The sequence below is a fragment of the Phascolarctos cinereus genome, unplaced genomic scaffold (genome assembly GCF_003287225.1).
Source record: "Phascolarctos cinereus isolate Bilbo 61053 unplaced genomic scaffold, phaCin_HiC Scaffold_1;HRSCAF=81, whole genome shotgun sequence".
NCBI classification, from domain to species: domain Eukaryota; kingdom Metazoa; phylum Chordata; class Mammalia; order Diprotodontia; family Phascolarctidae; genus Phascolarctos; species Phascolarctos cinereus.
Genome location: NW_027555514.1, coordinates 150339713 through 150628070, shown reverse-complemented (window position 1 = coordinate 150628070; position 288358 = coordinate 150339713). Strand labels below are relative to the sequence as shown.

The 288358-nt window shown below is 35.9% G+C and overlaps 1 protein-coding gene across 2 annotated transcripts; it reads left to right on the top strand.

The window, feature by feature from the left end:
• Window positions 1-89752: 89752 nt before the first annotated feature.
• Window positions 89753-279135, top strand: SEMA3C (semaphorin 3C). Of its 2 annotated transcripts, none has more exons than XM_020984473.2 (18): window positions 89753-90199; window positions 92840-92984; window positions 177543-177703; window positions 179543-179605; window positions 192984-193103; window positions 199693-199783; window positions 209757-209876; window positions 216050-216192; window positions 217414-217528; window positions 219092-219161; window positions 222586-222730; window positions 237665-237887; window positions 252622-252710; window positions 256629-256670; window positions 259956-260113; window positions 270408-270475; window positions 271415-271545; window positions 276276-279135. In XM_020984473.2, exons 2-18 carry the CDS (start codon window positions 92882-92884, stop codon window positions 276693-276695), a joined length of 2262 nt encoding a protein of 753 aa, XP_020840132.1. In that variant the 5' UTR covers window positions 89753-90199; window positions 92840-92881; the 3' UTR covers window positions 276696-279135. The 2 variants fall into 2 exon arrangements, with proteins under 2 accessions (XP_020840132.1, XP_020840133.1); XM_020984474.2 differs by lacking the exon at window positions 89753-90199 and adding an exon at window positions 90912-91013.
• Window positions 279136-288358: the final 9223 nt, after the last annotated feature.

Here is a 288358-nt window from a genome sequence, read left to right as displayed (position 1 = left end):
GGAGAGAAGTAGGAAAAAAGGAATGGAGGGAGGAAGAAACAAAGAAAGGAGGGAAAGAAAGAGACAAGAGAGAGGAAAAGGGAGGAAGGAAAGAAAAGATATAGGAAGGGATAGAGTGAAGAAAGAGAGTGAAAAGAAGGAAGAAAGTATCATTCAGGTATCTAAAGTTCAATACTGCTCTCCCTCGAGGAAGTAATTTAGGTTCAATAAACATGGTTGTAGGGAAAGATACAACCCACATCCCATAGAAGACAAGGTTCAAAGTATGAGCCAAAGGATAGAGATTGATAGGGAGATAAATAAATATTTGATAGGTACATAGATGATAGATAGATAGATAGATAGATAGATAGATAGATAGATAGATAGATAGATAGATAGATAGATAGATAGACAGACAGACAGGCAGGCAGGCAGATAGATAAATAAAGAGAGTGAACATTTTTAAGTGCTTACTGTGTGCTGAGAAGAGTGCTAAGGCTGGAAATACAAATAAAAGCAAGTAAGCAAGCAATCTTTGACCTCAGTGAGCTTACAGTGTACAGGAGAAAGACAACACACAAAAATAACCTGGAAATGGGGGAAGATACAAACAGTTGGCAGGGTTTGGAAATAACTGGAAAGTAGCATGAAGACATGGAAAAGGCCTTGGACACATGATAAGGTAAAAGCTCATCTATTCCAACTGGGTGACCTAGGGGCAGAGTCCAAAATTGTGGCCGTGGGGAAGATGAGAATTATGGACAGAATGTAGTCAGCATAGTTGTGGATGAACAGAAAAGGACTGATCAGCATGCCCTGTTAAATTTATCCAGGGTTTACATGGAAACTGAATCCAAGGGGCTTTGCAGGAAATGAGAAAGTTGCTTTTAGAGGGAATTCTAACAGCCATTTGCAGAAGCATCTGTGTGCTGAGCACATCTGGTTCAGTACTATCACCTTGGAGGAATTTGGGAAGGGAACAGCCAGGCTAAAAGAATGATCAGGTCCAGCAACCCTGGGGGGAAAAATGAGAAACAAGAAACCAATTCCCCCTTCCCCCACAAACAATGAATATTAAGGTCAAAAACAGCTAGCAGTGAGACAAGAAACCAAAGAAGCAAGAGAGGCAGCCTGGTAAGGGAGAAGTGAAGGGTCAGCTGGAGAAGCCTGAGCCTTGAGTCAACCTTTTTAGCCAGAAGTTGTAAGCATGATATTTCTATATGTTACAGAGGATATACAGGTTCTAGGGTGGAGTTGCAAATGGTTCTTAACCCTCTGTGACTTTGCCTTTAAAGAGGCAAAGTGATAGGGAATATTACCAAAACATTCCAAATCCCCTGAAAGGTTCAATGTGAAGTGTTGAATCAACACAGATGCATGGGATCAATTTGTCCTAATCTGACTAGGCATAGGAAACAGTGACTTTAGATTAAGGAAAGAAAGGAAAGTAGTTCCTGTAGAATCTACAGAGGATCCTTGTATGGACAAGGGCTAGGAAAGCTGAGTAAATAAACAGAAGTTGTTAAAAAATATCAAGTCATTTTGTTTTTCAATATTTCATTCTGAAGGACTGTAATATAGGTACATCCAGATTTCAAGCTTGTGATGGCTTGTATGCTACTGCTTAGGCATGCTTCTGGATTGGTAGAATGACTGAATGAAGGGAAAGTTGGTGAGAGAGCCCAGGAGAAGAGATGGATTCTTCATTACTGTTTTGGTAGAGGACACTTGTGACTCCAGACCCTCTTCAGGATAGATTCCAGAAAGAAGAAAGAGAAAGCCTCTTTCAGAAATGTGGGTGAAGCCACTAAACATGTCCCAGATTTCCAGCTCATCTCCCTAGAGACCTCAGGGAATTTACCCTTGGGTGAGAATAAAGTTTCTCTCTTCATTGAAATTTTAACTTCCCTGAAGAGCTCATTCACTAGTTTATTTTCTGTTATATTATAAACTGCAGCAGTTCTTTGATTTTTGTTTGCTATCAGCTTGATTAAAAGTATTTATTGATTTTCATTATTTGTGATGGCCTTTTACATAACTACAATTTAGTAGGAAGGGACCAGGTGATTTGGCTGAAAAAGCTGATTTTTGAACCTAAAAATATTACCCTTGACCAGCAATATTGGGAGGGGGAAAATTTCTAATCTAAGATCCCTTCTTTTAAAGAGCAGAGTAGCCAGCCTTACAACCCCTTATTCTGTTCCTGTCTGGGCAAGAATCAAAGTCTCCCTTGGAGAGAGACAAGCAAGATTCCAGAGATATTTATCAATGCCTCCCCTCAAGTCACCTGTCTATATATTTAAAGAACCCACGTGTTTTTACACATCCTACCTGAGCAGAACACACCCTACATATAGATTTTGATTCCAGTCTAATCCTTTTAGAGGCCAGCTGCTAGGGAGCTGACTCCTGATGTTGGGGAATATATCAAAAGGAAAAGCCCAGCATTGGGTAGCAAAGAGTGGAAACCACAGCAGTGAAAGATCAAGAGGAATAGTAGTGAAGGTTTGTGACAACACAAAATGGAACACCTGTCAACAGTGAATGTCAGCGGTAGCTGATAACATAATACTAATGCTAGAACAAGGGAAGCTGAATATAAGAGGGGCAAAGGATGATCCTTTTGAATACTCCTGTTTGTTACCTTTTTCTTTCCACAACATATGCAATTCTAAATATTCTCATTCTTAGAAAATGAGAAGACACTATAAAATTACTCTTTCTCCGTTTAAAGAGCATTGATGTGAAAGACTTATTTGAGTAGTGTATTGATTCATGATTTCTTCCCTGTTTTCAGCGGCAAATGTCCACAACAAAATTAACTACTATCAACAATTCAAATATGCGTGTTGTTTGTTTTCTTTTTTTTTTCTAGGTAAAGACACTTGTTTCCAAGAAATTACATTATCGCATCTAATGAAACACATTTAGGAGTTTGCACTTAGCATTCTGATACATGTATTTACTGTTGTTTACAAAAGCATCAAGAGCAGTTTAGAACAGATGCTTTCGCTATATTTTATTGATTACTTGGCTATTTTTCACAGCTTCTCTTTACTAGTCAGTTGTGCTTGTAGAGATTTGCATTTGTCTTGGCTCATAAGCCAGTAAAGAATCAGCCCATTCAGCAAGGCATAGCCGCAATCAATTCCCCACCCACTAAAGGAACTTTTAATATAATAGTGTTAAAGCACTTTGTACTTGACTCTGTCATCAGATCCACATTGTGGATATTTGGAATTAGAAAAGTTCTGAAAGGATGTCAGGAGCCACTAAGCATTACTGTCAGTCAGGGATATTCACATAGTCTCTAGAAAATGCAGTGTCTGTAGCATGTCTTCCTTATTACAGCATGTTCTCTTCCACTTTTCCAAAACTCACAAATAGTCACACAAAGAGTAATTCTAATTTCACCCAGTGTGTTCATATACACTGACATGGCAGTGTACGTGGAGAAAGGAACAGGAAAGGAGGAAGCCAAAAATAATGAACAAAAATCCATTTGGGATATTCTTCCTATCATTTCTCTCTCCCCCACCCTATCTCCACCCCAACTCAGAAGAAAGAGGGATTCCCCAATCTTTTCACAGAAAAGGGGATATCAGAAATAGGTACCAAAAGAACAAAGGGCATATACCCATAAGCACAAAAGATTTCCTCCCCAATTTTGCCAGTGGCAAAATAAATGCATTTCACATTCTTTACTACTTGGCTAGCATAAGGCCAGAGTGATGCATGTCATGGATGACTAGTTCTTTCCAAAGATAACTGGGAAGAAGGTAGTTCTGGCCAAATAAAGATGGTTTTGGTTTCTGAATAACCATACTGCTCAAATTAATCTTTCAAATCTAATACCCCTTAAAAAGAGTTTGACCCTATAGAGACTCCTTTCTTTCTGAGAAGGAGAATATTTAGTGCCTTTCTGGGTCCTCGTTGCCAGATCCATTTGTTTTGGGGCCAGAATCCTGGCTGAGAAACAATAGGCTACTTGTACTCAAGGATATTTCTTAAGGCTCATATTTATATTGTCTATACATTTGGAGTAGAAGACTAGCGAGGATAGCCCATCAGTTAGCATATGGCATTTAATTGCACTAGAAAATTTCGTTTAGTTACATGACTAGCTATTCGATGTAGAACTGGCGGCTCTAAATGTGGGATTCTTAACATATTTATATCTCATGTACCCCTCTGACAGTCTGGTGAAACCTATGGATCCCTTCTCAGAATGATGTCCCAAGTTCTCAGATTCCTGAAAACTGTCCGTGGGTTGCTTGGTCCATGGATCCCAGGTTAAGAACCTTTGCTCTAAATGAAAAATTGGGGCAAGCTTCAAGTGGTAAACTGGAAACTGGCTCTCCTCTTTAGAGATAGATTTCTCTGAAGCTTATTTTTAAATCAGAATTTCATAGTAATGCATGCTGATATTGAAAGGTGAGAAGCATCCTAATCTGGTATAGTGGCCAGAGGACTGGTCTTGGGGTCAGGAAGGCCTGTATTCAAATCACTATCCTCATATATACTGGCTGTGGAGTCTTTGGCAAGTCAATTAACCTCTCAAAGCCCTAAGTCTATGAGTTACAGAGTACATTCACGTTGGCATTAATTGGCAGTTTCTACACTGTGAGCTTCTTGTGTATCCTTATGGAGCCTCCCCTCATGCCTCCCTCCAAAACAAAAAGGGAAAGTTGGACTTTGTTTGTCAGACAAGGGCCTTGCATTTAGTGGAGAACATGATGGGAAAATATGGCACATAGAAGGTTGTTTGGGAAAGAAGGCATTTTGGCAGGTGGGGGAATCAGGAAAGCCTTCATGCAGATGATAGTGTTCAAACTACATTGCAAAGAAAGGAAAGGGGTATATGGGGTGTTCAGGGAGGACTAGCCCCTCTGGTGTGAGGGCTTGTTGAGCCCTTTTCAGAGGTGCTCATCCACCTTTGGTTTCCACCTTCACTCAACTCTCACCTGTGGTTCCAAGAAGCTGCAGCATGCTTAGCAGCCACACCCCAACAAAAATGTGTGGCTACTCCAGGTTGAGGGTAACCAACAGGCCTTCCAAACCCATGGGTGAGTTAGAGGGATATCTACCGCAAGCATGCAAAGACTTTCCTGGCAGAATGGGTAGATAAGAACAATTTATTCCATTGACCATGAAGGTAGCACGTAGAGCTTGGTCAGAAGTTGGAGATATCTGGGTAATCCGCTGCATCCTATGCCATTCCTGGTCCTCCTGACTTTTGTTCTGCTACTGGACTTTGATGACTCTGAAAGAGAGTGAGGCTGAAGACTTTGTGCAACCCTGCCTCACTTAAATCCAGTTCACCCATAAGTTAAGATATCACCCTCATGATATCCTTGGTCCTTTTCAAAAACAAAGGACAAACAACAACAAAGAAAGAAAAGGACTCTGTGAAATAAGTTAAGGAACGACAGCATTCCAAGCACAGGGGTTGTCATTGCAACGACAAAGAGACAAGAAATTAAGAATCATGTGTGAGGAACAGAGAGATGGCCACTTTGACTGCATTACAGTGTGGTGGGGCAGGAGCAGAGGGGATGAGGATAGAAGGGTAGGTTGGAGTCAGGTTATATATTTCTTTAAAAACTAATCAGAACACTTCATATTTGGTTCTAGAGGCAAAAGAAACACCTGAAGTTGTTTGAGTATGGTAGTCATGTGGTCAGTTACTTTGGCAGCATTATGTAGGATGGACTGAGGTGGGGAGAAATTTAAGGGAGAGAGGCCCATTTGGGGCCTTTGTAAGAATGGAGGTAAGACAAGATAAAAGCTTGGATTTAGATGGGTGTGTCTTGCATGGAAAGAATGAGTTAAATGCAAGAGAAGTCATGAAGATCAAACAGCAAGATTTGATGGTAGGTTGAATATGTGAGGGAGAGTGAGAAATCCAAAATAATGATGAGATTATGCACATGAGATAATGGAAGGGTTTTGCTGTATGGTCCTCATTATGAGTCTTGTTTCATTCTTCCTGACCCCATTTGGAGTTTCCTTGGCAAAGATAGTGGAATGGTTTGTCATTTCCTTCTCCAGCTCATTTTACAGATTAGGAAACTGAGGCAAACAGGATTAAGTAACTTGTCTGGGGTCACACAGTTAATAAGCGTTTTGAAGTTAGGTTTTCCTGACTTCAGGCCTGCACTCTATGCACTACACTACCTACAGTGGTGTCTTAAACAAAAATAGAAAAAAAATTAAAGAAGGGATGGTTTAGGGGAAATATAATGAGTTGAGTATTAGAGATGTTGAATTGAAGATATCTCCAGGAAATCCTGTTTGAAAAATTCAGTAGGAAATGTGTAATTTGGCACTGAAACTCAGAGGAGACACTGGAGCAGTATATACAGATCTGGCAGTCATCTACATTGAAACTATAACTAAAATCATTGGTTCAGATGAGGTTATTGAGAGAGAGAGAGAGAGAGAGGAGAGAGAGAGAGAGAGAGAGAGAGTATAAGGAGAAGATAAAAAGATAAAAAAAACCTCCAGAACACCCACAGTTAGGAGGTATGATATGGATGATAAATCAGAGGAGGAAAATGAGTAGTGGTCAGACTGGTAAGAAGTGAATGGAAAGAGAGTAATTTCATGGAAATCCAGAAAGGAGAGAGAACTCCAAAGGAGAAGGTGGTTTTAACAGGGTTGGGTCAAGAAAGATTTTGTTGGTCAATCATTTTTCAGTCTTATCTGAATCTTCATGACTCCATTTGGGGTTGTCTTAGCAAAGGTACAGGAATGGTTTGCTATTTTCTTCTCCAGAACATTTTACAGATGAGGAAACTAAGGCAAACAGGGTGAAGTGACTTGTCCAGCTCATAAGTGTGTGAGGTCGTATTTGAACTCAGGTCTTCCTGACTCCAGGCCTAGTGTTCTATCCACTGCACCACGTAGGTACCCCCATGAAAGATTAGGATTAAAAAAAGATCATCAAATTTTACAATTTAAGATAACCAATAACTTTGGAGGAAGCAGTTACATTTGAGCAATGAGTTTAGACTCAGGATTCCAAAGGGTTGAGGAATGAGTGAGAGAAGAGCAGGCCTACCTTAAGGAATTTGGCTAGCAAAGGGAAAAGAGCAGTAATCTGAGGACTTTAAATAAATCCAGAGTATAATATTTTTTTGATCTATTATAAAAATTATTGCTTTATCTTATTTTGGAATTTAATATTAAAGTTAAGATTAATTATTAATATTGATAAAAACCAAAAACTAAGGTTTTTGTCATGCCGCAATAACAGACCCTTTTGTGCTAAGTATAGATGGGAGACAATTGGGCACCTAGGTATTTGTATTTAATTGTATAAAAGAAATTTAATTTAAAAGTGGATCCAGATGTATATAACATGGAAGAATATTCTCTCAGTTTATAAGACTCCTTAAGGATTTATAAATCTGCACATGTATAACACTCATTAATTAATTGGTGGCACATATAACAAGGATGAACCTTTTCACTCAATGAATCATGTGAGCATAATTATTTTTGCTTTTTTGAAAATCAAAAGAAAAGTTAGATAATGACTAAAGAGCACTCCTAGGAACCAGAAGACCTGGTTTCAATTCCCATATTGGCCATGTAACCCTGGGCACCTAAGTATCTTAGTGGATAGAGCACAGGCCCTGGAGTCAGGAGGGACCTGAGTTCAAATCCAGCTTCAGATACTTGACACTTAATAGCTGTGTGACCCTGGGCAAGACACTTAACACCCCCCCCCCATTGCTTCACCAAAAAGCAAAAAAAAAAAAAGAAAAAAGAAAAAATAGGAAAAAAAAGTTCTCAGGAATTATAATTTTCAGAAAAACTACTGACTTGAATTGGTAGAGGGAGTTTTCTCACATGGGATCCTTAAACCAGTGAAGCAGAGGTCCCATCCTTATCCCCATTCCTATGAAAATGAAGTATAAAAAAGTCTGATTTAAATTGTATCCAAATTATATTGCTAATCAAATATATTTGTGCATGTGCCTTTATCTAATACACATTATGGATCATTATAGTTTATAGCTATATAGTTTAAAAGAGTCATGATTTCATTTTAGGTACTCCAGATGGGGCTTTAATGATGGATCTCTAAAAGGTCCTGGACTTTCCTAAGGCCCAGGTCCCTGGAGCACCTGGCCCTTCCCAGTTAATAATCCTTTCAACTGCCCTTTCATTGTGGCCCTCATTGTCTATACCTGGCCACACCCTAGACTGCCACTCCTTAATTCCATTTAGAGCCCTTCTCTGTTACCTCCCAGTCATCCCAAGCTATTGGCCACACTATAAAATGGTCAGTCTCATCTACCAAACTGCTCAGATTCCTTAAGAATCTGACCTGCTTCTGGTAATAGAATAAACCTTGTCTCTGATTGGAAGAAAGCTTGAGTCAAATTCTTTCAAGGCAGGCCCCAGGTCTTTTACCCTTGAATTTTGGGGTGCCCAGCACCCCTAGACCACAACACTCCCTCTAACGATAGAGACCACAACCTATCCATGCTATCTAATTGTCTATAATTTTAAGGCACATCCTCAATATAAGCCCATCATTAGACTCATTTTATAGATGAGGAAGCTGAAACTAAGAGAGGTTGAGTAACTATTTGAGAGTCACAAGTTTGAAGCAGGTTTTCCTGACTCCAAGCCCAACCCTCTACATCTTATAGTTAGTTGTTGCCTTTCACTTACTAGCTGAAATGAACAATTATTGGTAATGGAGATCTGGCTGTGAGAGTCAGGTAAAGGTTAAATTTCCACAGAGAAAGAGAATAATGCAGAGATTTAAAGAATAACAGCTCCAGGAAGTAGTATACTGTACATGGGCTGAGGCTTAGCCAATAAAAAGTAAGTTGATGGTTCCATAAAGACCCCCAAATCAAGATATCGATTGAGCCAGTTCAGACAGTTAGGGTCAACCTGAGGACACCTGAAAAAATGTTAGTGTGCCTGCTTAATGAACTTCATTACTATTATCTGACACACCCCACATAAAATTAGAGCCTCATTAACAAGTCATGGGACATATGACCAAGGAGGAGGAACGTACTTGAGCGTATCAAGGGGAAACATGTAAGGAAAGGTGTAACCTGGGAAGGGATGGATCAATCCAGGCCTGGGAGGTTTCGAGCAGAATTTAATTGTATAAAAGTATTTGCACCTTAACACTCAGGGCCCACCCCTGCTGAAGAGGGGTGGAGCCTGTTTCTGGCCAGAAATGTCTAAATCCTCTGGACTTCTCTGTAATAAACTTTCTTGATACTAAATTTTTGGTGTCAAGTGTATTTCTAACATGGCATTTATATTTCTTTGCTTTCTCAATCTTTAGCTAACAATGATGCACAAATATTTAATAATATTAGTTACGGTTGCTTATGATATGAAGTAAACCGTGCTAGGAAACATCTTTAGGACTGCATTGCAAACATTCAGTGAGTACTTTACATGTTTAAATCAATGAGTAAAATTTGGTCACCTTTTCTAGAAGTGACCATGGATGTCATTCATTCCATAAGAAGATCCAAATACTGCATACAAATAAATTTTTAAGCATAACCCTGCACATAGATCCTATAGAAACCTCTGCTTAATTACCAACAGAAAGAATCCGTCCTCTTCAGAAGTAACTTTTAAATTTGATTCATTTTTTTTCTTTTTTGGGTTAGTCAAAATGTTGTTCGTATTACTCCCATAGCATAGGAGATATTGCCTAGCATTTTTGTCTTCTGCTCTTTCATTTTATTGAATTACAAAATAGAGGTAAAATGAGCAAGCATATAGAAAATTATATTCTAGTCTACTATATTTAATGGATATATAATCATGGCATTTTCCATGAATTACTTAAATTCACCAAAATGGTAGTCCTGGTTACAAAATCAAAACTGTCTTCAGAACTTTCAGAGCCTTGCATTTATCTACGAGTCTTCTCCCATTTTTTTTTTACCATTCCTTTTTTTTTCCTCTTTGCCTTTTGTTAAAATACGCTAGAATGTAAAAGGAAAAAAGGTTCTGGAAGAAGCTCCCTAGGAGCCTGTCAACTGAAGAACTACAAAGAAATTCCTAGGTGGTATCCTTATAACCTACTGCTAGAGTGTCAGATGTTAATCATGTGGATTGTCTCAACCTGTGAATTCATTTTTGTGTCAGTTATCTGATTTTTGTGAAAAGTCTCCTAAATTGTGACAAAGCGCAGGCTAGTGAGAGATGCAGATTCTTATGTAGCATTTTGCAGTGGCCATAAAATCAAGATTCATACAGAAAGGGTAGATGATGAGAATAGTTAGGGTCACCTTTATAAGCAGAAGGAACCCATAGTGTTTCTAAAATACAAGCAGAGAGTGGAATATCCTAAATTCTGTGGTGGAAAATGAAAGTTTACTGGATAAAAGCCTGACTGATGGTAGATTCATTGCTACACTGCCTAAGCGTTGCCCTGAAGGATATTCATCTCAAATGGCAAAATTGGTAGCATGACAATCTTACCAGTAAGAACTCAACTTCCATCTACCTTGCCTGTGGGGCCTTGGCACAGAAAACATCTGTTTCTCAGTCTTTGTTTATTCATTTCACAAGTCAATAGTAATATTATAGTTCTATAAATATGATTTTTAAATGACCAGTTTCTTTATTCAGGTATTCTCTCAGTCATAGAAGACAAATGGTTATTTTCCCTAAGCCTTGAAATTGGGGGATTATATCACAAGAAAAAAATATTTCCAAGTAATAAAGGAATTCATAAAACTTTTAGAAAGATAGCATTTGGTCACCAAGTGATTTAGACAAATAAATTACTTGGCAGAGTTGAACATTAACTGTTGAAACAAATCATCCTACTAGACTTAGAGAATTTTTCTTTTTTTTTCTTTTTTTTTTCAGGCAATTGGGGTTAAGCCACCTGCCCAGGGTCTCACAGCTAGTAAATGTCAAGTATTTGGTCCCCCCAACTTCAGGGCTGGTGCTCTATTCACTGTACCACCTACCTGCCCCCCAAGAATTTTTCTTTGAAGGAAGTTATGCTACATGCAAGGTTCACCCTGTTCCCCAAACTCATGGGATTCTTTTCATCAACCTACAATGAAGTGAAGATAGGTTCAAAATTGAACTTCATATAACCAGGAGATTCAAAGGCTGAGGATCCTATCAGGAATGGAAAACTGTATTATGATAATGAGAGCCACATGTAACACACAGGAAAATATAAATATTTCAGCCAACAATTAGAACCTAAGTAGCCTTCATCACAGAGACCATTCTTATTTTCAATGTGAAACTCTTGGTCAGATGTGAGTGAAAAGAATGAAGATAACTAATTAAGTGTAATAGTTCTGCTAGGATTGAAAGATGCATTCCTAATAGAGGAACTAAAGAGTGTGTGTGGGTGTGTGTGGGGGGGTGTGAGTGTGTGTGTGTGTGAGAGAGAGAGAGAAAATATTTGGAAAACATCAGTCAACCAATAAAGATTAAGACTTGAGAATCTCTTTAATTAGAAAGGACTAGGAAATTTCCCACATCAAAACAATGCAACGTTTAAAAAAATACGCATTCATAGATCATGAAGTCAACTTGTTTTCCCAGTACAAATCACCTCATAAACGAATGTGCATACCCTTAAAAAACAAACCAACCGATAAACAAACAAACAAAAACTGCTCAGGATTAACACAGCCTTTTTGTCCAAAATTATGACCATTTAATATAAAACAGCTGATTTTCTTTTTAATCTGAAAGCATGCTTGTAGGTTTTGCTAGTTGCTTTTGGTTAAAAATTCAGTTTTCTTGTTTATTTTTTTTCTTATTTATCATGCCTAGAATTGTAATAAAATCCAGGACTTCAATCTGGCAGCAACATCCAAAGCAAGAAAAAAAAACAAACTTGATATTATAAGGAGAAATTCTGGCATTCAGATTTAAATGGTCTCTGGAATGATATAGTGTTGTTTGTTTGTTTTAATTTTTAAAATTTTATTAATGGTATGAAATATTTTACCTTCTTTTTAATAATTATTTTTTAATGTGTTAGTGAGAATAATGTGATTGAATGTTTATTTTTTTTAAATCTCAGTTCAACAGTGATATGGGTGATTTTTACGTCTTACTCTAAATTCTGTTTGTTTTGATAGTTGATTTTAATGGCTCTCATAGCTGAAAAAGATTCCTCACAAATATACACATGTACAGATGGAATAAATGCATCATTTGCTGCATTTGCTAAATCATGATGCTTATTTTTCAGCCTAATCCACCAATTATGCAAAAGTTTTTGTTGAAATTTGGCTGACAAATTACTACTTTCCATTAGTTTTAAAATGTTTTGCTAATTGTGGTGGATTCATGCTACCATTAGCTAATATCTTTTTAATTAATTTGTTTTGGTTTATCAACAATCACTTCCATAAGATTTTGGGTTTTAAATTTTTCTCTTCCTCCTTCCTTACCTCCCTCCCCAAAATGGAGCACAATCTGATATAGGCTCTACACATACATTTCTATTGAACATATCTTCACATTAGTGATATTGTGAGAATTAGAACCAATAGGAGAAACCACCAGAAAGAGGAAACAAAACACAACAGAAGAAAAAAATAGCAAATAGTATGCTTCGATCTGCATTCAAACTCCATAGTTCTTTCTTTGGATGTGGATAGCATTTTCCATCATGAAGCCTTTGGAGATGTCTTAGATCCTTGTATTGCTAAAAAGGGTTAAGTCTATCAATATTTGTCATCAAACAACATGGCTGTTACTGTGTACAGTGTTCTCCTGGTTCTGCTCATTTCACTCAGCATCAGTCCACAGAAGTCTTTCCAGGTTTTTCTGAAGTCTGCTTGCTCATCATTTCTTATAGCACAATAGTATTCCATTACATTCATATACCACAACTTGTTTGGCCATTCCCCAATTGATGGACATCCACTCAATTTGCAATTCTTTGCCACTACAAAAGAGAGCTGCTATTAATATTTTTGTGCATATGGATCCTTTTCCTATTTGCATGATCTCTTTGGGATACAGCACTAGAGTGATATTGCTGGGTCAAAGGGTATGCACATTTTTATAGCCCTTTGGGCATAGTTCCAAATACTGTCCAAAATGGTTGGATCATTTCACAACTCCACCAACAATGCATTAATGTTCCAATTTTCCCACACCTTCTCCAGGATTTATCGTTTTCCTGTTTTGTCATGTTGGCCAATTTTATAGGTGTGATGTGGTACCTCAGAGTCATTTTGATTTGCATTTCTCTAACCAATAGTGCTTTAGAGCATTTTTTCATATGACTATAGATGGCTTTAATTTCTTCATCTGAGGGCTGCCTGTTCATATTCTTTGCCCATTTATCAATTGGAGAATGATTTCTATTCTTATAAATTTGACTTAATTCTCTATATATTTTAGAAATGAGGTTCTTTTTTATTTTTTTATTCTTTTTTATATAAATTTATTTATTTTTAGTTTTCAACATTCACTTCCACAAGTTTTTGAGTTCCAAATTTTCACCCCATCTCACCCTTTCCCCACTCCAAGATGGCATGCATTCTGACTATCCCTTCCTCTAGTCTGTCCTCTCTTCTATCTCTCTCCCCTTCTCTTATCCCCTTCCCCTTCTATTTTCCTGTAGGGAAGGATAGACTTCTATACCCCATTTCCTGTATTTCTTATTTCCCAATAGCATGTGAAAACATTTTTTAACATTTGTTTTTCAAACTTTAGATTTCAAATTTTCTCTCTTCCTCCCTCCCCACCCACCCTCATTGAAAAGGCAAGCAGCTCAATATAGATTGTACATGTGCAGTTATGCAAAACACTTCCATAGTAGACATGTTGTGAAAAAATAACTCTTTCCCTTGATCCTATTCTGCCCTCCAATTTATTCTATTCTTTCTTTAGACCCTGTTCCTCCTCAGAAGTATTTACTTCTGATTACCCCCTTTCCCAATCTGCCCGCCTCTCTGTCATCCCCCTGCTCTCTTTTCCCCTTCTCCCCATATTTTCCTGTAGGGTAAGAAAGATTTCCATACCCAATTGAATGTGTATGTTAGTCCCTCTTAAGCCAAATCCTATGAGAATAAGATTCACTCATTCCCTCTCACCTTCCCCTGTTTCCCCTCCACTGTAAGAGATTTTTCTTTTCTTCCTTTTTTTGTGAGATAATTTACCCCATTCTACCTCTCTCTTTCTTCTTCTCTGAATATAATTCTCTCTCATCCCTTAATTTTATTCTCCAGATATGACCCTTAATCTTCAACTCACCTGTGCCCTCTATCTATCTATCTACATATACATACATATAATTTTTTTCCTCCAACTACCCTAATACTGAAAAAGGTCTCATGAGTTATAAATATCATCTTTCCATGCAGGAATGTAAACAGTTCAGTCTTAATAAGTTTTTTATGATTTCTCTTTCCTGTTTACCTCTTCATGTTCCACTTCAGTCCTGTATTTGAAAGTCAAATTTTCTATTCAGCTCTGGTCTTTTCATCAAGAATGCATGAAAGTCCTCCATTTTGGAGGGGCGGAGCCAAGATGGCAGAGTGAAAGCAGTGACTTGCTTAAGCTCTCCCCCAAACTCCTCCAAATTCTCATAAAAAATGGCTCTAAACAAATTCTGAAGCAGCAGAACCCACAAAAAGTCAGAGTGAAACACATTTCCAGCCCAAGACAACCTGGATGATTGATCAGAAAGGTGTATTGCGCCGGGCTGGGAGCACAGCACAGTGTGGCGTGGGAGCGCAGGCCGCAGCGCACCTGGAGCAGGCCTCAGAGGACTGAATAGCAGGCAGCTGTGAGGTTTCCAGACTCCTCAATCCAAATGCCAAAGACAACTTAGAAGGTCAGTGGGAAAAGTCTGTTTCCAAGGTGCTGAGACAGGAAGGCGGGGTCTCAGCTCCATTCCCCAAGAGCGTGGCCCGGGGCAGCTGCTTCCGGAGCTGCTGGCCCACAGACTGAGGGGGAATCCAGTGGCTGATCAGAGCGGGATTGCAGGGATCTCTTTGCCAGTGCAGAGGCAGGAATCTCTTGCTTTGCCGGTGTTTGGATCTGGGCCACAGTTCTGGGGGCAGTGCTGGGGGAGGAGGAGCGCTGGCTTGGTGGAGCTTGTAGTGGCTGTGGAAGGAACCCTCCTCACAGTTACAGGACAGAAAGGGTACTTGTGTCACAGGCCAGGAAAGGAGTAAACACCTCTCCCCTTATCATACCACCTTGGAAGAACTGAAAATTTACAGGTCCTACAAGTATCTCTGAAAACAGCTGTACAAACCCCTGAAGCTTGGGACAGTACATTCTCCACATTGGAAGCAGACTCTTACCTTAACAAAGAGTTTAAAACTCAAGTAATTGGCCGGGATCATGAGCAAGCAGCGCAAAAAGAGTCAGACTATATTATCTTACTTTGGTGAAAAGAAGATCAAAATATACAACCAGAAGAAGACAACAAAGTCAAAGCTCCTACATCCAAAGCCTCCAAGAAAAATATGAATCAGTCCCAGGCCTTGGAAGAGCTCAAAAGGGATTTTGAGAAGCAAGTAAGGGAAGTAGAGGAAAAACTGAGAGTGATGCAAGAAAATCATGAAAAACAAGTCAACAGCTTGCTAAAGGAGACCCAAAAAAATACTGAAGAAAATAACACCTTAAAAATAGCCTAACCCAAATGGCAAAAGAGGTCCAAAAAGCCAATGAGGAGAAGAATGCCCTAAAAAGAAAAATTGGCCAAATGGAAAAGGAAGTCCAAAAGCTTACTGAAGAAAATACTTCCTTAAAAATTAGAATAGAGCAATTGGAAGATAGTGACTTTATGAGAAATCACAACACAGTAGAACAAATCCAAAAGAATGAAAAATTAGAAAACAATGTGAAATATCTCATTGGAAAAACAACTGACCTGGAAAATAGATCCAGGAGAGAGAATTTAAAAATTATTGGACTATCTGAAAGCCATGATCAAAAAAAGAGCCTAGACATCATCTTTCAAGAAATTATCAAGGAAAACTGCCCTGATATAAGAACCAGAGGGCAAAATAGAAATTGAAAGAATCCACAATCTCCTCCTGAAAGAGATCCCCAAAGGAAAACTCCTAGGAATATGTATAGCCAAATTCCAGAGTTCCCAGGTCAAGGAGAAAATATTACAAGCTGCCAGAAGGAAACAATTCAAGTACTGTGGAAACACAATCAGGATAACACAAGATTTAGCAGCTTCTACATTAAAGGACCACAGGGCATGGAATATAATATTCTGGAGGGCAAAGGAGATAGGATTACAACCAAGAATCACCTACCCAGCAAAACTGAGTATAATCCTTCAGGGGAAAAAATGGTCATTCAGTGAAATAGAGGACTTTCAAGCATTCTTGATGAAAAGACCAGAGCTGAATAGAAAATTTGACTTTCAAATACAGGACTCAAGTGGAACATGAAGAGGTAAACAGGAAAGAGAAATCATAAGAGACTTATTAAGATTGAACTGTTTACATTCCTGCATGGAAAGATGATATTTATAACTCATGAGACCTTTGTCAGTATTAGGGTAGTTGGAGGAAAAAATTATATTTAGATAGATAGATAGATAGATATAGATAGATAGATAGATAGATAGATAGATAGGCACAGGGTGAGTTGAAGATTAAGGGGTCATATCTGGAGAAAAAATTAAGGGATGAGGGAGGATTTACTCAGAAAAGAAAGGGAGAGGTAGAATGGGGTAAATTATCTCACAAAAAAAAACGAAAAGAAAAGTCTCTTACAGTGGAGGGAAGCAGGGGAAGGAGAGGGAATGAGTAATCTTATTCTCATAGGATTTGGCTTAAGGAGGGAATAACATACACATTCAATTGGGTGTGGAAGTTTGTCTTACCCTACAAGAAAATGGGGGGAAAAGGGGACAAGAGAGGAGGGGGATGATAGAGAGGAGGGCAGATTGGAAAAGGGTGTAGTCAGAAGTAAATACTTCTGAGGAGGAACAGGGTCAAAAGAAAGAACAGAATAAATGGGAAGGCAGAATAGGATCAAGGGAAAGAGTTATTTTTTCACAACATGTCTACTATGGAAGTGTTTTGCATAACTGCACATGTACAATCTATATTGAGTTGCTTGCCTTTTCAATGAGGGTGGGTGGGGAGGGAGGAAGAGAGAAAATTTGAAACCTAAAGTTTTAAAAACATATGTTTAAAAAAATGTTTTCACATGCTATTGGGAAATAAGAAATACAGGAAATGGGGTATAGAAGTCTATCCTTCCCTACAGGAAAATAGAAGGGGAAGGGGATAAGAGAAGGGGGAGAGAAGAGAAAGAGGACAGACTAGGGGAAGGAATATTCAGAATGCATGCCATCTTGGGGTGGGGGGAGGGTGAGATGGGGTGAAAATTTGGAACTCAAAAACTTGTGGAAATGAATGTTGAAAACTGCAAATAAATAAATTTATATTCAAAAAATAAATAAAAAAATAAAAAATAAAAATTAAAAATTAAAGAAAAGAAAGTCCTCCATTTCACTGAATAACCATTTTTTCCCCTGAAGGATTATACTCAGTTTTGCTGGGTAGGTGATTCTTGGTTGTAGTCCTATCTCCTTTGCCCTCCAGAATATTATATTCCATGCCCTGTGGTCCTTTAATGTAGAAGCTGCTAAATCTTGTGTTATCCTGATTGTGTTTCCACAGTACTTGAACTGTTTCCTTCTGGCAGCTTGTAATACTTTCTCCTTGACCTGGGAACTCTGGAATTTGGCTATAACATTCCTAGGAGTTTTCCTTTGGGGATCTCTTTCTGGAGGAAATTGGTGGATTCTTTCCATTTCTATTTTGCCCTCTGGTTCTGCTATATCAGGGCAGTTTTCCTTGATAATTTCTTGAAAGATGATGTCTAGGCTCTTTTTTTGATCATGGCTTTCAGATAGTCCAATGATTTTTAAATTCTCTCTCCTGGATCTATTTTCCAGGTCAGTTGTTTTTCCAGGGAGATATTTCACATTGTTTTCTAATTTTTCATTCTTTTGGATTTGTTCTACTGTGTTGTGATTTCTCATAAAGTCACTATCTTCCAATTGTTCTATTCTAATTTTTAAGGAAGTATTTTCTTCAGTAAGCTTTTGGACTTCCTTTTCCATTTGGCCAGTTTTGCTTTTTAGGGCATTCTTCTCCTCATTGGCTTTTTGGACCTCTTTTGCCATTTGGGTTAGGCTATTTTTCAAGGCGTTATTTTCCTCAGTATCTTTTTGGGTCTCCTTTAGCAAGCTGTTGACTTGTTTTTCGTGATTTTCTTGCATCACTCTCAGTTTTTCCTCTACTTCCCTTACTTGCTTCTCAAGATGCCTTTTGAGCTCTTCCAAGGCCTGGGACTGGTTCATATTTTTCTTGGAGGCTTTGGATATAGGAGCTTTGACTTTGTTGCCTTCCTCTGGTTGTATATTTTGATCTTCTTTGTCACCAAAGTAAGATAATATATTCTGACACTTTTTGCGCTGCTTGCTCATGATCCCGGCCAGTTACCTGAGTTTTAAACTCTTTGTTAAGGTAAGATTTTGTTTCCAATGTGGAGAATGTACTGTCCCAAGCTTCAGGGGTTTGTACAGCTGTTTTCAGAGATACTTGTAGGTACCTGTAAATTTTCAGTTCTTCCAAGTTGGTATGATAAGGGGAGAGGTGTTTACTCCTTTCCTGGCCTGTGACTACAAGTACCCCTTTCTGTCCTGTAACTGTGAGGAGGGGTTCCTGTCCACAGCCACTACAAGCTCCACCAAGCCAGCGCTCCTCCTCCCCCCAGCACTGCCCCCCAGGACTGTGGCCCAGATCCAAACATGGGCCACGCTCTTGGGGAATGGAGCTGAGACCCCGCCTTCCTGTCTCAACACCTTGGAAACAGACTTTTCCCACTGACCTTCTAAGTTGTCTTTGGCATTGGTCTATTGAGGAGTCTGGAAACCTTCACAGCTGCCTGCTATTCAGTCCTCTGAGGCCTGCTCCAGGTGCGCTGCGGCCTGCGCTCCCACGCCACACTGTGCTGTGCTCACAGCCCGGCATGATACACCTTTCTGATCAAACATCTGGGTTGTTTTGGGCTGGAAATGTGTTTCACTCTGTCTTTTTGTGAGTTCTGCTGCTTCAGAATTTGTTTAGAGCCATTTTTTATGAGTATTTGGAGGGGTTTTGAGGAGAACTTAAGCAAGTCACTGCTTTCACTCCACCATCTTGGCTCTGCCCCTGTTTGTTTTTTTAACATACATGCAGGTGGTAATTGTATAACGCAAAAGCCTTTAAGATTAAAAATTGTTGGAAAACATTTTAATTGGGATTCCTGGTAGTAGTAGTAGTAGTAGTAGTAGTAGAAGAAGAAGAAGAAGAAGAAGAAGAAGAATGAGGAGGAAGAGGAGGAAGAGGAAATGATGATGATGATGATAATAACGATGATAACAACAATGACGATGGATGACAGCATGGCATAGTGGAGAGGAAACTGACTTGGAATTAGGAAGAATTTCATTGAGTACTGGATCAGAGACATATTAACTGAGTGACCATGGGCAAGTCACTTAATCTCTCAGTACTCCCAGGTAATATATTTAAAACCATAAGTTGTAGGTGAGTTCCTAATGTATATCAGTGAAGTTAATTTCCATATCATGTATTTCCCACCATAATCAAATCTCTGGGACAGAAAGAAAATGAAGGAGGGAAGCAAGGATGGAAGGAAGCAAGGAAATAATGAAAAAGAAAAAAATAAGAAAAAGAACTATTGACAGCATATATTCAATAATCTTGATAATATTGTATTTAGTACAAAGAATATAACAAGAGTAATTAATGATAAAATAGAGAGAGTTTGAAATAATGGGTCCATTAATGACAAAAACTAAACTGGAAATCATTTTTTAAATTAATATGCTATCCTGTATCTAATTGTTCTTCTATCTTGGTTTGCTAGTTTCAAGAACTTTATCATTTAGTAATTACTTATATTAGATACGTCTATTGGAAGGTTTTGTTCAGTGCAATATAAGAGTGAAGATGTACCTTACATTATATAATATATACATATTTCTGAAAAGTCATTCATACATTTAAAATTTGTGGACTTCTGGGTCACATAGCTAACAAGATGGAGGACTAAACATTTTCTTTGATCCTCGTGTCTCTCAAACTTCTCCATAAGAAATTATATGCCAGAGTTAAGCAATATCAGCTGTCTCCACGGTCTAGGATAGGAAATCAAATAAGGTAAAAACTTGATGAATCTACAGCAGAGAAGTCCAATATTCCTCAATCCTTAATGACTGTTCACCCTGAAACCTCTCCCCTACTATAGGCCAGAATCTCAGCGTCAATAAGATACTTAAACAGGCAGAACAAAAATCTCAGAGTAGAGGCAGAAACTCAACTGAAATCTCCTAATATTCCCCCCCAAACAACTTTAAATTAATGCCTCAAATAAAATTCTAGAGTGGGAAAGGCAACAAAAGGTCAGATTGAGGCATTTTTCTACTCTAAGGCAACTTAGGAGGTCATCAGGAGAGGTATGTGACACAGGAGGAGAATCACTTGGGCCTCTCTAGTTGTCAAAACTGTTGATGGGGAGGTGATTGTGACAATGGTAACAGCAGGTTTGAGAGCTCTCAGCCTAGAGGTGGTAAGGGTGTCATACAGCTATTCAGAAAATGATTACAGGAGACTTTTGCTGGCACTGAGTGCAGGACCTAGTGCTTTTTGGCAGCTCTATTGCCTTTACACAATTCTGGGTTGCAGTCCCAGGGCAGAGAGGAGCACTTCTGGTTGGTCACAAGGGAGCAGGGACCCTGGTCACAGTTCCAGGGCCAATAGGAGAATTAACATTGGTGGCTGCAGGGGAGCAGGGTCCCTTCCAAGGTAAAGACCAGAGTGAAGACCAGGAGAGCAGTGACCACACCTCTCCCCAGATTACACTACCTTAGAAGCACCAAAAACTTGCAGACCTCCAGAACTAGTTCTGAAAACAGCAAAAAAAAAAAAAAACAAATAAATAAACTGAATCTTGGCACAGTGCCTCACTATTCCCAGGTGAATAGAGCACAACTTTAACATAAAGTTCAAAATCAAGAAATAAGCTGGAAAAAAATGATCAACAATATCAACAACAGCAGCAAAAATTTGACCATAAAACACTATCATGGTGGCTAGGAAAACCAATACAAACTCAAAAGACAGCAATGTGGAAAATATGTACTAACAAAGCCTCAAAGAAAAATGCCAATTGGAAAGAAGACAAAGAAGAATTCCTGGAAGAGTTAAAGAAATAGATGAGTGGCAGAAGAAAAAGGAGGAAAAGAAATGAGTGATGGAAGAAAATTATGAAAAGAGAGTTAACAGTGTAGTAGAAGAGTTGTAAAAATACTGAAGAAAAGAATACCTAAATAAAACAGAATTAGACAAATGGAAAATGGGCACAAAAGTTCATTGAAAAAAATAATTCCTTAAAAATTAGAATTGGGCAAGTGGTAGCAAATGACTCTATGAAACATTGAGAAACAATAAAACAAAATCAAAAGAATGAAAAAAAGCAAGAAAATGTGAAATATCTCATTTGAAAAACAGACTGTAAAGTAGATCAAGGAGTGGTAATTTAAGAATTGGACTTTTTAAAAGCCACAATCAAAAAAGAGCCTACAGAAAACATATTGAGAAGGAAAGGAAAGGAAAACTGCCCTGATGTCTTAGATCCAGAGAGTTAAATAGAAATTGAAATAATCCATCAATCACTTCCTGAAAGAAATCCCAAAATGAAAGCTCTCAGGAATATTATACCCAAATTCCAAAGTTTCTAGATCAAGAAGAAAATATTGGAAGGATATATCAAATATCATGGATCTACTGTCAGGTTCACATAAAATTTGAAAGTTTCCATGTCAAAAAAGTAGAAAGCATGGAAGGCAAAGAAGCTCCGATCACAGCCAAGGATAAACTACCCAAAGAAAAATATAGATAGATAGATAGATAGATAGATAGATAGATAGATAGATAGATAGATAGATGATTGGTAATGAAATATATCTATATCTACATACACAGGGATACACAGAGTTATTGATCATAACTGTGAATGAGATGAACTCACCCATAAAATGGAAGCATATAGCAGAATGGTTTAGAAACCAAAATCTAACAGTATGTTGTTTACAAGAGAAATACTTGAAACAGAAAGAAAAAACACACACATACACACAGTTAAAATAAGGGGCTGGAGCTGAATCTATTGTGCTTCAGCTGAAGTAAAAAAATTTGGAGATGGCACTCGTGATCTCAGGCAAAGCGAAAGCAAAAATATAATAAGAGATAATCAGGGAAACTACATTCTGCTTAAAGTTAAATAGATAATGAATTAATATCAAACATTTTCTCTGGTAAATGCCTCATTTCTCAAATAGGTGGGGAACTGAGTCAAATTTATTAAAATAAGAGCAATTCCCCAATTGATAAATGATCAAAGATCTCAATAGACAGTTTTTGGAAGGAGAAATTAAAGCTATCTATAACTAAATGGAAAAAAATGTCTAAATCACCAAAAATTAGAGAAATACAAATGAAACCAACTTTGACATACCACCTCAAGCTCATCAGATTGACTAGGATGACAAAACAGGAAAATGACAAGGGTATATGGAGGGGATGTGGAAAAATTGGGACACTGATACACTTGGTGGAATTGTGAACTGGTCCAACTATTCTGTAGGGTAATTTACAACAATGCCCAAAGGGTATAAAACTGTGTATGCCCTTTGACCCAGCAATACCTCTGCTAGGTATATATCTCAAAAAGATCAGAGATAAAGGGGAAGGACCTATATGTACAAAAATATTTATAGCAGCTGTTTTTGTGGTAGTAAAGAATTGATAATTGAGGGGATGCCCATCAATTGGTGAATGGCTGAACAAGTTATGGTATATAATTGTGATGGAATACTATTATATTATAAGAAATGACAAGGGAGATGGTTTCAGAAAAACCTGTAAAGATCTATATAACTGGTTCAAAGTGAAATGAACAGAACCAGGTGAATATTGTACATAATAACAGCAATTGTTTTGTTTTGTTTTGTTTTGTTTGCCTTCTTTTGGTGAGGAAATTGGGGTTAAGTGACTTGCCCAAGGTCACACAGCTAGTAAAGTCTAGCTCACACACCTGAGACTGGATTTGAACTCAGGTCCTCCCGACTCCAGGGCTGGAGCTTATCCACTGTGCCACCTAGATACCTCAATAATAGCAATTGTAATCGTAATCAACTGTGAAAGACTTAGACACTCTGATCATGACAATGATGCAAGATTCATATATATAAAATCATATTGCTTGCCTTCTCAGTGGGTGAGGTAGAAGCTTGAGGGAAGGAGAGAATTTGGAACCTTTTTTTTAGAATGTTAAAAAATAAATAATAAAACTTAAAATATAAGGCACTAGACTGAGAGTCAGAAAAACCTGGTTAAAATCTTGCTTCAGACCCGTATTAGTTAGCTGTGTGACCATGGACAAATCTCTTAGCTTCTCTGTGTTTCAGATTCCTTTTCTGTAAAAGTGAGCCTTCTATGTTCTCAGTTGTCAGTTATTTTTCAGTCATATCTGACTTTTTGTGGTTCTAGGGTTTTCTTGGCAAAGATACTGGAGTGATTTTCCATTTCTTTCTCCAGTTCATTTTACAGATGAGGAACTGAGGCAAACAGAGTGAAGTTGTCCAGGCTCACATAACTAGTAAGTGTCTGAGGCCAGATTTGAATTCAGAAAGATGAGTCTTCCTGATTCCAGGCCCAGCACTCTTTCTACTATACCACCTAGCTGCTCCTTCTCTGTTCTCTTCCACATTTAAATCTATGATCCTAACATGGAGAAGCATGGAGTGGCTAATATGAAATAAACAGAAGTAAAATAACATATGTAATGATTATAATAACATTAATAAAAAGAAGAGCAACAAAAAAATGAAACTCTATTCTGTGAAATTACGATTGAGTTTCATCTCAGAAAAAAGAGATATGAGGAGGCGCTTTCTACTATCTACTTTGCAGAGGTGGAAAACTAAGGGAGTGGAACACTACATACAATATCATGCTTATGATTTGTGGTTAGTTTTACTTATTTTCCCCCATTGCCCTTCCTCTCTGGATGGAACAAGGGGGATAGATTAAGAAAAGTAGGGAAAATAAACAACAAAATTCTATTTCAAAACAAAAAAAAGTTGCTTCTGACACTACAAGTATAGCAATAATAAGAAAAAGTTCATCACTGTAATTCAGCCTTTCAGTTGACGGAGGTATTACTGTGCTAAATAGTGCTGTTGTGGAGACAGGACAAGTCCTTGTCCTGCATTTAATTCCTGAAGCAGACTGTGTTACAAACCTCAATTAAATTCAACAAAAACACTTATTAAAGGATTACTACTATATGTGTAAAGCAGCTAAGAATACAAAAATGAAAAACCACATACCCTCTACCCGCAAGGAGTGAATGATGGGTTAGTTTAAAGAGAAACACATTCCTTTCATCTCTCTGAGGATGATGGTTCTTTGGTCATCCCTGTCTACAGTGTGGTCCTTACTACAAAACCTCAATGGATACATAATCTCATTGAAGTGGGTGTTCCTGCCAATAACGCAGGCCATAGCTCATTCATGCCTTCTCATCTTTTGAAAGCTTTGTCCTGGTCCTCTCATAAATCCTCCTCAGGGGGTCCAGCCAATGTATTTAGAGAACTTCCTCTGGGTCTTTAATATTTTGCGAATACTGGAGCAATAGCGAGTCTTTTATCCCTCACGCTTACTATTTGATCAGCTCACCTCCTTTTCTAAACAGCTATTTTCTTGAGCTATTTGAATTGATCATTAATTCATGAAATTATGAAGTGGGGCCAGGCACACCCAGTTCTTTGGCCACTTACCAGAAAAACCCACAGTGGCAGTGAGAAGTGGACTTGCGGTCACACTTCAATAAGGCATAGAGGGTATAGAGACAAATGGTGAAAGGAGTATAGAGGTAGATGGCATGGGGATGGGGAAATGGGAGGGTGAAGGGAGTCAGATGGTGTGGAGAAGAAGATGGAGAGAGGGAAAAGCAGAGGATCACTCATGTACCCATGGATTGGAGTTGGGAGCACTAGGCAGCATGGACCCAATGGAGATGGGAGAGTGTTCACAGGGCAGGAGTTTGAGGTTTCATTTTTATAGGATTTGGAGGGGAACAGATTAACTCCTATCTGTGCCCTCGCTAACTAATTTGGAACTAACAGCCATTAACACACCCAATTAATCTCAAAGTTGTTGGTAAAACTTTAAAGTTAACATGTCCACATCATCTCAAAATAACCAGCACCTTTTGATTCTGTAGATGCCTGGAAATTGTCTGAGATTTACATATCCTAGGATGAAAAACCTATTACTAGGATGTGGTTTTTCGTTACCATGATACAATTTGTAAATTATGCTTCTTTGATCTTTGGGACGCTTTGTACTTGACTTCCTGGTTCCTCTTTGCAATCTTACTACCTGATATTGTATTGCCACTTTATTCTGGCTACTCATAAACTTATTATACTGACTGGAATTTGGGGGGTAGTCAGGGGGACTAGAACAAGATATAATTTTAAGATGATATTTATTATGGTTCTTCCAGGGTATCATTAAAAATATGCTGAACCCTACTGGCACCCACTTTGGGTCTCCTCATTGCTCTTTTGGTCACTTTCAACTTTAATTTCTTCTTCATTTCAAAGTGTGCAAACTTACCAGGAGAACACCTGTGTTTGGGGGTGGGGGAGAAGATGGCATTTTACATTAGAGAGCACTTTTGAGCATTCAAAATACTGTATCATTTCCAAAACATCTTCAATTAATTTTCTTCTATTTTGGACCCAATTCATTTTCCATCTACAGAGCCTGTCTTAGATATCAGTACTAATAAACTAATGCAGTGGACTGGCCATCCAAGTGCATAATACAGTCTGGACAATTAGCATTTTTTTAGTTTTTCACATATGGGTTGTTAGATCAATTTCTAAAACTTGATGCAATAGAAACAACATAAGTCCCCACTCCAAAGGAACACAGTAACCACAAAATGTAAAAAGGCCTAAACATTAGATATATCCTCTGGGAATCGGAGAACAGATTTATGGATGAATATGGACAAGAATTATACAGGATAAGAATGCATGGTTGGGTCATTCTTTGCACCAAGACTTTTGAAATGTTTCAGAAAATCTAAAAAGTATAAGATGCTTAGTACCCTCCGTTACCTTTTCTACAATTCTACCACTGATAGACCTCAAGAAACATATAGGCAAAACTCTTATTTTACACTTAAAGAAACTTAGGCCAAAGAGGTTAAGTATATGTGTTTCAGTGGTGTGTGTATATTAGTCGTGTGTACATGTGACAATTGTGTGTGTGTGTGCATATGTGTGTTTTTAACACCTGGTCATTCAATTCCAGAATTCATGCTCTTTATACTATACTACACTCCAAAAGCAGAAAGCGAATGCACTAATCTAAGGGCCATTTTGCAATTTCGTGCCAACCCCATTCCTCCCCCCCCCCCCATTTCATGGATTGCCAAGATCAAGCAATTCATTACATAGTGGTCACCCTACAGTTGATAAACTTCTCCATGTTTAACCAGGATGGCTCATAGATGATAAGTTTAATGTGTTGCTGGTACCATACTTGGAACCTTTCCAGCGCAGTAGAATCTTTTTGAATATTCACTTGCTTGGTGTAGTTTTCTAGAATCCATGATCTCCTGCATTCCACAGTGAAGCATAAAAGGAGAAATTTCTAAATGAATAGCCATTAGCTATTAAGCTATCATATTTGCAGTTGGCAGGAAAAAATTGATACATTTGGTTACAGTTATCAGCAAGATGAAATATTTTATTTCTCCCCAAAGGCAAACAAAAAGCAATGGATTTGGAATCAGAAGACTTGGGTTCGAATTGTGTTCCTTGGTTTTCTACTTATATAATCTTATCCATTTACCTGCTCTGATCCTCATTCTTATCATATGTAAACTTAGAAGTTTGGACTAGATATCTCAAGATTGTCTTCCAACTCCAAATACACACCAAAATACTTCAAGCAAAAGTTTTTGGGGTAGCAAAGAACTGGAAACAAAGTGGAAAACACTTGATTGAGGAGCAGTTAAACAAGCTAGGGTACATTAATGTAATGAAATATTACAGTGCTATAAGAAATGATGAATATGGTGAATATGGAGAAGCATGAAAAATTTACATAAACTGGTACAAAGGAAAAGTGAATGTTGCAAAATGACAAGGCATAAGTGCATGGCCCTAAAGAGGAGATATGAAAAGATATCTCCTCCAAATCAGTTGCAGAGGTTGGGGTGGACAGTCCTCAGATATGGAACATTGCACATACATTGCTAGATTTTTTTTTCAAAGATTGAGCTGTTTTTAATTTCATATCTCTTTTTTCTTTGTAAAAATATTTCGTTATAAAGAATGGTTTTCTAAGAGGGGAAGACAAAAGGAACAGGGGGAAATCTAGGCTATGTAAAAGTCATCAATAAAAAGCTTTTTTAAAATATATATTATTCTATGTCCTATGAATGAAAGGGGATAAAAATTAATTCATATAGGTCTCTAAATAAATAATATGCTCCATTTCACAGAGTGTTTAAATTTTTCATGGGAATAATAGATCATACAGCTTAGATATGGAAGGAATCTTAAAAGTCATCTAATCCTGCCCCTTCATTTTCTAAACAAGGATTCTGAGTCCCTGAGATGTAAATGACTTGTTTTAGGTCAAGAAACAGTATAAATTGGACTTTGATTTTTTTTATTCTGAACTTAACAAACAATTAATGGAATGTGTATTTCCATATAGTAAAACAAAAAAAAGAGGCTTGCAACCACAGCAATTAATATCTATTATGAATAGCTGGCTTTTCTTTCAAAATAAATAATTTAATTTGTGACTTTCAAAGTTATCCAGCTTGACTATGATTCTTTCTTGTTTTTCTCTGTATGAAAAACAAAAACCAACAGAAATCAATTGCTTCAGTGACACTTCTTTCTTTTTTTCTTACAAGCCATAATTTAGCAGTTAGAAGTCTAAATTTCAGGTCTCTGCCCAACAACCAATGAGTGGATAAATGTACTAGTAGAGAAACTGAACCATATCCATATGTAGGTTTGCACCATAAATCAAACGAGATACCATATAACATAGTTAAACCTAAATGGAAGAATGGCTGACAAGTTGTCCTTAACTTTTAAGAGATGAATTAGAATGTTATATTACAAAAGGTAATAAAATATATCTTGGGGCATTAGGCCATCTCATCTTGATTTATTATGGTTAAGAAGATGTATCACCATAAAACACAAATGTCAATATCTATTACAGAAAATAATGAAATAGAAAAATTTTACAAAAGATTTTGTAATTAAATCAATATAAAACTTGATGCTCAGTGACTTCAATTCAAAAGCTGGCAGGGGAGAGGACAAGAAAAAACATGATATGGAATAAGGAAATGAAAGAAGCCTAAGACTTATTAAGAACCTATAGAAGCCATAAACTATTTAGATGACTCACATCTCTATATCACAAAAAAAATTTTCAAGAAGGAAGTTAAAAAGATGTAGACATAATAAGCATAAAAAATTACAAATATATATATTGTATATATATATATATATATATTTTTGGCAGTATCTTGATAAAGAATAAGTCTTTACCTGTGTGGGAAGCATGTTAAAATAAGCAACTGGAGTTCAATTAAAACATCTACTATTTAGAATAAAGGTAAAAGTCATTATCAAATTATTAATGCATGGTGGTGATAAAAAGAAACTATGTGTTCTGAGTGGCTCCAACTCAATGTGTTTAAATAAGCATTTCATTAAAGAAATTCACTATAACCATTTCTTAGAAAATCTTAACTGATACAAAACAATTGCCAAAATAATGAGACCAAAAATGCCTCAGAAATCACATCAGGAAGGCTTCATCTCTTTTCCAAATATCAAGATATGATAGCTAAGGACAATAGTATTTAAATTTTGGAAATGCATTTACACAGGACCTGAAATGAGACCCAGTCCAAGCAATACCATTTAAAGGGCATTTGTTCAAGGAAATTGTATGAAGTACAACAAAATAAAAGTAAAATAGAACAGTTCTAATGGTATTATATGGCAATCTACTGTCATCAGTGACAAGAGTGGAAACACCACATTGATACATCTGAGCCTCAGTATATTGTATGCCTTGTGGCATGATTGCAACAGCACATAGAAATATGATTTCAGGAAGAACAAATATATTAAATTAAGTAATATATTAAAAATATATTACTGCTGAGGTAGCATGATCTTAAAGGTGTTCAAATGTAGCAATAGCACTCTGGACTCTCTTTCCTAATCTCCATACACACTGGAAAGTAAGGTCCTAACAGATTAACTTACTGTTTTTCTTCTCTGGGTTCCTGTGTTATTACTAGATATCACCCCTTCCTGATCCTCCATCTAGTGAGCTGCTGTTGATTACTAATTATCCACCCAGAGTTAATTATCTTTTAGTTAGTGGTATTTACTAAGTAAATAAATAAATAAATATGGTAGTGCAATGGATAGAACTCTGGATCTGAAATCAGGAAGACTTGAGTTCAAATCTGGCCTCCGACATTTATTAGTTATGTGGCCCTGGGCAAGTCACTTAACCCTGTTTGCCTCAGTTTCTTCATCTGTAAAATGAGCTGGAGAAGGAAATGGCAACCCACTCCAATATCTCTTCCAAGAAAAACCCATGTGAGGTCTTGAAGAGTTGGACATAACTAATCGAAACAACAACAACTAAGCAAATATAAAAAGAAGAGTTGGTACAAAACCAGATGCTCCAAAACTCCAAGAAGGAAGAGAAAAACATACTCTGCCTAGGGTACCAATGGGGAACCTATAGCCTTGAGGCCACATGTGGCCTTCTAGGTCCTTAAGTGTGGCCCTTTGACTGAATCCGAACTTCACAGAACAAATCCCTTTAATAAAGAATTTGTTCTGTAAAACTTGGACTCAGTCAAAATGCCAAACCTCAAGGCCACAAGTTCCCCACCCCTGGCTAGGGGGATGTGGGCTCAACTTTAGGAAGCACATGTGGCAAACAGGTAATTCATAGTTCATTGTTTACGGAAACTCTTTTCTTCCTTTGAAGAATCCTCAAGAAGGTTTTCTTTGGTGTAGCTCTCTGCTAGGCTCTGAACATCAGTCCCATAGCTGGCTGGTTAGTTTGTCCCCAGCATATTTCTTAGTTCCTAATGCAGATACTGCTGTCATCCAGGTACAGTGCTACTGACACTGATGGGAGATCTAAATCTTTGAATCTTTGGAATTTCACAAAATTATCCTTCGGTTATTTAAAAAAAAAAAGGTGAAGGAGGGAGCCCTGGATTCTCCACAAGTGATTCTCTCCCTGGGCTTCAGTGGACTTATTCCACCAGGATATGCGTTTTCAGTGACAGCTGACTTCCCCTAGGTTTACCTGCAATGGAATGCTTGATTATGATGTAGTTTGTTATTTTAACAAAGCCCCTCAACACATGACTCTTCAACAAATTACAAGAAATTTTGGATATCACCTGTTGGTCTTCCAATGCAGCTCTGGTTTTCACCTCTTGCCTTAACTATTAGAATAGTCTGCTAATAGGTCTGCCTGCCTCAAGTCTTTTCCCACTACAATCCATCTTCCATTCAGTCACCAAAGTGATTTTCCTAAAGCATATATATGACCATGTCACCTACCACTGAGTAAACTCTAATTGCCTCCAGGACCAAATACAAAATCCTGTTTGCAATCAAGTTCTTTATAATCTAACCACTTCTACCTTTCTAGTCTTATTACACCTTATTCCCCACTATTTATTCTTGGATCTAGTGACATTGACCTCCTTGCTGTTCCTCAAACAAAACATTCTGTCTCTTAGCCAAGCATTTTCTCTGGCTGAACCCCATGCCTGCAATGCTCTTTCTCCTTGTCTTTGCTTTCTGGCTTCCCTGGATTCCTTTACATATTAACTAAAACTTCTTTTCTACAAGAAACCTTTCCCAACCCCTCTTAATTCTATTGCCTTCCATCACTTAATTATTTCTTATTTATATATACATATATATGTATGTTTATGTATATAGCTCCATCTCTGTCTCTTTCTCTGTCTCTCTCTCTTTCTCTGTTTGCTTGTTGTTTCCCCCATTAGATTTTGTTCCTTGAAGGTTGGGACTGTCTTTTGCTTGTTCTAGACCCCCCAGTACTTAGCACAATGCTTGGCACATAGTAAGCACTTAATAAATGTTTATTGACTGAATGACTGTCTGATGGATTGACTAATTAAGTAGAGGTGAGAAGGAATAGTTCACTCTTAGTTTGACACCTTTGTCTGAGTGCTTGATTTTGTGACTCAATGAAAGTGATATTCTGTTTAAGGTAGCAGGGGTAGAGTTTGCTAGTTACATTAATTGGGGTTGAAGCTTGTTGGGCACCATCTCAAGAGACAGATTTCAGACACTGAAAAAAAGAGGAAGATTCCAAAAGGATGGGAAATATCAGATTTACCTCATCTTTTAGAAAACACAGCAATCAAAAGATTTTAGCAAAGTATGTCTTATGCCCATTTTTCATCTTTACAAAATGTTCATGAGAATAGTCTATACATTCATTGAAGGCATCCATTACAGAAATATGAGAAGCATAAGAGCAATTTTTCCAATCACACTGTTGGTCTTCACAATATCATTTTTGTCTGAAAGGTATAGGCAATTAAATATAAGCACCTGCTGTGATTACCATTTGATGATTATATTAAAGAAAATTTGACTTGGTGAACAAAAAAAGTGTCCTCAAAGATTTTCTTCAAAGAAGGCATTTACTGTTCAATGTTAAGATAATGAAAGATTTCATGACAGATATAACCACAGAAATGCAGTTCTTAAATGATCTGATGAATATCAACATCAGATGAAGCACAAGAAGGAAGACATATGTTTAACAAAGGTATTTTCCAGTTTCACTAAATATGTCCTGCACAAAATCCAACTTGATGAGAAATTCCCCATTGACATAGATTCTACAGATGTTCTTATTTCCCTATGACATTGTGTTAATTGCACTGAGTCCCAGGATACCACAAAACCTCACAAAGAGATAAAAGATCATTCAGCAGAGCTCAGCTTACCTGTCTATGCAATACCAAAAAAAAAATGGATAAAGAATTGCTTATATTATGATATGCAGTTAGATGAGACATTGATTGCTACTCTGCCAGAATATACATATATTACTCAGGCTTGTCAGATGGAAAATAAATTATGTGCAAAATTGTACAGAAAAAAGATACCAAACTGCATCACATTTGAGAAAATGCAATATTTTCAATGTTCTCAAGTAGCTATAACCCATAAAATGCCATTATTTTAAAATTAATATTCTTCAAGGGGTCCTATATAGATGTAAGTCATGCAATAACTGACCTCAGAAGTATCACAATTATATGTGACCCAAAGGATAATGGAAAGATAAATGGTGAATATTTGTAGCCTGAAAACATATTGCAAATGATAAGTTGGGAATAAAAGCACACAAAAACAAAGATATGTATGACTGGAAAGGAAAATGAGCTGCTCAGATAACAAGGCTAAAGGCTAATACAGCAGCCTAAATCTTCCACTACCATTCATAAATATTAACCAAATTAGAAAACTTTAGTGTATTATCCTGTAAGGAGGAGTTGTGAAAAGATGTGGCAAGAATCAGACAAATAAAAAGGAATGGATGGATGAACATTGCCGACAATAGAGGAAGTAGCCTTATCAATGAGATCAAATAACTGCTAAACTTTTGAATTATTAATGGTAAATAGATCATGAGTCTATGGACTAGGAGAAAAGACTTTACACAGTCATGCCATTCATCCCTTGGCTTTCAGTAGACTTTTTAAAAAAATCTCATAAGATGCATAATTCTGCTGTGTGAAGCTTTAGGAAAAAAAGAAATTTGAAAAGAATGTACAAATGATTACTAAACTATCACTAAACTAAGATACTAAGCTATCTTACTAAACTAAACTATCTGGTTATCTCTTCCTATTTATTGTTTTCTGATATAAGATAAAGCATAATTAGTCAAAATAATAACTTTTCCTCAAAAACAAATTTCATACTAATATCATGTGTATGTCTGTGTCTGTGTGTCTCTGTAATATTCATGGTAGGGTCTTTCAAATATATTTATTATCTTTCATAGTACTATGGTTAAAGAACTCCATCAAAATTATTAGGAATAGAAATTGAATTGTTTTCATTCTCTTGGCAGGAAAACAAATGCACAGAGAAATAAAAACAATTCTCTAATTCATACTGTTAATCCCTGGTAGAATCAAAATTAAAACCTAATGTCTTTTGCATATTTTAAAAGGTTTGGTTGATATCAAATGTGTCATTTTACTAATTTAATCAAGTTGGAAAAATAAAATCATACATCATTGTTTTCAAGAAAGAGTATTCTGGCAAATGTTTAACAATCAGCATACCCCTGCCTCCCATCCCACCCTACACACACCACACACGTGCACAAGCACAATAAATATTTTAGTTTAATTTTCATTAACATTTTCCCATTATTTTCTCAAATCTAGAGAGTAAAAAAAATATTTGTAGCCTTTGCCAACTTATGACATGTAAATGCTCATACTGAAATTTTAATAATCAGCTCTCAAGAGCCTATACTAGCTGATTCCAACACACCCCTCCTTTCAAGAATAAATTCATAATAATCTTCTACTCTGTAGACTTTCCACATGGAAAGATTTTACCATTTCAAATGTCATAATTTTAGAGCTACTTTAAAAGTTTCAAAAGGGAGTACCAATTTATTCAGTGAAAAATGTTGGAAAGAATTAAGACTGTAGGAAAAACAACTTTATTTGCTAATCTATCAACATCTACCCAGGCAAACTGTTACCATCAAAATGGCTGATATAGATATTCCTAGTAATTTGAGTATCAACTTACCTGATGAAAGAATAGTGGACAAAAATATTTTTCAATGACTTTTCTATTTTTTTTTCAAAATCCCTTCAAGCTCACTAATTATAATAGCTGGATTTGTGGATCAAACAATGAGGAAACTGAAAATTTACTTAATGACTATTTTCATGTTTAAGAAAATCACCTTATAATGCAGTAGAAATGAAATAGATAAGAATTTCAAGAAGGCCAGTATTATTAAATAATGTAGGTGGCTGACAGTATACATACACACACATATACATGTAGACATATATACATAGTCAAAATAAATCAAATAGAATTTTTCTGACTACTGCTTGTAGATACAAAAATCTGTAATTTGTTGGACATGGTGAAAAAAGGATAAGGAATGCAAGTCCTAAAACACCTAGTTTGTAATCCTCTTATATCTTGATTTACAATGTGGGGAAATGTTTGTGATGGTCCTCCCATAGTTATCCAATTAGGTAGCAGATTATACTACCCTGCCACTGTTACAGTGGCTATACATCTCAGATTTTCTAGGAAAGTCTGAATTTTGAATAGTTTACTTTTCTATCAATAAGCAATCAAAAGGCTTATAAACACCAGCATTTCAGCAGAGAGTAACTAAATGGGTTGTCAGTCACCATTGCAAAAGTACAATTAAGTGTATCAAGAATATATGATTTTATAATTGTAGATGCCATTCGCAATCCTTTTACTACCAATGATAACCAATCTCAAAATATTAAATATTTTTCTGCAACTCATAGAGGTTATTGGTTTGTCCATGGTCATAGTCAGGATTTAAATATAGGTTTCCTTCTCCAAGTGCAACACTCCTTTCACCCTACCATGTTTCTTTCTCATATAAATATGGAATAAAAGTATATAAGCACAAAAAATGGATAATCAAAGGTTGAAGAATCATTATGGCTCCTCAGGAAAATGTGTGGTTATTATTATGTATTACTTAATTCAAATCAACATACATTTAGTTAGCACTAGCAAAATATTATTCTAGGCACTAAGAGACAAAAATGAAATTATCCCTGCCCTTAGGAGCTTACATTCTATTCTGAGGATACAATACTTGCATAGACAGGTAATAAGAAGTAAATGGGGGATAAAGCGAATAGAAGAGAGCTCTAGCAACTCTATCTCTGCTAATAGCATGCATAATTAATATAGGAGCAGAAGCACAGTGGGATTAAGTGATTTACCAAAAATTGGATAAGTAGTCGGTGGAGGAAGTGAAGCATCTCTTGATCTCTAGGCTCTGATGCACAAGCTGTTGTTTGAAAAGCTTCAAAAACTGTATTAATGACATATTCAAGTCTACTGGGAATTGTAGGCAAAATGCTTAATCTGGTAGACAGGATAATTTAATTTGGTTCTTTTGACTTTTTGTTTAATGTGCTACATGCATCTAACTAACCATGAAAAAAAAAGTTAACGCAAATAAATGAAATGAAGTTGATCTTACAAGGAAATGGGTAGTTTGCTTTAAACTTAGTTACATTCAATTCTTCTGCTTCTAGACTATTTCATGAGTTTTTATGCATCATTTGTGAAATTCAGGTGGAATGGTGGAAAGGATGATGGGTTTAGATTCAGGAGGTGTAGACCCTGTTCTACTCATTTATTGTATAACCTTGAGTGAGTTATTTGACTTTTTTTAGGTCAAGTTTCATCATCTGTGAAATGACAGAGTAGAGTTAGACATTGTCTAAGTAACTTTTCTACTATAAAATTCTGGAATTCAATGAAGAAGCATGGAAAAATACATGTGAAATGATGCAAAGTGGAGAATTAAGAATGAAGAAAACAATATGACTACTAAAATGTAAGTGGGAAGAATAACCATGTATGAATGTTGCAAAATTATAAAGTTGGTTCCCAAAGAAGTAATTAGAGTATATACTGCCCCTACCCCTCTGCAGAGGTCAGGGTTCACAAATAGGGAACATTGCATCTAACATCAGATTTTTAAAATATTGGAATTGGTTTTACTGGATTTTTTTCTCCTTTCTTCCTCTTTTTGCTTTCTTTTAAAAATTTTTTCACTATAAGGGATTGTTCTGTGGGGAGAAGTAGGGGATGGGTACACAGGGAAATCAAGATTATATAAAAGTGAAATATCAACAAAATATTCAAGAAGAAAAACTTTTCTAGGATCATATGAACTTATCTTTATAAGCAAACTCTTCATGTTTGCTGACACACTTCTTAGCATAGTTGAGAAATATTAAACAGGAAAAAAGAGATAAATGTGATACTTTCAACTGATCAATCTAACATTTATTAAGCACCTACTATGTGCAGAAATTGTGCTAAGTGATGAGAATATATTTATAAAAACAAGGCAATGGAGTAGAACTATCCACTCAAACTACAATATTAAAAAAAAAATTATAGATTCACAGAGGTTTCACATTCTTTCCATTAATTTACACTCACAGAAAACCAGTTTTATCAAGAAAATAATCCCTCTTTGGCTATGCTCTTCAATCCTGGTTGCTGCTGCTGCTGCTGCTGCTTCTTCTTCTTCTTCCTCTTTTTTTTTTTCAGGACCTCTGACATACTGTGACAGAGAAAGAGTTGGTTAAATTCTCTCCTGGTAATATCATCAGTCCTTATGGCTTTAATTATCATCTCTATACCAATGGCTCCCAAATCCATTCTCTCTCCTAAGTTTCAGTTCCAAATGACTAACAGCCATTATATATTTCTAACCTGATATATCATAACCATTTCAAACTCAACATGTTCAAAATAAAATTCAATATTTTTTTAAAAAGAACTCTTCTTTTCTTCTTTGTTTTGCTAAGCACCAGCACATTCTTAGTCACACATCTTTATAACTCCTGTGTCATCCTCAATAACTCATATCCATTCTACTGCTGAGTCTTGTAAATTCTAAATCTTGTAAAATTTATCACTGATATGTGTGTTCTTCACTCCATTACAGCCACTGTCCTCATTCAGGCACTCATCACCTCTTTCCTGCTCTATTGAAATAGCCTCCTAATTGATCTCCTTGTCTAAAGTCTGTCTACTCTCTTCTGCTTAAGTGGCTCCCTTTTGCCAGTCTAAACTCCTCTCTTTGAAATGTAAACTCCTTCACAAGGCTCTACCCAACCTTTCCAGATTTATTCTGGATAATTTCCCTCATACAACCTAGAGTTTAATCGAAAACTTATTTTCTGTTAGTTATGACATTCCGTCACATGCTTCCATTCCTTTGTACCAGTTGTTCCCCTTTTCTAGGGTAATACATTCAGTCTTTACTTCTGTTCTCCAGGAACCCTAGATGATATATACAATACATACAATGTTTATATGTATATACGTATGCATATATAAATGCATATATAATGTGTGTTTGTGTACATGCAAAGTAGGAAGAAGTAGAGCAATAAATACAGTCAATAATTCAAAAAAGATAACTCATAAAAGGGTTAGCAAGAAAATCTATGACTTCATATGTCTACAATTCAGAAATGTACAAAGTATGGGTGCAAAGCAAGATAAACTAGAGTTTCTAATGCTGGCATTCTTGGAAACCATTACTAGTACATGGCTCAGAGGGGACAGACTAGGTATTCCAATAAGCATTGTATGGATTAGGACTCTGCCTAAGATGATATGCTTATGTGAGGAAATCAGGAAACAAAAATTAGAAATCTATGTCCAGTCTATCCTTGGTTCCCAAAGTAGACATGTTGTTGTTGAGTTACTTCTGTAGAGTCCAATTCTCCATGACCCCATCTGGAGTTTTCTTGGCAAAGATGCTGGAGTAGTTTGCCATTTCCTTCTCCAACTCATTTCATAGTTGAGGAAAATGAGGCAAACACTATTAAATGACTTGCCCAGAGTCACACAGCTAATAAATATCTGGGAGCAGATCAGGACCTCCTGACTTCAGGGCCACTCTATCCACTGAACTATCAAGTAGCCATATACATATATATACATACATACATACATGCATGCATGCATGCATGCAAACACACATATATAAAATGTAGACATAGTTGTCAACTTTTCCAAGGACACTGCTGTAATACCAGTGAGAAGATGGAATGTCTCCCAAACTTCTGAAGTTCATGATGCCCTCCTTTGTCCTCCCCACAAGGGACTCTTGCAAAGGGGTTCAGAAACTGAGACGCTTTCTCCTTATTTGTCCACTTGCTGGGCTCTTTTTCTATGTAAAAATTTTAGTTCTTAGCTATCTTAATATTATATAAACTAACCTTAGAACGCTACCAAGTTTCCTCAACCTATCTAAATTCTTTTCGTATGTTAGGTTACTCCAGTTCCTCAGATGGTTCATAAAGGCCTTGCCATACTAAATGGAATGCCTTTGATATGTTTATTGCAAACTTCCTTTTTATAGTTATCTGTCATTGAAAGCTCCTGATCAAGTTTTGTCTTTATGTATTTATTTTTAATTTATAATAGGTTTCCCTCTTCTTTTTCCCTTGAGACTGTCCACCCATGTATTTTAATCTGTAATTAGCAGATTGCTGCCGACATGTAGCGTATATGCATTACTTGACCCTTAGCTGATGTCTCCTGGAAACTCATGTATAAATCCAATTTCTTGCCATGTTTCCCCATTCCTTTCTTTCTTTTTTGTTCTTTTATCTCATTATTGATTAGATTTCAAGCTCAACTTACTTGCTCCTATGCTGGTTTCAGCAAAACTTACCTGAACTATGTGAACTTTTTTTTTTTCTTTTTACTTGAGATATCTATTTACAATCAGTTCTGCTATAACACATTTTGGAAAAAAATGGAATTTGTTCCAATGTGACTGATCTATTAAGGAGCACTTTGAGCATAACTTGAAATGTAAAGTTTGCTTCTATGAGATTTCTTCCCCAAGAAACAGTGAGAAAAGTTGGAAAATTGAACCACCTCATTGAAACTCACAAGCTGTAACTCTTCCAATATCTACTTCCAAAAGAAACTGCATGTCTTTCTCACTATGAAGTACCATATTTATTATATATCTTCTGGTGCTGTGAGAGCTATGAGTGGACTAGGGCTGGTCCACACCTACCCTTCTCCCTTCCACTATGGCCTCCAGCGCAGAGTTAGGACCTGCTTGGGGCACAGGTTTAGCATCAGCCCTTAGGTAGAGAACTTGACCATGAATTATTGTAGTATTTGCATATTTCTTAACCATTTAAGATGCATAAAATTGTGCAAGCATTTTCAGTAGTTTTCTGCCTTTTTATGGGTTACCAATGAGATGAAGTTTTTGATCATCATGTCACAACCTCATTTTCCCCATAAACTCTGTGGTTTTCATTACATGATTTGGCATGCTCTGTGCTTTTTTGGGGATGTGTATATTGAGAAGTGACTGTAAAACTCACAAAATATTTTGGAGGTGGGGAAAACAAAAACCTCATGATATATTATGATGAACAAATATTTCCACTAGAGAATCCCTCTCTATAAAGAAAAATCATTGAGCTCTCCCTGGTCTCACCCTTCTTTCCCTCCCAACATTTCCATCTACTTGTCCACTTGGTCTAGACTCCTAGCTTATTACAAGATAGGCTAACACTTGAAATTGGCTAAGAGATGAAGTAGAGTCCACTTGTAAAGCTCTTTGTTAAACAGATAATGGCTATGTAAATACAGTCACAAAGCTGCATAAAGCTACCTACTCTGCTAGGCAGGGGTGGGGGTGAGGGTGGGAGATCCAGAAATAAATAAAATGCTTAAATCCTGTCCCTGACTTTGTCCCCTAGTGAAGGATTTTAATCTTATAGATCTCTATTCATGCCATTTATAAAGTGTATTAATTACTAACAATTTTATGTAATGCTTTATGAAATCAGTGAGTTCTAAAAGTATTTTGTAGTTTTATCAATATTTATGGCAACATTGTCCTTTAGATGTACCTTATTAATTTTGAACAGATGAGTAAGTGAATAGTCACACTGATGAGGTCATTAGCATTTATCTATATCTGAGCTTAGCCCAATGTCAGCCAGAAGAGTATTTAAAATATTGCAAATTGCTCCCCAGTTCCTTCCTTTCCACTGAAGAAAACTGAAACTTATTTTTCTCATTAAAGGCAGCTATCAGAATCAATAAAAGGTCTTATTCCTTCATTTCTCAAATAAAATGCTGGACCCTCCCCCCCACCAAAAAAAAAAAGCTTATTCAAACATCAAAAATTAAAATTACGAAGAAAATTTTGCAGTCATCCTAACAAGCAGAACCACAGTAAAGAATTAGTCATTTCCTCATCTTTGCTATCAGTGGCCCACTTATGTATTTGTTACTATCTTTTTTTTTCTACCAAGAGATAAGTGGGCTTCTTTTTCTCAGAAAATATTAAACAATCTAAACAAAATTTAAATGTTAATATGAGAATCTAGTTTTAATATAATGAATGATTCCTCCTGAGAATAATAGTAATAATAGACCATTTATATAGTGCTTCAGAGTTTGCAAAGCACTTTACTTATATTACCTCATCTTGTTCTCATAATAATCCTTTAAATTAGGTACTGTTGTTATCCTCATTTTGCAGATTAGAAAACTGAGACATATGGAAGCCAAGAGACTTACCAAAGGTCATACTACTAGTAAGTGAAAGGGAGGATTTGAACTCAGGTCTTCCCAACCCCAAGTCCTATGTCTGTCTTATTCATTACCTAGTTGTCTCTCAATGATCTGACCAATCCAAAATTCACCATGAAGATGTTTCAGCTGTCTTTTCTAAAGAATTGTAAACTTTTACCAACCATAGGAAATTCCTCTAAATCACTAATAATAAGAGAAATAGAAATCAAAACAACTTTGAAGTTTCATTTCACACCTAGAAAATAGACAAAGATGATAACAGATGGAAATAGTCAAAGTTAGAGGGGCCTCTACGACACTGTTGAAACTGTGAATTGTTCCAATCATTATGGAAAACAATTTGAAATTATGCTTTAAAAAAAAAGTGACAAATATTCCCAGTCCTCTAGAACTAGATATTCCACTGCTGGTCAAATATTCCTAGGTGTTAAAGAGTAGAAAGATTTTAGATAGATGGATACATGAATAGATAGATAGACATAAAGAGAGATAGAGAGATATACACACATATATTCCGAAGAGCCCTTTTTGTGTAGTAAAGAATTAGAAAAAAAAAGTAAATGCCTATAAAGTGAGGAATGACTAAATAGATGTTGTATTTAAATAAATGAAATATTACTGCACTCTTAGGAACAATAATATGACAATGAATATGACAATTTTATTTAAAAGTCTTATGGTCTTTTCTTAATGCTAAAATTCTCAATCCACCTGCTGCATTTGACACTGTAATTGAAGGCCACCTCTACTGTACCATCTCTGCTGCTCTGAGTTTTCATGATCTACACTGCACTGTCATGTTTACCTTTTACCAATCTACCAGTTCCTTTGAAAATGTGTCATTCACAGCACTCTCATGATGTTGCTGATCCTCAATGAAGACCCACCACCACCACCACCACCAATACCAACAGGTTATGTCCTAGAGCTTCTTTTTCTCTCCTTCTATATTCTCTTTCTTGGTGAAGTCATCATCTCTCAAAGATTTAATTATTGTTTTTCCACAAATGACTTCTAGATCTATATATTCCTCACCAGCCTCTCCTCTGAGCTTCAGTTCCACTTCACTATTGGACATTTCAAACTTGATGTCCTGAGGACATCTTAAATTCAGCATGTCTAAAATTGAGCCTACTGTCTTTCCTCCTAAATCCTCTTTTCTCCCAACCTTCCCTAGTTCCATAGAAAGCTCCACCATCCTTCCAGGACTTTAGATGCATAAGTTCAACATTATTTTAGACTCCTTTCCCTCCCTCACCCCACGCATCTGTTAAGTTGACAAACATTGATGTTTCTACCTTTATATCATTGCTTCTAATATATGATTTCTCTTCTTCTTCTTCTTCTTCTTCTTCTTCTTCTTCTTCTTCTTCTTCTTCTTCTTCTTCTTCTTCTTCTTTTTTGTCTAGGCAATGGGGTTAAGTGACTTGCCCAGGATCACACAGCTAGTAAATATTATGTGTCTGTGGCCGGATTTGAACTCAGGTCCTCCTGAATCCAGGGCCCGTGCTCTATCCACTGCTCCATTTCCACTCACACAACTACCACCTTATCACCTCTTGTTAGATTATTGCAACAGCCTCCTAATTAGTCTGCCTGTTTCAAGTCTCACCAGACCAGTCCATCCTATATATGCAGTGCTGCCAAAGTCATTTAAGTGAGTACACAAACAAGTGATTTCCTAACTATAACAACTCCTTTAGACAGTTGAGTTGTTTTTCAGTCATGTCCAGCTCTTTGTGATGCCATTCGAGGTTTTCTTGGCAAAGATATTGGAGTGGTTTGCCATTTCTTTCTCCCAGCTCATTTTGCAGATGAAGAAACTGAGGCAAATAAGGTTAAATTACTTGCCCAGGGTCACACACCTAGTATGTGTATGAGGCCAGATTTGAACTCAGGAAGACTTAAGACTCCAGGTCCTGCCCTCTATCTACTGTGCCACTTAGCTGCCTAGTGATAATAACAACACCAGTGAAGCTTATTGCCTCTACGATAAAATATAAACTTCTCTGTTAAGCTTTTAAAACCCTACAAAATCTGACTTCAACCTAGCTTTCCTGCCACACTGAACTTTTCTCTACCATACTGCACTGTTATCCAGCCACAATGGATCCTCACATATGATATCCCACCTCCCATCTCTGTGCCTTTGCAATGGCCAACCCACATACCTGGAATTACATTCTCTCAGTCAGTAAACATGTATGAAGTGGCTATGTGCTAGACACTTTGCTAAGCCCTGGGGATACAAAAAGAGGCAAAAGCCAGTCTCTGCCTTCAAAGGAGCCCACAACCTGATGGGGGAGACAATATGCAAACAAATGTGTGTGTGTGTGTGTGTGGTGTGTGTGTGTGTGCATGTGTGTGTGCATGTGTGTGTGCATGTGTGTGTGCATGTGTGAGTGAATCAATCAAACTATATATAGGATAAATAGGAAATAATTAACAGAGAGAAGGCAATAGCATTAAGATGAGATAGGAAAGGCTTCCCATAAAAGAAGGGATTTTAGTTGAGACTTAAAGGAAGCCAAGGAGTTCAGTAGGCAGAGCAGGGAAGGGGAACATTCCGGGAATGGTGGACAGCCAGAGAGAATGCCTGGAGCCAAAAGATGGAGTATCTTGACTGTGGAACAAGAAGCAGGCCAATGTCACTGGATCTAAGAATACACATCTCAGTGAAGTGCGAGAAAACTGGAAAGGTAGAAGGTAGTTGGGTTTATGAATTCCAAAAAGAGTATCTTGTATTTGAACCTGGAGTTAATAGGGAGCCAGTGGAATTTATTGAGTAGGGAGGGATGATGAGATCAGACCTACAATTTAGGAAAATTACTTGAGTGGTCAAATGGTGGATTGATTGGATTTAGGGTTAGACAATGATTTCTAATTTCTGTCTTTGTTATTTACAGAAGACAAGCTTTGAATTTTATTCTCAATTTTTTTTTCCTTTTACATTTTTACTAACATGATAGAAGGTCCTGACAAATGGTTGGTTTAGTTAAGATGTTTTTTGAATGAATAATATTGTGCCCTCCAAAATATAACTATTATATGAGATAAAGGTCTTGTCAAGCATGGTTAGCCTATATGGTGGGTGTTAGTTCTATTTCTAGAATAAAACTAGTTACATAAACAGTTCTATGCATTTGGAAGGCTGTTATGTGAAAGAAAAATCAGTCTTGGTCTCTGTTTCTTGAAGGCAAACCACAAAGAAAAGGAAGTAACAAAGAGGCAAAATTAGGCTTGATTTAGTGAAAATTTTCCTTATATTTAGAGGTACAAAAAATCTGCCCTACAAGGTTATAGGTTCCCCTCACTGAAAGCCTTCAAAAAAAAAAAAACTTGATGAGGACTTGATATGTATGCTCTAGAAAGGATTATTTTATTTTCCCTTAGGGAGTAGGATTTGAGGGACCTAGTTGCCTGCTTAGGTACCTTCTTTTAACTCTGAAATTCTGTAATTCTCTGAAAACAAAAAGGAAATATTTATACACACATACACATGTATGTATATGCACACACACTTCACTAAAAATGATGGTGACTAAGAAGACAATTTACACAGTTATCCTTGTTTGAAGATAACTAGGTCCAAATAACAATATAGAAACGATAGATTGTGTAGTGATGCAAAGTGAAATGAGCAGAATGAGGAAAACAGTAACAGTAACATAGTGTGATGATCAACTATGAACGACTCATTTCTTCTCAGCAACATAGTGATCCGAGACAAGTACAAAGACTCACCTAGGAAAATGCTATCCATAGCCAGATAAAGAACTGACGGACTCAGAATGAAGATTGAAGCACACTTTTTATCACTTATTTTGTCCTTTCTCATGGTTTTATTTCCTTTTGATCTGTTTCTTCTTCCATAACTGTGATGAATGTGGAAATGTTTTACATGACAGCACACATATAAACTATATCAAAATACCTACCATTTTCAAATGAGGGAAGGGGAAGGAGGGAGAAAAATTAGGAAGTCGAAATCTTGTAAGAATAAATGCTAAGAAAATTCTTAACATGTAATTAGGGGGAAATGAAATATTTAAATAAAAAATAACAAAAATGATAGAGTGTGGCATTATTGTAACTATGGTGCTTGACAATACCAACGTCTACCCCAGAAGAGATATTCTGACATTGTATGACTCTTAGCTTGTGTGGCCTTTTTCTAGCCAAAATAGCTGTTCTTACTTACTCTTTCAGCCTTCCTTTGAGGAAAGGCACAATTTGGTATGCATGAATTTTTTTTTAAGTGGAGTATTCATAAACCGGATTTACCAGAAGCTGGAAAAGCAGGTGGTGGCTAACCACAAAATTATTTCCACACATGTGAAACTCTAAACTGTTAAAATGTTTGGTGTGTCAACATAAGGAATATAATTTCTCACTTCTGACAAAAAAAAATAGTTGTACAAGATTTCTTTGTCATTAAGTTCAAAAACATTCCCTTTCTTCCCAGATGTACTATAAAACTCTACTATAAAGGGATAAAAGAAAAGTTAGCAGATGGTAATGGGGACATAAGTAGTACCCTTTGAGAAACAGGATCGTTGAATGTTTATACTAGATTTGCTTCTGATTTGCTGTTTTTTTATTGTATTCTATATTCCCAGTACTATAAAATGAGAAATCTGATAAGAATTTGAGAATAATCACTTTAAAAAAGGATTATCTTAAAGTAAGTAGAGCTTGTATTTACCAAAGTATATGATTTTTGTTATGCTTTCTTTTCTGTGCTTGCTGAGAAAAGAAGATGCATTGGAAAGCATCAAATATTCCACTGAGGGTGGTAGCAAAAGTAAGGGATAATTGATTGACAGCACAATTGGTCCACTAATTTGCAAATGGTCTAGAAATCTAGAAGATATTCCCACCATGGGATATACACCCTGTGAAGAATTTATGGGAGAACATGGACTTCATAGGCTATGAGAAATCTGTACAGCCATTAAAGTTTTAAAGTATTTGACATTAATAACACTTGCAAGTTTTATAAACTGTAAATATAATATTTATAACATATGTAAGCACATTATTGTATTTAAAGACAAAAGAGAGTATCCCAAATTGCAGCCTCTTTTCTTGGGTTCTTATGCTGTTATTTGGTTAATTAGTCATGCCAGACCCCATTTCAGGTTGTCTTTGCAAAGATATTGGAGTGGTTTGCCATTTCCTTCTCCAGCTCATTGTACAGTTGAGGAAACTGAGACAAACAGGGATATGTGACTTGCCCAGAGTCACACAGTTAATAAGTATATGAAGCTGGATTTGAATTCAGGTCTTCCTGACTTCAGGTTGGCATTCTATCCACTGCACCACCTAGCTGACTCAATTCAGAAATATTAACGTTCTCTTAAAATGTCTGTGATAAGTCATAGTTATTACCTTCCAAAATTTATCTCAATCTGGCAGGACCACCCATCAAGATAAATAATTCAGTATTTTACCTCATTCCTATTTGATTACAAAAAGAATGGCCTCAGTTTAGTACTCTGTGGTAGAAGCTTGGGAATACAGAGAAAGGGCAAGAATTCCTTAGAGGGTTTGCTAGAGCAGCAAACAGAAATTAAAAAAAAATCCAACCATTTAGACATTTGGAAGGAGGAGGGAGGGAGTGAAGTCACATCACTTAAATTATTGAAAATTGAACTGGACAAACACTTAAGGATTTGGTGTAGGAAGTAGCCATGGCTGAGTCTCTGGAGGTTAGACAAAATGACCTAAGTGGTCTTTTCCATTTCTCATTTACATGATTATACAATTTGGTCCTTGGAGTTTTTTACTCACATTTCTAACAAGGAAGTTCGGTAGAAAATAGAATGGTGGCTTTGCTATGAATGTGAACACCTGTATTCGAGGCTGAGAATCAATTAATTTCAAGTAAGCCAAGAGCTGTCAGATGGTAACAATTTTTAGTCACTTCTAACCTGGGTTTTATTCAAACAAGTGACATGGGGTAAAAAAGTCCTTAGTCTTTTTAGAAAGTCTGGAAGACATTGAATGCCTATTATACAAAGTTTTTCAGTTATTTGCTTTCTTAAGCTTTGTTGTCTTTCCTTTTTCTGATTCTATGAGCTACATGAACTCAATGATTACTGAAAAACTGAGTTTGGAATGCTTGTATAAAACAGAAATACATTTTAATTAATCATAGTTAATGTATAACTGTTTTCACTGTTTAAAATAGTAAGAACTATTTTTTTCATGAAAATAAAGACAATAAATAAGACAATATTTGTATCTATGATTTGGAATGAAGATTATATCTTTGAATCTGTAAGAGAGTAAAAAAAAAACCAAGACTTAAAATTTTGTTATTAAGTAGAATGAAGCTTTTCTTTTGTAAAATCTTTCTAAGATCATGTAATTTACAAAATACAAAATATCTACACCCATACTTTGTGCTTAATGCAGTTAAAGAAAAGGAAGTTTCAAAAATCTCATGCCTCAGATCGGTATTTCCCTGGTAAAGGTCTTTCATTTTCATGGAAAAATGGATAATAAAATACAGCAAGTCAGTGAATATAAAATTAAATGACATTGCTATCACAGCCAGATGGTAGAAATTCCTTTCCTCATTTGGAGGATGGATAGAAACTAGACTGGCAACAGTGAAGTAAAGGACATTGCAAGTAAGGGGGAAGCAATCAAAAGCTTGTAGGGTAGACTGGGCTAGATACTTTGGAGAGATGATGAGAAAACCAGCTTAGTGGAAGCATTTTGTTTAGAGTATGGCGGGAGATGAGTCTGGAAACATATGGACATTGTGAAGATCCTGAAATGACATGTAAAGGATTTTCATGTTTATATTGTGAGCAACGACACTGGAAGTTGTTGATCAAGGGATTAAAATGATAAAAATGGTATTTTAGGAAAATTTAAGTGGAAAAGACTTGTAGGATTGATTGAAAACAGGTATATTGGTTAGGAGTTTTCTGCAGGAGTCTAGGCATGAAGTGATGAGATCCAGGACTATAGTGTTGGCAGGGAGAATGGAAAGGACCAGACAGATGTGAAAAGCATTTTCAAGGAACAATTGCAGAACATGGTAACTGAATATAAGGCTTAAAGAAAGGGCAGAGTCAGAAGATTCCAAGGTCTAGGTATTCTTTAGAAAGTTAGGATTTTTTCCCCATGAAAACTCTGAGCAAGAAAATCCAGTTACTACTTATCTTTGAAAGCCTGCTCATTTTCACACTTTCTAGTTTGTCCACACAGAAATAACGACTCAAATAGTAGTTTAAAAAAAACCCTCAGTGCTCAGTGCAAGTTTTCATGAATGAATGAGCATTCCTGTTACTGTGGTTTTCCTAGATGTTTATATATTAAACAAGGGAGTTAAATTGGATGATCTATTCTCTCCTTTCACTTTTGACATTTTAAGTTTTTACACCAAGAGAAATGTTTAAATGTAGCAGATTATTTTGTGACTATGGCATTTAAAACTGAAACTAAAAATAAGGGTATGGGGCAGGAAGGAAGCAATATCAAGTACCATATTTTTATAGACCCGATCCCAGTTCCATTGTATAACAATTCTGTAGTCATACCTGTCGATCAGAGCCAATCGTATGCAAATTGCATAGCAAATTAGAGAGTTGAGTTCAGAAGGAAGGAAGAAAAAATTCATTTGGGCTTCTTTAATATGACAAAGATTGGAAATTGTGGAGTCAGTTTAAAATGAGAATACATGTTTAGGACATCTTAATAAGAACTCCACTGTTCTCCACCCCAAAATACAGAATATTTTATATCTGTTATAGAGACACAGTACATGTAACATGGCATAATGTTATAATTTTTGTCTTAGGATGAGGAAGACCTGGGTTACACGCTTGCTTCTGACACCTACTGGCTGTGTGACTGGTCAAATAATTTAAACTCTAGACAGTTCTCTAGGTCTGTAGGTTGTAGAGAATGTGTCAACCCACAATGGTTGCAGACTCATTTGGGAGTTCCCTATGTTATTGATGCCACAGGTATGTAGGAGCAGCCTTAAGAAAAAAAAATTGGGATGGTTCCTTAGTTATGTTTGCTGAAATCTAATTGTGCAATATCCTTGAGTAAAAAGAAAAAAAAATCAGTAAATAATACAGATTGAAGAAACTGAAAGCCTGACCAGTGTCTTGCGAATTTATTCTCATGTCACCTAGATCAAGAAGGATAAAGTAGGTTTGCACCAAGTTGAACATAGTTAGAGGGGATGGGAATTCACAGGATACTCAACAAAAATGTTTCAGCAAGTGCTTTGGGGAGAATACTGAAGATTTTTCTTTGTTAGCTAAGAACCTATTGAATTTTCCCTTTTACCTAGAATTTCCATATCTATTTCAGTTGAGGCTTTTGTTCTTTGTTTTATTGGTATTTAAAAATATGATGAGGTTCATAAATGGTTGATTATACTCTTTCTATGCCAGAACCAAAGAAAGATGGCTTTTCTTCAGTAGGAAAACACAAATCACATTAGAATATATGTATATAATATATATGCTTATTATTTTTTATGTGAGGGAGGTCTTTGTTGTTTAGATGGCATGCTTTGCAAATCTTAAAGTACTACAGAAATGCCAGCTATTATTATTGTTGTTGTTATTGTTGTTACATATTGTTTAGTTTCCCAAGAACCATAAGGAGTTGGACATTTATTTTAAAATCCATTACCAATGAATTTTGAGAAGTGTAGAGAATGTCTCTTATAATTGAGTCTCCTTCGATTTTTAGAAAACTTATGTTTAAACTATGTAGAAATAGAATATTGGGCTAGGAATCAATCTACTCCTACAAATTTTTAGGGATGTGTAAGATTTTTGGAGGATAAGGTAGTGCAGTAGATAGAGGACCCAGAGTCAGAAAGATTTGAGTTCAAATCCAGCCTCAGACACTTACTAGCTGTGCGATCTTGGGCAAATCACTTAAGCTCTGCTCCCTCAGTTTTCTTACCTGTAAAATGAGTACAATAATAGCAGCTACCTCCCATAGTTATCGTGAGGATAAAATGAGATATTTGTAAAGCACTTAGCCCAGTGCCTTGTGCTTAATGAATCCTTCCTTCTTTCCTTCCTCCCTCACTCTTTCCTTTCTTTTTTCCCTTCCTCCCTCTTTCCTTCTTTTTCCCTTCCTCCCTCCTTCCTTCCTTCTTTCCCTCTTTCCTTCCTTCCTCACTGTTTGGACTTGAGTAAGTTGTTTCCCCTCCTCTAGTCCTCATTTTACTCACTCTTAAGAGGAAGGGTTTAGACTTGATGGTCCCTCAGATCCTTTCCACATTAACATTCTGCAACTTTGTATTTTATTTTTATTTCTTTGCTGTTGTTGTCTTTAGTATTAAAATTTTGATTCAGATCAGACACCTTCCAAATTATTCTCCAAGTCATTTCAGAACTGTTTGAGCAAAAGGCTGGCTTTTCATAGGTCCCTGTAGTATTTACTTTGTCATTCCATCTGTCTCCATTTACCCAAAATATGATTTTCATTAGTAAGGCTATATTAGAGATCTGTATATGCTATATGAACAGAAATTCTTCTAGTCACAAATCCAGCAGCTAAATGAATTTCAAAATATCATTTACATTAAACCTCAGTCTATTAGCTTGTTATAACATTATGTTTTTCATTTAAAATACTCTAAAATGTCAAACTCATTTGCAGTAAATGAGTTTCCATTATGTGTTTATAGTTATCAATTGGAAATGTCCACATGTAACAAAATTCATAAATTGATTCTCTAAGTGTAGGGAATATGGATAAAAATATAGGGACAAAAACATTTATTTTATGATCATTCAATGAATACTTATCAAGCATTTATTTAAGCATAGCTTTATAGAATGTGCTTTGAGAGGTACAGAAGATGCAAAATAAACTCTGCACTTAAGGAGATTCTAATTTTGTTGGATAAATGTAAGATAAATAAATTAAAGAAGTAGAGGCAGAGAGAAACATACAAACAGGGAGTGAGGCCAACAGACATAGAGGAGCCACTAGTGGTACACAATATTTATGTACACTTTAAAATTTACACAAAAGTAGAAATAGAAAAAAAAGATAAGATAAAGATTAAAGCACAATCATTAGGGAAACAATGTATGCAACAGAAAGCCATTAGACTGTATTGAGTAGAGGAGTAATATCTTTGGACCTATACTTTAGGAAAAATCACTTTACCAAGATTATACAGTATCATTTGGAATGCAACCAGACTCAGGGGAGGGAGGCTCATTAGGATGCTATTGAAAGAGAACTAGCTAGTGGTGAAGGACTGAGCTATGGTGGTAGTCATGTGAATAGAGGAAACAAATGTGGAAAAGGTGGTGACTGAACTGAAAAGATATGTCAACTCATTGGATACATGGACATGGTATGAGGGAAAGTGAGGAACTGAAGATGCTGCACAAGTTCTGATAACCTTAGTGACTAAAAGGATAAAATTGCCTTCAGTGATAACTGGGGAATTTGGAAAATGGTGGAGAGAAGATTTGGGAGAAAGATAATAGAACAATTTCTGTGCTCCAGATCATAACTCATTGTGTCTTCTAATTATGTGTAATTCAATCTATCCCACTCAAAATGAAAAAGGAGAATGTAGTGCTAGTCAAGTGCAGAGTCTGACAACTAGGAGTACCTTCCATAATCACAAGATGACCCTGAAGGCAGGAAATGGGTCAAATTTCCCCAGTAGCACCTGAATATCTATTATGCATAGGAGGTAGAGTAGGTTATTACTGTCCTAAGGATCTGATAACCAGAACAGAAAGGAAAAGATTGGGATCTTGCAAAGCAAAGGGAGTGAGCAGAGTATAGGAGTGTTGAGAGATGATGATAAGTATGGTAGACAAGCCCCAGAACTGGCTATCACAGTGATGGTAGAATGTGACCAGTCTTTCCTCTCACTTATTGATTGATCACAACACACAGGGTCATGCTTTGACCTATCATGTGTCACTATATCCCTCCTTACTACCACATACACATACAAACATATATCTGCCCCCTACTTTGAAGATTACTCACCTAAAAATAAAATTAGGCATATGATTTCATAGAAACAGTATGCACAGTAATGATGAGGCTCAAGGAAAGGAAGAAACCTTCGGTGTTCTCAACTAGAACCTTGATGATATAAAAAAATACTAGAAAATCTTCTTGAATTGGCTCTTGAAGGCAGCAGCCATATATCAGAAAATAAGTGAAAGGATTATCTAGGGGAAAAGATCATAATGAATGGTGCAGAAGTAGAAATGGGTAATATATGAATTGGGATAGCAAGGAGACTCATTAACATACAGGTGATATTGGGAGAGAGATAAAGTGCTAGATGCATAAGATGTTGGCAGCTGATGAAAATCCTTGAACATGTATGTACATAATAGCATGATTGATCAAGGGAGTAGCATCATTAAAATATTATCTAAATGCCTAGATAATTACTCCTACCCATCCCTCTGTCGCCCCAGATAAGTTGTGAATTCCCTAGGCAAGGCCTGAATCCTTCTCAATATCAATTCTCATTGACTCAATGATAAAGTCTTCTGGCACTGATTCCTGATCTGAATGTCAAAGATTTAAAGCTGGAAAATACCTGAGATATCAACTAGCTTAACTCTTATTTTTGGATGAGGAAACTAGGGCGTAGAGAGAATAAGTTGACTTGTCTAACATCACACTAGAAGTAAGGGCAGGATCAGGATTCAAAGTCACATCTTATGGCTCCAAATTTAGCATTCTTTCCACAGCACCACAGGTTACCTGGACCCTTGCACTTATTCCTTAAAAGGAGACAGAGTGACATGAAGAGAAACTTTGTAAATAATGAAATCTGAGAGACCTGAAGAAAATACTGCACTGATACACTTAAGAAAAGTTACTTTTGCAGCTGTGTGCAAGATGAATGAGCCTGGGAAAATACTTAGGTCAAGGGTACCAGTTGCCAGAAAATTGCTTTTGCAAGCAGCAGGTGGCACTGGGGAGCAAGGCAGGCTATGCTGTCAATCATCTACTGAGTCAGTGGGCTTGGGTATGCTTGTACAACTTGTCCCCTTCCCATTTACATTGATGATACTTCCCCAACTGCTCATTCTACAGAGCTGACTTTCCCTTACCACACAGCACGATACAAGGGGCTAGAAGACTTTTATCAGACTGTTCAAGTTTCCATGGTGATGAGGAAAGACCAGATTTTGGCCTGGAATACAACTATCCTTGGGATTGGTTTTATGTCTCACTTAAAGATAATTTTGACTTAAGTCTTTAGACAGGCTATATTCAGACAGACCTTTAATCCCTCAGTCTGTGGTAGATAAAGCATTGTAGAGCACCTAATGAACATTTGGGGTGAAAGAGCCTGAAAAGTAATTGGGCATGAGTCTAAAATATCCTGATCTCTCATCATCCATTCATTTTTCTTGTATTATTTTATAGAAAGATAAGGCTGGACTAGAAATTTGTGAAGTTCAGTTTATATCTGTCTCCAGTCCATCTTTTTTAGGATTATTGTATATTACTCTCTTTAGGCATTCTCTATCTTAGACAAATTGGTCTACTTGGTTTTTGCCATATATGATCTTCCTTTGATCTTGGTTCCTTTGCATAGGCCATTTCCAATGCCTATAATATACTTCCTCACCTCTGTCTCATGGAATACCTGGCTTTCTTCAAAACAGCTAAGATGGTACCTCCTACAGGAAGCCTTCTCTGATTGCTCTAAATGATAGTACTCCCAAGCCAGAAATTACTTTCTGGCTTTTGTATGGTTCCTATTTAATTTCCATGAAAATATTTTTTAGCATCAATGCAATTTAAGTTTATTGAAGGCAAGGACTTTAAAAAAACTTTATCTCTAGTAGCTAATATAGATCCTGGCACATAGAAATTTGCTAAATGCTTGTACAATGAATAAATGGGTGAATCAGAGAATACACAGGCTATACATTTGCTGAGTGACTCTGGACAAGTCTCTTAACCCTAGACAATTGACCAAGACAACTTTCTCTCTATATAAGTTGCAGAGAAAGGTACTGACTACCTTCAGTGGAGGAAGCTTTCTTACTAGGAGTTCCCTTCACTAAAGAAATCACTGATATAATTTTTAAAATATAGTAAACAAAAAATGAAAAAACAAAAAACAAACCTATGAATGTACAGATCCATTTCTATTTAGCAATCATAAATTGAGTACCTACTATGGGCAAGGAACTAGGTTCCTCCCTGTATTAAAATATCATATCATTGCCAATGGAAATATAGTGAAAGAAAATCTCACTTAGTTGTGTAAACACAAAGTAAAAATGATAGACAAAGGGAAACTATTGAAACCATCCAAGTGCATCAGTTCTAAGCTATTGGCTTCAATCCAGGACAAGTATCTTAATTCCACTGCAGATTATTGCCCCATGACACTGGGTCTCTGTACTATTACTACTACTACTACTACTACTATTACTACTACTACTATTACTACTACTACTACTACTACTACTACTACTACTACTACTACTACTACTACTACTACTACATGTTGTAGCTATGAGTCTTATTTCTCCTACTAGATTGTTTGCCCCTTAAAGCTTAAGGCAGGTATTTAATCTTCTGCAACTTGGTAACTTTAAAAGTACTTTGCACATAGTAGGTATTCTTAGTGTTGGTTTTGATTCATATTTGTTAGCTGTGTGAACATTGGACCTCTTAGCCTGGCTTTTCTCTTCTATAAAATGGGGGAAATAATGGCCATACTATCTCCCTCATAGCTCTGTTACAAGCTCAAATAAGATAGTTTACTAATTGTTATGCAAAGTTCAAAGCACTGTATAAATTTCTGTTGTTATTATTTTTGTTACTAGATGGATAAACACATGCACAAATGAATGTTGTTCCAAGTACATTGACTAAAGAGAAAATGAGGATATAGGGACCTAAATACAGGCTCTCAGGCTTAAAAATGTGTTTTATCCTATATATATAACAGAACATGTGCGGTCCAGGAGAGGTGTTTTTTTAACATTAGGTTATTACCATCAACACTCTGTATTTGCTTTCAGAGCACTATGGATACAACACACTTGTCTGACCTAAATATAATAGCTGTAGTCTCTAAAGGCAAGACAGAACATTGGTGAAAGTTAATAACAGCAACTATAAAAAATGCAGCAATGCTGTTTGGTGTGATTAAAGTAAATGCATTTGATATCTCTCTGTAGCTATTATAGAGTCTACAATGGGATTCCAGGAATGGAATGAATCTCATATCTATGTGAATAAATCCTCAGAATGTGTACTGACCCAATGTGATGTTCATTTTCATCTGTAATATGCTTTTCCCTCTATCATGTTGCTAGATTTATCAGCATGTACTTAAATATGCAGAGAATTATCAAATACAGTATTTATAAATCATGACATAATATTTTTAAATATTAATGTCTTTATGTTTACTTACTTGGACTACAGAACATTGTTGGCTACTGCTGTTTCATTTATAAGATTATAATTATAGGTTACCTTATTTCAATTGCTTGTGTTTTTTTCCAAAATAGAATCATTTTTATTATTCAGTATGGTGAGTTAGAATAGGCTAGTGTAAGGTTTGACAACCTTTCAGAGGAAATATGCTAAGTATTTAATCATCTCTCCCCTTTACAGCAGTGAGATTCTCATTCACAGAAGGAAGGGGTGAGTGTCCCAAAGGCCAAGATGCTATAGACTTAGCCAAGGTCCTGAGCAGTGGTCTGATTTGAAACAGTCACAGCGAAGTCCCTAAGTAATCCCTATTAGGACATCCTGTAGAGCATTAAGGAAGGGCCACTGAATGATGGCAGATTGCTATAAATCAGCATTTATTTAGTGCCTATTATGTACCAGGCACCCTGTTAAGTGCTGGTGATACAAAGAATGATATGCAAAAATTTTAAAAGAGCAAAAAACATTCCCTGCTCCCAAGGAATTTGCATTATAATCCAGGCGGTCAATGAGCCAGAAATGGCACCATTGAAAAATACAACTACTCCTAGAAACTTATACCTCAATGTTACTAGAGACAGCTGGATTATGGTATCTATATCTATACATACGTACATACATACATACATATATATATATGTGTATATATATATATGTATTATACATATGTATATATATATATATAATATATATATAGTCTTCGAATAGGTAGATAGATATCACATCACTATATGTATAGCAGACAGAGCCATGGACTCAGGAAGTTGAGAGTTCAAATCCTGCCTCAGACACTGACTAGCTGTGTGACCCCGGGGCAAATCACTTAACCAAACTCTGATTCAGTTCTCTCATTAAAAAAATGGGAGTGACAATAACATCTACCTCACAAGGTTGTGTGAGGGGCAAATAGATAAGATGTTAAGTGCTTTGCAAATGTTAAAGCACTATATAAATGTTATTGTTATTATTATTATTAATACTTTTAGTACTAGAGCAGTAGCAGAGCCTAGGTAACAGCTAAGAGCAAAATGAAACAAAATGCTGAAGGGAGATTGTAAAGGGAACTCCAGGGAAGGAAATGAAAAAATAAATGAGAGGGATGAAATAAACTGACTGGAGACAAAGACAAGCTGCCAATTTCCAGTCTTGCCTTGGTTCTCTCTTGGCTTTTTCAGCTCCAGTTATGTCATGTGCCAGGGTTTTCTCAACTCACTCTGACAGAGATCATTTCAATACTACATGAAGATCAATGCTATATGGGAGAACTATTTCTTGTTTTGTTTGGTTTTGAAAAGAAGCTTCCAAACCAAAAAAAAAAAGTCAGAGTAAGGCCTATTGTTCACTTATCCTCATTCCTGCCATATAACTTAAGTGCACCTTATCACCTTTATCCAGTGTACCTAATGGTATAAACACCATCTAGGAGGCAGCTGTTAGAGGCACTTTAGTCATTTTTTTCAGTCTTGTCCATCTCTTTGTTACCCCATTTGGGGTTTTATTGACAAAGACACTGGAGTGGTTTGCCATTTTCTGCTCCAGCTCATTCTACGGATGATGAAACTAAGGCAAATAAGTTAAGTGACTTGTCCAGGGTCACATAGCTAGTAAGTGTCTGAGGTTGGATTTTTTTTGGGGGGAGTAGGCAATGAGGTTAAGTGACTTGCCCAGGGTCACACAGCTAGTAAGTGTTATGTGTCTGAGGCCGGATTTGAACTCATGTCCTCCTGAATCCAGGGCTGGCACTCTATCCATTTCACCACCTACCTGCCCCCTGAGGCCAGATTTGAACTCAGGAAGAAGAGTCTTCCTGACTTCACATCTGGCACTCTATCCACTTAACACCCATTAGAGGCATAACTAGAGGAAATCAAAAGGGCATTTCTTTTTTGTTGATTTGTTTATTTTAGTCTGAACTTAAGAAATAAATCAAGCATTTTATAACATGGTAGAACAGAAAAAATGTTGATTATACATAAACCTATAAATCTATTATGTTCAACTTGCTGTTCCTTTTAAATATACAATAAAGTTAACATGTAACTTTTCTTTTTCCTTTTTTTCTCTCTCCTTCCCCACCCTAGAGAGGGCAACCATTAGATACAAGTATGTATATTTATGTAAAACCATTCTATACATAAAAGGAGACCCTTCCCAGTGTGAGACTGAAGCATCCAGAAACTAAGGTACATTCTGGCTAATTTTAGAAATTAAATGCCATACCAAATCAGAGAAAGAAAAGATCATAAAATAGACCTAGCATACATTTTCATTTGGGTTTAAAAGACAAGCTATGTAATATTCTGATGGTAGCAGCCCTCTTTCTTCTTAGACTGACTCTCTGTTGAGATTGGGGAGAAAGACTTCTAATCCAGCCCTTTTAAAAAGGTCCTCTAAGAAAAGTTTACAATTGAATAAGTTTTGCCCATGTGGTGGTGGTGGTAGCAGCAGTAGTAGAAAGAGCTACCATTTATATAGCACCTACTATGTGCCAGGCACTATTCTAAATGTTTTACAAATATTATTTCATTTGGTCCTCACAACACCCTGGGAGGTAGGTGCTATTCTAATCTCCTAAAAGAAGAAAGTGAGGCAAATAGAATTTAAGTGATTTACCCAAGGTCACACAGCTAGTATGAGGTCAACTTGATGCACTATTTTACCACGAATTTCAAAGCTAATTGAGACTCTACTCAAACCTACAGGTATCAATTTTACCCTTCCTATAATTACTGAAGGAAAATCAATTAAAAAGAAAAAAAGATTAGTTATCTGGAGCCACTCAAAGACCTACAAATAGACAAAGAGCTTAAATTTTCAGAATTTTGATAAGATCATTATTTAATCCTTAAAGTTATAATGCCCCCTAACAAACTGCCTCAGTGATTTTTTTTTAATTACTTACCTTTGTGTCTGGTTTTTGCTATATTGAAATGCAGCAGATCAGCATTTTTTTTCTTCTTCCTTAACAAAAGATGGAAAGCTACTAGGAACAGTGTTGAAAATGGGTGGTCTCATTCTAGGAAATCCTTTTAGTAGAAATAAGGACTAAAGTTGTGGGGCTGAACCACTGAAAGAACAAATGACACTCCAGAATGATAATCAACAAAGGCCTTACTGAGCTAGGAGTCATGTTTGTGAAAGTGGTAAAAGAGCAACTTTACTAACTTGGGATGGATTTTTAAATAATAGGTTTTAATAGCTAAACAAATCTGGATCTAGTGGGACATGAGTGAAACGACCGAACATCAAAATGCTTCCATTTCTATTGATATCTATTCATGTGCACATATGAGGATATATATTATTACTTTTTAGTTATACTTTACATCAATATATCAGTTCATTCACTCCTGCTGTCCCACAATAGGTATGACTGAGGAACATCCAGACACTGCCTAGAGTGATTGGACAGAATGATAAAGATTGAACTCTGGGAAGCTGCTTTCTGTCAGCTCCTCTGACATATTAAGAAGCGCGTTTTTTTTAGCGCCCTGGGCAAACATTTAGGCTTAGTGTAGGCTTGGTTATATGATGACTGACTATGAGGATATGTCTTATTTCTTTGTGTCAAAGTAATCTCGGCTGACAGAACAGCCTGGAATGAGGCTGGAATCAGAGACAGCCGTAGGCAAAATGGTGAAGTAGACAAAGTTAGTCTTTGGAGACTTTCTTCTTCCTTTTGGAATCATGCCCCAGAATTCATTCCCTATCTTGCTGTTCCTTGGCTAGCCTGACTCATGACTATGATGCCCACTAGGGCTGGGCTTTCTTAGTTACATACTATGTGTCTGCCAGTTAACTAATTCCATCTACCAACATTTAATGGTTCATGCCTCTCAATTTTCCCTTTTAAAAATTGATTTAATTATTTATTTTTAATTTTTGATTCATTTTGTTTTGATTCATCATTCATTTCACAATAAATAATGCCCCCATAGTGCCTTTCCAGTTTAAAAAAAAATAAGAAAAACTATCTGTTGTGATTGTAAGAGACAGTACACGAAACTTCATTTTTCTTTTTCAACATTTTTTTACCCAAAAGATGAGATCTTGCAAATCTCATTTGATAGCCACAATAACCTTTGAGGTAGCAGCTGCTATTATACCCATTTGAGAGATGAGGAAACAGAAGTAAATAGAAGTTAAGTGACTTACTCAGAGTCACAACTAGTAAGTGTTTGAGACCAGATTTGAACACAGATCTTCCTGACTCTAGGCTCAGCATTCTTTCTATCGGGCCACCTAGCTGCTTGAATTTATTTATAAATTCAGCTAGTTGTTCTATTTACCTCTATGCTTTCCCCTATTCTCCACCAATATTGAACTTTTAAATAAAAAAGAAAAGAAAAGAGAAGAAGTGATAATGCTGGATAATGGAAGACCTTGAGAAGCTTCTGCAGCTCAGAGCAAATCTTGGGGAAGGGAGGAATAATTCACAGTCATTGTTACTAGCAACACATTGTCAATTAATCAACAAAAATACATTGAATGTTTACCAGTTCCTAGAGTCAAGGAGACTTGAATTCAAATCCAGCTTCAGACATTAAATAGTTATGTGACTTGAACAAGGCTCTTAACCTGTATCTGCCTCAGTTTCCTCAACTATAAAAATGAGAATAATAATATCACCTACCTACCAGGGCAGTGGTGAGGATTAAATGATGTAATATTCATAAAGCACTTAGAGCAGTGCCTGGCACATATAAGTGCTTAATAAACATTTATTTCCCTTTTTACTCTCTACTAATGATGGTTACGGTGCTATCATGAGCATACAAACAGGGTTGAGAGAGCCAATATGGTCAGTTGGAGGCAGAAAACCACCAAACTTCCCAACATTCCCCTCCAAACAACTTTAAATATTGTCTCAACTGAATTTTGGAGCCACAGAGCTAACAAAAGTTCAAGGTGAGATATTTTTCCAGGTCAAGACAATTTAGAAGGTTGAAGAAGAGATCTGTGACACTGGGCTTGGGGCAGTCCTTGAGCACACATACAGGCAGTACCAGCAACAGAGGTGGACTTTGGAGGCAAATGAGGTAGTAGCAGCATCAGCTTTGACAGCTCTCATTCCAGAGATTGTAAGAGGATCAGAGAACTGGTCAGAAAGTGATTATAAGGGACCTTTGTTTGGCACTGGGTATAGTGGCACTGATTGGCAACTCTGTTGCCCATATGCAGTCACAATTACAGTTCCAGGGTAGAGAGGAACACTTATGATCAGTCACAAGGGAGCAGGGGCCCTGGTCACAGTTGCAAACCAGAGAGGAACACTAGTGTTGCAGCTACAGAGTAACAGCGTCCCTTCCGAGGTAAAGACCAGATTATAGACAGGAAAGCAGTGACCATACCTTTCCCTAGATTACATCACATTGGAATCACCAAAAACTCTCAGACCGCTAGAACTAGCTTGAAAATAGCAACAGGAAAAAGCCTGAAGCTTGGCACAGTGCTTCCCCACCCCAATGTGGGCAAAGCCCAACTTTAACATAAAGTTCAAAGTGAAATAGGTTGGAAAAATGAGCAACAAACAAACAAACAAGAACTTGACCATAAAACCCTACCATGGTGGCAGGGAAGACCAAGACAAACTCAGAAGCAATGTGAAAATAGCTGCAACCAAAGCCTCAAAGAAAATTGCTAATTGGACAGAAGCATAAGAAGAATTCCTGGAAGAGTTAAAGAAAGAGATGATAGTTGTAGAAGAAAAAGTAAGAAAAGAAAAGAGTAATGGAAAAATTATGAAAAGAGAATTAAAAGCTTGGTAAAAGAGGCATAAAAGTGTTGAAGAAAAGAACACCTTAAAAAACAGAATTAGACAAATGGAAAGACAGTAAAAGTTCATTGAAGCAAACAATTCCTTAAAAATTAGAATTGTGCAAGTAGAAACTAATACCTGTATGAAACAATAAAACAAAATCAAAAGAATGAAAACATAGAAGAAAATGTAAAATATCTCATTGGAAAAATTGACCTTGAAAAAAGATCAAGGAGAGATAATTTGAGAATTATTGGACTATTTGAAGGCCATGATCAAAAAAGAGCTTGACAAAATATATCAGGAAATCATCAAGAAAAACTGCCCTGACATCTTAGATCCAGAGAGTGAAATAGAAATTGAAAGAATCCATCAATCACTTCCTGAAAGAAATCTCAAAATGAAAACTCTCAAGGATATGATAATCAAATTCTAAAGCTTCCAGGTCAAGGAGAAAATATTAGAAGTAGCCAGAAAGCAACCATTTAAATATCGTGGAGCCACATCAAGATCACACAAAGATTTAAAAGCTTCCATTTAAAGGAGAAGAAGGCTTGGAATATAATATTCTAGGAGGTAAAGCAGCTAGAATTACAACCAAAAATAACCTACTCAGAGAAAAAGATAGATAGAAAAAATAAACTTCCCAGAAATGGGGAATAGTCTCCATGAATTTATAGGGTTCAGGGAACAAGTGAAGGAAGGCATCAATGTGAAATGAATCTAAAAAGGGAGCTTGAGGTAAGGTCATAGACGGCCTTAAATACAAAATTAGGAAGTTTGTGTTGTTTTGTAGGAGAATGGAGAATCCCTGAAGATTTTTTGAGCAAAGAAGTTCCATTGTTAGACCTATGTATTAAGAATATTATTTTGTCAAATGTGTGAAGGATGGACCAAAGAGGAAAGTGGAAACAGGAAAAAACATCTAAGAGATTGTTACCAGAAATGTGAAGAGCCTAAATTTCAATGATTATGATGTGAGTGGAGAAGAAGGTAAAGGTTTGAGGGATGATTGTAGAAGCAGAATTAGTAGGATTTGGTAATTATTTCTTCTTTTCCTTCTGTCTCATCTGACACATTGAAATGACTCAGAGGTTTTGCCCTTAGATAACTAGCAGGATAGTTGGGTTATTAATAAAAATAAGGAAATTAGAAGTCTGAAGAGATGTAAGGAAGAAGATGATAAATATCAATGAGAATCCATTTGAAATTAGATAGCATCTGTTTACAGTTGGCCAGTTCACTAGTGCCCCGTCAATTATCTGCAGATGCTCTGTGACCTGTGAGTAATAAAACAAGCATTTGGGGAGATCCAGAGTTAGAGAAGATTTAGTAGGGATAGTATAGTATAAGGGAAGGATTAGTGTGGAAAGGGGATTAAATATATTCTTGAGGCTTGTGTTCTAAAGCAACTAACCATGGAATTCAACTAGTACAGGGAATCAAGTGTCCAGAAAGGCGCCAATGAACAAAGTGAATTGGGAAGGGCTGAGTAACTGGACACTTTGGAGAAGGCAAAGATCCTATTCACTGGTTATCCGGACACAGATAGAAGGTAAGGTGGTTGTGGGCAGAGAAAAAAAGCACCTCTCTTAAGATCTGAAAGGTGGAGTAGTGGCATGTGATACTGAAGTCCAAGATGTTGCTGGGTCATGCCACTGTAGTGGAGTAAAGGATCCAAGGAATCAGATGCAACCATATTCCCTTTAAATAATTGCACAAGATCAAATGTTATAAAAAAAAAAATCTGTAGAAGAAAAATAAATTATGAGATTGAGGACCTATATTAAATACATAGAACAAAGAAGTTTTAAAATGGATAAAATGATTTAGCTTAAAAGTATATTTTGAGAATTAATAAAAAGTAAAATGTCATTGATTAGGAAAACATAAATCTTTTTTTATGTTTTAAAGCACTCATATATCTTGAACAATGTAATTTCTTTGAAAGTACAGATGATGATCTTAGTTTTAGAGGTTATTCATTACCCAAGATATTATCAAAATGTTTTCTAATGTAACACAAAAACAACAGCTACATTTTATGTCATGTCTTATTCCAAAAGATTGTCCTGAATTATCTGACTGAAGAGCAAGGCAAGTTGCAATATGCCATATATTATCTTATACACAGTAAATTATAGAAAATATGTTGCCTTTATCCTTTCATATTTGTTAAGATGAGTAATAATGTCATCTTTGACATAGCAAAGAGAATTGTTAAAGTTTCGTTTTATGAAAAAAGCAAAAGAAAGAAGAAGGAAGAAAGAAGCACATAAAATAGTTTTTTCGACCACCTGGCCCCTTCAATATGCAAATCACTTAATATTATAAAATATGATGTAGTCATAAGGGCAATGAATTTGGACTCCAAGGTTCTAGGGTTACATCCTGCTTTGCTATTTACTAAATATGTGAGCTTGGACAGATCCATTCATCTCTTTGAGCGTTAGTTTACTCATCTGGAAAATCAAGGAATTGGACTGTCACTCAACAAAGATTTATGAACCTACTATGTGCCAGATCCTATGCTGCCTGTATCTATTTGCCATGTCTATATCTAGTATGCACATATTTGTTTGAATGCTACCTGCTCCATTAAAATTCTCCTTTAGGACAGAAGTCGTTTTGGCCTTTCTTTTTATCCCCTAGACTTAGCACATTGCTTGACATATAGTAAGTGTTTAATAAATAATTGTTAACTTGTGATGAGATGATCTTTAAAGGAAATTAAGGCTTCTCAGAGGACTGGTAGGTGGTCCAATGGATAGAGTGCAAAGACTGGAGTCAGGAAGACAGTTTCCTGAGTTCAAATCTGGCTTCCAACACTTACCAGCTGTGTGACCCTGAGCAACTCATTTAACCCTGTTTGACTCAATTTTCTCATCTGAAAAATGAAATGGAGGAGGAAATGGCATCCCACTCCAGTATCTCTGCCAAGAAAATCCCAAATGGGTTCCTGAAGAGTCAGACATGACTGAAAAATGACTGAACACCACCACCAACAACAAAAAAGGCTTCTAAGATATGAAGACCAAACGTATTAGGGGTGAAGGAGATAGATTGTGGAGAAACACAGACGTCAGTGGTTGAATCATACAGTGTTTCAAAAGAAATAATATATAGCAAGGATGGAAAGGTAGATGGAATTGGGATGAAATGTCTTCCAATGTCAAACAAGGGAATTTGTATTTGACCCTAGAAGGAATAGGAGCCACTAAAGTTTATTGAGGAAAAGGTGACTCATGCTGTAGGAAAATCATTTTGGCAACTGTATGGAGGCTGGATTGAATAGGAGAGACTAGAGATAGATATATCAATTAGGAGGCTATTACAATAGTCTAAGTGATGAGAATTTGAACGAGGAAATCATTCATGTGCATAGAGAGAAAGGGGCAGATAACAGACTAAGGGTAAAGAATCAATTCCATTCTTAATTCTACGATATAACAAGAACATAGACAGACCTCTGAGAGGGAATCATGTACACAATGCTATCATGAGGACATTGCTTTAGAAAATTCATTTTTTCTCAAACTTCCCTCACCTTAACAATTTTTCCTCTTTTAGTAATCACTACAACCATCCAATGAATTTGATTAAGAATAACATATGAAGAGCAGCTAGGTGGCGCAGTGGATAGAGCACTGGCCCTGGAGTCAGGAGGACCTGAGTTCAAATCCAGCCTCAGAAACAAATACTTCCTGGCTGTGTGACTCTGGGCAAGTCACTTAACCTCAATTGCCTCACTAAAACAAAACTAACTAACTAACAAAAAAGAATAACACATGAAAAGTTTACATTGTAACCCAGATCTTCTGTTCTACAGCAATATCATGATGCTACCAATTCTATGTCAACTGTAAGAATTTGCCTTTAACTTTTAAATTGTCATTTTCATTGTGCAGTAAATATCCATCAGCAAACGCAAATATTTCAATATGCAAAAAACATGAAAGAGGTTTTTATAAGAAACTGTAATCATGTTTTTGTTCTTATTGTTTAGTCATTTCAGTTGTGATTGACTTTTTGTGACCCCATTTTGGGTTTTCTTGGCAAAGAATACTAGAGTGGTTTGCCATGTTCTTCTCCAGCTCATTTTACAGATGAGGAAATTGAGGCAAGCAGGGTTCAGTGATTTGTCCAGTATCACCCAGCTAGTAAGTTTCTAAGGCTAGATTTGAATTCAGGTCTTTCTGACTCTAGGCTCAGTGCTCTATCCACTGTACTTACCCTTTAGTTGCTCATAAACATGTTTTACATACAGTTTATTTGAAGAAGTGTGTATGTGTATGTATATGTGTATACATACACACATATTTGTTACACTTAATAAGGTTATAACAAAACTCCATTTTTTGTGTCCCCTTCCACACTTTTTTTACCTTATCTATTTTTTTTGCAAATTTTATATCTTAAGCAAAGAATATTTTATTATGAGACCTGAATTTATTGCATGAAAAATATTGTCACATATACCACCTTTAAAAAGTCACTTTCTAACAGTGATAATCAATTCCAATAGTTTGAAAAAGGATATCCTGGCATATGCTGCAGCATATGTTATTTTCTTGCAAAATGAGATTTCTAACTCAAATCCCCCAACAAATATGCAAGCAGAAGTATTTCTTGATACAACCAACACATAACTGTTTGATCAAAAGAGTGAGCCATCTCATCTGGATGAGAAGAATGACAAAATTAGTTCTGATTTTTAAGTCAATTAGGTGATTTATGAAGATGTTGTTTAAAAATGTTCAATAAGTGCAATTGAGATTGCCTTCAGGCAATGAACAATAAATAACAATGAAGTGTGAGGCTAAGAGGTTTTCTGAAGCAAAGACAAAAGGGATTTGTTTCCTTATTAAGTGCTTCCTGATGACCTCTTTGACCTTTCAATTCTTCCAGTATCTCATGCTTGCATTTTATTTCTTATAACCACTTGTAAATTCATACATATAATTCACTTGGGAAGTAATTTTGATTCTATTAAGATAAAATATAAATGTAGCTCATATACATTTACATATTTGGACCAGTATGCATTTTTATAACGTTAAGTACTTAATGATAACTTCCTACTTCCTTTTTCTTCTGATCTTTAGTGAGTAGAATATAATGACTAGCTGACCTTGCTGGGAAGGTCATAGTATCTGTCTTAAAATTGACCTTAAGAAGTTATCTAAGCAATCATTTGTACAATATTAAAAAACAAAACTCACAACACTTATGAAGCTATAGAAAGATTTACACTCTCTAGTCAAAAAGCCAGAAAAAGATTGATAGAATATTTTTCTGACCTTATGGAAAAACAGATTAAAACATTACAAAAATTCCATAAACAGATACCACCTCACAGAGCAACAATAAAAGCTTATAACGGACACATATCACTAGATTTATCAGTCAATGACACTAATTGACCCCCAGGGTATGAAATAGCTAAGATAAAACAATAGAATCAAGAAACTCTCCATAGGAACATTCATATGATTTCAAAGAACAATATGTGAACAAAGAAGTTTGAGAAACAAATGACTGAGTGAAGTGGATCTGTTTGCAAAAATGAGGGATTCATGATAATATCAGGTTATGGCTACCAGAAAATACAGAGAGCTCATCTTTGTAGAGACATGACTTATTGAACTGGGAAGATTTTTCAAGGAAATGGTAAAAACGATGCAACATATCACTGAAGTTTGCAAAACCTTTAGCACCTACTGAATACCCAGAAAGACAATTACATGTAAGAATTATCCAGAAGAAACTTGCTAATCTTACAAATAAATAGGACAGATTCCTGTACCTCAAATGCAAATCCCAAAATATGGTTGAGAATTAACAAATTCTGTTGGAAGAGGAGTGTTATCACAGACACAACTGTCTCCCACAACTGCTTCGACATAACATTAATTTGTAAAAAAAAAATAAAATTACAAATAATGATGTAAATGGATGTCAGCATTTTTAATACTCATAAATTCCTTAGCAGGTGAATCAAAAACCTCTCAAAATATAGAGGCCTAGGGGACAAAATGAAACTATATGGGAAAAGAAAGACCTTATCTTCCCTGAGACCTCCCAACCCCCTCCAGAGGATGCTTTCAGTGAGTCTACAGGAAAAACAAAACAAAACAAAACAAAACCAGACATTAGAGCTCTTTATTTGTTGTTCAGTCATTTTTTAGTCACGTCCAAGTCTTTGTGACCACATTTGTATTTTTCTTAGGAAAGATACTGGAGTAGTTTGCCATTTTGTTCTCCAGTTTATTTAACAGATGACAAAACTGAGGCAAACAGGGTTCAGTGACTTGCCCAGGGTCACACATCTAGTGAGTATCTGAGGCCAGCTTTGATGAGTCTTCCTAACTCCAGGCCTGGCACTCTATCCACCTAGCTTCCCATCACAACGCTTTAATTCAGCTACAGCCTACCTAACATTAAAACTAAGAGAACACTAGAAGGATAATTGTTTGTCTCACAATCGTTTCCATCTAAAAGCCATTGGCCATTAAAAAGAATTGGAATTTTAGTTATGAATGACAGACCTGTGGGCTAGTCCTATAACTAACCCTACAAACTATGTCCAGAATAACAGAGGCCTTCTCTCTACTCCTCACTGCCAATCTGCCCTACTCAGCCCCCAATGCAATAGGCCTGTAGCCTGATTGTTTCCCAGCTAGCTTGGACAGTGACATTCATATCTAACCTGTTTAGTCATTTCAATTGTGCTTGACTTTTTGTGACTGCATTTGGAATTTCTTGGCAAAGATGATGGAGTGGTTTGTCATTTCCTTATCCAGCTTAGTTTACAGATAAGGAAACTGATACAAACATGGTTAAGTGACTTGCCTAGGGTCACATAGATAGTAGGTATCTAAGGTTGGATTTGAACTCAGGTCTTCCCAAATCCAGGTCCAGCACTCTATCTGCTGAGCCACCTAGCTGCCCAATACATGACTAGTAACAGAATTTTTTTTTTTGCTTTCTCTGTTAACAACTCCATTCTGATATGTGTTTGACTGTAGTCTGCACATCAAAGGACCCCAAACTGTCTTTGTGGCACCCTTGCTTATTCTCTGTCATTCATTCCTCTTCCCTGTCCATATTCCTGGCTCTTCTCCTACCTGGCCCTCTTCTTCCATTCTCACAACCCTCACAATTTGATTTTTCCTCCCAGGTGTTTTTTTTTCTGCTGTACAAATCTTTCCTTGCTTTCACAATCCTCTATTTCCTTTCTAGAATAAAGAATTAGGCAGCAGTCAGGAAAAGGACTCTGTCTCTGTTGAAATGAGTAAACTGAAGCCCAAGGAGGTTATGTGATTTACCCAAGATTACATAGCTAGTTTGAATCATGGATTCATTGGCTACGGAATGCTAGAACTGGAGTCACAAAGCCATATTACAATACTACTTCAAACGCACATTAGTTCTATGAACCTGAGCAAATCACTTGACCAGTATTTGCCCAAGTTTCCTCATTTGCAAAATGGGAATAATAGCACCTACCTCCCAGGGTTGTTATCAGGATGTAGTGAAATAATATATGTAAAGCACCTTAAAATCCTTAGAGTGCTATAGAAATATTAGTTATTGTTATTATTGCCGTTATTATAAAGTTGAGATGTCTGCAAGAATCATTTAGTTCAATGCTGCTGTTTTACAAATGACAAAAGTTAGGCATTTAAGTAACTTGCCTAAGATTATACAATGAGATGGTAATAAAACTAAGCCTAGAATCCAGGGGTTCTGACTTGCTGTGCAAAATGTATAGATACTTCTTGCAGATACTATTCTATCAGTCACCATGGTGTAGTGGATAGGCCCCTGGACTTGGAGTCAGGAAGGCCTGATTTTGATTCTTACCTCAGACTCTTATGGCCCTTGTGACTTTGGGAAAGACGTTTAACCTTCTGTCAGTGTCTTCATCTGGACAAAGAAAGTGCTAGACTCAATGTCTTCTGTCTATTAGCTGTTGATCAACATATTTAGTTTGACCTTTCAGTAAAGTTACATAAACTTACGTAAATATAGTGAGCTACATAAGTGTAGTCAGAAAAGGCCATGTGGAGCTGTGTAATATAATCACCTCATAATAAAAAATTTTTCAAACATAAAAACAACAACCCAAAAACATCTTAAACATCAACATTTTCATTATCTCTAAACATTTCCACAATCTCTAAAGAGATAAAAAGATAATAAAAAAGAAAGAGATAATACATAAAAGAGATAATAAAATAATAATAAATATAAGATAAATTAGAGATAATAGAGATAATAAAAAGATTTTAAAATTGGCACGTTGACTAATATCTGAGAAAGTAACCCAGAGTAACTTCATTTTACTATTGTTTTTGAATTATTATTTTCCTTAAAAATTCTAATCCATGGGTTTTACCCAGTACAGCTGTCTTTAACAGACAGTTGGTGAGAATTTCTCTTTACACCTACATATTATAGGCCTGGGAATTGCCTATAACACATGGTCCCAAAAAAGGGAAAGATTTTTAAGGATGGCGCAAGGGTAAGGCTAGAGGACCACTCAGTATTCCAAGCTTATTTTCTGGTACCTCTAGGAATACACAAACACTGCTTTAACATTTATTGATTTTCAGCATTCTAAGGACCTATGAGTCTAAGATTCTCTGCCTCTATGTACTCAATACAACTTACTCTCTCAAAGATCTCTCCTCTCCTCCACTTCCATATACAAAAATCACTACTTGATTTCCTAGGACAGCCACAGGGCATTCTAATTCTGGGATTCTTCAGAAGCTATCTATGGACACATTATCCATATAATGTTGGTGGGCAAGATCAAGCATGGTATTTGTGTGTTTTAGACTATGTGTATAAAATAGGAGTAATTTCATTCATTTGTCCATTCAGCAAATGTTTATTGAGTATGCACTATGTACACAGTACTGTGAATTACCTAGAAAAATTTACCATGCTGTGAAGTTGACTACCAAAAGCCCTTTTCAATATTTGCTTTCCAAAAAGAAGTGGCCATGGTAAGGGCTAGGAGCCAAGAATTCTGCATTCCATTCCCTTCCTTGCCTGTCACTGACATATTGAGTAACATTTAACAATTCTGCAAACTTCCCCTTTGTCCTACTCAGGCTGGCACTGCAGGGGAAACTCCTCTGAAGTGGACATGACCAGGGGCACTTTGAGTAAAGAATAAGAGAACAGAAACCACCCCCCTAGGCAAGTCTCCCATTCTCGGCTCCACAGACAACAAAGCTAAGTTGGTCCTTGAGACATGACTTAGCCCAGACAGCTGCTGTAATAGTGAGTCTGCATGCTTTCTGAGGCACCTGGGGGAATGAGGCCAATAGACTGATTGCATCTGGGGACCTCCTGAAGCAGGACAAAGGAGGAGATGAAGTAAATTGATTCAAAACCTTGAATTTCAAGTTTTTTAAAAAGGATTCAATAATGCAAATTGACCAGTGTGTGGGGTTTTTTTTTGTTTGGTTGGTTGGGTTTTTTTTGGGGGGGGTTGGTCTGAAGAGGAAGAAATTATTTGTCACTTTAAAGTACTGCCAATATGATCAATGCATAGAGTTTTAAAGGAAAAATAAAAGGATTTTTTCCCTTTCCTAGAGGTTCTATGCTTTACTAACTTGTGTTTTGGATTGCTACTTAATACTGTGATAATATTAATGGACCCAGATTAATTTCATCATCTCTCACTTTTTCCAGTGAGTTGTTTATACTGTATAAGACATTCCCTCAGCCCCTTCCCCAATTGCCTTTAGAATTCACACTGGCATGTTTAGTGCTCAGAAGGTAATGACTGCTCCTCTCATGCTTTTAAGGATCACCCTAAGGGATTTCTACCCTGGTCTTTATCCAGTGAGCTTCCTATTATCAATCAAGCAATAATACTCTACTAACTTTTAGAAACCAGCGTTTACTAAGAAGTTACACTAAGAACACGAGTTACAAAAAGTCTCCCACCCTCACCCCCAGCCCAAATGATAAGGCACACTCTTCCCTTGCACACACAAAGTTCCTGGGGAAAGTGAGTTCAAAATTAAAATACAATGAGAGTGAGACACCCAATTGGAGAATTCATGAGGGAAAATGGTAGCTTGCCAGGGGCAGTGAGGTGGCGCTGTGGATACAGCACCGGACCTGGATTCAGGACAACCTGAGTTCAAATCCGGACTCCGACACATAACACTTACTAGCTGTGTGACCCTGGGCAAGTCACTTAACCCCATTGCCTAAAACAACAACCCCCCCCCCCAAAAAAAATGGTAGCTTGCCTTAGAAGTCCTTTTCTACCTTCAGGAAGCCCTGTTCTATCTTCAGGAAGCCCTCATGAAGTTTCCTTTAGGTAGAGATCTCTACTAAACTTGGTAGATTAGTGCCATTCATTCTCACGTCCATAGGCCACCATTTCTCTTCATAATAAGGGGTCACAAGCCTGAAACAAACATCCTTTTTGGAGGACTGTCTTTCCAAGAGTATCTCTAAGTACTTGCTTTGGAATTGGACCCAACTGCTCTGGAGGACTCTGATACTGACTGATTGCTGGTGGGGACTCCAATGTCTCAGATGGATCTTTGAGTCACTTAGGTAGTATACTTCCTCCCCACAAAAATTCTTATTCATCTAAGATGGGAAAAGAAGAAATAGAGGTACCATGTGATCAAGACATAGGGTGACTGTATAGATGAGAGGGAAGGAAGATGGAGCAGTCAAGCTTCTATTCCTTGTCTAGCAGCTCAGAATAGTTCTTCTCACTCAACTACCACCAAAAAATAACAACCTGCTGTTTAAACCTTTTGTGTACATGTTCTTTTCAGTTCAGTGTTTTCTAACCCATCAATCTTTCCCGCTACAAAGCTATTAAGAAGGCTTTTCATCATCACATAGTACTTTGAGTCATAGTGGCTGAAACCCAGATTCTTCCAATTTAACATGAAGTCTCTTAGACTGATACCAGAAAAGAAATATCTAAGTATATGGCAGTGACTGGGCCCTTATTGGCCACCACTCCCCTTCCCATTATAACCGTATTAAAATTACTTAACAAAACCAGAACAAAGAAGTGGCTAAAAAGATAATTTAAAAAAATTTTGATCCTATGGAGTTCAGGTAGGTTAAATGCTATAGAGAAGTCAATCTGTAAAGGGTGGATTAGTTGAGATTTTTTATACGTATAGTAGAATCCTAAAGTCAGGAAGACCTGGGTTCAAATCCTGCCTCTGGTATATAAGATTCTATGTGACCTTGGTCAAGTCACTTAATTTCTCTGTGTCCTAAAACAATTCTTTAATTAGACTTTACAAATTAGCTGAGTATCTGCTTTCACAGGGACAATTTCCATACCCAGAGTTTTAATGTCTGCATATGCATGTTAACATGGATTTGATCTGGATCAGTAATGTTACCTTTGTATGGATGGAACTCTAGGTGAAGAAAGTCTTTCCCCCTACACTACTTGAAATCCACCACTTTTTTGCAACTTACAGTCTTAGAGACCAACTTGGACCACTGAAAAATTAGGTGCATTGCCTGGGGTCCACAGCTACTATGGGTCACAGGCAAAAATTAGGCTCAGGTCTTTCTGATTTTGAGGCCTGTTCTCTACACCAAGCTCTTTCTGTCTCTGTGTCTGTCTCTCTGTCTCTCTCTGTCTCTCTGGGTCTGTCTCTGTCTCTCTCTCTCTGTCTCTCTTTCCTTTCTCTTTCTCTCCCTCCCTGCTTTATTTCTCTGTGTCTTTTTTCATGTGTATGTATTTGTATGTAACAAACATGACCTGTCAAATGCTAAATCTTAACCAGTGTATTTTAACTGAACATTCTTTCATATACTATTTCACTAGAGGAGGTTAGACAGTTGGCTGCTTACATTAGAAATAGCATACTGCGTAGAACACACACATTACCTAAATTGCTATCTATTATGTGCTATTGGAACCATTATTTTGTATTTATAAACCTCTGCTTATCTCATTGAGATTTGACTTATTTTTTCATTTAAAAATTAGAACTAAAAATGACTAAGATGTCTAATTAATATCTCAAGCAGACTTACTTAGTTACACAAGGAAATTCCACAAATACCTCCAGGAAGGGGAAACAAGGTAGTCTAGACTACACTGAAACCATTATATATCAGGTGGACAGTTGACTCCTGATACTAGAAAGAGAATACTTTACATTTTGGTTAAAAATACTGCTGGAAATTTGGTGCCAGACCAGTTCTCTTTACCTCTTTAAAATTAGCTACCATATTTTAATAGCTAGTATTATATAATCTCCATAAAAGAATCATAAAATAGCTCATTTCTTCATCATTTTCTCTGCTTCACAAAAGACCACTATGTGGCACAGTAGAGTATTAGGCCTGTAGCCCAAAAGACCTGAGTTCAAATCAAGTCTCAGAATTTCACTTGCTTGACAATCCTATGTAACCTCTAGGCCTCAGTATTCTTATCTGCAAAATGGTAATCATAAAAATAGCACTTATTTCATAGGTTGTTATGAGGGCCAAATAAAAGAACATATATTCATAAGTATATACATATATATGTATGTAAGTATGTATAAAAAGCTTTGTAGATTTAAAAGTGCTATATAAATATTAGTTATTTCACAGATGAAAAGAAAAAGGGAGTAGGGCTAAAAAATGTACACAAATTCACATTTAAATCATCAGTGAAAAGGCTGGGGTCAAGTACCTCCTACAATCAATGAATTCCTTTGACATTCAAGTCACTTTTCCACATAAACTATTAGAATAAACCTTTCACGTTCATCTGGTCTACTTTGAACTGATCTATGAATTCCCTCTAAGATATTTTGAATAGTGGGCATCCTGATTTTGCTTGAATGCCTTTGGTGAAGTGAAACTCAATGCATAATGAAGAAATCTGGTCTATGTTTCAATGCTTGAATAGATTTGTTTGAATGAACTATTAGGAAATACTTTAAAGATACATTCTGGAGTCCTATATGTTCTGTCCATTGGTTCCAGTTCTGTACTCTGGGAAAATTTAAACATCTAATTCATCTTCTGCTTCAAGTATTTCAAACAGATATCCTTTCTCCATGAGTTTTTCTTCCTTAGGTAAAACATCCTCAGGTATTTTAATCTGTTCCTCCTAAGACATAGTTTTGCCTTTAGCATTCTAGTTGCTAACTTCTAATAGCATTTCAGCATTTCACTTTTTAAGGAGTAGTAGCTAGGTTTGAGGTAGGACATCCAAAGATTCTAAGCATTACCTGTACATATGTAGAAAGTATTTTCTCCATGTCAGTTTGGTGATGAGGATTTTCACTTACTCAACAGAATTATTTTTTACATTAGAAAATATGTATTCTTGGGGCTGGTTCCTTCTTCTTAGACTCTGCTGTGGTATAATAGCTAGAACATGGGAAATAGGTTCAAATCCTACTTATCAATTGTGAGATCATGTTCATGTCACTTAATGTCTCAGATCCTCAATTTCCATATCTGTAAAACATAAAAAGAATGATACTTGCTGTACCTACCTCACAGGGTTGTTGTAAATCATTTTGTAAACTTTAAAGTATAATATAAATGAGTTATTATTATTCTCTAAAGATAATGGAATTAATTTCTAAAATGATATTTGAAGACAATGAGGAAGATGTTAATATTTTAGGAACATTAATGTAATAAACCAGTTGAGGTATCCATTTGTTTCATTAAGTTTATTGTTTAGCATTGTTTAAAAAGATTTTAGAATGATTGGCATATTACATTTCCTTTATCACTTTGTAATGACCTCAAAAAAAAATCCTGTTACTTTATTAAACTATTACTATGGTTTTATTTTAATTATATCTACTTCTAGCATTTTCACTAGCTATCCTTCCTTCCTGGGACTTTTCCACTCCTACTATATAGCACCTATTATAACAAATAAACAATAGGAATATTACATGAAAATTTGTATCTGCAAAGGTTCAGTAACATTTATCTGAATGAGAATACAAATGGAAGCGGTGTTATTAGTAATTCAATTTAATAATCACTTATTGGATGGCAAGGCACTGCTCATACCAAGATAAACAACAGTTCCTCACTTTGAAGGGCTCACAATTGAATGCAGTTGACACATACATGCAACATAAGTGAGATACAGGTTAGAATGTAATGGCTATAAAGAAGGAATCCAGACAGAAATTTTGACCAAGTACAGATTCACGTACAAGATAACCCCTTGAGTTAGATTTTGAAAAAGACAAATATATTGATTGAGTCAAGACAGGGTAAGATGACACTGAGAAGAAGAGAATGAAACAAGAGTTAAAAATAAGTTGTAAAGATCCTTAAATACCAGGCCTTCACCTTCATAATTTATTTTGCAAGAAAAATGGAGCTACTGAAAACTTTCAAGCAAATAAAAAAGGTACCAGTACATTAGACAAATTGTTTTCTATCTATACAAAGAGTAGACTGGATACTGAAGAGACTAGAGGTAGTTTGGAAGACATTAAAATTCTGCAGGTGAGGGATAATGATGGTCAGGACTATACTTATTCAATATGCACAATTAAAGTACGTAAATAAAGACTTTGGAAAAGTATGATGCACTTTTATAGAAAAAATGTTACTTTTCCCTTACAAAATGTTGATTTTAATTACATATACAGGTGAGATAGCACTTTAATTAGCTTTCTAATGAGAAATAGCTTGATAGCTAATTCTATGTTAAAAGATCAAACTTTGTCAGTAACTTTGGGTTAACACTGAAAATGTTTAAATTTCTAACTTTAGATCTAACTCGGAAATAAAATAACTAGCTCTTCTCATCTGCCATACAAGATTTGGCTTAGGTTTTTTACAACAGGGATTTCTGACACTGTGGCAGGAGAAGTTTAATTATTTTTCATGATATTCCTTATTATTTTCCATAGTGAAACATGGAAACATGGTCTGATGTCATATACAGACCTATTCGCATTTAAAATTTCCATTCTTATAAATGGATGTAAAAAGAGTAAGGTGAACAATCCTTTCAAAATACAGGAAAAAATGCCCATTTATGTCAAATCAAAATTTTTCACTAATTCAAATCTTTCAAACTCCTTGGTCTGGGATCATTCATTTTCAGGGACTATATTCCACAAAGTCTTTGAATCTTCTTATCCTCCTTTCCCCCACAAAAAAAAAGTAGAATAGTGGAGTTGTGTTTATTTTTGTTCCCTCCCATTTCATTCACTTAACTTTTGAGACACATACATTGCTTGTGTACAGAGCTCATTTTGGAGTATGGCTGCTGAGTAGATGAAGCATGTCATTTGATAAATTGCTATTTCATAACCTATTCTTGTTAACTAGGAGCCATACTCAGTTGTTTCTACCTATTTAAAGATTATAGATGTTATCAACACTCTGTATTCCAGTACCCTGTGGCAAAGTCCCAGTTACTCTTCCCTAGTTCTAGTTGTAGCTATCAGTATAGTCAATGTCCCTAATAGGGAGAAAAATATCTCCCAACTTGTTGATTCCAGTTGAAAGATAGGTCATTTGTTCAAATGGTTTATCTTCATTCTTTAGATACACATTCACTTATTTATTTATTTATTATTTCTTTGTTTACCTATTTATATCTCTATCAATCTATTTATCTACTATAGAAGTCTAATCCCCACATAAAATGGTGTGGGGGCTGAATCACAGCAACAAGATAACAGGATACTTGGCCTTTAGCTCTTTCTTCACTCAATGTTAGTGTATTCCCCTAAGATTATGTCCAATTTTTCATTTTATATCTCCATTACTTAGAACAGTTCCTGTCTTATAGGAGGTACTTAACAAATGCTTCTTGACTTGACTTGTCTTAATGAAGAAAACAATTAAATCATCAGGGCCTAGATCAAGGGTGGGGAACCTGGGGGAACATGTAGTCCTGACTTCAGTCAAATGGCCTCACTTGAGGACCTTGAGGGCCACATGTGGTCTTGAGGCTGCAGGTTCTCCTCTGGCCTATATACTCAACTCAAATTAGTGTCATGTTGGAGGGAAAGTTTATCTCTTTTACTATATGGTAATAGTTCATTCTTTGGCCTTGTTCAGAATTGGAGATAGTTTAATGGGAAAACTAATTAAGATAGTATATGGGGAGAATCTGTTGAAAAATCATAATTTGTGACTATACACACATTCATTCTATGGGGACATTGCTAACTTTGAGAGAAATTTCCATTTTGGCTATTTCATCTCCCTCACAATAGGTACTGAACCTAAATATAGAATGATTTATTTTTTCAAATACATCACACCAGTTTTTTTTTTCATTTAGGTTACAAAAATTGCTTTCCAATAGTTCAGATCTGAAACAAATGTGAGAAATTGGTAGAAATGGGCACAAAAGGGGTTAGCACTTCCTATTTTTGTTTTTAATAAAGAAAAATGTGTTGAAAAATAAGAAAAATTCAAGAGATTGTTAACATTTTTAAAAAAAAAGATTGAAGGGAGATAATGACATACAGAAAATATAATAATGGACTATATCTTGGCCAAAACAAAGAAGTTATCAGTTTTGGGAGGTATTTGTTAATTGTATTTAGTAGAACAATGTCATAATTCATGATATTTTACAGATAAAACCAGTGGTCTGTTGATAATATTCCTATGTAGTCATTTAACTTAATTAAATTTACCAATTGATGAGAACTTAAATCATCAGTGAAAACATATTTTTGTTTCCTTTTTAAACAAAAGATAAAGGTGATTTTATTCCCAAATAGCCATATTTATACAAAATTTATTAATTATTAGAAGGGTTGAAAGATAAGAAAAGCAAACCATTCTACTATCAACAATCTTTTAGAAGATTAAACAGGGAATATTTAAATCTCACTGGCATTGTTCCTTCATGCCCTAAGTATTCCTAAAATGTTACAAAAGCTATTTTCCCTCATGTCATTGTTTTTAGTCATATTTTAAATTTTAGTTTTGCAGTGAGAATTCCAGCTTCACTCAAAAGCTTACCTCAAATCAACACACTGATTAAAGTAGGTAATGCAGAGGGAAAAAAGATCCAAAAGAACAGAGATGATTATGGGGTTGAAAAGTCTAACAGTGAAGATTACAAGAACTAAATGTACATGTTGTGTGTAAATATGTAGTTGGGCCAAACTATACTGAAGGAGGTAGTATAATAATTAGAGTAAAATATATGAAGGACATAAACACCAATGAAAACAGAATTATGTGCAGTGACCCAAAGGTTCAGACAGTAAAATAGTATGAAATCAAAATGAGTTTGAATATCAAGGGAAAATTCCCAGTATCAAGGCCTGTTAGCACTTTAAAATAGTTTTTTCCAGTAGGGGGTGGTAAACCTTATTACAATTACATGATATAATTCTAGAGGTGACAAGAAAACACTAAGGAATATCAAAGGCCAACTCTACATCTTCTGTGAGACAGAAGAAATACACACATATGCACATGCACAAATGTATGCATATATATGCATATGCACGTGTTTTATGTAACAGGGATACAAACACATATTGTGAACATATGTATATGTAATACATGGACAAACTAGCCTTATGTCTTGTCATAGGTATAATACTGCAGCACTACTAGGCATTTGGCCAAGAAGAGTCATTGGAGGAAAAATGTCATTTTAGTATATTTTCCTAGAGTATCCTAATGCCTACTGGGACACAGCCTACTTGCCTGAAATTGAAGTTTTCAGGCCTGCTTTGTGGAGGTCATTCAATCCAACTCATGGTCATGAATTACAAGTTTTTGTATAGTCAATTATTTTCATTTAAAAACATATAACCCAGAAAACAAGTATAGGCCCTTTGCAATCTGGCTCCAAATTATCTTTTCATACAGATCTTACTGTACTCCCAATTATATTCTCCACATTCATAAAACTGGTTTACTTGTTCTTGATATTTACACCTCTATGGCCTTAAATATGCTGTTCTCTAAGCCTAGAATGTCCCTCTTCTCACCTTCTCCTTCAGAAATCACTAGCTCCCTTTTAAGATTAGCTGAAGTACTCCTTACTACACAAGGTCATTCCTGATACCACCAGTTGTGAGTTATCTTCCTAGGAAGGAAAAAAAAAGTTACCTTGCACTTACTTTTTTAATTTGTAAAAAAAATATATTTATATTTTATTTCTGTGACTGCACTCAGTGTCTGACCTATATGGTAGGCTTTTTTTTTTTTAATTTTTAAAGTTGAATTTTTAAAAAAATAAATGTTAAAAATTGTTTTTACATGTAATTGGGGAAAAAATAAAATCTTATTTTTAAAAAGTTGATTAAATTGTGAAGATCCTTGAAGGCTGGTAATATTTTATTTTTGTCTCTGTATTCCCAGCATCTAGCTCAGGAGGAGCTTAATAAATGATTGTTGAATCCACATGAAGTGATTGTGTCTCCTGACCTCTATCTCTTGCTCAATGCCTTTTTCTTCTATATCTCAGCCATTTCTCCTAAAAAGCAAAATCATTGAGGCAATTACAATGTCCTATTTATTTTTTAATCTATCTGCCAACAGAAAATTTTACAAATAGTGAAAGCACACAATAAATATTTAGTGAATAAACGACTGTGAAGAATCTTTTAGTAAAGGAAATTACTTTAGTATTTGTTTTCATGTCATTTTGCCTTTTTATATTTGAGGTTTCCTTAAACTTTCATATGCCTGTTTTAAAAGAGGAAAGGAAATGGATAGAGAAGAAGGTAACTTTGATAGACTGAAATATGTAGGTCAGTACATTTTGCCTTTCTTATCAACATTTGTTCATATTGTCACAAGGGATAAGGTAAACAAAGTTGGAAACATTGAAAGAGGCAAGAAAGTTCTGGAAAGGTTTTACTCCCCTTTTTCTTTCTATTCCAAAAAATGCTGTACGTTTCTTATTAATCAAGTAAATCCTATTTATTTATTCATTTGTTTTTTGAATGATGATTAAGTTTTCAGAGAATTCAGTTTTTTAATTCTATCCACAGCAATGTTGCCTCCTTTCCCCTCAAAACCAAACTAAACCAAAGCAAACAAACAAACAAATGCTACATTGTCATTTTTGTTGTTCAGTTGTTTCTGTTGTTTCCTGTTCTTCATGATCCCATTTGGGGTTTTCTTGGCAAAGATACTGAAGTGGTTTGCCATTTCCTGCTCCAGCTCATTTTATATATGAAGAACTGAGACAAACAAAGTTAAATGACTTGCCCAGGGTCACACAGCTAATACCTGTCTAAGGCCAGATTTGAACTAGGAAGATGAGTCTTCCTGATGCCAAGCCCAGTTCTCTACCCAGCCACCTAGCTGCCCCACATTGTTATTTTACCTATGATCAATGGTAGAGATAGAAAAAGTGTCAAATTTTAAGTGAGATTTTCATTGACAAAAGATCATTGTGGTTAACTGTGGTCCCCTTGGGAGACTTAAAAATCAGTAGTGGAACTCTTAACTCAAAATGATTATTTATTACTTGTACAGATAAAAACATTAGTCAGATTATGTCATATATTCTAACCAAGAAGCCATAGCATTCTAACATGAATTTATGTTTTGTAATTCAACTTTTTTACCAGCCCCCATCCCAGCCACATTAATTAGAATTGTCACTTTTGGACTCTGACCCTGAACTGAAAGGTCTCACAGCTTTCCATTCCTCTTCTCCTTATCATAACGGGTTTCAAACAGATGGTTGATGTTTCTCCCTTCAAATGGCTATACACAAGACAGAAATCGGTCTATTTTTCACATATCCAGCTATACTTTGTGACCATTAATGTGAAACTTGTGTGAATTTTATTTTTACATCACACAGGGTCATTGATGGAGAGCTAAAAGGCACCTGAGAAAACATCTAGAATAACCCCTTAATTTTATAGATGGGGAGATTGAGACCCAGAGAAGCTAAATGACTTACCTATGGTAGAATCAGAGGTAGTATAGTTCCCTATATTATCCTCTGCCTTCAGGGCTTTTGCTCTTTCTACTGTACTAATCTGCCTCTCCAAATGCGTCATTTCTTAGCAAAATAGTAATCCTTCTGAATTCATTTGAGGTTTCTCTTGTTAAAGGCAATACTCACAGGACATCTTTTCAAGACTCAGGAAACTAGATTTCAATCCAAATTGTCACTCTCTGAGAGGAGTGACTCTCTCCCCACTCTCTATTTTGGGAAACATATGCACAAGGGCCTCTGGCCTTGGGATCAGTTCTAAGGTGCTAAAAGTTAAACATGGATAGAATAAGGAAGAGTGAAATGAGCAGAACTAAGAGAATGTTGTATCCCATAAAATTATTGTTTTAGGAACAACTCTGAGTGACTAGGTCATTTTCATTATTATAACTATCCAAATTAACTACAAAGAACCTGTGAAGAAAGATGCTATCTATATACAGAGAAAGAATTGATAAATAGAAGTTGTATAGGATGATTTTAATTGATAGATTCATAGATAGAAAGAAAGCAAGGAAGAAAGACATTTGTGTCTTATGGTAGCCATCTCTAGGGCCAGGGGCTGGGAGGGAGAAGAAAAATAGAAGAACGTTATGTGATAACTATTATATATTTAAAAGTAATAGCAAGTTGTACAAAATAGATTTACAGTTTCATGTACAATCATCTTTTTTTCCATTCTGTGTTATGGAAATGTTTGGTTTCTTAAGTTCAGAATAAAATTAAAAATAAAAGTAACACAATGCTATTGTATCCTGTGGGGCAACAATTAAGCAATGTTGTCTCTGAGCATAGAAATGAAAGGAGTACCTCCTTCCACCCAGTGTAGTCAGCTAGGTTATAGCTTTACCCTATAAGCTTTCTCTCCAGGATGAAGAAGAGGTTCAATTCAATTTCACAAACTTTTTTTTCCCCTCAAAACTAATGTTTTGTCCCCTTCTTTGAAATTCTTCTACTGTCCAACCTTTGAAGGAACTATAGAAATTGGAGGCAGAATTCAATGGAATTAATGGTCTTTAGTTTTAACTAGAGGGCTATAGCATTTACATAGTACTTCAAGGTTTGTAAAGCATTATACATATATTATCTTATTTGATCCTTATGATAGTCCTGTGAGGTATGTGCTTTTATTAACTCCATTTTATAGATGAGGCAACTTAGCCACAAAGAAATTAACTGACTTGTCTAGAGTTACACAGCCAGTAAGGGTCTGAGGTCACATTGGAACTCAGTTTTTCTGAACTCCTGGTCTAGCACGCTTACTCACTGTGTCACTTAGCTTTTCTATGATGTATACGTGGATGGAAGTCAGCATGTCAATATCAAGTAATTACTTTAGTGACTATCCCATAATTAATATGCTTAATAATTTGGCATTGGTTAAGCTATTTAATATTTTTGTGGTTCTTCAATTACAGTTATTTTAACAATCCATGTTTCTACCTATAAATTTAAAACATTTTTCCTAGTCCTCAGATTGCTCTGCTGTGACAATAAATATATAGATATTTCTGTCCTAGGAAATATATATGGGTGTGTATATGTATGTACATATATATGGAAAGATTTAGCCTCCACTCTTAGCATAATAAAACTCAAAAGCAATAAAGACAGAATTACCATTTTACCAATGTGAGGATATTGAGAACAAACACAAATAATTGTAAATATTTTGACACACACATATATAATATTACCACCAGATTATCAATATATTTATCAATCTAGGGGATTCAATAATATTTTCCCTTGAAAACTCAGAGATTTATATTTGTGTTTAACATGTCACAGGGTATGAGGATATAATTTTATTATTATGTCTTTCTTTCCCACTCCAACCCCTTTTAAAATAAAAAAAAAATTCTGACAACAAACAGAACAATAGTCCAGCAAAGCAAGTTATTACTGACCACATCCAAAAACGTGTCTCATGTCATTTCGGATTTTTTTCTTGTCAAGTTGCTGATAAGAAATAGATGGTGTGATTCATTTTCAATCCTCTGGACTCCTGATTTATTATATTAATTATTACTATATTATTATTATAGCATGAATAAAAAATATAAAGTCTTTAAAAGTTGTTTTTCTTCATGATGTCTCTGTTCTCCTAGTTCTGCTCATTTCACTCTATATCAGTTCATAGAAGTCTTTCTAGTTTCCTCTGAAACTGTCCATTTCATCATTTCTTGTGGCATGAAAAATCTTCCATTACATTCATATTCTAAAATTTGTTTAGCTATGCCCCAATAGGTGGGTATTCCCTTCCTTATTTTCCAGTTTAAGCCTCCTATGAAAAAGCTACTATAAATATTTTTGTACATATAGGTTCTTTTCCTCTTTAACCATTTTGGGGTTAAATAGCCTGTTCATTTTAAAAGCAATATTACTCATCATTTTGGTTTGACAGGGCATAGGCCTAGTTGCTCTATTAGAGGTGCTCACAAATATTTATGTTGAAAATTTCTTATGTTTTAATAACTAAATATATACAAACACACAGAATTCACTAGGGATCTTGGGATTTGAATGGGATATAGTTTAGTTATAAATAACAGAGAGAAGGATCAAGTGTGGGCAACGTATGTTAAGAATGCATAAGGAATGAAAAGCAGGGATGCAGACCCACGGTTGGACACCCAGAAATGGATTCAATTGAGGAAGGGAAGTCTTAAACCCCAGCACATGTGTGGATAGGAATGCCACCACCAAATTTTCAGACTGTAAATCCAGAAACAATGAAGGACACCTAGTATGGCAAGGAAAGGACACCAGCATGAAGGAGGTCTCAGTACTTCACAGGATAATATCATTCATAAGAGTAAAGGGAAACATTCTTCAAAACCTCAGGTACCTACATACTGATGGAGAGAGTATGAGTGAGAAATAAAGTGAATTTAAAATTCTAATGGAAGGAGATAAACCAATAAAAGAACAATGATAGGGTATGACTCAACACAAAGAAATAGAAGAGGTGGCAGAGAGGCACTCCATATGAAGATTTCTACTGGAATATAAATCCATAAATGTGAATGAAAGCACAATGAAGAGCATTTGAGTTAGGGCAAAAGGTAAGAGAAAATGCTTCTTGAGAAACAGAAATGATTTTGCAGGAGTAAACTATTGTAGTGACCACACAAAATTATGGAGGAAATGAATAATGAATTTCTGAAACAAATAACTCAGCTGGCTCAGAGGGAAGACACTATAATGTATCATAATGATCAGGAAATTCAGCTACCCAGAAATCTACTTTAAGTCTGCTTCTGCTGAGAGCAGAGCACCTGATAAATACTTGTGTTGATCACTGTTTCATCTCTTATAAGGTAAATGAAATAGAGAAATGCTATCCTGTGCCAAATTCTGATGAATAGCAAAGTGAAAATAACAGAAACGATGGAAGAAAGTCCATTCAATTCAGTCAAATGCAGTAAACATTAAGTACTTAGCAATAATAATATTTCATTTCCATATTGTACTTTCAATTTTACAATTACTTATATCCACTTATGTAAGCCTCACAATAACCCTGTGGAATAGGTACTACAAATGTTATTATGTTCATTTTATAGGTGAGGAAAGGAGCCCAGAAAGGTTAACTAATTGGCCGAGGGCCACATGTAAGTTATGAAGCAAGATTTGAATCCAGGTTTTTCCAACTCTAAGTTAAACAGTTTTATCACCTATGCCTTGCTGTCTTTCATGTCTAGAACACTGTGAGGGACCAGAAAGATACAAAAATAAATATGACGGAGTTCTTGATTTTAAACATTTATGGTCTAGTAGGTTGGAATGACAAATATACAACTAATAATACAAAATAAAGACTGTTAATGCAAAATTATCCCATTTTTATAGATGAAAATACTGATGTTCCAAGAAATTAAGAGTAATGCTGATTGTCAGAAGGCTATTAAGTAGCAGAAAAGGGAATTCAATTTGACAAACATCTAATAAAGTTGGTGTCTACTTGTGCATTGAGTTTGTACTATGGACAGGAACAGGTGCTAAAGATTTACAGTTCTAGGTGCTGGGATTCAAAGTTGGAAAATGACTTAATAGGCACCCTTAAGAAGCTTATGATTTAATGAGTGGAATTAGGCATTACAAACATAGCTAGAACACAACTGCTTATGGAATACAGTGGAGGGAAAATTTGAGCTAGCAGTTGGTGAGAAAAAGATTTGGGTGATTTTAGTTAACTGTGAGCTCAATATGAGTCAACAGCATGATATGGCTATTAAAAGAGCTACTGTCATCTTATGTCCATATTTCAGTAGGTTTGTGATTTCACTGATGTAAGCACTTCCTCTATCAGTGCATGTTGCAATCTATCTGTGCCTTCTCTTTACACAACTTTTTTTCTTCATATCCTTACAAAAAATTTTTAGACCACATATATGGTGTAGTGAGTTCTGCTAACTGTAAGTCTTAAAAATAATTTAAATGACAACATTTTTGAGGGATGTTGAAGGGGGAATTCCTGTATAGGTACAAGTGTAAGGTCTGGGACAGAAAGAGGAACATGGAGGGATGGCCTCTTCCCTTCTAACTCTGCAACTTTGTGAAGTGGTATTACCAAATGTGTGTGTGTGTGTGTGTGTGTGTGTGTGTGTGTGTGAGAGAGAGAGAGAGAGAGAGAGAGAGAGAGAGAGAGAGAGAGAGAGAGAGAGAGAGAGAGAGAGAGCCATCTCTTGAGGTAGTCCATCATTACGTATATCTCAGATGATACAAATCATAGGATGTGTCAATCAAGAGAGGTGTAATTTTATGCTTATGAAGTTCTATATTCAGTACTGGTTACCTCCATGCCTGATAAAAGAACTTCACTTCTAGATGTCCCCATTTACAAGGGGCATTAACAAAGAGCAGTGTATCCATAACTTGATCATATTACTTCAACATTTCCTATTGTAATAGTTGAAGAAATTGGGGTATCTAGTTTGTAAAAGAGAAAATTTATGGGAGATAACAAAGCTATCTTCAAATATTTAAAGGATGATCACATGGAATTCAGGATTAGATTCTGTCTGCATGGCTCTAGAGGGCAGAATTTTGACCAATGAGCAGAAATTATAATGTCACTTAAATGGACTCACTATAAAGATCTTCCCAATGAATTAGATTTATTTAAAAATAAATTATCCATCTCATTAGATGATAGATTCCTATAATTAAAAGTATTCAGACAATGGCTGAAATACCCTTTGTTGGGAATATTGAATGGTGGGGGTAAAGAGTTTATGGATAGAAACATAACATGAATTACAGTATCACTGATGTCCCATTCAACTTTGAGATTCTCTGAGTTTATTGTCTTTGAGACTGAATCTCCCTGGTAGGTTTTATGCTTTACACCTTCTGGATATATAAGAACGGATTTGAATAAGATCCAGTCCAGTCTAGTCAAGGAGTATCCATTGTAAAAATAATGGATAAAGGGGCTCCTCCTGGTAATTAGAAGGGGGGAGGGTGGAAGGGAAGGTAGGAAAGATGATATAACTAGTTTTTCAGGGTATTGAAGTATGCACAGACACATAGAGAAGGAAAAATTTGATTTTCTAGTTTGTTTCAAACCATTGACCTTTTGTCATTTTAGTGGTGAATATTTTATGAATTATGATTTATCTGAATACTTATGTATAGTTTATTTTTAACTTTTAATACATAATTTTTAGACAATATACTTATTATCAAGTAGATTTTATTATATTATTTGGCTCCATAAATAATAGGAAGGCAGAGCTATCCTCAGAGACCCTTGTCTATAATAGGGAGTCCAAATGCTCATTACGTTCTAACTTCTCCTCTGCCAGAATATATCATTTTGTAGGGTTCATAAGAAGAATATTACTTCTCGTGAGATAAACCAGGAGATGTGCGGGCCTACCCTTGAGAAAAAGCTCACTTAAAAGAACAGTATTCTATATGATAGAAAAGCTCTCACTAAAATTTATGGCTTCTTTCAGTTTGATAAATTCAAGAAACAGATGAATTCTTAACTAAGCATCCAAGAGAATATTATTTCACTGAAGAGAAATAGAAGCATTGAGAAATATGAGCAAGAGTCTTTTACAATTCATACTCAATGACCAATAGCTAAATGCTTTTTGTGTATTATTGCAACGAAATGTTGAACTCTGGCTTCTTGTCCTAGGCAAAATTGTAAAGTGAAATCTTTCCATGCTACTCCTTTTCTCTCTCTTGTCACTGTCTTCCTTAAACTCGTTTAGGAGACTTCTCTCAGACACCTGTCCCACTTCAATAAGAAATGATCTTATGTTGCCTCCTGGCTCCCCAGACTTCAAAACTGGGGCCCAGGGTGGGAGGGGCTTTGAAGGAGAGCAAGCCAAACTCCACGTGATTTGACGTCTTTTATTTCCCCCCACCTGCCTCTTTATCAAAACTACATATCCTTTGTTCTGTCCCTTCAATAAACTGGGTTGAAATGAGTTAACCCTGAAGGAGTTGCTCAGAATTTTAAATTCCTAGGCAAGTTTGTGGAAAAGCATTGATACCACTCAGTTTACACTATGCAATTAAAGCTTACTGCCCCTACTGATCTTGCTTCTACGTTCTGATCTGGCAAATTTGGTGCCTAGATTGGCTTTTATGATACTCTTTGAGTTGTAGCCAATGGTAGATTTCTCAGTTCTGAGAAAATCCCAAAAGTATATTCTAAAGTGATGCATTCAAGCTGGGTAGCAAGAAATCTGTATATAAGGTCCATAGGCCTGTGATTAAATCTAGTTCAGATTATTTCTCAAAGTTAGCCTCTAAGTCTATTTTTTCCTAGAAGAATAAAGCTGTATCTATGGGAATTTGTGAATTGTGTATTGAAATAGGATATAAAATTCTGGCTGTGCTAGTCCATATATGTTATTTGATGGGGATTTTACCTCCTATCTGTTCATTCTGTTTCCTTGGATTTTTTCATAGATTAGTAAAGTTATTGTTTAATAATCTCCTGTGTTTGACTCATAATATATTTGTGTAAATTATTAGAATCTTTTAAAAAAGTGTCCCATGTTCCTGTAAGGGAAAGCATTGCATACAACAAAGATTTAAGTGATGTATTTGTTGACATTTATACTAGCTTCTCTTTCATATTTTTAACTCTACCTCCCTCCCTGTCTCCCATTTTATGAATGAGTTGAATGAGCAACACAAAATGGTAATGGTAAGAATCCATACAAGATAATAATTTACACAAGAAGAATTTGCAATAAATTCACATGATATTTGTCCCTATAGTTTTTGGTTCTGAATATTAACAGAACATTTACAAATCAAAAGTTGATGCAGGGGCCGAGATTGTTAAAATTCTTTTATTATATCAAATATGATTGAATGGGGGGGGGACCTAACATTGCCTGAAATGGATTTCCATCAACTTCTTTTTATAAGTTTTTATTAAGTGCCTACTATGTACCAATTTTTTTTTTCAGATATCTTATTTGACCCACACTACAACTCTGTAGGTAGAGTAGGTGTTCTTATTACCTCCATTTTACAGTTGAGGAAGCTGAGGTAAGCAGAAGTCAGTGAGTGCACAGCTAGTAAGTGTCTGGGGCTGGATTTGAACTCAGGTCTTCCTGACTCCAGGCCCTACACTCTATCCACCCAGACGCCACTTATTTAGTAAAGGTATTGGACTTCTGATGGCATTTTAAGTAGCATCTATACTCAGTTCTTTATTTTTTAGCATTTCTCATTCTGGATTTTATTGTGCAGCAGTGGGAAAAGTGATGGAGTCAGAGCACCTCCATTCAAACCCTGACTCTTCTTCCCACCTGTATCACAATCACTTCACCTCTTGGCCCTCTTTTTCTTCATCTGTAAAAGGAGAGCTCCAGACTAGATGATTTTTAAAAGTTACTTTCAATTCTAAATCAATAATCATATCATCAGAGAAATCTGAAGTGCCTTTTGCTCACTTTTCTCTGTCTGAAATCCAATCAAATCAAGCCCTAGTCAAGCTACAATTTTTAATCGTCTTCAACTGCAAAATGGAAATTGGCTAAATTGACTAAAAGAAAACCCCCTTTAAATTCCATGAAATCTAAGAGTTTCATTTTAAAATCGCAGTTGGAAATAACCTGACATTGAATTTCCTTTCTTCAGCTCTGTACAGTGACATCTACCGGGCTGCAGCACATTCTGATTTTTTATCTCTCTCTATATATTTTCAGCCGCAAGTGCCTGCTTGCTTCATAGGCGCTGGAACCACCTCGGTGGTATTCAAACATCTGGTTCTGCCTTCGCCACAGAGCGAAGCACTTTTGATTTAAACATCAAAGCCCATTCTAAGGTTCAGTGATTTTACCTGCACAGTAGTACGGCTCATGACCCTAATGTCCTAAGTACTGTAACTTACTAAGCCAATTTCGTTTTGCGGACTTTAAAACAGCCTTCTTCCGTAGAACTGAGAAATAAGTTTCTTCTCATCATTAGCGTCTGGGAGCATCCAAAAGCAAAGGGTGTAAAGGGATAAGTCAAACTGAAGGGGTCAAATGAAAGCCCTCTCAGGATGCGAGGCAAACAGCAAGAGGAAACAATACCCATTAAAAACTGGAATAGATTTCTGGGGCGTGTGGATATTTTCTGCCTGGGTCCAGAAGGTTTGCAGGGGGAAAAAAGTGAAGGAGGAGTGGTGGTGCCTATGCTTCTGAAACACACATGTCTTTGCCTTAAAAGGATGAGATCATTCCCCGGCAAAACTGCTCTACACTTTAACATAGCTAAGGCGAAAGCAAAGTCTGCAAGCTTTCCAAGCTCTGCCTGGATGCTACAAAATCCCTTGAGCCCACCCGGCAAGTTTTTTTTTTCTTTTCCATTGCAGACTGCTAAACAAACGGAGGTTTTCAGCAGGTCTCTTTATTCTGTGTAGCACATTCCTGGATTTTGACGGAAGCCCATTCTCTGGGCATGCTGCTCCCCACCCCTTCCCCCGCCCCCTGTGGCTGCCTCCCTCAGTCACCGTCTTTCTTCCTCTCCCAAGCACTGGGTGTGGCTTATACATTAGTTATGAGATGCAGCCCCTATTTGCTCAGCTAATGATGTATGCAGGGTTCAGCAGCAGCGTGGTACTGGAGGCAAGTAGGACCAGCTCCAGGGGTAAATGTAATTGGAAACCAGTGCTTTCACCGTCATAGCTTAGCTACTTTCCATTCAGTCTTAGGTGCTTAATTGAGGAATAGAGAGAACTCCGGGGTGCCGCCGCAGTGGAGAGAGCCCTGAGGATTGCTTTACAAAGAAACTTGGACTACCCAGAGGGAAGAATTTCGCGACTGACACACGTGGAAAATTAAGTCTTTCTGGAAAAAAAATAATAAACAAAAATTTTAAGAAAGAAAGAAAAAAGGAATAAAACCACCGGCTGCTAGAAGCCAGAGGAGGGACGCTGATGACTTTGGCTGGCTGATTTCCTCTAAGCTGGGTAAGTTGGCTCCTGTCCTCGGAGTATTGCGAATTTAGGAAAGTGTAACTTTTTACTTAATATTCTGTTTTGTTTGCTTTTCCACAAGGCCACGTCCTCGTGCTCCATTAAGTTAAGAGCCCCTGAGGTTTGGCCAGGAAGGATTTAGCCTCAGTCTGGCAGGGACTGCTTCTTTGGGTTATGACACCTGCCTGTAGGGGCAGTTTAAGTTAAGTGGTTAAAAAAGAAAAAAAAAGCTGAGAGAGGTCAAGAAATGGTCCTTTCTCCTCGATTAATTTATTCCTCCCCCCTTCTCACCACCAGTGTTACTAGATTGGAATGAGTGAAAAACCTAAACCGGCAACAAATATAACCCCTGGGATGAGTTATGGCCATTGGAGTGGAATACTTGTTAAGATATTGGTTGCTAGTGGAGATCGTATATGATTCACTTGGATTTCATCCTCTTCTCATCACCATCAAGGGGAGAAATATAGTTTGGGATTCTCATCTATGTCTTGCTTTCAAAACGCACTCGCATTCCTTTTAATGTGACACATTGACCCGAGATAGAACTCTCTGTATTTTGTGACCGGCTTCCCTCCTCTGGGACACACTAGAGAGGTTAGTGATCATGTCAATGACTTAAGACAGGCATGCGTATTTATTATTACTATTGAACAGGACAGAAGCCAGGAAACTTACTGAGTTCTGCTCTCCTTTCCTGTTACGTTGGCTTTGATTGTGGAAACTGCCAAACCAGAGAGGCAATTGCCAAGGGAACTTCACCCAGAAAATCAATTTTCTTCACTGGGAATTAATTTAGGATTAAGAGGTGAGGAGGCTGGAGAAACGGGGTAGGGGAAACAGTGTACTCTTTTGAGATTTCTTCTCAATTAGATTCAGCAACAGAAGTTCTATAGTTCCCTTAGTATATGGGTAAGAAAATGAAGGCACCCCCCATTCTTCTTGCTGCTTGTACTAGGACTTCTGTAAGAGACCTGTTATGTAGCATCTGTTAAAAATCACATGTTAAATATGATTGCCCATTTTGTTTTGGCTTGACAGAGCGATCTTATCAGACTTTAATAGCAGTTCTTACTTTGAAGAGGATTATGTTGAAAGCTTAGTGGTGGATTTTAAAGCAGTAGCATGGTGTTAAGTATCAGAATTGCGGTGACCTGTTTAAAAATAATCCCTAGCCAAGCTGCGTTGTCTAATTGCATTACTTAGCAAACTCTAAAGTCGTGCTGGGGGCTATTCCAAAATGGAGGGGCTTCCTTTTGCTGTCTAGGTTTTATTTTGTAAATTGTAGCCACAGGTGTTCTAGTCAGTTTTGTAATAGCCCTGCTGTTACCTGATCTTCATTTGTTCCCCGGAACTCAAGGATAAGTTCATGTCCCTGCCTTGAACCTCAAAGAAGGAGTAACTATCAAATTTAGCTTTCTTTTCTTTTCTTTTCTTTTCTTTTCCTTTCTTTTCTTTTCTTCCTTTTCTTTTTTTTTTTAAGAATTTGAGCAATCTCCTTCGTGTGTGATTTATCATAACTGTGTGGTCTACATTTTATGGTTCATTGACTTGTTCACTTCTAAGTCATCCTTTTGCAACTGGCCCAAGACTGGCTGTATCAACATTTTGCAATAGTTGGTGTAGTCATGATTGGGAGCTGGTTGTTAACTGGTTAGAGTAAACCGAAAACCAAGTATTGCACATGCAGTGGAATCCCCTTTCTGGTGACAGTAATTCAAATGCAGTAACATGCAAGTAGTATAAGTGGCATATATAGATGGTGGCAGAGTAGGTGCTTTTGAATTACAACTGCTATACTGGGTGATGATTCCATAGGTACATATGTTATTCTGAACTGTTATGTATTTTTTTCAAGGAAAATAAGGTTTTGGTTATTAATTCTCCCTGCTGGCACCATTCTCAAGTATTTTTCAAATAGCTATGCACACACATACACAAACACACATGTGAGTATATTTGTAGGTGTGTGAATAATGGAATGAATAGATTATTTTTGGCCCAGTAAGTGGGCTTTTCATTTACGTGTGCCCTTTCTGCTTTGCTTTAACAATAGCATGATAATTTTTCCAGTAGGTGACAACACAAATAAAGCCTTTCTCTATGAAAGTAGTTCCTCTGGTGGTCTTGAAAATGTAATTGAAAAAGTTCCAGACCTAGTCTAACCAAATCCAAATTCTCACTGAGAGACTGCATGTCACAAGGAAGAAAAGATCAGTGACACTGGAGTAAGAAGAGATCAGTTCAAAGTTCACTTTTTTATGCATACCACCTGTGTGATCCTGAGCAAATCATTTAACCTCCTTGGCCTTAGTTTCCTGATCTGTAAAATGATGGGGTTGAGCTGGATGGTCTCTGAGGCTCTTTACCAACTCTAAGTAGATGACTTTTTTTTTTAATGAAGGGATTGAATAAGATAACTCCAACCCCCTTCAGATCTGAATCTGTGAAATTGGTTGGGGAAAACAAACAAACAAAATCAAAAACAAAAAACAGCACCTCCTGCTGTTTAATTACTTAGAGTTCAAGTATATTGGTGGTGGTGATAAAAGGCAAAGCTCTTTCCAGTTTGATATTTCTGTTTACCTGAGACAGGTGATAAAATGTAATGAATTTGTTCTTTTTCTCTCTTAGGAGATTTTTTTCCCTTGGATATTAAATTGCAGATTTGAAGAGATGACATTTCTGGCAATCCAAGTGTTGATTGGGGCATTTGTTTATTCTGGCTGTGTAAAAGGATCTTCACAGCCCCAGGCAAGAGTTTATTTAACATTCAATGGTAAGAAAGAAGATAAACATTCCTAAGCAAATGTTATTTTAAGGCTTTGTTCCTTCTTAGACAGTGTCAATGATTAAGAAATTAATAAGGAGGGAAAACATTATTAGATAGTTTTGTTCAAATTTCTTTTAAAGGGGAACATTTAATGAAAAACTTATTTTAATTATAGTGTTCTAGCAAAGTTATATTTGAGAAAGTCCATATAAATGTTTTAGAGGATGAACATATACAATTTACATTTGAATTTAATAATCTATGGAAAACAAATGTTCAGGTCTATAAAATGTTTGATCTTAACATTCTTGTGGTTTTGTTCAGAAATGCTTCTTGAAACATTTAAGCATCTATAACTAATAGAGATAAAAGTATGCTACTTAATTGCTGCAAATGGTCTCAATCAGTTTTGGCTCTTACTCCCTATACTGTTCTGAGGCAATTTAAAAGCCCTTCATTGAGTTGAAAAGAACCTGAGACTGTAGTTGGAACCATGATATTCACTGGTATTGTCTGAGAATGTATTTTTGAGAAGCTTGGGAGAAATTTGTGTTCACAAAGTTAAAGGGAATAATACCCTTGGAACAAGTGGCTTGCCAAATGTATGCATGAACTCGTATTGTGTACAATTCAAACCATTTGCAAAGGGTGATCTTGGTGAGTCATCTAACCGAGAATAAATGGATACAATAAGAGATGGATGAGAGAGGCCATTCAGCCAGTCAGTTTCATTTGTATTTTTATTTCTCCTCTCAACTCCATTTCATTGTTGCTTAAACCCAAATGTTGTCTGGACCAATTTACTCTCTCCCCACTCCATTTATAGTATCCTTTGACTGCGAATGTACCCTCCTTCCTCCCTGTGGTGTACATGTATTTTCTGGCATGGTTAGTTATCGTGAATTTCAAATGCATTTTATGGCATTTAATGTTTACTTCATTTGAATTCCTATTATTTTTTTCCATCAAGATTTGTAGTTGCCAAGTGATTTACCTGAGGTCATATCAAGGCATTGTAAGAAGCCTATTCAAATATTAATGCCTCTACTTCAATCCTAACCGTCTGAGCCAGGCCTTCTTAAAACTCATAACTTTTTGTTCTTTGAGATTAGAAGACTGAGAAGTAAGTGGAGTAGAGGATAGGGAGCTGCCACTGAAGTTAAGAATACCAGGATTCAAATTCTGTTCCTGATTGATACTGGCTATTTGATGTTAAGCAAGAGTGCTTTAGTTTATATTATAAAAAACTTTGTTATCTGAATGTTAGGAACAATTGAATGGGTAATATCTATTTATAAATACACTGTACTTTGAACCTTGTGCAAGGTAAGTGGTAGAATTCTTTGGAGGCAATTTGCAATCTAGGTGGTTTGAAGAATGTTAACAAAAAAGAGCTTAGTGATATCGAAGTTTTTAAAGTGCCATATTTCTAAAATTATTTTCAAAAGTTCTCATGTTGATAATAGATTCCTACTCAAGAATATGTGTCCTAAAATACATGGTCTCAGAATAAAGGAATAATAGTAGAAAGAATGGATGTCAAAGACAAACAGATTGCTAGGACTGTGCTTTCCTGAAAGTTTTGTTAAAAGAGATCCAAAAATCCAATTAAAAATATTTCAGAGGAATTCCTCAGTGGAGAAAAACTCATGTAATAAAAGCATAACTGCATCCAAAATGGCGCATTTTCCCCTCTACTCCACTGGTACTATCTAGAGTAACTTCTGTGTTGCACTTTTCTTCTGTAAATTTATCACTCTCCCACATCAAAAACAAATTATGTTTAACCTTATGTGAATGAATTCTCATTCTTGGGGATAATCTCAAAATTCCATACTAGGTGGTCAAATAGATGATGTTCTAAAATATCAATTTGTATATCAATTGTCTTATTTCAAATTTGCTTTTACTGTTTACTATATGTGTTGTGTAAATATACAAATTCCCCTAACCTTTTGGAATTCAAGACATGAAGTGGAGATATCTATATGTGTGTATGTATATGGATATATATGCATATTGCATATATATGTAATATAATATGACTATACACATATACATTTGTACATTACTTTGATGCTTGCAAATTGATTTGCCAACAATGGCAATGCAAAGTAGGCAGTGCAAGTATTTTCACTCCCAGTTTACAGTTGAGGAAGCTTTTGACCTAGATCATGAATCTTGTCCATGTTTGAGTTGAGATTTAAATCTAAGTTTTCTGATTCTTAACAATTTATGCCTTACCTCACTGCAATTTGATAGCTGGGTTAGTCTTGAGGCAGAGAAAGGTGATGAAGGAATCAAATTGAGAAGAAGGGAATCATTACTTCCATTCTTTCTCTATCCATTTATCTCCACCCCATGATTTCTTTGTTTTTTGTTTGCTCTGTTCTCAGCTTCCTTTTTATTACCTTGTCTCTTGGCTATGTCTACATGCTAGCATCTTGTAAAACTCCACCCTATCTTTCCTCTATTACAGTCCAACATTAGATAATCCATAGATCAGTGTGAAACCTTTATCATTTCTATAATGAATGAAACAAAGAAGGCATATTGCTATCACACAGACTTGCAGATCTTATTTTTGCTGGGCGGTGTTAGGGGACGAAAGATTGATTAAATATAAGTTGACAGGTTTTAGTTGGTGCCTAACATTTTTATTTGGCCTCTTTATGGGCATTTCTATTTATGGTACAAGCCAAAATTTCTGATGATTAAACTTTATTATGGGAGAATCCACAATGGAGATTACTTTTCTGGAGGTCAGGAGTTCTCAATCTTTTTGTGTGTATATGAGTCATGGACTCTTTTGGCAGTCTGGTAAAGGCAATGGACTATTCTTGGAATGATTTTTTTAAAATTCATAATTAAAAAAATGCTAAATTTCATTTAGCTTGGGGAAATTAAGTTGTAATCTCTTTTCCAATCCAAGTTGATGGATTTCCCTGAAATCAATCCATGTATGTGTCTGTGGCTCTTGGGTTAAGAACTCCTGCCCTAGGTAGTTTACACATGTTCCAACTAACTTATCTCTATTAAGAGATATACAACCAGTACAAACTTAGTATCAAGTTAATAATCTCCTAAGAGCGCAAGTGAATCTTAACTTTCATCTAGTCTGACCCCCTTATTTTGCAAATGGGGAAAATATGGAACAGAGAAATAATTGTCTGCCTAATGTCATATAATAAGCAAAAAAATCCAAATACTGTATTCTCTATATAAACTTTATGACTTCATTTTAATGATATTAACTATATGATCAATTTTAGGTGGGGGGATAGATCAGACTAGTTATTTGTCATTTGTATGTAGCAGGAAGGATATCCACCTTTGGCTGAATTTCACAATTTTCATTAATAGTCATTGTCACACCATACCAAAAGACAGGAAAAACAGGACATTACCTGTTTGTTTTCCGAGAAGCCCTGAAAAGGGAGAATAAATATTCTCTCATAGGCATAGCTTCTACAGGTTTGATTCTATACAGGTGAATGTCCTGCAATACTCTCTGATTCTGGCTAAGTATCATATTAAGCAAATATCACTTAAGAACTTACTGTGTACTTCACATTAATTTTACTTATGTTCTGAAAAACAAAGGTGTGTAAGTGTCGTCCAGTTCAGTACTCGCCTACACAAATGATGTGTGTATAACTCATCTATTTTGTATTATAGTCACATGAAAAGGAAAAGTACCAACCAAAGTGTTAAAGGCAGTTTACAGGAGCAAACTCCCCCTGATGGGAGATGGGGTTTGGAAGAGGTCAGGGAATGTTCTATACAGTATTTAAACCAGGCCTTGTGAATGATGGTTAGGTATACATTTTACAAGAGAGATGAATGGGCAGTAGTCATTCCAGACTTCAAAGATGGCAGCAACAATGGGTCAAAACTAGGAAAATTCAAGATTTGTTGGGTTTCACTTGGTCATGTGGTATATGAAAAGAAGTAGTATGAGCTAAGAAATGTTTTTAGCCAGATCGCTTTTCTAGTATAGGCAGAAAGTGAAAGTTATGGGGAGAAGCAATCCTTTCAGAATACGCCTCTGACCACAACTTACATTTAGATAACATTGAAAGCCTTAGATAACTCTTTTCTTTACAACAACCCTGTGAGATGGGTAGGTAGCTGCTGCCATGTAATTACTTCCTAGGAAGTCCTAGATGGCCATTCAACTCTGTTGCTCTGTGACTATGTATATAACTTGTTTCTTGTTTCTCAGGTTACTTTGTCCTTGCAGGCTTAGCCTTGTTGTTACCTCCTTTTCCTTCCTTTTCCAACTTCCAGACCTTTTAAAAAAACTTTGAAATTGAATGTCACCTTGATGTCATACTTGAGTAGTGAGTTTCTTCTCCTGAAGTAGGGAATTTCCCTGGGACACTAGTTCCCAATACAGCTGGTTCCCACCCTCTACTTCTATTTCTGGGAAATATGTAAGTAAGAAGGAGGTGGGTTTTTTGGTTTGGTTTTGTTTTATTTTGGTGAATGATGATTTTGGTTTTAGGTAAGTCAAGGTTAAGGTATTAGCAGAACATCCAGGAATATTTCCTTGAAATATCAGGATCATAGGATCATGCATCAGAAGAGAAAGGGACTTCATAGGCCTGTTTAATTTTACAGGGGAAGAAACAGATACAGAAACATTAAGTAGCTTTCCCTAGGTCACTCAGAGAGCAAATATTAGAGGTGGTATTTGAACCTCAGTTCTTTGATGCCAGAGCCAGCAGTTTTTCAGTTCAGCTTGAAAATGTTTTCTTACAAATAAGGCCAAGTATTTTAAAAACTTTTTCTATTTGTCTTAAGTTCACTAAAATTATCTAATCTTCTCCATGTAGTTTTTGAATTGCAGTATTCAGATCATATTTCTATTCTAAAATGTGGTCAATTCTTTTTATAAATAAAAAAATTCCAACTTATTTTTCTCTCATGAATAGCATTTATTACTAGAATGTTTTGATTACTTTGTATTTTGCTGCTAGTAGTTGTTCCATTTATGGTTCAAACTTGACTTAAAGAAAATCTTTCTAAATTTCTGGGGAAAAAAGTTAAGCACTTTTGTTGAAATATTCTTGGATGGATCCTAAAAAAAAGCAGTTGGCACAAGATTGTGCTTTTCTTTTTATATATTCACTCTCTACTACTGCTTATTTTGTATAAAAATTACAGGCATGCTGTACTTAGTTCTATGTTGAATCTGTTCAACATTAAACTCATACTAGATTAAAATTCAACTATGAAAGAAGGCAAGAGGAATATAAATGAATGAGCTTTAGAGCATGAATATATCCCATGGTAATAAAAAGGTGGAAATTGATCTTTCTGTATACAATAAATTGATTGTATTTGTCCTTTGATTACCTGGAACCAGAGAAAAATGACACTTTTGATTTCACTCTTTTAAAAAAAATTTATTTGCCAATGCTGAAGTGACCAAGTAGTGATACAAGATGTTTTAATCCAGTCATTCCTAGCAATAAGAAATGAAAATAAATTTAAAAGCTGAGAGAGATTTATATTACTATGTTCCAACTTCTTGAATAACTTCCTTAGTTACTTCTAATTTCATTAGAAATACAATTTGTTCAGGATGTATTTTTTATTCAAGAGGTATCCATTGTCTACTTCTCTCCAACATCATGAGATCAATAATCCAATAAAAAGTTTATGCCTATCATTCATGAAAAATTTATATTGAATGTCAAAGGGAGTCCCTTTAACCTTGTTCTAAACCACTGTCAGTGAAACTAAATTATAATTTAACTGAAACACTTTATCATATATGTTGGATTCCCTTTAAATTTTGTGTATGATGTCACTGGAGGTTTTTTTTTAAGAGACATTTGTTTTGATTTCCTTTGAATGAATACTTAACCTTAAGGAGCCAGAGTAACGTAGTCTAAAACCAATGACTCAAAGAGAATTCCATTCTTAATTGCCTCTAACTATCATTGTGATTTTTGGGGCACTTCTGTCCCTGTAGGTCTTACTCTCTTATTTTGTAAAATACTTCAGGATTCTTAATTTTGTTGGTCTGAATGCCTTATCCAAAGATCCAGATTTACTCTGGTCTATTACTTAGTAGATGGTCTTCAATTTAAATAAACACTCAGTTGTGTACTACAAAGCAAATACTGCGCTAGGTGCTGAGGTTATATAGACAAAAATGAAATGTTCTTGGCCTGTCAAAGACTTTTTTATGGAAGAAAGGAACATGTCCATAGACAAGCAAATTCAAACTGCATACAAAGAAAATATATGTGTGTTTCTTTGTGGTGGGGGGCAGAACAGCATTGCTCTGATGATTGGAAGAATTCGGAACAGTGTCTTGGAGGGGGCATCTGATCTGAACCTTGAAGGAACTGAGGCTTCCAAGAGGTGGGAATGAGTGTGGAGATCATAGGAGACACAGCCTAACAGAATTAGAGCAGAACAATGCCAAACAGCCTAGTTTGGTGGCAGTATACAGTTAATTAGGAGAATTATTGTGCAATTAATGAGCTTGGATAGACTGAAACCACACCATGAAGGGTTTTAAAAGTTTAACAGAGCAGTACTTTTATTGAAGACAATAGACAATAGTTTCTTGAGCAAGGGATTGACATGGTCAGACTTATACTTTAGGAATATCAATTTGGCAACTGTGAAGATTGGAATCAGAAGAGTGTGGGTGCAGGGAGAAACAGTCTATTTCAGTAGTCCAGGTGAGAAATGAAGGTCAAAATTAGAAGAAATGTGGTTTGTATGTTGACAAAAAGGGACACATGTGAGATGTTGTGGATGTCATAACAACAATTCATTGGATATGAAAAGTGACTGAAAATGAAGAGTGAAGGAAGACTCCAAGTTTGCTGCCTTGGGAAATTGAAAGAATAGTGGTGCCCTTGTTAGAAATAGGGAAGTTAGGAGAACGGGTAGGTGTAGAGGGAAAGATAATGAGTACTGTTTCAAATGCTTTGAGTTTGACTTTTAGTATTTGAGAGAACTTGGTATGTCTGGTGGATATGTATATAGGGAGTACCATGGGACTAGAGCTCAGAAGAGAAAGGAAGACTAGATATGTAGATTTCGGAATCATAGTTAAACCCATGTGAGCTGATGAGATCACCATACACATAGGGAATATAGATAAGAGATGGCCTAGCATACAATTGCTATGACCAAAAGAGTCATTACCATGTGCCCAAACTAGTAATGATCATCTCTTAACTTGGGTTCCTCTTTAGACATACCATCCATCATTGTACCCATATTCAAAGCTGTTCTAATGGGAATAGAACCTACCAGAGGTTGTGCTTTTCTGGCCTAGTCTTTGAGAATAAAGGATCACCTCTCTACTCTGGGCATCAGAATCCAACTTTATAAAATAAGATACTTGCATGACATCTGAAACCCCTTTTTCACATAACTTAAATAATTTTATTTTAAAATTAAACAGGAACTCACATCTGGAAAAAAAAAAGGTGGGTGTTCCAAATTAACGAAGAAATGCACATTTGAATTAAGTCTGTAAACTATTCATTAAAGAGCATTTCCTAAAGTTTAAGCTTGCTCTTTGTAATGCCTCTCACTAGAACATAACCTGTAGTTCAGTTGTTTTATTTCCTCTAATACTCTGGCAGAATTACAAGTTATAGAACTGGATTCATGTGTTGCTCCTCTTGGGGCAATAAAAAGAGCTGAAGAACCCCTAGCCGACCATATTTTATGGTTTGTCATTCAATTTTTTTGTAGAGACATGTTGTGGTCTCAGATTTAGTGTAGTAGAGAACTTTAGAGATTGCAATCCAATTGTAATTGGATTTTAATTCTTGTTAGATTGTAAACTCTCTGAAATCAGGCACCATCTCTGTTTTTGTTTGTATTTGTACCCCAGTGCTAAGCACAGTGCCTGGCACAGTATGCACATTCAGTAAATGTTGCCTGATTGACTTAATTCTTATTCATCTCTTACCTGGAAGGTTAGAACAAAGTGCTAACTATTAAATAGCATGTTATATTCAACAACAAATGTGTATCTATTAACCATCTACTGTATATGGAAAGCACTGTTTAGCATTATAAAAGGGTGGAACTTGAAAGTCTCTGCCCTGAATAAGCTTAGATATTAGTAATTATTTAGTACCTTTAAACAACTGAAATGAACATTAAAAAAATCAAATCCTTGCTCAAATAATACTGTGGATTTCAGGGAAGTCTTGAGTATATTCCTGACTGCTGTTGGATAGGATAACAAGAATTATGGGATTTTAGAGTTCGAAGTGATCTTAGAATACTTCTGTGCCAATACCCTAACTTTACATATGAAGAAACAAAGAGGATACCTGACTTCCTCAAAATGACAATATCTACAGTAGTTAGTGGCAAAGTTAGGGATTATAATACAGTATATTAATTTTCATTCTAAGACTCCTTCTAATGTCCTCTACACCTTGTAACTACTTTGTGTTCTAATGTTTACCCTAGCAGTTATAAGTGGATTGTGCTAGCCAGGCAACTTACAATAATTTCTTGAAGGAGCTAAAAATGAATAAATTTCAAGAACTGGTAATATTGATTATTCCTGTGACTTTTTATATGTTATCAATTAGTGGAAAGATACCTGTGAGGACTTGTTACATGTTTAGTATTGTTCTGGGTCCTGTGTTTTATACATGTTTACATAAATAATTTTCAACCACATTTCAAGCCATATATATATGTGTGTGTGTATATATATATATATGTGTGTGTGTGTGTATGTGTGTATGTGTGTGTGTGTGTGTGTGTGTGTGTGTGTGTGTATCTTTAAGAAATCTAGTAAGGCTTGCCAATCCTTTAAAATTACCTCTGTTTCTGCTTGAGTTTTTTTGTGCATCATATTTCTGTCTGCATTACTCTAAAGCACAACAACAACAAGTGAATAATTCAGTCAGTCATTTGGTTGATTTCTCTACACAATGCAGAACAATAGAATATTAGAAAGCAAGAAGACTAGATTGTGAAGATTAATAATCTTCCCTTTTCATTTGTACTTTTTGACATTGTATAGATAAAATGTATAGTAAATAGAAGTAGAACTAGAAACCAAAGAACTTAACATATAACCCTGGAGGCCTCAAAAAGTCTGAAAACCTTTGACACTAACTATGCTTTTTGGACAACTTCTACTTGGACAAAAATTATATTTTGGCCATAAACCTCACAAAAATACCAAAATGGATTTATTTAGCAATGCCATTATAACCCAAATGAAACTTTAAATAATGAGCACTTGTTTTGGTGGTAGCTGTTTTCAAACATGTCTTCACTTTCATCATTGCTATCATTGGCTGGTTGACACCCATGGCTTTATTTCAAGTTTTTGTTGGTTATGAACCCCTTTGAGATATCACTGTGTCTGGTAGAGGGATCTCAAAATACTTATCTTATGTCTTAATAAGGTCCAATCATATGTTCTTGTTTTTCTTTAAGAATTTTATTCAATAAAATTTCTTGGCATTTCAAATATTCTTAAATTATTGGTTCCGCCTCTCTTTGTGTGGGTTGTTCACATATAGGTGTTGCCTGATGTTTGTTGGAATACTAATGGAGAGTTTGGCAACTTTTCTCCTAAGTAAAACTGAAAACAAAAACCTTGTGATGAGTGGGTTGCTAAAAACACATTAAAGTATTCATGGAAAAGATACATCAAGAATTCTAAAGCATTGGAGGGCTTTTTTTTCTTCGAGAACATTGCGTTTGAAAAATCAGCCCATGATGAATTTTATGATTCTGTGTTTGTAGCTCTATTCTGAAGACAAGTATAATTATAGTAGGTTTTGAAGTTAGGACATTGGAGAAACTAGAGAAGATAGCTTCACAATGTATTTCTACAGCAGGTAAAGTAATTTTTTTCTTTCATCTTTTAAAAAAATTCCAATTCTGCCTTCTTTATTTACCACCTGTTATTCTTTTGTAAGTAAATATGCTGGCTGCCATTTCAAAGGTCATAGGTGCCATATCAATTAAATCGTGAATAGAATTTTAGAAAACTGTCTTTCACTATTTGCTTCATTAGGCAAGAAGTTTTTCTTACTTTAATTACACAAGAGAGGACTCTAGTTGCCTAGTGAGCACAATCAACCCCCCTACCCCCCAAAAAAAATCTGATGAGTTGTCATTGGAACAATAAACTCAAAATAATAAATTACCTTTTTATTAACTTTGGTCACATTAACATTACAAGGCATGCTTGGTGAATACTGTTTGTCTTGTCATTATCCAAGAGATAAAAGGCAATTGTTCTTGATTTCTTCATTTATCTTCAAGAATACCCACTGTGGTCCCATTGAATCCACTGAAACATTTTGCTCTCAGAAAAACTTGTGTTGATCCTGTGACTTTTTATGCTTCTTTTGATGGTTCCTAATGGATAGAGCAAATGTCCTTGTAAGGTTGCCTTGTGTAAAGCCATCAATCTCTGTAAAGGTGGCCAGGGGATTGCTTCTGGAAATGCCTTCCTACACTTTTTTTTAATTGAAATATGAAGTAGAGATCTGTAATGATGGTGGGTATGAGCTGAGAATCTTCAAAGTAGAGACTAAAGATTAGTAGTATTAAGCGAAAGACATACATGCTAATTAAATACTACATGATATTATGAAGTGCAGTTGACATAAAAGATGATAGCTCACATTTGTATAGTGCTTTAAGATTGGCAAAGTTCTTTGGATATATTAATGTCATTTGATAAAAAAATTTCCGAGAAAATCCCTTGTCACTTTCTATTTATCGGTCTTCCTATAGTTCACTGAGTAAAAGCTATGGTTTCATGGATGTGCATCTTAGTAGATCAATTTTATGTCAGTTATTAAAAGTCTTTATTACTGAAATAATTATTAACTATAGAAATGATAGGGAGGCTTTGGATTTCTTTTGCTAAAGACTTTTAGGAAAATAAAAATAATTACATATTGAGATGTCAAATCAAAGTTATAGCTGACTTTGGTCATCTTCCTTAGTGGCTAATGATTGCAGTTTACCCTCATCAAATCATGCTGTGTTGTGAAAATCCTACTGAAATGTGCACTCAAATTTTTCTTTAGCAGTAATCCTTCTATCTTTCAACATGATTGTATCCATATTTGCACCAAAGAAATTCAGTTACACAAATAATTCATTTTTTAGATTAAAGAATGAATGTCACAACTAATGGAGATGTAGACTAGGTCAGATGGTACTAAAGACCTTAAACAAATTTGTTCACAAATTGCTATATATTTTCCTTAAACGTATGGGTATGTTGCAAGGAATTTTGTCAGTTATTGACTTAGAATACATATAGAAAGAAAGCAATGCATATTTAAAAAAAATAATAAGTGAATAAAGGGGAAGGGAATAAGTATTTATATGTCACCTACTATGTGCCTGGTACTGTGCTAAGTGCTTTACAATTATTATTTCATTTGATTCTCTCAACAACCCTGGGAGGTCAGTGCTATTATTACTTCTCTCTTTTTCAGCAGAGGAAACTGAGGTAAACAGAGGCTAACTGATTTGCCCGAAACGTAACTAGTAAGTGTGCGAGGCTAGATGTGAACTTGGGTCTTTTTGACTGCAGGCCTAATGCATTATCCACTGTGCAACCTGGCTGCCTGATTATTAGCTACAATAATGCCTTTGGTTTATCTCTTGTTTTCTATATTGTATCTAGGCTATAATTGACAGTCAATACATTTAAAAATGTGATTATCATAGCACATGATAAGTGCTTAATAAATGTTTATTGAATTGAAGTCAAGCCATCTCCAAAGACAGTTCATAATAGGCCAACTGTCCACCAAAATTATTCTTTACTTGGGGATAGATTTCAAGGGCATCTGTGAACTTGGATGGGGAAAAATACATTTTTTTCCTTTTTATTACCCTTTGGTTTCTTCTGAAATCCTATGTCTTTTATTTTAGGCACTTGAAAACATTATTCTGAGAGGACGTCCATAGATTTCATAGATAGCCAAAGAGGTCCATCACACACACATACACACACAGAGGTTTAAAAAGATTCTGAGTTAGTGTCCCCTTAGAGTAATCAAGCCTTTTTAAAAATAAAGCTAGAGGAAATCCTTTCCCACCTCGCCTTGAGAATTGTTGTTCCTTAGTGAAGAATTGCTTCTTTGAAACTTGTGCCCTCTGCTGTTTCTGGAAAAACTCTTTTATGCTTTTGTGTCTCAAGATATCCTTATGGCTGTCCTGGATATATCATTGACCACAACTTCTTTTTAGGGCCTACGTGGCTGAGGGTGAGCACAGTTGTAGTATTACTGCATAATGACATCCTTTGTCCCTCTTCTCTGTACTATGCCAACTCGGGGACGGCGTGTCTATCTTCAAAATTTAATATAGCCTACTCATTCCCTTTGCTAGAGCAGGAATTGGCCTGACTGTTCTTTTTTGTGGATACCATTACAGTGCTAACTAAATATAGCACTGAGCCACACTCCCAATTTTTCCATTTCCTGAACATCTTTTTCATAACAAGGTATAAAGTGGTATCATTTGGTTTCAGTTCCATTACGCTAACAAGTTACAATTATAGAGAGCTGCGGTTAAGGGGCATTCGTTCCAGCCCCACTTTGCTTTCTGCTTTTGGATTTGTGTCTTCTTTTTTTTGTTCCCTGTTGTTAATACAAAGACTTTTAGAACAAAGAACAAAACCAGACATTTTTCTAGACCATACTAATGGTTGGCAGTAAGTGGAGATTAAAAAAAATACATAGTAGAAGCAAAGTGTTAGGTAGTGGGCTGGCTATCTGGAGTGTAACACTGCTTGTGAAAGTGTGAACTCTATGGCAAACTGAATTACTCTAGAATCATAGCGTAATAGAGGAGGAGGGTACCGATGGAATAATCAGTCTTCTCTTCCCCTAAGCAAATATAGATGAGTACACTGAAACTGACCTTCAGATTCTATGAGTTGTAAGTAGTGGCCAGGCTCTCAGCTCAGGGATTGTTATTCTAGGCTTCTTACTCACTATCAAGTTATTCTTTTCTCAGGGTGTGCAGTCTTTCAGAAACACTAAACTTGGTTCTCCTCTGTTGCCATGGGGTATGAACTGCTTTTAAATAATGAATAATAATAATTTTATAGTATTTGATGCCTCTTAAATAACATATAAAAGGGCAACCTGTGCGTACAAAGCTCAACTTGGATTCAAGACATCCTGGATTCAGTGCCTTCCTCTGACATGTATTATCTCTGTGACTAGGGGGAAGTCGCTTAAACTTGCAGCAATTATCAAAGGCCCTGCCTAAGTTGCAGAGCAGGTACATATCTACATTGGTGGGTGGAGTTTTCTCACTCTAACCTATGCCAATGAAATCACAGATCCAGTCTCCGCAAAACACATTTGGTATCATGTATAGTCCTCACAAAATGCCCATGGATACTTTGACTGTTATTGTTGTTATTGTTATTTCCATATGACACGTGAGCAACTGGGGACACATAGCAACTCGATGACCAACTCAAGCCTGGGGAATGGAGGTGGAGATAGAATGAGAACAATTCCATAGGATCCAGCACTATATACAGCAAACACATTGCCTCTCAGTCAGTAACTCCAAAGGAAAACCAGAACATTTAAATGACTGGTGATGATCTCATTTTTCTCTTATGTTGTTTTTCATTTGTTTTCAGTTGTGTCTGACTCTTTGTGACTGTATCTGGGGATTTATTGGCAGACATAATTAGAGTGGTTTGCCATTTCCTTCTGTTGCTCATTTAGTACATGGGAAAACTGAGGCAAATCAAGTTAAGTGACTTGCCCAAGGTCACACAGATAGTAAATTTCTGAGGCTGTATTTGAATTCATAAAGATGAGTCTTCCAGGTTCCAAACCCAGTGCTCTACCCACTGTACCACCTACCTGCCCTGTAAATCCGAATAGTCTTTACTAAGTCCAGTTTAAAAAAAAACTTGAAAAAAGTATTGAATTCCTAAGCTCCCCAGGTCCTTGTGATAATTGTTTAACTTTTCAATTTAAAAATATTTTCTGTGACAATGATTGTTGAATGCATAAATGTAAGTAAATATGTGTACCCTTGGGTTGGCAATAGTTTTACTGTTCTGAACATTTGTGTAATTCATACTCCACATAGCTGAGTTTAAATGAACTGAAAGACTGGATATGCAGACTTTGGTATATTCTGTAAGGCACATACCTGAATCTTAATTTGCTTTTATCACTTATGGTTAGAAATGGAGAGAAGAGGTATTTTACTCTTTAGATATCAGAATACCAAAGAGGAATGTCAATCTTTACATGTCAGAGGACCTTAAAGGGAAAAGGGTGTGTAAGAACATAGTCTACGTAGGCAATGATAAAATTAAGAAACCAAAGTTGTCTACAATGTTCCATGGGTCTTTTAAGGTCAATATTGGAATTCCACCAAACACGTTGTGTTAACTACATACATTTACCACTTGCCAATGATGGGTAGATAAAGCTGCTTTTTTTTTTAATGATTAGAATATACCTAGAGTGATAAGGATACAAATAAAAGCAAACAAGATGATATCTGTTCTCAGGAAGCATTCATTCTAATAGGGGAAGATGAGACATAAAAAGTGGGTGAGAGAACTTTGTTACACCCGTGGACTAGAGATGTTCAGTGCTGTTAGGGCCTAGAACCAAACAAAACAAGACCAAACCTGTCCAATAAAACTCCAGAGTGGATCCCAGAGAAAAATCTCTCAATTTTCATTATTGGATTAGGATTGGAAATGATCGTCCCATTGGATAAATTTTTGGAGATTTCCAGGAAGTGCGAAGCTTATTAGGAGCCATAATGATATCAGTAGCTCAGACTTGCATAGAGCTTTAAATAAATTAGCTCATTTCATTTTCACAGCAGCCCTGTTAAGTACATAGGCATTATGATTCTCATGGGTCCATAGTTTCCTACTATTTTAGAGCAGAGAGGGATGGTTACATAGTCAACTTCTTTACTTTCCAAATGGAAAAATGGGCTCAGAATTGCAGAGATCAGATTATAAATTGAAGAAACCCCAGCTTTCCCCTCTCATATGCCCAAAATAATGTCTTCTATGTCATATCTAACAAGTGATGGTATAGCCTGTGTGAAGACTTCCATTGAAGAAGATCCAAAGTCAGGAAGATCTGAGGTCAGTTCCCATCTCAGATAGTCACTGGGGCGATCCTCTTCAAGAAAGGGTGGATTATGATAATAACAACAATAATAGTATTTATATAGTGCCCTAAAGTGTGCTAGACACTGCAATAAGTGCTTTACAAATATCATCTCATTTGAGCATCACAACAACCCTGCAAGATAGGTGATGTTATTATTCCTACTTAATAGTTGGGGAAACTGAGGTAAACAGATATTGTGTTTATATTCATTTGAATTCAGGTCTTCTTGATTCCAGGCCCAATGCTCTATCTGCTGAGCCATCCACCTGCTTCTAATGGCGTCTACCACATAAAATTGTGAGGATGAAATAAGATATGGAAATAATTTTGTAAACACTTATGTGCTGTGGAAATGTTTTGTTGCTGTTCAGTTGTTTAGCTCTGTCCAACTCTTTGTGACTCTAGTTGGACTTTTCTTGGAAAAGATATTGGAGTGGTTTGCCATTTCTTTCTCCAGCTCATTTTATAGATAAGGAAACTGAGACAAACAGGGTCAAGTAACTTGCCCAGGGTCACACAGCTAATAAGTGTCTGAGGCCAGGTTTGAACTCAGGAAGATAAGTCTTCCTGACTTCAGACCTGGCACTCTATCCACTGCACCACCAAGTAATAGAAGTCAGCTCATTCAAATCTCAGATAGCTCTAGATGTTAAGATTTCTTTGACATTGGGCCCAGATGACCTTTGTGTAACTTTTAACCATTGTTCCTAGTTTTACTCTCTTGGGCCAAACTAAATCTTTCAAGTTCTTAGAGAAAGCTGTCATCACCAGTACCCTCTACTTTCTTGAGTCTTTTCCAGATGAAAAAATCTCTATTTCCTTCAACCAGTAACCAGCAATGTGACATGTGTTGAAGGCAAATCATCTTGCTTGTTTTCCTTTTCTTGTCATTCTCCAGATTATCAGTAGTGTCCCATCTCAGAACACCATATTGCACATATGTTCTGACCAAGGTAGAACATAGTGGGACTTTCACATACTCATTCCCAGAAGCTATTGCCTGACTTGGCATAGTGAAAGATAAGCTTAGTTATTTGGCAGTTATATCCCATCATTCTATCACATCAGCTTTGCAGTTTACTAAGGCTCCAATGTCTTTTTCAGACTTTCATGCCTGACTACCCAATCTTGTACATCTTTAGCCAATTTTTTGAAAGCAAATATAGAAGTTCCAATTTGTCCCCATTAATTTTTACCTGATTAGGTTAGATTCTGATTAGATTCTTTCCAATTTCAACATCTTTTATCATCCTCACTCAGAGGAAGCTTGGTTTAGTACAGGGGCAGGGAACCTGCAGCCTTGAGGCCACATGTGGCCTTCTAGGTCCTTTATTGTGGCCTTTAGGCTGAGTCCAAGTTTTACAGAACAAATCCTTTTGTTAAGGAGATTTGTTTGTGAAGTTTGTATTCAGTCAAAAGACCACACTTCAGGACCTAGAGGGCCAAATGTGGCCTCTAGGCTGAAGATTCCCCACTCCTGCTGTAGCAGATAGGGCAGTGCACTCAGAGTTAGAAAGATATGGGTGTTAATCTTGCTCTAGACACAAGCAGTGAGACATTGGGCAAGTTACTAAATCTCTTTGAACCTCAGTTCCCTTTTAGGTCGGGGATCTCTAAGGCATTTTCCAGCTCTAAATCTTCAAAGTTGTGCTCCTTTCTTTCTGCCTGCAGAAGAATAACTGTTTTATAGCCACACAGTCAGTATGTGGCAGAACCAGGATTTAAACATATCATTTGAATACACATCCAGTGATATTCCTGATACTTTAGGAAATAGTAGAAAGAAGAAAGTACTTGGAGTCAAAAGATCTGGGTTCAAGTTCTAATTCTTACACTAGTTGAGGGATCCTATTAGGTCAGTAACAACTTCTCTGACCCCTCTTTTAATTATAACTAATTTTCATAATAAAATATTTAAAAGGGAATTCATGTGGAATTTGAGCTCTCTTCTTTAATTACCAGTGTACAGACTTTACATAGCATACAAAATATCTTCTTTCCTCTAAATAGGCAAAGATAGGAAACAAATGACAGCCTCAATGTACTACTGAAGTTTAGCTAGTACCGATTGTGATGGCTTTTAAAATGACCATACTCATCCTCTAGAATTGATTAGATAAATTGAGAAACCAGGGTGTAGAGGGTGGATAACATCAGTTATTCTAATCTTTCAAAGCCTTTTTTATATGTGCATAAGTGAGTGATTTTAGAGGACAGAAAGGCTGCTTAAAGTCATAGTTCTCTAGCAGAATAATATTATCTAATAAAATACAGAAAGCCCCTGTTCTATGGCATTGAAGTATTCCAAACACATTGGCCATAAAGTCATATTTTTTTTTTAGTAAAAAGCAATGTTATTTTATGCAGACCCTTAATGTAGCAGAGATAGCATGAGACTTGGGAGTCAAGAAGGCCTGGTTTCATTACCCACTGAATCTCATTCTAAAGGTATCAGCTGAGTCAGACTTACTGTTCTGTAAAATAGTCATGATATCTGCCCAATTGCCATCAAAGGACTGTTGCACTAAAAGTACTTTATAAATGGTTAAGTGCTATAGGAATGTGGAAAAAAACTATAATAAAGTCAAAGAGAAAATGCAGTGGAACAAATTACTCACAACACTAATGTAAAATAATATTGGCAAGAAAAAAAAGTAAGAACAGGGACATTCTTGGAGCATGCTGAATGTGGAAGGGAGTCTTTTTGAAATTCTTCATCAACCTTTCTAACGCCAGAATCTCCCTCCTACATTCTTACCCCACGTCTACGTAGGGCTGCAGGAGTTCTTTGTGTATTCCTCGGGATCTCCTGACAGAATTGTGGTTCCCATAATTGATCTTGCCTTCTTTTATCTATTTATTTGTAGTATTCATTCATAAAATCTTATGGCTCTAATGTGCATGAGGTTGTCTTATCATTTTATAGTTGAGGAAAATGAGGTCCCAGAAAAAAAAAAAACCTGTACTAAGAGATTATCAGTAGGTGCTATTACCTAATAAGTATTGTACACCTAGTTTTAAAATTCCCTAAGTTCTAATTTTTAAAGGTTTTGTAAAAAAAAAAAATTGGCTTTCTGTTTGATTAATCCTTTTGAGTGTGAAATGCTGTCAAAGTTTACTTTTAAAAAACAGATAAGTGAAAGTCCAATAAAAAAATCAAGTGTGTGAGGAGCACAGATTTGACTTTTCTAGTTTTCCCAAGTGTCTCTGTCCATATTTGAAGAACAATTTGGCAGATTTTATTTCCCCTGCCTCCGTTCCTCTTTCTAAGTGATTTTGAATAAGCATTAACATTTAGTGAAATTTTATAAAATTATAGGTTACAGTTAGCCAGGACCTTAGTAATCTCTGGTCCAATCCTTTTGATTTCAAGATGAAGAAACCAAAGTTCAAAAGACAATGTGATTTGCCTAGGCCACACAGCTAGTTAATTGCGGAGCTTGGCTTAGAAACCAGGCCTTCTCATCTCCAATTCGGTATTCTCTTCCCCATCTACTGACTATATTTGAGGCTAACTTTTGGCAAGCTTTGCAGAAGTCATTGTTCTAGGTTTAGATGTCCATAGTCGAAGCCAAGTTTTTAATCTGATTCCATCTAGGTAGCCACTTGTCATGACTGAAACAAAAATGGAATGTTACAGCTTGGATTATCCCTATTAGGTGCCCCGATTTGACCTGAATTACTGCGTAATTGAAACTTGGCTTCAGCACACACACACACACACACACACACACACACACACACACACACACACACATACACACACTCACACTAACATTTTCTAAACATGATCCATTTGGGCTTACACAGAGCTTTCATCTATTATGTAATAGTCATAAAACAATATGAAGTAACCAGTCTCATTGCAATTATATAGGAAACTTGAAACAAATATATTCTTTACAGTGAAGCCTTCTATCCCTTTCTTTGTTGTTGCTCCAACTAACCTCTCACTCACTCTGATTCTCTTAATTCAGGCTCCTGAGTTGCCACCACACCCCCCTAAATATTATTTAGAGGATTTTGAGAGACTAGACCATTAAACTGGAGTAAAACAATGAATGTACTATCTTCACCAAAAGGGCATTTTGAATTTTATTAGTAGAAACCAATTAAGATGCTATTTTCAAGCAAAGAAAGGGCTTGGCAGGGTTTAAAAATGTTACTCTTAGGGCTAGGCTTGGGATTGAGCTGCCATAGAGAACAGATATTTAGCTTGGATATTTGACAGTTTTTACCCTGAATATAGTTTTTTTTTTGAGCTGATTCTGTTAAAAGCTCTACTTCCTGCTACCATTCAGGGTGATTGCATTGATTGCATCTTTGCATTAACACATGAAGTCTGCTGCTGGGATAGAAGGTTTAAATGGGCACATTAAAGAAATGTGGTACAATAAGGAATGCTACTGAAAATTTAGTTATTCTTTGAAATGACATAAAACAATGAAATCTGATGTTAGGTATGACAATTCCAGGAGTTCTATTTGTTAGTAATAAATACATTTAATGATGTATTGGCTTTACTGTATTGACCATAGTCAGGTCGTACAGTGGAGGGAGACAGTAGAAAGAGGACTTGTGTTTAAATCTTGCCTCTGATGCTTGTCATCTGGGTGACCTTGGGGAAGTCATTTAACCTCCCTGGGCTCAGTTTCCTCATCTGTAAATAAGGCAGTTGGATGAGATAGCTTCTGAGGTCCTTTCCAGCTTTAGATCTCTGTTAATCATTTCCTATTCCATGAAGACAGTGTTTTGTGGAAAATGTCTGCCTAACATATATTTTTGTGAAGTAATACCTTTAAAACAAGCAAGCAGAAACCATCCTGGTCTATCAGGCTAGGTCATCGGTGTTAAACTCAAATAGAATCAGATCCCTTTAGGCAGCATGTTGACTTAGAAAAACCACAAACTAACATTGTCCATTATGTTGTGTTTTTCTTTATTTTGTTAAATATTTCCTAATTAGACTTTAAGGTGCTTCAGCCTTCACTTGGAAGTTTTGTCAGCTACTGTTCAACATCTGCGGGTATCTCTTTTTTTTTCAGGGGTCTCTGTTAAATCTGCCTTTCCTGCTTTTGTTGTCTTGTTTTTTTCTACACATTTCTTTGAGCTTTTAGAACATTTTCAAACATTTAATTATAGGTAGATTAATTATGTATATGACATTAGAAACCTAAACTCAATGCAACATTCACCTACTAGTTGTTTTTTTTTCTCACTGCTTTCGTCACACACCAAACAACTCTCAAGTTTTTTCAGTGAAATAAGGGATAAGCAAACCTATAAAGACTTTGTTTAAGGATGTGATAAATTCATCAGGGCCTAGGTGTTGATGGAAAAAGTGCGTATGTATGTATATATCAGGAATGGAGTTAAATGTGACCTAGCCTTAAACCGAGTTGTTTATTTATCTACTGAAAACCAACCTCAGGTACTTTACCATTACTATAAAACTATCTTTGAACTAAGGAAACAAGAATACCACAGGCAGAAGTCTGATAATACAATACACATTTTTTTCCCCTGCTTAGGAATATAAGTAGTAGCTGCTTTAAGCTTCAAGGGTAAGAAGTGCCTTTAGTTAGTAACTTGTAGCTGGTAAATTTAGTCCAAATCAATTGTTGGAAATATGGATCAATATGTGGGGGGAAAAAACAAAATATCCTAAGTTCATGTTACTTTATACAATTTGCTTTTCTTACTTAATCGCTAGCACCTTTGTCTTCCTTTGCTTTGTTTATTAGCCCTGAATGCATTTATAATACTGAACAGAGTAGGTAGGAAAGCACTGAATGGGGGAATATCAGTCTTCATGTCAATCTTAAGAAGAATAAGCTGAATAAAAAGTGAGCTATGTTTTTTCTCCTGCCAAGCTGAAACTTTGGTGAAGCAAGTTGAGTCTTGGTCTAGGGTGCTGGCATCTGAGGAAGGCATCCTATCTCCTCAAAGCACCAATCTGGCCTAGGTTGTACAGTGGGCTGCTGACCCTTAAGCCCAGGCAGCCATCTCAGAGTTCATTTGCAGTGCTGTGCCCTCTGCCTATCTCCCACCATCTTCCCCACCCGGAGGATTCTATGGAGAATAAGCTTCTTTAAGTCCCCTCATGATTGATTTTACCTGGGCGAGACTACCTCTGCCTATACTTTTTCCTTGGACTTCTTCATGGAACATGACAGTTTAAGATCTTTATAATTTAGCCCGGAGTATTGAGTCTTTTACTTGGAAAACAGCAGCAGCAGCAGCAGCACTATGGATAAAAAACTCAACAACAACGAAAAAAGATGCCTTTGCATGGTCAGTCTTGTCAATTTAGTTTGGTAGGTAAAGTATACTCAGTGGGTACCCTAAGTCTTCTGAAATCAGGGTGTAGATATATATATATATATATATATATATATGTGTGTATATATATTCAGCCAGGTTACAGATTGGTAAGAACTAGCCAGATTGCAGACTGCCAGGCTATTGATTCAGACACTGTTGGTTCCAATGAATCTAGACACCTGTGTTCAATTCTAGAGCTTCAGGCTCTGAGTATATTTTCCTGAGAACTACAGATATTTGTTAATGATGAGAGAGAGAAAGAGTTGTGGATAGAAGCTACCCTGTGTAGCAAAGCAAAAGCATTCAAGTGGGGGAGGTGGGTAGAGGAAGTTTTGGCTGGGTGCCAAAGTACTTCAGAAGCTTGAGTATGTTGGCATGCCTTTTTGCTTTGGGCTTGCTGATGATGCCGCCAAGGTAAAAGAAGCCAAGAAGAGGGAAGCATGATCACAGGCTGCGGATGACTTGCTTTATTCCCTTCATCTCCCTCCCCAACCACAAGGCTTTACTGTCAACTCCTCACCTCCTTCCATTTTCTCTTGATCATAAGGCTTTTTGGAGACTGGAATTTCAGGACTGGAAGGGACCTGAGGGATCATCTGTTCCAACCACTCATTTTTATTAATAGCTCACATTTATATAGCCTTTTATATTTTGCAGAGCACTTTTCTCTGAATACCCTACAAGGTAAGTAGTTTGAGTATGAGGTCCATTTCCCATTCCCTTTCCCTATCTTTTTCCTTTTCCCTTACCCTTCCTTTCTTTTCTTTCTTTTTTACAGATGAGGACACTAGGGCTCTAAAATATCAAAGGACTTGCCCATTCAATCAATCAACAAGGATTTATTAAATGCCTACTATGTATCAGGCAGCTTGCTAAGTTCTGGGGATATAAAATAGTCCTTGATCTTGAGAAAATATCAGTGAAGATCTCTCTCTCTCTCTCTCTCTCTCTCTCTCTCTCTCTCTCTCTGTGTGTGTCTCTCTCTCTCCCCCTCCCTCCCTCCCTCCTCCTCTCCCCCCTCCCCCCTTCTCTTTCTGAATATATGTATAGAACATTTAACTAGAGCATTTTGAGCATACATATTCTGAATATATGTATAGAGTATTTAACTACAGAATAATACACCTTAAAGCAATAGTGTGAAATGTTTTGGCATCACTAAGAGCTTCTTTTTGTCTCTGAAACCACACTGAGTCTAAGCTTGTTGCTAAATCTGGTTGGTTGCCTGGTGGCAAGGTGGCTATGTATTGTAATGATGTTGTTTTCCTCTCTAGCACTTTATTGATAGAGAGGCTTTGGATTTCATATCTCATTTCCTTCTTACAGCAGAGCATTTGTACACTGGGATGTATAGAATCAAAGGATATTAAGCCATGAGGGACTTAAGATTATTTAATTGGACCCAGACTAGGAAACTGAGAGGGTAAGTATGTGCTTAAAGGTCATACTGATAGAAGATAGCAGAGCTGGTAGTGTAATGCAGGTCCTCTTGTATTCTTTCTGCAACATTATGCTAAAACCCAATGTCCTTCCTACTATAGACAGGTTGAATATGAATAATCTCCATTTTATAGGTTAAGAAACTAAAGCTCAGAGTCATTGAACGGCTGACTTTAGGTCATCCAGTCCATGTGTCATCTAACATTTATTAAGCTACTACTATGCTTCAGGCACGGTGCCAAGCACTGATATACAAACAGGTAGCATATGGCAGTGGCAGGGCCCAAATGTCAGTCTGATTTTGTGTCCAGGATATGTTTTCCAGTATATTATTCTGCCTCAGAAGACATGACAAGGTGTTTGACCTACATGGATCTCTTCTCTTCACTCTGTCCCAGTACTCCAGGGCCCATTCTCCCTATGCTCCTTTCCTTCCTTTCTGCCACCAGCCATCCCTGGGCTTACCCTGTTTCTCAATACTATAAGTGGTCAGAGACTTTTCTCCCTTGGGCAGGCATAAAGGAATCCTGGCTGTTGAGGAGTGAGATATCAAACATCTATGGACATATTTTTTTTTGTTTGTTTGCATGTATGTATGATGATTAAATGTTTAAACTAATATATAATTTTAGGGAAAAAACTGTCTCGAACCACATTCATTACAAATGTTGGAGAATTAACAAAGTGCAAAGGCCAAAAAAAAGTGGAGATACACTTTGTCTATGTAAGAGTAATACCAGTTGAAGGTATTGATATGAATTTCTTATTGCCATCAATGTTTAATTGTGATACAGTACAATAATAATCAGAGGCAATCTATTCAGGTGACTAGAATGTAGGACTTGTGGTCATGAACCCTTGGATTCAAATTCTGTTTGTGACACCTCCTAGCATTTATGACCCTGGGAAATGTCAGTTCAATAAGCATTTATTAAATGTCTACTAAGCACTAGGGATGGGGATACAAAGGCAAAAGGTAGTCAATCACCGCCTTCAAGGAGCTGATGCTCTATTGTATAATCATTTATTTTCTATGTACAAGAATCTACTTATCTATTAAATCATAGACCACCTGATGTCCCATGAAAACAAAATAGTAGGTCCTTTGTATATTAGTTATTATAGTGATGAGACAGTCGGGTCCTGGATCTTACGGAAGAGAAACAAAGTGTCACAGTTCTCATAACATTTAATATATCAGAATAATTCTGCTGCAAATTTTATTTGATCAAAACAGTAAGCTACATTTAATCACACTTTGTTGCTGGTATGATACTGTTATTTGCTCACAGCTACAAAACAAAACAGACCATTGTTTTAATAGACTTAATGAAGTAAGTATTAATTGTGTGAAACCATAGGCAAGTAAATAATGAACAGCAATACTGAGTTGAAGTTTATTCCCCTGAATAGGACTTTATTGGTTTCTAGTCATTTCCAATAAATCTTTCTTAATCTTAAGACTGTAGATTTGAATCTCAAAGACACTATAAACCCCTAGCATGGATAGTAGTTTTTTTTCATAAACTATATGATAAAATGTTGCCTAGCAAGTGTTATGTAATAGCAATACAAATAGATACCAAAAAATAATTAAAAGGGAAACAGGGACCCTTGTTTTTGTTGATGAATTTATAAAGTTATTTCATTTATAATAGATGTGATAATGCATTTTTTCCAGAAAAATTACAAATATCTCTCTTGGATAGAATTTATTTATAGAGTAAAGGAAAGGGATAAACAACTCTCTTCTCAAGTGTATCTGTATGTTGGATTTCAAAATGTTGTATGTTTTTTAAGTTTCAAGTCAAATTCAATCTATACTTCCACTCCCCCTGTCCTCCCAGCTGCCTCTCCTTCTCTTGAGAGATCTTTAATGGAAGAAAAATAAAAGTGTCTGCATTGAAAAGTTTAGCGATATAAGAGCTTCTTCGGTGGTACAACTTGCTAAGTCAGCAAGCAAAGTGAATTATACAAGGCATTAAGAAGTAAAGAATGGTTAATTATTGCAAAAAAGCTAAACTCTAAAGTCTGATAGAGTAGACTTAAGAATCTAATTGTTTCATAGTAACAGGATGTGAATATAACAGATGGAGAACTGTTCTCAAGCAGAGAGACTTCACCCTTGCATTTTATCTGGGTAGACCTAAGAGAACATGGAACAAATTGGAAATGGGTATCCTAGAGAAGTAACATAACTGGTTGAGTGAATGTTTTACCACTGTCAAACCATTTGTTTTGGTGCTATGGAGGCACAGCCAAAGCCATCTTTTCATACGAAGGACAATTACTCTTGAGATCAAGTCTGGATTGCTTGATTCTAATATAATCCCCAGATTCTTAGTTCATTTTTGGAGTAGATCCACCATTCACTAGTTAGCTCCTGTCCTTAGAAAGCTTGTACTGTACCTCTTTAGTGGGTGAGCCTATGACTCATTTCATCCATTCAGTGATGCCAGAGACATTCAGTACATTTCAAAGCTGTTTCCCACTGTATCTTTTTATTCATTAGTCAGAATTCTCTACCCAAGTATAATGTGTTCAATACCTTCCATTTTAAGGAATATTCATGAAAACGTAAGTTATACAGCTTCAGCAGTTCAATATTATTTCTGTGCTGTGATAACAGTCCAAAGGAAAGAATGTTTCATTGTTTCTCTAGTACCATGTCTAAACTTGTCACTACTGTGACTAAACTTTTAATTACTTGTTGATTGGAATTTATTTACTTATGTATATATGGTGGTGATTTTTGTATGGTAACCCTTCTAGTTACTATCCTTTTTTTTTTTTTTGGCTAGGCAATGGGGTTTAGTGACTTGCCCAGGGTCACACAGTTAGTGTTATGTGTCTGAGGCTGGATTTCAACTCAAGTCCTCCCGAATCCAGGGCCAGTCCTCTATCCACTGTGCCACCTAGCTGCCCCTAGTTACTATCATTCTTAAAAGTAAAGTTGAAATGGCAACATGTCTTTTATAGTCAAATGCAGAAAGTGGAAAGATATCATTTCGTGAAATCGAAGCCCAGAAGAAGGAAAGCTAATATCAGAAATCTAAGTGAGATGCTTCATTGCTGTTCAACAAAACAAAACAGAGAGATTTTATTTATAACTAATATATACAGCTTAAAGTAGATAACACATTTATTTTTGCTTCGTCTACAAACAAGTTACAACTTGTATGACCTAAATATTTTGCAAAAAAAAATAATGAATTTGCCTTTTATGAAATTAAGAAATATGGATTAAAATGGAATGACCAATTTTTAGGGATGTTGGTTGTAGAGAAACTTTATGCATTGAAGAAGAAGTTAAATTAGATGATCTCTAAGGTCTTTTCCAAATGTAGGATACTTTGATAAAACCCATAACTCCTTCTGGAATATGCATGTGTGTTAGGAATGTGTTCACATACTTAAATGCATCTATATATGTTATGTGTCTATACATGCATTTGTCTATATCTGTTTTTGAACTGGAAATGTGTTTTCATCAGGATGTGGAACTCATGCTAAAGTAACTTCCTCTTCAAATGTTGACTGACACTGGCTCTGCAATGTATAGTCTTGGTTGCCTAGAACATTGAGAAATCAAGTGATTTTGCCTAGGATCCCACAGGTGGCAGGTGTCAAAGGTAGGATTCCTCCCCAGGTCTTCATGATTCTACAGCCAGCTTTCTCTCCACAGTACCACAATGAGTACTTCTTTGTATATTCACACATAATACATATATACATACATGTGTGCATATGTACATGGCATAGTAAACAGAGATACATCCTTGGAATCAGGAAGACCTGAGTTCAAGTCCTGTCTCTGACACAAATTGGCTGGGTGACCCTAGATGAGCCACCTAACCTCCGAGAGCCCCCAGGTGACTCACTGTGCGAACAAGTTAGATAAAGTTGCTGATCTGCAGAAATAGAGAAAGTTCCCATATTGGGAATTCTTCCACACAGATGGAGATCATAGCTTAGACTCCTTGCTTTCTTCTCTCCCTGCCAAGAAAAGGGGATAGTATGTTTATAAGTTGTAAGTTTAAATTAGGTTTTTAGGTTTATGGAAAAGCTGAAAAACATCCTTGCTTTAAAAATGTGTTCTAGGACAGAAATGTTATTGGGCTGTAACTACTGAACGAGAAGGAAGACAGGCTTGCCTTCTATCTCTCACACACACATACACAAACACACACACACACATACAGAGGGAGAACGAGAATGAACATTGGGTAAGGGAAAGCAGTGTGCTCTAAATGAAAATTATTAGACTGGAAAGCAGAGGAAGCAGGTTCTGCTATCATACCTGTCAAGAATAAGCTGTGTGACCTTGGCAAGTCATTTTACTTCTCTGGGCTTTAGGATCCTTTTCTAGAAAGTGAAGGGAAACAGTCCCAGGAGGGTGCTGAAAAAAGTCAGAAATTGCCACTTCTTCCATCAAATTCTATTCTGGATTGTGTTTGATCAAAATAAGTTGGGGCTGGTACAGTTGTAGTTTCAAATTTTCTGCATCTAATCCTACACACAGTCTTTTCTTTAGTCTTTTTTAATGATGATCAACAAATTGGTAGCAGATTCTCTTGCTTCATTTAAAAGTTAAATGCATTTGAGGGAGAGATCTACCCTTGACAATCAATGGACTATTACTATAGAAGCCAGATGATCTATACTGTTTGAATGCTTTACTTAGCTGCAGATATGTTTTTATAAAACTGTTTTATTGGAGGGGAGGTGTTGAGGGAGCAGAAATCACTGCCTATGACTTAACCACTTGTGTCATCTCTAGTCAAAGAAACATTTGGTATGTGAGATTGGGATATGGATTTTTAAAATTTTCAGTCATCCAACAAGCCATGCAAATACATGTGATATTTAAACCACACAAAAGTTCTTTGGTATTATTCTTCATGACAACTGGCAGAAATCTTAGAAGGGCATGTCCTCTGTAGTGACCACAAAGGGAAAACTGTAATTTTCAGGTTCAATGAAAATTAGTCTTGTTCTCTAATCATGCCAGTGTATTCATAAGCCATTGTTATATTTTATTAAATTTTTAAAGTAACTGCTTAAGCTTACTATAGCTTAGATTTAGAAGAATATTGGAAAAATTTGTGGCCTATTGCTTCAACACAATTGGTAAGTTGAAAAAAAAAGTCTATTGAGTTAAAAGCATTCTGATATTACAAGTGACACTTTTTACTTAAATTATGCTCTTCTTTACTTTAAATACCTTGAGTCTTGTTTTTAACCAACCAAACTTTTTTTTAAATCATGTTTGGTTGTAATATTTCTTCTGATCTGCTTTGCATATCTATTACACACACACACACACACACACACACACACACACACACACACACACACACACACACACACACACACACCCTTGCTCAATTTCTCCTATTATGTTCTTAAGGTAAAGCCAGCCATGACTTAACCAGTAAGAAAGGGTATGATTATCCTGAGTGGAAAGAGGAACCTGCTATTAGCCTATAGTTGTGAGGCATAAATACTACATTGATAGCCCCTGCATCACCATGTTGGAGAAAGCTGCACCCTCACAATTTTCTACTCTGTTCCCCTAAAAAAGAGGGCCTCTACCCATTACAATTATACTTATTTCTCAATTGACACAGGATTTGTTTATTCAAAATATTTATTGATCACCTACTTCTGGGCAAGCCCTTGTGCTAAAGGTGGTATAAAGAGTTCCTTGTGAAAAGTGAGCTTAGAGAGCTCAGATTTAAAATAAAATAATAAAAGAACCACCTTGGCCTTCACTATCATAATGGGAATGTAGATCCCCATCTATCCTAATTGAATCTACTTCTGATAGGTAAGAAAGTACTTAGAAAAATGTGGTAGCTAAGAGGGGCAAGAATTGAGAATGATTAGGATTTAAGAAGGGGTTCTAGCATGCCATAGGAGCTATCTTTATTTTACTTTCTCTAGATTAGGGCCATCCTTATCTGAATGTAGCAATTGCGTATGTGTTTTATAATTTTATTATTTCTTATTTCTTAGCACGTGGATGAGTCAACATTTGCTCCTTTTTTATTTAATGCAGCAAGCACTGCAAAATTGCAATTTGCCAAACATCTAACTGAATGTATAACTTGACAAGTACCTCAAGGACTTTAATCAGCACCACTTTTTTTTTACCCCAGCTGAAAGGTTACACACTTCTTTTTGTTACCTAGAGGCAAGCAATTCATAAAAAAAGGCATATTATAGATATTGGGTGCAAGGAACACTGCCTTGTATTGTCAGTTTACGTAGGGAAAAACTAATGAGGTTGTAAAGAAATACTATCTGTTTTATTAGAAAATTTTACCAGTCAGCAGCTGGAAAAACAGAGGTAGTAGGCTGGCTTCCATTTTCCATGGTTTCTGTCTTAAATTTTGTTTTCCCCTTGCTTATGACCATATGCTCCCCACACAGAGACCCTCTTGGTTACTTTCAGCCACATGGAGAATAAGCATCATTAGTATAAAGAAACTTAGGAAAAATTTGAACTAAAGCAATTGGTACCTTTAATAAAGAATATAGACTTAGTGTATTTAATTTTCTATATAGGTAAAGCACTTAAGAAAAATTAGGTTACCACACAGTTAGTACTGCCATTAAGAATTACATTAATTAATTCATTAAATGTTATTCTAGTGGTCTGAAGATAGAAGCATGGAATTTTAGGACTAGTCAGGATCTGAGATTATCTAGTTCAACCATCTCATTTTACTGATGAGGGTACAGAAGACTAGAGAGGTTTAAGAATGTGCCCAAGGTCATGAAACTAGTCAGCAACAGAGCCACAATTAGAACTTAATGCAGTAAAGAGAGAGAATGACTAGATGGCTGTTAAAATTGAATTTCAGAGTGACTAAACTTTGTCATTCTCTGAATCTTATTCTCAGCTTTCTAGTTCCAGTAACAAGATTTTGCTAGTTTATCCAGAAATGCTCAGGTACTCTGAGAAAAATTGATTCATGCTATTCCACCTCAAAAGAGACAGATTTATTGACCAAATGAATTAGGCCAAAAATGCCTCAATGACTTACCCAAAGTCACAAGATAAGCCAATAGCAGAACCGATATATAAACCTAGATTTTTCTGTCTCAATGCCTAAGGCTTTTTTCCTCTGTACTCCACTGCTTTTAATAATAGCATTTTACATTTGATTTGAACTTTACAGTTTAAATACACTTTCAAATATACTATATGTTTTTATTCTTATACAATCTTGTGACATAATTAGAATTGGTATTATGATCATTTTAGAGACGAAGAAATGAGCTCAGAGGGAATAACAATAGAAAAGAAAAAATAGAAACACTGGACTAGCAGGAAGGAGAACTAGGTCTTAGACCCACATTACTTACTATTCACTGTGTGACTTGGGTCAAATGCTGTTTACCATTCCACCATAGTGACCTCTCTGCCTTCCTCCCAGAGGAATATGATGTACTGAGTAGTGGAGTGTGTGTGTGTGTGTGTGTGTGTGTGTGTGTGTGTGTGTGTGTGTGTGTTGAGGGGGAATAGGGTAGGAGAAGTTAGGTCTGGGGGACTGGTAGGAACTTAGTAAATTTCAGCATTAAAAGTACAAGGGCATGATATGTGATTACGGAGAAAGTTACGATTATTTTGTAGGTAAGATGAATAACAAGCTGGAACTTCCTCTTGAAGGTAAATGACTTTCACTTAAGTTGTTTGTACAACCCAAAGAAAATGAATGAAATAAGGATTTATTAAGTGCTTACTATGTACCAATTATTGTGCTAAACTCTGGGGATCCAAACATAAAAGTGACAGTTCATCAAGTTGCTTATATTCTAATAGGACCAGGCAATAGCTAATGCAAAGTGGTGGCCAGTTAAGAGTGTTTTGGTTTGAGTATTCCCAGGGGTCATAATTGGAGCCATGCAAAAGTTGATTGACTCTCAATACCATTTTGGATTTTATTATACAAGACTTTACCTCCTCTAGATCCCTCCCAAAAGTAGGTCTGTGATTCTGTTTTAAGGTAGATAAGCAAGGTCATAGGCAAGGTAGGTAAGGATGGTGACAACAAAAAAAGCAATAAGCCAGGATCAGTGGTCTATAGAAGAAAATACAAGAGAGGGCTTTGTGGGAGCTGTACATGCCAAAAGTGTGTATATTGGCTTCTGGGAAGCTGTCCTTTCTGTGTTTCAGCAAACAAATTTTGCATGAGATTCAGAATGTTCTAAGAACAGTTAACCAAGAGAGCACTTATTAGATGTATGGGGGCATGTGTATGAGTAGAGGCAGGGAAAGGAGTGATGATCAATAGATAATTTTTCTAATAAGTTGAAAAGAAAAAAAGTGCTTTTAGATTTTGGCCCTCAGCCATCCAGCAGGTGTTAATTATCCAGTGTCTGAGAATCTATATTCTCCTACCCTGGAAGCAACTGCTTAAAGAAGTATGTGGAACAGTTCCCTAAAAATATGATCCTTTAGTTCCCCCTGCATTCCTATAAAACATCCATTTATCAGTGTGGAGAAAATCTGAATGGCTAAATATCATAAAGTTAAATACCATCTATTATTCTGTTGTGGTGAATAGGTTCAAGAGCTGCAAATCTCTCATGTTACTTCTGCTTGTAATATTAGCCTGGCACAATGACCCTTTGCCTAGCTCATTTGAAGTCTGATACATTGTACTTTAATAGCTTATTTGGAGTATTCTTTTGCTTAGATCCTACATCCTAGATCTAGATCCCCAGATCTAAATATCAGAAAACAGCCAGTATTTATATTGGTGGTATCACAAGTAAGTGTTTTATTACAAAAAATTGCAATGCAGATTATTAACTGAATAGACTCTACTTTGTATTGCCTACTCAGGGAAGAAATTCTCATTTTTAGGCTAGAACTGGATGCCCCTTTTATGTATGTATATTACACAGCAATTGCAAAAATAGGGCCCCATCTTTGCAAGACAGGAACAATTGTTCTAGCACCCCAGAGTGAGGGAAAGTGGCTTTGATACAAGAGGGAATACAGATGCAATCTATACTAAGGGAGGGGTACCATCTTCACTTTACTATGGATATTCCGCTTACCTTTGAAAATTCTCACACCTTTTTAAATATAGATTGAATAGTTGTTACATATTTTATAGTTCTTTCTGTGTAACTTGTCTATTTTGAATCTATACTATGATTTTAGCTTTCATTAATTGTGCAGATTCATTTTAAACAAATGGATATGCATAAATCATTTCACTACATGAGTTTAAGCATATACTTTATATCATAAATAATGAATGCACACTCAATGTGAGTGCTATTCTTAGATATTGGTATAATTTTAATGCCTCTGGGACAATAATGAATACCATGCCTAGTTCACATTTATGGATGAGAATATTGAGGCTAAGAGAACTTGTGAATTACTCAAAAGATCACAAAATAGGTAAATGGCAGAGGTGACCCTATGCACAGTGCATAGTGTTCTTTCCATTAATCTGTAGTCTCAAAAAAATTAAAAAAGAATCTGCTAAAATAACTTTATAGTCAACTTTTCTTGAACCTAGCTATTACACTAGATGTTTAATGAAATATTTTCAACCACACTTCACTTTATTTAGACTTTCTTTTTCATTCAGTCCTCTTTGAAAATGAAGTATGAACAAAAATAACAATTCAGTATTTTATTTATTCAACAAAGAGCTATTGAATATCTACTATATGAACACTATTGTGTGAAGTAGACGTCCTGGTCCCTGCCTGCTAGTAGTTTATTATCCAGGTGGAGCTATCGACCACATATACCAATGTACATATATTCCATGTATACCTTCATATACACCAAACATTACATTATAAGGCAGTATTGCTAAGTACCTTATAAATGGTACAAATAAATGTTATGGGCGTTCAGGAGAGACTATTTCTAGCTAGAGTAATCCTATGTTCTTTTTTTTTTTTTGGCTAGGCAATAGGGTTAAGTGACTTGCCCAGGGTCACTCAGCTAGTAAGTGTTATATGTCTGAGGCTGGATTTGAACTCAGGTCCTCCTGACTCCAGGGCTGGTGCTGTTCTATCCACTGTACCACCTAGCTGCCCCTCCTATGTTCTTTTTTGGTACAGTTGGGATATGAACTAGATAGCTGTCCGGGAGTAAGGAAGACATTCCAAGCAAGGGAAATAGCAACAGATATGAAGCCAAAAGAGTGAATTGTGGAGCATGTGTCTTGAATAGTAAAGTTGTCTTGAATGTCATTTTGGCTCAGGAGCTTTGTGGCCTCAGGAGTACAATGTAACATCTTGACTTCCACAACTCCAGGGTCTAATATATCTAACTTTTCTAAGACCCTGTTCATCAATTAGACTTCTTTTGTATTTATCTTATGGTTAGATTTATCCAGCTCTGAGAGGGGAAAGTTGAGGTCCCCACTAGTATAGTTTCATTATATCTTTCCTTCTGTAATTCATATAATATTTCCTTGAAGGATTTAGATGTTATGCCATTTGGTGTATATATGTTTAGTATTGGTATTACTTCATTATCTATCTGTGGTGCCTTTTAGCAAGATGTAATTTAGCTTCATGTCCCCTTTAATTTGTTCTTTTTTTTTTGCTTTTGCTTTGTCTAAAATCAAGATTGCTAAGCCTGCATTATTTACTTTACCTGAAGCATAATTGATTCTGTTCCAACCCCTTATTTTACCTCTTTGTGTGGCCCTGTGTCTTTGTTTCAAGTGTGTTTCTTCTAAACGACTTGATGTTGGATTCTGATTTTTAATCCATTCTGCTATCTGCCCCAGTTTTATGGGCATTCACATTCACAGTTATGACTACTAACAGTGCATTCCCCTTCATCCTATGTTCTTCTGCTCATCTTCTCTTTCTCTTTATCCTGTCCCTTCTCTAAAGTCTATTTTGCATCTTTTATCTCTTCTTTTAAAATTGTGTTTTTTTTAAAATTTCCTTTATTTGCCATCCTTTTATTACCCCTTCCTTCCCCTTATCTCTTTCCTCTCCTATTTCCCTTTTGGGTAAGATAAGATTTCTGTTACCAATTAAGTGTGCCTCTTTGAACCAATTTAGATGTGAGTGAGGTTCAAGCATTGACCCCATTTGCCCCTTCACTGTAAAATCTCATTGCACAAATGTGAGATACTTTCCCCCAATCTTCCTCTCCCCTTCCCCCTTCTCTCAGGGCATCACTCTTTCTCACTTGTCCATTTAAAAAATACATAATCCCAGCATTTAATTTTGTCTTTGGAAGACTGCCTCTGCCCCATGGTCGCCTCCAAAAAAACCCAAAACAAACAAAAGTGTTCAAGGGAGGAGAAGATGTCAGCGTCATGGTATGGTGGAGCAAATATTGGCTTTGGAGTCAGAGAACCTGCCTGCAAATACTGCTTCTGTCCTTATCTGTCTTTAGGCAAGTGAACCTCAGATTCCTCATCTGTGCAATGAGGTTGGAATAGTTGATCTCTGAGGTTCCCTCCAGCTCTAGATCCACGGTCCTATGAAAATTTCACCAAATATTTTATGAAGTAATGTTTTACAATCTACTTTAAGAATTCTTGGAGAAGCCAAAAAGCCTAGATGAGATCATAGTGTCATTTCATTATGCAATAAATAAGTGTCAGAAAGATATGTGAAGATTTATGAAAAAACAAGTTAGAGAAATAGAGTGAAATTTTAAGAATAATAAAAAAATGTATTTCAGGAGCTTTTGGATGATTACTATACTTAAAATTTGGCAGATGTTTCATGGAAGAATAAGAAGAAAATAAATTAAAATCAGTTTTTCACAGTTTACCATTCTCTTTGTAAGATAACCACAATTTTCTCCATTTATTTTATGCTTTCGCTGTTTACCTAAATTTTGTAATAACATCCTTCTTATCATAATATGAAAAGAGCCTTTATTCCCTCCCTCTCCCTTCTCCAATCATTTGAGAATCACATGTTACTTATATGCAATCTCAACACCTTGCAAAGTAATGTTTTAAAAATCAGTGTTTCAAGAAAAGACACACAGAGGGGCAGCTAGGTGCACAGTAGATAGAGCTCTGGCCTTGGAGTCAGGAGGACCTGAGTTCGAATGTGACTTTAGACACTTAAAACTTACTAGCTGTGTGACTTAACCCCACCAAAAAGGAAAAAAAAAAAGAGATAGCTATTGTGTATAGATGGAGACTCTATTTGAAACCTTTGACATTTAATTTTTCTTGCATGGAGTAATCAAATGTTAATTAGATCACTTGACCCAGGACACTTTTTAAAAGATCTGTCTGACCCAAAGCCTTTATTGTCAAGTCATCTCTCTGACGTTTCAACTCCTGATTTTTATCTCTTTTCCTTGAAAGGAGGTGAACTTTGAAGTTCAGCAAGCTATTTGGGGGACGTTCAGTCACCATTCAACATCTGCATTTTTGTCTTCAGATCAACAGTGTATGCTGGGAAAACCTTAGCCAACCCTCAGCTGAAATTGAACTTGTTTCATTTTGTCATTTTGGGATTTTTTTTTAAAGTGGTTGTCAAAATTTATTTGGCAATGACCTAAAGCTTTAATTAAAAAAAAACTTTTCATTTTCTCTCTCTATATTCCTCATCCCTTCATTCAATATTATGACCTGAGTTGATTGGGATGATGAAGCTTAAGTGAGGTAAAATTTAGGTTTCCTTAGGAGGTCTGAAAGACGCTCATCTTCTTGCCTAAATAAGCTGCTTTCAAAGTCATCTTATTTCCCAGAACCTCCTTTTTGATCTGCTACAGTTTTATCGGAAAGTGACAGGAAAGGAATGGTAAAGAATTATATTTTCTGATAGGGCTGTGTCAGACTGGAATGGTGCCCCTCTTGCCAAAGGAAGACCTATATATGGAGAAAATTTCTTCAGTATGTGTGAATTTCAATATATGGGAACAAATTTATATAGTACTTCAAAGTTTTCAAAGAGGCAGCATAGAACTGTTGGTAGAGAGTTTGTGTCAGATTCAGGAAGACTAGAGTTTTAAATCCGGTCTCTTAGAGAATGGAAATCGGTATGGTCCCAGAAAGTGCCCAGCAGAGTAGTTTAGCATCCCTTACATACTGGCTTTGAGACTCTGGGCAACACATAAAGTGTCCCAGACAATCTTGCTATAACTTGCAAAACAGGTACCAATCTGCCTTGCTATAGTGAATCCTATAGGCCTAGGACATTAGTAGGATGTTATGGCATGGCATTAGTTAAACAAGCACCCTCTAAAATGAATAAATGGATCTCCAGAGGAAAAGGATTATTATCTTTGTTTGTGGTTAGCTTGGCATTGCTTAAATAGGGTTTATACCAATAAATATAATCTAAACATTTATGTAAGGTAAGACAATTGTTTCTTTGAGCTGTAGGAAAAGCACTAGACTTGGATTCAAGTAGACTTGGTTTCAAATCCTGCCTGACAGTTATTCCTGCGTCGGTCACAGGCAAGTGCATTGCTTTCCTTATGCTTATTTCCTCATCTTTCAAAAATAGTGATACAATTTCTGAAATACTTATCTCTAAGAGTTGTTGTGAGGATCAAACAGAATAGTGTATAAGTACTTTATAAACCTTAAATCACTATATAAATATCAGCTGTGGTCATTTTCTGTAGCTATTTCTGCTTGTGGCTTATCTTGCAAAAATGTCTTTGGTCACTTAAGACTAATTTATTCCTTCCTCAAGTACTTATGTGGGATGGTTATTGAGAAAATTCAAACCAATCTGTCTTCTTTTGCCATTTTTATCTGTACTTTTTCTACAATATTAACTAATGATATATGAACAATCCCAGCTCTCATTACTTTGCATGTTTAAGATAATTAAATTTTATTAACTATTAGGATCTTACATGAAATAGTAGTTTCAGCTTAATTGGAATTCATTCTTTTAGTACATGGTGTTAGAGAGATTTAAGCATCAGGCTGTGCTAACCTTTACCATTAGGCTTCAAGTGCAGAGTCAGAAGTATTTTTGATTGATATAATATCTCAGGGCTGTAATTAACTGGGAAGGGTGAAACTTGTAACCAGAGTCACAATAACTGGTTTGACAGATTGAATAAAGAAGCCTTTAACCTTTGCCTTTAGGCTGCTGTATTGTTTAAGTACTGTAATTTTTTTTTTTGACAAACTGTTCCTTTTTTGGGGGGGGGATTTGGTTTATTGGTGTAAACATTTTGTTACATTTGTTACATTATTTGGTTTACCCAAGTAATCTTTTTGTTACATTTATTACATTAATCTTTTTATTATAGTTGCAACACACACTCAGCAGGGCAGGGCAATTTCTATATTCTAATTTCAAATTGTAGAGACAGCAAATTAGGAAATAAATTTACTTCATGCTTTAAAGATGGATGTTCACATTTCTATTTCTATATGTCCTGATTTATTCCTTCCACACACATATATGCACATTTTACATGAGAGAATTGTCTACTTCTATCCTGTCAAATCAGGAAGTGGTTGTTTGGTATATTTCTTGGGGTCTGGTAAGGCCATTAGATGTACACCTTCTAATGGATTTTTTCCATTTAAAATCTGATATTCCATCTTGTATGATTTGCCAATATAGTAATGGGGCTGAACATGAAAATGAAACATTTTAAATGATAAAATGTAAATTAATATAAGGTGATGTCCCTTAAATGTTGGAGTTATGCTGTATAAAGATATTGTTTGTAAAGGTAGAGAACAAAATATCTTTTCATAGAATAGTCTAAAAATATACAATCAAAAAATTGAAATCTAATTCTCTTCACTAAGATATATTTTGATATCTAAGTACCAGTGATGTTATAAATACACACCAGTAAGGGTTAATTTTATAAACAGGACATAACTATATATGAATTGAACTATATTGTAAAGAATAGCCCATTGTTAAGACCCAGTTCCTTCATTATTAATATAACAACATATTAAGTTAGTAAGATATTTTATATTCATTTACATTTATAGAAATTCAAGCACTTAGACAAAATGGTAGTGATTAAAATAAAGATAGAACTTTAATTCAAGCAAGTTCAAATTAGCCATGTATGCAGAACCATAAGTGACAAATCTGTTAACTATTTTTCATTGTCAATCTTGTTCTTATGTCTGGACACATACCAACTGGAATCTTAATATAAACTCATTTGATAAAAAGTGGAATGTATAATAAGGCCAGTATGCTTTAGAATCCATGAGGGGCATCATGTAGGGGGCATCAGTGTGTACAAAGTGGCTAGGAGAGCTTGTTATTACTTATCCTGGAAGGATCTCATCATATCCATTTCACCTATGGTATAGACCCTTACAGCACTTATGTGTGAGCAAACTCAAGTATATGGTGATCATACTAATGCCTGGTGATGAATTCTCAGCATCAGGCATTAGTATATTTCTTTCTCAATTATGAGACTTTAAATGTGAATGTTTTTCTGGTTAAAAATATTAATTCCAATCACACCTCCAATAAAAATTATTTTTGACTGTCAAACTACTTTATCCAACAGATAAAACAGATAGCCATCTGCCATGAAGTCTCAAGAGAGACAACTGAATCTCCAAAGTCAATATGTCACCAGCAGCTTTGCAGTAATGGATGCTTACAGCAGCAGTTTATGTAAACTAATGGAATATCCTACAATGGCAAGTCACTTAGATGAAGGAGATGCACAGCTAGAATCACATGTCAAGTCTAGCTTTGGATAACGATAACAAGTAATCAGAGTGGCATTTTTTTTTCATTTAGGCACATGGTATTCATAGTTGTTCATGCTGTAGTACAGTATTAGAAATCTGTTTTAACAACAAAACAAACTTTGTATAGGTGAACCATTCTTTTTTGTTTGTGCATTTCTTTATATGACTCAATCATACATTAAATAAAATATTCAAAGTCATATTAAAGACAAGTATTAAAACACAAAAGCATCAATTAACTGGAAAATATAAGTAACACATAATGATTTTTTTAAAAAGAGAAACAAGGCAGAAGGGAAATAATAAACAATGTTATAGTGTGCTGAATAACTCAAGGTCTGTAAAAGAAAATAAAACAATTCAGAATGCATTAATTTCTTTCCTACATATGAAATACATGCATAGAAATCAGAAAGAGGTCATCTTAGGTTTTGAGACTTTTAAATATGAAAGTCTTCAGTCAAACTTGTCATTTTAATCTTTTTTTTTTCAATTTGACATTACCATACAGTCCTTGATATGTTTTAAAAAGTGATGATTCACTTAGCAAACTTTTCAAGTGCAACCTAAACTGTGTTTGGGGGATTCATAAGCCAGGCAAAATGTTTATTATTCCACATTTCCATAAACAGTGTCTATGGTCAAGGTACTGTTATCACCCTGGTTTTGAAGTTTCACCATAGTCTTGTGACCTTTTGGACAGAAATTTATGATGTACATCAAAGTGTGTTATAAACAGAGTGGATTTCTCCAAGTGAGATTCATAGTTACTTTGCTGTTTCAGTTGAACAAGTGGTTGTGGTTTACATTGAAGACTCAGATTACCATAGCTTAGTGTTGATGAAAAGCGGTGCCACTGTTTGCATGAGAACCCCATATCCACACATTAGACTAGCACATGAAGGAGATTGTGATGGATCTAATCCATGCATGAGTTTCAGTTTTGCAAGTAGGGTCAGATTCACACAGCTCATCCCCATCACAGAACCCTCTATTGAAACCTATTAGGAATTTAAACAAATCCCATTTACCTCTAGAGTGTTTTAGAGTCACTGATTATGATAGTGATTGCTTTATCAATAGTGCAATCTTTTAAAGGAGATAGCTCACTCTACTGAGTTAACATTGGCCTCTAACTTTGCTAGCAAGTAGTCAAAAACAGTGTGGTATAACAGAGAGAATACTGGACTTGGACTTGAGAAAACTTGACTTCCAGCCATAACTCTTATTATTGACTAGCAATGTGATCTTAACAAGTCACTTAACTATTGGCCTTCAACTTCCTTACTTTTAATAGTAGGAAGTCCAGTTAGATGATCAAAATTATCCTTTATTATAACTATCCACTATTTTATCAGTGTATATTCCTGGTAGCCAGGGAACATTGTATGTCATGGTGCCTCTCTTCCTCTCTTTATCTCTGTATCTTTCTCTGTCACTTTCTTTTTCTGTTTCTTTGTCTCTTTCTATGTCTCTCTCTTTGCCTCTCTTTATCTCTGCATCTCCCTCTCTTCCCACTCTATACTTGAACACAAAGGTGCTGTGACTACTATCCCAAACCAGTTTTTCCCACTAGCAGGTTGAATTCCAAGGGGAAGGGTGATTATCTCTTTCCAAGGGTGCTTTGTTGTTTCTGCTCAGTCATTTCTGACTCTTTGTGACCCAATTTGGAGTCTTCTTGACAAAGATAATGGAGTGAGTTTCCCTTTTCTTCTCTAGCTCATTTTACAGATGAAGAACTGAGACAAACAGGGATAAGTGACTTGCTGAGGGTCACACAAGTAAGTGTCTGAAACCAGATTTGAACCCAGGAAGATGAGTGTTCCTGGTTCCAATCTCAGTGCTCTACTGTGACACCTGTTGTAGGGCTAACCCTGAACAATTGAGAGGGGTCTTTTTTAACCTATTATTTCCTTTATTAAAAAAATACCTTTTTGTTGATGTATTTAAATCACATTAAGCACACAGAAGAAATATAGTCTCTTTGGAAGTGGTTGAGCACATGTACAAGAGAGTCATGGGGACAGCATTTTAGATGGTGGGGATGAGTGGAAAACTGATTCATAAAGATTTCTCCTTTCTCCAGGTGGAGTGGTACATTAGTTTTAGTTTTTTAATTTGGAAAGGCACACAAAGTATACCATAAGGTGATTTAGCATGTTCTTGGTAATTTATTTCCTGTCATCTTTCAAGAGAACTTGGAAGCTTTCAACAAACACAAAGCTAGAGAAGAAAGGGAACTCCTGCTACAGGCTTTTGTTCTTACTTGTTGTTTAGTTATTTTCAGTTGTGTCTGGCTCTTCATGGCCCCATTTGGGGTTTTCTTGGCAAAAATACTGGAGTGATTTGCATTCCTTCTACAACTCATTTTACAGATGAGGAAACTGAGGCAAACAGGGTTAAGTTACTTGCCCAGGGTCACATAGCTAGTAAGTATCTGAGATCATATTTGAACTCATGGAGATGAGTCTTCCTGAGTCCAAGTCTGGCACTCTATCCGCTGTACTACCTAACTGCTCTGCTAACAGGCTTTACATCATTAAAGTCTCTGAAAGTGGAAGAGAGGTAAGGGTGAGGTACAGTTGTGTGTGTGTTTGTGTTGAACTGTACAATACCTCAGATAAGCATAGTATTGGAGTAATAATGGGAATGGAGACTTTATGTTCTAAGAGACTGCAGATATTGAAGTGAGAATACAAGAGGCATCTATTCGATGGATGAATTTAATATGGATAGGAACCAAGTATTTATTTTATATACATGGAAGAATTTCAGAGTTATTTTTCCTGAAGAATTGAGGAATTAATTTTTTAAGAAACTGATAAGAAGAGAAAGTATTACATTAACCTTTAGAAATCATGGACGATATTATTAGTAAAAGAAGACAACCATAACTACAGATCCATATTCCCCACTTTCTTATCTCCAAAAATGTCTATAAGAATGTTGTACATGTACATGCATCGAGGTTTTTCGTAGGAATCCACAAGTGATTATCCTTAAGGCAATTACATCTTTATAGCATAGACCAGGGATGGGTAACCTGTGGCCTTAGAGGCCACCTGTTAAGTTTGGATTCAGTCAGAGGGCTTCACTTGAGGAATTAGAGGGCCATATGTGGCCTAGACGCCACAGGTTTCCCACCCCTGGTATAGCAATATGTGAACCTATAGTGATAATGCATTGTTTGATTATATATAAAATTATTTTGACCTGATAAACTATAGTCTTAAAGGCTCTTTTCCAACCAAGTGACTCTAAAGCACATTAAGATCGTGCAAACAGAGTAAAAACTTTGTCCACCAATCTTATTATCAATAATCAAAGTGAGATAACACATCTACCTCAAACTGAAGGACCTGGTGCCACCACAAACAAAATCTTTGTGGATATTCTGCCTTTCTAAAATTCCTTCTCCCTTTCCCCCCATATCTTCAAGCTATATCCCCAAAGCTTTCCTTGTAGTATTCTCCTCCAGTTTCATGCTCCCATCTCTGCCATGGGATGGAGATACTTTACAGGCTCTCATTTTGAGGCAGTGGAGAGAGTTAAGTCTCTAGGCCTTGTTGGGAGACACTGAATTGTAGGGAAGGCTCTCCCTTCAGCTTCCCTTACCCGTCCCCCACCCCCCCCCAAAAAACTGGCCTTACCCTCTTGCTTTAATTTTTTTTATCCCTTGTATAATAAACCTTTTTAGAAAACAAAAGAAAAACTTCTCAGCAAAGGTATTTCCTGCTATCACAAAGGATATCCTTTGCAGAATTTAAATAGGATGGGGCCTATCTGTGGTGTTGTGTAGATACTCGTGATAAGGTTGTATGCTGATTACACCAGGTATGTCACTTTAGAACAAGGAAGAGTATTAGGAACTTTTTCTATGTATTAAGCACAAATCTGCCTCCCTGGAAACTATCCTCTAGGGTCAGCCTCTTAGTGTGAAGAGATAAATCAGCATGAATTTGTTTAATGTATTTTCTTTCATTTCAACTTCAGGTGCCAATTTTATAAAATTAGGAGTATTCGTTGCACAAAACATCTGTTCTTCCCATTCATTATTTTTTTTTTTTAGTTTTAAAGAATGAGTCTTGTTTGAGGCATATGTTTGAAAGAAACAGATGAAATACTCTTTCAACTGTATAATATATTTAAGTTTCCTATGAGACTCATTTATGTTCTGCCATCTTTATTCTTATTTTTCAGGTACTTTCTGCTTTCTAGTTTGTAATGATCTGGAATCCTGGAATTGATACCATTTAGGGATTATATATCTGTCTTATGTATTACTTAGTGTAACAGCTCTTATAGATTCAGTCTCCTGTATCCAATGATTTTTACCAAGTCCTCAAAAATGTATGTTCATGTTTATGCTCTAAGTCCCTCCCCCATCCCCACCTAAAAAAAAATCCCTTTGGAAAAATACCTAAACAGCTTTCGAAGTCATCTCTTAGGATATCTTGGGTTTTATAGGATTTAATTTTTAAAAGGCAGAAAAGCTAAGGGAAGAACATATACAAATCAAAGACTCTATCGAACCCAGCTACGCATACAAGAAAAATAAATTGTTTCCAGTGAGACATGAGGTAACTTAATTCTGGATGGTGAGACCAATATTTTTTGGCTCTTTGACTTGCCTCTATTGAGCTAAACATTTTATTTGAGTGTTTACTTTTAATCAGTCAAAAAATACACACTGGTACCTGCTGTGTTTAAAGCATTGAGCTAGACATTTTATTCATGGTTTAATTTTTAGTAAATATTTAAATGATTTTTGGTATAGTTTTCATCAAGGAGTAACAAAAACCCAACCTTTAATTTTCTTTAAAATGTATTTGTCCAAAGGTGTTTGGGTATTTTTATTGGATAAAATTCTTATGGATATTATGTACCCATGTATTATTGACTATCAGTCTTGAAAGGAACCTTGTGCATCATGTTGTCCAACCAGTTAGGTTTTTTTAAACAAGAATTTGAATCTACAGCTATCATTTGTTTAGTCATTCAGCATTAAACCTTTATTAGTACCTAGTACTATGCTCAAAGCATTAGTCTCTGCCTTAAGGTTATATTCAATTGGAGGATGTGCAATATGTACACAGATAAGCAAATACACTAACAACTGGAGGGTAGTGTCAGGCAAAAACTTTGCATAATAGGTGGCACTTGAATTGAACCTTAAAGGAAATTGAGGATTCTAAGAGACTATGAGGAGAAGATAATGCATTCCAGCCATGAATAACAATCTTTGCAAAGGAATAAGAACAGATGTGGAATGTCAAATTCTGGGAGGTTAGTGATGCTGTTTGCTAAAACCTAAAATGTTAATTAATACAGAATTAGGAACTGCTTATGTATGCAGTGGGGCACATAGGAAAGAGTCAAAAGTGTTTCAGATGTTGTCAGATGGGATGATTGGAAATATAACAGAATTGGGGAACTTTGTAAAGGAAAGATTAGTAAGAAGATGAGCTATGTTTTGGACTGGTTGAATTTGAGGTGCTAAGAGAATATCCAGGAAGAGGTATTTGTCCCGTAGATTGGTGAAGATGCAGGACTGGCATTCATGAGATATTAGGTTTGATATATGGATTGGGGAATAAACTCCATAGAGGTAAGAATTTAACCCATAAGAGATGACAAAATCATTTATAGAAATTATAGGGAGTATAGAAATGGGTGAAGAACATAACCTTAGAGGGTACCTAATCATATTATTAGTAATAATTGCTAGCATTTATATATCCCTTTAGAGGCAGCTAGGTGGTGCAGTGGACAGAGCCCTGGGCTTGTAATCGAGAGGACCTGAGTCCAGATATGACCTCTGACTCTAGCTGTGTGACCCTGGACAAGTCACTTAACTCTGCCTCATTTCCTCATCTGTAAAATGAGCTGGAGAAGGAAATGGCAAATCACTCCAGTATCTCTGCCAAGAAAAACACAAAGGAGTTCATGAAGAATTAGACATGAGTGAAAAACAACTGAACAACATACATCCCTTTAAAATTTGCAACCATTTTAATATGTTATCTCATTTGATCATTTTCAGATACTGATGAAGTAGGTGCTATGATTATCCCCTTTTTATGAATGAGGGAATTGATATCAAGAGATAAGTGACTTACCTGAGGTCACAGAGCTTCTAAGTATTTGTGGCAGGATTTAAATTTGGGCCTGATTTCATGACTATAATTCTTTTGTACATGTTGAATCCTGAGCCAGTGAAAGCAGAGGGGGGAGTAGGTTGGACAGAATTGGGAGAGAATGCTGTCATAGAAGATAAGCTGGGATATGAACTAGACAGCTGTAGGGGAGCAAGGAAGACATTCCAGGCAAGGGAAATAGCAACAGATATGAAACAAAAACAAACAACAACAGCAACAAAACATACTTGAACTGCAGAGTGTGTGTTTTAGGTCTTAAGCTTGTCTTGATTACCATTGTAGCTCAGCAGCTTTATGCCAGGAAAAGGAATGTTTGATCATGACAAAAGCCTCAGTGAGTCCTCTGAGTCCTAAGAAAATCTATCTGATTTACTGTTAGGGATCATTCATAACTTTGTAGTTTTGGTTGAATGATTAAGCCAGAGGTCTCTAAATACTAACAAATGTTTCTAGGAGTCTAGTTGTGAAAGTGAAAGGAGATATATGGGGATAATGTGAAGGAATCACCAGATTAAGAGAAGGTTGGTGTTTGTTTTTGTTTATTTTCAAGTGGGAGGATACCTGGACAAGTTCAAGGGTATCAGGGAAGGAGCTAGTAGGTAAAGAGATTGAAGAAGAGAGAGAAGAATGACTGAAGAGGTAAACTTGTGTAAGAGAAAGGGGGGAATGGGATAAGATGGATAAGTATAGGGAATGGCATTGACAAGTAGAAATGGTGAAAAAATAAAAAAACAAAGGGTGATTTTTGAGGTACAGAGTAGCTAAGAAGAGGGAGCTTATGATTGATGGATTCAGTTTTCTGGGTAAAATAGGAAATTAGGTAATTTGTTTGTAGGAGTTAAGGGAAGCTATAGTGGGATTGGAGGATAGAGTAGGTAGTTTTAACAGTTTGCTGCAAGGGAGTCATTCAAGGATATCTGTGTGTCAGGGAAAGCCCACTTCATATCACAAAACATACATTTGTAGTAGATCCAGTTGGCATGGTTGTGACCTCCACTAGTGACATTTAGTACTGTGTGAATAGGAGCAGAGCATGTAGAGGGTTTGCATGATGCTTGTCTGTGGTTTGGCAAGGCACAAGAAGCCAAGAAGATGAGGCTGAAAGGCAGAAGACAGGGTATAATTACAGTAGTGGAACAATGAAGGGAGAAAAGTGAGGCTAGAGCAAGGGTGTTGGACTGAGATTACAGAGGTCACAATGAAGATGAAAAACAGGTTTTAAAGGAGCAAGTTAAAGGGAGAGAATAAAGAATAAGAATTATAATTAGAGGGAGGATTTTCAGAGTTCCAGATCATGGAGGGATGTTTAGTTAAGATAATGGCCAGATTCAGTATATTTTCATTCTTGTAGTTGCCCAAGTTGGAATATACATGTACTTGTATGTACAATGCTTTCTGGAGGGAACTAGATTCCTATGAGCTCAAGGAAAGAGTATAAGGGAATGAGTCCTGAGATTAAGGGATTTTTGTTTATAGTAGAACAGGGATTTCAGAGAGTACAATCGGGAATGTAGAATAGGATAGGGACTTGGGAATGAGAGAGCAGGAAATGGTAGCAAGGGAAGGAAGAGAAGGAAGTAAGAGTTTTACTAAGCATAGGACAGAGAAAGTACCAGTTGACTCATCCTCTAACAGTTAGAGGGCTGTGATAATAGATGGTAGCATCAATATGTTCTCTTTCAGAAAACAAGGAGGAAGGGATTCATCAAAAAGAGAGATCCAGGTTCATAAATACTTAGCAATCTCACTCTACGGGTGCCTGGCAAAATTTGTACTTGCCCTATCTCACTAGTGATGGGTGATGCCTTCCTAAAGTGTACTTTTCATGTTGAGTGTGCATTAGACTCCTGGTTGACCGCAGTGTCTAAGGCTCTTATCCTGGAATGATTGTTGGAGGCAAGAAGCCTGTTATCTGGGTTCTTGATTCTTATGGAGGGATAGGGTATTCTTGATTTTCTAAGATGTTTTAATAAAGCAAGACAAAGTGTCTTCTCAGTTTGTTCTGGATCAAGAGACCCTCATAACTGCTTTCCTAAGAGGAGCCAGGGTTAGAGCCTGAACCTTCAGTGATGGAGAAGAGTAGGAGTTTCTGTCTGCTGCAGGCCCTGCATACAGGCTCATGCTATAGAGAACTGAACCATTGTCGTTTCCCTCAGACAGTTATGATGGGCACAGGGCAGAATAGTCTTCACAGATTGCATCCCACTTTTATTTAGATACATTGGAAGGAACCCTGGCTCTGACTTCCAAAGTTTTAGGTTCGCATCCTGCTTGTTGTTCTTCCAATCTTCATGGCTTTGGGCAAATCACTTAGCTTCCCTGGACCTAAAATGAAGAAGTTAGTCTTTATGAAGCCTTTCAAGGTCTTACTCTGTAATCCTCTTACTTAACTTGCTCCTACTGTGCAGGGTGTTTGGAGGTTACAGATGGCATAAATAATCATCCAGAACTAGGAATAGAGAACTCACTACTTAAAAAAAAGCATAACATCCTGCTTTGGCTACCATTATTTATTGGAATGAAACATCATTTACTCCCACCCACTGTTCCTATTTGTGTCATCCTAGGACCCCCTATGGGTGCTTTCCAGAAATTTGAAGGCATTTATCATATCCCCATTAATTCTACTTCAAACTGGACAGCTCCATTTCCTTAAAACTATCTTCTTATGGCAGAATTTACAGTGTCTTAATCAGCATATTAACATTCTCTAGATATGTGCCTTTTCAAAAAATCATAGACCTAGAGTTCACCCACCTCATTTTTATCCATCTGGCAGAGAGGTGGAACACCTTGCCCATATAGGTATTAAATGGCATGGATGAGTTTTAAATTAAGATCCTTTTACTCCAAAGCTAAGACTTTTTTCTATTTTATTATACTGCCTCCCAGATTGTCAATATCCTTCCTAAAATATGCTACCCAGAAATATGTGTATTTTCTAAGATGTGTTCTAATCAGAGAAAAGTACATTAGTACTCCAAATCTCCTTGTTTTGGGCCTTTTATTTCTATTAATACAGCCTAAAACAAAATTGTTGTGTGTAAATATGTGACAATACTATTGACATATTGAATCACAATATTATAGACATTAAGAGTTGTAAGGTACCTCAGTGACCTTCTGGTGCAATACATACATCAAAGGAATGCTCAATAAAATATAATTGACAACTGCTTGTCTATCTTCTGCTTGAAGTCTTCCAAGGGGGACTTTGCCTCCTGGGGCAGGCATTACACTTTGGGGCTGCTCTAATTGGTATGAAAATTTTTCTGACATCAAACTTAAATAAACCTTTTTGTGACTTTCATGGATTATCTTGTTCTGCCCTCAGAAGCCAAATCAAACAAGCTTACTCCTTATGTCAAACCTTCAAATTCTTGAACTCAACTTTCATGGATCCTTTCTCCACCAGTTATTTTAATACCTAGAGTGAAAATGCCCAGTTTCTTCAAATGATTCTCATATGACTTGGACTCAAGGACTTCCACCATCTTGGTTATTTCTTATGGACATTCTTTAGCTTAGTAATATCTGTCTTGATTCATGGCACCCAGAACTCAATACAGTACTCCAGATAAACTTGCATTGGAGAAATCATTCCACCTATCTTATGATTGATTTTTTTGTACCCAAGTCCAAGTTTTATTTTTTAACTGAATTTCATCTTCATTAATGCAGCTCTGTGCTGCAACCTGTCAAGTTTCCCTTAGATCTTGACTCTGTCATCCAGTATGTTAGCTCGGTGTCCTCTGTGTATTTAAGTTCCCTTTCCTTTAAAAATTCCATGCCTTTTTTCCTGTTAAGTGTTACCTAGCCGGGTTTATCCCACCCTTTACTTGTGGGATTTTTTTTTTTAACACAAGTGTAGAATTACATTTTTCCACATTTAGTTTCATGGTATGCTATTCAGTCTATCATTTCAGGCTTTGATATCTTTTTGGATCCTAAGACTTTCATCATACATTTTAACCACTGATCCCATGCCAAATAAATATACAAATTAGATAAGTTATCTTTCTATTCCTTCATCTACATGGTCAACAAAAATGTTGAAATTCCTGTGCCAGTCATAGATACCAAGAGGCACTTTTGTAGCTACCACCTTCCAGTTGACATAAATTCATTAATCACTAATCTTGGTTACAGTTACTCAACCACTTAATTGTTTTGTGAGCTACCCTATTCCCTCCTTCATATCTTCATGTTGTCTGCTCCAAAGTGGCAATGAACGTAAAAGCAACTACTTCTGAGAAGCAAAGCGAGGCCTTGATAAGTGAAGGAGGAGCCATCTAGACTTGGAAGGAAAATTTATAGCTGCCTTCACCGTGGAGCTTTTCTACTTAAAAGTCAACCCACACCAGAGCAGGAAACAGGGCATATTTCCAATCTAGCATATGTTCAAGTTGTTATGCTTTTAACAAGAGTTATAACATAAAGGCCTCCTGTTTTAGAATTAAGCTTTCTTGGGGTTGTATATAAATACAAAATCCAGGGTGAGCAGGCTGGGCCCGCAAATGGATGAGTTATACACACATCCCTACCAGCCTGGGGTTGACCTTTTTATTTTGGCAGTGGAACTAGGAGGGGAGGTTGACACCATGCCTAGGTCCTGAGAGCGTATGCTAACCTTTTGTGAAACACTAGGGGCAATTCACACCTCATGAGAGTCATTCCATGACTCTAAAAACATACTTCTTATCCCTCAGTTTGAGGGCTAAAGTCATTGATATTGCCAGAGAGGAATAAAAAAAGACATTAGTCCACTAGACAACCCCACTGCACAAATATATTCATCTTTACTTGATGACTGATGTTTACGTCATGTATAACTTGCTCTATTTTGATTCAGTCCTCAAACAACCATATTGAAATATATACTAATATGCCATTGTTACAGATGAGGAAATTAGGTGATGTTCTTGATAATTTGTGTGTCACATGCTCCAGAAATAAAAATAATTTAGATTAAATGAAATTTAATTAGAAGGACACAATAACTTGGAAAAAAAAAAGATCCATCATTCATTCTTTGATACTCTTCATAGATTTGTTCTTTTTAGCTAACAGAGATAATTAAGAATTGATGATATCATTTGAGATTAGGGAAAAAGTAACATTTACATAAATGTTTCTGAATCCCTCTATTAGAGAGAAGTGGTCTAAATTGATTCCTACAAATAAAATATTCAGACTGTGTAAAAATGGCTTTTGAAATCACCTGTGTCATGATTTATTTATTGTATTTATTGGGGAGGGTCATCTTTGTAACCTCATGCCATACAATCTACTGGATTAAATATATTTTAAAATAGAATATTAGGATGTTAAGCCTGGAGGGCACCTGTATGTTTCCCTGGTCTGGCCCTTTTGTTTTGCAGGTGAGAAGACTAAGGCAGAGTGCAAGTGACACACATCTATTAGTGTAAGGCCTGTGACATTGTCTTATCTTCTTGATTTCTACTCTATCCCTATTTTTACTGTACCATTGCTGATTACTAAAACAACAATTAAAATTAACCCTGTTGTGGTCAAGTGGGTTTTTTGGTGGTTATTTACAAATGACCACAGGAAATATTGAATTTCATATATAATGTTTAAAACAAGCACTTTTTGCCTGAATATTGCTGTATGCCATCACTTGTTCCCTTCATTGTGTCATGCATATCTCTTTAAATGTAAATGAAATTTCTCGGATATCAATTATCAAATTGAATAGCCACCAAATTGCATAAATACTTTATTTCATGATGTTTTGATTAAATGCTTTCTTCCCCCCATTGGGACAGAGAGGCTTCGGTCTTTAGTCAAACTCAGCAAGGTTCCACTACCACTATTAATTTCATGTGGTTTGGTGGGATTTTTTTTCCCCTTACACTTTCTCCATTTAAATTCACCTGCTGATTACTGCCTTTTAGTCCTACTAATCTGTTATTTCTACAATGAATAGAATGAGTCTAATCTCTCAGTTTTATTTCAATCCAGTTGCTGCTTCTGCTGTGAAACTGTGAATGTAGATAATTATTCCCCATGATTACCAAGATTAAAGCCACATGGAGCTGACGTTTAATTTGCCTTAACTGCTAGACAAAAACCATGGATTGTGTGTAGCAATCATGACATTAAATTTCTTAATCAATTGCATGTGCATATCTCCTCCTGTGTTGCCAAAAAATTCATCAAAGCTACTTCTCCTATGCAGCATATGAATTTGGAGGAAGTGTGATCAAAGGAAGTATCAGATTTGCTCTCATCGATGCTAAAGCTATGTTTATGGACACAAATTATTTATATTATGAAGGGGAATCTCCAAATGTTCTCTCTCATTCTTTGGAAACAATGCCATAGAATAAGATTAACTAAGTTAGTGCAGGTATTTCAGTATTTGGGGTTCCTTTGGAGGAACGTAATAGTTTTCACAATAGATATTTTGGAGGCTACCTACTAACTGGACACTTGACAGTGGTTTTATGTTTTATGTGTTGCTTTGGAATAAAATCAGGTGTTACTTTCTACAGTAAACAGAGAACATCTAGCCAAACAATTGATTTTGAGGAGCTAGCTCTTTTTCAAGAAAGCAAAACACCAAAACAAAAAAAAAAACCCTAACTTTTCCTAGAACTTAAATTGGTTATTTTAATTTATTTGTTTACAGCTGACTTGTTATCCCATAGGAAAAATAACTGATTTTCCTTAGAGGAATGCTTTGAATAAGACTTTATATGTGGTATTTTACAATTTGGAGAAACAGAACTAGAACAATGTAATTTCTCTAAGGTTTTAAATTTTGAAATATACCTCAGGATGTTTTACCTCATTTATTTTCACAGATATTGATTAAAAACACGTGAACTTTGACCCCTTGAAATAACTTCATACATACCTGTCACCAGATTCAAAATTGATTTAAGGTTCTGAACAAGCCTCTGTAAGCAAATATAGCTATATCTATGATTCACTAATTGAGTTCCTCCTATGTGGAGGACACTATTGAATTGAAAATTCTTCACATTTTTCAAAGACTATCATGTGCCGCCCATGGATGCTCTATAACTTTTGACCACAAGTCCAGAGTCATCTTGATGGCCAGCCTGTTGGAGATTGACAGTGTGATTGCTGGGTTTCTTATTGATGTTCCACACTTGTTGGTGCACAGCCTTTCAGAAGACCTTATATGTTGAGGGTTTATTACATCTGCCCTTGTGATTATTAGCTACATTCAGCAAAAGGTCAATGTATCAATTAATTACTTAAGTATTATTTAAGATTCTGTACTTATATGTTTCTGACAGAAGAACTGGGCTTTATAATTACAAAATATCTTTTTTCCCCATAAAATTACATCTTTATTTGTGCCAATCCATATAAAGATCTTAGGTATCTCAAATTCGTTGTACCAACAACAGACCCCAATCATCTTCCTCCTAAATCTTTTAACTTTCCAGTTTCTGTTCAGGGTTCTATCATTCTCTAGTTACTCAGCTTTGCAATCTTGCTTCTTTTCTCCCTTTCCTTCAAATTGCATTTCTAAATTGTTGCCAAATCTTTACTTCTATGTCTTTTATCCCTTTCTTGACACTTACAAATTCTAATTCTGACCTTCATCCTCTCTTTGCTGGACTACTAGGTCAGCCTTTCCAACTTATCCTTAACACAACTGTGAATATAGCATCCCTGAGGCACATGTCTCTTTATGGATTTCCTGACTCAGAAATGTTATAGCCTTATAGATCTAGAGCTTCAAAGAATCATAAAACTCACCCAGTCCTTCACCTTCACTTAACTAAACATGCCTAGAGGAGCTGAGCACCTTGTACAAGGTAAAGACTAGAGCAGAATTTGAATTCATGTTGTGCAATTCCAAGCGCAACACATTCTATTGTATTTCATTGTCTCCTCCAATCATTCCTCATTACCTAAAGAAGCTTTTTTTAAATGAAAAAAAAATGCTGTTATCCTGGCATTTCAAGCCCACCACAAGCAGATCCCAATTCCTTTCCATACTTATTTCAAGCTACTCCACTTCCTGAACTCTATGCTTTATCTAGTCTAAATGATTTCTAAGGTCCATTAGAACTCTAAATCTAAGATCCTATGATCTTATTATCCTAATAGTTAAAATGAATGACTTTTTATTTTGGTGTCTTTTTAAATTTCTGTGTACGCGATTTCTGTGGACCTTTGGTGGCTTTATCTATCTATAATTGGCTTAAAAACATAAATCAACCATACTTTGGTCACTTAATTTGATGTAGCATGTATACACAGTACTGGAGGAAAGTCAGTGGGAACTTTTTTTCCTTATAAGGCTTTTAGTAATTTTGAAATGTTAAAAAAACCTTGTAGTATAAAATCTTCCAAATTGGCTCAGCTTCCCCATTATAACCTGTTATGTTACATTAATTCTTGGTTCTTCAAGACTTGTCACAAATACAATAAACATCTTGATGAAAAATAAAACAGGCATTACTACCAGAAGACACTAAACATAAATGATAATTTAGTTTGGATGAATAATGTATAGCTCAGTTACATTAAAAACACTTTACCAATATAGAATTTCCAAATGAAGCAAATGATTCAACCTTTAACTTGAGTTCATATTCAAGTTAATTCATATTCAATGCATCATTATCAAGAGATATTTTTATTCTCTCTGACATAATGTCCAACTATAATACCTCGTCTCACACCTAATAAATTATCTGCTGTTACATTTTAAAAGTTGTGAAAGAGTTAATTTTGGAAACATTAAATATTCAAAATGCCTCCTCTATTAGATTCTGTTTTCTTATCAATGCTGTTTCAAACACGAGAGGCTGCATTAGGGTCATGATTGTGGTATGAGATGTAAAATGGAGGCAAGACTGGTAGAGAGAATATATGAAACATTTTTAAAAGAAGAAGAAAAATTCAGCCTGTTTTGGATGTTGAACAGATTGAAAATTGTTCTCATTTTCTTATCAATGGGTTAGAAAAATATCATTTTTTGGTGCATGAGGGAGAAATCATGGTCCTAAGAAGACTTCAGTTCTCCAACTCAAAGAAGTTTGGAGAAGACCAAAGCATTAGGCAGAATTCCAGAAAGGATAACTAGCAAATCTGATTTCTCCTGTAAGCATAATTGAGAAAGCTGTATATCTATAAAATAAACCAAGAAAGTTTAGTGATGATGATTTTCTGTTATGTATGTTTCATGTTCGTCATGGTATGCTTTGGATATTATCAGTATTAATCATAATTTTATATGGAGAATTCTGGCATGACCTTTTTCTAAAGCAGTTCAAGTTTTACTGTGTTGGCACTGATGTAGACTGTAGCATGTCACTAAAGTAATCCCAATGACTGATAGCAGCTGGACATTAAAGGTGACAGATGGCATCCTGTCATTTCTTTAGCAGCTGTTGGTACATGGCTGAATGTCAACACCATTGTGATGTAATTAGCACATTCTCTTGAGTTCAGTCTGGTGGGACCCTAAAGGCAATTCCTATCAGACTACTAGGACATGTAATTCAGGAAAGGGCAAAAAAGGGGGAGTTTTTTGAGATCTGAAGCATATGTCTCCTCACTGAATACTTCTGTGGTTATTGACAACTGTATTCACACTGTGTAAGAATAAATGTTTAGCCTTGGCCAGATCCAGGTGTAATTTTTTAAAGAGAAGTTTAAGACTGTTAGAACTAGGCTAGTTAGAGATTATAAAGTGTTAACTGTGTTTTTGCTTTAACCCAGGATAGACATCTAAAATGTAAAGGGAAATGAAATGTATTTTAGTGAGGTCAAGGGTATTTTAATAGATTTTTCATTATTTACACTAGGTAATTTACAGTTTTATTGTTTTGCATCCTGATATTGTAAATTATTACAAATCTAGAAAAACTAAGCTTTCAAACAGATTTTATTTTTTCTTGAATCTTAATACAGTAAAATACTGACAGCTTTTGTTATTGATATAAAATGAATAACTATAGATAATATTTTTGACCATATTGGTAATGGCATTGATAGTAAATTCTGTTTTTTTAAAAAAAAATTTTTCTTTATAACCTTATGTTCAACCTCATAGATTACTTGATATCTGGATACAAATACCCCAAGTTGTATTTGTAGAATATAAAGAATTTGTGACTTGATTCATAATTCTGTTTGCATGTGAGAATGTGGATCTTATCTGTGATTATGTTTTATCTCAATTTAATATCTTATTTCAAATTTTATTTCCAACTGTGCTCAAAACCAACCCAATTTGAAGTTCAGTGTAGGTATTCGCTAATTTAAGAAAATTCAAAATGTGAAAATCTAAACTTTGATAGATAAGTGTTGATGATAGAGATAACCTTGTGGTTAAATGTTACAAAATGATTCACTGGAGAGAGAGAGAGAGAGAGAGAGAGAGAGAGAGAGAGAGAGAGAGAGAGAGAGAGAGAGAGAGAGAGAGAGAGAAAGATGTCATTTCAAAATATTATTTGGTTTATTAAAAAAAATCAACATTCCCACTGCTTTTCACAAAATAAGATGCACTTACACTTTTTTTTGTTTTTCATCTTCCAAAGAGAACTTACTGAACCGTTATAGACCACTCTTATGATGTCTTGTTCTTCATAATCTTTTGTTTCTCTCTAAAGTTTCTCTTATAATGAAACTGCTCTACTCAATACCCAAATAGAAGTCAAACACCTGGTATCAAAATTTATTATGAAAATTAAGATAACATTCTATTAATTTTGTAAAAGTACAAATTACCTAGTCAACCACATATTGATTTATTGTGTACTAATTAAATTAGATATTTATTTAGGGATTACAAAGAAATGTAAGATTTTACTTTGCCTTTCAAGAGCTTATAGTTTTCTCCCATGAGGTGCAAGCCAAGTTGGGTGCTAAAGCATGAATAGAATCAGAGAATCAGAAAGGTAAAGGAGAGTACACATCAGGTTAGGAGTTTAACAAAAGCATAAAGAATAGAAACATGAGGGAGAGAGAGAGAGAGAGAGAGAGAGAGAGAGAGAGAGAGAGAGAGAGAGAGAGAGAGAGAGAGAGAAGGAGAGAGAAAGAGAGAGAGAGTGTGTTATGTTAATAGGGCAGTTGGCGATAAAGCAGAAAACAGACCAGGTAAATTTGGAACAAATTGTGAAGGTTCTTGAATGCCATACTACTAAATTTGGACCCTTATAAAGACAGTGGATAGTCATTGAAGATTCCTGAACAGAGGGGTGACAACTTAACTTTTAATGAAATTGCTGTTGCAAAATTCTCTTTATTTCTTTCACCTTCCTCTCACACATATTTTTCCTTGTGACTAGTGTTTTTTGATAGGAGTTTCTAGATTTTTTTTTCTTCTTGAGCTATCAATACTGTCTATGTGAACTAATAAATGAGGTGATATTAATTTAGAAGGAAGAGAAATGGAAAACCCAGGCTAGTTCATTAGAAACAAATATAAAACTATGGTCAGAAGCCCATGTCCACATTCATGTGTGAATGTAAATTAAAGTGTGGCCAGATTACATTTAGAGGTCCAGTGAAGTAGGTATGAAAGAGGTCATTCAACCAAAAATAATAGCCATATGACTTCAAGCCAGGCCTTAGGTACACACTATGTAGTGTGTCTATGTAGTGTTATTTGAGCCACTCCTAGAAAGGCTCTTTCTTTCCAGATTAAAAAAAAAAGTTTCTTCATCAATGTACAACTGTGCCTGAAATTTCATCATCAGTATTTCATTCTTTTGGCTTCACCTGCTGGTGTCTACATTTCAAAAGTCCAGATATTCATGATATGATGGAACAAACCACAGAATTTCTGATTTGGAACAAGAACATAGAGATCATGTAGTCCAACTAGCACCTAACAGTAACCCTTCTCCAACATCCTGGATAATTAGTCCTCCTGTGGCTTCTTAATTCTCATCTTATTATTCCCCTTTATACCCTCTCTATTTCAGACAAACTGACCTGGTAGCTGTTACCTGTACATGTCTTTTCATCTCCCATCTTTAAATTTTTGCATGGGCTATCCCTTGCCTCTGTCTATACAGTCCCTTCAAAAACTCAACTCAGGTGGCACCTTCTTTCCTGACCCCCTCCTCCTCCCAATTGCTGGTGTTCTCATCTATCTTAATGTAATTTGAGTGAAGTTCAGAATTCCAGGGTATAGGGCAGGTGGGTGTGGAAGGAGTAGCAATCTCCCTTATGTGCTGTTTTTATAGCAAAGGGGAAGAGTCTGAGGAGCACATAGCATAGCTCAGGTCAAGAACATAATCACAATGCTGATTTTTAGGAGAAATGGGGAAGTATTGGGGCAAGAATGAGGGTTTGGTCCAGCCCTTTTGTTCCATGTTCCCTAAACCAAGGCTCAGAAAGTAAAGGTGACTTACAAAACCATTAGTTCTAGTATGGATCAATGGCTGATGATTCTAAAGGACAAAACTGAAGAGGGTAGGAGGCAAATAAATATGATTTTAAACTATTAAGTGAATAGGTTTACCTATCTAGGTTCTCTCATAAGCATGCTGTTCTATTCTTCCAAATTTTAAGATGATTTTTATCAAAAGAAGTTAGAAATTGTTCTAAGAAACAGAACCACAAAGGCAGAAGGGTATATAGCTATCATTTAGGTTAACCAGTGATGGAGTTGGGTATGTCATCTCTTACATTGCCAACACTTGTCATCCAGTCTTGAAAAGCTGCAATGATAGGGAATGTAGTATGTTCTGATGCAGTCCATTCCACCTTTGAACAGCTGCATTTGTTAGAAAGTCTTCTTTTGTATTGAGTAATATCTGCTCCCATTTCTCCTTGTGCTTTTGGGAGTGAAGTAAACCACACCTAATCATTTTTTCCCAGGATAACTTTGCAAATGAAATTATTACTCCCTTTTGCCATCCCCTTACCCCTCAATACTTGCCAACTCAACTTTTTTTTTTATCTCTAGGTTAAATTTTCCTAGTTCTTTCTACTTATGTTCATATTTCATAGTTTCAAGCTTGCAAAATATTTTGGTTATAGCTTTTTTTAAAAAAAAGCCACTGCCCCCCCCTTTGTTTTTCTTCAGAACTTATTGAGAGCCCCTGCTTTTTTTCTGGACTTTATCATCTTTGACATTTGAAAAGGCTCTGTTTCAAATTCAATCTCAATTACTTGTTGATGATTCCATCTTTTATACATGATTTTAAAATAAATCTAAGTAAGCGGGTGAGTTTCTCATAAAACCAATTTGTCCCTCTTACCAGTTACACCTTTGCTTTATCAGGGTATTGAATGATAGAGCAGGCAACATGAACTCTGTTTCCATTTCTAGGACTTACTTAATATGTGAATCAGTCTTCTCCCCATGGACAGAGCATTGGTCTGTTTGATTTCTAATGTATTAACTAGGCCTAATATTCTATTACCTTAAGTATTTTTGAGGGACATACATTATCAGAAGTTGGTAGCTTATGGGACATGAGCCAAATACAGCCTATTGCCTGTTTTTGTATGGCATTGTAAGCTAAAAGCATTCTTAGCTTGCCATCCTCTGCATTTAACTAATTCTCACTAATGTGTTTATGACTCGTCCAGTCTACTGGTAGGACTTGTTTCCAGAGAGACAGAAAAGGTATACAGAGTTAGGAGAAGGGACTGAGGAAGGTAAGTGAATAAAATTTGCTTATTTTCTGTTTTTACGTAGAGTTGAACTTTGGTTAAACACTAGAAGTTGAGAAGAAATCATAAAGAAATAGGTTCTACACTTCAGAACTGGTTTGCAGACAAATAAGACACATAGAACAATTACAGCCTGTCTTATAATCAGCTGTTCCCTTTCCTAGATACTAACATGCACATTTTCATTTGATCATGCCAGCTAATTACATTTAATTATGAACACTAATCTTTCATGTGATTGCTTTAAATGTTGCCAAATTTCAGTGAAAATAGCTGCCAAGTCATTCTACTTTGTTCATTCAAAATGATGAGAGAAAAAAAAAAAGAAAACAACTATGCTGGCTTGTAAAGACAACATTTTGTATAAAAACAGTACTTTTGGAGAATTTCCCTGAGGACCTTCATTAGTGGCTTATGTTTTAATAGTTACACATTATTTAATTTCAATTATAATATGTCATGATAGCCATCTAGTTATTATTCCATTAATTGAACTAAGAACTGCCTATTATGCTATGCACAGCCTGTTTTTGAATGTACACATATAACTTTGATGTATTTTGGTTTCATATGTAATAAATAAATTTTTATGGACTATAGAATTTTTGGAAAAGGAAATGACAAACCACTCCAATATCTTTGCCAAGAAAATCACAAATGGGGTCACAAAGAGTTATACATGAGCAAAATGACTGAGGAACAGCAACAACATAGAGTTTTTAAAGCTGGAAGCCCCTTAAAATTCATCAAATTCAATGTCCACATTTAACTGAACAGAGCTAAAAATATTGACAAGATGAATACCTAATATGTAAAATTGACTCCCATAGTGAAATATTGAGGGAAGTATTTGCAAAATACTTTTTTTCTTCTCCTTATCTAGATCCGGGGTTCTTAATGTGAAGTCCAACTTAAAAATCCTCAAGGGTTCCATGGATAGATTGGATGAGAGAAAAAAAAACACCTTTATTTTCACTAACCTCTGACTGAAGCTTAGCATTTCTTTCAGTTATGGATATAGGCAGCAAAATGTTATTCTGAGAAGTGGTCCATAAGCTTCACCAAATTGCCATTGGGATCCATCCATCCATCCATCCTTCTCTCTCTCTCTCTCTCTCTCTCTCTCTCTCTCACACACACACACACACACACACACACACTCTCTCTCTCTCTCTCTCTCTCTCTCTCTCTCTCTCTCTCTCTCTCTCTCTCTCTCTCTCTCTCACACGCTCACACTTAAGAATTCCCTAGTCCAGATTTTCTGTGTGTTTGTATCTAGCTTGCCTGAATTGACTGAACTCACGTACCTGTGAAAATTATTGGTTGGTGAGGGGAAAGACTGTGAATATGAGAGTATTATTATAGCATGTTTGGGAGGTGAAGTTTGAAGTATTTTGAGCATAAAAGGGGATGAAGAGAATGGATATGAAAGATATCACGGAAGTAGAATCAAAAAGATCTGGCAACTGGCAAGTAGAATGTAGGGGTGATGAGAACAGGAATGTTTTAATGTCTTTCTTTTTGTTAGTTTGTTTTTCTTGAACACCTAGTGCCTAAAACAGCGCCTTTCACATAGTAGGTGCTTAATATGTAGTTGTTAAGTTACAGTGAGTTGGTTTGATAACCGTGACATTTTGAATCTGAAATAGCATGGAGTATTGTCGTGCCATCGAGAATAGAGCTAGTTTTAGGTGGGTAATATCAATTCGTTGTGGAATATGTTGCACGAGGTGCTGACAGGGTATACAGATAGATACATGCATCTAACAGACAGGTGGAAATATATGACTGGAGCTGAAGAGAAAGATTGGGCCTAGATGTGCAGACTTGGGAGACATTTATTTCTCTCACCCTTTCTGATGTGTCAGTGCTGGGTTTAAATCTGTAAAACAATTTGTTTCTCTCTTGAAATAGTCTTTTATGAAGCTTTATCTTCTAGCAGAATGATGCATTTCCACCTCTGCTAAGCTGATATTCAGAAACAACTGAAGCATTACTAGTTACATTCCTACTAGTTACTACTAAGTAGTTACCAGTTAGTAGTTAGTCATTGTCGTTTCAGTAGAAATTGCATATTAGTTAGTCTATAGATCATCTCATTATGGATTTTAACTAACTTTAAGGTTGTTTGGTGTATATTATATGGTTGCATTTTTCATCTCTTCGGGGTCTTTTTGTACAGCTGTATTTATTTATTTAGCATTATAGGGTATAGAAATGATGCCATGAATACTCTAGAATTCTCGGCAAAGAGGAATAATATTGTATAACTTCTAAAGTTCTGATAATACATTCAGATGGAAAAAAGCTGGGTAGAAATATTGGTAACCATTTCCAATGAAGAACTGAAAAAGTAAGAAATTAGATGACATGATAAATGGGGGCAATTATCTAATTGTCTAAAATTTAGTGAAAACAGAAATAAGCCAATAATATTTATTATAGAAGCAGTGTGGCATGGTGATAGGGTCCTGGATTTAGAGTCAGGAGAATGGGTGTTCAGATTTTGTTCTTGGCAAGTCACTTAACCATTCCAAGCCTCAGTTTCCTCACCTGTAAAATGGGTATAATAATTTGTAGAAACTATTTTATAAGGTTGTTGAGAGGTTCAAATGAGGTGTAACAAGTGAAACACTTTGAACTTCATAATTTTTTTTAAGTCAGTATTCATTTATCGCTTTATAAAAGATAAACATTTTATCTCATTTGCTCCTCACAACAACCCAATAGAGTATATGGCTTTAACTAATATTCTCTACATTTTTAATGAAGAAACCAAGATTTTGAGTGGATATGTGATTTCCCTAGGTGAGACATATTATAAAGGGAAGAGATAGGCTCAAATCAATGTGTGTTTGAATTTTTAAAATTCTGATTCCCTTACAGATTCAGGATAATTTTTTCTTTCAAAAGTACTGCGTAATGGTCTTCAAATGCTTTGAAAGCCTGTCATTTGAAAAGGGATTTGATATATTATGTAAGATTCTAGGGTGCAGAGTTCGGACCAATCAATGAAAGTTATGTGATGACAGATTTCATCTCAATAGGCACATGTACTTTCTTACAATTGGAGCTATGTGAAAATGTAGTAGACTTCCTTCTAAGGGACTCTGCCTTTAGTGGCTCAAGCATCGGCCAAGCTACCACTGCCTGAGGAATTTTTTGTAAATGGAGTTTTCTCTTTGTGGTAAGTACCAGATAAGACAAATTCTACAGTTTCTTTTAAGTCTTGGATTCTCCTTCTACTTCATATAATGTTAGGGCAAAATAAGTGAATGTTTAAGGCAGGTCCAACCTCTTTTACCTTGTTGGGTAGGAAAAAGGTAACTTTTTTCTCCAACTGGTATGCATTTTGGATTCATTCAACTATATAATTTATTACATGAGTAAAATTTCATAGTGATTGTGATGCTATCATTTAATGTTATTATATGGTTTTAGCACTGATAACTTTGATTTAAAGTAATAAATAAGAGTATATTGGCATTCCTGGTTCTAAACAAATTTTTAAAATGCCCAAAGTAAGGTAACATAGTACCTAAACAATGAAAATATTGACCAGTACTTAAACCCAAAACAATTTTTTTAATGCTCCACACCACCTGTCATCATAGTATTTGTTGAAGAAGGAAACACTGATGGCTTTGTCTTTAGTGTTCAAGCAGTTTGCTAAAACATGCATGCCAGCCTCACAATTCCTACCCCTATAAGGGTAATGAGCTGTGAGGTCTTGACCTCAATACAACCCTTAGACCTCACATGGCTATCTCAAGATCCCACCCCTTAAACTGAGAATTTTCTTTCAAATGAGGTCTGGTATAACCAAATAAATAGCACAGCCCCTTTATTACATTGGTTTTGAGGAGCAAATCAGACTTTTTCTTGTGAACAGTTATAGTTCAGTGACCACAAAGAGACCTGTGCTATATACAAAGCCATAGTAAAGTTTTAATAGTGTTCTAGTTTATTCCAGATACAATGGAGATGGTCGGTATGTTCTAGGAAAGTGACAGTAGTGTTTAAAAGTATCACATATATATGCCAGCAAATAAGGTTTAAATCTTCTAACTATAGCCAATCTTAAAAAAATTAAATATATATTCCAAACCTTTATTCCTCATAATATCAACAGAATTGCTTTTGTTCTGAGGCAGCTGAGCAGTTGTTAATTGTTCTTCCTGCAAAACATATTATCAGCCAGAGGAGTAATGAGGGCAGACCTGTGATTTTACTGATGTAGGGAACTCCCAGTGAATAACTTATTCAACCAATGCTGATCTACAGCCACTTTGAAACTTATACCCATAGATGGGGTTTTGAGAACTTAAGCTCTCACTTAAAACTCAGAGTCAGCCTGTTAAGGAAGTGAAATTTGAACCCAGTTGTTTCTGACTGGAGGCCAACTCTCGATCCACTGTGTCATGCTGACTCATGATTGTATTTTTCCTGAAGAAAAAAGACATCAAATGCTTTATATTGTATACTCCAATTAAGGGCAATTAATAAAAAAAAACTGAATTAGAATCACTAATATTACATAAATATTCTTGTGTATTTTATGTCATATTTAACGTGTGTCATTTCTACAGTTAACTGTTTGGTATCTCCATTAATAATATATTTGAATAAATGAAACTTCTTAGAATAGTGTAATTTTTCAATAACTGTATTTTCACTTAATGTCTTGTAATTGGAAATAGGGGAAGCTCTTGGTGATTGTCTTCTTTTTAAATTTCAAAAAACAATACTGACATGACTATTATTTCTTAAAAATAAAAGAAAAAAGGGAAAAAAGAAGAAAGTAAAGAAAAAGAAAAAAACAAACCATTTATTTTGACATCTGAAGCCTCTTTTTGTTTTGAGTCAAAACAGTGTGCATCAGGGCATACAGCTGTATAGCTATGGCTCTCTGGCCTTGGAACTGCCCTTATCTTCAAGAGCAGACTTGTTAGGCTGCCATGAAATTTCTGAGCCCAAGGATGTCGTAGCCGATTGGGTCAGTGACCATAATTATAGAAGAACCAACAAGAACTGAGAGTCATCAGTGGGATAGTGTATCCTAAAAGCTAATACAGTCCTGGTCTGCTTTAAGCAGGACTGTGGAGGTGACAGTCCCATGATAGTCTGCCCTGGTTAGAGTGAACCTGGAGGACTGTGTTCAGTTCCTGGTGCTACATTTAAAGAAGGGCATTAATGAGCTGGAATAATATGTTCAGAAATGTACTACTAGGACAGCAAAAGGCCCTGACCTAATGAAACATGAGTCAAATGAACTGGAGAGTTTAGCATACAGAAAAGAGGACTTTGGAAGAAGGGTATAAATAGTGATTGTTTGCAAGTGTTTGAAGGTCTGGGATAGGAAAGAGGAATTCGATTTATTCTGTTTATTCTTAGGGGCCAAAGTTAGCAACAGAAACGAGAAAGTTGCAGAGAGGCGGATTTTGGCTCAGTGATGTGAACACACTATAATTAGAGAGATCCGAAAGGGGAATGGTCTACCTCTGTAGGTAATAAGGTCTCTGTCTCTCCAGACAAAGCTTGGGATTGTTTTAGAGTGACTTTTTCTTTAGGCACAACCTGTTTTTTGTGGATGTGGCTTCCATCTTCAAAATTAGCTGATTCTCACTCTCTGTATAAGAATGAAAAATGCCATTGAAATGAAAACTATTATAGTATAGACAAGAGAAATGACAGCTTCCCTGAGTCTCATGTTCTTCATATGTCTCTTGGTCAACTGTGAAATCCAAACTTCTGTTAAGCTATGTACTAAAGCAACAGTAAGATTGTTCATCCTGTTTAATAAAGAAAAAAAGAGTATGAAGGTGAGTAATGGTAGATCTACATAGTTTGTCTCAGAACCATGTTGAACAAAAATTTCAGTTGGCTTCACTAAAGAAACTGCAGTTTCTTGGTCACCTAAAGGCATGGAAGAAGACTAGATTTGGGGTCTTTAGATTTAAAGATGTCCCACGATGGTAGGAAAAACCACACCCTGTTCTGCTGACCCAACATATTTCTGTATACAGAACTGAGGTAAAGCGGAGGAAGGGGAGCCTGTGATATGTAGTTTTTGAGTAGCTTTTCTATGCTATAACTAAGACCTCCTTTTGTTGTTAGGTGTTCTATGTTCTTAGGTGTTCTTGTATATTTGTTTGAACCCAGATTCTGAGGCACCAAACTGGTCTGAATCAGACCTGGCCTACAGCACACACTAAGTAAAAATAGCTTAGGAAGTGTATCAGGTACCAAACTTGGCCCCAAAGAAGAGATTTGAGAAGGCACTTCTCTCCCTTCCTCTTTGCCAATGTAGGAGATGATTGCTATGGATCATTATAGATAATGTCAGAATTTTTCTTTGTTCTGGTTAATTTTGCTGTTTTTTTAAAATTCCTTTCTACTCTCCTAAGGCATATCTCTCTGGTAATTAGAAAGGAGTGGGATGCTTTGGGAAACATAGGTGATTTAAAGGCAAAAGATAGCAATATGATTTTTTAAAAAGAAAATGTATTAAGTAACTAACCTTAGTAGGTCCCACAAGCCCTCAGACATTTAAAAAAAAAAAAAGCCTTGGCTCTGAGTTCTAGTGAACCTGATCCAAACATACCTCTCGCATAGTTTTCAAAGGGATGTTTGAAAAAAATAAAAGCTGAAGACCTGACCCAGTCAGTGTATAAACTTTGCTATTAGATAAAATCCAATATATTGTGGAGGATGTCTTGGGCATCTTAAGAAGAAAATACTGAAACATTAGGATTCTGGGGAAAAATATCTCTTAGCAATAGGAACAGACCTTTGCAATTTATTTTTGCTTTTTAGTCCTGGTAAACAATGGCATTCAGATGACTATACCTTTACCAAATGTTTTTCTCTGATAAAAAAAATGTTTTCTAATTTGTCATGGTTTATTCAACAAGGAATCAAAATACACATGTGTTCATTTTTTATTCTTGTGAACTTTATGGCATTATTTTAATGGATATAAAATAAAACATGAGTTAAACAATCAAATCAATCAACAAGCATTTGTTTAGGACCAACCATGTGCCAGGTCCTATGCATACTTTACCTAGTGAGAAAAAGCAGTTTAGAAAAAAATCTATAAAATAAAGATATTTAAGTTTTATGGCTATAATTTATGACAATTATGAATTAAAATTCCCAATTTGAAAGCTTTTAAAATTTTGTTTCATTTACATTATAGCATTATTTGAAGTAGTTATTATGTGTTTAAGAAGCTTGAGTCAGGAAAGACTGAGTTTAAGTCCTGAATGTGACACAAATTGGCTTGAGTCCATGGGCAGGTCACTTCAGTTCTTTGTGCTTCATACTATTTTAGAGTATCTAAGTCACAGAGTAATAATGGATTTGTTTTAGAAGTAGTGTGGTTATGATGGAAAGAGCTCTAGCCTTGGAGTCAGAAGACCTGGGTTCTAATCCTCTTTTGATCCTTTACTATTTATGTGACTTCAAGGAAGTTATGAAAACAATTTAGGCCTCATTTGCCCTGTCTGTAAGATGGTAATAATAATAGCATCTCCCCTTACGGTGGCTGTGAAACTCAAATGAGATAATGTATAATATGCTTTGAGAAACTTCAAGTTCCAGATAAATACTGTTTGTAATTGTTGGGGAGGTCTTCTAACCAAGGAATTACCCTACACCAATAAATTCATAGATCCTATCCCAAAACAAAAAGGAAATTTCTATTTTGGTAGTGATGTTTGAAGTCGAGTCTCTATATTTTAAGCACTCACTGTGTATTATCTTCCAAAGAACAACAAAGAATAGTTAAACTACAAATATTCCTCACCCGTTTATCACAACACATGTAATGAAATGATTTGTACCCAGTATCAATTTGTGGGGACTTTCAAAATGACCTTGGAGTTTATGATATGTTATCCTCAATCATTTTCCTTCTCAGGCCTTTTATCTAGTGGCTTGTATAGATTTGAGTGAAATAGCAGGTAATGAGAAAGAGTGGGGAGGAATGAAGTTGGGGGAGATGGCTGTGTTGGGTTTTGTTTCAAACGCAATCCAGATGGCTGTAACTAATTCCAATGACAATCCATATTTCCATACCATTCTGGGGTTTATAAATCAGTTTTCTCATACTCCAAATGTCTAATTCTGAAATGTTAGGCTATTATACTGCTTTGAATTGGGTGTGTAACTTTTGTAGTTATTCTTTAGTGTTCTGGTTAAAGAAGGACCTTTCAAAATAACAAGACCCCATCCAAGCATTTATACCATGTTTAGAAAAGTTAAGACTAGAATTCTCTTATGTGTTTTTAGCAGTAATAGCCAAGACTTTTTTCTTTTTAAAAGGATAATGATGATGCTGTTTAGGTAACATTTTTCACATTATGAAAGATCACAATTTCATCAGTGTGGATATTCCCTACCCTAATGTGGAATCTTAATCCTTCCAAGTTTCATGAGCTGCCTCAGGCAAAGATTAATCACCTACTGTCCAACCTTTAGGTGGTGAGTTTCTTTGAATTTAGGGTGGTCCTCAGGTGACACATATAATTAATTATCCAAGCTATACACAAAGCCTTTCCATTTTCATAGGGCCTGCCAGAGCTTGTGTCCCTGGCTGATCTTGAGAGGGTTAAATAATTCCCCTGGACCTTTGTCTCTTTATCTGTAAGATGAACAGATGTAATTAGATGATATTTAAAGATCTTTCTACTACTCTCTGCCATTATCTGATTATGTCATGACCTGTATCTAAATAAAGAAATGGCATTGACAGGCTAGTGAACCCACATTCCAAAGATTCAAACTATAGGAAAGAATATCTTTGGAAACAAATAATATAAACTGAAAACACTCATACGTTAGAAAAAAATTTCCAGAGAAGTATACAATAAAATTTTATAATATGTCCACAAATAAAGCAGGTTTTCATACTTGAGGGTATTATTTACATTATTAAGAATTTCAAGAGAGCTATCGAAAATTCAGAGAGGTGATTCTATATGTTCCTATGAGAATATCCAGGAATATTTAAGGTCACAGGCTCATTAAATATCAAAGCTGGAAGTGATACTATCTGTTGGTCTGACCTTGTCTTATAGTTCTATCAATCTAGCAATAATGGGACAAAGTCATTTGTATGAGAGTGGGGTTCAATCATGGCACAGGCATTTCTCAGCCCATTTTCACTGCTGCCTTATTTGAGTATGTGTGGTCCAATTTTACCTCCCATTTCAGTGGCTGTATGGGCTGTTCTCCAGGCTCCAAACGCATCACTTACTCACCTCTCCCTTTTGGAATGCCTACCTCCCTTCAAACCCCAGCTCCAACTACCTACTTTTCTTGAGTATCTGTCCCCCACCTGTTAGTACTCCTTCCCCAAATTGCCCACCATTTACTTTTTACATACTCTATATTTACTTTTATGTGTCCATGTTTCACTTAATCCTTACTACAACCTTGGGAGATTGGTATTATTATCCTCACTTTACAGATAACGAGAATGAGTCTAACAAAGAGTTATGTGACTTGCCCAAAGTTCTCCACCTAGTAAATGTCAAGGCCAGATTTGAACTTAAGTCTTCCTGACACCAGTACTATGTAAATGTTAGCTGTTATTGGTAGGTTGTCACTGTTTCTACCAATAAAATGTAAGCTTATTGAGGAAAGGGATGGTTTTGTTTTTACTTTTGTATCCTTAGCACAGTGCCTCACATATATTAGATGCTTCTCAGTTGGTTGATCAATCCAGCAATAAGTAGGTGGAAAACAGAGATTGATGGAAAAATTAGTGGAAAGACTTGGATGAACTCTATGTCCTTCTCTTTGAGAGATTTTAAAAAATAATTTAATTATGAAAAAATTTCACTAATGATTATCTTATAGAAGCAGGTTGTATTGTCACAATTATTTAAAATGTATGTATGTGTCATTGATTGGTAAAAGAATTGTTATAAGCAAAAATTCGCTATGTAGCAAATGTGATTTTTAGCATTAGGACTTTAGAGGAAAAGAATTAATTACATTTTCTCTGAAAGGATTTAATAAAGGAATTCCCTTGTCTTAAAAAAAAAACTGTGAAACAAGTGACAAGAACTACTGTACCAAGAGAATAAAATGCAGTTTAAACCAGTAACATCAATAAAGTTAAGGATTAAGCTGCTACCAAAAAAAAGTAATATCAATTATACATATATAAAAAGATTGCCTGGAGTCTCCACAGGGATTGCTTTCAGAGAGCAAAGGGATAGATATAATGAAGGAGTTCTTCTGCCTCTTACACAAAATCTTATTTTATTATGGCAGTTGTGATAAAATGTATTTGTGCCTTCATAATACCAGCAGTAACTCTGCATAAAGGTGCACACTTAACTTCAGAAAGGATAAAAAGCAATGAAGGTAAGAGAATGTCTGGGAGGAACCAAAATGGTCACCCGAATGCTTTTCTTCTCAGGTTACTGTTTTCATTAATTACATTGAGCATTTTTAGGGGTTTTATATTGTCCTTTTAATAAACACACATGTGAGGGGCAGCTAGGTGGCTCAGGGGATAGAGCATCCAGCTTGGAGTCAAGAGGACTTGAGCTCAAATCTGGCCTTAGACACGTAATACTTACCAGCTGTGTGACCCTGGGCAAGTCACTTAACCCCAGTTGCCTTACAAAAAATAATAATCATAATAAATAAATACACATGTGTGCGAGTGCGCGCGTGTGTGTGTGTGTGTCATTGTGTGTAGTTGTGCTCTCCTTTTACAGTAGTGATGATGGATTTTCCTGAACTAATTACACTTTGTCATCAGATACACCTTGAGCCAGGAACAAGCATTTTTGAGAGAGCTGGCCATATTTATGACCTGTGCCCATAGTTTTCTTTTTAGTAAGCTGTTGGACAGTATGAAGATCTAATCTACCCATGACCTAAATTCCTTTTACCCACCTAAATGAAACTTTACTCCAATCAAATTGGCCTACTTGTATATCAAAATCATGCTTTCTTTGTCCTCCGACACTTTTTTGGTGCTATTTCTCTTCCCTGGTTGGCTTCTCCAATGCTGTCAGCCTATGCAAATCCTATCCAGCTTTCAAGCATCAACCAAATCTTCAATTTGTGATTTTATAGCCACTAAGTCATAGAGACAGGACTTGACCTCAATCTTTTAATTCCAAGTCAAGCTTTTATTGAGAACAACATGTCTTTGTACAGCGGTGTTAAACAGAAACAGATCCCTAGTTGCTGTATATTGACTTAGAAAACCACAAATCCATATTATTTATGTTGTATTTTCATTATTTTGGTTAAGCATTTCCCAGTTAGATTTTAATCTACTGCTACTTGCTGGCCCTTGCTTAGTGGATAGAGAAATACTCTCCATAGCCAAGAAGACCTGTGTTCAAATCTTGCCTTGCACATATACTAGCAGTGTGACCCTGAGCAACTGATTTAACCTCTCGATGTTCTAGCCACATCTCTCTAAGAACAGTTGAAATGTAGATATGATCCTGCGCTAACAGAGATAGCTTTCTCGGCTAAGTGTTCCTTATCCAATGCAGTCAGATTTATCACCATTATAGTCATGTATTGATCTTACAGACATAGATCTCATTATATTGCTGCTCATATTATTAGCTTTTTGTGTGTACTTCAATTGGATTGCAAGCTCTTTAATGATAGGAATTATATCTTATTCATCTTCTTAGCTTTCCATAATGTTCATCACAGTGGACTATTGACAGCTATTATAGTTTGTATGCATTTCTTGTTCTTCTAAAGTTTAAGGTAATTGCTGGTAGATATTTCTCATTTTGATATTCCAGTCCAAAAAACAGAATCATAGCTCTAAGATTATACTGTTGAGGAATGATTGGTATCTAAACAAAGTTGTGACCTGAGTTTAAGTCTCTCCTCAGATACTATCTGTGTGACTAGGCCAACCACTTAACCTCTCTCAGTCTCAGTTGCTTATTTGTTAAACAAAATTCTTAGATTAGTATGGCCATTTTTATTTCTAAATGTGTTATTCTATGACGATATACATAAAGGTTAGGGAATAGCATGGTGTATAGTGAATAGGGTGTTGCACATAGAATCAGTAAGTTGTTCACTCAAATCCTCTTTCTGATACTTAATATACAACCCTAGGAAAGTCACTTCTCTTTTGTATCTCTGGACAGTTTTCTCTAGGATTTATCGTCTAGATCATGAAAGGTTTACAATCCACATTGGTGGGATGTGTTCTTATAATGGGAGCTCTCTGAGCTAATGGATTGCCCATCTTTAAAGGTTGCATCTGTTTTTGCTGCCATTAATGGAAACTTGAAATTAGGAAACTGTACTTAAAAAAAAGTTGTGTTTTTCTCAAACCTTCATACCAGCAAGATTCTAATTAAAATTCTTCATCAAATATAAAAACAATAAAGACTGATATTTAGTGACCTTTGTAATTGAAAAGTTAGATGATATGGTTTTAAATTTATAGACATATCGCAATACTAGACATTTATTTGTCTTTTATTTTTCTACTCAACAAAGTTCCAATGTTTATGTTTCTTAGTAATATTTAAAGATACTGTGTTTTGGGGGCAGTTAGGTGGCACAGTGGATAGAATGTCTAGCCTGGAGTCAGGAAGACTTATCTTTCTGAGTTCAAATCTGGCCTCAGAAACTTAATAGCTGTGGGACCCTGGGCAAGTCATTTAACCCTGTTTTTCTCCTCAACTGTTAAATGAGCTGGAGAATGAAGTTGCAAACCATTCCAGTATCTTTGTCAAGAAAACTGCAGATGGGGTCACAAAGAGTCAGATATGACTGAAGAACAAGTGAAAAACAACAAAAATTGTATTTATTATTCCCATGGTTAAAATTATATAAAAAAGAAAAAAGTTAAAAGTAATGAAAGATGGAATAATCTTTTTTATGATTGTTTTCATTCAGATCAGGAGCAACTGTAGCAGATTATTCAATTGCCCATTCCTTGTGGTAGAAAGCAGGAAGTGCTTAGTACTAATTTCAGGAGTTTAGGTGCCAAATGATGTTTTCTATGGTATTCTAAAACTGGATTAAGGAGGCAGTAGAACCTCTTCAATTAAACAACATATGTGTTGCTATGAAATGTGATTGGAGGGTAGAAGAGTATTGAAGTGGGCTTATCAGTGATGTTATCAGCTGTCTCTTGTAGGAATGCAAGTGTTGTGTTCAGTTTCAGGTGATAGAATGTGACAGCAGTTCTTGATATGATTTCAAATGATGATGAAAATAGACAAATATATAGGTTGTAACAATGAGAGTAAGTCAAGGGAAATGGGGAGTTGTATTATATGAGTGTTGTGTTCAGTTTCAGGTTATAGAATGTGGCAACAGTTCTTGATATGATATCAAATTATGATGAAAATGGACAAATATATAGGTTGTAGCAATGAGAGTAAGTCAAAGGAAATGGGGAAGGAACAAGGTGCTTTTTTGTGATGCTGCTAGTTTTCTTCTTGGTGACCTTATCTACTCCATGGGTTTAATTATTATCTATGCTATGACTCTCAGGTATGTGTGTGTATGTGTGTGTGTGTGTGTGTGTGTGTGTGTGTGTGTGTGTGTGTGTATCTCCATTTCTAGCCTTTGTAATGAACTCTACTCTCAAAATATGTAGTGCACATTTTAAGCTGCAGTAAATGCCCAGTGTCTCCCATTTACCTCTCATATCAAATATAAACTCCTCATTTTGGCAGTTAAAGTTCTTCATTAGCTGACCTCAATATATTTTTAAACTTATTTTTCCCTTCACTTACTCTATTGTCCAGTCAAGCTGGTCTTAATACCATTCTTCATATATAACACTCCACCTCCCATCTCTTTACCATTGTACTGGTGGTCACCCACCCCTGAAATAACAGACTGATAAAATAGTGCATATTTTTGCTTAATTCAATTAAATAACTTAGATACATTTTTTTTTATCAGTAGCCTGAATCAATATCCTCCTAAATATGCTAGGCCTGTGGTTTTACTTTAATAAAATCTGTTTCTCCTTTTGAAACATTATCATAATCCATCTGTCTGTGTTTATCTGTCTATCTCTATCTTTCTTGAATGAAAATTTCCCCTCCCTCTAATTTGAAGAAGATATAATAATCTCTCTATAGAGCAAAGCTCAATCCTTTAGGTATCACTCTTAACTGCCTATTAGTTCCCTCCAAAGATATTTATATTTTCTCTAGAAAAAAAAAGTAGTCATTTACCTTCATGTTTGCTTGATAAAGAATGCAGTATTTTGTTAAGTAAATATGTAAATATACTCCATGGAAGGTATACTCTACTGTTTTTTCTCTAGCAATATGTGTGTTCATACATGTGTGTGCAGGTTTGTGTATAAATCTGAAAGGATGATTTGAGGGAGGGGGACGTATTTTGGAAAAAAATTGAAATAGCCTAGACTCCCAGGTAGTTATAATTGTCCATTTCTTTCTCAAATGAAGGCAGTCTTTCCCAAAGAGTTATGCTACAATATTTCTCTAAATGAAGAAAGTACATGTAAATGTAATCCTTTTTATACTGACCCTTTCATATGCTTCTAGGAACAATGAAGATCCACTTAACAAAAAGAACATGACATTACTGTCATAGTTATATCCACATATAGATATTATTTATTTAATATATACACACATTTCTTATTTGCAACATAAAGAAGGGAAATGTTATGAACAACTTCTTTGGTGTCCTTTTGTTTTCTCTCAGAAATATTAATATTATATATTTGAAAAAGTTCCCAATTCCACCATGGCGAAAGAAGAAATGTTCTAACTTCATATTGAAGAGTTTTAGTATGCATAAAGCTTTTGAATCTCTTTTGAAATGAGTAATAAGGGTGTTGTGGTATAGGTATCTTTGTATAGATATAGGTATCTTCCAGGCTGCTTGATTTAAATATCCTGTATGGCCTCCTAAGCAGTGCAGAGCCAGTGCTGGACCATGAGAGGTAGGAGAATAGAGGGAAGAGAAAAAAGGAAAAATGTATTTCATTATTTAATGACATGCATCAACCATTATTTATACTTTTTTGGAACTGTTTCTTTATTTGGAGCCAAGGACAGTAGCATGCCCAAAACAAGTCAGATTGACCCAAATAATGATTGGATAAATTAAGTGCATCTTCCAAAAAAGATCCATATATTTATTTAGTCACTATATAATTTTGATTTTTGAAATAGTGTTGAGGTATTAGAATATACAATCTACTCTGTTTCTTCCTGTGCTCAAGTAAAAATGGTTTAAAGAATGTATAAGTTGAAAGAGAAGGTTCAGTTATTTGGTCTAGGGATTGCTAAATTCCTGATTGTCTGGCTGAAAGTTGTGGGTGGTCTTATGTAATTCTGCAGGGAAAAATTTAGACAGGAAATTTTTTTGGCAAGACATTGGAATACCTTTGTTTCTCAGCTTAGTAGTAATTGGCCATTTCCATCCACTTCAGTGAAATTCAGCACTTCACTAAACACACTTCAACATTACTTCTCAATGATTATGTACTTGTAAATAAAGCCTTTGGCTGAGAAGTTTTATAGTGACCCTTTTGTATATTACTGGGGAGCAATTAAAAACCACTGAACTTAATAGAATGTTGAATTTATCAAACTCAAGATTATAATAGACCATAAAGTAATTCTGTTTAATAGAATGTCAAAGCCTATTATTTTTATTGTCAGAATAATGTTTTGTTCAGAAGTGTACTATATTTTTGGTTGAAAAGATTCCATTTTCTTCATAGGAACATAGATTTAAAGAGCAGCAGATCTTTGGGATCATCTTTATTTTACAGTTGGAAAAAAAACTGAGATGAAAAAATTGTCACTTCCTTGAAATCACAGGAGAGGTAAAGGGTCAAAATTCAAACCCAGATCCTCCAGTTACTTTCCATGGATCTATGCTTCCTTGTACATTTTAACTGCTTAATAAATATTTGTCAAAAGTTTAGAATTTCTTCTTTGTGATCTTTTTGGACATTACTTTTTGGTAAGGTAAGTGGGTTAGAATGGAAGATCTTTATGGTCTCATACAGTGATTTTAACTCACTGTGCTGGCTAAAATTTAGCTCAATTGTTTCAGAACCCTAAGGGCAGCCTTGCATGAGAGAATAAGTCTCAAAAGAGTAATAAGCAGTCTGAGGCAATAATGTGTGAGAGAGAAAGTTGCTTTAGGTCTTTTTTGTTTGTATGTTTTTCATACAAAAGGCACCTCATCTCCCCTGGAGATGTCCCTCTCTGAGTGGCTTTCCAGAACCAGCAAAAAACAATGGGGCTCCTTCTTCCTTGTAATTTAGAAAGCATAAATCACCCTGAATTCCCATTTCTGCCTGCTACATTAAAAATAAAAGTTACTGTCCAGAAAGCTGAAAAAAAAAAGAGGTAGGTGTTGGAAATAGTAACACAATATTTGCTGTATTGGAGCATACTCTGTGTGTGTGTGTGTGTGTGTGTGTGTGTGTGTGTGTGTGTGTATGTGTTTGTGTGTATGGGTGAGAGGGAGTAACTATGCAGTACACACATTTAAATTTAAAGCATTTTTATTATTCAATCATATCCAACTTTTTGTGACCCCATTTGGGGTTTTCTTGACAGAGATACTGGAGTGGTCTGCCATTTCCTTCTCCAGCTCATTTTACAGATGAGGAAATGGAGGCAAACAGGGCTAAGTGATTTGCCAGGGGTCACACAGCTAGACAGTATCTGAGTCTAGATTTGAACTTGGGAAAGTATTCCTGACCTCAGACCCAGACCTCTATCCACTTTGCCATCTAGCTTCCCTAATTTAAAGCATACCCAAAGTTAGTCTTGAAAGGAAAGGTGCCAATAGCTAGGAAGAATAGGGGGAAAAAAGCACAAGAGATAAGACTTGAAGGAAACCAGGGGCACCAAGAATTGGAGATGAGAGAGAACATTCCAAGCATGAGGGACAGCTCTTACAAAGACAAGGAGGAGGAGGATGGAGTTTTTAGTGCAACTTAGGTAAACTAGTATGAATGGGAGTTTTGAGTACAAGGATGGCAGTAATGTGTAAAAAAAAAAGTGTGACAAATAGCCAAGTTACCAAGTTGTAAATAGAGACTGGACTAGGGAGAGTAGGATGAACACCTTCCTTCAATGTGGGTGCAGTTGAGATTAGAAAAAAATAATGGTGCTAATTATTATAAGTATGTGGTTTTTACCCCTGCTCTGTCCAGTAGTATATGGAAAGCAGGGAAGAGCAGAAGGTAGGAGTCATCTGGCATGATGGTTTATCAAGGTATGATCAGCTATTAGATGAAGGGGCAAGGGATTTGAGAATAGAGAATAACAGTGAGTTCCCTCTTTTTTTTCTCCACAAAAAGCAAGTTATTTAATTTCTCTTAGCCTCAGTGTATAAAAAAACACTAGAGGTTTGGGGTAAGGATGAAGCACAGTGTGCAATTCTGCAGAGAAGTCAAGAAAGGCGAGAATTAGAAAAACAAAACAAAACAGTCTAATCTGACAATTTAGATATTGTTGACGATAAGAGAGCAATATCAGATGAACAATTGGAATCATAAACAAGTGGTAGAAATTCTCACTGCTACCTAAGATATTTAATTTTTCCCCATTTTTCTAATTTATATTTCCTTTTTATTTAAAATCATAATTGAAGCACTGATAGTTATTGGGGGGGGTAAATGGTTTTTTTTATATTCTAAGGACCATTAATTTTTCTCAGAATATTTGTTAATGATTTTGGTTTGAATCCTGATGTTGGCTTTGATTATCAATCATATAGTATTTGTGGTTTATAAATTGCAAGATTTTCTAACTATAAACATAACTTTTCTTTAAGTGGAAAGATATGCTATAAGAAAACAACAGAATTTGGAATCCCTTTCTCCTTTGATGTCTAGATTTGTATCTGTCATTAAAATTATGACTCGGGACATATTTGACTTTATTTCCTTCAATACCTGTCCTATATTTTTTGTAACACTCAAAGACCTGGAATGATAATAATTCAATTTAAGTGATGCTTTATGGTTCATAAAAAATATTCCTTTTTATTAAAATTTTTAAAAAAACCCATAGTTTAAGCATTATGGGAGTGAGAGCAGTGTCCTAACCCCTTGCCCCCATGCAAGTTAGGATAACTTTTCCTTAAAAGGTAATGAAACCATTGTTTTGACTAATGGACTCAGGGGACTAAAGGCTCAGGCAGTTGACATTACTTCTTGCATGTCTCACTACAAAAGAGCCTTGAGAGTGAAATGACTTTCACCAAGTCATACAGCTTGGCCTTCCTGGCCTCTGTAACCTAATAGCTCTGAATCTCTTCAATTTGCAGTCATTCTCTGCTCTCAAGTCCCTTGCCCTTTTGTTTTCTCATTGATCATGACTCGACAAATCCCAATGCTGGATTGGTTTTACCCTTTGCCTCCTTTTCACCTTTTTTCCCCTCTTTTTTTTCTCCACAAAAAGCAAGTTATTTAATTTCTCTTAGCCTCAGTGTATAAAATGAAAACAATAATGGGGGCCCCACAAAATCCCACAGGGTTATTAGAAAGAAAGTGTTTTCTCTATAAGCCATAAAGCACTATCTAAATGGAAACTATTATTCCATCTTTTTGGGTGCCAAGTTCTGGTGTGCACTTCAGTGTCCTTTCTGCTTCAACGTACTTAATTCCTTCCCTCCTTGAAAACCAGAGGAAATCTCAGGTTTCCTGTACCTTGAGGAATCACAGGCGCTAGGTGTTATGTCAAGTTCCTGGTGACTCTTTGTCCATGGGCTACTGTTCTCTCTGGCAGAGTGCCTAGCTGAGGGGTTCTTGGGCATTACTATTACTGTTGCTGGAGTCCTCTACCTTCTCTTTAGGACTGATTGATTTTGATTTTCCAAGTGTGGGGTTTGGCACCGGACTGCTTGCTATGTCTTCCCATATTTCTTTCCTTGTTTGTCTTAGGAAATAGGTAGGTGATACTGGCTGCCAGGCAGTCTGCTGCAGTTTGTCAGCCCTTGCCCTGATTAGCCTGCTTTTCCTAAAGGAACAAGCCAGCCTTCATTCCTGACTTGGTAGTCTTAATATCTTGAATGCCTCTGAGAGGCCAAAAAAAAGAAAAAGACTGTGGATGATGACAATAAATCACAAGAAGGAAGGGGAGAAGAAAGAAGAGAGGAAAGAAGAAGAGGAAAAGAGTGGAGGAATGATTCTAAGAGAGGGAATAATGCCTAATTCTTCAGAAGAGATGAAATACAGCAAAGAAAATGATGCTGTCAGAAGCATTGTTATTAAATGTAAAGGCTATGTGACCTTGATCCTTGTCTCATAAGGAGTTCCATTTAAAACCTGTAGTTTTGGCAGTAGGAAATTCATGTTGGATGTTTTGGAATGTAGTCCAATGATTTTTTTCCCCTTATATTTCATAATAGAATGGAAGATCAATTTATGTTTAAATATGTTCAGGAACTGTTCCATATTTAGCTTTGTATCCTGTAAAAGATGTATTATAGTGCTTTGCACACAGTAAAGGCTCAATAAATGTTGGTTGAATGAATAAGTAGTAAGCTTTATAAGCCCTAAAAAATATATTTAATCAGACCTTACAAATTTCCTCCTATTTCTGTTAATGCATATGCTTCTAATAGAAAAACTTTCTTGGAATTGACTTTTAACTGGATAGATAAATAAAATACAATGCCCATTATTCCTTCTTGCCAATTCTTAAGAGTTTTTTCACGATTCTTAAGAGTTTTTGAAAGGTATAGTGGTTCTGAAGCAGAGGATGTGCCCCTAAAGTTTTGGTATTGCAGATACTTTATATAGGTAATACAAGATTTTATAAGCATTGCCCAAAGATCAAATTTTTGAATACATGAATCAGATTGGTATTGACTTAGTCACCTCTGAAAATCTGAGACAGAGCCCACTGACAGACTGAATACAGAGAACTAAAGTTATTCTTCAGTGGTTATGGTTATAGAGTCATTTACAGATGGAATACATTAAAAGATATGTTTTGACTGCTGTACAATATTAAATAGTCTGAGTGCTAAGTACTTCACTTGTGGGGTTTGTCATGCTTTGAGGCAAACCTGTAACTCTAGCAAACTTAAAGGGTACAACATTTTTCATCATAAAGAACAGTAAAAAGAATTGTAAATGTGGACGTGAACTTCAGGTGACATACTTGTTCAATTGAGGATTCCTCTTAGGGAAATTTGTCATGGGGTGTATTGCTGTAATTTTCCATGTTGGAGACACAACAGTAATTTGGATTTCTGGGCAGAAGCATGCACTAAGTCTTTGCTGTTTAGAATAATTTAATTTACCAGGAAATTTTCCCAAGTTCCCAGAGCCCTTTTTGTTCCATGTGTGACCCTTCACCTTTCTAGTTCTATTTCATCTTAGCTGAAGTCATAACTAGGACAGAATTGAAGATTTTTCTCCCCCAAAAAACAACAGTACCTACACCTTCTATCTAAACAAGATGTCAAAGTTTGATGAAATTCAGCAAAGCTTGCCTTGGTTAAAATTCAGCAAAGTGCACAATGGACGACGTATAGTAATACTGATAGCATTTTCTGTTGTACTCATTTTCTTTGCAGTCAAATCATTCCTCCTTCAGTAACTTCAATTATGACAAACTTAGACCACAGTGATAGACACAACAGAGAATTCAAGTAGAAGTGTGCTAACCAAAGCACCTCCTTTTACCATCTCCTTTAATTCTAGCTTTGTGTGGGCCTCTTTACCCTATGTAACATGGGCATTACCTTTTAGGCTTAGCTTAGTAAATCAGTAGGCTTGGACATCTCTTCATCTTCCCTACTCAGTCAATCAGTAATGATTAATTAAGTGTCTACTATCAGGTACTTTAACAGGTGCCCGGACACAGAGACGAAAATAGAATAGCCCCTAACCCCAAAGTGCTTGCATTCTTAAACCTACAAGAGAAGGTCAAAGCCCTTTCATAGGGAGAACCAAAGATGAAATTTCCATGGCTGTTGGAAGTGTGAACAGTAATTGGGTTGTTAGGTTGAATAGCAAGTCAGTGCTTGGACAGTAACTTAAGTTGATATGCTGCTAAGCTGTTTCCTTAAGCAAATCAACAAGTGAATCCACAAGATAATAGACAAATATTTTGACAGAGAATGTGCCACTGAATGTTGGTGGGAATATTTTAATACCCAAATCAATCTTACCCATGATTTTTGCCTCCCTTGCTTCCTTATTAGTGAAATGTCAAAACGTTTATTAGGATAATAGAGTTTAGAGCTGGAAGGGACTTTTAAAGGTCCTGATATCTTAAAATAATTTGTCTAGGCCAAGGTTTCTTAATCTGAGAAATGTGAGCTCTTAAAAACATTATAATTGTATTCAACAAAACTGATTTCCTTTGTAATCAAATATTGTTTATTCTAACCATTTAAAAACATTATTCTGAGAAGAGGTAACTAGATTTTATTCAACTTCCAAAGGGACTCACTTAAAAAGGTTAGGAATCTTTGTTCTAAAATTAATTGCAATTGAGATGAATAGTACTTGGACGGGATGGGGGGGGGAAGGCAAATATTTTTGAGTGATAGTTTCATAAGTATATAGACAAACACACCAGAGTTAGAAAACCCACAGTAGCAGTGACAAAAAGTAACAGATAATGCAGTATGCATAAATTTACTCTTGTGTAGGCTTATATTTATTGTAGGCATCATTTGTAATGTGAAATGAAGCTTAGTATGTTTTTTCAGGTCATTTTGTGATCCTTGGTTAAAAATGTCTGAGGAATCTTTTGTTAAAGAATCTAACACTATGTGTGGTCAGAAGATATGTGTGTAAGTATACATATACACATGTTTTATTGTTCAGTGTGTCTGACTCTTCATGACCCCATTTGGGGTTTTCTTGGCAAAGATACTAGAGTGTTTTGTCATTTCCTTCTTTAGCTCATTTTACAGATGAGGAAACTGAGGCAAACAGGGTTAAGTGACTTGCCTAAGGTTACATAGCTAGTGTCTGAGGCCAGATTTGAACTCTGGAAGATGAATCTTCCTCACTCTAGGCCACTGAGCCACCTAGCCGCCTTGGAGATGCACATACAGGCACACATATACATATAGATATATGTGTATGTGAGTATAGGTATGGATGTGTGCATATGCATACATACACAATATACTTATTAATATATATGTGTATATATGTGAATATACACACATGTGTATGAATGTGAATATACACATGTGTGTGAATATATACACTGTGTGTGAATATACACACATACGTATAGATGCATGTTTGTATATAGAGATATATGTATGTGTGTGTATGTATATATACATATATGTATATATTTATAACTTTTCTGTAAAGCTGCCACCTTAGGGCAGTCCCTCATCATCTCTCAACTAGACCATTGCAATATAATTTCTGGTTGATCTTCTTGCTTCAAATCTCTTCAATCCATATTCTAACTTCCAAAGAGATTTTTCCTAAAAAAAAAAAAAAGGTTTGACCATATCTCACTCAGTAAAGTCCAGCAGTAATTCTAGTCTCTAGTATAAATTTCCATTTGGCATTTGTAACTCTTTACAATCACTCCCTTCCTACTTTTCCAGGTTTCTTATACATGATCTCCTGATTTCCCATCCTTGAAGTACTCTATCCATCATCATCATCCAGCAATGTGTGCCCTGCTTCCTGCCTGCTTTGTACCTGCTTCCCTAAGCGTTCTTTTCAGGTGCCTCATCATTTCCACTCCATACACAATGCTCCATTTCCCATCTCTGTACTTTGTACTGGCTGTTCTCTGTCTTCATTTCTACCTCTAAGAATAGCTGCCTTCTTTCTTTAAAAATCTTTTTTAAAAATTTTATTAATTTATCTTGATTTATCAATAATGACTTCCACATGCTTTTGAGTTTAAAATTTTTCTCCCCCTTCCTTTCCACCACCCTCCCCAAGAAGGTGCACAATCTGATATAGGCTATACGTTTACATTCCTATTAAACATATTTTCACGTTAGTGGTGTCGTAAGTAAAAATTAAAACCAATAGGAGGAACCATCAGAAAGAGGAAACAAAACTCAACAGAAAAGAAAAAAATAGCAATTCAACTTTCATAGTTCTTTCTTTGGATGTGAATAGCATTTTCTATTATGAGGTCTCTGGAGATGTCTTACATCCTTGTATTGATGGGAAGGGTTAAGTTTATCAATATTAGTCATCACACAACATGGCTGTTATATACAATGTTCTCTTGGTTCTGCTCATTTCACTCAGCATCAGACTGTACAAGTCTTTCCAGGTTTTTCTGAAGTCAGCCTGTTCATCATTTCTTATAGCATAATAGTATTCCATTACATTCATATACCACAACTTGCTCCACCATTCCCTGTTTGAATGGGCATCCTCTCAATTTCCAATTCTTTTCCACCACAGAAAGATCTGCTATGAATATTTTTGTACATGTGGGTCCTTTTCCCATTTTTATGATCTCTTTGGGATATAGCCCTAGAAGTGCTATTGCTGGGTCAAATGGTATGCACATTTTTATAGCCCTTTGGGCATAGCTCCAAATTGTTCTTCAAAATGGTTGAATCATTTCACAACTCCACTAACAATGTATTAGTGTTCCAATTTTCCCACATCTTCTCCAACATGTATCATTTTCCTGTTTTGTCATGTGGGCCAATCTGATAGATGTGATGTGGCATCTTAGAGCTGTTTTGATTTGTATTTCTCTAATCAATAATGATTTACAGCATTTTTTCATATGACTATAGATGGCTTTAATTTCTTCATCTGAGAACTATCTGTTCATATCCTTTGACCATTTATCAATTGGGGAATGGTTTGTATTCTTACAAATTTGTCTTAATTCTCTTTATATTTTAGAAATGAGGCCCTCATCAGAGAGACTGGTTGTAAAAATTATTTCCCAATTTTCTACCTTCCTTCTTATCTTAGTTGCATTGGCTTTGTTTGTGCAAAACCTTTTCAATTTAATGTAATCAAAATTATCCATCTTGCTTTTCTTAATGTTCTCTATCTCCTGTTTGGTCATGAATTCTTCTGTTTTCCATAGATCTGAAAGGTAAACTATTCCTTGCTCTCCCAGTTTGCTTATAGTATCAGCTTTTATATCTAAGTTCTGAACCCATTTTGACTTTATTTTGGTATATGGTGTGAGATTTTGGTCTATGCCTAGTTTCTGCCATACTCTTTTCCAGTTTTCCCAGCAGGTTTTTTTCAAAGAGTGGGTAATTGTCCCAGAAGCTGGGGTCTTTGGGTTTATCAAATAATAGATTACTATAGTCATTGATTACTGTGTCTTTCATATTTAACCTATTCCACTGATCCACCACTCTATTTCTTAGCCAGTACCAAGCAGTTTTGATAATTGATGCTTTATAATACAATTTAAGATCTGGAATTGCTAGGCCACCTTTCTCTGCATTTCTTTTTGTTAGGATAGCTGCCTTCTTGAAGACTAAACTGAAATGTCACCTCCTAAAAGATACCCTTCTTTGCCTCCCAGAAGTACTTTCCCTTCTTAAATTCTTTGAATTGACTCTGGGTGTCATATATATGTATTTATGTATATGCTGTATCACCCATTAGAATATAAACTCTTTGAAGGCAGTGGCTGAATTTACTGGTTCTTTGTATACCCAGTGCTTAGCACAGGGCCTGACACCTACTAAACTTATTAAATGAGTAACAGTTGATTTATTTTTAAGATTTAGGTATTCACTATCAGATATAATTTGTAGCACTTTATAGGCAACACTATAATTTTCAATTTTGGCTTAGTTCAAATCCCAAAGAGGTGAAAAATTGAAGAGAAATATTTGTAATTCAACTAATAGAACTTTGAAAAGAGTGTTCCTTTAAAATTTTAATCCTAGTACAACAGACATCTTCCTGGGATCTGTGAATCTCAGGTGAGAAAATAATTAGAAAACAAAAGAGCTATTGAATTCCTCTGACAAGAGGCTTAAATGTGATCAAGAAGCATTTTGACTGGAGAGAAAAAAAATCATATCAGCTATAATGAATATCGACCTTTTTATTGTCATGGTGCATTCATTATCTTCAAAGGTCACTTACAAAGGCACTCATTAATTGTGAAAGTTGTTAAATGAGCATGAGTCTGTGCATATGAGATGTGGTTTAGCAGTTCACTTGTTGGTTTATTTATAACTATGGATCTTTGTTCATGTGCTTTTTCTTCTTTTATATACATTTAAAGATGTGGGTTAACTTATTTTAGAATAAAGTTTAATGATTAAATGTCTGATTCCTCAGTACCCCCACCTCCACTACCCCAGTTTAAACCATTGAATAATGCATCAGTTTAGTTAGTGTTCTCTATAGTGACCACCATAGTGGAGATTAAAGATCAGATTAATATTGAAGTGAGAATGAACGATTCTCTCGAGAATAGATGAGGTCAGTTAAGGTCAAGAATGAGGAATAGTAAGGGTGATCAGAAGCAACTGACACTCTCTTGCCTTTGCTCAACCTATCCATTTGTAAGCATCTGGCTTTTCACTGGAATTGATTTTTAACTGTTGGTTCCCAAAAAAATAATGGAATGAAGAATTCCACATGCCTCTTTGGCTCAAACAATTCTGTTAAAAATAAATCATAGAATTCTAGTGGAGGATGGGAACTGGAGACTATCCTATCTCCTCCCCTCACTTGACAGATGAAGAAACAGACACAGAAAAGGAAAATTATTTACCCAAGGTCACATAGTGACTCAGTGTCCATGATCTTCTGATTCCTCATCATTCAATACTCTATCTATCATCATCACCCAGCAATGTGTGCCCTGCTTCCTGCCTGCTTTGTACCTACTTCCCTGAGAGTTCTTTTCAGGTGCCTCATCATTTCATCAAAAATAATAGATTAATGCTTGCTTGGTCTTATACACTGAGGCAATAAACAATGACAACCATTAAAATAATAGACATTTGCTAGTTTAGCAGGTAGAGAAATGTTCTTGTTTTATGAAAGACAGCCTTTAAAAAATAACATAAATGAAAGAATTAGTTAAGGTACCAAACTGCTGTCATTAATGGGAGGAAAATAAAGGTTATCTTTTTAAATTATTAAAAAAATCATAAAACTAAGAAAAATTTTAAACTAATTTCTGCTATTCACTGTTTCAGAGCTGCGGGAAACCAAGACCTCTGAATATTACAGTCTTTCCCACAATCCATTAGACTACAGGATATTATTAATGGATGAAGATCAGGACCGGATATATGTGGGCAGCAAAGATCACATTCTGTCTTTGAATATCAATAACATAAGCCAGGACCCTCTGAGTGTAAGTTCAAAAATGTTTTCAAAACTCAAAAATGCCTCATAATGTGTTTTTCTGTTGTTGTGTACAGAGAAGAAAAAGAGAAAGAAATGTGTATTTCATTAGACCAGCAGGCGAGAGTCCAGGTCCATTGCTCAATGAAATATATGGGTTTATTTCCTATGGAGTATAAGTTAAATAATACAGTTATTCCAATTTCTACCATCTAGTCAAAGGTAGCAATACTTTGTGCTCTAAAATATGGAAAAAGGAACATATTCTTGGACCATTGCCATTGATTAAATGGAATTGAGGAAATGGGTAGAAACATGAAATAGGATAAAAGAAAACAAAAGACATTTTCATACATAAATTTGAAGAGAACTTGACACTTAGGAGGGAAGTTACAGATCACTGTGTATTTTTAAGTTAGTTTTCCATTTTTTGTTTGTTTTTAACTTTTTAGCATAGCACAAACAACAGGCTGCAAGGACTTTAAATATTAGAAGAATTTATCCTAGAGTTAATAGAGAGATACTAGACTTTATTGAGTTAGAGGAGGGACAAGGTCAGACCTACATTTTAGGGGAAAAAAACACTTTGGGTGGTATGAGAAGACTGGATTGGAGTAGAGAAAGAAGGAAATATGTATGTGTGTGTGTATATATATATATGTATATGTATATACACACACACACATATATACACACACACACACACACATATATATATATATGATATATTTAGATAAAGAAATTTAAGAGTTCTTGGTCATATGAGCAATGACATTGTGGTTAAATGTTTGTCCCTATTATGTCCCTACTCCCTATAAAGGAATAGGTCATTGAGAGAGGAAGTAGATTGAAGAATTTGGAGGTAAGGGAATATCAGTATATATATTGAGGTCACAGGTTGGAGTTGGGAGTAGACAGAGAGATCATGAACCAGGCACTGAACACTTTGAGAAAGGAAGGGGAATGATTCTAATGGAAACACCATTGGAAAGTTCTCTCAATATATATTTTGACATTATAAACAGTCCCTAGATGGTATAGTAGACCAAGCACTGAAATTAAAGTCAGGAAGACCTGAGTTTAAATCAAATCATGACTCAGACACTTAGTAGCTTTTTGAACCTTAGAAAGTCATAATCAATATAAATATTTTAATTTTATGTTATAGTGGGATGTTCTTTTGGGGTATGAATTATTCTAGCTTCTACTGCATAATCACAGTATGAAAAATCATATTGATATGTTTAGGTATCCATGTTATGCAATTCATAGATGATATGTATACTTTTGATACTCTCCTTTTGATACTGTCTACCTATCTCTAAGTGATATTGTCAAGAGAACTTATAATTCCAAACAAAAAGGAAAAAAAGATCACTCTTAAAATTCCTTATAGAATTTTATTAGAATGAGCTTATGGTAATAACATCCTTTGGGAAAAGCCACTCATAATGGAAATGATCAGAAAAGTGATCTTCAATGTGTTTTGAAAGAACCCTATTAGCAACAATTAAATGAAGATAATGTATTTTTTATATATACTACTTATATATTACATGCATTTCATATATGCTACATATATGCCACTAGGTGGCTCAGTGGCCCTGGATCAGGAGGACCTAAGTTCAAAACTGGCCTCAGACACTTGTTAGCTGTGTGATCCTGGGCAAGTCCTGTAACCCTATTTGCCTCAGTTTTCTCATCTATAAAATGAGCTGGAGAAGGAAATGGTAAATTTCTCCGGTATCTTTGCCAAGAAAACTTCACATGGGGCCACAAAGAGTTGGACACAACTGAAAATCAACTGAACAACAACAAAAACTTACATGACCTTTCTCTTTCCAAACAGATTTTCTGGCCAGCATCTGCAAACAAAGTTGAAGAGTGCAAAATGGCTGGCAAAGACCCCACAGTGAGTGTTTTTTGTTTGTTTGTTTTTTAATGATATTATTGTTAAGCATTTGGCTTTTGTGTCAGAGTACTTTGAGTGCAACTAGAAGTGAGACAAAGGATGTTGATGTTTTAAATACTTGTTTGAACTTATGGCAAACATAGAAATTCAAGAGTTTGAAATTTGTATGTTTTCTGCATCTTCAGATGTCCCAGTCTGGGTAAAAAAATATGCCTCATTTTACTTTTGTGATTGTGCTTGGATGTTTGTAGTGATAGCTTTGAGTAATTGTGCTTGTTCCTAATATATGTGTGTGTGTGTGTGTGTGTGTGTGTGTGTGTGTGTGTGTGTGTGTGTGTGTATAAACAGGATGCACAAGTGTCCAGAATAGCTTCCAGGTGCTGTATGGACTTTTCTAAGGAAAACGTTTTACATAAAGGCAATAGTTCACCTGCACATTCCAGAGACATACAGCTTCAGGAAATAAAGGCCCTTTATTAGTGTTTTGTTTTTAATTTAAGGGTACATGTCATTTAAATAAACATGCATCCTATCTATAGGTGGCCAATGTATAGTACTTGAACAAATATTACAGGTTTATGCCTAATTGTAGCTAGGAGCACTTCATCCTAAAATTTTTAATCATCAGAAGGATAATAACAATATTGTTGTACTTTGCCATATAAGAGGTCAAATGAGGTGTTGAACCTCATGTAGAAAGATAGGTAGCTTATGATATTAAAATTTAGGGAATATTGTTTCATCATAGAACTGTGCCTCCAAGTAACTTATTTTGAACCACAACATATATGCAATTTTGTTTATTTCAACCAAGTGATGAACTGTAATATAACTGTGCTCAATGTAGAGCTGGACTTACTAACGCCCAATGCACTGACAGTGGAAGCATTTTAGGGGCCGGGATTTAGATATAGAAAACATGAAAAAAAAATTTCAGATATAGAAGCAGCAACCAAAAAGAGCTGAATTTTAGTTTGTCAAATTTTGGCCTTATACTCAGTGTTCCACTGATGGGTATTTTGTATTGTTAAGGAATCTAATCTAATGATTTAAGGAGTTACTTGGGGCTGTGCATTGAAAATATATCACTGTTTCCTGGAGATAGATTATCACTCTCTTTTGAAGAAAGATAGCAAATACTGTGAATCACCAAGGAAGCTCAAAAGAATAAAAAGATATTTTACCGTCTGTGAGTTTAGGAGGTATCTTAAACAATGTGAATTTTATCCATAGACTAGGAATACCTGCAGTCACAGAAGAAGGGTGCTTGGCTGTGAGCACAGAATGGAGCTGAAATGGGCTGTGGGCAGCGAGGATCCAATTGCATCATTTTGTGGGTCACACAGTGTAGCTAAATTATTCTACCTCTGACGGGAGAAACAAAGTTTAATCTGATTAAATGGGTCCTTTTCCTGGAAGTTGTCCTGGGAAGAGGGGAAACACAAGCTAAATGGAGAAATGAGAAAGGTTTTAGAAGTAGTTTGTTTCTTCTTCCCCAGAAGAGTGCATTGAGAGTAATGACAAAAGAAGGATAAAACTCAAAAATTCAGGGGGAAAAATGTGAAAAAAAAAGTCTGTATAATTAATTTGCCATGCACAAATAAAATTACAACCTAATAATTAGTATGGTGTATATTAGCATATATATATATATATATATATATATATACATATATGTGTATGTGTGTGTGTATATATATATGTATATGTGTATATATATATGTGTTTGTGTATATATATATATATGTATATATATATATATATATATATATATTCCAATGAATGCTTTTTACAGTATAATTGAGTTTTACTGAACCATTTGCCTCAGAAATACTTTGTAGTTCAGTAATGTCCTATGGCTATAAATCCTAGTAATTGATTATTCTTTGTTCAAAAAGCTTTAGTTAATACCATCACAGAAGATAAATGAGAGAATTCACTGATGACCTAGATCTCCTTGTGGATTCTAGTTTCAGAAATTCCTGTGGATTTTCCACATTCTCTTGAATAAGTGATTCAGGGTCATGGGATCATAGAATTGAGCTGGAAGAGATCTTCACAGTCATCAAGTCCATAACATACCCTTTATAGATGAAGAAACTGGGGTCCAAAGAGACCAATTTCTCGTCCTTGCCTGAGGGCACATATGTAGTTAGTGGCAGAGTTTGATTTCTCTCTCCAAGGCTCTTTGTCCTCTTTCTGGCCTCTTACCCTTGTTACTTAACTAGCCTAGTTGAAAAGAGCTCTCTTTCCTATCAATCTCTTAGAGCTTTTCATGTAGGCCTTTGCCCTTATCAAACATTATCCTTCTATCACACTTCTGTGTTAACATTTTTCAAGACTCTTATTATGCGTTTCCTGAGTGTAGTGATAATGTTTTTCAGTGTTGTCAGGTTGTTGAGTATGGTGCTTATTGTCTGTGGAAGGGCATTACATTTTTGTTGTATTTCTTCAGAAAAGAAACTAAATTATTTAACATAGAGTGATCCACTAAGAGATGGTTAAAAAAAAAGAAATTGTTTTGTTTTTGTGTTCAGATCTGTAATTTTTTTTGTTCTGTTTTTCTTTTTATTTTTTTATGTTTTTTTTCCATATGCTTTTGAGTTGAAAATTTTTCTCCCTTTTCCTCCCCCCCACCCTCCCCAAGACGGCACACAATCTGACATAGGCATTACATTTACATACCCATTAAACATATTTTCACATTAGTGAAGTTGGAAGTAAAAATTAAAACCAATAGGAAGAACCATCAGAAAGATGAAACAAAACTCAACAGAAGGTAAAAATAAGTGATAGCGATTGGACTTCCATAGTTCTTTCCTTGGATGTGGACAGCATTTTCCATCACGAGGCCTCTGGAGATGTCTTAGATCCTCGTAATGCTGAGAAGGGTTCAGTTTAACATTCTTAGTCATTGCATAACGTGGCTGTTATTGTGTACAAAGTCCTCTTGGTTCTGCTCACTTCATTCAGCATCAGACCATATAAGTCTTTCCAGGTTTTTCTGAAGTCAGCATGTTTCATCATTTCTTATAGCACAATAGTATTCCATTACATTCATATACCACAACTTGCTCAGCCATTCCCCAATGGATGGGCATCCTCTCAATTTCCAATTCTTTGCCATAGATCTGTAATTTTATTGGTAGATGTGATGTCCAATGAGAAACTCCTTCAGCCTATGCAGGTTGGCACCTACTCTGAAATCTTAGAATCAGATAGTTGCCTACAGCCCTGAAGAGGCAATATCTTGACTTGCCCAGGGTTACACAGCCAATGTATGCCAGAGGTGGGTCTTTAACCCAGAGATACCTGATTTTGAGGTTGGCTTTCTATCCATTATCCCTTCTTGCCCCACAGTTTTGAAAAAATACTAGTTAATAATTCCAAAGTAAATTAGCAGCTTTTAGATAACATAGACTTTTCAACTGAAAGTAACTTTTTGGAAGTGTTAATACTCTGTCTTGTAAACACCTAAAGTTGCATCTTCTGCATACTATATTTTTGTCTTTTTTTCTTCATTGTATATAATAGCCCTGACTTTTATGTTTTATTATCTTTTATACTAAGCAGAAGGGTGATAGAGACTTTAATTCAGTATTTGGCAGAATACATTGAGAAGACAGACTCAGTGACAAAAAAAATTGGTTTTTCTAAATCTGTTAGATACAAATTAATTAAAATTATTGATAAAATGTCACCTTTGTTAGATCATAATAGAGTACACTTTAAGAATTAAATCATAACAAATAAGGAATCTTTATACTCTCACAGATAAGGAGTCATATGGGAAATTGGGTTGTGATGGTAGATCTTTATTTCTTTCCTTTGCTAGCATAATTATACCATTACCCTTTCTCCCTCCAAACCCTTGGTATTTATACCCCTATGCTCCATGTAGTTCTCCATATAATTTTATATTTTATTAATATAGGAAAAAATTTTGAGCTGAAACAATGAGGCAAGCTTTCAGACACAAACCCAAGGAAATAGGATTTAATGAATGTACTAAATAACCAATATCGCATAGTTTTAATAAAGTAAACACAATCTCCCACACATATGCATAATCTGTACCTATACATATGTATAAACATGACACAGACACAATATCAGCCTTCACTGAATTTATCATATATATTGATTTATATTTTTATTTTATCGTATGTATAGTTTTCTGTACCCATGATGAGCTAACTCTATGTTACTGGTAAGGATGTTTTCTTTAGTAATAATGTTATTAAAAGGTCTTCATTTCTTCATTTCCAAAATCACTTAAATGGAACAAGTAATATCAATTGGTAAGAGGCTAGGCCTATGCAGTGAACAAATAGCAACTTAAAAGCTTTATTTCCTAGCTCTCCCAACTACGTAGTGATTAAGGAAGAATTACAAACAAAGGAAATAACTTTCAGGTCACATTTTGCTGAATTCTCTCAGGTTTCAATAGATAAGCATTGTCAAATATTTAGTGATATGATTGTAGAATTCAGAGATGGAAAATTGAGATTATTTCACCCAGATCTTTATTTTATAGATGAGAAAGTTAATGCCCAGAGATATTAAGTGACTTTTTCTAAGGTTGCAGTAGCCAAGTCAGGTTTCAAACACAGATTCTCTTATATCAAATCAAATGACCTTTCTACCATATGAGGCTTCATTTCTCACTTTGTATTGCTTTCTTTCCTTATGGTGTGGAGTAGATGCTAAATCTAAGACAAGGTGGAAATCTGACTCACCAACCAGGCCTGTGTCTAAAAAGTCAAAATTTTAAAATAACTCATTTAGGGCAAATTTTTTGAGAGGTACTGGCTCTGGAACCAGACAACCTGTGATCAGACCCTTCCTCTGTTACTACTTGGATGATGTTGGACAAATCATGTTATCTCCCTGGCTCACAGGTTCCTCATGTATAAAATGAAGGCCTTGGAAAAGATGGCCTCTAAAGATGCTTTTAGCTCTAAGAGTATGATTACTGATTTTGTTACTTATCAACACAAATAGAGCCTTATTTCTTGTTATAAGTCCATCATGACCCTATTTGGGTTTTCTTAGCAGAGATACTACAGTGGTTTGCCATTTCCATCTCTATCTCATTTTATAAATAAAAAAAAAAACTGAGGCAAACAGGCTTAAGTGACTTACCCAGGTTCTGTCTGAGGCCAGATTTGAACTCAGAAAGATGAGTCTTCCTGACTCTAAGCCCAGCGCTCTATTTACTGCACCACCTAGCGGCTATTTAGAGCCTTCCAAGAATACTGTTCAAAACCAAACTGCTTTGTTCCTTGCACAATTGCTGAGTGCGTGTTCTTTTCATTCATACCCTGTCTGTATAATTGTTGCAACCAAAAATAAACATTTTGTAGTAAAATTGTTTTGGGGCTGTCTTAAAGACTGGGATCTGGGCAGTCAGTATACCTAGTATTTGATCTATTTCTTAAAGACGGCCACAAATACAAGTTTGGCCACTTTGTTATCTTTTTAAAAAATTATTATTATTGTAGTTGTAGTTTTAGAGTCTGTCTCTTCATCTCTTTGCTACTAGAAGGAGGATAGATATAGCTGAGTACAGAGTAGAAAAAGAATGGCTGAAGGTTAAGGAGATCCAGATTTTGTCTCAACATGAGGAAGATAGTCTTAATAATTCACATTATTGCAAAGGGAAATGTGTTATTGTTAGAAGGGTGAGCTCTCCATCTTTGAAAGTCTTTATATAGAAGAAGGACAACCACTTGTTGGTATGATTTTGATGCCTTCTATTCAGGTATGGATTGGACTAGGTGAGCTCCATCATGTTTTCCAATTTCATGGATACTACTCAAACATTATGGGATCAACAATGCTATTTCAGTGCAAAGTATTGTCACCTTTAAAAGCCTAACCTACATAAATCTTCCAATTCTTAAGGTAAAAATGACAGAGAACAATTTTTAGATGCATACAGTTCAGAGAGAATCAATCCTTCTTAAGTACATACTTATTTTCAAATTAAAATGCTATAATAGTGACTTGGTATTCCAGTCCAATGCAGTGACTATTCTCCAGAGACTTGAAGGGGGCTTCACAAAAAGGCTAGATTAGCTATTCAAAGCAAAGCAATAGGTCTTTATTTGGCATGTTAAAAAGAAGGCTAAGTGGTTGGACTGGAGACATGGAAGCTTGGAGGGGGAGGCAAAGGCACCAATAAAAGGACACTAGGGGCAACACTTAGGGGCAGCTAGGTGGTGCAGTGGATAGAGTGTCAGGCCTGGAGTCAGAAAGCCTCAACTTCCTGAGTGCATATCTGGCCTCAGACACCACCTGTGTGACCCTGGGCAAGTTACTTCACCCTCTTTGCCTCAATTCGCCATCTGTAAAACGAGCTGGAGAGAAAAGCAACTGGCCAACCAGTCCAGTATCTATGCGGAGAAAATATACATAGGGTCACAGAGTCGACACGACTGAAAATAACTAACCAGCAATAAAAGGGCAACACTTGTCTCTCAAGTTATGGTAGGAGGTAAGACCTGCCTCTGGCTGACCTCAGGATTTGTGACTTTGCCACACTAAGGTTTTTCCAGTTTCCCTCGTGGTCTGATAAATAGAAATCATGATTCTGTAATCATTCAATACATTGAGGCCACTAAAGAACATATAAGTGAGTTTGGGCTTTTATAGGAAAAGTAGGGTCTTATTTAGTCAAATAAGAGTGACTTGTTGTATGATGTCACAACCAGGGTTTGCCCCAGAGTTCATGGTTCATAGAATATTATAACATGGAGGATTCCATGAATGGGTTAGGTTATAGGCAGGGAAAAGGAGCATGTCTGGAGCAGAGATAACCTATTGCTAGAAAGTGTAGGCAATACCTCCCTCCCCACCTCTCCAAAAAGAAAAATTGTTTAGCCTAGCAACTAGGTGAAGGATAACTATAGTAAGGGAGTATAATGGCTAAATTTGAGAAAAAATCAATTAACTACCTATAATTCATTATCATTTGTAGCAGTAGCACCAGTTTGAATATATATGAAGTGCTAGTCCCAGCACAAAGTGCTATTGGAGACATCCACTGAAACTTTCATTTTTGATAAATTTAAGTGTATTTCAGCAATTTGTTCACAAAAATAATTTTGAGGGACCACATACAGACTGAAAATGAAAATACGGTATATTTGCTAAGAACGTTAAATTTGGTTAAATAAGGACAGTTGGAACTAAATTTAGTCAAGTGATGTTTGCCCAATGTAAATAAGAGAACAAAGCATGGCACACAAGAGTTGAAGTAAGAGGTTTGATTGAAATATTCATCAGCATATAAAGCAAGTGCATATGCTGGCCCTAAGCAGAAGAATTCAATTTGCTGCCCACTGTTGTTTCCATTTGGAATGATCAAATAGATGTTAACATTTTTGGTCAGCCTTTAAGATAAGCACCACTTGAAGTTGCACTTTAGCCAGACAGAAAGTCTGTTCTACACAGCTTAGCACTCAATTATGTACATTATTTTCTACTTCATTACTGTTTCATGTTTTATTAACCCAACTGTACTGTAAGTTCCTTTGGTTCCAATGAATGGAGCCTATAAGGAGACCAAATAACTTGTCTTCCATCATTCCCCTTCACATAGTATATGCCATAACCAAACTCTCAATAGCACTCCCTATTTCAAATACTCATCTTATACAATAGCATAATGTAATATAGAGAGTTTGGCATCAGAAGGTCTGGCTCTGCTCCCATTTTGGCACTCTGAGTTTGTGGAGGTTATACCCTCTCTTTGATCTTTAGTTTCCTCTTCTATAAAATGAAATGATTGGGGAAAAAATATTTCTAAGCTTACCTTGAAGCTCAAAATCCTTTTATCCCATGTACTGCTTCTAATTAATAATAATAATAATGATAGTAATAAATGCTGAAATTTATATAGCATTTTAATTTTTGACAGACAGAGTAGGGTGGTGAAGAGAAGCCTGACCTCAGAACCAGGAAACCCTGGTTCTAATCCTGCCTTGGACACACACACAGAGTATGAGCTTAGACTAGTCATTTATCATCTCATTATCCAAGGCAACTCTTTGAGACTATAAATGAAAAAGAAAGCTTCAACCTATATTGGTCAGTGTATTTTCCTCATATTAGAATTCCCTTTGTCTACAAAATTGCAAGTCCAGTTCCTATTCTCTTCCTTTAAATTTTATAGAGCATTTTTTTTCTGATGAAACACCAATGTCTACACAGGGCATTTTCTGCTATGTCCACAGACATAATTACTCTCCTAATTACTCTCCTCTCCCCCTTTACTTTTTTACTTATTAATCATATTACGTATGTTAGTTATACATTTCTATCTACTTATAGAAGGAGGAGGCAGATGGGTGGCTAGGAGTCAGCCAGGTAGGGTAGCCCAGTGAATAGAGTGCTGGGCCTCGATTCAAGAAGCCCTGGATTCAGATCCAGCCTCAGACATTTACTTGCTGTGTGGGCAGGTCACTTAACCTCTATTTGCCTTAATCCATGGGAGGAAGAAATGGCAAACCCTCTAGTGAGTATCTTTGTCAAGAAAACACAGAATCCATGGGATCATGAAGAGTTGGACATGACTGAATGGCTGAACAACATCTATTTATATGTGCACATGTTTAATTTTCTGATCCTAATATAAGTTCTGGAAAGGCAAGAACCATTTGATTTTTGCTTTTGTGTCCTGTATGCTTAGCATAGTACATGAAAGGTACAGAGCAGGATCTTCATTAAAAGTTGTTAATTCCTTGATTTTGATAGCCTTTTCTGTGTCTGGAATGCAAGAATTTCTGGATACACCTATTGAAAGAATATTTATCCTTTAAGGTTGGAAAATTAGATGCCACTGGCATGCTACCATTTGCTCTGATTACCCAGTTAGTGCAGTCTCTATTGCCTCTGAGTCCCTATAGCACTTTCTGTCTTATTCATTCATATTCTAATTTGGATCAGATTTATTTTCTTTGCTGAATTATTTTAAATCTCGGATGCAATGTAGTGACCCTGATTTACTATAGCTTAGGGAAGGTAAGCCCAGTGCTGAGCATGTAGATGTTGTTCAGTCATTTTTCAGTCTTCTCTGACTCTTATGACCCCATTTGGGGTTTTCTTGGCAAAGATACTGGAATGGTTTGCCATTTCATTCTCCAACTCATATTACAGGTAAGGAAACTGAGACAACCAGGGTTATGTGACTCACCCAGGGTCATATAGAGAGTAAGTATCTGAGGCTAGATTTGAACTCAGGAAGAAGAATTTTCCTAATTCCAGGTATTCTATCCACTCTGCCACCTATCTGCCAAGCATGTAGTAGGCCTTCAAATAAAAAAATTTTAAATCCATTAAGTACCTACTGTGCATACTAAGATATGATATGTATTGGAGGAATTAAAGATAGGTGTAGCACAAATCCATCTCTCAAGAAGTTTACAATGTAGAGACAATTGCAGGCAAGTGAGATAAATGCAAAAGAACCAAATTTCTAGCAGTATGCAGAAATTGTGTAAAAAAATGGATTTTAATAAGGAATAACTTCCTAGTTGGAGGGATTGCCCTCATTAGAGAGATTTTTGAGGGAAAGCTAGATACTATTAATTGCCAACATTGTAAAGGGGATTCTTAGCTAAGCAATGATTACATTAAATGATATCCAAGGTCTCATGCATCTACAACATTTTGTAATTATGAAAGGTTCAAGGAAAGTACTGTGATGAATTTGAGAAGAGAAGGAACACTTTTACCTAGGGAGAGAAAGGCTTCATAAAGATTATATAGCACCTGACTCAGTCCTTGAAGGAAGGGAAGGAGTTAAAAACATGAGCGTAGGAAGAGTCACTTTGAAGCATGATGGAGAGGATGAACAAAGCCTGAAGACAATATGTGTGAGAATGATACAAGAATAGGGGGAGATGGAGGATATTCCAGTTTGTCTGAAACACAGAACCTTCTAAGGGAGGGTGGCATGAAATATGTCTGCAAAAGCAGGTTGTGTCTCACTATTTGAAGGCCTTGAACAAAAAGATAAGATGTTTCCATTTTATTACTTTTCTTTGTGGAGAACCATTGACAACTACTGTGGAATGACATGATCAAAGCATGCGCATTTTGGAAGTATGTTACTTTGGTAGTAGTGTGAAAAATGGATTTGAGTAGGAACAGACCTGAGACAGCAGATCTTTAAGAGGCTATTGCAGTAATCTAAGTGAAAACAGACGAAATAATTCATGAGTGATCCTAATAGTGAATGAGGCAAGTTTCTAACATGAGAGATTTTGCAGAGGTAGAATCAACAAGATATGGCAATAGGTTGGATTGTAGTGAATAATAAGAGTCAAAAGTATATTTCTGAACATAAGTGATTGGGAGGATGGGAGTGCCATGAACAGAATGGAGAAGTTGGTGTTGGGGAGAATATCAAGCTGTAGGGATTTCTAGAAAATAGAAATAATAGAATGCCATTTTGTGACAGGGGATTTTTGAGCAATTTGTTTAAAAAAGATAATTGAAGCCATAAATAGATTGAAAACTAAACTCTCTGAAACTTCATAAGGTCATATGAGAACTTTTAGTAATGATGTGAGCTATTGCCACTGATATGTGGAGGGTTTTTTCATGCAAATAAAGTGGTAATTTTAATTCAGACTTATAGAGAGATGCCTGAATATTCTAGTGTTATGACAGTATCTAAGGAAACACAGAGGCTTAGAGGACTATTATCTGACAGGCTATCTGCTTTTCCCTCTTCCCCTAGACCCCCTGGTAGATAAGAAGTCTTTTTTCTGTAATAAATAATAATTAAATGAATTATTGAGACAACACTGAATAACATAAATAATGATAAGAGACCAGGAACACAGCTGGTAGCTTTAAAATGTAAGCACTTTTTAAAAATTGCATGATGCATAGTGGACACAATATCAGGAGGAAAATAATAGAGGTTTGTAAAATTCAGGTTGATTTAAAAAGATATTTGCAAGAAAAGTTACTTACAAAAATTTAGTATTCAAATATCAGATAACCACTATTATCAGAAACTAGTAAAATAGATGATGTAATTCTGCACTTATTGAAGAAGCCTGCACTCAGTTTCTTCATGTGAAAGTAGTAGCCCTGGGGCATGGGACCCAAGTCACCCCCTTCTTGCTTTCTATTACAAAATAATTCTCTTGATTTATTTCTTTTTACCACCAGTGGTGTAGAATGGTTAACTAGCGATTTCTTATTCAAGCTTAATTTGTCTACAGGACTTAAGGCAAAATAGACATAACTTGCATAATAGGAGTAGGCTAATTTCCTGGTTTATGGGAAAATATTATATACAGAATCCTAGACTGAACTTGAAGGTGGAAAAAATAAACATTTGGGTCTTGCTGCTCACAATTATTCCTAATATATACATATTATATATACACCAGGCTAGGATATATACTTCCTCCTGAGAAACAAAATTCCATGTACAGTTATATAATCACATTTTAGGTATCTTTATAAACAGGTGTCAGAATAAAGTGCCTTGAAATATTGAACATAAATGTAAATGTCTCAAAATATAAATAAAACAATCTGTCTGTTGAACTAGCTTTAATTCCTTTGGTTACAAAGTTTGTGATTGATCACTTGATAATAAAAATCTAGAAAAGAAACATCTGTACAAGATCACACTGCAGAAAGAAAAATCACTAATTACTGTCAAAAATGAATAATTGAATAAACAAGAAGAAATGATAGATGGAAAACTTTTTTAAAAAGTTTATTTTTAATTACTAATATACTCTAAAAAGAGAGTTTTAAGGCTGGAGCAAACTTAAGTTTTGTCTTAAGTTTGACTTTTCATGGCCAAAAATGACTGAAACATGGTTGAGCACTAATCAGCACAGACCATCATAAAATTAATATAGCTTTGCAGATCTGTATCTACTTATGATCCTAGATGTGAAATTTAGGACTTCTGCAAGTCAAAAGATTGAAACATTTAGATCTCAGATGTAGTTGTCTGCTGTCTCACACCACCACTAGACATCAATCATCTCAACATTGTTATTATGTTAATTGATTTGTACAGGGAAATTGGCAGGTATCTACAGGTACTAGATTGGGAACAGGTCACTTTGGGAAGATATTGGAGATATTTGTCAGGGGGTAGAGGGTTACCTTGAGTGAATTATGGAGAGGGGATAGTGGGATGGAAGAGTAACGTATTAGAGTATTTTACCTAAGGTTGCCTCTGTGTAATTTATTTAAAGACATTTATTGAGTAGGGGGTACTTTTAGAAAAATATGGACAAATATCATACATAGTGGAGAGGTGTGCAGGGGGTATGATCTGAACTGATGAAGTCAAAATGCATGTCAGTGACCTCAAAGATTCATCTAAGCATTAAAAATGGCATTTAAGTGCCAATACATGCCAAATACTATGGATAGAAATAGGAAAAGGGAGATTGTCCCTGCTCTCAAAGAACTCATACTTTAATAAGAGAGGACAACACATAAAAGAAAATTCATCTGCAGGGTGAATGGAACACCCTGGAACTCCAAAGGGTCAATGGTAATACAGATGAGTTTCTAGTTTCCTTAGATTATGTCATTAGGTTAGATGATAGTGCCAAGGATCTTTAGGGTTCAGAGGCAAGGCATATGGTATGCCCAGGAAGAACTTAGGAAGGAGGCAGTAGCAAGACTGATGGTTAGGGCTGGTGGTTTTTCATCTCACAGGAAAGAATATGGTTTGTGAACCCTATCTTACCCAAGCTATGTAAGCAGTCAAGCAGTCTAGAAGGGCTTTGGGTGGCTGAGGGCATTACAGGGGAAGGGAAGGAAAGGAACCCCCAGTGCTGGGTCTTTTAGTCCTTGGCTCTCTGGATAGTATCTAGGATGGCCTTCCTGTCCCTGCAGGAAGGAAGGTCCAAAAAAGTAAGTTGATTTATCCAAGGGTACAAAGATACTAAGTGGCAGAAGTGGGACTTGAATCCTGGTCTTATAATTCTAAGTTGTCTGTATTTTTTCCTTTATGCCATACTTTATCAGAAGGGTAGATTTTTTTTTTTTTACCCATCTTTGGTGTTCGTGTGTAGAATAGTGATTAAGAGTCCATCATAAATGAAAACTCATAGACTCTTAATAGTCCAATACAGTAAGCATATAGAGCTTCATATTTTTGATAGGTTGCAGGAGGTCGAGGGCTACTACAAGATTATGATGTTTTCTCATCATAAAATGCAATTTGAAAATTTTGAGTTAATATCTTGAAGTTACAAATATAATTATATGATACAGAGGAAGTCAGAGGGAGAAGAGGGAGGAGGAGGATGGGAGGGAGAAGGAAAAGGAAAGGCAGAGAGAGAAAAAAGCACACTTACCCCTTTATTTATCCTTGCAGCATGGCTGTGGAAACTTTGTGCGGGTGATACAGGCTTTCAACCGTACTCACTTATATGTCTGTGGGAGTGGTGCCTTTAGCCCAGTATGTACATATTTGAACAGAGGACGCAGATCAGAGGTAAGTACATAATGTTTCATGATCTTCACTTTTTATGATGATTTGTATTAGGTGAGTCCCAAATACTAAAACATTCTTTTATTTGACTCAATGAATGGTACTTCTTCTTTCATATCTGCCTATAGTCTAGAAGAAAATCTGTTTATCTTAAGGACATTATTTTTGAAGAGGAAAGCATGAAAGACATAAAATAGCTTAGTGACTTCATATTTGCTTTGAAATAGGAAAATATATTTTTCCTATACAGTACAAATTTTATGGATGTTTTGTGGTGACCTTAAATTCTCAATATTCTAAAAGTATTTATCATTTCTTTGCTGAATTGAGTAAAAACTTAATTACACATCTTTAGGGAGTTCCTAAAGAATGCTAAAAAAAGGTTTAGTTTTAAAAAATCAGTTACATAGCTAACCAAGAAATGTACTTCATTTCAGATGGATTTCCCTACTCATTCATTTTTGAATGACTTGTTACAGCAATGAATGAAACATGGCATATCATTATGAGTTTCTTTTGATCTGAACTACTTACAGTGGTTAAATAAAATATACTTTGTATATATCAATGACTTAACCTTGCTCATGTAAGCTATTGCTGATGATATCCAGAGTACAGTTATGCAATAAAAAAAAAATTAGAAAAGTGGAAATTTTATTATAAATGTTTATTTAGTATGTTATTATTATTATTATTATTATTATTATTATTATTATTATTATGGATAGTATAAGTTAAGTCCAACTGGCTAGCATCTGTATTTACTTTCATTATAAAGTCTAAATCCATTGGATGGTCATGTGGGTCATACGGCCAAGCCTTTAGGAATTACTTGCAGAATTGTTCTAAAGATTTTTTTTCCCCATATGGGGATGTGAAATTTCCAGTGATTTCCTGAATGCTTTCCATTTTCATTTAACTAATCTATTTCATAATGAATAAAATTCTCCCTTTTTATACCAAGATCTTCTTTAGATTCCTTCTATCTTTTTTAAGGAATTCAAACACTTTCTTTTTAACATAAAAATATGCCTATTAACAGATATAACAAGAAGATTATTTGAAAATTGGAGTAATAACATTTAACTCTGTCTCCCTAGCCAAAAATGATTCTTTTTCACATGTGACTTTAGTTTAAGGCCTAACATTTTAAGATCTTGTCGAGTGGCAATAGTCTTAAAATAAAAATCAAGACATGCATATGGCAAGAATATGATTGGCTGTATCGAATTTGTTCATATAGATAAGCACTTGTGAATGATCAATTGATTAAATATCTATGGCTTCAGATACATGAAATCTGTCACATACTACCGTGACAGTCATGCATTCTCCAACTACAGATTTCAATTAAAAAGATTATTCCATTTGCAAATTTCTTATACCACATACTAATATTAAATTTGAAGTATTATTCAAAAAATCCCCACAAAACCTTCCATTATATATATATGAAATTTAATTAATTTGTTAAATATTGGATACTTTATTCTCTCCTCAAAAGACAAGGCTTTTCTTTTTAAGAGGGGAGAATTGTCAGGTTTGTAGATCAACCATTTATTATTATAAGATCATTTTCTTTAATATTATTGTGTATCAGGTAAATGTGTGGCAATCTCTTTTTTTATGAACTTTATATATGGCCAGATTGTGTGATTTTTTTATTGGTGTTTTTTTTTTGGTAAATATTGTAGTCACATGTTTTCTTTCACATTGCCACAATATCCCTCTATCTTGTCAATTCCAAGATTAGGAAAATGTAAAAAAAAAATTGCTTTGAGTAACTTTTCAGAAATTGGTTCTTGTGAAGCATTTTTTATGCTCAGCATATAAGGTTATAACATTCTTCTTTTTTCAGTGGATCACTTTGATGAAGTCACAATTAAATTGTTTTCATAAATTCACAAATTAAAAATGTGGACTATGTATATTTAAAATATTTTTTATGGTTTCAAACACTGGCTTGGATTTTTTTAATGACAAAGTGTAAGGTTTGCTGATGATATGTAACAATTATTAAGATACAGAATCTGTACTGTAATGGATCATAAATATAATACAAACCCTTATTCTGCAAATACAAACCTAAAATATCCCTGAGAACTTAATAAACTCTGTTGGAATACATCCATTATCACAGACTAAACTATTGACAACAATCTCCTAGATATAACATTAAACCATGAAAAATTAAGAATAACATGTTAAGTAGGTGTTGTCCTGATAAATACTCAAACTCTCCAAACTGTATGGATCAAAAGGCTTTTAAAACTTACAGACTTAGTGGAGGAGATCAGAGTTATATAGAATCAGTATGAATTCTGTATTATTCCTGTTGTCTTCCCTGCTACTGGAATTGTATCAAAAAGGCTTTCAGTGACCCCTACATAGGATAAGCTCATATCCATAATTTATTCAACTACAAAAGACAGTTACTTATTATGCTTCTGAAAGAGCCCATAAAATAAGATATTTAGAAGAATATTAGCAGGATAGTGATTTCTCTCAGCATCCTTTCAACTCAAACATTGAAAAATATGAAAATGACATAATTATAATAACAAAGAAGTTAGCTATATTTTAACAGATAGGAAATGATTATAGAATTAACTATTCTCAGTCATAAAGTGCTTAGAGCAATGGTGGATTTTAGAAAAGAATAATTTCCAAATTAGAGAAAAATGGAAATAAATGATGTGAGATTTAGGTGCCATTATAATATCTCCAGCTTAACCTGTTTGAACAAGCATTCAAGTATGGAAAATTGAAATGGTCAAAAGAAATGACTTCATCACCACTTCCTATAAAAATGTAATTGATAGAAAACAAGTGTCAATATGTGGGAGCCAAGTACGACACTAGTGTAAGTAAAAATTAATTTGTAAAATAACATGAAGCAGGAAAATGGTCTTCTACCCCCTTAATGCATAATATTATCTCACAAAAGAAATGACAAGCTGTTGAGGAGAAAACAAGCTAGAGTTTCTAAGTCCTGCATTCATAGCCAAACTCTCATCTTGTCCCGAAAGCATTTATAGATTGAATGGGAAGGATGACAAAAGGGATACAAAATGTAACAGATTTTGTAGTGTTGTACAGTATTTTAATTTCATCAGCAGTGACAAAGTAGGTTACATTTGAAATTTTAAAACCAGTACTACTTATGCCATGTTACAAATGAAAATAACATTTAGGAAGATGAAATTGGGAAGAGGTACTAGATGTGACTCAGTGCATGAAGAAATCTGTACTGAAAGCCACTGGATAAATCATAGTTATGATACATGGGAAGTACATTAAAATTGATTGGAGAAATAATGGTTAACACCCTGTGGATCATCAATAAAATAGTAAAACATATTGGAACCAAGAGGATTTTAGGATATAACAGTACAGTGTTGGATGAATCAAGCCAATTCTCTGCAAATTAATACTTAGTGAGGGGTAGAGGACTAAGAGAGCATGTTGGCCTCTGCTTGTCTACAGGCCCCCTTCCCATTCCTTGAGCAGAGGAGGTACTTGTGAATTTCAGAAGCCTGGAGGATATGAACATTTTTTTAAATCAGCATCAAATAAGTATTCCTGGAGCAGCAGTGGTTGACAGCATTGTTTCCATCAAGAATCAAGGACTAGGGGGCAGCTAGGTGGTACAGTAAGTAGAGAGCACCACCCCTGAAGTCAGGAGAGCCTGAGTTCAAATACAGACCAAACACTTGACACTTACTAGCTGTGTGACCCTGGGCAAGTCACTTAACCCCAATTACCTAAAAAAGAAAAGAAAAGAAAGAGATGAGAAAAAGGAATAAGTAGAAGCCAAGCAAGAAGTGACAGATGGTTAAGGTGAAACAATGGAGAAAGAGTGTGAAGGGGAAGAGACCAAAAAAAAGGGAAAAAAGAACCAAGGCCTGGGCACAATGAGGAAAGGCCAATTCAAGACTCTACAAGGAGTCTAGCAGCAAAGCTACACTATACTTAAGGGGCACACTTGAGGACTCCAGGAAAAAGTCTTCTAAGAGCTATGAAATACTCCTTTGCCATATGTACTCTCTAAGCTTAGACTACTACGTCTGTACTTGTGAGAGAGAGAGTCATCAACTTTTGCAAGGGATATTTTTTATCAACTCTGCAACTGCGGTAAATACTGATTTCTGGCCAACTAATATAAAGCAATAATCATGGAGGGAAAGATGCTAGTGGGGCTTATTAAGCTATAGAATTAAAAAGATAGCTCCCTGATCCCTCAAGGTTAACCCTAGTACTCAGAGGAAACATAGTGGCCACCTCCTGAGAACCTTACCAGTTACTGGGGGCGAGTCTAGAACACATACTACACTATGATTCTGTTATTCTAATGTGACATATGTACATGTGACACTTTGGCTGGTCTCATAGTTTCTCAGTTGCCTCAACTCCAATGACAAAAATTTTATCTCCTTTCTAACCACCCTAGCATAAATACATTTTTTATTTCACTATTTCTGCAATTATTGCATAAAGGGCAAGTAGCCTTAACTTGACCCAACAAAAATTTTAGATAGGTCCCCACAAAAATGTTATCAGAGTCTTCCAGTTCACTCCATGGGGAAGGAAAATATATCCTTGACTGGACCCCCCCTTTGTGTGTAGGCTTTACTCACAGACCAGAAAAATCATCAGAAATTGAATAACAAAGATTTTCATCAACACACTAATAGAATATAACTCATAAAATAAAATTGTTCTGAGCCCATCAAAAACCACTAAAAAGCAACCGTGTCATGTCTATATCTATGGGGCAGGGCAAGGGACTCACATTTTGAAGAGGCTAGGTGGGGGGTGGCCAATTGGACAATGGCTTCTCTAATTTTATTGGGTGAGCCTTTGCCTCCACTGCTGTCAAACACAGCTAGCCTTGTCTCCTGGATGCCAGTCACTTCATCTCTGTTTCATCAGAAGTCATTCTTTCTTGAAACCTCCTTTCTGACACATGCTTGTGAAGCATTCACTGCTTCTTATTCTTATTCCACTCTACCTCCTCTCCCCCAATACCAGGATTTCGGTTGTTCCATGAGGATTATCAAAACATCCAGGTCATCGCTTGGCAGGGTATCATTGGAGTTTAAAGGGCCAGCAAAGAGGGATACATTTCAGTCCCAGGATTAAGTACTGTAAGGAGCTCCCTGAGAAGACAAAGGATTGCTTTTAGCTTTTATTTACATCTCCAGCATTTAACAGAGTGCCTGGCATGTATTAGACATTTAATAAATGTGTATAGACTGCCTGCTTGACCTCTTTTTCTGAGACGGGAAAGAGTGAGAAGGAAGTCATTAGCTCTAAGTCACATAGGTATCAAAGTTGGAGACCTTCTGTGAAGAACCAGCAAGTGTCTCAGCAAGTGTTGCGAGCTGGGGTGGAGGAGGGCTTTTGAACTCTCCTGCCACTGTCACCTTCTTTGTATTGCTGTGATCACATGATCACATTCTAGCGTGGTTATGTATGCACATATCTTCTCAGCTAACTTATATATTCCACTATGCTAAAGTGTAAAGCCGTTGTATTAGGAATCAGACAGCTTGGGCTCCAATCCCATTTCTGAAGTGTGTCTGTCACTTTAAGCCAATCTCTTGACCTTTAAAGGTTTGTATTTCACAACCTCTGAAGAGTCCCTTCCAGTAGTAGATCTGTCACCCTAAGATTCTGGAGAGGAGAAGCTTGGTCTAGTTCACTTTGGATCTCTCCACATCAAGTTAACACACAGGTCTTGCATATAACAACAGTTCAGATCAATTTGACAAAAACATCAGATGAATTTTAAACTTGGTTCAAAATGATAATTGTAATTATAAAAGTAAGCCAAACCAAAACAGTGGTCATTTATCACTCTTGACATTTCCTCCCCAGTATTTGTGAGCTATATTATTCAGATACTATTCCTATATAAAGAGATGAGGTATCTTTTTATTTGGTTAACATGGCATTTGAATATCAGAAATACATTAACTTTAATTGTTGGGTCATTATTTTATTAAGATAATAGATCAGCAAGATAACTGACAAGCATTTATTAAGTGTATACTATGTGCTAAGCAGTGAGCATAAAAATATGAAAACAAAACAATTTCTGTCCTTAAGGAACTTTAAGGTCTTAAGGTAAAACATTTAGTGGTGAAATGAAACTTCATTCTTTTTTTTTAAAACCTCTTTCAGAAACATTGTGTTCTACGGTATTAATACAAAGAATATGTTTTGTGCCTGTATAAAACAATGTGTTTAATTTGACTCCACATGCTACATATCTGGTTGTAGTTCATAGACCTCTGGGTTCCAAATAGATTTTGCAGGTTTTTCCTTTCCTAATCACTTAGTGCCTGCATCAGATTTGGGGGTGGGATGCCATTATGATAAGGAACAAGCCATCTGAGATTAGTTTGGTTTTCACAGATGAACACTCCTTAAAGGTCAAATAATGGTTTGGGAAAATTAACTAGGAACGCATAGGTAGCCAAGTAGAAAGATTCTTGAAGGAATGTTTTTTTTTATGACAACCTTGTTTTAAACTAAATTTATAAAGTTGCTTCTCTGCATTAATCTTGCCCTTATTCTGCATTTAAAGGAACAAGTTTTCATGATTGATTCAAAATGTGAATCTGGAAAAGGGCGCTGTTCTTTCAACCCCAATGTAAATACGGTGTCTGTCATGATCAGTAAGTATCAAAATATGAAATGTTGTTGTGAATTAAGCAATGTAAATTTTAAAATGTGGTACACAAAAATTCTCTCTTCTTATAAAAGTCCCTTTTGGATCTCCATGTGAAATTTAAAATAAGTGTATGTGAGGAAGAAATTGACAATGAAGAGGAAATGAAGTTTGGGAAAAAGTAGGTAAGATTTTAATTTCCCGTTTCCTAAAAGGTCCTATGATTAAGATCTGTTACTTTATGTCTAAGTTTTGCTTAATATTTACCATCTCAAAATATCATTTACAATGTGTAATCTTCTAGTATACCAAGGATATTAGTTCTTGGTATAGGAGTTCACTTTACTAGTAGTACTTGGAATTGATCTATATACAGGGGTGGGGAACCTACAGCCTCAAGGCCACATATGGCCTTCTAGGTCCTTGGGTTTGGCCTTTTGACAGAATCCAGATTTTACAGAACAAATCCTTTTTTAAGGGGCTTTGTTCTATAAAGTTTGGATCCAGTCAAAGGGCTGCACTTGAGGACCTAGAGGGCTGCATGTGGCCTTCAGGTCACAGGTTCTCCACTCTTGTTATAACTTTGAAAAGTCTTAGAGTTGCCTACAATGCAAAAGTGAATTTATCCACTTGTGACAAAAAGTTATTATGTTAAAAAAAAAAACAAACAAGGACTGAAATTTGGTCTTCTTGACTCAATTTGATCTACTCTGTCACACTTTACTATGGTTCTTTTTTTCTATTGTCTACCACTTCCCTCACTTTTAGTTATTTTAACTTCACCTTCTTGAAAGTCACTCTTAACGTTGTGCCTCTTTAAAAAAGACATAAGGGAAATGAATCAGATGGCTGTGTTTCTTTGTATTGTCTGAAAAGTGCTGTACGAAGAACTGAGAGAAGTGACTGGAATACTTCTGCTTATATAGACTTACATCTTGTTGCCCTTGCAATATATTCAGGTGCCTAGTCTTAGGTTCTCTAGCACATCATGTTCATAGGCAAGTCAAAATGTCACTGAAAATCAAATTACTGGCTACTAAGTGAGACGTTGCACTTATTAATTCTAAAGGTTTCTCATTAATGTAATTAGACCATTCAGAAATCACTTGAATATGTTAGTTATCAGCAGTAGCTTGAGATGGCTAAAACTTGTTTCAATACATTAAGTATTCTATGCTTGTACATTGCTCTTTTCTAATGTAGTATGAATGATAGAATTTTTATCTCTTTGCTGAAAGACAACCTGATGTGACTAATCTCACAACTGGTGCCTGTGATAATGCATTTAAATAGACAATCTTATTTTCTCACATAATGTACCCTCCTTAAATCCGGGTGCACCCAGGCCAAAGTAAAGTTCACTTCTGACAATCACATAGTGAAGTAGCAATGGTATTGTTAGGGTTTTTTGTCTTTGTATATCTGGCCTCAAGAAAAATATCTGGTGCATAGGAGGCATTTCAGAAATATTGTTGAATTATTGAGCTTGAATATCAAAAGTGATCAACCAAATTAATCCATCAAATATGAAGCTGCTGATATATGTCAGGCACTATTCTGGGTATGGGGGACACAAAGGCCAAAAAAAAAATAGCCCTGCCTTAAGGAACTTATATTCTATTGGAAGAAACAACATATGCCCATACAAGGAAAGAAAAAAAAACAAAGTTATATGAGGGAGACAGTAATAACTGTCTAAAGAGACCTAGAGATTGTAAGAGGGGGGAGGCATGTTAAAAGCATAGTGAAGAGCCTTTGTGCAGTCATGGAAATGGGAGATAGAATGTCAGGTATGAAGAATAACAAGTGATTAAAGATTGTATGAAGGGCAACAATGAGTAATAAGGCTGGAGGCAAATTATGAAGGGCTTTGAATGGCAAATAAAAGAGTTTGAACCTCATTGAAGGGGCAACAAGGCAGCCACTATAGCTTCCTGAGCAGGCGAGTGACAGTCAGACCAGGGTTTTAGGGATATCACTTTGGTACTTGTGTGGAGGACGGTTTGGAAAGAGTGAAGATTTGAGGCAAAGGGATCATTTTGGAGGCTATTACAATAGTTCAGGTGAGAGGGGATAAGAGCTTGGATGAAAGTGGTGGTCATCTAAGCCAATAGAAAGGGGTGAAGGCAAGAAATGTTATGAAGGCAGAATTGATAACACATGGCAATTGATCGATGTGGATGATGAGGTTAGGGAAGAGTTAAAGATTATTCTCAGGTAGTAAAATTGAGTGACTGGAAGAATGGTAATACCTTTGATAGAAACAGGGAAGTTTAGAAGGTGGCTGGTTTTGGTTTTGGGGTGGTTTTTTTTTTTGAGAAAACCAATGAGTTGCTATTTTTTGGACATTTTAAATTTGAGATACCTAAGGGACATCAAATGGACAATGTCCAATAGGCAACTAGTGGTGTGTGAATGAAGGTCAGGAAAAAGAATATGGCTGGAAATATGGGTATTATTTCACAGAGATGATAACTGAACTCATGGGACCTAAGAAGGGCCTTATAACAGAGAGATAAGAGAAGAGTGTCCAGGAGAGAGAGCTTTTATGAAGTTCCACAGTTATGGGGTCTCAGCATATGGGTGATGATCCCCTGATCCTCTGAGGAGGAGTGACTAAACAGGTAGAAATTCATAGAAAAGGGCAGTAGCATGAAAACCCAAGGAGGGAAGAACATTCATGAAGAAAAGGTAGTCAACAGTGTCAAGGAAAACCAAGAAGGAAGAGAAGTAAGAAAGACCATTGGGTTTGTCAGTTAAGACATCATTGATGAATTTGTATAGAGAAGTATCAGTCAAATGATACTGTTTCAAAGTAGATTATTAGAGCTGAGTAAGTCTTTGACTGTGAAAGGCCAAATGGGGGAGAGCAGGGTCAACTAAATGTTTGTTAAGAATGAGGTAACCTACACATATTTGAGGGTAGCAGAGAAGGAGCCAACACACCAAGAGAGATTAAAGATTAGAGAGAGAAGGGATTACTGTGGAGGCAACCTGCCAGAGGAGACAGAAGTAGATAGGATCAAGGTTACAAGTAGAGGAATTCAGGGTTCACAGTGGCTAAATCAGGACGCAAGTCTGATAGCATGCCAAAATGTAACATAATAACTGACTTAGGATTTTCAGGCTTTGATGTTGTGAGGTATTCATTGCATATACAGAACTTCAGCACTTCATAGCACCTTAGTGTTCATCAGATCTGGTAATAGATTAGATAGTGCAATTTCTCATTTATAAATGAGGAAGCTAAGGCCCGTATAGGTTAACTGATTCACCCAAAGTGATACAATTAGATGGTGGCAGGCCTGAGTTTAGAACCAAATCTCCTGACCTCACATCAAGTATTTTTTTTAAATATACTGCAATGTCCCCTACATTTGTTACTGTGTTGTTTTACTGAATAATTGAATATTATTGGTAATAAATGCAGTAGTTGCTGGTACATCAAAATCTTTTGTGAGAATTAGAGTACTAAGCATTAGTTTAGTCAATGTTATTACTTGCCAGTATTTGTTGTGATGGGATATGACAAGGTGTACCATATAGATAAGAAAGGAAAAGGTTGATTAGAATTTGTCTTTTCACATAACTTTGGAGACATTTAATTTTCAGTGGAAATGTTCATAATTATATAACAGCTTCATTCTTGAGGCTGACTTTAGTTGGTTACAATGGTGAATTTTTGTGAAAAGTCAGTATACTGAGAAACTTGGAGTATACATTCATTATTTCCATGGTTTGCCTTATGATGATGCACATTTTTATTTGGGAGACAATATGCCTTCAGATTCTTAGTTGTGACAATTAGACTATATAATAGTTTGTCGTTTCCATACATCTACACTCCACTGAGTTCGGTAAACTCAGAAAATCCCTATGACTTTAAAAGGGTAGAAAGACTTTGAGATCACCTTGGATCATTGTTACTTTCTGAAGGAAAAAAAATGGAATATTTGACAACTTCACAAGATTGCTGCAATATCTGCCCTTCCATTGTATGACTTTCTTGAGCTCTGGCCATTTTCAGTCATTGCTAAAGCACTAAATGGCCGAATGAAGTGACTTTAAGAACATTAATCATTGTGAGTTTTTCTGGTGCAGGGAGTTCCAACTGTACAGTCACACAGCACTTGGTGCAGTATTTCAAAGCAAAACTTTCTAACTTTGGAAAAATGAGAGTTTCAGAGAAACTCTGAAAAGAATTTTTTTTTACCCCTACAAAGTGTATTTTTTACCAAGGTAGATATACATCAGTTAAGCCTTTCATTAGAGCAAAAAAAGCACAGCAGGACTGGCAACCTTGCTATAATAAATTAGAGTGAACTTAAGGAAGGAAGTGAAGCTGACAGAAACATTTGATACTTGATTACACAAGTAAGTATTGTGGATTGTTTAAGACCTAGTTAATTAATAAGCTGGTGCACATTTGGATTCAAAATTGCATTCCCTCGTACTTTTATTATTATTTTTTATTGATGCAAACATGAGAATTGCAAGAGCTATGGTAGTCAGCCTGTGAGACAGGCAGGATTGGGCACTGAATGCCTAGGAGGAAATCAAGCACAAGAACATGAAATAATTAATTATAAGCTGATAATAATTTAACAGCCACATGTAAACACACACAAATACACATGTATGTGTGTTTCTGTACAAATATTTTTATAGCCTCTTAAAGAAGCCAAATTGTTCAAATACTTTGTCCTGCCCGTTTTGTGTATCCCATTACAATGGACTCCCACATGGGTTTGGACCCCTACTAGGAGGAGAGGCAAGGCGGCACAATGCCTGCCATACCTGCTTATGAACTGGTAGGGGTCCAGTTCATGACCTAGTAAGTAATGCAACAGGAACATTCCACAAGGCCCATTCTCAATCGCATTCTTTCTTCTTACTGACTAGAAAAGGCCAGAGAGCCTCAGACAACATGGATCATGCCAACATGACCACATTCTGAGGGCTGCCAGGGGATTTACTCTGGAACATCAGTCAAAGAACATAGCTTTGTGGCAGCTCAGTCAGACTTCAACCTTGCTAAATTTGATTTTTAAAGATTGCTGTTAGCTTCTGTTTTGTACCCAGGGGGTAGCATTGATGCTAACCTGTGGAATTTTTTTTGTTCCTCAAAGGAAGAATTTATATGCCTTTCATGTATGTTCCTAATATATAGGCTTTATTTCCTAGGTTAAAGTACATAGAAAATGTAGGTACTTTCTTCTGCCATTGTTGATAAAAGGTCTTCTTTCCATACTTTTATTTTTCTTGTCTACATATTACCTTTTCCTCTATGTTTAATTTTTTTAAATCAGTCTGAATTGTCAGAAAATCCTAAAAGCCTTAGAGAAATTTTAGTTGTTATTCAAAATTGAATACTTTTTAAGAATGTGTGTTAAAACTGTGCAAGGGCCACTGTAGTTAGTCTTAGATAGTAATACCTTTTTATAAAGCTTTAAAGTTTGCAGATTTCTACCAAAACATCTGTGAGTGAATAACTTGCTTATCAATTTAAACAAATAAACAGATCTTTTCCTCCTCTCCTTTATTTTTTTTAAACTAGTGAGAAACATTGTGGTATAAAATAGTGGTGTCAGACTCAAGTGGAAAAGGTGCCACTAAACCATTCACAAGGTTCCATGTGGGCCTTTTGACTTAGAATACCACATGTTAACATTATCTATGTTCTATTGCATTTTTATTTATTTTGTTAAATATTTCCAAGCTACATTTTAATCTGGTTCAGTGAGTAACAGGAGTCACAGCCCCTAGGTGTGTTTGACACCTTAGAAGAATACTAGACCGGCATTCATAACCTCAGGATCCTAATAATGCTCCCTCCATTTGCTGTTCCTTCAAGCTGGACATATTACTTAATCTTTCTAAATCTTACCTTCTACTTCTGACAAATGGGGATAAAAACATTTGTACTTTTTACCTCAGAGTTGTTGTGAATCTCAAATGAGATAATTCACATAAAAGTGTTTGTTTCTAAAACAATATGTACACATATATTATGATGTATTAACTAGATGTATTTAAATTTTAAATTTCACCCTTGACTATGACTTCATACACACACACACACACACACACACACACACACATATATATATATATACATCTGTTCAGTTTAGATAAAAGTCATGAAATATCAGTGCCTAAAGTGACCATTCATTGAATCAGTAAGTATAAATTAAGTGATTAAGTGCCTAGGCACTGTACTTATCACAGGGAACATGAAAACAAAATTAAAATTTCTTGCCTTCAAGGTGCTTACACTCTCTTAGTTCCAAACAACACATGCACAAATAATTTATACACAAAGTAAATATACTATAGTTTGGGGACAGGAAATAGTAGCAACTTATGGGTATCATGCAGAAGCAGGTGTTTGAAATGAATTTTGAAGGGATTTCAAAGTAGAAAAAAATATTTATTCATCTTTTGCAATGAGGGAAAACCTGTACAAAATCATGGATTTGGGATATAGAATGACATGTAGAGGGAAAAGCAAATAGACTATTTTGGATGAGGCTAGCGCAGGGGTGACAAATATATGAATCCGTGGCAATGCTGCTGAACCACATCAAAATGTAATTTAGAAATATTTAGCTGACTAAAAATATAACAGTACACAGATAATGTTAATATGTGGCTGACCAAGTTATTGTGCATCTGACAAGGATCCTTATGGACAGTTTGGCCATTTCTATTTGAATTTGATACTACTGGGCTGAATCTGTGAAGGGGAATAATGTGCAGTGAGTCAAGAAAGGTAATATTAAGTTAGCCAGTGAAGAGTATTAGATGGCAAACAGAGGTATTTCATCATAGAGGCAACAGGAAACTGCTGAAAGTTCATGAGCAGGCAAAGGACATTGGTAAGCTAGATCTGTACTTTGAGAATGTCAGTTTAGAAGCTTGGTAGTGGATGGATAGAGAGGGCAGAGACCTGAGGGAGGAAGTTCAATTAGGTGGCCCAGGTGAGAGGTAATATGGGCTTGAACTAGGGGATATATGTAAGAGGGTGATACAGAAGATGAGGGACAGTGAAGGGTTGAAGATCAATCAATTTAAAAAAGATACAGTTATTATGCACCTATCCTTTGCCAGGACTAGAGACACAAAGAAAAAGTTAAATAGTTTGTGCCCTCGAGGAGCTTACAGTCATTAGGAGAGATTATTTACACATATAGAAGAATGTATAAAATAAATACAAGTTGATTTGGAGGGAGAGGGTGTCTGTAACCAGGGCCATTTGGAAAAGCTTCATGTCAAAAGTGGTGTTTAAACTGAGATTAGAGGAAACAAAGAATTCTGTGAGGTAGATAACGAGAATCGAGTATATTGTAAACATGAGTGACACCTAGTACAAAGGCATGGAGATGAGAGAAGTTGAATCTCAGTTGAGGGACAGCAAAAAAAAAAAAGTCTAAGGACTATAACTCGAAGGTTGTGAATTTTATCAACTAGATAGGTGGCTATTATATTACCTACAGAAATAAGAAAGTTTGGAATATTGAACTTCAGAGGGGGAAGGTGATGAACTCCTTTTTTGGAAATGTTGAGTTGGCAATGTCTCTGGGACTTAGAGTTGAAGATGTGCAACAATAAGTTAGTGATATGGAACTGGGGTTCATCAGTGAGACTAGAGTTGGATATATAGATCTGGGAACTATCTGCAAAGAGATGAATAATGAAAACCCATAGTACTTGAGATCACCAAGAAGCAAGGGGTAAATGGGTGGGGGGGAAGATGGAGATGGACAAGAAAAATAACAAAAGGAGGGCCAAGGTTTAGGGGACATCTATGATTAGGGTGTAGGACTAGGATAATGATCCAGCAAAATAGACCGAGAAGGAATGACCAGATAGGAGGAAAACCAAGAGAGATCATGGAAGAAAGAATATCCAAAATGAAGGGGAGGTCAGCATTGCCATATGTGGAGGAAAGATCAAGAATAGTGTGGACTGAAAAAAAATAGTCCATTTAATTTGACAGAGATTAACTATTCAATCAATCAATAAACATTTATTAAGCACCTACTAGTTATCAGACACCGTGTTAAGTACTTCGGATGTAAATACATGCAAAAGACAATTCTCTCCTCAAGGAGTTTAAAATCTAATAAAGGAGACAATATGGAAACCAATATTTATAAAACAATACAGAATAAATAGGATTTTGTTTTAGGCAATTGGGGTTAAGTGACTTGCCCAGGGTCACATAGCTAGTAAGTGTTAAGTGTTTGGTCTGAGGCTGGATTTGAACTCAGGTCCCCCCTGACTTTAGGGCTGGCACTCTATCCACTGTGCCACATAGCTGCCCCCCAAAGAGGATTTTTTCAAAAGAGGGGAAGCACTGGAATTAAGAAGGGTTACAGAATGCTTCCTATAGAAGGTGGGATTAGTTGGGACTTAAAGGAAGACAGGAAGGTCTGTAGTCAAAGCAGAGAAGGGAAAGTGTAAAGTGTTCCAGGCATGGAGGATTGCCAGAGAGAATGCCCAGAGTGGAGACAGAGAGTATCTTGACGCCAGGAGGCCAGTGTCACTGAATGTAAGAGTGTGTGCTGGGGAGTTATGTGTAAGAGGAATGGAAAGGTAGGAGGTGACTAGGTTATGAAGGGCTTTGAATGCCAAATGGAGCATTGTGTATTTGTTCCTGAAGGCAGTAGAAAGCCACTGGACTTTATGTGTGGAGAGGAGGTGACATAATCAGATGTGCATTTTAGGGAATTGTTTTAACAGTTGAATGGAGAATACCTTAGAGTAGTAGGCAGATCTACCAGTAGGCTGTTGAGGTAATCCAGGCATGAGGTGATGAGCACCTGTACTAGGGTGATGATGGCAGTCTTAAGGAGAGAATGGGGCAAATTCAAGAGACCTTGCAAAGGTGAAATCAAAAGGTGTTTGGCAACAGCTTAGATATGGGGAGTGAGAGATGGTGAGGAGAGAGGAGCTCAAGTTGTTAGCTGATGGTCTGGAAGGATGGTGTTGCTCTTCACAGTAATGGTTATGTTAGGAGTGTGGCTTAGGGGGGAATATAATGGGTTCAGTTTTGGACACATTGAGTTTAAGAGGTCTATTGACATCTAGTTCGAGATGTCAGAGAAAATGAGAAATGTGAAGCTGGAAGTCAGCAGAGAAATTGGAGTAGGAAAGGCAGATTTGAGAATCATTAGCATAATGAATGGTAATTAAATCCATGGGAGTTTATAAGATCACCAAGTAAAGTGATATGGAAGAAGAAGAAAAGAGGGCCCAGGCCAGAACCCTGAGAGACATCTATGTTTAGAGGTCATGATCTTGAGGAGTATCTAACAAAGGAGACAAAGAAGAAGTGGTCAGATAGGTAGAAGGAAAGCCAGGGAAGAGTGGTATCCTGGAAACCTAGAGAGAAGAGAGTATCAAGGAGGACAGCGCAGTTAACAGTGTCAAAGGCTGCATAGATGAGGGACCTGAGGTCAGGAGTGATCTGCTAGTTCCTGCTAGATAGGGACAAAATGGAACTCTAGCATCAGTTCTTTAAACTCCAAGTTCAGTGTGTTTGTGGGTGTGGGTGTTTATAAGTTTATTTACTTGATGGTGGCAGGGTTCACTAATCCTGCATGTTAGTTATTTGGAATTATTTACCTTTGCCAAAATATATAGCCTGTACATTGGGATCTAGCAAGATTAAATTCTGGCAGAAGCCTTCTCACATGTCTGTACATTGAAATGTGTGTATGTGTATATGTGTCCTTCTGCCTGTATGCCTCTGTTTGGCAGAAGTAGACTTGTTCAGGAACACAGTGCTTGATTTTTATTTAACTTGAATTTTTAAATTAGAATAATGGCACATCAAGAGTAAATGTGTGTGCTAGCACCTTACATGGCTTTATACTAATAGACAAGTAAGTTCATTTATGCCTCTAGTAACACAGAGCTTTAAAAGATAAATAAGTCTCTGTTCAGAATTTGTCTTTTTTCCCTTTCCATTATAGATGAAGAACTCTTCTCAGGAATGTACATCGATTTCATGGGTACGGATGCTGCTATTTTTCGTAGTTTGACCAAAAGGAATGCAGTCAGAACAGATCAACACAATTCTAAATGGCTGAGTGGTAAGACAGTCATTTTAATGGATCTTTTTGATTCTCACATACCAGCCTGTTTTGTTATTTCTGAAATTTTCAGAAGGGAAACTGGGGGTGGGGAATTGTCAAGAAAATAACATGTCCCAGATAATGCACTCCTGGTGTGATTGATGAAGACTCTTATAGAGTTGATTCTAAATATTTGGCTAACGTGAATAATTTAAATAGTCTCTGATTTATGTAACATTTTACCATCTTTATCATAAAGTAGTTGTCACAGAATATGTGTATATATAGTATATATGTGCATATGTGTGTGTGTGTGTGTGTATAGACACACACATACACATCAGTTTATGTCACATTGGCATATAAGTCAATAAACAGGATCTCTTTTGAAAGCAATTATTCATTACATTTTGTTAAATTATACAACACCTTATAAGGCTTGGAATCACTGGATTACATTCTAATTTATATGTAATTTGATGGTTTAAAAATAAGCCTGAGTTGTTATGCCGTTCTTACTACAGCGTTCATTAGAGATGAGCAGGAATATATTCACAGAAATCCATCTGCTGGGGTCTCAGAGAAATGTTTATCATAAGAGTCCCTCATCTGATCTTACTCTGCCACTCTGGCCTTTTGCTTAAGAGGAAGGGGGAAAAAAACAAATCAGGGAGATCCTTGTCACTATGCCTTGGGGAAAATGCCTTACTGACACTCAATGTGGTAATCTGTTTAACACTGCCCAGATGATCATGAATCACCCTAGTAAAGCATCCAATTGCACTGAAATTCCAGTGCGAGAAAGCACTGATTGTGCCTTTGTTTTTCAAAATTATTCTTCTAGTACATCTGGAAGCTGAGACTTCTGAAAGTTTTTTATGGTCTGAGAATAAGGAGACCCTCTATGTCTTTAAATGGCATCATAATTTTTTCTTTGAAATTCTTCCCCTTCATTCAATATGCTGTATTTTAATGTAGCTTTTTTTTTTTAGTTCTTCAACTTTCACCTCCTTACTCTGCTTCATTGGATGTCTCTGAACGAAACTGAAGTGGTGTGCCAAGGCAGTCATGGCAAACTCACCAATAGAAATAAGGGCTGTTAAAGTATACATAAGGATCTCTATGAGTCACATGTTGATTTAGAAAACTACACATATTTTTATATTTATGTGTACATGCACATATGTATATGTACAAATAGTGTGTGAATGTATATATAGATGCATGTATTATATATTAAACATGTATTATAATATATGTTGTATATAATATCATATATTAAAATCAGATGGGAACTATACTTTTATTTAGTTCAGGCCACACTGAGGAGTTATGGGCTGCATTTGGCCTATGGGCTACATGTTTGACGGTTATACTCTAATATGTAAACATACATACATACATCTTTCTCATCAACATTTTGTATATGTATAATATATATGCATACAAACTGTGAGCATTTATGTGTATGTATGAGAATTTTGTGTATATATGTGTATATTTACACATATACATGGAAACACACATACATGCACACACAGTCCAAGGAAGAAGAAAGTATACAAAGAGTGTGAACATAAAATCTTAGAAATGGAATAGATCTGAGACTCCATAATACCACACTCACAGGCTCCATATTATAAATTAAAAAAACAAAAACATAACAAAACTAAGTTATGCCCTTACTTAGGGATGAAGCCAAGACTAGAACCAGGTCTGCTAATCAATCCTGATCTGCCCTGTGTTGCTGAGTTCTCTGCTGCAAAAGTAAAATGTTTCCTCCACTTAGTTATGTAAGATTATTTTCATGTTTCCCTTCTTCACAGCATGTTTGTAATTGTTGCAGACAATGGGACTATTGGGGAAGAAAAAATGTTGGCCCGTTTTTATCAGACACGGTGGAATGTGAAAAAAAAAATGACATTTAATTCTATTTTCCCATGGAAAGTAATAACAAGGAAAAAAACATTTAGCAAATATCTATCCCCTAATTAGATTGTTTCTGTCTTTCCCAACTCATTAATGTTAATAATAGTGATGGTAGTAGTAGTAATAGTTGAAGAAGAGGAAGAAAGCATTACATATTTTTATGTTTTACAATTTAAACAGCACTCTTTTCATAAAAATCCTGTAAGGTAAACTGGGAAAGGAATGTCTTTTCCATTTTATAGATGAGGAAATTGATGTTTGGAGAAGTACTTATATTTGAATAACAAGTGAGTGTTCAAGCCAGGGCCTTGGCAGAATATATTACATGTACTGGCTGCCTAGCTCAGCATTCAGTATTCTTCCTGGTACTCCGGTCTTAAGAAGGGGAAAACAACAACAAAGACAACATTTTTTTTTCAATAATGGCTCACCTTTATATATCACTTTAAGGCATGTAAAATGATTTATTCACAAAAACTCAAATAATGGCCTTCCTAATGTTTTGGGGTAATTATCCATTTCCAATGAAGATATTGGCAACCTTTTTTTTTTTTAAAAAGATTCATTGGAATATTTATTATATATGGTAAATTCTAAATCCTGTATCACAGGATTTATAATAAATGATGCTCTAAACTTAATAATAGCTGGTATTTATATAGCATTTTAAGATTTGCAAAGTATTTTATATATAGTATCTCTTTTGATCCTCACAATAACTCTGCAAAGCAAGTACTATTGTTATCCTTCTTTTACAGAGGAAGAAGGTGTGGTTGAAGGGAGCTTAAGTGACTTGCCCTGGGTCACACAGAGTCTGAGGACAGATTCAGACTCAGGTTTTCCTGATTCCAAGTCCAGCACTCACTGGATCCATTATGCCATCTGGCTGCCACTTTGCTGACTAACTTCCCTATTTCTGCCAAGGGCCCGCCATCTTCTTAGTAATCTCTGTTTCATAACTGTGAAGTAATCCTTAACTCCTTTCTCTCCCTCATGTGATCCAGCTATCTACCAAGTCTTATTTATTCTACCAGCAAAATATCTCTCACATTTGTTTCCTTTTTTTTCTCCACACACTTGGCTTCAATCTAATTGAGCCCCTCATTACCTCTTGCCTGGATTATCATAAGAGTCTTCTTATTTGGTCTCCCAGTCTCTTTTCTCACTAATTCATCCTTTATGTGGTTGCCAGAATAATTTTATCTGAGGCAGGAATCTGATCATGTCTAAACCTCAATTGAGTCCTGATTGTTTCTAACAGAAAAAAGCAACTCCCCAGAGTAGCATTTAAGATCTTGGTCATTCAGGGTCCGATCTCTCTGCCTCAATTTCCTCATCTCTAAAGTCAGGTAATAATAACATCTATTTATCATAATCATTGTAAGGATGAAATGAGATAATATTTGAAAAGCACTTTGAAAAATTTTAAAATAAGGGGCAGCTAGGTGGTACAGTAGATAGAGCTCCAGCCTTGGAGTCAGGAGGACCTGAGTTCAAATCCAGCCTCAGGCACTTGACACTTACTAACTATGTGACCCTGGGCAAGTCACTTAACCGCATTGCCTAGCCAAAAAGCAAAAAGAAAAAAAGAATCTTAAAATGGCGGAAATGACAGCTATTATTATTAAGCACAGCAGTGGCTAGATTATAAGAATCTAAGCAGTGGATAGATTTTAGGAATCTGAGCAGTGGCTAGATTATAAGAATCTGAATATCTTAATGGAAACAAGGTGGACCTTATATACAGAATGACTGTGGGAGGGACCTAGGATTGGCCAGTAAACTGAGGTGAACCTCCTGGGACCTGGACCTTGTGGCCAAGGAAGAATGGAGGCTAGCTAGGATTAAGGGTGGGCCAGGGGCCATAGGGAGGTAAGACAATGAAGGGGAGATTGGGTGTGGCCACATTGAAAGGCCAATTGATGGGATTATAACCTCAGGCAAATGCCAGAGATTTGGCCATGGTTTTTCCTTTCTAGGGCCCAGATCCCAATCCCATCATTACCCCCTCAAATAAATGGGACCCAAATTCTTTTGGAGTAAGGGGCGAAGGTCTCAGCTTCTGAAACTGATTTCTGCTGGCAAGGAGTGTAGCACTATTCTTTCCTGAAGAGGGTCCCAAAGAGGAGGTTGACTGGAATCAAGCAACAGCATCCAGGGCATGTGGGGACATTAGCTGGTGCTAGCTGTTTGCTACCAACTGTAGGTGAATGGCCCATAGTCTAGAAGATACAAGTCTGACAGAAAAACCTTCAGGGCCCAGATATAAAGGAGGGACTAGATTTAGGGCCCAACTTTGAGAGGATAAAACATCCTTAGCTCTGTTTGGATTCAGATTATTTAGTTTTCCAACCATGCAGTATCAAATCTACCTCATAGCCAGACTCAGGAATAGCCAGGTGGGTAACATTCACTTTCAAAGGAACATAATGGGGAAACTGAGCCAGGAGGATCCCATCTTAGACTGAGGCTAGAATTGTCCTCTCAGCTTTTCCCAATGCTGACTTCCTACCAATATCACCTTCTCTGAGTAGCTTGTGCTATTTCTCTCAGATGGTGAATTATTGATTAAGCCATCAGACAACTCAAAATAAAATCCTATGAGTTTTTACCTCAAACAGCAAGTTTTTACTATTCAGAGCTTAGGAAAAACTTTCCCATGATTTACATCTCATTCTTAAATTTGTCCTGGTGTAAAAAACCATCATTGGAGATTTCTATACACTTGCAAATTCTCATCAAGCCATACATAACCCAAACAAACTTTTTGGCTAGTTTACACATTAAAACAATAACCATCAATAGCTAAATTATTTTATTGGTAACCAAATTATGAAAAGTTGCTTGACATAACTGATACAGAAAGTTCACCAATTTGAAATTTGAAATAAACCCATTACCAATCAGGTGACTTCAGTTTTGTTAAATGCATTTCCAAATTACTTTACACAGAGAATCAACATCTCATCATTAACAGCTAAAACTACAAATTTAAAAGAGCATGCTTACCCAAGTTTTGAGGCTAGCTTCATTACTTTGAGCAGGATGTGCTGAACCTGGGTGATGCTTCCAGGCAAAGGTTGCCCTAGAGCCCAAGGCCATTGCCTCCCCCCTTCCTTCCTTTCCCAGGTTGGGGAGGGCAAAATCAAAGGTGAGGGGTAAAGGGTGAAACTCTCTTTTCCTATGAGAGGGGTTAACAGATACCCTCTTGACTCAAGGGAAGGGAGTTACCAAGTTGTACAGGTGTTTCAAAACTCCTTAATGATAAATCACAAAACCTCTAGAATATGCCAAGATATGTTTAGCTATTCTAACTTTCCCTGTAACCTCCATGAAGGAGGATTCAGAGATGCAGAGGGAAGGGAGTAAGTAAGCCTCAGGGAACCAAAAAGCAACTGCAGTTTTCCACAATTCCCTAATGCCAAAAGAATTAACAGAATTGAGCGTACACTTCCAGATAGGACCTCTGTCCTTGTCCTCTGTGCTGAGAAAGGTGTAGCCAGGTCCATGGCCTTGAACCCACCCAGTGGACCGAGAGCCTGAGAGCATCAGGCCAAGTGTGAGACAGCCTTGTAACTGTCTGCCAGAAAAGCACCTCCAAGACTTGGTGCTTGGAGAGTGACCCCCATCTGCAGAGCAAGAAAGGAGGGGAGGGAGGAGGCTTACATAGCTTTCAGTCTTGGCTGGAGAAGAACTTGGGGTTAGGCAGTTTCCCCGTATGGGCCACCAAAATGATGCAGTTTAGGGGTTCAGGGATCCTGGGACCCCAAAATCACAACATACAGGTCCTGCCCAAAAGAATTTGATCCAAGCCTTCTTTCAGCCAAAGACAAGGTGTATTAGAACATCCATCATATTGGGCAGACTCTGAAGGAGTCTGAACATTAGTAAGCTATTGGCTAGATTATAAGAATCTGACCAGTGACTAGATTTTAGGAATCAGAGCAGTGGCTAGATTATAAGAATCTAAGCAGTGGCTAGATTATAAGAATCCGAGCCTTGCTATTCTTTTTAAATTTATAATAAAGTTATGTAAATTTCCCCCCTCCCCCTCAACACATTCTACATTCTAGTCAGATTGGCTAGCTAGCTTTTTCCTTAAGTGTTTGTTTTGGCCTTTGTATCACTATCATCTAGCGTAATGCCTTACAGAGATTATTATATGCTTAATTAAATGGAATTATATATCACACGTTTGCAAGTGAATTAATGATACCTATATAAATATTCTTAATTGTCACCTTTATTTGTTTTCTTTCTAGAACCTATGTTTGTAGATGCACATGTTATACCAGATGGTACTGATCCCAATGACGCAAAAGTATACTTTTTTTTCAAAGAAAAACTAACTGACAACAGTGGTACTACCAAGCAGATTCATTCCATGATTGCTAGAATATGTCCTGTGAGTATGTTTTTGGAAAGTAATAACTTATTTTAATTGGATAAGTGAAAAGAAATACATATTGCTTTTCAAATTTGTTTGCTTGCTCCTGCTAATTATGCTGTGTTTGAAATAAAAGTAAGTTTTATTTAGATACAACTCGAATATATATTCGGTGGGGAAGCAGAGCAAATATTTAATAATGTTTGTCCAAAAAAAACCCCAGTCTTTTGTACAATTTATTCATTTTCCATGTTGTAAAAAAAGTATCTACACATATAGCATAGGTTTATATGCAAAAAAAAAAGATCCCAATAAATACAGTTAAATCTCACAAGTTAAGACTAATGGTGAGGAAGATCCATCTAGATAAGTGAAAATCACAGAGTATTTTCAAAGTACAAAAAATAACCTTTTCTGTAGTTAAGTACAAAGGTTGATGTAGGATATTGTAAATTTTTCATTGTATCTGAAAACCATTTGCTCTCCTAGGCACACCAATACCCTACTTATCTAACAGATCAAACTTTGCTCCAATTTAATTAATCATGTGAAAAAAGGAGCAAAGCCAAAAGGAAATAAGAGATTTCTGAGTAAAGAGGAGAAGGGATGCTATCATATCCATTCTAATTTGCATGAGAAGTATATGATACTGTCCTTTGGACCTTACACACATCATGCATATAAAACAAAAGATTAGAAGGAGTGAGGGCATGCTGAGCAGGAGATAGAACTATCTAGCATAGGTCTCTGGAGCCATGATGTATAGCGTAGAATAGTAGCCCTCAAGGGAATTATTACATTTTGGCTGATTGTAATAATTGGTGTTCATAATGATGCCCCCAAATCACCAAGAAAAGGTTAAATAATGTTCAATCTATATGGAAGCATGCAACTCATTTTTAAAATGGTATCAGCCGTTAATATTTTAAAAATGAAATATCTAGTTTTAGAAAACTGGGCAATGTACTCTACCTAGAAAATTATTTATATTAATGTAACATTCCTTAATAATGACAGGTACATGAGGCACTGCTTTATTTAAAAGATACTTCCTAAAATCTTGTCTCATTTATCTATCAGGAAAAGGATCAGTCTTTAAAAGGTAAATATTAAATATCACCTCATAATATTATAGGATATTCACAGTTAGTGGTGTCCAGTTATGATTTTTTTTATATTAATGTTACATTTAATGTTACATTTAAATCTGATGTGATTTGTCAATGCCTTTCTTTTCAGAATGACACTGGTGGACAGCGTAGCCTTGTTAACAAGTGGACCACTTTCTTAAAGGCTAGATTAGTATGCTCAGTGATGGATGAAGATGGCACTGAAACGTATTTTGATGAACTAGGTATGTTGTTTGGGTCAGAGATTTGGTTTTTAAGAGACAATTTGTAAGAATTCTAACTTAAAACAATCATTAGAAAATTTCATATTCAGTATGAAAGTGGAGTTGATATTAATAAGTAAAGGGAATTACTCTAATTTGCCAATTTAGATTGCCATTTTATATATGTGTGATTTATTACAAGTTCAGAAACTATAGCTTCTGGCTAAGAAATGTAACTGCTCCTTATAATTCTTTTTTTTTTTTTGAGAAAGGATGTACTTTTCAATATAGTCATGTATTTATGATTGTTATATATAGGTCTTGTGCATTAAATCAGAACATGGGCAGGGCTGATAGTTTTCTTCCTTTCTTTTCTCTTTCTCTTTCTCTCCTTTCTCTTTCTCTTTCTTTCTTCCTTTCTGTTCTTCTCTTCCTTTTTTACTTCCTCCTTCTTTCCCTTCCCCCTCTTTCTTTCTCTCTGTCTCTCTCTTTTCCACATTTATGCATTTGTGTATATGTATAGAGATATCTTTATCTTTCTATCTTTCTATGCACACATACATATATATATATCCAACACACAAAATATTTCTGCTTGAAGATAGCTGACCTGTGACTAGTCAGTTCCTGGTCAGATATCTGTTGGACTAGCTCGTCTCTGAGATCCTTTTTAATTCTGAGATTCCAAGTTTGAATGGGATCTATGTTTGTACCAGAAAGACCAATCTGTCTTGTGGGATGAATTGTAAAGAGAAAAGACAAAGACTAGGAGATTGTTGGGAGTCATCAGACAATGAGAGTCCAAACTAAGGGAGTGGCTGTGAGTAGATTAGGGAGGGGATGGATTCAAGAGGTATTACAAAGAAGAATTGATAGGAATTAGTGATTGACTGGCTACCTTTGAAGATTACTTCAAATTTACCAGGCATGGGTGACCTGGAGAGTCATTGACAGAATGGAGAAACTTCTACAAAATTCAGTGGAGAAAAGATGAATTCCATTTTAGACCTATTAAACTTGAATTGTCTGCTGGGATTTTTCACACTGGGAGTTCCCTGTATGAGTGGTACTATGTGATCTGGGCAAAGCTTGACTTGCCAGTGGAGGTTTTCAATGAGCACTATAAAATTTGAGCTAGTCAAGGGATTAAAAAGAATAAGGATCACAACAAGTTCTTTTTGTATTGGAGATGATTCATGACAGGAGGCATGCTGTTTTTTTTTTGTTTTGTTTTTTTAAAATACAGTAAATCCTCAACTTTTGTGGGAGTAATGTTCCTAGAAAATGGCACAAAAGTCAAAAGTGCAGATGCTGATACATTGAACCTTTGGTGAAATAGAGGGTTATGTACCTATGACCACCAAAACCTATAATTTTTTGCTAGAGATTTCTGAATATACACTGTCCTGAATGTAATTCTCTATGACAAAACATACCTCAGGCATACTTTTTTGCATAATTTTAGTGTTATTTCAGTTGTTGAATGTTTAACTTACACATTTAATAAATGCTACAGGTAGCTATAGTATAGTGGCAATATTGGATTTGAAGTTTTCAAATAACTGTATTTTTTTTCTTTTGTAGAGGATGTCTTTCTGCTAGAAACAGATAATCCTCGGACCACACTTGTGTATGGTATTTTTACAACATCAAGGTAATCATCTGTTTTTTTAAAAAAAAATAATCTCTATTCTTAATTAGCCTTAAATTATATAGAGTTAATAGTATTGAATGGACTTTTCTATGTGTAATCTAATTTTCCTTAACAGTTGGGATATACCTATTCATATCAATTTACTTTCAACAGATTGATTGGCAAATATATTTCAGCTATATTAAACTTAAAAAAAATCTTGCCATGTACTGGTAGAATGTTGTCTTGATAGAAAGAGGAAAAATTTGATTAATTGAGCAAAAATTAAACAACAAAATCTACCAGTTGAATTAAAATCTAATTTTATTTATTGATCAATAACTTGGCTAGTTTGTCAAGGAAAAGTGATGACAAGTCTGCTAAAAAAAATGATCCAAAATTGGATCTTTAAGCTTTCTGTTAGTACTGATAGGTACATGAGATAATTTAGACTCTACTTCAGGAGACATTTTTGAGTGCTTCTGACTTGATTTCTATACCAGAAACCATATAATTATATTAAAACATGTGAAGGCTTTTTTTTTATTATCACAAATGTATAGGATTCTAGAATCTTTGAGTTGGGATTGACCTTTGTGATGCATTAGCACATTCTTAGAATCAGAGAAGAGTGCTTTCTTACAGCATCCTTCACAAGTGGGCACCCAGTCTCTGCTTGAATAGCTGCAAGGACTTCATGAGTTTTTGTTGTTATACACCTCTAATTCTTAGAAATTTCTTTTATTTGAAAATCTGGCTCTCTCTAACAACCATTGGTCTTAATTCTGACATTTGAAGCTACAAAAAGGTTTAAACATTTTCTCACATGACAATCCTTTCAGTATCTGAAGATATTGAGATCTCTCTTCTTACCTTTTTCTTTCCCAAGTTCCCCATCCATTGTCTTCAACCATTCCTCATACGAGTTTTTAGCTCCATACTTTTTTTCACCAAATTCCTCTGGATGCACTCAAGGTTTTTTAATATCCCTCTTAAAATGTGAACAGAATTATCTGAGCAAATGGACAATGTATTATTTCTTTTGTTCAGAACCAGTACATCTATTAATACTACGTAAGATTGTAGTATCATTTTTAAAGTAGCAACTGAGGAAAAAAATGTGGCTTTAGTGGTCCCTATTTAAGCTGCAGGAGGACAAATCTATAAATGAATCTAATTTTAAAAAGGAATAAAAAAGAAATAGCATGGGAAATTGGAAGGTTTTAAATTTTTATTTTGAATTTAACGTGTTTTTGTCTTCAAAAAAAACTTTTTTAAACTATTGTTCTTACAATGGAAACTGGATTTGTGTCAAGGACACAACAAATTAAACAAAGAGGAGTTCCAAATCCTCAAGGCAGTTTTAGATTTAAGGGAAAGATTTTATGTGTCTAGGTTTCTGTTTTTCTAAAAGCTAAGGCATTTATTTTTATAAAAATTAATCCAGGATATGGATATGTTAGATGATTAAGGGTAAGGATCACACTATTTATATAGATTTTGTTTTCATATCAAAGCCAATTATTTTTACCCCTATATTCCCTAAATTAGGCATATAACAGGAGAGAAATGTTTGTGATGAAAACCAATTGTTAGTTTTATTTGATCTGCATGTGTAACTAAAGGGCATGGTTTTTTGGCAAGGACTGAAATAAAACTTACAAAGGTATATTGTCTGATTTAATATGCCTTTTTGAACCATGTCCCTTTTTTTGTCTATGACTACCTAGAAAACTGTATAAAAGAATCAGAAAGAAAATGATGTTATACAATTATAACTAATGTTCATCACGAGAAAAATCTGACATCATTCTCCTAATAACGTGGTTGTAAGTGGAGATGTTCGTTAGTTGATAAACATTTATTAAGCCCCTAGTGTATTCCTGACACTGTGCTAAGTACTGGGGATACAAGGAAGAAAAAGGTACTCCCTACCCTTCAGGTGTTCACATTGTAATGGAGGAAGACAGTTCATGAGAAGATGCTGATTAGCTGGGGATGGAACACCATGGGATGATGTCATGAGTGTATGATGTTCACATATAAACTTTGAACTTCTTGATGCCATGGTTTCCTTGGCTTCAGTAAAAGTTACATTGAAATTGACATGGAATTCAACATGTGTTCCTTGAATTCAGACATCAGTTTCAGTTGTTGGTGAGAAAAAGGGAGAGCCTGGGAATACCCTTTAGTGGTTCTATTCCCAGGCAGTAAGAAAACATACTTTAATATTACTGATGCTCTATAATCACAGCTTAATTAATTAATTCATGTCAGATGAAAACCTTTTTTCCTTACCTATCAAGTTGAGAATATATGTCAGAATCACATTGTGTTTACCTTTTTGTGTTAGATGATTCAGGCACATTAATCATATCTGCATCATACCTTTTCCTTTTATCTTATTAATTTCCAGTAGAACAATGATAACAACAATAATGAACATAATACAAAAATTATATATATATGTATATATATATATATATAAACACATATATAATATAATAATAACAAATCTATATCTGTTGATTTATATGTTACACATATGAAGGGGAAAATAAGATTTACAAAGTAATTTATTTCTTTTTAACTTTGATAAAGGGGTCTTTAACAAGGCACTATGAAAATAATTTGTCCAAATATTGCCCCCAAAGTCTGAGATACAGTCATCCACCAATTTATACTGAGACCTGAGGTAAATGGACTTGCATTTAGAAAGCATATACTGCAGAGGGGTATGTTACAGCTCTTGAAAGTCCCTTTGTTGTTATCTTCAAGATGTCACCCATAGGTATAGAATAGTATTTCTGCTAGAAAGCTTTAAATATATGTCCAATCTGTCCTTGCCAGTGAGGCATACCCTGTACACCAACTGTTCTAGGAATGCTGCTCTATAGAGTGCCTTTAAGACATTGAAAAATCTTCTGTACTCTTCAAAACCTACAGAGACCTACTCAGGCCAAAGGGATTATGGAGAGAATACCTAGTGGGATTGTCTGTCTTCTCCCTTCCCATACCCCAAACCATTTGTCTTCAGAGGTTTTGCTAGAATGTTTCCCAACTCTCTCTAATCTCTCAGACATAATTGGTTTGATATTTTATGGATGACTCCTAGAATATGATAAAGTTTTCTCATCTTATCTAAATCCAAATGCCTGTATAATGTCACTTCACTTGATTAAGCAATTTTTTTCATACTTAGTCTAAAGTCTTTTGTGTTTTTTTTTGACACATTTTCCTACCTCGTTAAGGTTTAATGTGGGATGGCGTGTTTTGACTGATTTGCCCAATCACTATTCTAGTTCATATTTGAAAAGGTAATTCAAGGCCATTCTCTTGGAATTCTTTCTCAGTTCCCTGAGGAAAACCATATCCATATCAATTAGCTAATATCCTATATGTGTTCAGTCTATGAGGTAATTTTTTGCTTGTCTGTTTTCTTCAGCTCAGTATTTAAAGGTTCAGCAGTGTGTGTATATCACTTATCTGATATTCAGACTGTGTTTAACGGACCATTTGCCCACAAAGAAGGGCCAAACCATCAGCTGATTCCATACCAGGGGAGAATTCCTTACCCCCGTCCTGGCACTGTAAGTACCTACCTTTGTATATTTGTTGTCTTTGCATAATTTGTCAAGGAATTAATACTTTGCCCTTACTGCTAGCTAAATATAATGGAGTAAATATTTGTTCCTTCAAAAATTCATCATAGCTTGTATAAACTAATTGCTTTTCAAAAGTTTGAACTTTTTTGTTATTATCATTATTTGTCTAGCCCCTTAATTTTTTTTAAAAAGCATATACCTAAATGGATCTTCATAACAACTCCGTGAGATAAATGTGGCAAATCCTGGTTGTAGGCACTTCAATTGTTTTCCCTTTGATTTATCTGGAGTAACAGTTCAGGAATAAGGAAGAAATAACTCATTTGTAGATGACTTCAAGAACTTATGAAGTTCTCTTCTTTTATACATGCCCTTATAGTTTCAAAATTAGATGCCATATGTCTTTAAAAGTGGTAACTTTTTATAGGAAAATTCAAAATTGGAACTGTTTATAATTATAATCTAAAATGAAATGCATTTAAGTCAGAGTGATTAAAATAATATTCCAAGTAGAACTCTAGAAGTCACAAGCATGAAAAATCAGTTCCTAAATGAAATTACTTGGGTGGGGGGAGCTGGGAAACAAGATCAATTTATATGACCAAGTATCACTATTATTAAAGACCCATAAATTCTCTCTATGTATGAAGATACATAGGCGACAGTGCCTGACTGAAATTGGAATTTTTCCAGCCCTTCAATGATAACATTCCTACTATTTTTAGGTAGCATTTATTACATTTGGTCATCATTTGGCCCATAGTCTCCTACTCTTAGCAGTACTGATTAATGTTCCTATCTTGGTTTAAATGGCATAGAAAGCCCAGAATTAAGAGAAAACACTACACAATAGGACTGCCTAAAAGAATTATTTTTTCCCCCTTAATCCATTACACTTGATGGAATACGGTAATAGAAATTGTAAAGAAATGGAAAACACCTAAGTAAGACAGATCTTTTGGAAAATGAAAATGATTCAGAGTGAAACATTTGCATTTAAACTTTAGAATTTATTTGACTGGTATTGGCAGATAGTTATAATTCAATTTATATTTCTCTCACTTTTCAAGGAGTTAAAGAATGTTAATATTTTAGAGCTTCCTCAGACCTGAGAGATTTTCTAATCCATCCCTCTCCCCTTCATTTTATAGATCAGAAAACTAAAGCAGAGAGATTAACCAATTTTGTCAAGGACTCCAAGGTTCAAAGCTAGTTAAGGGGTACAGACTGGAATCAAGGTCTGCTAACTTCTATTTCATTGCCCTTTGCACTAAATAAAGGAAAATAATTATAGACGTAAATTGCTCTCCAAGATGCTAGAAAGGAATGCAGTGCCTCAAAAAGCTTTCAATTATGTTTTTAATAATTTGGAATACTTTGTATATAAAGAGGTCTAAAACTTATAGCCTAGATTGTTGGATTTGAAATAAGTCTGTATGCTGTTAACCTAATTCTGTTAAATCTTAAGAAAATATTTCTCACAATTAGAGTTGTCCAAAAGGCGAATAGATTTCCTTGGGGAAAAATGAGCCCTTCTTCTCCTTTAAGCAGAAGCTACCTGACCATTTCTTGAGAATATTGCAGACAGAATTCCTCCTTCAGGTAGTGTTATGTCTTGATGCTGGTTATATCTTCCGTATTGATGGGTAGCTGATAGGTTCTGTAGACAGAAGTTATCTGTAGATAGAATCTAGATTACTCTGAACCTGATCTGAAACAAAGCTTTCCTGACCTTTACTGTTAGAATTCTCATGCATACCATGAAAGATATTTATGAGCCTGGGCCCAGTTGTCATATAGACATCTGTGAATGTACCCATTCACAGTAAATATGATGGGCAGAAATATTCCTATTTCAACATTGACAGACATTATGGCTGTACTGCTCCTCTCTGTCTCAACTAGTGTAGACTGGTATCACTAACTCTATCATGCATTTCTAATAATCACCATATGAAAGCACTATTTGGCATCCTTCAGTTACCTCATAGACAGGATTACAGAGAGATCATTCATACATATACAGAATACCACCTGTCTCCCTTTTAATCATCTCAGCCCATGGCACTGCATTCTATCTATAATAATGACAGGTAGTAGTTTGGCTAAATGAATATTGAGCTTCTTTCCTAAGATTTAATGATGCTTTGATTCCATTTACTTGTTCCTATCAGGCATTTCCCAACAGATGATGCTTTTCCTAGCACACAGAAAACTCTTAGTAGCTGATTTCTAGCTATTTGTCCTCTAAGTAAAATGTATTGTTTTAAGATTGTGGTGAAATGGCTTTGTATATTTGAATTATCTGTCCTTCTGGGTGAAAGGGAGAATTGGAAATGAATGAGGGTATTTTTGGTTAAGAATAACAACAAAACCAATCATTCTATATGTCAAAGTTAAATGGCTACTGAATTACACTTAGCAGAGTCTTGTCCTATGCTCTATGTAAGTCATTTAATCAGAATATTTATTGAACTTCAAGGCAAAAGCATAATTGTTTTGAGTACCCAGTAGAAGTAGTGAGGTGGTATACCATTCAGAGTCCTGGACTGAGACTCTGGTTCATTGGGGTACATATCCTACCTCAGCCATTTAATAGTTCTGAGACACTGGGAAAAGTCTTTTAGCTTCTCTCAGTGTCAGTTTCACCATCTGTAAAGTGGAGATTATAATAGCCATAACACCTCCCTCAAAGGACTGTAGTCAGTATCAAATGGGATAATGTATGTAAAACATTTTACAATCCTTAAAGCGCTTTATCAATCCATTTATTATTATTATCATTAAATATTATATTGTTATCTGTCACTGTCGTCTTAACAAAAGGCTTAATGGAGTCAGAATAGATAATTTCATATACCAGCAGGGAACTGGTGAGGACTGATGCAGTTAAATGAGAGAGAAAGAAAATTTTTTTCTTCCTTTAAAGAGATCTCCCTTTGTAAGGTATGAATATGTCCATTAACAACACATTGTGATGATTTGTGGTGATATATAATGAAATTTGGGAAGTCTCCTTGGTCTGCTTACTTGTTGAGTTTTTGACACCTCATTGAGTATGAATGATTGAGTCATGGTATTTGGGGATGATTAAGTCAAAGTTACAACAGATTTTATCTGCTCTGCTCTATTGGAGTGGGGCAAATAAAAGACCTTGCAGATAACAGAGAGAACCTGATCAGGGAAGACCTAAGCACATACATGGACAAAAATAGCTCAGGTTCCCAGATATTGAAGCTTGTACATCAGTACAGTGATCCAGAGGATATCTCTGTTCCAGAAATGGGAGTGACAGAATCTTTCAACTCCTAAGATGGCAACCTCACAGAGTCAGAAACAGAGCTTCTTGGCCTGAAGTAATAGCTGGTGATATCAAGTAAATTTCCAGGTCTTAGTCTTCTAGAGAGAAGAGGAGGCTGCACATGTGGCCTTAGAGCTGCAGTACTGACCATCAAGGGAGTGAGACATGGTGGAGAAGAGCAAATCTGTAGTTGTCCTTTTCTTTTGCCCTGAGTTGTGCAGATCATTCATGCCCCAGGAATACTAGAGTTGAATATCTCATGCTCTTCACATCCAAAATTCTATTTCAGAGAAGCACCATATATTAATTGTGACACTACTATAAATCTAGAGGACTGTATAGCAACCTGAGCTGGGGCACTGGGGTGTAGGTGTCAAGGGAATTTGCCAAAAAGGGGAAGATAGTTATGATTATTTTGGGGCTCCAATAAGTCTTCTGCATGTTTTTTTTTTTAAAAAGTGAGCTAAAGGCTGACCTGTATCTGAGATATATTGTAAGACTGAGTGCTTGCACAGGAGCTGAGGACCCTTTTTACCCACATATGTAGAGACTGAGACAAGGTGGAAAGTGTAATGTTTCCAAAGGATACCCTGATGGTAGGAAAAATAAGTCAAATAGGGTTTTTAGAATCTCCCTAGTTTGAACGTGATCCATTTAAACCCAGAGCCTAAGGTTCTGGACCATAGGGTACATATTATTAAGGAATATCTTAGATAACAAGTGTGTTAAAATCAAACCTTCGGTCTCCTAAACCATTGTTCTTTTTGTACCATCTTGACATGCCTTACTAGTTAAGTCTAATTAAATGTAGTTAGAGTTAATTAGTTAGCCAGTTAACTAACATGAAGCTCTGTTATTGGAAAAGTAAAAGGGGTCCTCAAATTCTAAAGAATTATGTGATTCAACTTATTTGTGTATCCAGAGAGAAAAATTAAGAGCAACGGGTAGAAGTAACAAGGCATCAGAATAAGATTCAATATAAAGGGAACGGTTAGTGCTCCAAATAAATGGAATAAACTCCCTCGTTAGCTCGTATATCCTCATCACTGGACTCAGTCAAGGCGAAATTGTGTAGATTTATCCCACTGATGCTATAAAAAGGATTTGTGAGATGGGGTGAGATACTGGAATACTTGACTTACAAGGTCCCTTCCAATTCTATGATGATAAAATTCTAAGTTCCCTGTTAAGATAAGAAGAGGCACCTGAAACATGTAATTGCCACTTTCAATACCATGTGAGACAGTGTTGACAAATTTGTCAGTCATGGAAGACACTGGTCTTGTGTACCTTAGGAGTAATGTTGGAAGGAGAAATGTGTGTATCTATGTGCATGTGTACACGTGTATACACATGTGTGTGGTGTAAAGGAATGATGTTCTTAGTCTGACTTCATTGTTCCACCTGATATACTGTATGTGAACTTTACAAATGAGACATTAATTCAAATATTAATTTAAAAAGCCAATTCCAAAGACACATATAAATGATTTTCCATTTGTCGGCCATCTAGCGTTGTCTTGGCTACTCTTTTCTTCTGATAGGAAAGCTAATTGAAGGTTGACTGGAATTATGTGTTCTTCCATTGATTTATTCAACAAAATATCATTATTACACAAATGCAGTTCAATATTAAGAACTGTGCTATAAAATATCTCTGCTATAAAATAAAAGTTCTCTGGTTGCAGAACAAGAATAAAAGAATGGTTTCTAGTTTGAAAATTCCATGCCTTAGACTTCAGAGTACTTTACAAGCTTAGTATTCTTCTGAGAAGATTTAAAACCTGCTCCCAAGGCAGGGTATCATGAGCCAAGATTTTGGGAAGTACTTCTGAGCAGGCAGTGAAAGGCCAGCAGTCAGTGATCAAAGTGTATTTTTATAATGTGGTTTCTCATGTCTGGCACTGAGTCCTTAAACAATTCCTTTCGATCAAGAACTGCCAAATAGTTCTCCTTAAAGACATACATACGTGCATGTGTGCGCACACACACACACACACACACACACACACGCACAAAATGGAGCTTCTGGATCTTCTCTTGGAAAAGAACAGCCCCTTAAATATTTTGTCCTTCTCCCCATCCGCAGAACCTTACAACACAGAAGTCAGTATTCTGGCCTTGGCAAAGAATGGCTGAACTCTTCTTCTTCCAGAGATCATCCTCTCAGCTCATGCAGCCAGGGTGTCTGTAGCCAAGTGACCTACAGTATTCCCTGTTCTCAAGGGTTAAGAATGTTGCCTCTGAAGTATTCCTAATGAAGGGTCAACTGTGACTGTCAAACTTTGTTTCTCTGCACAGTAGTCCAGCTGCCAGGGCAAACCCATAAATCTGTAGCTGCACACTTAGAGAAAAGACACTGACAGAAATTGTATACCTGCACTGTGACTTTGAATTCAAGTTATGTCTGCTAAATTGATGGTGGAGAGACCATATTAGCAAATAGTCCTAACCAGCAAGCCCAACCAACTTCAGTAGGGAGGAGTGTGCCAATTGTGTCATGATGTTTTTCCATAAGTAATTCAAGTTTGTGGAAGAAACAAGACACCGTCGGTATGCTGCAAAGGGCAGCCAAAGATTGCAGGCTCTCTCTGTGGCCAAGCTAACATATTACATTATTCCAGTTAAGCTTGTTTAGAGGTCCTGCAGTGCCTGCTGCGTGTGTATAAACTATTCCACAACCTAATAAAGACCATCCTGTTTTAACATCTATTTATAAATGTGAAGCAGGGGCATCTGCTCTAGTCATTCTGCATCCAGAAGGTCTTATACCTGATCCTGTAAAGGAAATTACAAATGTACAATCTGCCTAGTCAATGGATTAGGAGTGAATTCCTACCAATGTAGTTAATTATTTTATGATAAAGAAACATAGTTATAAAAGGTTAGACATATCCTAAATCTTACTAAATATTGGTAAATATGAAGCTGGGGAGCTTAAAATCTGTAGAAATAATAATACCCAGCATTTATGTAGCACTTTAAGCCCTTTACTCATGTTATCTCACTTTACACTTACAATAGCCCTGAACTAGGAGCTCTTATATTCCCATTTTACAGATGGGGTAATAAGCAAGGCAGAGAGAAATTAAGTGACTTTCCCAGAGTAAATAAACTTGTTTCTCCTATAGAATATGATCTCAGGTCTTCCTGAGTCTAAATTCAGTGCTATACTATCCATTATACTATCTGGTTGCCCCTAACTGTGATCATTCCCCAAGATTTTATTCTAGGCCCTCTTCCCTCTTTATAGTCATTCATTGGTGATGTTAGCTTCCAAAGATTAAATTATTATTTCTATGATGACTTTGACATCAATATATCTAGCCCAACTTTCTCCCCTGAGTTTCAGTCCAATATTACCAAATTCTTAACAGACATTTCAAACTGGTTGTTCAGGTAACCTCTCAAACTCAAGATGTCCAAAAAACCAACTTATTATCTCCACTCCCTCCCAAACTTGCCCTTCTACCAAACTTATCTATTGGAGGTAGTACCATTCTTCCAGTCCCCCAAGTGTGTAACCTCATTGTTATCCTCTATTCTTCCCTCCAACTAATCCCACATATTTAATCATTCACCAGATCTTACCATTTCTCCACATCGCTTGCACCTGACCTTTCCCACTATTCTCACAACTAGCATTTAATGTAGCCTTTCCTAACAGCTTGCCTAGATTACTCCAGCAGCCTTCAAATTGGTCTTCTTCTGCAAAATATCTCCTTTTCAAAATACATGCTGCTGCCATGGAGATTTTCCTTAAGTCCAGATCTAACCATATCAGTCTTCTACTCAGTGAACTCTTGTGAATCCCTATTGCCTTTACAATCAAGTATAAACTGCTCTGTTGAAGTTTAAGACTTTACAACCTGGTCCCAAAATCTCTTTCTAGCCTCATTGTACATTGCTCACGCTCCCATACTCTGTAATCGAAATTGACCTTCTCCCATTCCTACATGTGAAACTCCATCTCCTTTGTCCATACCTACAATGGACTCTTTACTCACTTCTGCCTCATAGAATCCCCCTGTCCCTTCAGGATGCAGACCACTCTACCTCGTTGTTGTTCATTCGTGTCTGACTTTACTGGACCCCATTGGCATTGTCTGTGGATCTTTTTTTCCCAAAGATACTGGAGTGGTTTGCCATTTCCTTTTCTATGTGTCCCTTTATTACAAATGAGGAATTGAGGCAAATAGGGGTTAAGTGACTTAATCAGGATCATACATCTAGTAAGTGTTTGAGCCTACATTTGAACTCAGATCTTCCTGACTCCAGGCCTGGTGCTCTATCCACTGCACCATCAGCTGCCCCAGCCTACTACATGAAGAAGCCATTTCTGATCCTGTTGTTTTTTCCTTCTCAGCTGCCTGGCCCTTTACTATTTAGTTTTTATTCTCTCTGCATTTATTGTGTATACACATACATACATACACATGTACATGTTTTCCCTCTCAGGAATACATATTTATGCACACTTATCTTCCCTCTCTTAACATCTTCATCTGCATACTTGTTTTCCTTCCCTATCTCTCTGTATTTATTCTGTATACACACATACATCTTTCCTCTCATACATATATACATAAAAATATATACTTTTCTATCCTCATATATACATACATATGCATGCATACATACTTGTCTTCCCTCTCTTCCATCTTTCTGAATTTATTCTATATATATATATATACACACACACATATATGCGCATGTATACATGTAAGTGTATGACCTATTGAAATTCTTTTCCTTTAATACTAAGCCCAAATCTCACCTCTTCCATAAAGTTTTCCATAGTTTCATACATTTAGAGCTGGAAGCAACCTTAGAAGTCATCAAATCCAACTCCCTCATTTCCGGAGAGGCACAGAGAGCATATGGAGCTTGCCCAGGACCACACAGCTACTAAATGTCTGAGGTGTCTGGCATGGCACATAGTAGGCACTTAATAAGCAATTGTTGATTGATCACTCAGAACTGAAGTCATCTGTAAAATGAGGGGGTTGGAAGAGATGATTTCTGAAGTCCACTAAGCTCTAGTGTTATGACTCATGTGTGGGGTTCCTTTAGCCTCTCAAATTCTGTGATTCCATAATCACTATACCCTTTCCCTGTTCTGAACTTCTATGGTATCTTTCTCTGCTCATGTCTATTGGCACTTATATATGGCCTTAGGGAATTCTTCTACTGGTGTCCTGAACAGTTAATAAATTATTTTATTGTTTGACTTTTAATGAAAATAAAGCAGCTAAGTGGTGCAAGAGATAGAGGGCAAAAGTTAGGGTTAGGAGAGACCAGAGTTCAAATACCACCTCAGATATTTTACTGGACAAGTCACATTAACCTCTCTCATCCTCAGTTTGCTCACCTGTAAAATGGGTGTAATAATAGCAACTTCCTTATAAAGTGGTTTTGAGTATCAAATGAGTTTGCATATTTAAAATGATCTGTAAAATTTAAATATACATCATACAAAACATATGTAAAATAATCATAAGTTAATTATACATATTTATTGTATATAACATAAATATATGCTACTTCAATGCATTATTATTACTATCATCATCATCAGCATTAGCTGATGTCATATGTCATCCTCCTGTGGATATCTTAACTGAATTTAGCATCAATAGAAGCTGAGCATTCAAAGAGGAAGAACTAAGAAGGAAATGAGGATATGCAGGCATGGCGCACACAAACTGCAAAGACTCTGAGGCAAAAAATATAGTGCCAAGCTTAGGGATCAGTAATATTCCATCCCAAATTATACATCTGTGTATTCTCTCTGTGTCTTGTCTCTTGTCTCTGTCTGTCTCTCTCTCTAGCTTTCTCTGTCTTTGTCTCTGTGTCTGTCTGTTTTTGGCTTTCTGTCTCTCTCTCTTTTTTCTTTCTCTCTCTGCCCCCTTTCCTTCCTCCATCCCATTCCCCTCTAACACTTGTACTTCATCTATAAAGAGAAGATCAATTTGCCATTAGAGCTTATTTCAGAGGCATTGATTCTAGGTTTGCAGTTTTTTGTTCTCACTTAAAAAGTTTACATTCCATAATCCGTACGCCTGTTTGAGATGATTGATGAGAACTGACTGATCAAAACAAGCATTCACAGGGCTGGTTTAACAAAAATCTTTAGATGTTTGTAGTAGCAAAACTCATATCTTTGTGAATAAAACAATTTCAATCTAATTGGTGAACAAAGGCCATTTGTTTTCTGAGAGCTTGTAAAGGAGAGGAGTGGTAATATTCACAGGGTTTGCAGCTCAGTGCTTCCCTGCAGCTCTTTGTTGAGTTAAAAGACTTATTCTTGGGAGTGTGGCACCACGTAAGGCCAGAAGTTTAGGCAGGGTCAATCACTAAAAGAAGAATAATCAATATGTGTTTGTTGTCATCACATTGTTGATTGTTGTATGCAGTGCCAAGCTTATCTTCAAAGTTTATATAGTGAGTCAATGGGTGGGTTAATCATTACTTGGAAAAATGATTCATTTGTTAATCTAGGGATGTATGGTTACTAGGGAGCATTCTTCTGGCAGCTAGGATGGTATTGTCATACCTTAAACAAGCAGATGTTTCCATAGCCATCATTGAGGTATTTTCCCCAGTCCACAAGAAAAGAAAAACAGCTAATTTGGAATTCCCAACCATGTGGAAATACTGTTGAATGTTATAAGCTCTTTTCTTCCTGATAACTCTTACATGGGAGAAAAGAAAAAAGAAGGAAGGAAGAGAAAGGAAATCTATAGCTCCATAGCTACACATAAATTTAGGTGTTTTTTTTTCAATCCTCTCATTTAGGAACATGTAGTTTTATTTAAAGTAGAATTTGGAAAAGCTTAGATAAATGAATATGTAGATGAATGCATGAGGTTGTATTTTTCTATAGAATAACCTATATTTACATAAATTTAGAATTCATGTGTATACATATATGTATATATCTACATGTATATGTATCTCTCTCTCTATATATATATATTTTTTGGGGGGGAGGGAGGGGGAGGCAATTGGGGTTAAGTGACTTGTCCAGGGTCACACAGCTAGTAAGTGTCGAGTGTCTGAGGTCGCATTTGAACTCAGGTCCTCCTGACTCCAAGGCTGGAGGTCTTGCACCACCTAGCTGCCCCTCATGTATAATTTTTACTCTCTCTTTTGGAAGATGTTTCTACTTAATCTACCTCTGAGCTATTGAATGCCATCAAGAAAAATCATGAAACAATGCTGACTGGGCCTACTCTAAATTTATTATATATAACCTCAACTGGTTCCTCACAACTGCATGGCAGTCCATTTCTCTTTGACTCTATAAAATTACATACAGTGGCTGTTCTAAACAAATTGAGGCTATTTGATGTGAAATCTTTCAACTCTACATCTCTGTTCCACCTACTGGTGCTTGCACTAGTCACGTCTTCCCTTCATTTCAGTTCTGGACAATAATTTGTTTTCTTGGTTGCCAAATATATTCATTTTACCTGTTTCTACTGTTCAAAAAGTTTAACTTTCCCTTCAACTTCAGTAACTTACTTCAAGTTACTATAATTTAGAAAGTGAGTAGACTACCCTTTCCACATTTAGTCTCACCCTCCACTGACTTTTCAAACTCTTGCAATCTGGGTTCCAACTCCATTCATTGAAAAAAACTCTCTAAAAGATCAAAACAGTAAATTTGTGTCTTACTTTCTGTCTTCATTCTCTTTCATATTTCCATTCAACCTATGATTGTCAAGAAAGTAAAGACATAGGTGGTTTTTTCATCACTGCTGTCAATTGAAGTCAAGGATGGGTTTTACAAAAAAGAGGAAATTTGGGGGTTTGAATAACTGGGGTGAGGTTCTGAGAATAGGATTTGGATTTCTGGAATGGGGCTTGAAATATTGGAATAGGCTATGAATAGAATATGCTTAATAAGCATTGATAAAAATATTTTTCTAGAGTCATGGAATGTAATTCAAGTAACTTTGATATGGATGGAAAGGAGAGAGAAAACTGCTTATGCAAATTCACTAAGGTCATTAGCAGTGTAGGAAAAAGAACAACCATAGAGATGGCCAGAAATATATACAAAAAGCAAAATCTAAGAAAGAAGACAATGTTAAAAACCATGGCCTCTAGTATCAATACCCAAATACAAAAAGTATGATATACATATCATTCCAAAGTTATTGTTGTGCTATTTTGCAAATATACAATAAGTGGCCAAGTTTTAATCAGACCCTGACTTGTTACTGAGAAAAGAAAAGACAGTCAGCCTGAAGCAAGTGGACCCAAGTAAAAGAATATATTATTTTTCTTCCTTTAGTTTAGCTAAAGGACTTCCTGTCTATCGTGTTGTTGTTATTGTTGTGTCGTTTCAGTCATGCCCAACTGTCCATGACCTCATTTAGGGTTTTCTTGGCAAAGATACTGGAGTGGTTTGCCATTTCCTTCTCCAGCTCATTTTACAGATGAGAAAACTGAGACAAACAGGGTTAAATGACTTGCCCAGAATCACGTAGCCAGTAAGTGTCAGAGGCTGAATTTGAACTCAGTTCCTCCTGACTCTAGGGCCAAAGTACTATCTACTGCACCACCTATCTTCCCAACCCCTATCTATCTTAATAAACAATATTTTGTCAATATATTGTTTTAACATCTATTGGCAATAAATGAAGAACACATATTGTTCAAATTCAGAACATAAGGCTTCATTCTGTTTTCTTCCTGTAAGAAGAAAAGCTTACATGTTAATACATAATACAAAAATGGAGGGAGGGAGGGAGGGACATCAGGATGTATCAGGTCAAAGTTAATAAAGCCGGGGTTCCAATCTAACACCTACTGCTTTTGAGTCCCTGGGCATATTACTGAAACTTTGTGCCCTGTACAACCCTTTAAGCCAGTACTGGCAAAGTCCAGTGGAAACTGGAGGCCCCAAAACTACACATAAAGATCCTTGCAACCTGCATATTGATTTAGAAAACCACATATAAACATTATCTCTGTTTTATTGTATTTTTATTTATGTTGTTAAATATTTCCCAATTACATTTTAACCTGGTTTCCAGGAAATTCAGGAGTATTGTGGGCTATGTGACTGACATTTCTCTTCTTAGCCTCTCAGTTTCAGAGCAGTTGCCCTTCTGCATCAGTAGATGCAAATTCCCTGTAATGGAACTCCTTATACCACTAGGGGATTAAAAAAAATAGAAACAAAGAAGTAGTATGATGCAGTGGAAAGATTACTGCACTAAGAGTCTTAAGTCTTAGGTTTGAAGCTGGATTCTGTGTCTTATTAATTGTGTGCATTAAGGAAGTCCATGGACTTTTCTAAGCCTGTTTCCTCATCTATAAATGTAGATTTAATGATATTTACCCCACCCATGTCACATAATGGTATGATGTGTTGAAGAAATATGAATGGTCATTATTATTTAAGGGAAAAAAAGTACAATCATTTCATTGGATTTAGATAATTTATTGGAGATAATACAGTGTGAGAAACTGATCCCAGAGAGACCACTCAAGGTTCTTAATCTGAGGATTCTCAGAATCCAGTAGTTCAAATTTAGTTGGAAAAAAAAAGCTGCTCAAATCCCATAGTACTTACTTTGCAAATTTACAAAGTTGTATAGGTTTCCACTTGAGGTAACACCATTTATTAGTTTCATACTGTATTTGACTATATATTCATTTTTTTGTTTGCATTTTATATTTTTTTTCAAGTCACATCAAATTGAACAAGCTTTTATTAAGTGCCCTGCTATGGGACGTGCGTAGTGTTAAGCACTGGGGATACAGGAAAAAAGGCAAAGTTCATGGTCTAATAGGGAAGACAAATGCAAACAACTATGTACAAACGAGTCATACAGTCTATAAGATAATTGGAGATAATCTCTGAGAGAAGGCATAAGTGTAGGGAGAACTGTAAAATGTTTCTTATATAAGGCAGGTGGGACTTCAGCTGAAACTTGAAGGGATCTAGGATTTTCAAAAGACTGTTGCCTTTACTTTTTCAAAAGTAATCCTTATTCCTAAATTGAAAATGAGATAGAGAAAGTGAGGGAGGAGGAGGGCATAAGGGAAGGAGAGAGAGAGAAGGCAAGGCAGAGGAGAGACAATGGGAGACATGAAGACGTGGGACAGGGGACATTATGTAGTTCTTTTTCTTTTTAGTAACTGAAGACACCAACTAGCCTTTATTCTTGAAGAGCTTGAAAAAAATAAATCTAGATTGAATTTGAAGCAGTGTGATATAGTGTAAAGAACAGGACAACTGTATTACATTGGGCAAATCATGTGGCTTGTCTGGGCCTCAGGCCCTTGTTGGTAAAATGAAAGGTTTGGAGTTAGATGGACTTCCAAAATTCCATTTATCTTTAAATCTAGGATCCTATAAAATGCTGAATAAAATTTGTAATGTGGTAAGTACTAGCTCAAAGATTATAAATTATACTCTGATGACAACGAAAACAGCACAAATCAGAGTAATGATTGAATGGGAATTTAATGAAATGTCTAGAATTTTTAAAGTTTTGCATTAGGGAATATTCACAAATATTTAAGTTGGGTTTTTCAACCTTGCAAGCCGTAATTGGTGTTCTTTTACATAGCCCTCAGTCTATTTAAATCACTCGTGCATTGTTCTTTCCATGTTTTCATTCAAAAAGCATATGTTACCATCTTTCCACTTTGGGTGAGGAATGAGGGCAGAAAACACCCATAATTCTATACTTCCCAGAAGTATGGAACTCATCCATCAGCTAAAATGCCCTCAAATTATTTCTTCTAAAATTCTTTGTCCCCATTTGGTCTCAACTGAGACACATTTATAGTCATATTTATGCAAGTATAACATTTTCCCCTTGAAAAGTTAGCTTCAGATGAAGATTTAATTGATGAACTGACTGCTTAACTAGCTATCTTTCATCCAGTCATTTAATCTCATGCCTACCTGTACAATAAGTAATATTTATATGTATCAAATAAGTGCTAATAAGATTTTCTGATTAAAGTTAATCTTTAAAAAGGAACAATTTAAAGTAATTTAGTCATTCTCTAAAATAGTGGTGCTATATTCAATAACATTATGCTGTTTAGTCTGTTCAAATCACTAGAGTTTAGTTAAGTGGTTATTCTACACCAAGAACATGCAATGATGGCCTAGAGACACAAATACTGTTAAATCTTCTTAGGTGAGCCAAAATACTTAATATTATGGTTGTAGCCTAAGCTAGTTTTTATCACTAAGGCTAACACTTGATATGTGCTTTTACTTGTTTCTTACAGACTTTTTTATTCTTTTAATTTCATGTAGTGCAAAATGCCAAGGAATGAAAAATAAATTGTTGAAAATAACGGGTAAAAGAAAAAAAAATGGTGGCCACATTAGCTTCTGAAACTTCCTGAGGTTATCTACTAAGCCAAGAATAGGCATGTAAATTATTTCTAGATGAAAATTCATTATTGGCTTGCAGTGATCAATGTCACTAGCCAAGCTGGTGGATTTTGAAGTGAGTTAAACTCACATACATAGGTCATTCTAAGGAATACTGCTTTCACAACTGCTGAATAAAAAGGAATTATGACATTTGATTCACTGTGATTTACTCTATACTGTTATAAATGTTTTTAAACAGTGTCCAGGAGGAGCCTTTACCCCTAACATGAGAACAACTAAGGAATTCCCAGATGATGTCGTAACCTTTATTCGGAATCACCCCTTAATGTACAATCCCATCTATCCAATCCACAAAAGACCTTTAATCATAAGAATTGGCACAAACTACAAATACACGAAGATAGCTGTGGATCGAGTAAATGCTGCGGATGGAAGATACCATGTCTTGTTTCTTGGAACTGGTAAGGCATGCATCTTCAGACAAAGATGTAGTTTAGCAAGTCACTTTTGTGTGATTTTTACTTGGTGTGCAGAAATTGTCTTAGTCGAACATATATTTGAGATGTAGTACTTTGTGCTGGTTATCATACTATGAAAGTTACCACACATTTGTTAATATAATATAATGTATGACACTGAAACAAAGTAAAAAATCCATTGTCTCTCTCTCTCTCTCTCTCTCTCTCTCTCTCTCTCTCTCTCTCTCTCTCTCTTTCTCTCTTTCTCTCTCTCTCTCTCTCTCTCTCTCACACACACACACACACACACATACACACGCACACATTTATTGACCTATTGATTAATCAAGCTACCTATCTGAAGTTGTACAAAAAGATGTGAAGATTTTGTTGATGGAAACATAAGTTGTTGGTCTTAGCAATAATTTATGACATTGGGGCAAATGTCACATTGAGGCAAATAACTTACATATCTTTTTCTTCCTCCTTGACAAAACTTTATGAAAATTGCACAACTGCTGGAAATCTAACACTGAAGGTTAAAATGAGGATTCTTAGTGAATATATATTTATTAATTTTTTTAAATTAACATTTATTGAGCATCTGCTATGACATTTACTATATGTACATTTGATACAGAATAGATAGAAGAGATTGTAGGGGGAAAAGTTTTAGCAGCTACGGTGGGGGGGAGGTGTAGAATGTAGCATTTGAGTTGAGCCTTTAAGGAAGGTAGAGCTGTCAAGAGATAAAAAGGGAATGCTTTCTTGGAACAGGCAATGTAAAGGCATAGAGATGTGAGATGGAGTTTTATGTATCCTTGTTCCAGGATGTTTCCTTGAGGTAGTGAAGCTAGTTGAGTTATCCTCTTGCTATTATTACCTAAATTTTTACACCTGTGCTGTTGTCATTGTTGTTCAGTCATTTCAGTCATGCCTGACTCTTTGTGACCCCATTTGGGGTTTATTTTTTGGGGAAAGCTACTGGAGTGGTTTGCAGTGTCCTTCTCCAAATCATTTTACAGATGAGGAAACTGAGACAAACAGGGTTAAATTAAATGACTTGCCCAGAGTCACATGGCTAGTAAGTGTTGGAGGCTGGATTTGAACTTGAGTCTTCTTGACTCAAGGCCCAGTGCTTTATTTAGTGCACCACCTAGCTGCCCTCTAGTTGTCAGTTAACATTCTTAGGTCTCAGTTTCTTTCCTAGTAAAATAATAAAATTTGGGGTTAAATCATCTCTAAGGTCCCTTTGAGCCCCAATATTCATTTGTTTTAAGTGAGTTATTGAATAAATATGATCATAACCAGAAAGCTAGCTAAGAAAATGATGAAAAAGGTGTGCTTGGAAGATGCCCTCCTGGCTTGAGATTAAGAAAGCAGAAATTCAATCTGTCAGCATTTGTTTAAGCACCTACCATGTCCCAAACCCTGGGATAAGAACTAAAGATACAAACACAAAGAATGAAAAAAATGCATACTTGAAAGTAGCTCGCATTCTATGAATGTTCAAATAAGCAAGGCTTCACCAAAGAGTATGTAAAAAGAAAATCTTTTCTCTTTTCTCCTAGCAGTGTTGTAGTCACCATAGAAAATAATTATGTCTATTCTTATTTCCACGGGTAAACTCCAATCACAGGATATTCTGTTTTCTTTTTAATTTTCATTACACTATTCAAGTGGTGTTTACACCTACAGGCTATTTATGAATCAGTATCTGTGGAATATGCATACTGATAAATGATGAATTATAAGCATCAAATTAATTTAGGATATCAGTAGTTTTATTTTGGTCTTTTTGGGTGTAGAATATCAATCCAATGTTATTTTTTTTAACAGTTCTTGCTTCGTCTTCCATTGTTTAAGTTTTAAAATCATTTGCTACATCAATGTCTCTATAACAAACTGAATTTGTTAAGTTATTAATAGCTTCTTATAGTCTGTCAGGTCTTTAAGATAAATGGTTAAATATGTAAAACCAGATTTCCCCTCCCTAAAAACAAAATTCTCTGAAGAGATACATTGCACGTAGACTGAAAGTAAGTGTTCCCAGGTACCTGTGGAGAGTATTTTTGCAAAATCATGTTTTCCTGTCTTCTCAGTCATTTTCAAATAATTTGGCTAATTGTTTTGTCCTGTCCTTTCTGTATGTCTATGGAATCCTGCACAATGCTGTGGTTTTAATCTCCTTTTCCATGTAAGCCCTTCGGAACAGAAATAATACAAAACTGATGGGTGGAAAAATACCAGGGCTGAAGTTTCTGAGAATATGCATAGCCAGATTGTGATGCTAAACTAAAGATACAACGGATACAAGAATGCTTTCCACCATTTTGATGCTTTTTCTTACCACATAGTTTGCTGGAATATGCACATAGACTTCTTAGAAGAAAATGAGGGCGTTGGTATCTTTTTGAGATGTGTCATTTTCAAAAATGGCATTTTAGCGTATGATTTTAATTTAATATACTTAAGGAAACCACACATTCCTCTTGAAGACAATCAAAGTGATAACCTAATAGAAAACATGAACTACAATGTAAATTCCTGTGTTGTGTAAACAGCATCTTTTCAAAAAGATGGCAATAAGGAAAGTATGTTTTCTTTGACCAAGTGATCATATGCACATTGCCTCATATGGCCACACTGTAATTTTATGTAGAAGATGTATTTAGATGTATGTCTCATCTTAATGCACATTAAGGAAATTGGACCAATTGTGCTTGCTTCCAGTGATGGATGAGTTGCCTAATACTGGAGGCATTCCAATAAAAGCTGGACTAGTCAGGGGGGTGGTAGAGATGATTCATACTTCAGAATAGATAAAAATCACCACTGTCAAGCCAACCACCTTGGAGACTGTGTGAATCTTCCAAAAACTTCGTCCTAGATAATCATCTAACCTTTCCAAGAAACCCTCCTATTTTTGCAGAGAAGGGGTTCATAATCCTTCCTTTTTTTGGGGGGGGGAATGAACCTCTTGGTAGATTGCTGAAACCTATATGTCCCTTTTCAGAATAACATTTGCTATCTATAGTCATAATTGAAGGAAATGGTGGATTTCAATTAAGAGTTTAAGAAACAGAAAAAAAACATCATTTTCATTTATAGAAACTCTGAAGTTATCCAGAGTCCCCCTTGGGAGTCCATGGACCATAGATTAAGAACCCTACATCGAAGCTTTCAAGCAAAGCTTGAGGGTCAATTTGAGATCTACTTATTTGTACCTAATGGAGGGTAAAGAGGTCTTTTCTGAAATTTACTACTGGGAGGCTGAATTCAAATATAGCTTGTTATGTTCCTTATTCTTTTAAGTTAACATGCAGTGCTTTTTCTTGAAATGTTTGAATGTGCCTTGGGTGGTGCCAGCCTTCCAGTTGCTCCTCAGTCCTACCTAAAAATGAATGGCTTTACTAAAAGCACAAAGCTTTTCAGCTGTCATAAATAATAGTGATCAAGTTGCTGTCACCACAGAGAAAACTTCCCTTTTATCTGCTCTGTTTTTCATGAGTCTTACAGGAATTTAACGAAGATGTTAGCTGTCAAAAAAGACGCTAAAGAGAGAACTTGATGTCAATCCATTGAGAAGAATGCAAATACCATATTGTATTAACTGTTTTCAATTTGAAAATTACTGGGTGATTTGTTGTCCTAAAATCCCTTGGTGGTGACACAGTGACAGTTATCATCAACCCTTTCTACTGTGGCTTTTGTCTGTCACATTTGGTGGCCAGACTCATTCTGTCTTGTGTGGTGTCAAAAGTAAAGCCAGACAGCTAGAAAGACAGACAGACAGATATGCTAGATAGCTGCTTCTATGAAAGACTGACAATTAAATTGTACTTTAATGTGTGCAAAGTATATATTATTTCATTTCATTCTCTCCACAACCCTGAGTTAAGTGCTTTAGTTATTATCCTCATTTTGCAAATGAGGAAACTGAGGCTGAGGACGTTTAAGTGACTTGCTAGAAAATCCATGACTAGGAAATTTCTGAGGCTGCACTTAGAATTAGATCTTGGTGACCAAAAACCCAACTCTCTACTGACCCTACCACATGACATGTCTCTTGTTAACATCTTACTGTTTCTAGAATAAATCTGTTTCTAGTGAATAATATTCCAATAAAACATGTTTCCTAAGGGCAAGGACTGTTTATTTTTTTGTCTTTAAATTCTAAATAGGACATGCAGTAACTTGCCCACAATAGGCACTTAGTAGGTGTTTAATTGAATTACAACAGAATTTTAGAAAAATTACAAGATATATACACACACATATGTGCATATACATGTAAACACATACCTTATTCTAGTATATTAGTATCATTTTCACTGTAAAATTTTAATATTTCTCTTGTCTCTGGGAAAAGCTTCACTTTTATGGTTCATGTCTAGTCAATAGTTTCTTCTGAAGAATAAATAACATCATTGTTGTTGGTTTTTCCCCTTTTCCCATTTTCATATTACCAATAGATCACATTTTAGTATGCCAGAGGAGGGAACCAACTTTATTTTATAAACCAGTGTGTGTTAATTTGTTGGTGTCTGTGTATATACATGTGTGTGAGAGAGCCTTTTAAGCTCTACGGAAGGTAATAAAACAGCAGGTGAGGGTTTTCCTGAGATTAACATTTCTATTTTAACATTGCCACCTACTGCTTGCAACGCAAAGCATTTGTCCCAAGCCTACTGCATTGCAAAGTCAAGAGACAGCGCCTGTTTTCTTTAATGCTGTTGCAGTTATAAAAATATTTAAATGTCTGGGTCAGGTTCAGACACATTCAGCCATATTTATATTTTTCTCACTCTTCATCATTCAGGATGACATGTGGTTTTTGATAAAAACTGAATGATTGCTGTGAATGTGTGTTAGAGATTTAGGATGATTTAGTATTATTGTTAATTCATAACAGGGGCGAATTCATGTAGTTTCCGTCCTGGCTTCTCATGCAGCATTTGCTGGATCAGTGTTTATTGTCTGGGATCTGTGTTAGAACCTTGTCTTTGCTAAGCCCTAGGAAAGCATGCAGTTTAAAAGTAGATGCCACATTTGTGACCAAGGTATTACCATCTTTGTCCTTGTGTTACATGATAGCTGCCTGGGTAGGAGACTGAAGCATTCTGGTAAGAGTGGGCCTAGGTATAGCATAACCTTAATGAACAGCCGAACCATGGGGTTATCATCAGAGAGAAGATGCTGCCACAGATAACTTGATAGCCTAAGCAAGAGCATTTAGTCTCAGAAAAGGCTACTCTTTGTTAACCCAGGATGGTACAGGAGAAAGAGTGCTGACTACGTTCAGATGACCTGGATTAAGACCCTAGCTCTGTTCTTTACTATTCGATGTGAACTTTGGCAACTTACGTAACCTTCGTTCCCTCATTTACAAAAAAACAAAAACAAACAAAGAAAACAACTGAGATGGTCTCTGAAGTGCTTTGAGGCAGGTAAGTAGTACAGCAGATAGAGTGCTGGTGTTGAGGTCTAGAAGACCTGAGTTCAAATCCTTTCTCAGATACTTATTAGCTAAGTGACCCTGGGCAAGTCACTGAAACTCGGCCAATGGAATTTGTTGTTCAGTCGTTTTCAGTTTTGGATGATTCTTCACGACCACAATTGAGGTTTTCTTGCCAAAGATATTGGAGTGGTTTGTTGTTTCCTTCTCCAGCTCATTTTACAGATGAGGAAACTGAGGCAATCAGTGCCCAGGGTCACATAGCTAGTAAGTGTCTGAGACAGAATTTGCATTCACAAAGATGAGTCTTGCTAACTCCAGGCCTGGCATTCTAGCCACTGTGCCACCTAACTGTAATTATAATGTCTATGTCCCTGAGTCATTGTGAGGATCCAGTTAGATGACCTATATAGAGGATTTCACAAATCTTTGATACCTACTACTATTTACTATTATTATTCTAGCTCACTACTGGTGCTTTCAAAAGAGCACTAGATCACTAGGTGTTAAGTTGTACATAACAGAAATCAGTACTTTCATATACAATCCTCTTTTTCCATTCTACTGTGTTTATAGGAATGCCCATTTATTTTGGTGTTCACTGAATTCAGAATATTTTTAATCTTCCAACCCCTTCCCCAAAACACACATACACACACACACACACACACACACACACACACACACACACACAAATTGGAGTCACAGCATCTGGGTACAAATCTTAGTGCTGCAATTTACAATAATACCTGTTTGACCTTAGGAAGGTCACTTTACCTCTTTGGGCCTCAGTTTAATCATCTGTAAAAGAAGGGAGTTGGACTAGATAGCTTCTTCATCTCTTAGAATCCTTATCTTCCATCAAGACTGCTCAGATGCCATTCCTCCAGGAAGCTCTCCTTGATCTCCCCAGGTGTTAGTGTTTTCTTCCTCAATTTTGTGTTTTACTTCTTTTTGCACATTGTATCTACCATACTGTAGTAGTATACAAGCTCTTTAATGAGAAGGATTGTTTTTCTTTGTCTCCCAGCACTTAATACTGTGCCTGCTACATAATGGGCACTTAATAAATGTTTATTTACTGAGTTCCCAACACTGTGCCTAAAGTGTAGTAGTCACTTATATATATATATATATATATATATATATATATATATATATATATATATATATATATATATATATATATTTATTTTTTTTAATATGAACTTCATTGTCTTTGAAAGCTGGATCCAGAGGCACCTAAGGTTTCCCATGGGGTTTTACAAAGAACTTCATGGTAAGAATTACTATTACATCCATAAGAATGGAGAGGAATTTAACTATGAATGTTTCTTTTTAAAGAAAAGTGGCATAAAAAAAGCACAAGTAGAGCCTGGCAGAAGGATGGCACTAGCAGTAGACTTTAATGAAGGGGGAAGTAAATCTAAAGTTAAAATAAATACTCCAAGAATGTTGAGCAGCCCCCATTACTATGGAAAGCCTTTTTCTTATTATACTTTTTAATTTCAGGTTTTTTAAAGGCAGAATTTTCCTAATTTAATTTACTTTCTTGTTTTATGTTAAATATCATTTGGAACTTCACTGAATCCATATCTAAACAAAGTAAAGTGAAGACTTTTGAGGTAATTACTCATTTAAAAATGAAGATAATTATCCCCATAAAATTGTCCTAAAAAGAGCATTGTTTAAAAATCCCAGATAATTGATGCAAAGATTTACTTTTTTTATTGCTTTAATTATCGGGATTATTTCTTCAGCCCATGACTTTGCATGTGTAGATCTCCATTTTATTTTAAGTGAAATTCTATCACCACTTCACATTTGTATAGTATTTGTAATGTTATAAAAGCACTTTCATGTGTTGCTTCATATTACTATGGAACTATTTGCTATTTTACTATTATAAGTTCTATCCTCTATATATGCAAGTGACATTACTGATCAGTTATAAGTAGGAAATGAAATTTGAGTTGTTTTTTTTCCCCCAGTAGTGGTGATGGATTTTTACTGAGGTCTACCCATTCCAACTTATTCATTTCCTTGTGTGAACAATGCGATGCATTCACAAGAAGTCAGGCTAGAGTAGAAGGTAGCATTGGAAGCTGCATTGGGAACAAAGTTACTCTGTTCTGTCTGTATTAAGGTAACTGCCCTGTGTAGGACTGAACCCATGACTTTGACGAGATGAGTTTTAACTCAGATTTAGTGCCTTTTTGATTGAAGTACAGAAAGAATGTCTTACTGAAAAATTACAATAACTATTTATGATAGTACATCTTTTCATTGGAATTTTCTAATTTATTATTGTAAAAGTTCATGTGAACTTAATATTGTTGATCTTGATCTGTGTCTGTATTAGAGGGAACTCATGGTAAGAAAAATCCTTCTACCAATGCAGAATGGTGCCTGTTCTGCAGGGTTATGGAGTAGAATTAGGGTTTTAATTTTAGAGAGATTTCTGAGGCATCAAGTCATCAAGCAACTTGCCAGGATTCACAAGCCCGAAATGTGTCAGAGGAAGAATTTGAAGCAGATATTCCAGACTGAAAGCAGCTTTCTCTAAGGCACTGTGACAAACTGATCTCCTTCCCATAGCTTTACTTTATTTAGTCTTCACAGCCATCTTACGATGTCACTCACATAGGTATTGTTGTTGTCATTCAGTAGTTTTTCAGTTGTCTCAAAATCTCAGTGACCCCGTTTGGGGTTTCTTGGCAGAGATGCTGGAGTAGTTTGCCATTTTCCTTCTCCAGTTCGTTTAACAGATGAGGAAGCTGAGCCAAACAAGATTAAATGACTTGCCCAGGGTCACACAGCTGGTAAATGTCTGAGGCTGGATTTGAATTTCTCACTGTATCTACTGGGGCCACCCGGTTGCCCCTACATAGGTATTATGATGTCCACTTTACAGATAATGAAATTGATGATCAGAAAAGTAAAGTGACATTTCTATCTTAAAAGAGCTAGTAAATATTTATGTGGAGATCTGAAATAAGTCTCTGCTGACTTTAAACCTAATTCTCCATTGTACTAATTCATGTCCTATATCTGAAATTGTCTTGTATTACATATACTTGTCTATCCTTTGGATATGGATTTTTTACTAGATCCTGTATACTTAGTGGTTGTTAACATTAGAGGAAAATAGGGTTCGAAGCAGAGTGCCAAGGAAATGTGTATCACAATGTAGAGCACCTTTTTGCAGGGACAAGATGGGCAGTGATTTACCCTGAGAGCTCTGGTGATTCAATTACTAATTAGTGATTTGTATAGTCTTAAGCCTTAGGATTAGTAGGTGTTATGGATAGAGTTTTGGGGCTGGAGTCAGGAAGACTTGAATTCAAAATCCAGCCTCAGCCATTTACTAGCTGTGCGACCCTGGGTAAGTCATTTAACCCCTGTTGCCTCAGTTTCCTCATCTCTGAAATGAACTGGAGAAGGAAATGGCAAACTATTCTAGTATCTTTGTCAAGAAAACCCCTAAGAGGGGTCATGAGAATCAGACACAACTGAAACAATTGAACAAAAATAAGTGGTGTTAAGTAATATGAATGCTGCCAAGTATTTCCACCTACCTGTATGCTTCCTCCTATTTTAACTTTCACTTTTAAAGGAAAGCTAGAGGAGATTTCAGCTTGAAAGTACTAAGATAGGAAGCTTTTGTCTGTTCACAGAATGAGTTCAGAAGAGATAGTCACACAATGGCCTTGATCTTGATGTCCTGCCAGATTTCCTAATCCTGACTTTGGTGGTGTATATCCTAGGGATAAGAATCTGAGGTCTGTTGTTTAGCACAGCTAGACCTTATAAGACAGACCGTAAGGATGTCTGTTACTGTGAATTGTGGTGGTGGTTTCTGTTAGTGGAAAGTCAGCTCTTTAGTTTTACTGAGCTGGCAATACTTCAAATTCTAGAAAATGGAAAGAAATGTTCATATTGGAATGTAAACTAGTATGGACTGGAAGAGAAGGATTTGAAGCTGGAACTGCTGAGGTGAGCCTGTGGTATCATAGCAGTATGTTTGGATTTACTGAGTCTTAGGCTTATTAAAATCTCCTTTGCATTCAAATTCTAACTTGTCTGCAAGATGAGCAAGATGTTTAATGCCTCTTTCTCCTTAGTGTTTTTGATTGAAAACAAAACAACAACAAAAACCAGCCCAGAATATCGTAAAGTTGGGAAGTACATCCTTCGTTGGGTTTATGCAAGAAGAAGGTGACAAGCTATTTGTCCTTCATAAAATAATAAAGTGGACCCCAAAAAGCTACTATAGAAGAGTTAATACAGTAAGGATCTGAGGAAGAAGACAGGAGCAAAGGTGGAGTTGGGGGCTCCCTGATCAGAGATACTTACTAATTGTTGACCTGATAACAACAAGAGTATATTGGATCATGAGTCCAATAAATAATAGAGTACATCTTAGGATCTGTCAAAACAGATGACTCTTACCCAGAAATCTGGGAGGGGCAGCGAATACACTGGATGACTTGCATCAGAATCCAAAAAAAATATGGTAGCTATAGTTTGGGGCCAAATATAATAATATAAAATTTAATAGGGACACATTTTAAGTTTTTAATTTAGGTTAAAAAATGAAAAAGTACGGGATTGGAGGCATGGTTGAAGACTGCCATTCCCCCAACCATCCTTTAGGTGAGTGGATAGGGAGATTAGGATGTTTTAAAGGCTTATTAGCTCAATATGCAGTAATAATAGTGAGATATGCCAACCAAAAAAATTTCACGTGGACTGCTTTAAGTGATGTTGCTTTCTGGGATAAGGAGGTAATAGTTCCTGTGTACACTGACCTACTCATTCCACTTCCGGAGTATTATTTTCAGGTTCAAGTGCCATAAATTTAAACTCCCTGGGAGGTAATTTCTTCACTTATAGAGCCTATTGGACTAGATTATCTCTGAAGTCCCTTAAGGTTCTAGATCTATGATCATAGGAGCCACAATAGAGGAAGGGCATTGAAAATGGAAAGAGTGTTTAGAAAAGAGTAACCAGGGCCATGATGAAGGGCCTTGAGTCCATGCCAAAGAAAGATTGTTTGAAGGAACTGGGGAAATTAAGAGGTAATCCAGAAGGAAATTGTAATGGATGCCTTCAAATATCTGAAGGTTTTCTGTGTGGAAAATGTATTAAACTTGGCATTTTTGGTTGTAGAGAACAGAACTAGGGGCAATGAGTAGAATCTCCAAAAAAAAAAAAGTTTGCTATAAGGGAGAACTTTCCAAGAATTAGAACTATCCAAAAATGGGATGCCATCCCTGGAATAGGGGTTGCAGATTGAGGTAAAGATAAAAAAAAAAAAGATTATGCCTCCTTCCCCAATACCCAGAATTAGAAGAAACCCATGGGAGCTCACTATAGTTGTCAGTTATGGAGAAACTGTTAGTAGTGGTCATATTGGAGTCATGGGTCCGTATAAGTGGGATGAACAACAGCATACTTTGGCAGTCTCTCCGAATAATTCTGCCAAAACATAGGCTTGATCAGAGATTGGTATTAGTTGATTACACTGATAAATGAGTATTGGAAAGAGAAGAAATCATCCAGAGAGCTACTGCTAGTAGCTCACAGAAGTGTACTCGTGGAGTGCCAATGAGAAAAAACAGGCGGTATCACTTCATGAGTCTAACCAGCAGATAGGAGAGTGGTACTGATTGGATCCATCCAATGCAAACCATCACTATTCAGCAGATTTAACAGCTTGTCACCTGAACTAATACAGTAGGCTTAATAAGCTAATAAGCTTGTCTCCATTTTGACAATTTAAACTGTACCTTAGTACCCAGGCCACAACCAGATCCTGATGTAAAACTATATAACCTTTTTGCTATTACATCAATGTCATGAATTCTATCTATTGCCCTCTTATTTCAAAAGAATATTAATTTACAGTCTCTCACCATATATTTGCTTGTTTTAGCTAGTATTTTTAAGTTTCTTAGAGTATTGAGCATTTTTTTGAAAGGAACTGATGTGTTTTATTTAAGTACATAAAAAGTAAACTTATTCAAAAGTAAGTGGGTTAGTGGATAGAGCACAGGCTCTGGAGTCAGGAGGTCCTGAAATTTTGATTCAATATAAATAAATTGTTTCTAATTCTTCATATTCCAAAATATAAAATGTACTGGGTTTTTTTTTTTAAGAAGTGAGTTCTGTCTCCTTGAAGGTTTAGAATTCAGCATATAAAGGACCATTTTCTAGGGTTGAGAATCAGATGCTTCTTATAGAATGTAAACTCCGGTTATTTTATGGTTCTTTCTTCCTTTCTTCCTTCTTTCCTTCCTTTCCTTTTTGTCCCCAGTGTCTAGTACAATTCTTTTCTCAATGCTTATTGATGGATTCTTGGAATGGTTTTGGTGAGAGGACCTGTGAAGTCCCTTTCAACGATAAGCTTTCTTTTAGTTCTATTAGTCCAGAAGAGTTGAGTCACATAAATATTCCAAAGTTTTTTTTTTTTTTGTGGAGAACTTTATTAGGGGAATTAATATGATTCAAATGTTTAGGGCTTTCTGAATGAAGCTGTTGATTTCCATGGTCTCCTGATATCATAAAGAGGACAATATTTGGAAAACATGATAATAAACAATCAACTTCCTCATTTAAGAATGTTTTACTTTTGTCAGGGGCATAGTTACATCTCTGGGCATTTTTGTAAGCAAAGCTTTGATTTCATGGTAACAAATATTCTCAACAATTTCTAGAAATTACCAAGGCTATACAGATTATTCAATGATCCATGTCTGCCATTACAATCTGAAGCAGTGAGCCATAAACCCAGCACTGTCTTCATTATTAGTATGTGTGTGTATATGTGTTGACATGAACCAAAATAAAGATTATAGCCTTCCTTTCTCTCTTCCTATTTTCTAAACACTCATGACCCTCACCCATCACTTCACTCCTTTTCACCACACATGCTGCAGCTCTCCAAACTTTGATGATTTTCAGCTTAGGCTTCTTCAGTGGGTTCTGTTTTCCTTTAAAAAAAAAAAGTCTGCAGCTCAGTAAGCTTATGTGAACTGAGTAGATGATTGATTAATGGGGGTAAGGGGCAGGCAAGGATTCATCATATTACTTGGCTCCTTATTTTGAACATCCTCTCCTCCAAGATGAAAATGGCTTTCTTTGAACTTTTAAAAATTGGCCCAAACAGTAACCCCATTAGAAAACAAATTACCCCAGATCTAGGCAACTCATGTGAAGAAAAGTAGATTGAGTTCTGAGTTTGAATACCGACTAGCTGTGAGACCATGATCAAATCAGTTAAAGGGTTTTTTTCCTTTATGAAGTGATGGATGCAGCATACTTTGAAATGTCCCAAACTGAGTCAGAACAGCCTTGTTTATACCAAAAATTTTCAGGCTTCATGTTCTTATTTGCTTTTGAGTGCGACTGAAGGTGTGGATTTAAAATTATAGAATGTGGCTTGGATTTCTCCCATTTTGAATCTTTTCAATGGTTAGGGTCTGTTCTATGGTTTTTTTTTCTATTTTGTGGTTTTTAATGTAAACAAGCTAGGGGTATATTTTTATTGCACTTAGTAGTTTGTTAGGCTTCAGTATTTAAAAAATCTAAATTTGCTTTCTTGTTTAGGAGTATTTTGAGCCTGTCAATTAAATATGCAACATGGAAACTCTTAACATGAAAGAGAATCTTTTATGTCAGAGCCTTTATAACCCAACAGAGTGGAAGCCAAAAACTAATTTGAGATTGTGGCATTTCACTAAATAGTTCCAAGTTACGTTCTCCCGTATATTTCCATTATGTGGATTTTCATTCCAGATTTTTCCCAATACATTCTGTGAAAGGTATGGGCCGGCATTCTGTGATAAAATGGGGATTTTTAGAACATAAAAATATCTAGTACCTGACTACATACAGAATTGATTAATGTTCAGTTCACGATATGACCACGGAATCTCTTTAATTAAAAACTTATCACAAATGAGGGACTATGCTTTGACTTTTATCCACTCATACTCCTCTGTTCACATTTTCATTCATGTGGCTTTTTGAATTAACTTGAAAATGAATGCAATTTTTGTTGTCACATTCTGAGAACCTCTGCTTTTCTACTACAATTTGTATGTATGTTGGGTGCTTGTTGGGAGGGGGCGGATCCATATGTGAGACAAACTAGTATGTTTTCATTTCTTTGCTATATATTTTCTATTCGCTTAGAATCATAGAATTTAGTGATGGATGGAATCTCCAACATCATTAACTCCACTTTCTTTATTTTAAAGATAGGGCAATTGAAAAGAGAAATTCAGTGATTTTCCTTTGGGGATCCCCAGTTGCCATTCCCTAGAGGGATAAGTAGTGACAGTAACTATTTTCTTTTTACCCCTTCCTCTTCTAACTTCAATATACCTGTAGGTAATTTGATACTTTGATGTATCAATCATCTGTAATCTCACTGATATTGGCACTCTTTTCACCAGTGCAAGCCATCCATCCTCTTATTTCTATATGACTCTCATCCTTTGATAAATCCTTTATTAAGGATCCATTCATGTGCTGGGGTCCCTTCTAGATCTTTTGATGTAGAATGACTACCAGTGGGGCATATAACTTTCTACAGTTTATTATTTATTCTTGTCACATATACACATATAGATATATTGTTACTATGAATATAGTTATTCCAGCCAATTTCTAGACTACATAATTTCTAATACAATATAACTCATCAAAATCTACCTTTTATAATTCTGAAGTAATCACAACAGTTATCCTCAAAGTTTGAAATGAAAACAACTATGGTATGATTTTAAAATGCAGGTAGATGAGGGGCAGGGAGAGGCAGTGCAAATACCATTGATGCAAGATAAGAATATTAGATTGTCTCTCCTTTATCTCATAAGTTGGTATATTTCCAGGTAATATTACCTACTGTATCAGGATTAGGTTCTCTTGTGTAAAACTGTTAGTTTTTTAAAGGCAACTGGAGGTAACTGCTCACTGCCCGATATGTACATACTTTAAAAATTATTCAAAATTTCAAGGTTTTCATGTTATTAAAAAAAAAAACCTCTAGATAAGAACTGTCCATAAACAAGTCCAGATACAAATGGAAGTGATCATATGTGTGTGTAGGAAAACGCCTAAGTTACTGTATTTGCTGCAAAAACAAAAAAACAAAAGCAACTTTAAGTGGCAATTCAATAAATATCTCTTCCTTTATCCACGTGCATTTCTTTTCTGGGGGAAAATACACAGCAATAATCTAACACTTCATATGTTCTATTTCTGTTCCAGATCGTGGCACCGTACAGAAAGTTGTTGTTCTGCCTACTAATAGCACAGCTAGTGGAGAACTTATTTTGGAAGAACTGGAAGTCTTTAAGGTTTGACTTTTTTTTTCCTAGCATATTGGATTGAATCCTTTGACTTCACAGCCTTTCAAAAAGATTAAAAACTACTTGATAAAAGATAAAATAAATGGATGTTGTAATGATTTGAAAGAACACTAGATAAAATGAAAATAGATTGGGGATTTCTTGTGGAATCTTTTCCCCTCTTCTCCATATTTAAAATTATCTAAACATTACTGATTGCATTTTCTTTCCCTATCCCATGCCTTGAGAAATTTTCATCAATTTTTTTTAATCAAAGAAAGTCATATTTTTCAGGCCTATCCAGCAAAAGACTTTTATCATTGGCAGCATATCCCACTGAAACACAAACATATTAGTGTCTCTGATTGTTAGATAACTGCTCTGATTTTTAGCCAGAAAACATAAGAAAAACAGTTTTGTTTTCATTTGGTTTTATTGCTCTCAATTCAAGTGTCACTGAAGCTAAAGAAGACAAATGTTGACTCTCAGAACTGCACATACTACCTTCTTAAGGGATTTCAACTTCATCTATTTGTACTTTCCTGCTCACTTTGATGGATCCATCATTTCATCTGTGTGGGTACCTACTTTCTACTCACAAAGCCTCAAACCCTCTATACTCTTCCTTCTATCAGACTCTTTTCCTTGTTTCACATAAAAATTCTCACCTCTGCCAAAAAGTGGAGGGACAATATAAAAACCTATAAAAATCATGGATCATGGAGTCTTAAATTTGGGAAGAGTCCTAGGAGGTCATCTTGTCAAACTCCTTAAGTAAAAATCAATTAGATCCTTCTCTTTCTATAAACTAGGATCATGGGATCATTGGCGGCACTAGAAGGGGCTTTTAAAGGTCATTGAGTCCAACCTCTTCATTTTACACTTAACAAAATTGAGTCACAGAGAAGTGAGGTGATTTGAAAGAACAAGTAATCTTTGAATATGTCTTCCTTACCTTTCATTTGGTGCCCAATTCACTTCACCAGGCAGCCTTATATCACTGTAGTTCACATATGCCTATGCCTTGTAGTACCTTAAGTCCGAGAATCTTTTATGTATCATTGAATCTTGGTTAGCAAGATGAACAGTGGCTTTCTATGGTATTTATCCACTCCAGATCAAATTGTTTATCTTACCTCATTTGGCTTGATATCAGCATTCAACTTTGCAACCTGGCCACTGATGTCCCCATTACGGATAGTTATTGGCAGAGAACTTCTCTGTGGAATAGGACATTTACCCATTTATGCTCAAAACCATTTGACAGAGTACGTTGTCTAGTGTGGGGCTAGACCAAAAGATGATCAATCTGTGGCCAATGCCATCAAGGCGTTTGTCTTTCAATTTTGCCTATCAGAAAGGAATGCCATAACAAGGATAAAAAGCCATGCCCTGGTTCATGAAAGAAACCAATGACTGAGCAAAAACAACAATCTCCTGCTTAAACCAAAGTCATGGTGGCCAGTTAGCCAGCTGAAGAGCTGCCTTAAGTGATATATTATGAATAACCAAAATTATTGTTGTTACTATTGTCAAACCTTTATTTATATTACAGTTTGCAAAATATTTTCACATTGCTTACTTCATTCCACACTTAGGACAGCCCCGTGAGAAGGAAGACCAGGATTAGTGTCTCAATTATGCAGATGAGGAAATTAGGAATCAGAGAGTTTAAGTGATTTGTAGTGAAGCTGGCACTCCTACATAAGCCTTCTGCCACCACATCTGGTGGTCTTTACTATGGTTAATATTGTTTTCCTAAAGGGTGAATTGATGGGGAAAAAAAGTCTCAAGGACAGCATTTTTAGAATATCCAATGAACTTAAATTTTGAGGGAAATGAGAAATTGACAAAATCTAACCGTACAAAAAATATTGAAAATCTGCCTATGTTTGTCTACAAATGGTATTTCCTGGAAGTATTCTTTTTAATATTTCTCTTTGGTTCAACTATGTCATGTAATATTTATGATTAATCTATTAAGTTAGAGCCCAGTCTCCAAAATAGTGATTAATAAATATTTTATTTCCATTACCCTTTTCAGTCTTTCTTCTTGGCAAGAGAGTAATTATCATACTAGTTTAACCACATGTAGTATAAATAAATATAATGACACTTTACATTCAACTCTCAAGTGATGACTTGTCTGGTGAAAGTAATATGAGTCTGTATCCAGAACTTTTCCTAAGAAGGTTCTGTTGTAATGTAGCACTTCATTTTTTTCTCATATTGAAGTGTCCTTTTGATAATCAGACAGTATTGTTAATTAACTGGGTTTGACACAAACCAAAACATATACATTGTAGATGGATTTTCAAAAAAAATATGAGATGTGCTTGTTGTGATCATGTGGTAACTACTTCTGAGCTGTTATATGATTTATGTCTGTGTTATCATTGTGAAAGAATAAACTCTCTTAGAAAGGAAATATAGAAATGCATGGAAAGGACGTTAGCAAATGGGAGCAAATCTGCAGTGTTACGTGCTGAATCATACAGTTGTGTGCGCCACTGATTGATATGCCTAAATCAGAAGGCTCACTTACATAATACAGTTACTATCTTCGGCCCAGTATTTGTATCACATTTTCTGTGAACTAAAAGTAACTGGGTGTAAGTGACATTATGTCACAGGCTTGTAAAGAAATAATATATTTAAGTGGAAACAGGACCTGGCATATTCCTTAGCTTAGTGTCACATCAGTGTACCACTGGAAAATACATGTAAGGCTTTTAAAAAAGGTCATTTTCTCCTTTGTTTCCATGGGGGCAAAAGACTACAAGCCCTTCTTTTATCCCTCTCTCCAGACTGTGAGCTGGAACTGAGCCTGGCTTACTTAGGTAAGATTGGCTCAAATACGAGAATTACTGAACTATCACCAACAGCTTAGACATCTGTCTCAAGCAACACCTTTCTGCACATCTCTAAGAGCTGCTGAAAAAGTGTTGGAGTGGCTTTTTGAGACCATTACATCATCTCTCTGGGAAAAAAAAATGCCTTTTAGACATATAGAACACCAAGGCATCCAGAGGGTTGGAGACACATTACTCCTCTACCCTCAAGGAGTAGGGAGCTGGGCACATGCCATTGGGCCTTTCTTCAGCAGGTTACAAGGCTGATTTTTAACTAAGCGATGCTCATTAAGTTCACCAATTATGAATCTGGCATTCACAGAGGATTACAATCTGAGAACATTACTCAGTTTCTTCCACTTGACTCCTATTCTGACCTCATTAAAGTGAGTCATTTCTTATAGTAGTTCACTGTTCTTATCAAAAGGACAGAATTAAGCAATTTGCTTTAGGCCAACCTGTTCTTCAAACCGAACTTGATGGACTAAACAATAGTTTGTTATGCCTAGTGTTTGATTTAGGGGAAATTACAGTGGAATGACATTCCAGAATTCTTTCTGAAAGCTTAAATCAAACCTCCAACTTCTTCAGTGGCCCCACCATCCCAAGATTAATTTTTCACTCTTATTCCATTCTTTTTTTGTGTCTCTTTTATTCCTTTATTTAGGGAAGGTCATAGTCTGGTGGTTGAGTTTGAGAATGAAATAAAATGAGATACATGTAAATTGTTATTTAGCCATAGCACACAATGGATAGTGAACAAAGTTATATCTCTCATTCTTGCAACATGAGCAGCCTACCCACCTTTCTGATCATACATTTTCTGGATCTTCCTGTATAGTTCATATACCACTTCTTGCACAAAGGTTATGATTTGATATATGCTATTCCTTATTTATACATAGCAGAATTCATGGAATTATTCTTAGTACTACTCTCTCCTCAGAGGAAAAGCTTTTCAAATTTTTCACATATACATACCTATATATATACACATGTACGTTACACATAAAATAATCATTGGGAATGAGATCATGACCTTAGTGCTCTATTTAACTCTTTGTTTTTCTTTCAGAACAATGCTCCTATTACAACAATGAAAATTTCATCAAAAAAGGTAAAAACCAACCCATGTTTATTTTCTGTTTATATCACAGTTTTAATGATTAATTCATGATACTTAATGTAAATTCATTTAAATAACTTAATTATTAATTTGATTATTAAAATGCAATAGTGCTTAGAAAAGCAATACTAGACTAGACTTTTAACAGTTCACAGAAGCAAAGAATTTCAAGGAGACTCCTGACATATCTAGTCTAAGCCACACCTGAAGAGTAATTCCCTGGAAGATATTCCTGACAATTGGCTATGAAGCCTTTGTATAAAGATTTCCAGTGATAGTAAATCTGCTATGTCCCAAGGTAAATCTACTTTGGGGCAGTTCTAATTGTTAGGAAGTTGGCTACATGCATAACTCAGATGCCAGGCTAAGAAATACAGTCATATTCCATGTCATTTGGAAAAGGAAAAGTTCTTATTTGTCTTCATGATTCAAACCACATCTTATGATAGACTAAATATGAATGTTTCAGGTCAAAATCTTTTCGACCTTGGCATAAGGACTTGACTTATGGAGTTCCCAGGTACAAAATTGCCTTTAACAATAGGTCTATACCTTCTCTTGGGGCAACTAGGTGATGTAGTAGACAGAACTCTTCTTCCTGAGTTCAAATCCAGCATCAGATACTAATAGCTGGGTGACCCTAGGTAAGTCACTCAATCATGGTTGCCTCAGTTTCCTCATCTATAAAATGAGCTAGAGAAGCAAATGGCAAGAAGACTCGGGAGGGGTCACAAAAAGTCAGACACGACTGAAAAGTGACTAAACAACAATAACATAGCTTCTCTGCAACTTTTGGCAAGAGAACTTTACCAAATTATCGATAAAATTAGCACAGTTATATCAGCTTTGAATTTCTAAATACAGACACATTCACTATGTGCAACAAAGAACAGAATTATGTTATTTACTTGGGGAATATGTCCCTTTTCTCTCCCTACCATATGCTGGTATACAGTACCACCACCATACCATTCATATGTCTGATATGTTATACTAGTTTTGTTAATAATTTCTTACTTTAATCTACTGCTTCCTTGATTATAAAGTGCTAGGCCAAATTATTTCTTAACACTCCTGTGAAATAGGTAGTTCAAGCATCACCTAAATAAACTTAGGGTTGTAATTTGCTTAAAGTCATAGGAAATTCCACAACCAGGACTCAGATCTCAGTCTTCTGACCGGAGGGGGATGTCCAGTGTTCTTTTTGGCTTGGCACAACAGGATCCATTCAAGGAGAGAGTTCCTAATCACAAAACATCTTGTATTATAACTTTAAAAACAGTTTCCCCTTCCATTTTCCTACTCAAACCTAAGGCTAAGGAGCTAGAAATATTAGAAAACAAGAGAAACCAGCAATTACCTGACCTCTGAGTTTTGAAGAGTATATTCTCTTCATCCTTTTAAAGGCACAAATTGGGTTTAGGGCAGGGAAAGGAGTATTATTAGGCTTAAAAACCTTAGAGAGTAACAGTGAGGGAAGCTGCTTTATCAGAAGCCATTTGTATATGCTTTACGTTATTCTTTGTTTTTGTTTTTGTTTTGTTTTTTTCCTTTTCCCCTCAATGACATGAGCTGTATTATTCTTGAAATGTATCATTAAGGCTTTATCTGTTTAACACAACTGTGCTTACATAATTTTAGTTGGGCTCTTTAAGGGTTTCAGGCCAGACAGATGAAGAAAAATTCCACTGTGTGCCTTGTACTCTTTACACTTGACTTACTTTTATGAAGAAAAATAAATGGCATATACAGAAGTAAAGGTCTCATCTGTAAAAATGTTTGTGTGGTGCATGAGAAACATTTTCCCCAAGTAACGAGACGCTATTAGTCATCTTCTGAGCCCCAGGGAACTAATCCAAAGGCAGATTGTTCTTTTGAAGTCAATGGGAAACTCCTTGTTCAGCCCAGCTTGGTAGAAGGAGAAAGGTCCAGAGGAAAAAATATGAAATTGATTTATGGCTGTGGGATACATCCGTTTTGAATATATTTGCAAGGAAACAATGGTGTTGTTTATAGGGAATGCAGAGATACAAATAATACTTCTCTTAAGGTACTGTAACATTGTGATCAATTACTATTTCATATCCTAAAATATTACAAACTATTTTTAGTGTCCAGCTTCTTTGAAGATCAAGATTTAATTGAAACTACCACGATAGATAACTATCTGATTTGTTTTAATTCATTTTCCAACCTACTTGGTAATGGTAGTTATTTCTTGCCTTCCCCCTCTCACTCTTCCAACACACATTCCAGTGGATCTTAATCAGGGTTTACAAAGTGTTAAAGACATCCTACAAGATACCTTATGCTACAAGTCCAGGGGCTGACCAGATGCATAGCAATCAAATGAAGGAAAAAAATGACAAGTTAGCGTAGGAAGCAAACAAAAATTCACTTACTTGTCCTTAAAATACTTTAACCAAACTAATATATTCTACCATTTCATAAGGAAGTTAAGAGCCATGATATATTTTTGCTGTCCCAGAGACCATATTCACCTGGGATGAGTTCTTTGCAGACTACAATAGACTGAGCAGTGGAATGTTTGATGTATATTAATTTTATTAACCCAGCCTCAAACACTTATTAGCTGTGTTACCTTGGGCAAATCATTTAGCCTCTGATTGCCTAGGAGGCAGTTGGGTGATTCAGTGCATAGACAAGTCTGGGGTGGGGAGGAAGGGAGGAGAGAAATGGTTAATCTATAGTATGTCTAAAATCAATTTTTGTTCACCTTTAAAATTTTTAAATGTTTTCTGTGTACTGTTCACCTATAAAAATAGGTGATAATAACTATTTTTCTTTCTTCCATATTCTTAAAACTATTTTCTTTTTCTAAACTAAAAAATATTCCTAATCCTATCCCACCCATTTATTCAAGTTCACATGACATACTGTTAAAATTAAAGTAGGAGGAAGAAAGTCAGCTTGTGCTGTGGTAAAGAACAGAGTTCAAAGAAATTACTCAACATTAAATTTTTAATGTGTTAGTTCTAACCTGAAGTAGAGAAAAATAAAACCTAATATCTAGAAAACAGTAATTTGTTCTACATGGGACTTTGAGCATTTAAAAAGCAAAGTGGAAATGTTAGAGGAATATTAACCTGGGAAAATTCTGTTTATTTTGGCTACATACCCTTTGGTAGGATGCCTGACGGTTTTTAGTTCCAAAATGAATCCAAAGGCTTATGGGCATAGCATATAGAATATTCCTGCTCAAAGTCTTCCTTTATGTTCCACATCTAAAATGAATCATCATCTTTCCTTTAATAGCAACAGCTATATGTAAGCTCCAATGAAGGGGTTTCTCAAGTGTCTCTCCATCGATGTCATATCTATGGGACAGCTTGTGCTGACTGCTGCCTTGCAAGAGATCCTTATTGTGCCTGGGACGGTAGTTCTTGCTCCAGATTCTATCCAACAGGGAAGAGGTGAGTTCTACTTATTTCAACTCAATGCACAGTCCACACATCTTATTCTAGATATTGGGAGAGAAATAAAGTTCAACTTTGATGCAGTCTCTTCTCTCATGGAGCTTACCATCAATCAGGAAAATATGGTACATGGATATCCCTATAAATCAGTATAGCAAACAAGTACATTTGTTATAAAAATATGCAAACAAAAGCATTGTGTAAGGTTAGGGAGGGCAATTCCTTGGGTGGTGTAATGGAAGGACTTTTGGATTTGGAATCAGAAGATTTGGGTTCAAATCTTGGCTATACTACTTACTAATTGTATGGCCTTGAGCCTACTACTTCGCCTCTCTTGGTGTTAGAAGTGGAATTAATGTCAGCACCTAGTTAGTTCAGGTCCATTTTTGAGACAAAACAAGGCACTAACTTGCAAGTCATTGAACAGTTAACAAAAAGAGGTTTGCTTTGCCCTAACACAGGAAACATATGCAACAAGGATATAATGGCACTTAGCTTTTCTTGACACAGACCCTAATTGTCTCCATGTGGAAATATATATGGTCAGCAGGGTAAAGTATGATGACTCGAGTGATCTTCAGAAATCCACCAAATCAGAGTGGGACTTTTTTATTCCCTTAAATTATCAGGCTTCCAAAATGAGGCCAATGAAGGGGGAAAAAAAATAGTTTTGTTGCTTTTTAAGGCAAGCTAATACCTGTTGCAAGGAAATAGGTTAGGGTTGTATCTCACTTGGTCTCGGTTTTCTTATCTGTAAAAATTGAAATTAAACTCTAATTTCTAACTCCCTCCCAACTCTAAATTCTGTGATCTCATGATTGGGTGGATCAGTGAAGACTTTCTGGAGAAGTTAGCTTTTATATTTGACTCTAAGGGGAAGCTAGGTTGACAGTGGATAGAGCGCTGGCTGTGGAGTCAGGAGGCCCTGAGTTCAAATGTGACCTCAGACACATAACACTCACTACTTTTGTGACTCTGGGCAAGTCACTTAACCCCAATTGTCTCTTAACAAACAAACAAATAAATAAGTTTTATTCTAAAGGATGAATACATGTGAGAGTATTCCAAAAACAGCATAAGCTAAAGCATAGTGACAAGAAAATACAAGAGTGTTAGGAGCCATCAGGTCTCTGAGTTTAGGTGCAGAAAAGTGCACATGGAGGAGTATTGGTAAGGGTTGAGAGAGAAAGGACAAGATTTAAAAAATTGAAAATTCTAGCATGGGATTGGGCAGGAAAGAAAGAATGATGTCAGTAATGGATTCAGATGGAACTTAGAGAGTTACTTCACATCCAAGTTCTAAGTGCAGTGAGCAATGCTCGTGTTTTGTACTGTGCCAGCAGGAAATGTGACGGCCAGGTATGTGAGATCTGAGACAATGAAGCACGGTGCTATTGTGTGTCCTTGACAAATTTTCTAAAGATAGTAGCAGTGATCCACAAAATACGCATCCACAGTTTGATAGCCTTAATAATCTCATGTATATATGCAATTCTGTTACAGATGATAAAGGCAAGACTGTTGTTTTTGTGGAGTTTTTTTTGGGGGGGGTTCTTTTATAAAAAATATAACTATATATTTGTGTACATCTATGTAACAATGTCAAGAGAGTTCTTAATTTTTTTCTATTTTCTGATAATACTCCTCTCCATGCATTCTGTGTTCTAACAAATTAACTACTCTCTTCCTCCTCTGCATTCCCTATTTTTCTTTCTCATTGACTTATCTCACACTGCTCCCTACATCTGGAATATCTTCCTAACACCTCTCCTCAACTTCTGCTATTTTCTACTGCTTGCCTTTACTTTTCAGTTTGGGAAGAAGAGAAAAAAAATGGTTCAAAAATCCAATTAAAGTGGGAAAATGGTTAGTTGCTCTTGATGAATTCAATTCACCAAAATGTGAACTTTGTTCTCTAATACTAAACAAATTACCAAATCTTATGGCTAAACCATCATTGATATTTCAGGGACTGTATTGTAGCAAAGAGATTAATTATGCCTGTTCTGCTTGGCCCCAGAAAGCAGAGCTAGATACTCTGACGGAAGTCATATTAGGGTGTATATAAGATTGACATAATTGGGAAGTTACTAATAGTTCGAGGTATCTAAAAGTAAAATTTGAGTTACTTTGGTTATCCTCATTGAAGGGTCTTTAAGCGGAGGATAGAAAATCATTCAACTATATTATAGAAGAACTTCTTGGTATTACCTGAATTGGCCTAGAAGATCCCTTTTAATTTCTAAGATTCTTTTATACTGTTGAATTTCTAGTTATTCTTTTGCCATAGCCTCTAGGTAGTCTTACTAAATTTCTCCAAATCGATAATGACCTTTTCCTTTCAAGCCTTTCTTTCTTTCTCTTTTTCTTTCTTTCCTTGTATGGTCATCATATATTTCTGTGTCTTAAATACTGCTGTCTCCACCCCCAGTCTGCATGACAGATTTCATCAGGGCCTTTATTTAAAGCTTGGTATCTCATTCAAAGTCTAACAGTGGTCTCAACACAAAGGAGCATTTTATAAATATTTGCTTAATTCAATTAAATTCAAGTATATTCTCAAAGTATTGTTACAGTTGTAGTTTTTCTCCTCAGAGCTACTTAGAGCTTAACATCCTTTTGTAGCAGGAATTCAGTAGCTTCCCTACCTTAGAATCTCCAGCTGCCCTCTTAATCCTCATCTGTAACACTCACTATCTTGATTTGTCTACTTCTCTCAGACTACTGAGGACTGAATATTAGAAAGAAAATCATGAAATCCTAATTTAAAACACTAAACACATACAGCATAACCTTAGCTGCCACTTTCCTACTACCAAACATTCCCTATATTTAACACATTTAATCTTTATCTCAGTTTTCACTGTTTCAACAATCTTTCCCCAACCATAACCCCTCCCATACACTCATAGCAGAGCATCTTGCTTCCTATTTCATGGACATCAGCACTGTCTGGTCTCTCTCAACATTCCATTTCCACTTCTTAAAATTCTTTAATATCTTCATTCTGTCCCAAAAGATGAGTTCCAAATTCTTCGGGAAAGTTAATACTTCTACCTGGATCTTTAACTACTTATCTTACTGCCACCTCTAAGAAATTTTCCTATTGATCATTCCCTCTTCCAGATATATTTTCAGGTTCTGCCTTGCAATTATCCACAAATATGCTGCTCAGGTCTCTAATGCCTCTTTAGCTTTTTGCTCTCTGGCTCCCACCCACTTGGAACAGAGCTAGGTAGGTTCCAGGGTCAGAAATACTGATGTCATCATGACTATAAACAGTCACATGCATGTTATAGGAGGAGAGCAAGACTAGGCAAACAAACAAAGATCAGCAAGGTTTCAGGAGCACAGGAAAGATTCAAAGTGAAAGCCCAAAAAACCCCAAACTAGCTTTGTACAATGAATTTCTGCTTAAATGAAACCTTTTTTCTTGAGCAGCTTAGGGTTACCCAGATGACCTCATGCCCATGAGAGAACTCTGACTTAAAATGTCTTCTCTTGTTGGAGAAAGCCTAATTTCCTACATTTAAAAAGTTTATCATCTTCTTCATTGGTATCCAAAGACCAAACAGATTGGATAACCATGTGGGAGGTCTATGTTCCCCATAGGTTCATTTGAGGTAAACTCTGTATTAGGAGTGCCTGATCTGATGGGAGATACTCCAACCATTTCATCATGAGAATGTTCATCTTTGGTGGCCCGAATTGAGGCATTAGGAACAAAGAAAACATTGTGCATCCACTTTCAAATCAAAGCATTGTGAGTATTTGTCAGTATTTTCAACCCAACCTCTGAATAGTCAAATACCAACCACTGGCTTCTTCAAATATAAATAAGGTAATGTTAGCATTTACACTGTCACTGCACTAATATTTGTGCAGTTTACCAGCTGGAAAGGCTGAAGAATCTCAACTCTAATACAAATCTTTAATCTATTACCTGGAATCAATATTGAAGCAGCTTAAGACACAACAAAAATATTTTCTAGGCATGAAATTATCTCTGTCGTGGGAGCCAAAGGCTAATCTCTTCACATTTACACATTTAATTATTGCCCCTGTCTTATAGATGAATGATGAGTGCTTGTATGATCTTCCCTCCTTTCTCTCCCTCCCAATCCTCTCTTGCTTTAAGACTTTTGCTGTGAACAGCAAATGGTTTATTTTCCAAACTCAGAGTTTATTTTCAAAGTAAAGTTTTATGTTACATGAAGACTGTCTTTTCATGTTTGAGATTTTTCTTTTGTGTCTTTAAAAATGTATCTTGGAATGTGAATGTGCTTTTGTTTGCCCAGGTGGCTTTTCTCTTATTACCACCTTTTTTTTCTAAGACACAGACTTATCCATAGATTCCATGTTTTTCTCCAAAATAAATTTTATCCTAATCATATCCATCTCAATATATTAAAAAAGCCAATTAAATTACCTGTTCTCTTCTGATAAGAGAGTTACACTCTCCTGATATGACCTCCACTTTAGAATTAAGTTGGTCTAATTAAGATGAAGCAAAAAAGGTAATGAATGTGCATTAGAAACAAAGCATAATTGGCTTGTTAAACATTTTTTAAAACATAAATCATTTTAACATCATTTGCCAGAAACTTTGATGCAAACAAATGATCATTAAATTCATACAGATTCTATTTTTGCTACACCTTTGAGTGTTCTCTAAGCATTTAAATAAGGCATATACTGTCTTGACGAGTTAAAAATCTGAAGGAAATATTAACAATATTTTTAATTTCTCATATGGTGACTTAACTTCTCTGTAACTCATTGGGGATAGGCCCATAGATAATTTACTTGGGGAGAGCTGATTAAACATAAATTATATCAATATCATTGATTATTATTAGAATGATAATAATATGATGATGATAGCTAATGTTTATATTGTGCTTACTTTGTGAAGGCATTGTACTAAGCACTTTGCAAATCTTATCTGATTTTACCTCATAATAAACATGAGAGGTAGATGCTATAGTTATCACAATTCTGCATGTGAGGAAACTGAAGCAAATAGAGGTTAAGTGACTTTCCCAGGGTCACACAACTAGTAAATGTATGAAGCCAGATTTGAACTTGGGTCTTCCTGACTCCAGGGCCAGTGATCTATCTAGCGCACCTAGAAAAGAAGATCCAAACAAAGTCCTGGTGGGGAAGAAATGAACTGGTTTGCTTGCTTGCTTTCTCTCTCTTTCTTTCTTTTTTCTGTCTCAAGCAAATAGAAAAGTGTAGCAAGTGGGAAGGGGTTGGAATAAAGTTCCCAGATAGAATTTCATCATTGCCTTCTTTGTCAAAAAGATAGACTGCTAGTGAATAAAGCTATGAACTCTTCTATCTAGTGTATTATTTTTTAACTATTAATTCCAAGGATTGCCATCAACTGATAAGCAATTACTTAACTTATGAGTAATGATAATTTACCATAAGTTTAGCATTGTGCTGTTAGGCACTGGTAATGCAAAAACACAAGTGAAACAGGTCCTGCCCATAAGGAGTTTTGATCAGTGCAAGCTCTATTGCTTTTCCATTAAAAGCAACATTGTAAACAGGGAAAAGATTAGGCCTGAATTCAGAAGACTGGGGTTTAAATACAGGCTCTGATGTTTACTGTGTGATTATAGTTGTACTGTCTGTGCTAGGGGCAGGTAGGTGGTGCAGTGGATATAGTGCCGAACCTGTAGTCAGGAAAACTCTTCTTTGTAAGTTCAAATCTGTCCTCAGACATTTACTAGCTGTGCGACCCTGGGCAAGTCACTTAATTTTGTTTGCCTCAGTTTCCTTATCTGTAGAGTGAGTTGGACAAAGAAATGGCAAATCACTCCAGTATCTTTGCCAAGAAAACCCCAAAATGGGGTCATGAAGAGCCTGATATGACTGAACAGCTAGTAAAGTCAGGAGAGACCTATTTCAAATCTCCATATAAATATTTACTAGCTTTTAAAATAGGAAAATCACTTTATCTATCTTTCTGTTCTTCAGTTTCATCATCCATAAAATGGGCATCGTAAAACCTATGTGGTAGCATCCAGGTGGCACAGTGGATAGACCGCCAGGCCTAGAGTCAGGAAGACTCATCTTTGTGAATTTAGATCTGGCCTCAGATACTTATTAGCTGTGTGACCCTGGGCAAATCACTTAACCCTGTTTGCCTCTGTTTTCCCATCTGTAAAACAAGTTGGAGAAGGAAATGGCAAACCACTCCAGCATCTTTACCAAGAAAATCCCAAATGGGATCATGAAAAGTTGGACATGACTGAAAAATGACTAAACAATGGTTATAGTTGATCAGCCTCAGTTTCTTCATCTGTAAAATTAATAATAACAATACTTGCAGTACCTGCCGTACATGGATATTATGGGGAAAATACAAACTCCTACATGTAGCATAATATTTCTATTAATGTCTATTCAGTGGCTAAACAGCTTTTCTTTCCCCCTGCCACTTTAAGAAAAAGTCTACACATATAAAATATCCAATCTGCTGCTGGCTTGTCTAATTGTTTGAGAAATTATATTACTCATCAGAGCTAATAGGGAGCACTAGATTTTCTTGAATAGTGAGGGGACATGGTCAGATCTGAGTTTCAGGAAAATCACTTTGTCAGCTGAGTGAAGGGTGGAATAGGGTAAAACTTAAGAGAGAAACCAATTAGAAAGATATTTCAAGAGAAAAGCATGAGGCAGTGACACCAAGGTGTTGGCCTGTATGAGTGGAGAGGGACACTTACACGATATTATGAAAGTTGAAATGATTAGATTTGAGAAGAGAATGTATGTGGATAGTGAGTGTGGGAGAGGAGTGTAAAGTAACATTGAAATTGTGAGCTTCGGTGGAAAATAGTGGTTCCTTCAACTGTAATAGGAAAGCCCTTAAGAAGGCAGGCTCTGGGTAGGGGGGGCAGAAAGAAAATGTGTTCTTCTTTGGACATGTTGAGTGTAACAGGCCTACATGACATCCAGTTCAAGATGTCCAAGAGGCTGTTGGTGACATGGGACTGGATTTTAAAAGAGAGGTTACAGATGGATGGGGGAATAGTGTAGAAATGAAAACCGAATGCATGTGAGCTGATGAGAACATCAGGGTTGAAAAGAGAAGCACAAAGGGCAATGTTTTGGGGGACACTCATGTTTAATGTATGACCAGGGGGAAGATGCAGAAAATGAGACAGAAGGAGCAGTCCAAAAAATAGGAAGTGAATCAAGAGTGAGCAGAGCTGGACAGAGAGAAGATAGTGTTCAAAATAAGTCGATCAACAGTTTGAAAAACTGCAAAGATTAAGAAAATGGAGACTGAAATTTAACAATTAATAGATATTAGGTAAGTGCTGAGAGAGCAGTTTTAGTCAAATGTGAATTTGGAAGCCAGAATGTAGTAGTCAGAAGCAAGTAAGAGGAAAGAAGGGAGAGCACCCAGTAGGATTTGTGCTGTGAAGTTGGATTCAGTCAAAGGGCCACATTTGAGGACCTAGAAGGCCACATGTGGCCTCGAGGCCACAGGTTCCCCACCCCTCATCTACTGTAAACAGCTTTCTCAAGGAGTTTAACTTAGTATTTGAAGAGAGGTAAAGAATGATAGTTCAGAGGGGAAGGTAAGCTCAAATGAGAGTATTTTTTCAGTGAGGAAACAACATAGGATCTTGTAGGAAACAGAGAAATAACAAGCAGAGAATAAAAAATGGAAAATTAAAGAGAGATTGCAGTTGATAAGAGATGGTAATGTACTGGAGAAGACAGGGAGGGAGGGAATCTAGGGTCCATGTAGAAAGATTACCCTTCACAAGAAGAAGGGACCTATGAAAGATGGAGGTAAAAGAGGATATCTAGCAAAGGAAGTTGCCTAAGTGATTTGAGATGAGCAGGGGAGAAGAGGATCCTTTGCCTAAAAGATCTTGAGAATATTGCATAAGAATAGTGGTGTAGAATAGAGTAGACTGCTGCCTTGAGGGCTCTAATATGTGTCTCCTAACTCTAGATCAAAATTATTTGAATCTTTTAAAAATGGAAAAAGAACCATGTTTAACAACCCACTGATCATAACCATTTGGCAGAGCATAAAATGAATAAATAATACCAATGGACAATGAATAGAGCTCAGAATTAAGAGGAAGAGGAGAGTAAGCTGAATTACCTTCATGAAATTGCAAAGATCCTTTTTTAATGATCACAAACCTCTCCCAGAAACAAAGGTCCACACTTTTAATATCAATATTCTACTAGTGTTTTATATGGCTGTGAGACAAGGAACATGATAATCTCCAAAAAATTGCCAATGAATTTCAAACTAAGAGCAAGGAAGAGGCACATGGTGGGTTTGATGTGCGCCGCATCAAGTTACAAATAAATTCTTAGCACAGTGACTAGCACGTAATAAGTATGTAATAAATGCCTTTTCACTTCTTTGTTTATTCATTCAAAGAACAGGAATTAAAGACAATAGCAGAGAAATTTCTGAGCAAAAATGATGGGTAGGCCATGTGATAAGAACAAGGGATAAAAGGCAGATAGCCCAATTTATCTACTCGAAACTTGAAATGTCAGAATAATATAAGGAAGATTCCCCAGCCTGTTAAGCCCTGAGGTAATCTTATGATAGAACATGGCCAAAAGTAGTATAAGATGGGCAGGCATGAATGGGTTGTAATTTGCATCATTGAAGAGAATGCTCATATGATGAAATCATAGATCCAGTTGAGTAAATTAATTAAAAACCAGAGATATCTTTTGAGCTTAGCACTCTGGTAATAAGAGCGAGATAAACTCATGTCATGCAAGTAGTAAAATGTTGGGAGTGATATGTAAATTAAATTACTTTGAAAATAGCTATAAGCTAATTTCCAGTTTGTTCTATTATTTAATATTTATCTTTGTATTTAAATACAATTTATGTAATTTTATTCAGGAAGGTGATTGCTCTACAACCTAAATTTAGAAATTATATGACAGTGTTATATTGGTTTATCCTTTTAACAACAAGATTTAGAATGGAAGATTATTCTTTACTATTAAAATGATTCAGAAAAAGGGAAATGCTAGTGTGTCTATGTACACACACATCTTTTGAATTTATGGTACTTGACAATTTTGGATGAATCAGTTTGGGAAACTGATAGATTATTTTATTAAGAGCCTACTATGTGCCAAGCACTATGCTAGGCTTTAGGGATACAAAGACAAAAATGAAATGATCCCTGTCCTCAAGGAGTCTGCACTCTATCTTACGATATATCAGTGACACAAGTGGTTATTTTTCCCTATGTTATGTCTATAACGGTTTTGAGTTTAGTAGGTTCAGTGCCCATACATAGAGTTTATACTTGGTGGTACTAAAAAAAAGATTAGTTATTTTCACAAAATCTAAAAGCAAAATAGAGAAGTGTGTTAAAGCTGAAATATAATATTTTAGGCAACACATAAGGAAGACTAAGGACCATTTAAAAAAATTAAACAAATTATAGAGGGTATGGGTATCTCTATTTTTAAGTCTTCGATCTTCCCCTTACCACAATTCCTTACACATAATACATTTATTTGTAGGTAATTGGGGTTAAGTGACTTGCCCAGGGTCACACAGCTAGTAAGTGTCAAGTGTTTGGTCTGAGTCCAGATTTGAACTCAGGTCCTCCTGACTTCAAGGCTGGTGCTCTATCCACTGCGCCACCTAGCTGCCCCCACATACTACATTCTTAACAAATGTTTATACAATTGAATTATACTGCCTGGCACATAAGTACTTTATACATTTTAGCTATTTTCATTTTTGTTAAATTATCATTATTGCTTTAATTTAGTATTATAGTGTATACAAGATACATTTTCAGTTTAATGGGATAGATTGGATTGGGTCCTTCTAGTAAATAAACAGTGTATATGGGATCCCTTAAGGTCCCATTCAGCTTATGGTTCATAGTGTATTACTGCCATTTTTTAAATTGTTAGCAATAATTACAGCATACATTTACATGATGCTTTACCAAGTGCTCTCAAGCACATCATCTCACATGATTGTCATTACCACACTGCTGAGGTAAGTTAGAGTAGGTATTGTTAGCTCCATTTCTCAGATAAGAAAAATGAAGCTCAGAAAGTTTAAGGTATCTCATCCCTTCATATGGCTGATATGTGGCCAAATGAGTCACAAAATCTGACTTTAACTACATTGTTCTTTCCCTTACTACTACATGCTGTTATGTAACCAAATGATAGTGGTACCACTTGAAATAAAATTAAATACCATGGGCAATATTAGTATTATTCATTCTTTTAAATACCTTTAAACCCTCAGGCGGAGTCGCAGACAAGATGTGAGACATGGGAATCCAATGACACAATGCAGAGGATTCAATCTAAAAGGTATGTTAACTGAAAAACATTCATGTAAAGAGAAGATAACTTACCTTTGACTATAATCTATTAGTCAAGTGGTTTTATGATGTCATGTCATAAAATGCAAATAAGTCATTTTCAAACAAGAGTATGTTAAACTGTCATTTCAAGTATTTTTTAGGAAATATATGTGTAATATTATCATAACATTATTATTTTCAATTAATTTATGTTAATGTAGGACTGTAGATATTTTCCCCCTATGGTTTTTGTACTTCAGGGAATTTGGCTCTATTCAATAAAGCTTGTCTTTGTATTCCTTTCTACCGCTCTAATTTGGCTTGTTTTTTATTGAATAAATTTGGACTGGCATAATAGCTGATTAAGTCAGTTTCTTTCTCTTTTAGCCTGAATGCCATTTTTTTCTCTACTAGTATTTTAAAACAACTTTTAAAATATAGTATCTTGATTTTTTAAAATATCTAATACTTTTGTGGTCTGGTCATGACATTAAGGTGATAGAAACCAAATAGATAGATTGTCTTGTTACCACAGCAATCCAGAGCATTCAGTTGAATGTTCACACATGAAAACTGCAGGTTAAAAATAAATGGTAACTCAAGATTGTTGCATACAATATGACACTTGAAAAAGAAGTTAATTAATGAAATATTTGCCAGAGTACTGAATATGGAACCTTCCACAAAATATCATTCCATAAAAAATCTTCCACAAAATAACATTTTCAGGACTTGTGGGTAATTTTACCATTGTAACCAAGGACAAAAAAAAAAGAAGATACCATTGTTAATGGCTTTGCATGTGTGAAATTACTTGGTCAGCTACTTTTATGAAAGAAGTGGGTCTGTAATGGATCTTAATTTTAAGAATAAACTTGCCTTTTGAAATGTAGGACACAGGAAAAAAAAAAGAGGTTCTAAATACCTCTATTCTTTTGCTTCACAGCATATAGAAATGCAGCTGAGATTATTCAGTATGGAGTAAAAAATAACACCACTTTCCTTGAGTGCACTCCCAAGTCTCCACAGGCATCTATCAAATGGCTGTTACAGAAAGACAAAGACAGAAGGAAAGAGGTGAGTGATGCAATTCAGTAGCAATCAATCAATGCTAGTGAAAGGGCCTTAAATCACCCAGTGGGTCAGCTTGCCTTCAAATCAAACCAGCTAAGTACTGCATATGACCATCCTTTTATACCTTCATCATGACAGGTGCCAAGTTCTTTAAAATCAGAAGCCTTAAAAGCTGATGGACTAATTAGATAATCTCTCTGACTACTCCCCTCCATCATGAAGTTATTGGAACAAGAGTGTTGGCCTTCAGGGTGTGGCATTGATGTGAGGCTCCATATGGAAAAGAAACAGTATATGTGCAAGTCCATAGGCTAAATGCTTATACCACAGCACTTTAATATGGTGGGGAAGGTAAAGAGGACTTGACCATTTTTTAAAGTTTGAACTTATCAGCAAGAAATTAGTGAAAACTATGACATTTTGTGGCAAAACAACACTTTACAACTGTCATATTCTCAGTCTCCCTTGCCACCCTGTTTCAGCTTCAGGTTATAGGGATTGGATTATGGAAACATTGCCTTTATTCACTTACATAGAAAGAAAAAAACCCCTCTCATTTCTTACAAAAGAAAGTTGATTTTATGCTGAAGTACAGAAAGAGTTGTTTCAGAAGTCAGTGATGTGAGGGGAAAAAGGTTAAAAAAAATGACAGTGGGCTTTATAATGTAAATAATGAATTATAAAATATTGATATCAGGTTGTCCTCAAAAATGGAAAAAAATAATCATAATTAATCCTTTGTGTAGTTTGAAATATACTTATTACTTGTAAAAAGATTTAAGAAAGTCAGAGCCTGGAGGAAGACTCTAGCTATTGGACTTATCAGGTTTTTTTGTTTCGTTTTTGCAACTTCTTAAGTTAACTAGGAATCAGTGGAATTGAAGAAAGTGTCTCCTGTTCTTCCTGTTTTCTTTTGATTGTCTACATGGCATGTTCAAAATCCTAGCACACATTTTGCCATGGTGTCCAAGAATCTTTCTGCACCTTCTCCAATTTTGTTTTATCTATTTTGTGAATTTTCATGGAGTTTGTGTTTATCTTGCAACGTGATAGGTAGTCCTTACCTCCTTATCACAGATTATCTCAGTGGTTCCCAAATTTTTATGGATTTGTTTTTGTTCATTGCACAGAATTGCTCTTTGCCTTGAGAAATTGTGGCACGATATGGGAGATTCCAGGGACTCCTACATTCCCATGTGGTTGCAACTTCTATACAATTTGTGGCCCATCGAGCTCAGACTTTGGGCACACTAATGTGCCCCTGCTCCATAGAGCTTAGAGAATTTGGCAACTCCCTGGCCATAATATTTGAAGAATTTCTGAGTGAGGGAGAAAGGTTACTTCACATAAACATGATTACACAAAGCCAGAGACTCAGTAAAATGAATAAATAAATCCTTTCTTCTTTAGTAACAGATTATATATACGATAGTAAATGGATACTCAGTATAGAATTTTCTATGATTTATGATGAATGTTTTAAAAATGTTCAGGATTACTTATTGCAGACATTTGAATTAAAATTCCAATGAGGGTATTTCATAAATTTAATCTGTGGCCTAATGTTCTTGATTTTTCTGCTTTAGAAATACTACAGGAACATGTAGTGCCTTAATATTTCTGCTTATTTCATTTAGTGAGGCTCTATTGTTTTCCTTTCCACGATGAATTTATTTCTTTTTAAATATTTAATTGTTACCTTCTTTCCTACCCCTTTTAATACTGCAGTCAGATTCCAATAATTCCCATCACAAGCCATCTGTTATAACAAAGGAAAATACATAAGGAAACCAAATAGCTATCCATATATCATCTGATCATGGAAGCAATATTCTACACCTGGTGGCCCTGACTACTTTAAATGTAAAACTATAGGGATTCAGTTTGAAGGATTATAGTTAAAATAATTTGCTTTATGCTTTGAAGAAAATACTATTTGTATTTCATCTCAATGTTGTAAGACTGAAAACGTTCAACTGGCCTCACCCTGAGCTACTAAGTGTCATTTAGAAAATCCAAGTAGTTCCTCACATCTTCTTTGGAGGAATAATTAATTTCTAATGTGTGATGTTTTAAATGTGTAAACTTCTAAATCAATGCTAAACTGTATTTTACCTGAAAGAATGAGTCTTTTATAACTGTGCTTCTTAATTGCTTTTCAGACTGACTAAAAGAGGATTTAAATGTTTCTTGAACTCCAGTCTCTCATTAATTTCACATTCACTCACTTCAAATTCTTTACAATTTTCCCTTACCCATATATTTTACCTTAACTATACTATGACCCGGAGCAGGCCCCCAGAGACACAAAGTTGTAAAACACTTTGGGGTGTGTGTGGAGAGGGGAGTTAAGTAGAGGAAAGGCTACTCGCTCTCTCTCCCTCCCTATACCCATTAACCAAAAAAAAAAAGTCCTTATCTGAAATATTTTGAGAAGTATGTCTGTCTCATAGTCGTATCAATCAGTGTTCTCTCTTAGTTCATTCCAAGACCATACTCTAAAAACTACCTTTCTTTTATTTCTTCTTATATCATAAGGTCATTTAAATTGGGAGTAGCTCCTTACTGACTTCTCAAATAAAATTTACCTTCAACAAACATCCCACTCTTATTTCCATCTGCTTCTAATCCTTGCTCTTATCAATCTTACCTTTCTTTTTTTTTTATTGCCTTTTTGTACATTCCTTCAGCAAAGTACCCTCTTACTGTCATTGGAGATGCCTCTAGAGAGAGAAACTCTAAGATACTACTGACTACAATATCTGAAACCAATGGTTTTTATTCATTCAATAATGTTAATTTATAAGCATTTACAAGCCTGCTATGTGTATACCACATGAGCTCTAGGAAGACAAAGACAAAAAAAGAAAGTAAAAATAAGAAGGGTCTCTGACATCAAAAAGATTACATTTTATTGATTGGATTCTTTCATTCAACAGTCAAATATTTATAAAACACCTACTATGTGCCTGGTACTGTGTAATTGGAGATATAAAATATTTTTTTAAAAATCGCCACCTTCTGTGATCTTACAATCTAATGGGGGAAGACAACATATGAAAAGAAGCTGAAAGTTGAGGTGTGGAAGGGTGGAATTGAGGGAAGGTACCTGAGGCAAAACACAGTAGAGAAGCCACAGAGCGGTGTAACCAAGTTAGAAATGATGCATATGAACCAAATTGCCTCCTCAAATGGAGGTTTTGGAGTTCATCACTCTGCCCTCCAGGCAGAGGGGAATTGGGTAATGATGAGGTGGATCATCAAGCTTATGGGATCTTGTGTGATGATGAGGTTTGCCCAATAAGTTGTTTCCAGGGGCATGGTGGAAACTTGAGAGAAGTCCCAGAGTAACCCAGCCACATAAGGTTATTCCTTAAATGAATATTAAGAATCACTGTGCAAAGTAAAACTAAAATCACCTTGCCATTTTCAAGTGTTAGAGTTAGCCTAGGAGTCAAGAAGATCTAACTTCAAGCTCTGCCTCTGACACATAATAGCCATATGACTCTTTGCAAGTAACTTAACCTCTCGGTGTCCCAGGTAACTCTTAGGATCAAATATTATTTCATCTGAAAATCATTTTTTTATTTTGTATTTTTATAATGTACAGAAGTATTAGTACATTCATATAAGGTATAAATAAGTAAATACATGCACATTGGGGGTACATGTTTAAAACTTTTTTAGTAAAGATAGGGGATAGACAAAAATATTTGGAGACTTCTGCTCTATACCACCAAAATCACAGGTCTGGTCCAAAGTATGCATACAGGAACATGCTCACATGTCTACATTCGTTCCCAGGGATCAGATATTTAGATGGATTGATCTATAGACAGAAGCCAAATAGATAATACTTATTATATATAATTCATTGATGATAAGTAAATGGTAAGTGAAGGATAAATTTAATAAGTATTTAGAATTTTGCTTTTCATTGTGAAAGTAACCCTCCCCCTGCACGCACGCGCGCGCGCACACACACACACACACACACACACACACACACACACACACACACAATGATTTCCAGAAAAAATAAATTTCAGTTTATGTTTAGTGCTTTTAGTTTTAGGTATAACTAGAATTATAATTTCAAAATTCTCCTATATTTGCAAATCTTTCTTATTCACTGGATTATTATCATATTTGTGAGTGAAATACAGTTTTATTGTTGTCCTCAGCCTTTTGAATATTTGTCTATTCTATTGCACTGAAAGAAAACAGAACACAGACTAATAATGTATCATTTTATTAATGAGTCTGTCTTTTAAAAATGGGTAATAGAAGAGGTTAGAAACCCTTGAACTGAATTCAGGTATAATACATCTGATTCTAGTGCCAAGGAAAATCAATGCTGTTTATGATTTCTACCCTAAAAAAATACTGATTTATTAAAAAGGGTTTTTTAATTATTTCTGTAGTAGTGGTGTTGGAGTTGTTCTATTTCATCCACACTTTATTTAGTAGCCTGTTTCATGTTACAAGCAGCAGTTTCAAAATAGCTGACCTGTAATATGTTAACTGTCCTCTTAAAGGACTTATACCCTTGTGCATTAGGCTAATGAACTAGAAAGAGATAAGACAATGACAATTTTTGCTTCTATGGTATATGAAATTTTTGTAGATTAGCAATATTCAACCAAGGAATGAAAAAATAGCAAATAAAACCAGTCAGCTGAATGTGCTGTATCTCAGTCTTTGAGAACTTTCTTAAATGTGTTGCTTTCTAGGTCAAACTCAATGAAAGAATCATTGCCACCGAACAAGGACTTTTAATTCGTGCTGTCCAAGATTCTGACCAAGGACTCTACCACTGCATCGCAACAGAAAACAGTTTTAAGCAAACAATAGCCAAGATAAACTTTAAGGTCTTGGATTCAGAGATGGTAGCCTTCGTAACTGACAAGTGGTCTCCCTGGACCTGGGCCAGCTCTGTTCGGGCATTGCAATTCCACCCGAAAGACTTTGTCGGGGCATTCAGCCACTCAGAAATGCAGATGATTAATCAGTATTGCAAAGACACCCGGCAGCAGAGTGCTTCTCCACAGGTAGATGAATCACAAAAGATGAGAGGGGACTATGGCAAATTAAAGGCTCTCATCAACAGTCGCAAAAGTAGAAACAGGAGGAATCAGTTACCTGGATCATAAATTTTCCCCCCTTGTTGGTGCAGCTGATTTTTATTTCTTTATGCTCCCAGTATGTTGGTTCTTATTTGTCTTCCCAGAGCGTACTTTGAGCAAAGAATCTGTTGGAATATCTGAGAAAAGCTTTTACCCCAACATGAAAAATGCATTGTAAATGAACTTAAGCATGCATTTTTTTTTTGAAAAATTCTGACTAGCACTAGGCATGTCACAGTCCTCACGGTGCATATACATTTTTAACTTAACCCAGAGTCTAATTTATGTCTTTTATTTACCTTCCCTTCCAAAACCACTTGCTACCTACAGACCTATAACGAGGATACTTTTCAGTTCAGATCAGGGACACGATGTTTTGACTTTTTCCCCCCTGCAGTATGATTATAATTTGCTAATTGTTTTATGGTTTTATATATGAAAAAAAATACCAGGTTTACAACTTTCAGTTATACTGAAAAGTAACTCAGTACATGGAGCAAAAAAACTGACAAATACATTGTATGGTAGATTTTTTTTTTAAGTTGGTAAAAGACACATTGAAAGTTGCATGAATAAATGAATAGTACATAAAGAAAAATATTTATGTGCTTTAAGTGAAACACTGATTATTTTTGAATAGGTTCCAAAAATTGAATGTTAATATTGCTTATGTGAATCTTTGAACATGTATTCCCTATGACATACGTGCTTGCAACCAAAGTATAAATACGTCTTCAGCATCATAAAGCTCTGTGATGGGAGCTGTCCAAAGGAATTGTAAAGAGGTAGAACAGGACAGGAAGGTGAAGGTGGCATCCTTCTTCCCAGCTAGAACAGCCTGATTTTTTGAGTTGTTCCTTTGTTTGTCCCAGACAATGGACATTTATGAGGATAATGTTGCACATCTCCTCATAATTATTCTTTGTGATTGGCCAGTGCTGTTCTGAGTGGCAAAGTTGATTTTAGAAGTAAGTCATTTTTAAGGTGCCAAAGGATGCATTTTGAGGAGAAATGAAGAAAAAAAGAAATGCTTCTACCAAACAGCTTTATGAAAAAATAAGTAAAAGAGTCTTCATCCTTGATAAGAACTGATTTTTAATATTTTCATGCATTTTAAAGGTTTAATCTTTATCCATGGTACTATTTATAGTTAATCTAATTATTTCTAAAGGTCTGAGTTAATAAGTTAGTACGTTAGATACACTGGTTTTAGAAATAGCTATCCAGTAGCTATACAATGTTGAAAAAAAAAATTCTTAAGCTTCCATATTTATGTTAGAAGCACTTTTTAGGGAAAGTTTAATGATTAAGGTTCCACTCAGAATAATAATTAGGGAGAAAAGACTAACATGAAATTTTCTTCTCTACAAACATTTATTGAAAGCTCATTAGTTTTTCCTTTGTTTCTTTTTTACCCCCTCTTTCCTTCATTTTTTTTCCAAATGCAAATAATGGCCTCACTATAGACCTCATGTAATGTCTAGGACACTAAACCTATTAATATAAGTGGTAGTCAAAAGAGAAAGACGGTCTAATGGTCCTATCCAAGCACTGCCAAGTTACAACTGTTCAAAGATCATAGTCATTTCCAAAATGAATCTGATCATTGATCAGGATGTAAGCATAAGCTTTATTATTTAAATAGTCATAAATTATGATATATTAATAGGGTGGTCTCAGCTGGGCCTGAAAAATTGCAGGTACTCACAGAACACAGGATATTAGTAATTAGGATATGAATTTGTTTTAAGACTGAATTAATACAACTTTCATGTTGTTCCAAAATAGTCTTCAAAGCTGCTTCTATTATAAGTATTTTGACTGTCTAGGAAGATTTAAATGTTGAAATATTATTTCTCCTCTGTAAGAGTAGAAGACATGGATCAGTGTCTACAGATGATAAAAACTTCCATGAATGTTCAAGCACTCTGTACAGAATTGAAAATACAATTGCTTTATGGTAAATGTTCAGAGTAATGCATACGATTTCACTCACATCAGATAGACATAACCTGGTAGGCAATATGGGTGTTTAGTTTTGTAATATTATTTGTGCTATTTAAGACCTTCTCTTTGGGACATTATTAAAATGTATATAATTTTACTACTTTTTTAAGGAAATCTTATTAACTCTGCCAAATGTAAAGATTATGCATCCCCTTCCCCAAAGAATCTCTTTAATGTAAATTGTATGTTGGTGGCTCCCTTGATTTTTATGTGTCATTTGTACAGTTTGCTGATGTAATAATATGTCCTTCATGATCATTGTACTGTAGATAAAGTGTCCTAGAAAAACATTTTTCAAAGTGCAGGTGTGTATATAGTTTTTAGCATGATGAAACTGTTACTACGGTGAATGTTGACTCTATCTTCAGTAAGAAACAATTAAGTGTAGCTAGCATAGTAATATTTAATTGAATACCTAAAACATTTGCCTGGTTAAATAAAGTGTGTTCAAATCACAGAAGTTCTTTTAGTTTTTCCCTTTAGGATGTTGTGACTCTTCTATTCCTGTGGCAGAAAGTAACTGGTTTAAAGATTTTAGTATCTTAGCTTGTTATGTCAGGGAAACTGAGATGAGGGGGGTGCATTTTGGGCTTAGATCTGGTACCAGTGGCCCAGTGCATAGCAAGTCAGCCTGGAAGGCAAGAAAACAGGGATTCAAGGCCTACTTCTGACTGTAACCCTTGGCAAGTCACATAACTTTTCAGTGCTCTAGGCAACTCTCTAATTGCTTAGAATTTCCAGGAAAGGTACTTATCTACCTTGATAGGAGTTTTCTTATCTCAGAGTTCTGTATTCAATAACAGGTCCTTATTCCAATCCCTGTCCCCATCAAAGATACCTGGCTAAAAAGATTACTACCATGTGACTTGACAGGGCTCTCTAGAGGCAGTGTGATGTAGATACATAGCTAGATTTCAGGTTGATCTAGTTTCAAATTCTGTCACAAGCCTATGGACCCACTGATGTCACAAGATTATTGTGAGGTAAAAGTAAGAAAATCTATATATTTTTCAAACATTAACCACTACATAAATACTTCTTATTATTATTTACTGTGGTAAATAGATGAACAAATTGATTCCTCTCACTTCAATATTTGGTCTTCTGTTCTCCAGCAATTCAGTGAAAGTGATAAGATAAATAAGTTTTTCTTAAGTGGTATGGGACTTAGTATGTCCAAGTTTCTGCTTCAAAGTGCCTGATGTAGGCCATGGTCCAATATATCATCCAGCTCCACTGTTAATGTTTCATACAAATATTTCAACATCTACAGAAATTTGTACTTCCTTTTATGGATTACTTTGCATATATTTAATGTTGACAGTTGCATGAAATGGAATGAGAAATTCTTTCAAGACCTACAATTCTATGCATGCGCTGTCTTTACCAATACAAATTGCGTCCACTTTTATGCCTTATTAAATGGCTTCATGAGAAACTGTGGCAAAAGTCAAACAAAAAAAATCATCAACAGAAGATTTATGTTGATTCTGTTGCCTAGCTCTTATTCTCACAGATTTTCTGGCTACATAGGATCTGCCTGAGCATAAAAGTTCCTATACAATCATGTAGTATCCGAGTATGACTTTAGTGAGTAGGACAAAAAACTTGCTATGATTTTATAAAATTAATGTTTGAAGAGATTGTAGTAACACTGTAAAATCTAGCTTAAAGTAGAATCATTTTCATACCTTTTTCATACTTCTCATATATTTAGGTGTTTTTAAAAATATCATGTCCAATTTTACTGGATCCTATTTCATGAACCAAACTACACTATGAAACCCCATCTGTATCAGATTTTGTACATTTTTTAATGGAGGAGAGATGAGGGGAGGGAAATTATGGAAGAATAGGTTAAGTTATAGCTCTAATTTTCTAAGAATTTTCCTTTCTACTCTGAAGCTTCCAACACAGAGAAATTGTAGTTTTTGAAAGAGAGGGAGAAATTTCACTGAAAATTTGCAGGACCCTGAATTAAGTCAGCATCTAAGATCTTATATCGGGGAGAGCAACATTAGGACTCCAGAGGGTACAAAACATGACCCCCAAAGGCCCCACTATTCCCCTCCAAAGTTTACAGAGACTGGTCCTAATACAAGGTCCCAATTCAGGAGAAAGATTGGAATAATGAATTAAAACAAACAAAACCACCAAACAACAAATAAAACCCTCCTATGATAAGGAGAAAGACCCAGAAGAAGAGAATGACTCCAAAATATCTATGAGTAAAGCATCAAAGGACAGCACACTTTGGACAAAATAGGTGAATAGATGCAGAAAATGTTCGACAAAACACACCATGCAATCTTTTTTTTTTAAATCAACATACAACATAAAAATAAGTGGACCTTTTCTGAATAAAGTAAGCAATTTATCTAAGATCAACAGCATTATATGTACTGGGACAAACTAAGAGACTTTTACAATAAGATCAAGAATAAAAAATATTATCTCTATTATAACTTATTATTTGATGTAGTTACAGAAATGCTGGCTACAGCAATGATAAGAAAACAAAACTGAGGTAATTAGCATAGTTAAAGCATAAACAAAATTATTGCTTTGGCAGATAATATGATGGTTTATTCAGAGAATCCCAGAGAGTAAAATAAAACATTAAAATAAACAATAACTTCACCATAGTCACAGGATATAAAAAAACCATGTGAAGCATCAGAATTTCTCTGTATTAGCAACAAAACTCAACAGGAAGAAATAGAGAAATTCCACTGTAAGTAAGTAGAGAATGTTTAAAAGACTTGAGAGTTTATCTATCAAGATACACATAGGAATTAGATGAAATAATTACAAAACACTTTATAGAAAGGCAGAGAAATAATTTGAGGACTCTTTACTTTTCCCAGAGGGGCAGAACCAATATAATAAAAATGATACTACCATCTAAATTAATTTACTTTTTCAGTATCATATCAAACTACCAAAGAACTATTTTACAGACTAGAAAAAGTAATAATGAAATTCATACAGAGGAAGAAGTCAAGAATCAAGGAAGGTGTCTATTAATACCAGATTTCAAGTTGTATTACCAAACAGTAGTCATTAAAAAATGATTTAGCACTGGTTGAAAAATAGAGGTTAATCAGTGGAACAGATTAGGTGCAAAATATACTAAAGCAAATAAACATAATAGTCTGTTGTTTGATAGAAATACACAGTTTCTGGTGTAGTGACTCAATATTAGTCAAAAATAGATAGGAACACTGGAAAGCATTCCAGCATAAATTTAGAACATCCTATATCTAGACGACTTAAAAAATGGATACATAACCTAGTTATATAATTAAAAAGTCATATTATAAATAACTTAGATGGACAAGAAAGATTTTTCCTTTCAGATCTAAGGAAATAAATTCATGTTCAAACATGATAGAGAGGATCACAAATGATAAAATGTGCAATTTTGATTACATAAAATTGGAAAAGTTTTTTATCTACAAACAAAAGAAACGCTGCTAAAACTAGAAGTAGACAGTTAATTGTCAAAAAAAAGGAATAAGTGTCTCTGATAAAAGTATTATTGCAAAGATATATAGGGAATTTATTCAAATTTGTAAGAATAAGAGCCATTCTTAATGGATAATGGTCAAATAATATAAACAGGTAGTTCTCAGAAGAAGATATCCAGACTATCAACAGCCACATAAAAATGAGTCCTAAATAAATAATAATTAGATACATACAAAATTAACAGCTTTGATGTTCCACCTTACACCTATCTACCAAGAAGCATGACAAAAAAGAAAAATGAGAAGTGTTGTGGGGACCATGGGAAAAAAGTTGTACTATTGCACTGCTGATAAAACTGAATTATTACAGCCATTCTGGAAAGCAATTTGGAACTATTCTCTGAAAGTAATTATGGTATGTGATATAATAATGGAATATTATTGGTCTATAAAAAAAATTGGAGAGGTTTGTGAAGCCTGGGAAGACCTATATAAGATTATGTAGAATTAGGTTTGCACAACCAAGAGAACAATTTTGCAATACGATAATATTGTAAGGACCAACAATGTTAAATGTCTTAAGATGTCAATGACCAACCAGAGTGAGAGACATAATTATTAATAACCAATTCCCCCCCCTTTTTCTGTTATCTTCATTTCAAGGCCTCAGTCTCTGAAGGTTGGTTGAGCTAATTTTCTCTTCTATCTGACTCCACCCAACCTTACCTGGTATCTCTAGTGTAAGGTGAATTCCATTTAATTAAACATGGGTGGGGATAGATACTTTTGTCTAGAGGTTGTCTAAGTCTGGGGGTGTTCTGGCTATAGGGATAGCCTCTGTCCAAGAGTGACATGTTACTCTCAGCCCCTTATTAGAGCAGACTCACCTCTCTTTGTAAAGTCTGCCTCTCATTAATTGTTAACCAATCAGAGTTCATTGACACCCTCAGGAAAAGTCCTCTTCCAAAAAGGCATATATGCCATCAGCCTGCCACCATTGTCTTTGGTCTAAGCGAGAGACAGCTAAATGACCATCCTTTTATTAATAAACATGCTGGCATTATTCATAAAATGATTAAATTACCCAGAAATTATGTCTCTTGAACCTTTTTAAATGCCACAACTATACTGATGATAACCTATACTATCTAACTCTTGACTTAGAGAAGATGGCTTTAAGAAATAGAATGAGATATCTTTTAGGACTTGGACAATATAGGAATTTGTTTTAATTACACACATACATATATATACATACACACACATATTTGATACAAGGATTTTGCATGTGTGTGTGTATGTGTGTTTAACTTAGAATGGTAGTTGGAAGGAGAAAAATAAATGCTTGTTGATTAAAAAATAAAATTTTTAAAAATAAAAAAGAATGTTGGGAAAATAAATAGGCCAATTATATGTGAGGAGAAAATTCAATAAATAATAGCACTAATTTCCAAGTGTCTCTACACAATATGTGAACAATTTTGCTGAGTTTCAGACATTCTGATACTGATGTAGAGAGACACAAGTAGCTATTCTGGATGCTAGGATAAATACCAAAGACTGTTGCCCTCAAATGAACTTTCAAAGACCTGTTGACTTGAATGGAATGGGAGAAAATTCAGACTCCTTAGGGGAAAAAAAAAGGCCAGTTGGTAGAAAAGTAGTGCTCTTGGGGGATTGGCAGAGCATCCAGGTTATTAGCTTTCATAGACAGTCAGTAAATAAACATTTGTAACACACCTTCTATGTGCCAATCACCATGCTAAGTGCTGGGGATACAAAGAAAAGGAAAAGATAGTCTGTGACCTGGAGTAGTTCACAATCTGATGGGGCTGACAACACACAAGGAACAATGTATGAATAAGCTATATACAGGACAAATGTGAAATAATCAAAAATTTTCAAGGCTATGAATGGAAAAAAAGGAATCAGGGCTGATCTGCATAGGGAGGAACTTACCTTATGAGCTGTGGCTTGAAGAAATAGGGAGAAGAAGAGGGAGCAATGCCTTGTGGCAGCTTCCTATTTTGATTAAATTTTCTCACTAACTACACTAATAACAACTGACCTATGTGCCTCTCCTCTGATCTGTACAAAATCTTTATGGAAATCATCTCTATCCAAACATAATAATACTTGTTGAGGCTCTCAGTATGGAACAAGAAGACTTTTGAAAGTACTATTCAGTAATGGATCATATTGTTATCATTTCACCATTAACTGGAAGATTTACTGTGCTTATTTATTGTACAAGGAAAACCATTCTATTTGGTAGAATAAAATTCTACATTATTTGTTCTTTAACAGTAAGGATTCCTTCATCCATACATTAAAATAATTTGTGACTCCCAGAAAGATATAGTAACAAAAATAATATGTTCAAATTCCCTCTGATCATAAACAACAGGGAGAGGTATGTTTGCCAAAGATGACTGACACCATGATGAAGGAGATAAGGCTCAACAATGGGTTGAATAGGGATATTCCATTGATAGTAATATCTTCTAGACACTCCTATTTATGGATGACATTGTGATGAATACATCAAATCCCAGAATATTGCAGAATCACTTCTAAGAGATCTGTAATCACTGAAAAATTTTTGACCATAACCATAAACCAAGGAAAGACCAAGTATATGAAGAATGTCTATGCTCAGATTAGAATATGCATTTTGATGGACAATCTATGGAACCCGTCTACCTGAGACAGACATTACAGATAGAAAATGAGCTAGAGCCAGAAATAAACAAGAAGATAGTAGGCTGTATTGCTTTTATGAAGTTGGAAAGCTTCTTTAATAACTTAAAACTTCCCATAAAGCAAAGCCTATCTTTTAAAACTAGCATTCTACCCGGATAATTGTATGGTAGAAAGACATAGAATACAACGATCTCTAATATGACAGAGAATAATTGCTGTAACATATAAGCAAACAGGAACTTCAAAGAATAAGCAAAACTAAAAAGGTCAAAGAATTGGATGATAGCAAGAGTGGGCAAGCTGGTCATGTTTCAAGAAGAAGAAATGGCAGGCTCCCTTAAATTGACAGAATTAAGTGAGGAAGGCCTCCAACAAATCAGGTAACACCCTGATGGAAGGAAATGGACAGCAGACCAGGCTTGGATGGTTTGCTAGTGGCTTTGTAGCCAGAGAGGGGGGAAATGTGAGGGGAGGGAGATCTCTAAGATCACAGAACCATTTGAGTATTTTCTCTAAGTAGGTGCTAAGTTCACTTGTTCCTTCAAAATAAAGGATTATCAGTCACATCTGCTGTCTTCTAAATTTTAGCATGCTGAAAACAAATTATATCACTCATGTCTAGTCTCTAGTTATTGTTCAGGTTATGGAAGAGCCTTGAGAAAAATAATACATTTTTTACAACTCTTTTTCTTTAAAAGCTTCCCTATTTCTTTTTTTAATATGAAGACAAAATTAATATTTTATACAAATTAAATGTGCCCAACATCACCAATGTGAATATGTATGGCTGTTATTAAAAGCACATTTATATTATATGTATTAATGTATATACAGGTATGTTACATGTATATAAACCTGCACTGTATACACATAATTAGTCAACAATCTATTTTTGTCTTCTAAAGTAGTTATGGTACATTTCATAAGGTCTATAGTTTCATAGTTACGTTAAATTTGGCTTTTAGATAGCAATGCATAGGTGATTACAGTTAGAAGATGTGGTCCCCAGATGAGAAAAATGTCATCTGCTTTTTTCCACTGACTCCAATGTATTTACCTAAGTCACCCCATAAAATGATGTTTTTCCACAAGGTTTGAATAATACCTTTCTCAGGGCTATTATTTTGCCATGGTTGAATGGTACTTAACACAAAGCACTATTAAAGAGTGACATTATTACACTTTTTGAATTATTTATTCTATGTTGCAGTTTTTCTTCTAGGGAAAAATTTTGCATAATAGAAAATAAACTTTAGAATGTTTTCTTTATGTTTCATATGTGTGTATGTGTATACACACATATGTTGTGCAGACATTGTTGCTGTTGTTATTAAGTCATTTAGTCAAGTCCAGCTCTTCATGATCCCAGTTTTATGGGGTTTTCTTGGCCAAGATACTGGAGCAGTTTGCCATTTTCCAGTTGAGGAAACTCAGGTAGAAGTTTAAATGACTTGCCCAGGGTCATACAGCTAATAAGTGTCTGAGGCTGAATTTGAACTCAGGTCCTTATGACTCCAAGTCTAGCAATCTATCCACTGCACCCTAGCTGCCCCTTGTGTGGAGATTAGATATAGATATGCCTATAGATATAGGCATAGATCTATATATAAATATATGTCTATGTATGTTTGTAGATATTTAAAATAGCAAAGTTGCCAACCAAAATAATGTGTATGAAGAAAAATAAGATGGGTACATGCATCAAGTACATTCTTATTTACATATATGAATATACATACACATATATACATACATATATATGCATATATGTATATGTGTATGTATATGTATATGTATATGTATATGTATATGTATATGTATATGCATATGCATATGCATATGCATATGCATATGTATATGTATATGTATATGTATATGTATATGTATATGTATATGTATATGTATATGTATATGTATATGCAACTATCAAAAAGAGCCACCCTATGATTACTTGAGCGGCAGCAACTAGGATGATATCTCTCTCTCTCTGTCTTTCTCTCTCTCTCTCTGGTGGGACAATTGGGGTTAAGTGACTTGCGCAGGGTCACACAGCTAGTAAGTGTCAAGTGTCTGAGGCCAGATTTGAACTCAGGTGCTCCTGACTCCAAGGCCAGAGCTCTATCCACTGTACCACCTAGCTGCCCCATAGGACGCTCTCAATGTTGAATAATTTCATTTCGTTTTACCACAAGCTAAGCAATGAAAATACAAAGAAAGAGGAAAATAAAAGTTTCTTCCCTCAAGGAGCATGCATTCTAATGGGGAAAACAATATGTAAATAACTAGGGACAAATAAGACAGAGTAGATAAATGGTAATCTGAAGCAGCTCAAGGGACTGAGAGATTCCTTCTGCAGAATGTAGGAATTGGGTTGAGTCTGAAGGAAGCCTTAGAAACATTGCCTACAAGGAATCACAAGGAGGCCACAAGAGAGGAGTAAAGATTAGGAAGACAGGAAAAGTAGGAAAAGTTCTACCTCTCTAACATGTTTCCTATCCATTCCCTTATCTCTACTCATACCACAAGCACTACAACCACCCTGGCTGATATCCTCATCACTTCTGACCTGTACTCATGTAATTGTCTTGCCTACCATCATGGCATCCTGTCTTGGCATTTTAAAGCCTATATTTTTAGTGGGCATTACATATTGCTCCCCTTCACACACTACATTTCAGCTAAATTGGCCTATTTGCTGTTGCCTAAGCATGACATTCCTTTTCCTGTCTCTGTGCATTTTTACAAGCTGTCCTGAATGCCTGACTGCCCTCCTTTCTCACCTCAGCCTCTGGAAATCCTTAGCTAATTTGAAGTTTTAGCTCAAGTGCCACATCATGCATATCTTTCCTGATACCCTGTGTATCCCTATTCCTCTACCCCTCAATTACTTAGCATTTATTATCTGTTTATTTGTTGGTGTATATATGTTTTTTTTTCCTCCACTACAATGAAAACTTCTAGAGGATAAAAACTATATCACGTTTTGTCTTTCTATCCCCAATGCCCAGAACAGTGCCTGGCATAGAATAGAGCTTTAATAAATGTTTGCTGAGTTGTTTCAGAAAGATCTTTAGATTTTTATATGAAGATAAATTGAAGGGATTAAGAATGTTTAAACAGGATTTTTTAAAAAAAGATATTTAGCTGGGGCATAGCAATTATTTTCAAGTAAATCAAAGGTTGTCATTTTAATGAGAGTCCTACTCAGTTTCAAAGAGCAGTGCTAGTAGCAATATATAGCAATTTAAAAGAGGAAAATTTAGGTTTGATGAAAGGAAAAAAAATTCTTAACAATTAGTCTTAACCCAGAATAGAATGGCCTTCCTTTGCAAGGTAGTACATTCCCTTTGACTGGAAGTCTTCAAGCAAATGCTGAGTGACAACTTGTTGAGATATGGAAAATGGAATTTCTTTTCAGGTACACACGTTGGACTAGATGGCCAGCAGTCCCTTCCAAAACTGAAATTCTCTGATTCCATTATCTTCTAAATATGCCAAAAAGCTTTTCCA

Bases quoted from the DNA above. Each gene is read 5' to 3' on its own strand.
- SEMA3C (XM_020984473.2), top strand. From the start codon at position 92,882: ATGACATTTCTGGCAATCCAAGTGTTGATTGGGGCATTTGTTTATTCT. The intron at 177,704-179,542 runs GTAAGTTCAAAA...CTTTCCAAACAG, and splicing joins TAAGCCAGGACCCTCTGAGT to ATTTTCTGGCCAGCATCTGC. The intron at 270,476-271,414 runs GTATGTTAACTG...TTTGCTTCACAG, and splicing joins CAGAGGATTCAATCTAAAAG to CATATAGAAATGCAGCTGAG.